General features: G+C 39.9%; 2 protein-coding genes and 1 pseudogene across 11 annotated transcripts; 1 reads left to right on the plus strand and 2 right to left on the minus strand.

Moving 5' to 3' along the window:
- Nucleotides 1–21,026: 21,026 nt before the first annotated feature.
- NEK10 (NIMA related kinase 10) lies at nt 21,027–144,997 on the minus strand. 4 transcript variants are annotated; one of them, XM_036332791.1, is made up of 37 exons: nt 144,921–144,997; nt 144,579–144,639; nt 136,363–136,493; nt 134,649–134,747; nt 123,012–123,096; nt 116,457–116,498; nt 115,142–115,220; nt 113,955–114,022; nt 113,121–113,200; nt 111,713–111,799; nt 108,869–109,093; nt 105,618–105,757; nt 104,524–104,585; nt 103,500–103,577; nt 101,180–101,244; nt 99,728–99,830; nt 99,502–99,630; nt 98,842–98,979; nt 96,729–96,774; nt 94,341–94,462; nt 94,104–94,206; nt 90,170–90,245; nt 78,867–78,996; nt 77,883–77,953; nt 69,219–69,432; nt 58,218–58,401; nt 58,048–58,134; nt 56,249–56,303; nt 51,553–51,590; nt 51,313–51,453; nt 41,525–41,554; nt 40,020–40,120; nt 33,651–33,761; nt 28,387–28,495; nt 26,363–26,415; nt 26,224–26,279; nt 21,027–22,212 (listed from the first exon to the last, which is right to left on the minus strand). In XM_036332791.1, the coding sequence occupies exons 1-37, from the start codon at nt 144,995–144,997 to the stop codon at nt 22,164–22,166; spliced, it is 3,525 nt and encodes a 1,174-aa protein (XP_036188684.1). In that variant the 3' UTR covers nt 21,027–22,163. The 4 variants fall into 4 exon arrangements, with proteins under 4 accessions (XP_036188684.1, XP_036188686.1, XP_036188683.1 ...); XM_036332793.1 differs by lacking the exons at nt 41,525–41,554; nt 51,313–51,453; XM_036332794.1 differs by lacking the exons at nt 21,027–22,212; nt 51,313–51,453 and having other exon boundaries at nt 26,220–26,279.
- An 18,914-nt stretch (nt 144,998–163,911) lies between these two features.
- Nucleotides 163,912–258,154, minus strand: SLC4A7 (solute carrier family 4 member 7). Of its 7 annotated transcripts, none has more exons than XM_036332801.1 (26): nt 257,842–258,154; nt 223,674–223,755; nt 220,510–220,656; nt 217,781–217,919; nt 217,388–217,548; nt 209,271–209,459; nt 206,154–206,522; nt 201,589–201,704; nt 199,528–199,685; nt 197,703–197,790; nt 195,845–195,991; nt 193,214–193,320; nt 190,804–190,978; nt 187,102–187,235; nt 185,680–185,925; nt 183,505–183,610; nt 182,656–182,817; nt 182,207–182,320; nt 179,570–179,731; nt 179,134–179,385; nt 176,506–176,574; nt 175,013–175,186; nt 173,723–173,854; nt 172,959–173,056; nt 170,393–170,500; nt 163,912–168,152 (listed from the first exon to the last, which is right to left on the minus strand). In XM_036332801.1, the coding sequence occupies exons 1-26, from the start codon at nt 257,899–257,901 to the stop codon at nt 168,071–168,073; spliced, it is 3,777 nt and encodes a 1,258-aa protein (XP_036188694.1). In that variant the 5' UTR covers nt 257,902–258,154; the 3' UTR covers nt 163,912–168,070. The 7 variants fall into 7 exon arrangements, with proteins under 7 accessions (XP_036188694.1, XP_036188690.1, XP_036188689.1 ...); XM_036332797.1 differs by lacking the exons at nt 206,154–206,522; nt 257,842–258,154 and adding exons at nt 245,618–245,729; nt 246,573–246,799; XM_036332796.1 differs by lacking the exon at nt 206,154–206,522 and having other exon boundaries at nt 257,854–258,152.
- On the plus strand, nt 224,998–225,640 carry LOC118668565 (annotated as a pseudogene).
- Nucleotides 258,155–288,358: the final 30,204 nt, after the last annotated feature.

Consider the following 288,358-nt stretch of genomic DNA (forward strand, 5'->3'; position numbering starts at 1 on the left):
ATGTTTTACATGTTAAAGAGCACACCTGGGGCTTAATACTTTTTAATTAATTGCCGTATGTGGCATCTGTTTTATTGTTCTAGGCCTCTGGGAGCTTAGCCTTAAAAGAAAATGAAATTGTAACATGATTTTGCATATGCATTGCTCCAGAGCGATGCAACCGCTTTCATCAGATTCTTTTGGGATCTGCCATACCAGCTCAAAAATAAGTTAATAAAGAATTCTTATTTCATATATTCCTGATGTATTCCAGGGACTCATGCATCGGTGAGTGTTAAAACCCAGGAAATGAAACACAGCAGCCCCTCACCCTGCAAACCCAGTAATATTCCCAAGGGCTTTAGCAAATGCAACCAAGCAGTGGCCTGTCATCAATACATGGCAACTCAGATCTGGAACTCTATTTTTTTCCTCTCATTTGCTGTATTTTCAGCACTTTACTATCTTCAGATACTAAGTTTCATTTATTTTTTATTATGCTGTATTGTGTGTTGTTCTATTTTTTTCCTAATAAAATGGTAATATAGCCGAAACCGGTTTGGCTCAGTGGATAGAGCGTCGGCCTGCGGACTAAAAGGTCCCGGGTTCGATTCCGGTCAAGGGCATGTACCTGGGTTGCGGGCACATCCCCAGTAGGAGATGTGCAGGAGGCAGCTAATCGATGTTTCTCTCTCATCGATATTTCTAACTCTCTATCTCTCTCCCTTCCTCGCTGTAAAAAAATCAATATATATTTTAAAATGGTAATATAACTACATAATCCAAAAGAGAGTCAGAAACAGAGAAAAGGGGGGGGGGAAGTATAGGCATAGGCAAATATATGTTTACAGTTGTGAGTTCAAGAAAGGTAATTTCTTCTTGTATTATTATTTATTAGTTATTGTATCATTTTTCATACAAACAACTGTAAACCAACTTTTGCTCCACCCTGTAGTAGCATCATCCATGGTCCTTGGAGTTGGAAAAATTAGGCTAATTTTTGGGATCTTTCTCTTGGTACCTGTAACCTCCAGTAAGATATTTGACCTCTTTGAGCCTTTGTTCTCATCTATAAAATGTGGTCAGTGATGCTACCTCAGAGCATGTTTTTGAGAATTAAGAGAAATAATTAATTGGAAGAAGGATGTTACTCTCCTTCTAATCCTATCAACCACACAAACACTGGTAGTATTTTGTTACTTCTTCCAAATATTTTTCCAATAAACAAAAACTTGATAGTATTATAGGTATGAATTTTAACATGCTTTTAACAATTCTAATTTGAAATCAGTTTAAACTTACCAAAATGTTTGAAAGATAAGAGTGCCTGTATACCATGCACCTATCTAGCTTATTCTATTGTCGACATCTTACAATTAAAAAATAGTTCAATAGACCAGCTGGCATGACTCAGTGGTTGAGCACCAACTTATGAACCAGGAGGTCACAGTTCAATTCCTGGTCAGGGCACCTGCCCGGGTTGCAAGCTCAATCCCCGTGTGGGGCGTGCAGGAGCAGCCAATCAATGATTCTCTCTCATCATTCATGTTTCTATCTCTCTCTCCCTCTCCCTTCCTCTCTGAATCAATAAAAATATTTTTAAAAACATAGTGCAATATAAAAAATAAGAAGTTCATATTTGTATAACACTTTTATAAACACTTGCAGGTGCCTTTCTTTCCTAAGATTTTAGGTTAGTTGGTGGCCCTGCGATTTTTGCTATCTGATGTATTCTGTGTGCCCGTATTCTTGTTGTAAGGGTGGGAGTGATGCTCTTCCTGACTCTATCCCAGTGAAACCTGGGAGACCCAGCATGACTAGGACTTACCCCCGCTCTTCTTGGTAAGTTTCCTTCCTCCCTGGGTCAGGAACACATCCTCATTAGCCAAACGTTCCTGTTAGTAATCACTGCACAAATGCATAATTCCCCAAGGGCTATTAGGCTAAACTTTTTGTAATTACAAATTTGGTTAACCTTGGGACCATTCTGTAATTTTTCAATAACTGCTTATTGCTATGCTTGGTTGGAGTCCTGGGAATCTTAGCATAACATTGCTAGCTCTCTGAGAAGGCATCTGTGCAAATAGAGGTTGGGAGAAAATTGCTGATGCACCCCAGCCATGCCAGGGTAGAGCAAGGGCCTGAGAAGGGGAAGTTGATGGAAACCACTTGAGTTCAAGAAATACTATATGGCAGGCGAACACTAGGCAAGGGGGCCACATAGATCTAAATGGCAAGGGTCTTGCCTCCACCTTCCAGTCTAATGCATAAACAAATAATTATAATACATTGTGATAAATAATGTACCAGAGATATGTGCAAATGTTACAGGACAATAGGTGGGAAGCTATTCTTTTTCCTGGGGAGTTCTCAGAAAACAGAGAGGAGGGAAAGCAGACCCTGAGCTGAGGAGATGAGGATAAGTAATTTGTTTTGGAGGTGATCTCAGGACACACCAGTAGGGGCGTGGGAACAGAGACAGGGGAAAGAAAGCAATAAGGGGTATGTTATCAAGATCAATCATGCTAGATGATCTGGGGGCCCACAGGCCACACATAGCTTGGGATTATTCAGCCCAAAAGCAATCCTGCTGGTTATTGGTGGGGATGCTGAGTCCCAGGGGAGGGACATTAGGTTAATTCCCCTGTGCTGGCAGCCAGCATGGCACATGGGCAGAATGGACTTCATGGCCAGAGCTCGCTCGCAGGCAGACTCATACAGACTGGCTGCTGGAAGTCAAGTTGACACACACAGGAAAAGGTGCTGAGGGGTTAGAGGTGGGCTGCTGGCAGCAACGGCTGCAGATGTGGCATTTGAATTGCACCCTGAAGAGTGGGCAGACCCAAGGAGAGGAAGTCCACAGGAAGAAAAGATGGCAGAGAATGAGAGACAACCTTGGGACAACGTGCTCCAAAATAGTTTAACAGGGAGAGGACGAATGGAAATGAGGTAGGTAAAGACCAAGTGTGGAGGCCTGGATATTCACTCTGTGGGCAATAAGAACCATCAGGAAGGAGCAGGTGGGGGTGAGAGGAATGGAGAGCTGAGGAAGGGGAAGCATGGCCAAGGGTATGTTGTGACAAGTTTTCTCTCTCTCGCACGCCCATGTCCACATCCATATACATTTTCCCATTGTATCTGTGTTGTGTCTTACTCCACACTAGGGCTTGGATTACAAAGGAAAATACAGCAAGGTCTGGTCCTTGCAGAGCTGACGTCTTTGAGTTTTCTCCTCCTACCAACTTGAAAGAATCGGCTACCACATTCTTTTCTTCACCCCCAAAGAGCCCAAAGCATTCCTGGCTCAGAGCAGACCCTCAATATACATCTGTGAGAAAATGAATTAAAGTATGTGAAAGATTCAAGACATAAAGTACTCACAAGGCAGTTGTGGGAGATAATATTAATAATCCTATATAAGAAAAGCCTAATATGCTAAGTGTTCAGTCCACTGGTCTGCTGTTCAACCAATCAAAGCGTAATATGCTGATATGCTAAGGCCACTATGACATGCACTGACCACTAGGGGGCAGACACTCCAGACTGTAGGTTAGCTTGCTGCTGGGGTTCAGCCGATTGGGATTGAGCAAGATGGGCTGGACACACCCTGGAGCCCTCCCACAGTTCCTCCCTGGCTGGCCAACCTCCTGCATTTCCCCTGGGCCTGATCATGCACCATTGGGGTCCCTTGGCATGGCCTGCATCCTCTCTCAATCTGGGACCCCTTGGTGGATGTTGGAAAGCCAGTTTTAGCCCAATCCCACAGGGGGAGCACCACTCAGCCAGAAGCTAGGCTAACAGCTGGCAAGCATAGCAGTGGTGGCAGGAGCCTCTCTCACCTCTGTGGCAGCACTAAGGATGTCTGACTGCCAGCTTAGGCTCACAGCCGGCAGTCGGACATCCCCTGAGGGCTCCTGGACTGTGAGAGGGTATAGGCCGGGCTGAGGGAGCCCCCCTCCATTCCTCTCCCCAAGTGCACGAATTTTGTGCACCAGACCTCTAGTAATAATAATAACATTAAGTGTTTTCATTTAGGGAGGCAGGGAAACAAAGCAAGTAAGTACATGACAGAGCTGGGATATAATGCAGGTCTGTTTGTTTCTAAAGCCCAGGCACTTATCTATACACCCTGGTTTCTTCAACAACCTCTCTGCATTTTAATGAAAATTCCTCAACAAATGGTGACAGCTCAACCAGCAAGAAAACAAGCCCAGTGCCCTGGGCAGGCTCCCCTCTCAGGGCCCGGCAGCAGGGAGTCCCAGACATGGAGCAGCCTGGACAGCTCTCCTATCAGCCTGTTCACCCCCCACCTCTCCTGGGAAGTGGCCCTGGACAAGTAACTACATTTGTAAAAGGGACTGCAGGGTCAACACAGCAACAGCTGCTGTACTGCATCCCGTGTCCCCAGAGCTCAGTGTTCCTTCCTAATGGACAGTTTGTCTGCAAGAATTCAAGAAGCATTTGTGTCCTCTGGGCAGACAAAGGCCTTAAAAAAAAAAAAAAAGCAAGAAAGGAAATTATTTCTCAAGCAGTTCCTAATGAAATAGGACTCATCTCTCTGTGTATTTGGTGAATGAAAGAAAAGTTTCTCTCCAGCCTAAATAAACCTTGACAGCTTCCAGAAGCAATGGCAGCCTGTTGAATAAACAGAGGACATTTGAATGAACATTCTTAGCTCTTAGCATGCCATTGTTTTTCTCTTTTAACTAAAAATAAAAAACAATTGTCATTTGATGCTGTAATCCTGGGCTTCACAGCCCATATCTCTTCATTCTTTCCACTGGATTCTGGAGAGAAATGGTTGGAAGTACAGGGCAGGACTTAGGTTGATCTGAAACTGCACATCTGGAAATTTAACGTGCATAAGAATCACCTGGGGGACCTTGTCAAATGAGGTTCTGATTGCATAGGTCTGGAGTCTGGCCTGAGATTCTGCATTTCTAACGAGGCTCACAGATTATACCATTGCTGCTGGTCCTAGGGTCACACTTTGGAGCTATTAAACAGTTTCAAGCCAGTGGAGCTTGAAAGCAGCGGGAGACAATCCACCAATGAATGAGCATGCTGTTTTCCCATTACATTTTAGTATTTACAAAACTAGACAGTGGGCAAGATTTGGCCTGCAGACTACAATTTGCTGAAACCTGGTATCTAAAGGTGTCTAAAGGTGTTTAGGTGTTTTACTTTTTTCCTTTTCGCATATTTTTTTGTATTCCTTTTTTTCTGGGGAAAGTGAGATGCCAAACAGAAAGGGGCATTTTAATTAAAATAATAATAGTAGCACCCTACAGAGAACAATGATACTCTTAAAATCTTCCAGTTTGGAGCTATGGTCATCCAACTTGGAAGCTGAAAATGCCATATTGTCACCAGGCACAGCCAAAAACTAACATGCATTAATGGAACAAGCCCAATCCAAGCCGTTTCTAATTCAAGTATGGCCTTTTCAATGCATCCTCCCAAATTCAGCCTGAGGGCTCCCCCCAGTATGGGTTTTTCCCTGAGTTAGACCTTGGACAAGTTTTATAACCTGCAGAGTGAAGCCCAAGAATCATCTCTCCAGGCTCATCCTGCAATAAATATTCCCGATTTAGTGATTACAATGAGGGACCACTCACAGACAGTAGTTTCAGCCCACTGACGCCTGTTAAATCTACAGTGGTGATAACAGCAAGGACATTGAAACTTTGAGGCCAGACACTGCCTACTAAAAAAATCACTAAAGGCCTGGGTCGGGGGGCAGGTGGGGGTGTGTAGACGGTCATTGGGGGAGGAAGACAGACATCTTTAATACTTTCAACAATAAAGATAAATATAAAACAAATAAATAATTTTTTAAAAAGTCATTGCATGCTGTTAGTTGCCTCCTAAAGCCCACCACCGAATGATGGTCATGGGACAAGGCCATGTTCTATCCATGATCTCGGGTGAGCTCACGCGGATGGCAGCTTAAACCGAAATGGTATGCCAGCTGAAAGGGAACGTTAATGGAACCCACTTGCTATTTACGCTGGAAGGAGAGCCCATTCCAGGGAGAACGGATGAAATTTAACCTGTTGAGGGGTAAGGTTTGGGAACAAAGCCAAAGTTGCTTAAGACGGTGCTTGTAGGAAACCTCCCCGTTACATTTTACTCCCAAAGATATGCCCCCCAGTTCAGCACAGCCGAGAAAGCAGAGGTCTTCCCAGTGCCTGTCTGGGGCTATCATGCCTAAGACCTACAGGAATGCAGCGAAGCACGGCTCTTGGCTGCAGGCAGGGAGGTAACTAATGCATGAGCTTTCCATCATTTCCAGCGAGTTCGGGGCAAATTGTTCAGTATGTGGACAGCCGGAGTTCTGAGGCAGGAATGACAGCCCTAACATTTTCACCGGGCGTCGTTATCCCCCTCGCCCAACCCCAGCCTCCTCGCTAGGCCTCTCGGGGATCTCTAATGAGCTCTTCCAGACGCAAGATTCTTATTATCCACGGAGAATGGGCTTCCACCTGACGTCTGTGAAACAGCCTACCTTCTCCTGCTGTGTGCCTTCTTCCCGAGCAAACCTCTCCACAAGCTATGCTGTGAGCGGAAAAAGGAACTTTCCGAGGGTACAAAGGAGTGTTGGCATTGTCCAGCTAGGAAATCTGTGTTGGCAAAGAAATCAAGCCAGACACAGGGGAAGAAGATGAATAGGGGTGAGGTGGGGAGAGGCCTTGTCTCTACGTGATCTCCTGGGCAGCTTCTTTTGTGACCTGGCTTAAATGATGTGAGGTTGGTGGAAATCCAGATAGACATGGAAGATCATCAAAAGTCTGGGTGTCGCCCTAACCGGTTTGGCTCAGCATATAGAGCATCGGCCTGCGGACTGAAGGGTCCCAAGTTCGATTCCAGTCAAGGGCATGTACCTGGGTTGCAGGCACATCCTCAGTAGGGGGTGTGCAGGAGGCAGCTGATTGATGTTTCTCTCTCATCAATGTTTCTAACTCTCTATCCCTCTCTCTTCCTCTCCGTAAAAAATCAATAAAATATATTTTTAAAAAAATAAAAGTCTGGGTATCTAGTAAGGTTGGGGGATGTTGATTACTGGTTACACCAAAATGGCTGGGAATTAGACATCATCAGGCATGTGTGTGTGTGTGTGTGTGTGTGTGTGTGTGCACGTGCACATATGCATGTGTGTAAATGCAAAGCTATGCTTATACCAAGCATCTTGGAAAACTGTGAGTATGGTTAAAAAAAAACCACAGGCTTTAAAAGTCAGATAATTGGTCCGACAGGTGTGTCTCAGTGGTTGGGCACTGATCCATGAACCAGGAGGTCACAGTTCGATTCCCAGTCAGGGCACATACCCGGAGGCTCAATCCCAGTAGGGAGCGTGCAGAAGGCAGTTGATTGATGATTCTTTCTGATCATTGATGTTTCTATTTCTCTCTCCCTTTCCCTTTATCTCTCTGAAATCAATAAAAATACGTGTGTGTTTTAAATTAAGCCTCTGCCTGTTCGTTTCAGTGGCTAGAGCATCGCCCTGTAGACCAAAGGGTTGCAGGTTCAATTCCCCGTCAATGGCACATACCTCCATTGCAGATTCCCCAGCCCAGGAAAGGTGCATGTGGGAGGCAACCAATCAATGTGTCTCTCCCCTTCTTCCCTCCCTTCTACTCTCTAATGAAATCAATGGAAAAATATCCTTGGGTGAAGATTTTTTTAAAAAAAAATTTTAAGTCGGATAATTGAAATGCTAATCTAAGGTTGTCTTGGTTCCCTTAGCAAGAGGCAGGGGCAGTGGGGCGAAGGCTATTAGTATGACTAATGAGGAGAATGCACCAGGGAAGACTCAATTGGCAAAGGCTAAAGAGTCTGGCCCCTTACCTGTCATCTACCAATAACCCGCCAACATCATGCCTCTATTTTCTTACTATCTTTACTGAAACTGTCGTTTGAAACTTCGATGCAGGTTTTCATTTATTTAACTTTCAACAAATATTTACTGAGTTCCTATATTCTTTATCAGTGAAATGCTCATTTATGAAATTTCAGCAGGTATATCATCTGGGAGCTTATTAAAAATGCAGAAGCCCAAGACCCAGCCCAGCCCAACTGGATCAGAACCTGCATTCTAATGAGATTCACAGGTAATTAGTATGCATATTCAAGTTTTAGAAGCACTGGACTGTGTGATGAACATTTGTTGTATAAATAAATAAAAGGGTGAATGAATGCTCTTGGCTCACAAGATAGGATAACCCAGCTTTGCTTTATTGATGGAGGGAGAACTCCCTCAATGCCATAAGTCATGTGGGCAGGCTTGGCACCAAAGCCCATTGGGACCTTAGAAGCACAGTACAGAGTTAAAGTGGGTGAATAGGAAAAGTGAGACCTCTGTGAGCTGAGGGAGGGAGGGCTGCTGCCCATATTTTATTATCTTGAGGGGGATTGAAAAGCTTGACTTGATGTGTGAGTCATTATCTAAGGGCTTACTTTGGTGTTTGGCATGTAGCAGGCTGTATGTTAGGTTCCAGGTGGTAAGTTTGTGTTGGACTCAGCCAAATGAGTTGAGGTTGAAGGTCAAGCCAGGGCCTGGGTTACAGTCAGGCAGATAGCCCCTGAAACACCTGGGATATGCAGATTGGCTTGGGTCTGAGCTCTATGTGACACACCTGCTAGGCCAGCAAGAATAATGCCAGATCCCATCAGTGGTGGGTTGAGGAAGAGTTTTGTGTGTGTGTGACTCTGAGCTTCTAGTAAAAGTGTCTACTGGTTGCTCTCATCAGGTTGGGCCAAGGCTTGGAGGCCTGAACCTGCAGGTTAACAATCAATGGGGCAGACTGAGTAGAGTTTAGGGAAAGGCTGTGCCATGCTCTGGCCCAAATGAGGAGAGTGGTGGAGGGAAACAAGAATAGCATCCCTGCACAGTCCTTTTGAGAACAAAAGAGCTGGATGTTGTAGAACTGAAGGCTGAGGAATTAACAGGTATTATTACAGCAAAGTTGCAAACTGCCCCCAGGGAAGGATGCATCTATTCTTCCAGCTTGCTCAGTGTTACTATTCTGCCTAGATTTCCCAGTGGGCTCTCTGACAAATGAAACACAAGAGCTATGCAGACAGTCGTTCCCTGGGCTTCCTGATTTGCTTTGATTATATTGCTTTTTTGCTGAAATCTTTTGATTAAAAGGTAGTTTATCTCAGTATCTGTAAGCAAACTGAGGTGATGAAGTGGTGGGGCAGGAACAATTTGGCCAGAAATCCCTGTCTATGATCAGATGTAAATGCTTTCTGATGAGACTAAACCAAGTTCATAAGTATCTGCTTTTGTCTGCCAAAAAAATCCTGCTCCTCATTATCCTTAGATTCATCATTTCCCCACTATCATTCTTGGATAACTGCCCCTTTCCACTCTCAAGCCATGGTGTTCCATAGGCTCTTTTGTTCTGGGTTCCAGGGATGGGCATCACATTTTTCTGGCCACAGTGATTGACTCAGGGTTGAGCACATACCCAAGCCAATCATCTCAACTCATTTATCTTCTCTTCTAGTTTAAGAACTGGATCTGTTACCCAGGTTGGTTTTCTGAGACTTCATTCTGGAACTTCTCTCAAATTGATAAGGGAATCTTTCTGATGTACTGGGAACTGGAAGCATATAATCCTAGTGTTCTTTTAAACCAGTGTGGGAAGAAGACCTGCTTGGAAGTAAGGCCATAATGAAGAGTAAAACTCAGAAACGAGTATAAGAGAGAGGAAGCAGGGAAAAACAGAGAAAGATCGAGAGAGAGAGGGGGTCCTCTTGCTACTTCTGAGCCTTTGAATTTAGCAATGTCTGGTCCTGAATATTTCAATTATATCAACCAAGAAATTCCCTTTTACCCTTTGAACTACTTGGTAGTCTATCTCTCGCAACTGAGAATTGAACAGGATGCTGGGGTACCAGCAGACCCTTTTGACACTGTCCCATTGGAACAGTTATTTTCGAGGTCAGACATCCTTAAGAGGCAGTGCTGGCTGGACCACTTTAAAAATTGGGAAACAGACTTAAACATTCAGCAAGATTGCCCTTCAACATTTGGAAAACTACAAGTTAATGAGGCTAGTAGTTTTTATTTATTTAATGTTTCTTCTGTCTACTCGTTGAATCAATTGTTGCCGATATGTTAGCACCTCATGATAATACAACAAGAAAAGCACTGTTATCTCAGAAGGCAGAGGTCCAGAATGGTTAAGCCATTCACCTTAGGTCGCACAGCCAGTGGTATATCTCCTTCACCTTGGAAAAAGGAGAAGCCTCAGTCCATTGATATTTCCCCCATTGATTTTTAAAGCCAAAATGCCTGACTGGCTTTTGAGCCATTTAATTAGAAAATCCTATTTGAGAACTCACTACATATCAAGAGGTGCCATGAGCAGGGTTATCGCAGCACTTTGTGGAAAGTTGGGTCCTAGTGAAAACATTAAAATCCGGGCTGTCTTCTGGGGTAGCTTGGGCTTCAACATCAGGGAATTATTGAAATTCTAATGTAGTCAGCATTTGTGCTTTTGAAAAGGATGAATAAGAGAGCATCTTTTCCTATAATTATTTAAGCTATTCATACAAAGCAGCCATTAGGAGCTATAGACAAGATGTTACCATTTAATAAGGCACACAGAGAATTCTATAAATCTCATAAAGTTAGTAATCCTTTGTCTACAATATAAACTAAGGGTTTTGCTTGGTAGGGATAAGAAGAGCTACAGAATTGGAGCCATGCAGGATCTAAGTTTTCTCCCAGGGTCCTAACTTTTTTTTTACCCACTAGCTACTAGCGTCTTCACTTCTCTGAATCTCAGTTCTTCCCAATAGTGTTGGTTATAACCTCTTTCCCGGGGGCCATTGTGCTGACTAAGTAGACATATGGAAAGTGCCTTGCACAGTGCATGCCACACAGCAGCCACTTGACACTCTCTCCCTCCCCAGTGAGAATTTATTGAGAGCAGTAAACTTATTGCTCCCAATAAGCCTAGCACTTCTTTAAATCGATCTGATTAACCTTTGAATGAATGAAAGACCTTCTGATTCACATGATTTGTCGACCTCCTATTTGTGTGCTTGTTTTTAATCCATGTAGCTCAGTAAAACTTTTTAACATAAAAATGCTGGGTCAAGATGTAGTCAGAAATTTTGTTTCTAAGTTAGCAATTCACTTCTACTGTTTCCGTGGGGCGGGGGGGGGGGGGGGGGAAACAGGATAAAAAATGGGAAAACAATGTTTCTATTATATTCCATATCCCTAAAGGCAATGCACATTAAAAATATTGAATAATTAAAAGAAAGTGGAAGAGAAAATAAGCTTTAGCATTCAATGATATAAAGAGTGTTGACCCTTAAAGTCATTGAGTTATGTAGACTGACTGAGCAATGTTTCCTAGTAGACATAGAGTTAATATTAGCATATGAACCAACACACTCTGAATTTTAGAATAAGAAAAAGAGGAAACAGTGAAAGAGTTGAGTAGATATTTGGAAATGCAGCCAAAGCTTGGTGCTACCTCAATTGACCAATGAAAATGCTAACCAATAGGAAAAGGACTGGGGAGATTTTGTTCCCCTTCTCAAAAGTGGTGGTTGGGCGAGGAGAGGGGTCGTGGTGTGTGTGTGTGTGTGTTATTGTACAGGGATGTATGAGCAGAACAAGTGTCGGGAGTAGAAGGGGCTGGGAAACAGTTTCTGGTAGCGTTCTCCTGATTCCTTTAAGAACATGGCCAGGAGTGAGAGCTTTTCCTCCTTACAATTGCACCGAGTGTCAAGCAGAGTTTGAACAACCAGAACTTCACTACCCCTCCCTACTTTTCTGCACCTTTCTCGTTTGGAATACTCTCTCCAAGTTGGAGCAGTTGATGTCAAAACCCTAATGTTGCTACTGATATGATCCAACCAGGCTGGTGATGAAAGCAACAAAATGGGACATGTCAACCCCTGAAAGTTGTCGTAAAAAATGTCCAATAAAAATAGTTCCTCATGTGTAACTGACCAGAGATGCTGATCTGCATTGGACGTGACTCAATAGTCATTTGTTGTGTACTTCATGTTGAACATTACTTGTTTGTCATGAAAATTCACTTTTTGGAAAGGCAGAAGCCAGGACTATCTAAAACAGTGGTTCTCAACCTTGGCTGCACATTAGAATCACCTGGGAATCTTTTTAAAATCCTGATTTCTGGGTCTCATCCTCCGGAAATTCTGTCTCTTTGTTACTAATGTTGTGGCCCCACCCCATAACAAAGAAACAGAATTTCCGGTGGATGAGGCCCAGAAATCAGGATTTTAAAAAGATTCCCAGGTGATTCTAATGCACAGCCAAGGTTGAGAATCACTGATCTAAAAGATTCACAGTAAGCTTAATCAACGTCATCCAAAAGCATTTTTAAATAATTAGCAGACGCCAAGATGCTCATTACTTTGCTTGAGGTTTTCTGGAAAAAGTACTGTAAACACTCTCAAAGTAAAACCAGTGAAGGATATAGAAGAAAACATCCCATCTCTCTTAGAGATCAAAAGAGGGTCAGCCAAGCTTTCCTCTGTCCCAGGCAGCAGGGAGGTTTCCCCAAGGCTGAGCTAACTCCTTTTGTGTGTGGTCAATGGAGGTGGGGGAAGGACCCCCTGTCTAATGGTTCTTCTTACTTCCTGTGATGTCCTCTCCCTTTCTTGGAATTCTGACCTCACTGAATCTAACGTACAACAATACATCACAGAGAGAGGCAGCTGGCTCCCCGAAGACAGGCAGGAATGCTCCAAGACATTGTAGGAGGGTAGGCAGGTGCTTTTCTTAGGCAGCCGATGTTATTCCACTAACAGCCACAAATGGCCGCCAGCCTGGGGTAGGGAGTGTGGCCCCAACTACCAGATCATAATGCCTAGTTTTATTCCTGCTTAATAGGGAAACCATACCCAACACACCGCAGTGACACCAATCAATGCATCATTTCCTTAGGCACATGAACCATGAAGAGTTGTCAATCCACATGCCTAGTCACACAGATTTTAAGCTAATATTAATTCGGCCATTTATATTCTGCCAGTGCCTTCCGGGGGCTTCCCCAGAAGCATGTCCTGAGATGTGGGGCAGTTTCACCAGGAAGTGTTGCCAGGAAGACTGATAGGCGAGGGGGAAAGAGAGGAGGGAAGCCAGGCTAGGGTACCTGAACATGTACAGTTCGGCGGAAGGTGACTCTGATTTGTTCTTCAGGGGAGCTGTGAAGCAGTGAAGAACACACCTCACAGATGTCCCAGTCAGGCACGAGGCCGCTGGAGGTTTCTTCCTATGGATCTGTCAGTGTTTTAGGGCTGAGTCTGGAGGCAGAGTTTTTCCGATGTTACCGTTGCTGGCAGGCCAAACCAGCTCCTGCCACCTGAGGGCAGTTCCCATCAATGAGCCGCAGATGCAGGCTATTGGGGGAGAAAGTGCCCCAGGAGGCCACGCGCACAGACACGGTCCTGGGTCTGTTGGAGCTGGGTGGGTACAGACTAACGTGGTACCGAGCAGCTTACCTGCATTGCATCCAGCTTAGGCTCCGTGACTTTTAAAGTGGAATCTCCTATTATCTCCATTGCACGGATGTAGACGCTAAGAAGCCTTAGAAAGGTCAAGTCCTTGGTCTGAGATCATCCAAGAGAAATCATGAGCTGCCATCCTAACCCAGGTCCATGTGAGCCAAAGGCCCAGATCCTTCCTCATGGTCACTTCCCGTTTCGTGTGCAAATACATTTAGGGAACTTTAGACTTCAAGTGATTTGTTTCTTGATCCTTAAACAATTCACAGTATGTACCTATATACCCATTAGGACAATTACAACTATTTTCCTGGGTTATGTAAACAACTTTTCTGCACGTGGGAAGATGGTTAAAATGTCCGTGGCAAGTCTCCATGGCTCAAGAGATAAAACCAGTGTGTGCAACAGAATTAATTCATGCCATTTCAGTCTTTAAAGTACGATAGCAACTTACATCGGCATTATAGGAACAGATTCATAAGAAAAGCAAAGTGAATATGAGTTATACTCTCAATCTTGAGGAGAGGGACAGAATCTTTCTATTTGGAAGATATTTTCTTTTATTCATTACTTATGAAGTGTGTTTTTTTTTAAGATGGCCATTAGTAGTTATAAAAAGCTATGCTCTATAATTCATTTAATTCCTGCTCTTTGCCATATAAACATAATTACTGAGACAATCAATTTGTTCCCATTTAATAAAAGCCTAAATTAAGAATAGCAGAGTCTACTGCCCTGAGTCTGGAGGGCATGAGGGATGTCCACAAAGCTCCTCTGGCCTCAGGAAGAATGATTTCCTCTCCTGCTTCTCATGCCAGTGGCTGAGGTTTGTCTGTCTGCTGGGTTGGACCTGGCTTTCGAGGAGCCTGCTGGGGACAGCCAACTGAATCCTGGGACAGGGCTGAGGTTCTACAGTCTGAGGTCATTTTCATGAGACTACCTCACACAATTCTTTCTTCTCCAGCTTTTTGGCTATCGTGATATTTTGTATTTCATGGCTCTAATTTTTCAGGTCTACCTATGTGTGTGCACTTCGATATTGCACTCTGTGGCAGACATACCGTAAGGTGACCCTAAGCATCCATTCCCTTATGTAACCCCCTCCCCTTGAGTGTAGACTGCACCTGTGACTTGCTTATAACAACTAGAATATGGTGAAGGTAACTGGATGTCATTCCCTTGATTTGGTTATGTTATAAACCTCTGTTTTAGTCAACGAGAGAGAGAGAGAGAGAGAGAGAGAGAGAGAGAGAGAGAGAGAGAGAGAGAGAGAGAGAGAGAGAGACTCTCTAGCTATTGTTTGATAAAGCAAGCTGCCTTGATGTAAACTGTCTACACATGGCAGGGGACTCCTACTGGCCACATCTAATTGCTGTGGACTTCAGTCCTACAAACACAAGGAACTGAAGTCTGCCAGTGATCACAGGAGCTTGGAAGAGAATCCCAAGGCCTAGATGAGAGCCTGCCCCCTGCCCATAATTGATTCTAGCCCAGGGGTGGGCAAACTTTTTGACTCGAGGGCCACAATGGGTTCTTAAACTGGACCAGAGGGCCGGAACAAAAGCATGGATGGAGTGTTTGTGTGAACTAATATAAATTCAAAGTAAACATCATTACATAAAAGGGTATGGTCTTTTTTTTTTTTTTTAGTTTTATTCATTTCAAACGGGCCGGATCCGGCCCACGGGCTGTAGTTTGCCCACGGCTGTTCTAGCCTATAAGAGGACACAGTAAAGGCATGTCCAAACTTCTCGAGAGATTAAAAAATGTACTTTTTCTAATTGCCAAGTTTATAACAATTTGCTACGCAGCAATAAAAACCTGATACATCTGCCTACACTAACGGGGGGGGAGGTTGACCATGTGATCTGCTTTGGCTAATGAAAATGGAGAAAACTTGACATAAGCAGAAGCTTGACAAAGGAGTCTTGCATTTCTACATTCTTTCTTCAGCCCTTGCTACCACCAGCCACAAGAACTCATCTGCTAAGTTGCAGGAGGGATGTGAGAGACACAGAGGAGAGCTTCCTTTTCCCCCTCCGAGTCCATCCTAGACCAGCCAGACCCCAGGCAACCTGCCAGCTGACCACAGACACCCAAGATTATCCAGTGGAAATCATCTGAGCCCCACTCAGACCAACAGAGCATCACCCAGCTGACCTACAGCTTCATGAAAAATAATAAATGTTTGTCATTTCAAGCCATTAATTTTGAGGGGCTTCACTGTGCCACATTTGTGACAATAGATGATTGCTGCAGGCAGGGACCCACCAATTAAAATTGCAGGACACTTTTGAGCTTAAACATGTGCATCATTGCCTATTTGGAACATTTTTCTTAAAATCAAAAGACTTATAAAAGGAGAGATTCGGGGACTGATGAGAGAAAAAATATGACCATTTGCTATGAATGCCTGATAAAAGAAAAACAATTTTCCAGTAAGATTGAAAATACTTTTTTAATTTTCTTAGCATTTTACAGAGTATATCTAAGGCGATAGCAACAATAATGGCTGCTTGCATTTTTATATAAATCCTTTATAAAGGCGTTTCATTTTCCTTAGCTTCCAAGGCCTCAAGGTCATCAGCAGCTCAGGCTCCATGTGCTCACACAGGAAGGTGTTTGGGAGGTTTGGGGAGGACGGGACCATGTGCAGGGGGGTCCGCCATCCTCTGCCTTCCACATCACACATGGTCACAGAACTGCCAACATCTCAAAAAACCCAGGGGCCCCAGCAGGACACCCAGGAACAGTCTGTTCTGGGGGAGGAATGGGGTGGGGGTGTTCCAGGCCTAGGACTGGAATAGAAGAAGATACCTTCTTAGAGGCTGAGGTGAGGAGCGCAAATCGGCAGTACTTTTCCGTCCTGTGGGCCCAGGCCTTTGTCTCAGACCGCAATGTGGGATCAGGGGCTGCCCTTTTCAGAGAGCAGCTCTGTTCCTGTCGATCCTGACGAACTCACCGCTGAGAACAATAAAACCCAGGAAGCATTCTAATTCCGTTTGGTCCACTAAATGCCAGTAAACAAAATGCCCTCAGAGGATTTTTCTTTTAACTGGTTTTTGTTTCCCATTTCGGAAGAGCGAACTGATGGGATCTCTCCATGAGTCATCAGTCAAGTGTGTGGTTTGCTTGAAATACCTTCAAATGTTTCTTATCTAATCTAGCTAAGTGTCGGCATACTCCAATCTGCCTGCACTTACCTAAGGTTTACATATATTTCTTATAAAATGTGCATTATCAGAGAAAACGGGCCTGAGGCTATAGAGGAAAGACAGGGGAGAAACCATGGGCCCCAGATGCAGAACTGCATTCACTTGATGGCAGACAAAAGTGCTTCTTTGAGGTGTTTCCTGCTGCATAGGGACCCTGTCCTAGGGATTTGACCAACAAGTTACTGGGAGCCTCAGGAGGCCACTCTGGGGGTCACCTGACTGGCGAGAGCTGAGACCACAGTCCAATGACACTGTGCTCTGGGGAGTGACATGAGTCAGTCAAGTGCATGGAGTTACCTGGCCCCTTGCCAACTGCTCACCACCTGTGAGGAGCCTGCAGGGCAATGTCAGGCGCTGGGGAACTCCTTGTCTTCTACATGGACTCCAACTTCTCAAAATAGTGTTTATTTGGGGACCATCCCATGTCCGTGAGGGATCCATCTTTCATCTTTGACAAGCTGGGATTTCACTCCTGAGGGCTTACATGTACTCACCCCCCGCGATGTAATGTTGGACTCATACAAACACTTCAGGTACTCATTCCTGACAGGAGCTATCCCCAAACCAGCCACATTCCCTTCACAAGTCACTGACGTAGGAGGCAGACACAGAGAACGTGGAGGGCAAGGAAAGCAAATTCAATAGTCATTGATAAGCCTTATGTTCTCTTTCCGAATCCTGACTCGATGGTGCTTGAAATGCAGAACTGACTCATGGGTGAAGAATATCATTCTGAATGTGACTTTCACAGTCTGACTTAAAGGTGCTAAGGGTTTAAAGTATGTGTTCCTCTAGGTTTGTTACTTCTAGTCCAAACCTCTCTACCTGTGATATGGGACCAGTCTGTCATATGACTGCAAAAACTTCTGCTAATTTTTCATGTGTGAGCTCATCAGATCAATTCTGAGTATCGACCCAGACTTGCTGATGAGCTGTCAAAATGACTGATTTTTCTATAAAGACAAAACTTTGTTCGGAGGAAAACAAAGGTAAGCTAGTTCCAAAGGACAGCAGTTAAAAAGTCATACATTTGCTATAACACACATCTGCTACTCCTAAATGCAGTTTCTGGGCACAGGGCAGAGGGCCATACTACAACATGAAAAAAGACAACTTGTCATGTTTAGAGGAGTGATTTTTAGTTTTCAATCGAGAATATAGAGTTCATTTACTTTTAGGATAAAAGCAATAAATTGTATTTAAATTGTTGTATATTATTAATCACTGCATATATGTAGTTAAAACTAGCATACCTCACATATCAAGAATGCTGCTATCATTTTACGGTGTTTGATCTTCATTTTTAAAAAACAACTATTGTGCATTGACCCAGAGCAACATCCATCCCATCAAAATTATAAACTCTTTCCTGTTCCTCTTGCAAACCTCAAAGCACCGTGACAGGGATGTAATCAGCTATAATAATCACAATTACAATATGCAAGTTAACTGTAATAACACACATAAGGATTTCTTTATCACAAAGTTCTTTCCCTGAGACGTTTGAGTCTTCCCATCAACATGAAAAACAGCATTCAAGGTGAAGTATACAGTTAGCAGCACATTTCAATTGAAAAGATATACAAAATGATGCCCACTTCCACCAATGTGTGCAATCTGAAAGAAATTATAAAGATATGGAATACACTTATCACATTTAGTTGCTAAACATGAACAATTGCATATTTGGACAGAAATTTACCCAAAGTCAAAGTCAATCTCTAAAAGCACCGAGCATCCCTTGCTCAGGCACCCTCTGCGGCTGCATCGCCTGCCTCTCCAGTTGCTTCGTGTGCTCATGAATACACAACATTAGACAAGCGAAAGGCAAACAATAAAAGCAGCTTATAAATAAGCGTTTCCTGCTTTCAGGTGGAAGCGGGGCCTACTTCTAAAGGAAGCCAGCATATCGATTGTACTCAGTTCCTTGCCACTCCAAGCAAAGGAATAGCCATAAATATATTTCACAATTCAGCAAATCAAAGAAAGGATGTGGATTCTACACATATTAATACTGACAGAGTTAACTAAACAATATTATCACCTTCACATGTCTTCAATATGAGTGATGATTAAGGATATTGCTGCAATTGCACATAATCAAGCAGCCCTATATTTGTTTTCGTACATTAAAATTTACAGTACAGCACAATTTACAATAGCTAAGATTTGGAAACAACCTAAGTGCCTGTCAGCAGATGAGTGGATTAAGAAACTGTGGTACATCTACACAATGGAATACTACGCCGCTATAAAAAAGAAGGAACTTTTACCACTTGCAACAGCATGGATGGCACTGGAGAGCATTATGCTAAGCGAAATAAGCCAGTCGGAGAAAGATAAATATCATAAGATCTCACTCATTTGTGGGATATAAGGATCAACATAATTTGATGAACAAGACTAGATCCAGAGAAAAATGGCAGGGGAGGGGGAGGTTAGAGAACAACCAAACGACTTGTATGATGCATATTAGCATAACCAATGGACACAGACACTGGGGCAGTGGGGGCTTGCTCGCGGGGGTGGGAATGGCTGGGGGAGGAGGGTCAAGCCAGGAAAAAGGAGACATATGTAAAACTTTAGACAATAAAAAAAAATGAAAAAAAATTGTGGTATTTATTAAGTCATAAATGGTACCTCTAGGAAGACCTTAACTCCTAGTCAGTTCCACCATTTGGGTAAACTTTATAACAGTGTTTGCTAACGAGGTTCCGCTTCAGAATGCCGAAGCAGATTATGCACAAAGACCACTGCCTCACCAGGACCCATATTAAACTCAAGCAGCATTTCTCTGGGTTTCTGAAATTCCTCCGTGAGCACTGGGTCTAGTGCGCATATTCCTATGTCCTGAAGATCTCTAATGAAATACATCTGGAAGGAGACAAGGTTAACAACCAGGAAGCTCATAGGCCTGCTGCAGTCACTTCCCTGAGAAGGAACATTTTGCTCTGAAGAAGCAAACTAAGGTTTCAGATACACTTATTCAGATAGAGCTGGAGGATCATAACATCATTCATGGAAGTGCCTGTGTAACAAAGGTGATCTGAAAAGACTGACTCATATTCTGTCCCATACAAATATTCAGCGACTGAGCATGAGAGAGATTCACAGGGATTTCATTACGCAACACATAATTAAAACTCGTACAAAAGAAAGAGAACCTTTGAAAATGCAATCAAGGAAAGATGATGAGGTCTCAAGTTCAAGTAACAATTTCTTTGCACTAGAAGACAGTTCAGATTGTCAAAACAAAACGATCCTTCTTGTTCCCTTGTAAGGGGGAGTGGAGCTTGTTATTTGAAAGACAACGCTTTTGAAAGTTAACTTTGCTGTTGGGATGTGCTCCGTGCACAAAGTGGTTCCTTACCAGGACCTAACTTCCTCTTAAATGCTTGTTCTTACCTGGGAGAATGTTGATTCAGTAACTGGTAGTTAAAGGGAGGGATTCAAACAGCACACCTCCATTATTTTTGGCAAAAGAATCCACTTATCAGTGCTGGGCCTGAAGCTGCTGCTGAACAAGACATGCATTTGCTTATTTTTGTTCGTTTTTACTGGCTCCTAATAATCCACGCTGTTCGTCTGGCCTGAAAGTGTGAGATGGAAATCTTCTGCTCAGTGCATTAATGAGATTGACTGCATGCACTGAAGACCATCTTCCAGACATAATGTCTCTTCTCTAACCAACCTGTGACCTCTGAAGACTATTCTTTTCTATATATTGTCATTTGATAAAGAACTTCATTGTTCAAACTTTCACCACATAGCTTCGGTTATTGCTAAGTACTGCCCCTCTAGGCCTATGACTCCTATACAATGAGAAAATGTGCCATATATTTAAAAAAAATCAAACATAAAAAGTAATAGTTCCAGTTCAAATTAAATGGAATAGGAATACAATTTTGCTTGGTTTAAATCAACAAAACCACAGCATTTTGATTTCACGTGTAAATTTCACATTTGGATGGAATTGGTTTGAAAGCTGAAAATGAAATTTTTCATTACTATATTTGCATCTATGATTTTAAATTAGATGTGAATCTATAAATTGCACTGTATTTGTTATTACTTTGGCTTAAAGACAAAGATTCATTGACAGTCTTCAAAGGCATTAGCTAAAGGGAATTTGGGTATCATTTAAGTATTAAACATGCTAATTGTAAAACAAGATGAATTCACATTAAAATAGTTTCCCATTCTATACAAAAGGTTAGTGTTTTAACCACTGCAAATATATTGAAATAAATCCTATTCAATTGTGCTAAAAATATACCAATGTAAAAAAAGATAACAGAACTCAGTGAAAAGTAAACAAAAAGCCTAACTTCAGATTACTAATTATATAGCATTAAAATATTCTTTAAGGAATTAGAAGTGCAGTCTGATTTGACAATAAGGGCATTTCTTGACATTACAGAAGTTATAAGAAGCCAAATGAAGATATTATAGCCTAATAAGAATCTAGAAAGTTTCCATCATAAATTCTTTCTATATAGGAATGGGACACTGGTATTCTGATTTCTCTTTTTAAGGGATGTCTCAATGAATCAAGGAACTTCGATTTTATTATATAACTTATTTTCATTTCGAATTTTCAACAATAGAAATTTTATAACAATGTAATTTTAGTAAGGGGAGACTTAGAACAAGGAATATTGCATCTCTTTCATAGATTCTATGAACTCTTCAAAGTGCTCTAAAAACACTATAAGTTTGATTAGCAGCAAAGCATTAGCCTAATCCAAATCCCCTCTGCCCCCACTCATATGTACATATACACTGTACATCCATATGTTCTATTACTCTAACTTAAATATGACTATTTGATAGTTATTCCCAGAGGCTGTGCAAGGTTACAATACTGTCTACACTGTATCTGGGTTCAAGACCACTAGCACCCAAGTGGTTAAGAGAGAACCAATCCTTTCATTAAAACAAACAAAAAAAAATTCAATCACATTTTAAATATCTTTTAAGATTAAAAAAATGGGAGATACAGTGAATCACCCAAAATGTTATTATTTTGAGTCCTATAATTTTCTTTATCTAAAACTATTTTTTATACATGGAAGGCTAGATGTCTCTGAACTTAGCAATTCTAAGTATAAAATATTTCTTTGAAAAATATGACAAGGTGTTCATTTTTTCTAACTCGGAGGAAAGTTCTGTGAGGAGTGGGTTTTCTTCCCGCAGGTGAATTTGCAGCATCTTCTCCCAGGAGCACACTGGGAGCCCTGTCATCCCGTGTGTAATGCATCCCAGGAATTGAGCCTCCAAGCACTGCAGCCCTCACAGAGCCTACCACCAGACCTCCAGAAAGAGGTCCTGCCAGCACCATGGCATCGTGGTCTTTTCTCCTCCACACTCTTTTAACAGCACCCAGTCCTCAGGCATCTTGCAGTGGTGGCGGAAGTCCCGAACTTGAACTTCACTGGGAGAACCACGTTCATTCAAAGTGCAGCATTTTCATCTTTTGGTTGGGTGGTTCTTGGTCCCCCATGGATAGGAGTGATACCTAGAAGATTCAGAAGTGGAGAGAGTTCTATAGAGTCACGAATATTTTAGCTTACACATTCCATTTCCAGAGCAGTTGCTCAGGTGTACAAGTAAATAAATCACAACAAGTAAAAAAGCGGTTCTAAATAATAATAGAATGAGGAGATTTTTAGAAAGCAACCTTTTACTAACGTTCAGGGCCAACACAATGAATGCCTGTGTCAAATTAGGAACTCAATAGGAACTGGTAACCTTGTATAGTGCAAAAATAAACACCTATTCAAAGTAGCTTGTACATTTAAATGCCTATGCACATTAAATATTTTATATATTCATCGGTTAATGGGGGGAGGGAAGCAATGCAAATTGATTCAATGTAGATCTCTTTTTATCTTGCATATCCCTATTTCTCAACACATATTTTATCGTTACAAAATAAAATATTAATGTTACCTCTAAGTATATATTTGTCATCTATTTGCTCACAGAACTCAGTTTTACTCTCACAAACAACAATGAGAACATTAAGGCACGCTAGGCTGTATCTTTCTGGTAAGAAAGTTAAATGTTTATGTGTCAAATATGATTAATCATATAACCCTAGAAATGATCTGCTTTGGGCTGGCCAAGTTTGTTTTGACCTTGTTTCATTTTCTTTACCCTGCTTTCTTCCTCTCCACTCCGGCCTACCTCCCCTTCCCAGAAGCCCAGAAATGAAGAATCCCCTATTTGGTTATGGTTTCTTGCTGCTATTTCTGTTTCTGTTACCATTTTTTTAAACTAATGCAGCATTTTGTGCCAGAGAGATTCTTTCTACCAACTGCCCCAGCACTATCCTCATTATTTAAATAGTTCTAGAAATAGCTAGATGCCAGTGGCATGGCTCTATCCCTAAACAAAGTCTTTAAGCTGAAAATGTGTTATTTCGTGGCTTAATGCTTTAGTTGCTATCTTGATGCCTTGTAGATGTGTGTATAAATTTGGACAGTCTTAAGTTGTAAACAGGAATTAGGTATATAATTCTCTGTGCATTGTAATTTAATAACATTTTCTAATGATGATGATGATGATGATGATGATGATGAAGATAATGAGAATAATAGCAGATCTGAGTAGACACTGGCAAAGGAGTTAAAACAATGTTTCCCATTTCTAATCATATTGCTAGGGAAGTTTTTCTCAACTTGTGTTCCCAGTAAAAGCTGAGGAATTACTGGGCTAAACAAAGTCAACAGTTTTCTTTCCTACAGTCCATCTCAGAGTCTTTCATACGGTATGTGTGTCAACATTCTTCACAAATGGAAAATTGTACATTCAGAGTTTCCCAAATATATTTGGTCATGAAACTTTATTTTTCAGGGAACATCTATTAATATCTCTGGCAATATTAGCTCTTCTCTAAGAGGTATTTGGGAAAACACAATCTAATGATTCTAAATACCTATACATGTTCTGTGATAGTTAACATCCTCTATCCTTTGATTATAAAAAAAATCATTACTGTCACAGCTGATTTGATTTGTATTTGAAATTATGTGTATTTCCAGCTTCTAAAGTATTAGGTTCTTCTAAGTAGAGCTTGAATTATTTCTTGGGAACTAATTTGGAATACCAGTAAACAAAACCAAGGGTTCTTTTTACTAGTCAACTGTAAAGAGTCTTTCTCCCAAGAAATATGTGTTGAGAAATAGGGATATGCAAGATAAAAAGAGATCTACATTGAATCAACTTGCATTGCTCCTCCCACTCCCATTTAACTGATGAATATATAAAATAGATATTTAATGTGCATAGGCATTGCTAGTAGAAGCAGAAAAGGGAGTGTTATGGTTATATGGATTTATATGGGTGAATCATTTTCATTTAAAGCATTTTCAAGAATATTTCATATATATCCTATGTTGCTTGAACTTGATCATTTAAATCATGTCTTCCTATTCTATTCACAATTCTGAATACAAATGTGAATAATTTTTTGCCTTTGTTATTAAGCATCTTATCTATCATAATAAGAGAATTTGAAATGTCTTTTAATACGGGAATATGTCTTTGGAAGTAGAAGTAATGTTTGATTTTTATTTTTAAAATGTGATAGTAGAACTGAAAAACATAAGCAAATTTTTCAAAAATAAGGCTGAAATTGTTTTTTTTTTTAAAGGAAAATTAGCTCATGTAAAAAGTTCTCTAAGTTCCTTAAACACCTGTTTTTTTGGTTAATATTTAGTTGATTTTTCTGCAAAATATGAAGATAGTTATTGCCCATGATCCTGAGTCTCTGAGAAGATACAGATTAAAAACTGATTCGTTCCCCAGCATCTCCACAAAAAACAAACACAAAAAAACAAGTATTAAAACTGACAAGTATTACTTTTGCCCACACTTAAGACAAAGCACTTGAAATTAAGATGCTAAGAGTCAAGAACAGAGACATTCACACTATCCATGGAAGGCTGAGTGTTTCCAGTCCGGGAGTAGACAGTGAAAAATTACATCTCTCCAGGAATGCTGGAAAGCTAGTGAACACGGAGATGGAGATTTCTATTAACAATATATCCTTGGAAAATGAGAATTACTCATCATTTCAGTTACAAATCAAAACAGAACTACATTTATGAAGGTAGTATTTTGGAAATATATTGCCACACCAAAAGAACAAGCAGTTGACTAATCTCATGTGTGATTCATAAGAACAACTTGTGAAACAGAAGGAAAAACAATGTTGGAAACTGAACTAACCTCACAAAGAATCTAATTTCCATACAATGACCTTCACAGGATGTTCTTGGGCCCTCTTTCTCTCAACATGGCTACTAATAGTTATCTTTGGGGAAGACTTCTTGAATAATTTAAATCATGTCACAAGATAGTTTCACTAGTTAGAAAGGAAGGCAGCTCCTCCAGGCAATAAAAGGCCACTTTGGGAGAACAAACTCCATAAGACTATGCTTCCTACAGCTACTTTTAGCCATATATAATGTGTATGTGGTTGCTTACTATCCATGCATATTCTATGTGGCTTCTTGGAAAACTCAAGAGACAACTGGTGTGTAGTAGACACTGTCAATTCTCATATTCCTTCATCCTTACCACTTCGAAGCATGCCGGCCTGATTCCAACGGCCAGCATCTTTTTTTTTTTTTGCCTTGAGAGTTTCTCTGGCCTCTAGAATAGGCTTTGCCACTTTCCAGGAGGCCAGAAATGCCAGATAACTAACATCTCCTGGGGAAAGGCCTCAAACAATAATTGGTGGAAATTGGAGGAATAGTGAGACCCATGTTCTATACAGGCTCTCAGATTCTCTGGTGGGATCAAGCTCCAGTCATCTACAATGGTAACTTGCTTGGGGAAGAGATAATTAATATTTCGTTGATTTTTCTATTGAATGATCTCTTCCCCTACCAGTGCTTCCTGGAATTGCCCCTTAAATAAACTAATTGTACTCAAATCTTTGTGCCCAACACCATGCCCAAGAGTAAAACTGTAGAAATTCAGAACTGTACTAAATTGACAAAATAGAGTATATTTTTAGAGCATCAATAATGGTTATAGTAGAAGATACTATACAACTTCTGTACAGGGTACTCAAATGGCAACACATAACAACAAGTCCCTCTCTCACAAACATAAAGTAAACAGAAGTGATTGTTTTGCTGCATTTCCCCTCTTGCATCCTATACAAGCAATGGGTAAATTTCAGGGATGGAAATATGAGATTACAGCTCTAATGGAATGGAGCAAACAACTGCTTGATTTTTAAAAAAAAATCTAAAAATTTTACTGTGCTCATATTTTTATGGGAGTAAATTACTACTAAGTGATCACCCTTTCTTTTCAACAACACTGCATCTGTACAAAAGATGAGAGACATATATTCTACCAATGGTATATCTAGTCCGAGACAAGATATTTTATAAAAGTGTTTAAAATAAAAGTTGGGAAAGCCCTCTGGAATCAAATATAGAGAAACCAGATCTAATATCCAATGATCTCAAATGATATTTCAAATTGGAAAGCAAACTCTAGAGCTCACCTGTTAGAAGTAAAATTGTAATAACCACTTTCCTCTAGGACTTCTTCAATCACAGTCTACAGTTGGAAAAAAAATCGGGTTAGCATTGAGTTAAAAAGCAACAAAATAAAATCATCCAGAGGTACTGCTGAAACCTCACCTGCATCTGCTCATACGTTATTCCCTCCTCCAAGTCAGAGCTGGTGGGGAGGCCTGCAATAAATGATGGGAAGTCTGACATTTGGTTTTCTTAGTTAGACTTTATTGGCAATAACGGCTCAACTGCAGGGAGAACAGGTCAGTTTTTTAATGATGAAAATGAGTACTTGCAAACATCCCAAATAGTCTTGGCTTAGAACAGTCAAACTTTTTCTCTTCCTGTAATACGTAGGTGCTTTTGAGGTAGCCATCACAAAATAATACACAAAGATTTAGGGTATTCCTCCATTAAGAGAGAGAGAGAGAGAGAGAGAGAGAGAGAGAGAGAGAGAGAGAGAGAGAGAGAGAGAGAGAAGTGATTCCAAACTGCAACTACCTGATGGGTGAGTGTTCTGATCATTGAACTCTTACTAGTCCACAAGGTAGAGAATAGATAAGTGCTAGAAAGAAGATAAATTTTTAGAAGGAAGCAGAAAGACAGTAAAAGGTAACAAAAGACCTGACCCTTTCCTACGGCTGCCTAGAGGGAAATAAAATGTATACATTTAATGCCAAAAGGCAATACTTGTTTTGATGTTTGATCTGAGTATGAAATGCTAACACCGTAAGCCACCCTGATGCCACCCAAAGCAACATCAACCAGCTTCCACTCAAATCAATCAACACTGACTTGTGTGGATGCCCTGGGGCTCCCCTGCCAGTTTGGAGAGAGAAGAAAAAAAATGGGTTGAAGGTCAAGGGGAGGCATGAGCATGGGAGGTATGAGGAAGCTTGCTTTTAAAGCCCACAGGGTCTGCTGTCTTTGCTTTTGCCCAGCCTGCTGTGACAAGGGATATTCCTGGTCTGCTCTGGGATGGGGTGTCCAGCTGTCCTGGTCCAATCTGTCCACTTGCTCTCAGGCCACAGAGAGACTTCTGCCAGACTCTTTAGTTCACAGAGCTGCTGTTGTCAGAAGGCTCACCTGCAGACTGACTCGCCTGCCTGGGAGATGCTTTCAAAAGCAAATGACTTTAGACAACAGTTTATCTTCACCTTATGGATTTCTCGGGATCTATTTCATGTGAAATTCTGCCTACACAGGATAGCTTTATCCCAGGAATCAAAGACTTAGGGAAAATTTCATAATTAATACATGAAATAATTTGCCTACATTAGGCAACCACAAAGACACAACCAAAGTGAGTATTTTTCTAGGCTGAGATGACAAGTCTTCATTTAACTGTAAACTGGACTTCTATCCATTCCACTGAGTGATGTAACTATAGTTTACAGGGACTCAAAAACTATGGAGGAATTCTGAAACCTCAAGTAGCTTGAAAACTTCTGAGAGTTCGAATGTCACAAGATATGTAACATGTGCTGAGCCCCTACTAATGGCCAAGCACTTTTTCTGAGTTTACACGGATCCTCACTTTAACTCTGTGATACGGGTACCATTTTTATCCCCATTTTACAGGCAAGAAACTGGATGCAGAAAGGTCAAATAACTTGCCCAAGATCAGCTACTAAATGGATGAGCCCAGATGTGAATCTAGGCATCTATGTCTAGAATCTGTAAGAATCTGTACCTTTAGTCCCTATGCTATATATAGCCCCCTGATGTGAGATTTGTGCAAAAGAAAAAATTAAATATGTCAGATGTGGATCCTTCACATAAGGTTCAAATTTTCTCCATTTTAAATATTCAAACTCTTCATTTCTGCTTTTTATTTCCCTGGATGCTTTGGGGCATTTGATTTGTCATCACCAGATAAGCAAGAAGAAATAAAAGGAAATATAATTCACCCACACGGATTCTGCTGTTAGTTTACAGTATTAATGATCAAGGAAGCTGCCACGAGTAGGGAAAGTAAATCTCAGGGAATTTCTAGATTCCTACCGTATCCCTTGGAACTATTTCCCTAGACAATCAAAATAAGCTCTATTTTTCTTTTAAATTGAAGATTATAATCTTTAAAGGTAGCTCTCACTCCAACAGCTATATTTCTCTGTGAGCGTCAGATTTCCCATGCTGGAGCCCATTACCTGCCGGTTCACTTGGGGACAGACTGTTTCCACCTGCTGAGTGATGTAATAAATGATAATCCGCCGTGAAAAAGTTGGGCTCGATCGGTTCTGGAGATCCCTGAGATAACTGGAACAGAAAAAGCAAAACCACATCATCTTTTACACTCAGAAGCAAATGGCAGGAGGCCTCTATGTGCGCTTTTCCATTTCCCTGCGACTGCACAGAAAATTTAGTGCTCTGTGCATTTCAATCCCTTGTAAATAGATACACACACATCTTCTTCCTTCCAAAATAACGTATAAATCAGAAACAGCCAAGTTACACCGAGAGCAAGTTAGATAATTCCCTGGTCATATGAAAAGAAAAAAACACTACACTTTATAGCTTTATGAGAGCGAAATAAAAAATAGATAGAAAAATAACGTCATGGATTGGGACATCAAAATGTGGTGTTTTGTGTGTTTTTTAATCATGCGTAGGTGGAATGAACTTCAATTATTCAACAGAACAATATGTTTAGCCCAAACCACCTATCTGCTTTGAACAATGCCTTTTTCTCCTACCAAAGCAAACACATTTCTTAATACATTTTCCTGAATAACTATTAATTTTAATTTCCACACATTGATTCCCAACACTCTAAAGCAGTGGTTCTCAACCTTGGCTGCACATTAGTATCACCTGGGAATGTTTTTAAAATCCTGATTTCTGGGCCTCATCCTCCGGAAATTCTGCTTCTTTGTCATGGGGTGGGGCCACAACATTAGTAACAAAGAAACAGAATTTCCGGAGGATGAGGCCCAGAAATCAGGATTTTAAAAACATTCCCAGGTGATTCTAATGTGCAGCCAAGGTTGAGAACCACTGCTCTAAAGGAAAGAGTAATTCACCAAATGACAGAATTTATTAAAGTTGCAATTGTTTAATGCCCTTCTGTGCAGCTGAAATTTTTAATGAAATTTTTGACTATAAACATTTTTTTATCCTCCTTTCACCTTTAATTCCAACCAGCATGTGGACTGGCCAAGGTTTAGTGCCTGTGCTAACATAATATACTTTTAAAATGTCGACTTGTATTAACAAACATATGGCACAATTTGGACCACATAACAGTGGTTACCTTGGAGTCACATACTTTGTTAATGAATTAAAATACATCATAGTGCCCTAGCTGGTTTGGCTCAGTGGATAGAGCGCCGGGTGGTAGACTGAAGGACCCAGGGTTCAATTCCAGTCAAGGGCACATACCTGAGTTGCTGGAACCAGTCAGGGTGCCTATGGGAAGCAACCAATTGATTTGTCTCTCTCACATCAATGTTTCTCTCTATATATCTCTCCCTGTCCCTTCCACTCGCTTTAAAAAAATCAATGGGAAAATATCCTCGGGTGAGAATTAACAACAACAACAACAACAACAAAACCCATAAAATAAAATACATCATGTTCAATCACTGGGAAAACTGTTTGGCAGTGTACATTAAACTTAAACAACATATGCCTCCCCTATGACTCAGCAATCCCACTCTTAGGTAGCTACACAAAAGAAATGAGTATGTCTGTCCATCAACAGAAATGTATAAGAATGTTCATAGCACTTTTGCTCACAATAACCCTAAGCTATAAACAGCCCTAATGTTCCCTGGTAGCAGGAAAATAGAGATGCTGTGTTGTGTTGTGGTGTGCTTACCCAGTGGACTTCTTCAGAGCAATGAGAAAGAACAGACTCTGGACACCCACAGCAAATGGGTTGAGCAAAAGAACCAGAATCAAAAGAATACAAAGTATAGGACTTCACTGATACACATTTTCACAATCAGGCAAAACTAACTGATGGGGATAGAAATCAGGAAAATACATGCATTGTGGCAGGGGCCAGGAAAGGGCAGGCAGGAGCCTTCTGGGGGAGGAGAACTGTTCTGTGTCAGTGCAGGTGGTGGTCACATAGGGGAACATATGTGTTAAAGTTCAGGGAGCTGTAAATGTATCTCTGTGTGCATTATGCGTTTTATAACTTAATAAAAACATTTCATATTAGCAACTTATATCCTATGAATGCACTTTGGATGCTGTTAAAAACAAACCATTTGTGTTTTTCAATCTCCATGTTGCCAAACACTACACTTTAGAAAAAAATATAGTTCTATCCTTTTCCATTCCTGAAAACTTGGGTGTTAAGGGAGTTCGTTGCTGCTTGTTTAGTTTCTAGACCACTTTAGTGAAAACATTAGAAAATATCTGTATTTTTTAAAAGGTGTGATTTATCATAAATTCATATTCATTCATATTGATACTTCCTTTTCTAATTTAAGTGACTATCTGCTATCTTGTTTGTTTCTCCTTCCTCCCAAACTGCAAGTTCTAGTTCCCAGAGAAACCTCCACAATGACTCGGATGCTTTATTCCTCTGCAGCTCTGGCCAAGGTGGAGCCCACTGGACTGAAGAGCACCTCAGGTGAGTTATGATTAAGGACCTTCATTTGTTAGAAAAGGGATTTTCCTTTTCATTTATTTATTTTTAATTCCTCTCTATAGCCTGGTGGGTCATAGCCACAGTGATCCCATAACGACTCCTTCAGACTAGAGACCTGGTCCCTAAGTTTCAGGAGAAGTTCCAGAGGGGAAGGTGGACATCAAATGCGTTTAACGTGCCCTCACCACTCGCTGCTCTTCTGTGGTTGTACAGGGGATGAAAAATCCATCTCTGAACAAAAGTCATCATTAACAAGAGATTATGCCAGAAAGGAGGAAAAACAGAGGCTACTGGTTCTTCTCATTTAGATTTAGGTGGGGCAGCAAGGCTTCCTTTTATATCCATATGTGAATGTATTATATAGACCCAACATAGAATATATCATATGGAATATATATGGAATGTTTTCTATATTCAACAACTACACATCACGCACCTACCATATGCCAGGCACTATGCAAGACCCTGGGGGAATCAAAGAAGAATAAGACACATTTACTGCCTTTGGGAAAAACAGGAAAGTAAGGCAGATGACAAGGTACTTAAAACACAGCAATATGTGTGAGAAGGGCCTGAAGTAGGGGGCAAGGGAGATGAATTCTGGACAGGGAAATGATGGAAGGTTTTTACGGAGGAGTTGGCTTCTCAGTTCAGTGGCGAAGGACAGAAAATACGTTGACATCCCAGGATGAAGATTTCTTTAGCACCTAGGAGATGAGGACCGACTGACTGATCAGGAGGGTAGACACCACGGTGCGTGAACCACCACACGCTCCTATCAGAGGAGGGGACCGGAGCTCTCGTCATAGGAGAATTTAATCTGCCTCTTAACCAAGGTGAAATTAAAGATGAATTGATGCCCCTTTGGATCCCCTCACCCATGCTCCCTGAACACCCGCCACCACCCATCCATCCCTGCTTCTACCTCCCCAGACCAAGGACAGAAGACAGGTGCTCTAATGAGAGATGCCGCCATCATACAGAAGCAGGCAGATAAGGTTGGGGTGCAATTTAATGAAAGGAAGTCTCTCTTCTATTAGGAGAGAAAAAACAGCAGGGAAGGGATCAAAAGTGAAAACCTAAGTAATCAAAGAGAAAATGATTTGCTTTGAAGACACGCACGGATGGAAAATTACTTCGGGGGAAGAGCCGCGCCACCTTTGTGCACCAGACCGTTCGTGTCTGGCACTTTCATCTCCTCAAGCTGGGATTTCTGTTAAAACGAATTTTGTGTACAACCAGGGTTATTCTGAATATCATTTTAATAAGGACATAAAAATCTTTTCATCTTTTCATGGGAGATTGGAGCTTCTGTCTTTTTAAAATCTATTTATTGGTGTGAGTGAGATGATACAGAAATATGTTAAAATAAATATTGATCTGCGGCCTCCCCCACTTCTGTTCTGATCTCCCCCAGCTTTGTTGCTTGGCCTTATTTGCCAACACAGCCCATGCAAGAAACCTGGCTCTCTAATCTCTGGTGAGTCGGGGTTTAGGCTTTGTTTACCTGCTTCTGTGCCTTTTATTTTTTTCCATCTCTTGTGTGTGTATGTGCAGCCACCACCAATGTAAGGTAACAAAGCCAACACACTGTCTGAATTTCTTATCAAAGAGACTGAATAATGAGCACATTTATGCCTAAAATTGGAGACATTGAAGGAAAAAGAACCCTTAAAAAAATGTCATTAGAAGCATGACTGTGCCAACGTTTAAGTATGTGATGAAACTTTTAAAAATTATATGAAATTGGAGTGGGACCAAGGATCTGTACCCAGGTGGGCCCAAACTGCCCGGGCCTTGGGTCTTTCGGGGACAGGTATGGGAGCTTATGACCATCTTCACACCTGTATTAAAATGCTATTGAGCAGGACAAAGGGATTTCCTGTCACCATGTTGTTAAACAGAAACAAGCAATTTTCTTCCTGTCTGGCTGACTTGACCTCGTTGTGATTTAGTTTCTGAATGTATGAATAGAAATATTTACTAGCACCTGAAGTCTAGGATGTGGTAGAATGTCAAGATGGAAAGAACCTTACAATAGTTCAGCCTATCTATAAGGTTCTCAGAGGTGATAAAAAATCATGGTTGAGATGGTTACGTGACTTGCTCAGACTGGCAACACTCAATTTAGGGACTTGTTGAAGAACATTCTAATAAAAAATAGGGATAGAGTTCTCTAAAACAAGATTAAAGTCTATTTAGAGTAAAAATATTTACTAATATTTAGTCTTAGGAAAACATGCAATAATATGGAAAGAACTTTCTGCTAGTCTTCTGAGAATAGTGACTTCAGACATAAAGGTGAGAAAATGAGAAGCAAAGACATATTCTTGACTTAGTGTCTGAAGCAATCTGAATTTTTGTCCCCCCAAATTCGTATGTTGAAACCAATCCCCAAGGTGACTGTATTACGAGGTGGGACCTTTGAGAGGTAATCAGGTCAGAGGAAGGAAGCCTTCTATAAGTGCTCTTATTTTTAAAAATGCCTTTATAACAGGGGCCTAGGTGGGCTCCCCTGTCTCCTCTGTCACGTGTGGATGCAATAAGTAGACAGTCTACAACCTAGAAGAGGGTCCTCAGGCTGGCACCCTGATCTTCGACTTCCAGCTCCCAGAACTGTGGGCAATAAATCTCTGTTGTTCATAAGCTCCTTGGTTTATGGTATTTTTGTTATAGCAGCCTGAATGGACTAAGAAAATAATAATACCCTTTAATAGAGGAAAGAGTAGCAGGCAAAGGAGGTGGGAAATTTAACTCGAAGGATGTGTTTTTGTTAGCCAAAGAAGAATTCCTAAATGTAGCATACCATACCTTTTTAATTTCAGATTTCAAATTACAAGGGTTACTCTGTTGGCTGAAGAGGGATTTCTTGAATCTCTCTATAACCCTTCTTTTCAAATTGTGGTGCAACGCTGGAGGAAGCTGTATAAAGTGAGAAAACAATCATTATAAGCAAATTGTTCACAGTGCACAGCTGACTGACTCCGGGGAAGCATTTACTGAGGGTCAGTGTAACAATATTCTCTCAACAGGACTAAATAAGAATTTAAATTGTACTCTGAATAGCATCAATCTATGTTACAATTTTTAATTCTATGATCCAGAAAAAGTATATTACTCTGCTGCCTTTCAAAAGGCTGCTTAATTTATCTTACTGTTCTTTCATTGTATTGACATTATTTTTCACGTAACAACTAAATTACATTAATTGCACATATAAATTGACTTTTGTAAAGAACAGACTTGATGAGGAAGAATGTATTCTATCGGGTATTTAGGTGTCTGGCTCATGCTCATAAGCAAAAACCATGCTTACTCTCTAACCAAGGCCCTGTCCTGAAGGCTCTGATACTTTGGACCAGGAAGCACATATCTGCGTTAGCACATAATTAGATGCCTGCCTGGGAGTGCTCCTGAGGATACAGCTGGACACTGTAGAGACCAATCTTATCGAGACGGAGAGAATGGCCCTAGCTGGTTTGGCTCAGTGGATAGAGCGTTGAACTGCAGACTGGAGGGTCCCGGGTTCAATTCTGTTTGGGGGCACGTGCTCGGATTGCGGGCTCCATTCCCAGTGGGGGGTGTGCAGGAGGCAGCCGATTGGTGATTCTCTTTCATCATTGATGTTTCTCTCTCTCCCCCACTCTTCCTCTCTGAAATCAATAAAGATATCAAAAATATATATATATATATATATAATAGCCTCTAAAAATAAAAAAGAGAGAGCGAGAAGAGAGGGAGAGAGAAGGAGAGAATGAGTTAGTACACATTACACATGAGGGCCAAGCCAGGGTGAGTTAGGTTTAATAAGTAAGTAGTTGGAAGTCACTGCAGAATCTTAGAAAATGTGGGATTGGATGACAATGGGGATTTCAAAAAATTGGTTTTTTTACTACTTTGCAGGTTGGATGTATACAAAGAAATCAAAGGACCTAAAAAGCACAGAGAGGTAAAGTGAAGTTTGGGAGATGGATAACAGAGAAAAAATAGGGTCAACATGATAAGGAGTCTCCTGGTGAAAATGGCATTTGGTTTGTTGAAATATGGAGAGGTCTTGCAAGGAGAGGAAAAGGAACCAGTAAGAAAAATGAAAGACTAAATAGGAAGAAAAATGTGGTAGTAGGAACTCTAACGATTTAAAAGAAAACACAGAGCTCAGATCGAAAGAAAGAGTAATGTAGCAGAGATGATTATTACTCCACCCCCCTCACAGTTTTAGTTTGGTGCCATGTGACTACTTGTGACCAATGAAAATGACATGTGTCATTCTAAGATCAAGGCCATGCAAAACCAATGTTCTTCCTCCATCCCTGCCCCTCCTCTAGGGCAAGAAGCTTGGAGTCCTGATGCCAGAGCCACAGGTGAATGACAGCCAACGTTAGCTGAGTGAGAAGTAGACCTCTATTGTGACAAGTCAAGAGACTCCAGGGTGCATCTGTTAGTGCAGCATAACTGAACATATCCTGATTAATACAATGGACATCTATTATTCAAGTTCCACAAAACAGGGAGATATATAAAAGGTAATAGTAGAGCACTGAATAGGGTCTACAGGAGCTCACAACCACTGATTTTATAGCAAAGAAAAACTATTCATAAGCTCAAACACAATAGAATACGGGATCCATTATGAAGCACGGTAATGATATAAAATAAGAATAATGCAATTGAAAAAAGTTTTAAAATGCATCTATAACCTAGTTAATCCTTTGACTTTGCTTGAGTCAAAGCAGTTTAATTACAGAAGAAGTAAGATGGGAGATTCAGAAGCCCTTCAGTGTATCCTGAAAGGTTTTATAGGTTGACTGCACTGAACCTCTGCTGATCTACTTTTACGTCAATATTATGGCTTGTTTTACCTTGAGCCAGACGCGATTACTACTTCCTACCCCAGGCAAAGAGTTGTAATTAATGTTGTCCTTTAATAAAAAGGGGAAATCAAGAAATGTAGAGTGACAGATTTCTCAGCATTAATGAGCAAACAGTTGGAAGACAGATGAGAAGGAAAATGAGTATAAATGACATTTGTGTGCATGAGAGACTAGCAAAAGTGGGTGAATTTAACCTGAAGTGCATCAGACTATGAAGAGGAGAGCATGTGCATGCTTTCCTAGCAAGGGGGTGATGGGTTGGAGTGGAAAAGAGATGGGGAAAGTGCCTGAGCGAGATACTTTTGAATTTGATAATGTCCTACTGTTATCCACCAGAAGTTGCCACTTCCCTAAGTTAAACACCAGGTGGCAGTGTTGGCCTGGTACTGTCTCGTAGCTGCCCAGCATGGTCCCCACTGTCATAGAGAAAGGCAGAAAGTCTGGTCTGATACACCTAATTGTCTGCTATGGCAAACTTTTGAGGATGTGAATCATCAGTGGTCCATAGATTCCTTTAAAGGCGGCTTACCCCAGTACTGGCAGCTACCAGTATCAACTTACTAATTCAGATGCTCTTAAAATCCTTATTATGTATTTAACTTAATGAGCCTTATTTTACTTCTCCTGATGGCTTGAATTAATCCTCATGAAAACTTTCTTGAGTAAGCTAACATTCCATCAACCTAAGATTCATATTCATACACAGGGCGGTATTAAAAAGATATTGTATCTTATTAGAATAACTATCACTGGGCAGCACTGCATCTTTAAAGTTTTCATGAAAGAATTTAAAATTTTACCCAGTTGCAGATGACATAAGTATAAAATATATATAAAAACTATAGCACTAAGAATAAAACATGAATACCTATGATTTCTATGTGCCAGGCGCTCTGATTACTCTTTTATGCACAGTAAGGCACGTTTTTCCTACAACAAACTTATAAAGCAGGTACTATTTTATAGGTGAGGAAAACGGAGCTTAAAGACATTACATAACATGCAAGGATGCTTCCTGAGGTAGAGAGTCTTCTTGCACAACCAATAATCTGGAGCAAATAGCGTCACCACAAGCTGCACTGTAGAATAGTACTTTATCATTTGTAAACATCTCATAGTCTTTCTTTTCTTTATCACAATAGCCCCATAAGCTGCCTGAATTTTACTGATGAAGGAAATGAGTCTAGAAAAGATAATGACTCATACGTCTAAAAGCTTGATTTTCATCTGTTTGTTTTCACTGCAAAATAACAAAAGGAAAAATGAAATCTGATACATATGTTTTATAGTAGGTTTTCCCAAACTTGCTTAATATATGGATTCTTTTTAAAGAACATCATTCTCTAGTATCTCCAAGAATACATCGGCAGACCATTTGGAGTCCGTGGGGCTCCATCTGATAGCGACTTAATATCTTTTCCATAATAAAAACCCTATTCTGACATATAACTGCTTAAGAGATTTCTCTAAATGCTAAAGTAAAATGTTCCAAGATTATCATCAAAATAAATACACAAAATGTAAGACTTTCTCTTAGAATTTACAAACCCTGCAAGCCTGAGTTCATTTGAGAAACACAGCGTTACCCTAAATTCTATTTAACCTGTCGCCCTCGCCATTAGGACCCAGGAGATCCAGATGCGAGGGTGTGGATGGTTCTCTTTCCATCCGTCATCACTTATGAGAAAGGCAGTAAGTTTCACAGTCCATAGTGCAACTTGCATCTGAGGGCGGCACAGTGCTCTTCCCAACCAGATATTTTTGTTCTGTTGGCAACATTTGTGGTTGATAAGATGGAGATGCAAAATGCAAAGCAGCTCTGGCCAGACTGCCTGTCTGTTCTCTGGGAGACAGATGTTTAATTCTTGAAAGCAGCTCTATGCTAATTTTCAAAGCATTTATTTAACAAAACAACCAAACCCTAAATGCCGAGTTACATCCAAAGCTGATGTTGGCTAGGCAGGTCTTACCTAAGGGAAAACACACAGAGACTCAGCTAAACGCTAACATATGTACTTGGTCACCTGATATACCCAGAGATTGACTTTGGCTTCCAGCGATGGAAATGAACCACTGATTTCATTCTCAGCTTTTTGGTCTTAAGATTACATCTCCGCGTTGATTAAAACATGTCAAATCAGTGAAGGCAGGGTAAGGATTTTAACATCCTGCCTTTTAAAATAGTTGCTCTGGGATGATTTCTACAGATCTGTCTCCATGGAAACTGGAGAGAAAAGGCCACCTCCAGCCAAAAGTGAACCATTTCCCCTGTCAGGTCATCTGCTGGCTGTCAGGAGTGACCGGACCGGCCCTGCCATCCGGGTCGGCCTCCACAGCCGAAGTCTGAGAGTTTGACTAGTAAATAAATGTGTGGACAAGAAGATTTTTTGTTGTTGATTCATTTTGTCTTGTCAATTCCGTTTTACTTTGAGCGTTGGCAGAGAGAGAGAGAGAGAGAGAGAGAGTGATCTTGGTCTTTAACCTCCAGCAAATTCACTAGTATAATGGTTAGACTTGTCTTTGTCTCCTGTGTCTGAAAGGCATTGACTTTAGTTAGCGCTGTAATGTAAAGTTCCCCAAAGAGGAATCATTCCTTACTATGTGCAACGTCATAAACTTTAAAAGGTCCTGGAAATGCAATTTAAAAAACCACAATGGTTATATCTGAACTTACAGCAAGGAATGCCATCTTGCCAAAAAATGTGAAACCATTTGTTAGGCTGGCAGTGTAAGATCATCATAATAGTTTCATTCTTGCTTTAAAATAGGTTGAAATCTAATAAAGTTATAGAATACATCCATTAAAAAGTTTTTTATTATGTATTATATATAAATTAGCAAGACAGGCATATGAACACTATATTTAAATTTCAAAGGATATTTTCTCTCAATTTATGAGTTAATCATTGAGGCAACCAATAAGCTATTTAAAGCTATTTCCATAACACTGAAGTTAAGAATGCTTTCCCCATATATCTATGTCAGTATTTAAGTGGAAACGCAATTTTGAATATAATATCTGTACTCAATAGAGATGTGGCACATTATATTTGATTTATTAACCAAGTCCCCCACCCCCATCCTCCTATTGAGAACTTGTAGGTGGGGAGGTCCCAGAGAAAGGTCTCCCATGTCTGCCCCCCTCCCCCCAGGTTATGTGTGCCAGCTGTCAATTTATTGTCTCTCAGCTCCAAATACACCCTTCACAGCCCTGCTTGGGATACTGGACTACTTCTCCCCTGCCAGCTGGCAGGATGGTCGGCTGTATCAGAGAGGGCGCTGAAGGGACGCACTGAAAAGACAGTGGAGGAGGGCGAGCTTGTCCCTGCTCCCAGGGATGCTCCTGCCTTGCCCTGGGCCTTTAGCACGAAGCAGTCAGAGCAATGGGGTCCCCCCAGCCAGATTCAACCCTGCAGGTGGCATCCCAGAGAGTCCCTGGGGCGGCACCTACCCGTGGGCAGCCTCCTGGTCCTGTAGAGGGCACTCCCCATCACACCATGCTCACGTGCTGATTTCCAGCAAGTTCCATGGTAGGACACCTCCTCATCGGTGGCTCACCCCAACCCCCCGAGGCAGGCTGCCCTGCGAGTTTCCCTAGAGCAGCACCTCCGTGGACTTCTCCGACCTTTCCTGGGAGGTCCGGATCTCAGCCCAGGCTGGGGTGTCCCCTTCTATTCTGTCCCTTTCGTGGGCTCTGCCCCGGGACTTTAAGTAGTGACTCCCCTCTCTGCTCTTCCTTTATTTTCTAGATTTCTCTTCCTCTCCTTAGTAGACGAACAACCAAGCCAGACACATTTATGCAAGTACATGGTAGCCATTTTTAAACAGTGCTCGCTTCCCCGGGGCCAGAGAGTTGCTGAGGTTTGGAAAAAGGGAGTTTTCACACTCCTGCATTTTCTGTGCTTAGAGTTTTCATTTCTCTGAGAGGTCCTGGTTTTAAGCCAGCACCCTCAGGATTTGTGGGTGGACATTACTTTCCTCTTTCCTGTCTGTGGTAAAGCTGCTTCAAAAGCCCATCTCGGCCCTCACTTTCACCCCACACTGACGGCACATTTGCACTGAAGTTTGGTTTGGGTTGGGCACTAACAGTGAAAGAGCAGGGAGGAGGTCACAGGGAAAACCAGCCATATTTGCTTCCTTTATTCTATCTCCCTAGCTCTGCTGCTAAGCCATGATGTCCCCAGATATTTGTAGTTGGGGAGGATAAAAACAAGTACTCACTCAACTAAACGTTCCACAAAGCCTGTAAGCAATATTAGCAGCAGATTTATATTTAAGATGAAGAGGAAATGAAAGGCAAAACACTGACCTGCGTGATGTAGATGATTTTGTGCAGCTGAATTAAGATCTGCTGAATGGGATCACTGATCTGACGGACTTTCCTCTGGGATACAGCGATCCCTGCAGATGCTGTGGATGATACATTTTCAGTTAGTCAAGACCCTGGTTGTCTCTCTTAAAGTGATTATTAGTAGAAAATGGGGTAAAATTCTGAAATAAAAGTTAAGCAAAGACCTTCATCCTACCAATGAGACAATATGTAAGGACCTTGTAACACTTCAATATTTTATAATAGGGGGTGCACAAGTTCTTTTACTTCTCGGACTTCTACTTTCTAACATCTGGAAGACCAGTTATCTCTTGGAATTTTGCCTGCAATTACATGAGGCTGCCACCAGGAATCAGTGGCAGCCGTTGAAAAGCTGGGATTCAGATATGTGCAGTTAAGAGAATATCATGCTTTTAAGTGTTTAATTCGTTTATGCAAACACTGAATAGACAATCTTACAGAGAGCAAAAAAAATCCCCCCCAATAAAAAAATTCTAAGTAACAAAAGTTCAAATTAAGTAACTTTCAAACTCTTGATTATTACAAATTACAATATTCACCTGGATTTCTGTCCAGGTCTCAATAGGACACATTTATAATTTACCCCAAATTCTCATCATAGAGCCACACTACTTTCACAGTTTTAGGCTAGGTTGGTGTCAAATACTATTTTCTTTATGGGTATCTTTATTGAGTTAATTAAGAAATTCACACAGGAAACAATCTAGCTCTAGTTCATCTGCATTTAATACTTTGTTTAAAATTTAAAGGATCGATCTTCCCTAAAAACTGTGTCTAACTCCTTTTAAGCATCAATTACTTGACCATTAGAATGAGGTTTAAGAAATTGCTCTTGGGGTAAAAAGGTGAAGGTAAATCAGAAAGAATTAAGATAGCTCCAAAACAGAAAACAGCGCTGGGGCTACAGCCTGCGGAGGTGGCTGAGAGTACACGTGCCATATTCTCTCCAGTGCTGGCTTCTTGCCGAAATAGCTGTGAAAATGCAACTGTTTGTCTAGACCAGGGGTGGGCAAACTTTTTGACGCGAGGGCCACAGTGGGTTCTTAAACTGGACCGGAGGGCCGGAACAAAAGCATGGATGGAGTGTTTGTGTGAACTAATATAAATTCAAAGTAAACATCATTACATAAAAGGGTACGGTCTTTTTTTTTTTTTAGTTTTATTCATTTCAAACGGGCCGAATCCGGCCCGTGGGCCGTAGTTTGCCCACGGCTGGTCTAGACCCATAGCAAAAATTAGAGGCCATGTAATGTGGCCCAGTTGATGTTGCACCAGGCACATTAACTTGGCATTTTCATAAACTAAACAGCTTAGTTCTTGATCATTTTCATGTTGCCCACTTTATGTTTTTGATATGTGGACTTCATACTTCTAGGAAACGAGTTACAATCTCCCAGCCTGGCAGAGTGTTCTTAGATTTGTGATGACATTTTGAGTGGGATGTCACATGGGTTTGACTCTACCTTGCCACAAGAGTGTGCTCATCTGTGGCCCTAGATACAAAAACAGAGATGGTTAGCTAGAATGCCTGTCTTCTGAATTACTCAATTATGCAAAATAACGTAAACTTGTTTTCCTTAAAAACCTTTGACTGTTCTCCCTCAAGTCCAATAAATCCTTGTCTTCGGAAAATAGTTTTGATTGCTTACTCTCTAAGAAATAAATTAAAAATGTTTAATTACACATGCCCCTTGTAAAACAAGCAAACAAACATATTAACAACCTAAATATTACAGAAGAGCAGGAGGCCCTCTGGAACCACCACCCATCAGCCTCCTCCCCAGAGGTAGCCTCCACTATCAGCGTGGTGTGTTGCCAAGTCACTTCTCTCTCCATTTACATACATAAGCTTTAACGTCACAACAGTATTTTTCAAACTGTGGTTCATCCTGAAACGAGTTTAATGGGCCATGACCAGCATTTTGAAAAATGGGATGGAATGACATGGAACAGGATAGAAAACTTTCAGAGTGCACTGCATGTAGCAAGAGTTCACTCATTCAAGATATAAAATGTGTTTCTTATTGAGGGTCATTGCCAAAAGATTTTGAAAACTACTATTGTAGAAAATCTATAGCATTAGCTTATGAATTCTTTCTCTTTTTAAAAATATATGGTGATACATCGTAAGACTTGTTCGATTTTTTTCTCATTCAGTCTGGCATGGAGATTCTTTTTGCCAACACAGAGTTCTGGCTCATTCTTCATATCCACTGTTGAGTAGCACTGAGCATTCTGCATGCAGCACAGTTTACTTAGCCACCTCTGTCTTGTGGGGGGTTTTTTGGTTAATCCTCACCCAAGGATATTTTTCCATTTATTTTTAGGAGAAAACAAAGAGAAACATCGATGTGAGAGAGACACATCGATTGGTTGCCTCCTGCACAAGCCCCAACCAGGGCCCAGGCCGGGGAGGAGCCTGCAACAGAGGTATGTGCCCTTGACTGGACTCAAACCCGAGACCCTCCAGTCTGCAGACCAATGCTCTATCCACTGAGCCAAACCACTAGGGTGCCACCTCTGTCTTGATGGGTACTGAGTTTGCTTTCAATTTCTCTTGCTTATAAGTGATGCCACAGTGAGTGTACACGCACGTGCCTCATTGTCCATAAGTACAAAAGGTCTCTTAGGGAAGTTGAGGAGAAATTAAATACTAGTTGGGCCTTCATGTATACATAATTCTTATTTTAACAAATACATTTTAAAGTGGCTAACTCAACTTGCACTCTGATCAGAAGAGAATCCATTTATCTATAACTTGATCAACATTATATACTTCTCAATTCTACCAATCCGATTCTAGGAGGTTTTTTTGTGTGTGTGTGTTTATCTGAAGGCAACGAGGTTATTGTACTTCTTTGGTGAATTTCCTATTTGTGTCCCATGTGTTGTTGTTGTTGTTCTTGTTTTCTTATTTGTTTGTAAGTGCTCTTTACATATTCTGAATACTAATTCTTTTATTGCATTTTATATATTAAAAGCATTATCACGTAATCTGCTGCTTTTTCAATTTAAAGTTATTTCCCACTCCATCACCTAGATTAAAGGTAATGTTTAGTCTCAGGTACCACGAGAACAGTCGCTCGGGTACCTGCTGCTGCTGTATCATGGCAAAGCAGGAGCCCATGACCAGTTCAGCACTCCTGGTGTGCTCTGGAAAATTTACTGAGATGTGAGTTATGGCTGGAGAGAAAAATGAACTTTGAGACAGGAAATAATAGGAGGGAGTCTAGCTATAACATTTGCAAACCCTCTTGATTTCCTGAACAACTTCGGCTAATTCTGGGTATGAAACTATTATTCCTTCTTTTCTACATGATCAAATCTTCATAATTTCTTATATTCCCTCACTCCAAAATGTATACTTATTAAGCTCTTAATAATTTTAGGAAAACAAGAAGGGATAAAAATCCAAATAGATACCTTTCAAAACTTGTATTTCTTATTTAAATATTAATAACCACCAGGTTAATGGCAAATGTTAGCCATATCATTTTGAGATTTAAAGCATTCTTTTTTAATAAATCTTTCAGCTCAGTACACTGAGAACACTATGCATCCTAACTATTCACACAAAAAGCATTAGGCCTTTGTCACCTGTGCAGTGCACTATCTTCTGCTTAATTAGGTCCTGGCACGTTACAATACCAGGTCAGTCATGGCCCATCCTTGTTCTCTGAGCCTTGATTTACACTATACATCCAATCCATTTATTTTTTTTTAATATATTTTATTGATTTTTTTACAGAGAAGAAGGATGAGGGATAGAGAGTTAGAAACATCGATGAAAGAGAAACATCGATCAGCTGCCTCCTGCACACCCCCTACTGGGGATGTGCCCGCAACCAAGGTACATGCCCTTGACCGGAATCGAACCTGGGACCCTTCAGTCCGCAGGCCAACGCTCTATCAACTGAGCCAAACCAGTTAGGGCTCCAATCTATTAAAACTACAGCTCACAGTGCAAGCTGTTAATTGCTATAAACTGAGCAAAAGATGGATTACATTGTATTCCCCCAGTTGACCAAGATATAGTATCAACCTACTATTTTCCTGAATTCTCTCTGCTGAGAGTCAGCAATTTTTGAACTGGAGGATAGACAGTTTCAGGCAGGAGCTCCCTGAAGAAGTGAAAAATATTTTCCCTTTATGAATGGGGCTGAACCATACATGGGCTTCGCTCTTTTGGACCAACTTCTCCATTAAAAGACAATACAACCGTTTACATTTAAGTATGGTGGACAGATTCACTTTCATTTCTTTACTTTTTTTTTTTTTTTTTTTTTTTTTTTTAGTATATGTGCTGCCAAAGCGAGCACACCATTTCTTTACTTTTAAATAAGATGAAATGAAGTAACTGAATTGTAGTTCAAATCTACAAATATTCAACAATCAACCCCTGTGCTTAGAAGGTGAACAAAGGACCATGGGAGGTTCACCCAAACAACGGTGGAATGGAGGGCCAAAGTTTATAAAAGGTTTCGTTTGTGAAGCCCATGCAGAATGAGGAGGCTTTGGTATGAGGGAAGGTAGACTTGAGTGAGAGCTTCTGAGTAGAAGAAACATTTCCAGCAAAGGACAGGAGTCAGCTACGTGCCTCCGGAGAGCAGCTAGTGTCCAGTTTATCCGGTGTGCAGTACAACGAAGAGGTGTGGGTACGGCTGATAAGATAGTTAGCCAGGGACCATATATGATGGCGAGGAGCCATGCGGGAGACTGTATTTCAGGGAAGGTGATCTCATGAGAGGAGGCCGAGAGCTGAAGGCAGAGGCTTGGCTTGGACTGGCATGTGTTACTGTCTGGGGGGGAAAGGAGCCAAGAGGCTGCAGAAGCTTGGGCTCCAGTCACTGAGAGAGAACGACATCTGGTGGAAAGGGAGAGGGAAGTGAGAGAGAAGACTGGGATCTTGGGCATGGAATCTTCCCATCATAGACCAACTCCCTGTTGGTCCAAGCCCAAGAAGGGCCCAAGTAGGGCCAAGTCCCCCTAAAGCCACACCTGGTGGGTTGTCCCACAAAATGGCAGGAGCTACATCAAAGCCTCAGCTTCTTTCACCCTCTGAGTGATCAGGCTCCCTTCAACCCCTTTGCATTTGAACCTTCAGATAGGAGCTATTTAAAGGCCAAAGAAGCAAGGCTGCTTTGAAGCCCTTCGCTCTTAAATTCTGACTTCGTTGCATTGACGTAATGCATTTCATCCTTCTCTCTCCCTCTCTCTCTCAACTAGGTAGGGGGTCCCCAATTCTAAACTTGCTATCTCTTTAGTTATTCTGCAAAATATAAAATATAACCTCAAGATTTTTAAAGTCGAAGTTCGTAGAAATGACTACACAATACACATGACAAGAGGCTGTTGAAAATGTTGTTGTATTATTTCCCACACTCCCTTTCCACCTCATGAACTCCCCTTGCTGAGCAAGCAGAGTGCGACCAGCATTCCCCCAGGATGGAGTGGCAAAGAGGAACCAAGGAAAAGAGCAAGTACATTCCTGGGCTTAAAAAAAAATAATAATCTGTCTAAGCAGAAGGCAGAGAGATTCAACAGAATAATTGCTGAATACGCTCATCTTCCCACCGCTCCTGGATGACATAAAGATTCTCTGAGGAGGGAGAATACAGAGAAAAGAAAGCCTCAGAGAGACTCAAATTGCAGTTCACCTTAGACGAAGTCTGGGTGGGAGCAGAAAGGAGGAAAGAGTGGGTTGATGGAACTGTCTTTGAGTTTGGGGGTTCAGGAGTGGCAAGGCTGGGTGCTGGTTCCCAAGAGGCCATGGTCATGCAGAGCTTACCTGCACCATCGGCAACGGCACGGGCTGGGTGGGCTACAGAGATAGCTCCCTGGGGTGTCAGAGACAAAGAGGCTGTGCTGAGATCTCAAACCTCCAGGCCCAGAAATGTCAGACTAACCTCCCAGCCCCTGGAGAAGGGAAGCCAACAGGCGAGAGCTTGCCCTACAAAGGTCTTGCCTTCATTCCACAGCCACCGTGGAAACATGGACTGTAACGGGAAGTCAGGTGGGGCTGTGTCACGTCCCTGGATGCCAATGCCGAAGAGTAACCACGCTCGATAATCAGGTCAGACACCAGCACACGTGGTCTCAAAGCCCCAGTACCATGATACCAATTAGATCCTTGGCACAAAAATATCACCCCGAGAAGGAGAGAGAGAAGGGCAATCCTCGGTTTGTCTGACTTTGAACCTGATATAATCAAGAAATCACCAACACATTGACATTTAGATTTAGGGTACTTGACCATGTTTTCTGATATCTGGAAGGGGGCTTGATATAACAATTAAGGTCAGTGTTGGGAAAATACAGAGAATTAAATTTTATTCCTGAATTTTTGGACTAAAAATAACATATGTATTTGGTCTGGTCTATACAGCCTCACTCTTCTCACTTAGTTATTTCTTATGCAATGCTACAATGACTAACCAAGTCATGCTGACTCATTTATTCCTGCTAAAGGGAACTATTTTTTTCTCTGAAAGTCAACTCGATTGATGAAGCCCAGATTCTCAGGAATAAAATATTGTGGTGTGAAAACCACACTATCTTCAGCATTGAGAATCCAAAGGCTAATCAATCAAAAAAATTAAAAAAACAACAAACAAACAGAAAGAAAAGATGCCCCCAGCCCCATTCAATTACCTGAACAAGAAAAATTTATCCCAATCATGGAAAGACTAGGCAAAATGATCATTGCTTAATTCTCTGGCATCATGTTAGATCATTTCCTAACCCCACTTGATCCTAATCTAACACTTTTGGGTAACGTCCCAGTATATTTAACTAACGATCCACGCCGATAAAGGTGCAGGTAGTTTACAGCCTGTAGTGTTAGGAATTTACCTGCAGAAACTGACCTATTGGTATGACTTCATAGGCCAAATAAGAAGTTAATCACAAACACACATGGTTTAATTCCTCTATAGAAACTTCACTAGTCTTATGCTTAATTTAGCAATGCTATTTTGGCTTTTCTTTCTTGACTATATTAAGCCCTGCTCCTTAAATGCTCTTGGAACCAGCTCTTTTATTCTCCATCTGGTTCCATCATTAATAGATTAAATAAAACTGGAACACTTGCTAAAGAATAACTTTAAGAATTGTGCTTTTGCATTCCAATATGGTTTGAAAAATTATTTACATAAATTATTTACATAACTCACTATCTACAGCGTCCCAAATAATCTATGGAGTCCATAGTGGGGAATGTTAGTCAAGCATGGGTGAGGTCCTGGATGTACTGGAGGGCAGGCAGGTGGCCCAGCTAGAAGAAAGAGGCCTCTTGTCATTAGTCTTGACTGACTTGTCTCTGTCCTCTTTACACAAGTAACTATGCTAGTATGATGACAACTCAAAGGATAGTTGGATATACTCCAAAACTATTTTTTTTAATTTTATTAAAATAATGAATAATGCCAATTTGGAACTTGAGAGCCTGGCTTTTGTATTGACTCAGCTATTTTGAACAGAGTGCTATCCCCATCACCCAAGCCACACTGACCTCCCTTTCCTCCTACCAGAGGGGGTGTAGCTTGGCCTTTCCGCCAGGGCAGAAACCCTCAGGACGGGATGAGAGCTGCCATGGAACGGCTGATTTGCAGTTGGCACCTGGTCTTGGGTTGGGATCAAAGGTAACTTTTGTGAGTCTGAGTATCTCTTTGGAAAGACATTATCCTACAAAGAATATGGAAAAGAAAATCTATATCTCTGGCAGCGTCCTTCTGGGACCTGGTCTATACTCCTTCACTGCCTCACTTGGCAGGAAGAATTAGGAAGCAAATTATCGGCGGCAAAGGAAATGTCACCTACCCTTTCTACAATCTGAAGTCTAACATTAAAATATCATTGTTTTCATCCTTGAAGTAATCATAAGGTTACTATGCAGCTGTTCCCATTAGCAAGGATAGACAAGGATGGATAGAGGGTAGGTCTGCATCAGTCACTCAATAAGTTTTCAAGGGCCTGATCTCAGAGGAAATGATCCAGATATATGCAAACTTTACTAAAGACGCTTATAATCTGGTTGGAAGGTAGAGCTAATATAACTAAATCCCAACAAGCGATATAGAACGTACATAATTATATGCCAAATTGCATAGTATAAACTAGTATTATAAGTTTTGATTAAAATCTGGGGAGCACATTTTTCTATGCTAAAAGAATTTTTATGCAGTAAAATGAGAGAAGGCATGGACTCAGAATCATTTTTGCAATTGTGAAATTTAGTATTAAGTACCTATTGTGAATGACTAATTTGAACGTAAGCTACTAATTTGAATGGTTGGTCATTAGAAGAGAGTATTAGCTGTACTCTCTGGAATATTTGGGAGCAACACTGACTATTTTCTTTAGATCAGATCATTATGAGCAAAGGATAAGTATAAAAATAGATTCTCTGTCACCTAGTAAGAGAACAAAATTAAGGGCCCAGATATCATGAAGTGACAATTTCTAGTCAAAACACAGAGGATAAGAATCTCCATACATCAATTTGGTGCCTGCTAATGCTGATGAAAATGAGAACTGAGCAAGGGAGAGAAAATATCAGTGTCGATCCAGCCAAAACTGTGTACGTTGCCAGGTGGGCACTGGAAATATCGGAGGGGGGGAGGGAGGAAGGGCACACATTGCAAAGTATATGGTTATCTAACCACTATGCTGTACACTGGAAACTAATACAAAATAATATTAAATATAAACTGTAATTTAAAATAAAATTTAATGTTCCTTTCAAAAAATTTTAAAAAAATATCAGGAAAATAGTGTGCAGATGGTACTCAGGTATGGCCAGCTGTGCATGAAAATCTATAAGTGACTAAAGTCAGGGAAGCAGAGCTAAAATAATCAACATGTTTAAAATTTTTATTCATCCACTGATTCCATGTTAATTATTGTTAGTATTTTCACCTATGCACTATAGGAATTCCTAAATTTTTATTTCTATTAGCAGAGAGCTATAGTCTATTATCTAACCGAAAGAAAGTCTATAAAACATTTACACAATCTAATTAGTATAAAAAGAAAGAATAATCCCGGCCAGTGTTGCTCAGTGGTTGAGCATAGACTTATGAACCAGGAGGTCATGGTTTGATTCCTGGTCAGGGCACATGCTTGGGTTGGGACTCAATCCCCAGTGTGGAGCATGCAGGAGGCAACAATCATCATTGATGTTTCTAGCTCTCTCTCTTCCCTCCCTCTCTGAAATCAATAGAAATATATGTTGTCAAACTTTTCATTGTCATTGTGTTCACCTGAAATGGTTCCAGAGTTATTTGTTCTACAGGAGTTTTGATTCTGCTGTATCATCACAATATGAACCTAGAAGTCCACATTTTAGGAGTACAATGTAAGCAGGATCTTATTACAACTCAGCCACATGGGACTCTAAAATAATAATTCTCACCCTTTGTTCTGCCAGAGCCCATAAAAAATGATGTTCACATACTAGCTATAGTCCTGGGGGCATACCCAGGCTTTGACATAAATCCCCTCCCTGACAATTTTTTCTAGAACATTTAGGTAATACAGAGCTGTAGCTGTTGGTTATACATAATTTCCAGCATGTTCCTTTTTATCCAATAAAGCAAAATCAAAATTTTAAATGAATGAACTACTAATATGATCTGCTTGCTTGTTGTTGTTTTTTTAATAAATCATTCACACATTCCAGTGCTGTACCTATTCTGGGTAACAAAGACCTAAAGTGTAACCAGAGCAACAGTGTCACTGCCTTTTTATTCTCTGAGTTAGGCTAGAGATACAGAGGGGACAACTGGAGAGGGGCATGATTTGCAGATGAAGGTGGGGCTGATACCAGTTGTTTTAGGACGGAAAATATACAGAATTGTTTTTCCACTGGAAAATAGAAACCTACCACCTACTACCATAAGTTGCAACACAAACTATCATAGGCATGAATGTGTTCTATATTATTAATCTCCTTTATGGGTAAACTTTAGCATTCACTGACAACACTCACAAATGCTCTACCTTATTCTGTTTTAAATTAAAAGATATATGAATCAGTGAATATTTAAAAAGTTGAACAGTATAACAAACAGTATATTACATGTAAACTGGGCTAAAAAGGTCCAAAGATCTGATCAATTTCACTGACATCAAGTCAAATCTTAATCTGACCTTTAGGAAAAGGAATCATGTCCTTTAAGAAAAGGAATCCTTGTTATGGGTCACCACAGAACTGTGAGTCATTTACGTGTGTGTGTGTATGGTCTGCTCTTGCTGTTAAAAAAATTAATCAACAATGACTGTTTTAGCTTCACGATGATGCTATGAACTTACCCTATGCCAAAATAGTAGGAGCAGAGGAGCACAGTCAACATGAGAGCTTTGGGCATCTTAATAACAAAATCATCCTCTTTTACATCTATGTTGACAGTGCAAATAGCCCCAAAGTCTCAATAACTGTTCAAAGTAACTCTAATAAATACAGAGAGATGGACTAATATTACAGGAAATCAATTCACATCACCTTTGTTCACTACATGTTAACACTACAAAAACACGTAAATTAAGGAAGTTAAAGTGAAAATAGCATTAAGCAATAACTCCAAATTAACCAAAGTAGTCAAACAGAACTTTATACTCGAGTCATATACTCCTACTCATGTTAAAAGCACAATCACTAAACTTTTTCCTGAACTGTCCAGGTTTAGCTGACAATTTTACCATTACCGTTGTACTTCGGTCCTCTTTAATAGAAATCAGAAACTTCCCTCCTCAAACCATTATTATAAATACTTATATTTTAAGAATCCACAATTATTAAATTATTAAAGACACAATGTGATATATTGTTTTAATGAAATACAAATAATTACAAAGAACTATCTGTATCAGAGTAAAGGAGAGAGAAAAAAATGGGCTTTAGTCTCCTGTATCATATGGGTCAGCTTACAGAAACATGTATGCAAAATATAGCTACTATATATTTTTTTCTCATAGGTATGCACTTTAAGCACCAATAGTTCAACTGGTTACTATTCCCACCAAAGCAGAAATGCAAATTTAAAAAAAAAAACAGCCCATATTTACATCAAATAAGTGAACACAGAAAGCATTTTGATACTCTTAAATGCCAAATAATGATAGATAAAACAAGATTCCTCTGCTGTTTGAATTAAAATTACCTCCCAAGCATCATTCAGACACTTCAGGCCCAACTAGAATTCTGTGTTCACCCTTTGTGCGCTTGGCATGAACTTGATCTAATAAGTACTACCATGATCTTTGAGACTGCGGAGGATCACAGTGGGGAGGCTGTGGGACTGCCACCCCGTCACTAGCTCGGCCTCTACCTCCTTAATGTGGCCCCTGAGCATAAGGGGTGGCACTTTCAGAAGCAGGTCAAGAGGCAGCAAAGCTGAAGAAATAAAAGGGGGAAAGATAAGAAGCTGTAACATACATTACACTGAATTTCAGGGAGGCATGCATGATTGCATTGCTGCCAACACTAAATTACCTGGTCTTGGTCTTGATACCACTCCCCCAGTGAAGTCCCTGAAAACAGAATTAGGGGTCATTAGAAGGACTTGTTCAACTTGGACTTGACCAACATTTACTGAAAACCTGCACCTTGCTATGGCTTAGATTATAAAAATGAATAAAGTTTTTCCCCTAAGACATCTCAAGAGTTCAGTAAAGAAGAAAATAAACATATCTGAACCCAGAGCGGACCTGACAGCCCACTGAGCAACAGAAGAGCCTTGTCCTGTCAGAGTTGTTTATCAGCTCTAGTGACTAGGAGCCTAAATCTCTTAGCATCTTGAATGATTTTCTTATTACACTAAAATGAACATATTGATTTGTATTGAAAAGAAATATTTAATTTTTAGACATATTATTTTTCTACACTTTGTTCCTGATGTCTAAAGAAGAAACTATGAGATAAGATGATTTTTTTCATTTAAAAGGATTATATCTTTCCTAAAGTTTCCAGTATTACTAACATCACTTGTTTGCACTGCCTTAAAATTCTAGATTTTCTGATCATTCTACAAGTTGGTCTCAGCGCCTTCAACCCAGGGGAGGTGGCCTAAGACCCCACCAAGGACAGCTATAAATAACCTTCAACCTTGTTTTTTCCACTAAAATTTAGACCCCGTTTCTTAATAGTTGGATTTTTAAAAAATAAAATAAAAACAATCTGTGTCCTCGCAAGTTATAAGAGCCACACTTCAATTTAATGCAATCCAACAAAAATATATACATCATCAACCAAGTATGAGGCACCTGATAGTCATTTGCTGAGTAGTAATGCACTCATATAGGAATTCAAATAAACATGATTGGTGATTCTCTTACCCTACCCTATTCATTTTCATCATAGAGATCTTGATACATGCGTGCAACATATACCTAAGTTATGAGGAATAACAAAATTGGAACTCATTACCTACCACCTAACATCTAAGTACTAGAATAATGCTAAAATCTTTACTAATAATGCTAAAATCCAACTGTGAGTTCCTTCCCTATCCTTTTCCATTCCTCCTAACCCTCTACCAAACCAGCCCTCTCTTGATCCCATTATTTTTTCTGTCCCATTTCCAGCCCATGTTTCCAGAGCCTTAAAAAGTAAATGAATCTCGCCAGTCTTGCACAGTTAATGTACTCTCCCTAGCCCTGGGATAAGGGGATATATAAAGAAAGAAAAGGGATGGCCTCTGCCTGCCCTCAGAAACTTCAAAGAGGGCAAAGCTCAGCCCGGGCTGGTGTGCTCAGTGGTTAGAGTGTATCCCCCACATACAGAAGGGTCATGGGTTCAATTCCCAGTCAAAGGCACATGCCTGGGTTGCAGGTTTGATCCAGCCCCAGTCAGGGCACCTGAGGGAGGCAACCAATCGATGTGTCTCTCACATCAATGTTTCGCTCTCCCCACCCCACTCCTGCCCTCCCTCCCTTCTCCCCTTCCACTATTTCTAAAAAAAAAAAAAAAAAAAAAAAAAAAAAAAAAAAAGGAGACAAGATCCATAGGTCCTGAGATTACAAAAGGGCCTTTCTCGCCACATGTAGGATACCGGATGGTTACAAATGCCCATAATCATCTTTATATACAAAGACTAGAGTCAGGCACCCATCCCTGAATACAATTATGCATTCACTGATTTATCAAAGTTGTGAACCACAGGCATCTCTGCTGCCACAAACATCCGATGTCATAAACTAGCCTGCCAACTATACCCTGTTGCCTTAGCAACAGGACGCAAGCAAGCACGGAAAAATCTTGTTGCCTGAGCAACAGAATCTTAAAGAAAAGAGGGAATGGGGCCTTAGGCTGTGACTATTGCCGGGGCCCAACCCCAGCAGGTCCAGGGGTCCCCAAAGGTGTGGACGGAGTCGGCGAAGAAGGAAAGACACAGAGACAGCGTTCAGTTGATCAGCAGCCTAGCCAGGATCTCTAGCCAGGATCTCCAGCCAAGTTCTGGTCTGGATCTCCAGCGAAGTTCTGCTTAGGATCTCCAGCCAGGTTCTGTCCAGGTTCTCCAGCCAGGTTCAGTCACCAGGTTCTAGTCAGGTTCTCTTGCCATGTTCTATAGTCAGGTTCAGTCCAGGATCTTTTGCCATGTTCTCTCGCTAGGTTCTGTCTCTAGGTTCTGAGGCCAGTTTCTGTCCAGGATCTTTTGCCATGTTCTCTCCAGCGAAGTTCTTCTGTCTCTAGAGAACGTTCTGTGTAGGTTCTGTCTCTCTTGGTTCCGTATTCTAAGTTCTGTGTCTTGCTGTCTTATTACATCTGTATTTATACCAGTTGATTCAATCCTATCAATCTCTATTACAAAGGTTAGGGCGTTTCTTATCTCCATTCCAGGGAGTAAAGATTATGTAGCTTAAGCATGATTGTTCATAGTTAAAGTGATTAATTACCCGCCTGGCACTTAGTTAAGAGGTTTTATTCCCTCCCTAACTTCAGGGGAAAATCCCTACCTGGGGAAACAACCTTTCTCAGAGACCTTGGTTAAAACACATAGTGCCAAGAAGGTGAGCAAACATATTAAGAACAGTATGCCATATATGCCAGGTCCCTTGAAACAGCAAGGATGGACCCGCTCCCGGCAGACTATGGCAAAGTTCAAGCCAGTAGGTGAGATTTCAGCCCTAGTACAGTGAGAAATATAAAATTTCTGCCAAGATAAAAATCATGCAACTATTAATTACAGGTATTTGTGGACTGGAACCTCTGTGCAGTGCACTGTGCCCTAGACAATGCAATAAAAGACCGGGCATAGTCTATTATGTACCAACACACAGTAGTAAATATCAATTGATGTTCTTAAGGTCATGATACAGTGACCAAAGCTTAGCAGGATTGGGGTGTACGTGACAATGGAAGAGGCTGAAGCCCCTGTGTGCATCATCAAATTCCACCAAACAGAATAATTTCTTTGTAAATGGAAATAAAATTTTATGGCTTATTGGATTAGAACTATCAATATATATATACTGAGTGAGACTATAAAACCCAGCTAGAAACTGATGAAAGTCAAGCCCATTCCCAATTCTTATAATAAAGGAAGCAATAGTAATAAAGGAAGAAGATTTTACATCACTTGGATCACTGAAAATGATTAAAGCTGGAAATTGCAAATAAAGTCCTAATTATTGAATTTGGAATGGCTTTTTCCTGACAGACATTAACCCAGCTTTTGTCTATCTCTGTTGATGCACAAAACATCAAACAAATGTTAACAATAAGGACGTCTATTCATATGGTTATTTGAAAGTAGATAATATTTTGTGAGAGTTCCTCCATCATGAACAGTGAGTTCTATTTTCCCTCTTACTCCTTATCATTTCAGAGATACACACATCAAAGGCTGATTTCCACAAACACTATCATCCGCTTCACCCCCTCTCAATATACACATGAAGTTCATCTCTCTCAAAGTGGGGATGGAGAGGTGATACAACCCCTCCAGAAAACACTTTGGCAGTTTCTTAAAAAGTTAAGCAGAAACCTATCATATGCTCCAACCATGTCACCCTAGGTATTTAGCCAAGATAACAAAAAATATAGTCCATATCAATTCAGAAATGTTTATCTGCTTCTCCCTGGTTGATCACACTCCTCAAATCTAGACCATCCAATCATCTAATAAACAAAACCCACCAAGTGTACTACTTTCCTTAATATCCCTGTTCTCTGCTTTCTAAGCTGCAGTTTATCTTTGCCTCCATTTCTCAGACACAGAGAAATGGTTGTCACTTCACTTTTCCCAGGCCCCCTCTCTGGCTCCAAGCCACTCGGAAACTGTCCACCATCACTTCTCTTCCATCCTAAATCTCTCCTCTCCAGGGCCTGCTTCTCCTCAGTCCCAACCGGCCTGCAAAAGATTCTAGAAGGTCCTTTTCCATCGACATTCCCCACCAGTTAACTGTTTCAGCTCACCCCTCACTTTCTTCAATCGCTCTACACCCTCCCCCTGTCACTTCTAAAACCACCACAACCAGGCTTCTGTCACACCAGCCTCCCCCAGTCCTCTCAGGAAGGTCGGTAGCCAGGGACTTGCAGAAGGCCAAATTGAATAGTTTTGTTTTAGTCCTAAGCCCAGGAATCAACTGTTGTAGAAACTTCTAGTTATCCCAAAACAGCAATTTCTTATTCCTTTTAAAACAGAATCCCCCACACATATTCATCCTCCCTTGCAGCTAGAAGTGGTCATATGACAAAGTTCTGGCCAATGGTATGTGAGCAGAAGGGATGAGCACAAATGAGTCATGTGCTTAAAAGGAAAGGGCGTGTCTCCCTTTCCACTTCCCACTGGCCACAGGTGGGTGTGATGTGGTTCACATTGACCATGAGGATAAAACCTATTCCTTGGAGATGTGAAAAAAAACAAACACAAAACAAAATATAAGGAGTCAGGGTTCCAGATGATCTCATAAAAGCACAACTGCCCTACCTCCCTGTCCCACCCTTGAGCTCAAAGAAATGAACTGACTGGCTGAAGGTCACAAAGCCAGACTAAAACCAGGTCCAAGCTTAGCACGCTTCCCAATATGCTGCTTGGTAAACTACATCAGTTCTGGGAGGGTGGGCTCTCACAGCCTCCGTTTCCACATGCCCAGGGTAACTGTTAGCTATCAGGTTTCCAGCTAGCCAGCAATAACTCAGCTCCATGGAGTCTAAAAATATTTCTAAGAGCTCAATGTGTACATACCTCATTTGGGATTGTCTTTCTCCTCCTGAAGCACTAAAACTTCTCTTTAAAGTGCCTGGAACAAGAAAATAAAAATGACTACATAGTTTCCCATTGCAAATCATTTATTTGGTGATTGCTTAAAACGTGCCGCATTCTATTATCTGAGAAATTGTACACTGTATAAAGACGATCTTCATTTATGAAAGCACCAGCTAAAATATAATGTTGCAAATTAATATCTACCTGACAGGTTTGTCTAGGGTCTTTTTTAATAAAGAAAAGGTGCTAAGCAAAGAAACTCCATTATTAATAGCTAACAAAGAACAATAACACATCTATGTCATAATCATCCAAAAGCTTTGCCAAGACAGCCAGCTGCAAGTTACCACGTGCAAATTTAAGGGTCCAACTTTTTCTTTCCCACTGACCCTCCCGCCATCGTTACTGGAGATATACAACACTGAATTCATCTTAAAACACTCAGTAATTAACTGCTTCTAGAATCTGCTACACATATTTATATGCATGGATATTTTTAAGGTACAATATTCATATTTTCCCAATTACAAAGCAAGACATTTTCCCTAGGCCCTACCCGATTTAGCTCAATGGATACAGCGTTGGCCTGCGGACTGAAGGGTCCCAGGTTTGATTCCAGCCAAGGGTACATGCCTGGGTTGCAGGCTCGATCCCCAGTAGGAGGCATGCAGGAGGCAGCCGATCAATGATTCTCTCTCATCATTGGTATTTCTCTCTATCCCTTTCCCTTCCTCTCTAAAATCAATAAAAATATATTTAAAAATTTTTAAAAAGACATTTTTCCCTAGCAGGCTGAAATTTATAGGAAAAACAGAGCAGAGTGTCAGAAATTGGGATTATCCGGAAAATCTGAAACATCTAGTCACCAATTTTCCAATTAAGTTTGAAAAGGGACAAAGAACGAAGCTAAATCCCTGGGATTCTAATTTTATCCTTAGGCAGACTATTTTAAATCTTCTTTTTTGAGATAGTCATTGGTGAGAAGTCACACAGTCATTGGTAAGAATTATTTTCACTTATTTTAGAGAGTATTTCTACCTACCCGATTTAATATCCCATGAACTTACTCTTTTGAAAGAGTTTTTATTTTCTCTCCATTTTTTATTAGAACATCTTTTCTTTCAGTTTCAGATTTGTTGAGTGAATTGAATCCTCTCTCTCCTTATCATCTTCAAATTTTATCTTAATATATCTATTATTTTTCTTTCCCATATCCCAGTGTGACCGTTTTCTTTACTGTTTCAAATTAAGAGTTAAATTAACATCTATGGACTGAATTTATAGAACATATTTTTTCATAGTTCTAAACAATTAAATTATTTAGGTTACTTTAGTGTTTTAAGAATAATACATTCCTTTACATTAATGTAAATAAAATTTTCCAAAACTTAGTCTATACCAACACTAATTTATTCTCCAAGTTTCTTTTTTTTTTTTAATCCTCACCCGAGAATATTTTTCCCATTGATCTTTAGAGAGAGAGTGAGACAGAGAGAGAGAGAGAGAAACATCGATGTGAGAGAAACACTTCGGCTGGTTGCCTCCCACACCAGGCCTGACGGGGGCTGGAGATCTAACCTGCAACTGAGGTACGATTTGACCACTGAGGCAACAAAAGAACCACAGTGCTGGTTGGTTTGGGGGCTCAGAGTGATGACACACCTGTGCCAATTAGCATTGCACCTGAGAAACAAACCACTGGGTTCTGTACGGGATGACATTTACCTGACGCCCAACCTACTACCTGCTGGAGTCCACAACTGGTAAAGAACGCTTACTGAATGTAGATTCTTTCAAAGGGCTGGAACTGGAGCTGCTGGAGTTGTCCGAAATGTCCAAGTCATCGTCGAGCTCTGAGTATATATCTGTACATTAATAAAAAGAAGAAGCACATGAACCCTGAAATGGAAAGGAGGCCAGAGTGCTGCCAGCCCTTCACTAGAATGACCTTTCTCGATGTTTTCCAGGTTGAAGGTATCATCCGACAGGATTTCGTCACAGGCCCTGTCTTCTTCCCTTCCACAGGGGGCCTGGAGCCCTTCGGGGGGCAGATCCACGCTCTCGGAAAGCTCGCTCCTCAGGCTGGCTGCCCCACTGCTGCTGCTGCTCAGGCTCGCCTTCTCGAAGGTCTCCTGAGAGAGGAACGCAACCTTTAGCAGACACTTCTGTGTTCCTTCTGCAGGTTACAAAGCTTGTTAGGACATATATTAAAATACTTAAAGTAGCATTACAAATATGTGTGCTGAGGTAGCATCAGAGGCTCCAACTGTAGATTTGCCATAGAATTCGTTTTTATAATTATATATAATTATATATATATAATTTTTTTATAAAGGTATCATTGGATCAAAAAAAAATGGATGTGGCAAGATGCTGAGTCACAAAGGTCTGTGTAAGCCAGTGGGGAAAATGTAGTACTAAGGCCCTGGCTGGTGTGATTCAGTTGGCTGGGCATCGTCCCATGCACCAAAGGGTTGCTGGTTCAATTCCCAGTCAGGACACATGCCCAAGTTGTGGCTCCATCCCCGGTGGGGGGGCATGCAGGAGGCAGCCCATTGATCAATGTTTCTTTCTCTCTCTCCCTCTCCCTTCCTGTCTCTCTAAAAATCAATAAAAATATCAACAAAAAATAAAGATACAGTAATAAGGAACCAACATGTATCAATTAAACTGAGAGTTCTCTTAAGTTATTTTGAAAAGATCTGCTATCACATCTTCTCAGCACCACAGAGAATAAGGAAGTAAGGCTTAGTTTCTTCAAAGTTCAAGGGTAATTAGTACCAGATACAGCCAGGCCATGGAGAGAGAGAGATGAGGGCTCCTAAGAAATGAGCTACAGCAAAGGGACTTCAAACTACTTAGGACCCCAGGCCACTGTCCGGAGTCAATACTCTCTACAGAGCTTCGCTAGCCACGGGCTCCTCCAACTGCTGTGAGTGTTTTTATTATGATAGGCCCCAAGCTTACCATCTGGCCATGTGAGTCCACATTTCCCTAAACTGCAAGTATTAGAAACTGCAAGATTATATCTGACAGTTCAATAAGAATAAAGGGGAAAAGAAAGATTGCTCTCATTAAATTCCTAATCCATCATCTTGGTATTGCTAATCCAAAGGCAGATTTGCTAGACATAATAATACTAATAAAGATGAGGGGAAGAACAGTGTCATAATCTAAAAATATCACTTATTAAAGTTTTTCATTTTCTAAGAAAAAGACAGGGAAAGGAACCACATATGACTCAGCAGGAAAAAGTACTGTTTCTTTACTCAGTTGAGTCCCAGTTCCTAAAACCTTTATTGTGTGTGACAATTTGTGGTAAGTGTTTAAAACCTTAGGCTGTTGGGCTAAACAATGCTGACCCTAAGACATAGACCGGGAAGATGAAAAGACAAAGGAAGAAAGGCCATAAGAAAGGTAAGTACAAGTTGAAGAGCATGAGAGGAAAGCAAAAGAGTGCATTTATTAAAAGAGAAAAAATCTACTTGTGAAATGTGTCAGATTGCATAGTCACAAGTCAACTCCAGTGAAGAGCAATGCTTGCTACAGAGACAGGCTCATGATTCCCCCCCGCCCCCCGATATTTATTTTCCTTGCCTGCAAAACCCACTCAACCTTTTCCAGGCCCTCTTCCTTTTTCTGTCCTATCCCACAAATCCTTCTTCTTCCAGCTCTAGTATGCTATTCCAGGCTTAAGGAGGTCTGACTTGCCACCAACACCCAAGAACCAGTTGGGTTGCAAATCAAGTCCTTTGCAATTGTCAAAATTGCATCCATGGGTAATTGGGTGTTGGCTTAAATGCTGATAAAGGGAACTCCTATCAACATTTGTAGGTGCCATAAACTAAATGCCACTATAGACACACTTTCCCAAGTGTGATTTCCAGAGTTTTTGCTTGTAGATATTTAAGTACTCACATTATTATCCAACTCACTCCTTTAAGACTTCTGGGCTATTTCAGTCCCTTTTAAATCCCTGGATACCTTGCACATAGCAAATGCTCAAGAAGTAGTTGCTGTGTTGATATCAACGGGAGAGAAGGGCTAGAAAAACAGGTGAATTCCCTTATAGGATGAGCAGATTTTGTAACTGCTATGTTTTTAATCTTGCCCCTTTCTGCAGGGTCCTACACTGTGACATTTCTGAGAGGTGAAGGGACTGTTCGGTGATGCGAACTTCTCCCTTCCTTTTCCCTCTGTGCGCTTAGACAAGGCTGTAAGTGCACCTGTCTTAGAGATGACCAGCCCAGCAATGACAACAAGCACCTATAACTCAGCAGGCACTGGGCAAAGGCAGACATGGTCGCGTATTTTTAGCCATAATAGTTGAGGCCATTAAGATGTTTTCAAAAGTTGCCTCAGCAAGTACATAAACCTATTAAAGCAAGTTGGGGGAGGGAGAGCGGGGAGAACACCTTGGGGGATAGAATTTGACTGCTGTCATTTTTTGTACTTTCTAATTACTTAGGGTTTTTCTGGGAATAGGAGAGTGAATTTAGATTTTTTTGGCATCTGTATCTCCTAGGAATGGATGGACACATTCTGAGTATTGATATGGCAGCAAGGAGAAGACAATAGACATTTTACAATAAAATGATCGTTGATGTGGTAGTCATTACCATTAGAGAAGCCACTTCCTGTCACAATTGCTGATATAAACACAATTATGATTAGCTCATTATAATGTAATGTTTATGTGTGGAGCAGATCATAATACATTTTTTAGTTGAATAGCAATTCTAACAGTAACAGACTGGCAATGCCCAAATTAACTGTGGCAGTAGGAAAAGAATTAAGAGAGCCTAGTTTATTAAAACTAGTGCAATATTTTTAAATTGCCCAGAATGTTAGTTTTATAACAAGACAAAGAAAAACAAGAAATAAATATAAAGCATAACACCAGCTACATCCTGTAGAAGCTTTACTGTAGAGCCATAAAGAATGCACTATATATGTTGTGTTCTAAATATTCATATTCTATTTGTTATATCTTTACTGCATTCCTTCCATTTATTCAATTAATAATTGTGACCTTAAATACATGAATTTAGGGTTATCCAGTGCTTGACAGAAATTCACCAGGATGAGGTGATCTCTTTTAGGTGACAAACCAAGTTTTATGTTTTTCATGGCTGATAGCACAAAGAAAATTCAAAACAGGCCCAGCCGGCATGGTGTCGACCTAAGAACCAGAAGGTCCCAGTTTGATTCCCGGTCAGGGCATATGCCTAGGTTGTGGGCTCGATTCCCAGTGTGGGCGTGCAGGAGGCAGCCAATCAATCAATGATTCTCTCTCATCATTGATGTTTCTCTCTCTCTCTCCCTCTCCCTCTCCCTTCCCCTCAGACATCAATAAACATATTTTTTTTTAAAGAAAACTCAAAACAGGAGACAGATTATTAACTGCATATCACTGTACATAAACTTAATTACTGAATTTTAAAGTATTTAAAAAGTCAGCCAGTGTGGTCAGATGGCTGAAGGGGCCACATAGACCCGGCCATAGCTGAGTGGACTGTCCACTCAGCAAGGGCAATGAGAGGCTCCTTCCAGGAACGCGCGCTGGGACCCTGGCTTTGCCATCACAGAAAGGTGGGCTGATGCAGTAAGGCTGGAGTCTGGTCCCTCAATATGGAGGATGGAGCTCTTTTAGCTCCGAAGTTCTTTGGATAATGTTTAATTTCATTGATAAAATCTTAAAGCATTTCCCTTCTCCCATGCCCCACACATCAAATACGAGAATGATATGTTCAATTTAAACCAGAAAAGCTAGAGTTTGAGCCTTGAAAATAGCTAAATTTACAAATATTACACAATAAAGGAAAATGGTCTCTTCACATTTGAATATTAATTACTTTTTTGTTTTGAACTTGTTAAAAATATTCATACAAAGCTAAACATTTCACTTTAATATCATTAAATGCACATAATTATGATCACAACATCCTCTGAACTTCTTAAACCCATAAGAACATACTAATGAACTGTCACTAACTTAAATAAAATTAGAAAATGAATTAATTATAATAATTCAGTCTAAAATCCTAGAATCAAATTTACCATGTTTGGCAATGTTTCCCTGCCACCCCATAACTAACCTAGTATTCCTAATTCAAAGACAGATTTGCTAGACATAATAATAATAATAATAATAATAATAATAATAATAAAGATGAGGGGAAGAACAGTGTCATAATCTAAAAATATCACTTACTAAAAATACAGACAATATGGTCTACATCAACTACCGACCACCATTTTGTTCCAAGACTGCAGACAGATGGAAACAACTGAATGCCTATTAATATTTCCAAAGCATTTCAAAAGAGGCCAGATCAGGCAATGCTACTAAACATGTAGAAGAAACAATGTGCAGAGAATTATCAAGCAGTCAAGTTTTAAGACATCCTAATTTGGATTGCTCAAAAACAAGAAATGTAATTGAAAACCAGCAATGCTTAAGGCATTAAACAGAATGAAATCAGACATGGGTGCTACCAATAGAGATGAGACCTGCAATTGGAGCCCCACTTACTGTCCCATTTTTAACTCAGGATTACATAAGGAAGGGTCTAATTCTTATTAAACAGCATTCTTGGCACAGAATCTCAAGATGCCAAATTGAGCCTGGCCGATGTGGCTCAGTGGCTGAGTGCTGACCTATGAATCAGGAGGTCATGGTTTGATTAGGGTCAGGGCACATGACCGGGTTGCAGGCTTGATCCCCAGTAGAGAGTGTGCAGGAGGCAGCCGACCAATGATTTTCTCTCCTCATTGATGTTTCTATCTCTCTCTCCCTCTCCCTTCCTCTCTGACGTCAATAAAAAATATATATTTTAGCCCTAACCGGTTTGGCTCAGTGGAGCATCAGCCTGCGGACTCAAGAGTCCCAGGTTCCATTCCGGTCAAAGACATGTACCTTGGTTGCGGGCACATCACCAGAAGGGAGTGTGCAGGAGGCAGCTGATAGATGTTTCTCTCTCATCGATGTTTCTAACTCTCTATCCCTTTCCCTTCCTCTCTGTAAAAAAATCAATAAAATATATTTAAATCTACACTAATAAAAGAGAAAAATGGTAATTGGCGTATGGCGAACCGTTTTCATTGGCTAATCAGGGCTATATGCAAATTAACTGCCAACTAAGATTGGGCAAGGGGCCAATCCTGCGATTGGAGGGTGATGGGAGTCAATGCCTGATGGCTCCCAGTATGTGAGAGGGGGCAGGCTGGGCTGAGGGACACTCCCCCCACACCCACCCACCCAGTGCACGAATTTCGTGCACCGGGCCCCTAGTATATATATATATATATATATATATATATATATATATATATATTTAAAAAAGATGTAAGATTCTAAAGAAAAGGCTTTCTTAAAAACAGCACAGAAAAGTTTTTCTAAAATACCAAACTGATTAAAAAAAAACCTAATAGACAAAGAATTAGAAATCAAGGGAAAGAGCTACATCATTTTTTGCCTGTCCCGACGTAATCTCCTCCTAACCAATTTCCCTGCTTCCACTTTTGGCTCTCAGCAGTCTATTACTACACAGCAGCCTGCTATATCATTTTGAAAGATTATGTCATTCTCTTTCAATAAACTCACATCACTCAAGTCTGTACTGTGGACTTATAGCCTCCTCATCTCCTACAGTCTCCCCTTGCTGCACTCCACTCCAGCCACACAGACCTCCTTGCTCACTCCTTGAACTTGGCAGGAACACTATCACCTCATGATCATTGCTGATTCCTCAGCTATCAGTGTTGTGCCTCCAGATATTTGCATGACTCATCCCTTTAATATATCCTGGTCTCTTCTCAGATGTCACAGAAGTATAGAGGTTTTCCACGATATCTCTATTTAAAATAGCCTCTTTCCACATGAATAATCACTTCCTATTACCTTGCCTTCTTATAATTTTTGCCCATAACACTTAAATTTATTTTGTATGTATTATTTGCCTTCCCCAACTATGAAGGTGAATTTCTTTGACTGTTCTGTTCACTGTTATAATATCAAACAAGAATAATTCCCAGAAGAGAGCAGATGCTCAATAAATTTTGTTGAATAAGTGAAATATAATAATGATTTTTTTCAAAGTGTTGTACAAGAACAGGTAGAAATCAAAATTTCAGCACGATTTTTTTAAAGAAATTGACAAACTGATTCTAAAATTAATAAGGAAATACAACAGACCTAGAACAGTCAAATCAAACTTGACATAGAAGAACAAAATCAGAGGAAATACACAACTGATTTCAAAACATATTAAAAACCTACAATATAACAGAAAAGAGTTCAGAGATAGGTCCACATATATGCTGTCAAATGATTTTTAACAAAAATGCCTAATAAAATGAATAGGGAAAGACTAGGCATTTTAAGAAATTATGTCTGAAGAACTGAATACCCATGTGGAAAAAAAAGGTCAATCTCTTCATTATTCTAGTCACAAAATTATATCAAAATGCTATCATCATAATTAGATAGTTCATTAATATTAATAAGGAAGAGAGCAAAGGGGAGGTCAAACATTATAAGCATGGTCATGGGGCAGCTTCCTCAGGAGGCTACAGCTTCATGCTCCCTGCCAATCACTGGGGAAGAGATGGAACAAAGGGGAGATGGACACATGTGCAGTGAAGTCGGAGTGATGTAGGGGAGGTGCTGGCCTGTCAGTCTAGCCTGGGAGGAAGATCATTGGCAAGAAGGGTGGACCCCAATGTAAGCCTGGAAATCTTGGAAGGGCAAAACCCCCAGACAAAGAGTTCCCTCTTCCTTGTCTCTTGTTTGCTCTGTTCCCCTTACTCCCCTGTCTCTCTAGCTCCATGGCCCACATGCCCCCATGCACTAGTCTGCCATGTGGCCTGAAGCAATGGACTGCAGCTGGGAACACAAGCTAAGCCAGCCAGATGCTGGACTGGACTTGAATATGGAATAGAAACTTGGGGCAGTGGCCTTAATTCTAGTCCTGCTGAACTTCTTCCATGGCAAGATGGAAGAAGATAGTACCTTGGAGGGGAACCCAATTAATTTTACATCATCAATAAAGCTTTCCATGAAACCCCATCCTCCTTTTCCCTGCAGGACCCAATTACTGCGAAACACAACAACATGGGTGAATCTCACAGACATTATGTCATCTGAAAGATGCTAGCCACTCAAGAGTGCATGTGTCTGATTTTTATATGAAGTCAAACAATAGGCAGAAGTCATCTATAGTGATGGAAATTACCCCAGGCTATCTGCGGGCCAGGAATTGGGTGAGAAAGGGCAGAGGGAACTTTCTGAAGTGATGTAAACGTTCTGCATCTGGTTTTGGGTGGGAGTTATGCATGGTCAAAAGTGATTAAACTAAGCACTTGAAATTTATACAGTTTACTATATGTAAACTATGCATTAAAAAAATAGAAAGGGGTGGATTGCATATATATCTGTGTGGGAACCTATAAGGCATCGCTTTGTTTTCTTAAAACATAATAAATATAGAACATTTCCAAAACAAGTCATGATTTTTCCTAATATTTCTTTCACTGCATCATTCCTTGCTGCATTTTCACAGCCTTGGGGGAAATTCAGTCAACAATTAACCACACAATAAAAGCAAAGATGTTCACTAAAATATTGTCCTTTTAAAATACATCATTTTCCACATGGCTTATTCAATCTCTAAGCAGAGGAATGCAGACACGTACCTTTAGTTGTGTGCTCAGCATTTGTAAATGACATTTGGCATAATGAAAACAAAACTTTCAGGTAAACAAATAGCATATTTTAAAAAATTTGCATTAAGAAAATATGAATCGGGTCCCCTACTGGGGAACAAACTGGCAACCCAGGAGTGTGCCCTGACCCAGAATCAAACTGTGACCTCCTGGTTCATAGGTCAAAGCTCAACCACTGAGCCATGCCAGCCGGGCTAATTACTATACTTTTAAGTAAAAATTGCACTTCATTGTTTTTTCTGAATTCTTGCCATTCCTGACTCTGTGCTCTCCTTGAGATAGATTATTTTGAATTATGAACAGAAATCATAACATTTTCCAAAGGCAAGTCTTGGTTCTCTCATAAAAGCTAAATAAACCACAGTACACAGGCATGAACTTATTAGTGAAGACTTCTCTGTGCTTTTGAGGCTTATGTTAATTCTTGTCTTTACTAGCACATAATGAACACTTTCATAGTTCAGAATAATTTAACATGTGGAAGTAAATAGCATTCCCACCATGAGATAAGGGCCTTTAATGCTTCTTATCATTGTTTGCTTACCTGCTAATTTGCAAAATTTCAGTACTTCGAAGAAGATCTTTTTATTGGTGCTGGGGATTCATACAGTTATACTGAACCCACTAATTTGCCTTTCTTTTGACTAGGATTTGTCATTAGATTGTGTAATTGCATTGTTGAGATTAGCTGCTCTGGGAGAACAGGCCACTATATTTGAAATGAAACAATTACAATACCACAATACTGCTTAAGAAAAAAAGAAACAATTTTACACTAAAATTCTTTTGCCAGTAATGGTGTAGATGTGAGTTTTAAAAAATAAGGATGGTACCCAGTGAGGATAAGGCCAATTAACTGCATGCTGTCTTTAATGAAATGTAATGATTTCATCTCAGTTCTTTCATAAAGCTGCATTTTTTCCTCCTAGTTATCATCTGATTAATCTTGAAATGAAAAATCACCAGTATGCCTACATATAATGCAAAAGAAGATATGCATTGCTCTTTAAAGTAGTAGTGTAAGCTCTGCTTTGAAGTAAAGCACTTCTCTGTGGTCCCTGACACTGAAGGTGCCAGCAGGGCTTGGAGGCTAACTAGGAACAGGTGCTCAATAAATGTCTATTAACCGCATGAGTAACAGACGTGGATTTAGAAGTAATGGGCCTTTGGTATTAGATTAACAATTTGCATCAATAAACTCTTCTTCAACATGGGCATTGCTCATAACTGATGCTATCTTACAGTTTATGCCACTTTTTAATTTGCATAGTATTCAAACACATTGATCTATTTAATCCTAGTGCCCTCTGCAATTGGTAAAATTTCCCGACTGGTTTACAGAGGAGTAAAGAACTTCTAGAACCTCAAGACTCCCTCCTTGAGTGTAGGTCTCTCCCTCTATTTTGCCCAGTCATGGCCTGACAGCTGGGTTTCCAGTTAAAATGATACAGCCTCTTGGATTTGGGAGGGGGTAGCGGGTAAGCATAGAGATGATGCATGACTGGTCCACAGCAGCAAATTGTTAAGGCTCGAGGATGGGTACACAAAGCACTTTCTTTGCCTCCATAAATGTATCAAATTTTCCACAATAGAGTTTTTTTTTAAAAGCTGAGTAATAAAATTAAATAAAGTAAATGGTCTTTCTCAAGGTGTCTTGCTAAAGATAAGAGAATTTCTGCTGTAAGATTTTAAACTAACTTCACCTATCAGCTACATGAATCTCATATAAACCAACTCGTTTATATCCCATTGGAAACTGGCCAAGTAGCTTCGCAGTGCAGAACATAACAGAAGGCCCCAGATACTTAAGATCTATAGAAACGGCTAACTCCCTTGCATTTTAGTTTACTGGGAATACTAACTCTGAATGCAACATGGCATCTGTGTGTTTCTCATTGTTGCCTAGTTTTTACAAAGTCAGGTAGCAAAACAACAATCGAAGTGCACTCTAATTCCCTGAGTGTAAGATCTGACTGTTTGGCAAGAGCTGTAACGCCAAGATATATGCTCCTAAACAGAAACCTAGGCCTTGGAGAATCGCCATGAATTCCTCTGTGAAATTACAGCTGGGATCAGCATCTAAGGCAATGAAGATGAGTTTCCCTGCAAAAAAAACTACATTGAATCTTTAACCCCCGGATTCCAAGTACGTCAAGACAAACCCACCGAACAGCAGGGTGGGCTTTCCTTCTGAAAGGAGAGCATGGGGTGCCCGGCTAGCTCAGTCAGTAGAGCATGAGACTCTTAAAAGGAGAGCATGCTGACAGCTGTGTGTGTGTGTGTGTGTGTGTGTGTGTGTGTGTGTGTGTGTGTGTGTGTTTGGGGAGCGGGGGGGGGGGGGGGGGCGGAGGGAGAAGGGAGGAGGACAGAGCAAAAAAAGAATGCAGGAGGTCTACGGCCACACCACCCTGAACGCGCCCGATCTCGTCTGATCTCGGAAGCTAAGCAGGGTCGGGCCTGGTTAGTACTTGGATGGAAGAATGCAGGAGGTGCAGGAGGCAGCCCATTATCTTCACTAGCAGAGAAGTGCAAACAAGGATCCCGGAATGCTTGTGACCCTTGAACCCATGGCAAGGACCTGAGCTATGCACCGATCATTTAGTCCTGATAATGGGGGCTTAAGTTATTTCTTGATCAAACAGTCTCAGAGTAAATCCTCCTAATATTTACTGACCTTTTAAGATTGCCTGTTACTGCAATTTCCTGCCTGACTAAGGGCTTTATGTTTAACCAAAGTGAATAAAAGGCTGGCGAGGCCTGGGCACCGGTGGAAGTCCTTCCCCTTGAGTTGGACTTGCCCGCCTGGCCCCCAAGTATTTTCAAATTATCTCTTGTCTCTTCTCTTTCATTTGTGTGCAGCTCCTCCTCCAGATCCTGAACCCTGAAGCACGCGGGACGTGGGGGAACAAACATACACAAAGAAGAACAAACTCACAGACCAGGACAACGGTGTGGGGATTACCAGAGTGAGGGGTGGAGGAGGGTATGGGGGGATAAATGATGATGAAAGGAGACTATTGGGGTGGTGAACACACAATACAGTGTACAGATGATGTGTTGTAGAACTGTGCACCTGAAACCTGTATAATATTGTTAACCACCGTCACCCCAATAAATTCAATAAAAAGGAAAAAAATAAAGGAGTTATTCCTTAAGACAGAGTGAACAACCTTAGAGCACCTACTAGAGTGCATCGTAAAGAGACTGAAAGATTCACACTTACCTGAGACAGTGGGGCCAGCTCATGGTGACATGTGACGGCGTTGCGGTTGGCTTCCATAAAATACCTCTGTGTGCGCCTCCGTTCCCGTTCCAGTTTCTTCTCCAAGGCCAGCTGGGATGTAGACAAACTATCTAAATACTTCATCATGACATCCGATATCATGGAGCTGACTTCCACAATATCTGGGCGGGCTTCTGCGTCAGGAGTGAGGCACCTAAGAGAAGATTCGTTCGTTACTACAGTCTGATCGACATCAGCACCAGCCAAGGGGCTTGGAAGGTGAAGGTTAAATTCCACTCTGCATCCACCATGGTGTCTGCACCCATAGAACCTAGGGTGAGATGGACATCAAGCGTAGTTTTGAATCCAAGACTTTTCCAAAGGCATTTGACAAGTTTGGGGAGGGGAGGGAGACAGCACTGTTCTCTTTGCAGCTGCACCCGCAGGCAAGGGCTACAGGCTGAGCATGAAGCTGCTCCTTGGGCCTCAGGACAGGCGGATGGAATCATCTTCTCCTGTGTGAACTGGTTATTTTCTAAAATTGCCACCAACTCGCTGGTCAGTGAAACAAAGGCAGAAACTGATGAGAGAGTCCCCAATGATCACCCCTGATGCATCAAAGGAAGAAATGTTTCCGGGGAGAGGGTCACAAGTTGACCTTTTCCAGCTGTACAGTGGCAAATATTAACAAACCTAATTAGTGAGTGTCTTTCAAAACATGAGATCATAGATATAACATGCACCCGTTACTTAAGAGGTTTAAATTGTTTGTAATAAATTTTTTTAAAGTAGCTAATTTAACACATTGCTTACTAATATTTTCTATGATGTTGGAGGTATGAAATATCAATCAGCCTACTAGAGGAAATATTGTTCATGTCACAGCTAAACACTAGGTGCCCAGGGAACCAGTTGTCAAGATCATTGGCTAGCATCCTTAAATGCTTCTGAAACTCACTACAATATTTTCTCTATTTTTAAAAATATATTTGTATTGATTTCAGAGAGGAAGAGAGGAGAGAGAGATAGAAACATCAATGATGAGAGAGAATCATTGATCAGCTGCCCCTTGCATGCCCCCTACTAGGAATTGAGCCCTATATGTGCCCTGACCAGGTATGTGCCCTGACCAGGAATCAAACCATATCTTCCTGGTTCATAGGTCAATGCTCAACCACTGAGCCACATCTGCTAGGCAATATTTTCTCTATTTTTAAATTCAAATTCACCAACTTCACTAAAGTTATTTGTGCTTTTCAGTAAAATTTAAATTGTTTGGACTTTGAGAAAAAGATCTAATTTTCACATCTTGTATTCTATTTAGCAACCCATAGTTAATACAAGTTGTGCCTATACTGATGTCTCCAGGCAAGACTGAAGAATTATTACACACAATTATTCTTCAAAATAAGATTCTAATATGTTAATTATTCTTTCTTATTGAGTTTATTAACCATGAGCAAACTACACACATCTTAATCAGAGTTTAAGACATTCCATTTCATGCTACTTGTTTTTAAGTTCTGAGGCAGTTGGCTTCTACTATGGTTATGATCGACACTTACACATCTTCTGAATTCATATTTAACAAAGTTCAGTCTATGAACTTTATTATGTACAAAGGAAGGCGAGAGATCATGGAGATAGGGCCAGCTATATAATTTGTGTGGTTCCCAGGACAAAATGAAACTACGGGCCCCAGGAAGTGGGAACTCAATCTCCCCTTTCCACAGTCCAGCATCCTGGTAGTAGATGGGAGACCCCAAACATTGCAGCCTCTGTGCCAGCAGGATGCAATTGGTACCTGGATTGGAGGTGGGCAAGAGACCCCCACTGAATCACCCTCCAAACACAGCCATGGTGCTGGTCAGGGATGACCTCTTTTTGGCCTTGACCCAAGACACAGCAGGGCACATGAACCATCCTGACCCCTCCTTATTTACCTTCAGCAACACCCCACAGGGAGGAGGGTAAAGGTGGAACACAGGCCTCCCGCAGCAGGTAGGTGGCAGCAGCAATGATGGGGCAGAAACAGGGAGCTGGAGCTGGAGGCCAGGTAAAGGTCCAGGGGACTGGAGCAGATGGCTGAGAATCTATGCCAGGGAGGCAGGGAGCATGAGCTGAGGCCCCAAACCCTCAACACACATGCTTCTTGTCCCATAATATTTCACTCCCAACAGACCGATTCAAAGACGCAATTGTTGACCTCGAATGCAGCCCCTTACCCTGAGCATAGGACTGATGTGAGTGCAGAGGCCCCATGCATTGGTCATAAGCACAGAAGCCGACTTTGTGCGGCGATGACAAATTTCTGTTCAAGTTTCTTACTTTTGTTCATAAGCATAAAAGGAGCTAAGTGTTGAAGTTCACCTTCTAACTAGATGGGCTTTTTCCTCTACCCTCACTTAATTAGCAAAAGGGATTAAAGCTCATAAAAAAAATGTTTGGTTCACCTAGTGTTGGTTATGACTGCTATGTGAGGGGGGAAAAACAAAGGCTCCCAGCAACTGAGCCTTTCATCAATGCAGATATTCTAAATTCTTAGTCTGCAGATTTTTAAACTAATTCAACATAATATTGGCAGTTTAATTATCTGCTGTTTTTTAATTGAAAAGGCAACATAAACTAATTTTACAAATTATATACTTATATATTATGGTAAATGGGAACCAGCATGGCCTCTGTTCTGGCATTTATCTGTCCCCTTCTCTCCCAGAATTATTCCCCATCCTGCATTTGCCATCCAGGAGGTACAGTTTAGCATCATAATTAGGTCTGAAGGCTCTGAGCCACCTCACTGGGGTTTAAATCCTGGCTCGTCCTTCATTACCTCTGATGTTGGGCAACACTTCGCTTCTAAGCCTCAGACAGCCCATCCGTAAAATGGTATCGCCATAAGATCAAGCTGGCATGGTGATGAAATGAAGCCAGCCCTCTAAAGTGCTGACACGTTATAAAAGCCTAATAAATGGAAAAGAAAATCCACAACTTTATTTCTCTCCCATCCCCTCCCACATTCAACCAACACTAAGTCCTGTGGCTTCTGCCTTTTCACTAATTTCTGACTCTGTATCCTTCCCCTCTGATCCCAGGGCCATTGGCCTATTTCATCAGCACTTGCTTGGACTACTGAAATAATCTCCTAAGTGGGATGCTCATCCCTTGCCCACCTCTGCTCCATATGGCGAAATGCTACAGAATAATATTCCAAAACTGATTACTGCCGGAGTCCATTAATTGTCTTCACTAGCTGAGTTTAGACAGAGACCCCCAAAAGCTAGTAGCCCTTGAAAGTCCTGGAAAAAGTCAGGGCTTGAAAGTCCTAGTAAAGGTCAGGGCTTGAAAGTCCTAGCAAAGGTCAGGGCTGTGCACCACCTAGTTAATTAAGACACCACCCAGTTAATCTAGCTAAAGCATCATCCCCACCTTAGTTCACTTAATTCCTTAGATACTTGTGTAGATCCTTGTTGATTATTGTTGATCATATAACTCTACCCATTCCAGGAAATCATCTACTGATGAGCTAATCAGATACCCTGCCTATTAATCCATGTGTCATTGAAATCCCCTTACCTCAGGCTACCCCGACCGCAATAAAAGATCGAAGCGGCTTGAGCATCAGTGGAAGTCCTTCGGGACTTGCCCGCCTGGTCCCCCAATATTGCAAAATTATCTCGTGTCATTTTTCTCTCATTTGCTGTGCGGCTCCTCTTTCAGATACCGAACCCTACTCCACGCAGAACGTAGAGGGAGTCTTACACGACAGATTACATCACTCCTCTGCTCAGAACTGCTCAATAGCCCCTCAGTGGCCCAACTGGACAAAATTAAAATTCCCAGCATGCCATACAAGCCCCTCCTGAACTGTCCCTTACCTCTCTCCACCGCCTCGCCTCCTCTTCTCCCTCTGCCCCAGCAACACAACAAATGCTCCTCCCGGTACTTTCCCAAATAGCCCGTGGCTTTTCTATGCTCCCATTTCTTGGCTCATTTTATCCCTTCTGCTTGAATCTGTTTTTTGCTGATGGTATCTGCCCTTCCTAAACCACATCCATTAACTGCTTACCAAAATCCCACTCTTTTGCAAGCCTCTATCAGTAAGACTTTTCAGAACACCCTGGGGTAGACTCACTGTCCCCCTTTGATATGCTCCCACTGCGCTGTCTATATTTAAGTACTTAAAACAACTATAATTATTGTATTGTAATGGTCTCTTTCACCACTAGAAACTGGAAATTTCTTGAGAGGGGGTGACATGTGTCCACCTTCGCCATGATCTCCCCCCAGCATGTAAAATGAAATCTGGGTCCTAAGAGGAACTCAGCAAGTGAGTGGACAAACGAATAAACTAAATAACTAAATAACTTAACCTAACATTTAAGAAGTTACCGTCCATACCCAAACTATTTGGCCACAGACTGAGACTACCAGGTATATCTCCCACCAGAAGTTCTAGTCTAGCTTCATTGCTTTGAAATGTCTCCCTGTGTAGAGAGTGCACAGAAATTCTTAAGAGCAACCCAATGCTTCGATGATTCTCGAGTAGAGTAAGCATGGAATCATATTCTAGAAAAAAATCTGGGATGTTCCAATCAGCCTGCCCACCTTGTCCCCACTCTGCACTGAGACCCGAGGGAAAGAATTAGAGGGCTGCAATGTTAAGTTGTATTCGTTTCATGTTTAAAGAAGCAAAGAGTTGAATGTGGGGTGAAAAATGTAACGATCAGTTTGTCCTCAGAAGAGCTGAACACATTAACTCTGTTAGTCTCCCCACTGCCTGGGAAACAAAGGGCTGGCCAGCTTATGCAACCAGGCAGAGACAGCAAAAAATAAGGCAATTGGAATATTTTGTGCATAATAAGAAATGTTCTTCCTTTTTCAAAAGTAAACAGACAATACTCCCTTGACAGTCTACTGCAAGATCAAAGTAGTAATGCTGGTAATGAAATGTATTTATTTTCTGCCCCAACTCTTCAGGGTTGCTAAGATATTTTCCTAATTTAAAAGCCTGTTAAGAAAAAAAAAAAAGGTTCCAATGACCACTTTCTACTACCTCAACAAACAGGAAAACAAACTGTATGAGCTCTAGTTGACAAGATGCAGGAAGTAAAAGTGAGAAGATGGTACGGCAGATGTATGATCAGAAACAACACCTTGTTGAAAATTAAGAATGAGTCTAGTGAATTTTCCCATCAATGGTTGTCTTGTATTTCAAAAGCTCTACAACAGTACTAGTGACTGGCTCTGAGCCTGGTTTCCTGAGTCATAAATGATCATTAAGAACACTTCTGCCTTGATGTGTCCCTGGTACCAATTTCCCAAGGAAAACAGGAAATTGAATTTGTTCCCTAATTCTTTGGGAACTAAATTTTTAAAGTCTAAAAATCCAAAGCAAATTAAATATGTGACTGCAAGCAACCCATGACTGATTTTGTTTTTTTTTTGTGTGTGTGAGTCAAATTTTCTAAAGATAAAACTTTATTTGTGATGTGAACCCAGACAATGAGTCTTGAATAACTTTAAATGAAAACAACATCTGTTACAGAATGCATGCTGCAATCTTAATTTATAGTCAGTTATAAAACTAATTGTCGGTTCTTCTTATGGCATCTTATTATTTTGAATAAAAATTATCCTCAAAAACATTTAATCTGGAATCTCTTAATAGTGATCATTCATTCTCTTAAACATTCCGGTGACACTACCCACCCAGCAGCCTGTTCCATGGTGTGAGCCTCTAATTCTGACACTTATTTCCTAAAGGTGCACTGACCTTGGCCTCCTAGGACTGTCTTCTCCATGATCTTGGCTCCATTTTCTGAAGTTCCACAGAACAAATTCAATTGCTTTCATTTTTTCAATGGCACTACACTGTCCCAGTTAACTAAAGCATTTTTTAATCCTCTCATGACTGTACCCCAAACTTGTTGACTCAGTTTCCAGCCTACAGAGGAAACAACTCCACTTCTCTCCGTCAACACCAACCCCACTCCGGTCAAAGCCACCATCAGCTCTCACTGGGCAGCTGGGCCTTCCTCTCCCTTCCACACTCTTTTCCTCCAATCTGTCCCCCCTGATCTGTGCTAAGGAGGAAATTTTCACTGTGCCCAGACTATTAATAGCCCTTTAGTCCTCTCCTCAGTACTCGAGATAAAAATTCTAAACTCTCACTGTGGCCTACAGGATCTGGTCAATCTGGTCTCCCCCTAGTCCCTAATCATGTGTTCATTATTCTCTCCCATACTTAACATGCTCCATCATCAATGTCTTTCAGTTCCTCAAACTAACAAGCTCATTCCCCCAGGAAAGCTTTCACAGATGCCCGTCTATGAAATGCTTTCTCTACTCTGTTTACTATTTGAGAGTTATACAGGTCCAGATTACATATCCCTTCTTCATAGTAATCTTCCTCAAATCTCCAGACCAGGCCAAATTCTTCTGTAATCTCTTATTGCCCCTTTACTGTCCTGCATCACATTTATCACAATTTGTTTTATATACTTAATTCCACACATAATATTGTTATTAATAGCGATAGCTGGTTTTATTGAGTGCTTGCTATATGCTGGGCACTGTGCTGAGAGCATCAGAAGCATTATCTTATTCAGGCTTTGAAGTGAGCCCATGAGTAGTTGCCATTGCTACCCACACAGCACGGGGGGGGTGGGGGGGGGGAGTGGGGCTGGGAATGTTCAGATGAGTGGAAGAGGAGGAAGATGAATTCAGTTAATTCCAGAACCTACTGATGCTTTTAACCTTTTCATGACAATGTTGATTTATGACTCTGCCACAGCCTCTTAGCCCCAAGAGGCACGGGTACCAATAGCCGGGGAGCGTGTCAGAAGCAAATTATGGTTCTGTTTGCCCGGTGCCACAAAATCAGAATAATGTCTCTGTTCTTTTTCCCTGCACTACCCCTCCCCGGCTCCTTGTGGCAATCAAATACCTATGAAAAGGAGAAGTAAAACAAGTACGTCTGGTACTCCTGTCTTGACAACTCCGGAGGCTTGGATTTTTAAGGCACTTCACAAAAAACAGATAGCAGAGAACGGGGACAAACTGTGAAGATGAGCAGCTTAAATACATTTGTCTGGATTCATTAGCAATAAGGCACGATCCAAGACATGCAGAATTCAGATGATTTAAGAAGGAGTTTCAGCTCATTTCCTGTAATATTAACAATATATTCCCTGTGTAATCAGCACACCAGCCTGATGAAGTTGGTGTTACTAGGATCCCCATTTTACTAAATGAGGAAACAGAGATGCAGAACGAGTGGTCAAATGGTTTGTTCAGAGTCTGTAGTTAGTGAAGCTCAGCCCGAGCTGGGCCTGAGGCTCTTAGTGTACAGCAGGACAGCACTGCGCTGCACAAGGAGAGACTCCAGATATAACCCTGCAAACATGTGAGGAGGGCCTATTACTGCCAAACAATGGGCTGGGAGGGGAGACAAAGGGGAAGGGGCACAGCCACGGTAATATGTCTATGACATCCCACCAGAGATGCTGCTCAGTCCTGGGGCAGACACAGAAGCAAGCTGGACGGGAATCGGGCCATCCAGGGCATGGATAAAGTCTATCGGAGGTAACTCTAAGGTTTCCATCATAATAATGAGAATTTGACTCAGCTCAATGGGGCAGAGAAGTCATCTTGGGCCAACTTAAGTACTTAAAATGGTCCAGAAATAACAATCAGCCAGATAAATGAGAGTCATTTATTCGTACAACCAGTATTTAATTAGTTAAGGGTCTACTACACCGTGCCAGTCATTGCTTTGGGCATGGAACAGCTGTGAGCTAAACTGAAGAAGTCCCTGCTCTTGTGGAGTCTGGTGAGGACAGAAAGAGACAAGTCCGCATACACAGGCACAACACGTCAGGGGGATAGGCGCTGTGAGCTTTAGAGAGCAGGCAAGGGCACGAGAGGGTGCAGAAAGGCTGTGGGGCTGGCTTCCTGACACAGGACAGCTCAGCAGAAACCCAAGGGACGTGAAGGCCTGTGCCATGCATGCTTCAGCGAAGAGAGTTCCAGAAAGAGGGAACAGCAAGGTCAAAGGTCCAAAGGGAGAGAAAAGAGGAAAAGTGGCAGTGGAGAGGAGCGGGGTCAGCTGGGACAAGCCCTGTGGGGTCAGAACTTTGCAAAGGGATAATGCCTTGCATTAAACTCCTACTATATTGCTAGCTAGAAAAATTCTTCCCAACTTTCTTTGAAAATGTATTATACAATACAACATTACTAATTTAAAAACAGAAATGAAAAATGCTTATAATTTTATCTAACATTACCTTTTTCCATTTCATATATTCCTGTCCAGCCTTTTTCCACATTTATGCCATATTTTTAAGCCTTTTGTCATAGTTTATAAACAACTTTACATCCTGCTCTACTTAGGTTCATAATACACGTGTCTTATAAGTAGAAACAAAGCACTCAGAATCATCATTCTAGTCTAGTGGTTGTGTAATATTTCAAGTGAATGTACTACTTCCTCCTGGACATTTCATGGCTTTCAAATGGTCACTATTATTGATGATGCAAAATACTTTTCTAGGTTTAGATTATTTGGGAGCCCTCCCTCCGCATGAATATTTACAAAGGAAATCCTTGTACATGTGAGGTATTTCTTGAGGATCCCTGTATGTTCAAAGTTGGGAGCCTAATTACCTGCTGATGGTATCTGTCACTTTTTCAGAGTAGATGCCTTCTGGCACTGGCTCATACACCGCCTCCACTATCTGCAAAACAAACGCAGTGGAGTGACGGGAACGAAGGGACATTGATATTTTTGAGCAGTAGTGCTTGGCCACCCCCCGAGAGTTACCCCGCAAGCATTGTAACTTTGTGCACAAATTCTAATCAGGAGCAAAAGCAATCCAACAAATACAAAATTGACATCAATTAAATAGTTCTTTAGCTTGGAATTATGTTCTTCAAGCTGAGCTAAAGTTAACCTCAGATTCATATGAATGATGTGGAGGATAATATAATATGTTATGTTATGTTGGATCGTGGGTAATCCAAACTTCAATTAAGAATAACAGACCAAACTGCAAAGGGAAGGTGGGGGTAAGTGGGTAGGTGGATGCGATCAACCAAAGAATTTAAAGAATTTGTGTACATATATGCATAACCCATGGACACAGACAATAGGGTGGTGAAGGCCTGGAGGGTGGGGGGTGCAGAGAAAAAGGGCGGGGGGGGGGGCTAGAAGGGGTCAATGGTGGGGGGGGAATGGGACATATGTAATACTTTCAATAAAGATTTAAATAAAAAAAGAGAATAGACCAAAAAGTAATTTGATATATTCATTTTATAATTTTCGATTATAAATAAAGGCAATTATAGGGGAAAATGTGCCATAGCACATGGTGTAGATTTAGAAGAAAGGAGGAAAAATAAACTGGAGCATGTGGTTAATAAAACTATGCCTGCTGCCTGGCTGGTGTGGCTCAGTGGTTGAGCTCATCGATGTTTCTACCTCTCTATCCCTCTCCCTTCCCTTCTCTCTAAAAGTCAATAAAAACATATTTTGGGGGGAAAATCAATGCCTGCTGTTAATTGACAGTTTTAGTGACGTCACAAGGTTCTATTTAAGCAGAAAAGGAGTGTCAGCAGCAGGAGGCCCTGTTGCCTCCCACGCTTGCTTACTTTTGTAGCCAGGGAGAGCATGTTGGAGCTGTAGAAGGGGGGGTTCAGCGTCGCCATCTGGTACAGGATGCAGCCTGCAGCCCAGACATCAGCCTTCTCCCCGTACGGCTCACTCTTCAGTACCTCAGGGCTGAACGAAAATGAGGATGTTAATGACACTGAAAAGCGGAGAGGTCAGTTCAGAAAGAAGTCCAATTTTTAAGCTATAGTTGGAGATACAAGGGGAAAACAAGTGAAACTACTTATCAGTATTTCAAGTACAAGCATTAAAAAGTACCTTTGAATTCGCCCAGACTTGGATGAACCACAAGCACAAGCAAGCGATTTCATTTCAAGCACTAGACTCCAGCTGACCATAAACACTGCCTACCAGGTGTCCAGGGAAGTTATTATTTCCAGAAACCACCACCCCTCTGTGGTGGATGGAATCCCTGGCCCCCATTCTTTTCTGTTCTGGAAGTTTTGTACATCTCACCCTGGCCTCTTAGTAGGCAGTCTTTGTTACCCACTCCTGCCTCTGGTTGTGATTGCGCCGCCTGGCTCTGGCCAATGCCATGTGGAAGGGACCGTCACCAGATCAAGTCTCAGTCCAAACAGGTTCAAGGGCTTCCATTTGTCCCTCTAGGAGCTTCTAGAAGAGGATTACCCAGGTAGCTGCTGCCTCTCCGGCTTGAGCCCATAATAAGACACGTGGAGCAGACCTGGCCCAGACAACCCATAAACCTGCAGCCTGAAGCAGAACCATCCCAGAAGACCCAGGCCTGTGAGTCTGACAGTAAATGCTTGTTGTCGAATGCCATTAAGGTTTTGCGGTGGTTTCTAACGCAGCATTTTTATGGGAAAAACTAACTGATACAGCACTTTTCTTTGCTATTCAACTTAATGTATAAAATGGGTGGAAAACTACATTTAAATACGTTGCAGGAAATGACAACACCCATCATGTCAGCTTCTCTGAAATTGTATTTCCGATCTGGACAAGGATGCTGACAGCCTTTAAACGAAGTTAAGCTGTGAGGGGCATGTTTGACATGTTTTTCTCTTTTTTTTCTTTTTAATGTGGATGGGAATGTTGTCCCCTTAGATATTTTGGACTAATAGAAGTTTCCTCTATCATATTTGTAGAATGAAACTCAGCAAAGTGTCAAACCCACACACCCCAAATAGAGTAGCTTGATAATTCAGTCCTACAGCATAGACTTAGGACTGTGCTAAGCCCTCTAAATTAATGGAGTGGGGATCAATGGTTAACTTGGACAGTAAGTTAAGGTTTAAATATATTGATAAATCAATGTCAGAACAGAGTAGGTATAATTCAGTACGGACTGCTAAGAATAACCAAGGAGCCGCTATTCTTGTGCTATTATGGGGAATTCCTGGTGTAAGATTCCCATTATGTATTTGCAGAGGGAAGTGTGACTTCTAGTCCCTGAGCTAAGCATTGTCATATTTGGTGCTTTTGAATTCAATCACATGGCAAAAGGGGAATCGGGGTGGTTTGCAGGATCCTGCTGGTCCCAAGCAACTAAAAAGGTGTCCCTTGTGAACACCTGACCATCAGCTCACATTGAAAAAGACATGCCTTACAGGAAATAATGTCCTCAAGAGGAAGGTGCCCTTGGCTCCCCACAGACAAATTCCTCATGTTTTTATCTACTGAGAACGCGAGAGATGTGCTTTCTGTTTCCAAGAACTCATGAAGCAGATGTTCTGTGCCCCACCAGGGACCCAGGGCCCTTCTTCTGTCACTCTCCACAGCAGCGTCTGGACTTCTCTGCAGACAGTTCATTTATCCTCAAAAGATAATTCCTCGCCGAACTGGTTTGGCTCAGTGGATAGAGCGTTGGCCTGCGGACTGAAGGGTCCTGGGTTTGATTCCGGTCAAGGGCATGTACCTTGGTTGCAGGCGCATCCCCAGTGAGGGGGGCGTGCAGGAGGCAGCTGATGGATCTTTCTCATTGATGTTTCTAATTCTCTATCCCTCTCCCTTCCTCTCTGTAAAAAACCAATAAAATATATTTTTTTAAAAAAGGTAATTCCTCAATGTGGGGGGAAAACACTTGTAAGAATAGAGTATACTTGGTTTACTTTTCTCACCATTACATCTCCTCCTCCTTCTCACTGGAGACCACAAACTCCTCCCTTTCCCACAGGCGTGCCCCCTTTCCACAGGCTTCGGGGTCCTCCCATCTAGAGAGGGAGCCTGCTTCTCCACCCCTCCAATCTTGGCTGGACCATATGATTTGCTTTGGCTAAGGAAGCGTCAGTAAAAGTGATGCAGAGAGATACTTGGAAAACACCCTCTTTGGAACTCGCTCTCTCTTTCTGCTCTTGAAAACCTTATGAATGCAAGCCATTGGCAACCATATGAGCGCAGTCCCTGCTGGGATCAGCCCGCAGTGTATTGGGAGTGGGGAGAGGTTATTATATTAAACCACTAAGTTTTGAGATAGGTTGTCAAAGTTGACTGATACAATAGCTTTCATCAGATTCTCAACGCTGTCCAGGGGGTCCCTCAAAAAGACCAAGAATCACTTCGCTGGAAGAGAATAAGAAAAGAAAGACAAACAACACAGTTGCTAACGATCACTTTGCTTCTGGGATCCAACTTCAATCAATCTCTAAGCTAAGAGTTTCAGAATTAAAACTAAAAGTAATGACAAACTGGAAGTAGAATCTGATATTTAGAAGACACAACAAAATGTTCCGTTATACAGTCTGAACTTTGCCCCCCAAATTGTACATGCTGCAGTCCCAACTCCCAGTACCTCAGAATGTAACCGTGATTAGAGAACTGGTATATAGAGGAGGACTGAATTAAGAGATGCCATTAGGATGGGTCCTGATCCAATATAACTAGTGTCCTAAGAAGAAGAAGAGACACCTGGAATGTGTGTACACAGAACCACCATGTGAAGAGGCAGCAGGAGGGCGGCCACCTGCAAGCCAAGGAGAGAGGCCTCAGAGGAAAGCAAATCTACCAACATCTTGATCTTGGACTCTAGCCTTCAGAACTGTAAGAAAATAAATTTCTGTTCTTCAAGCCACCCTGTCTGTGTTATTTTGTTACAGGCCCTGGCAAACTAATGCAGGTTTTCTGAGAAAGCCAATAAATTAAAAAATTTCCTCAGAAAATACTAATAAAAGGACTCTGAGGAGTTTGGGACATAGTTAAGACTAAATGTTTGGAGACAAGTTTCTCTTATTGAAATAACTCACCCCACAATATTTGCTTCACTGAGTCAAGATAGAAAAGGGATTTTTGCATCTCCCAGCAATGTATTAATCTCAGTCTATTAAAAAGTACATTTAGTTCCCTGGTTCTGGCTATCAAACATTCATCTCCCTAGACTGCCTTCGGAACACAGGAGAGAGAACTAACTTATCATTGTTAACTGAAAGAGAAACTAAAATGTAAATTCCGAAAGAATAGAAACCATCTGTCTGAGAACACAAGACCCGCTATTTGCTCAGTCAAGAAGGCAAAAATCCATATGAATTCATGAGGATAAAAATCTGAAGTGACGTAATTAATACTATATGCCAATAACTACAGTTTATTTAGACTGAAAGGTAAATTGTGCCGTATCTCGGAATGATTCCACGTAGAGCATTTAGCATTATAGGATGGCCAAAACACACACATGCACGGTGGGTGTGTGTGTACATATGCATGTGTGTGTGCCTGTCAGTGCATGTTTATGGCTGCTGAGGCTGGGTAAAATGATTCTGAGAAATGGCTCAGACAACAATCACTATGGTGGGATGGAAGGCAATGAAAATCAAAGGGGATGTGGGAAGTTGGGAAGGCTCAGGGGGAATAAGTGCCTGGGTGCATTTTCTGGGAAGGATGAGCAATATGATATTCAGACACTTGGTGAGATGAGCAGAGCTCAGCAAAAAGGACTCTAGGCAGAAGGACACATGTAGTTGCAAGATCCATCCATGTTCTGATATTTTCCTATGAGGGCCTAGTATTGAAAGTACCTAAAGGTGTTGATGGACTATGTCTAGTCCCACTGGAGCCACAGAAGTTAGGGGGCATTCTGATCAGCCCAGTGGTGCTCTCCTCTATGGAGGCAGGAGGGACTGAGCTGGAGTAGGGACAGAAAGAATGAGTCTCCATTAATGCAGTGGCCAAGGAAATGGGAGAAAAGGAAATCCCCAGGACTGACTGCACATGGGGAGGAGGAAAAGGGAAGGGGAAGACCCTCTCATCTTTCAGGCTCCCGAGTTTCCGGCTTGGGTGATGGGGTGATGAACACACACTACAATATGCCGTGTGTGTTCATAGGGGGGACTAGTAGAAGCTAGATCAATTTGGAGTGCACTGATTCATGCCTCAGAGAGCCACAGTTAGGGATAGCCAATGGGTAACACCATTCTGGAAGCTGTTAGACTCGTAAAGCCCTATCCTGACAGGTTCTCTAGCCAGCACCACTGAAATATTCTCAACTCTAAGATGCCTAGTGCCATTAGGCAGATAATTACAGAGATTTGATATCTAAATAGATTTAAGTTTGTTCTAAACACAAAGTTCTTACAGAGAGAAAGGAGAATTAGATGACACTTTCAAGACCCATGGGCATGCCACTGAAGGAAACAGGCCACACCTGTATCAGATTTTAGAGTCTGCCGGACCTACACTGCATCTAGGGTTGGCAGCCTTAACCAGTAAAAACCCAGATCACCAGCTAAATTTCAATTACTAAAAATTTGCAACATCTGGGATATATTTATACTAAAAAATACAATATTTGGACATAAACCGAAAAAACTCAGTTATTCATTTAAAATTCCAATTTCATTGGGAATCTTGTATTTTATTCCAGTGGCGATATTCTTTGTGTCCTCTCCTCGGTTAGTGCTCAAGTCATCCTTCTTACAGAAAGGCACATGGAAACCTGCTTAAGCATTAAATGTGGTTTTCTGCACTTTAGAAAAAAATAAGGATAGCCGCGTATTTATATTTCTCTAAAAGCATCACATTTCTCTCATCTTGCATACAGACATGTATTGATGTGTTCTAACACCATGAAATCAATGATTAGAAAGTTATTTTAAATATAAGCACTTTAAATATAAACTTTTAAGTATAAAAGTTCTTTTAAATATATATATGTAAAATACATATATGTGACATGTTAAGTCCAGCCCCAATTTTTTCAATGACCATATATTATCTGTAAACAGTTTAGTTAAAATAATAAGTAAAGTGGACTATGACCCATCAGAATAGCCTCATGAGTTCCATAGGTCGAGGTGGGCCATGACTGGTTTCTAGATGCCAAAATTTCCCCTTGGGTCGCCTGCCTCCTATGGATTCGGGAGGTGTATTATTCAGACCCCTAAGTAACACTGTATGAACTAGAGGGGCAAGACACTCGAGGTGGAAGAATTATCAATACACTTTCCATGAATGAGTGGTAGATGCTGCTTAAAACGAAAACTGACCCAAATGAAAAAAAAAAACAAACAAACACTAAAACTGACCCATTATTTCATTGATTAATGCAACACTTCTTTAAGCTAGATAAGCGTCTTATGTGGAAGAGCATTTTACTAGAAAATGAAATGTCAAGTTACGTTCAATTTCATCTCCCCACTAGGGTGAGTGAATGTTGCACAGATGGCACAATTGATTCTAGATCATTTTATCTGACACTGCAATTTATTAAGATTGAAAAATACAAATGCAAAGTGGCATCATCGTTATTCCACAGAGAAATCTGTCACCTTTCATGGGGGTTGTGACAATAAGTGGGTTAGCTAAAAAACCAGGCAGCACGGCAGACATAGTAGTGAGGATGGGACTGTCATATTCCTGAATCCTGACGAGGTCTGAGTGGACAAACACATATCTGACCTTTGGCCTATTCAAGTCAAAGTCAAGTAGGGCAAGAACCTTTACCGCCCTTGGTGAAAAAAGGTCTGTAGTGATAACACTGGTGCCAGGCTGTCTTTTCCAGCGGGTCCAGTTTGAGAAAAGTACGTGTGATCTCAAAACACTAGTGGTGGCCTGCTCTCCCCCTGCCCCACCCATGTCAATTACATTAACATTTAAATTCTTCTGATCTTGGCTCCTATTTCATGGCAACCCTTATCTAGCACATTCGCTCTCTTCATGCCCAAGCAATGCCATCCTTTATCGTATAGATCAGGTTCTACCTATTGCGTGAAACCTTCTCTTACCAAGCCAGCAAACACGGATGGCCTGACACCAAATTCTAAAAGTACTATTGCTCCCTGGTCATATTTTCATTTATTCAACAAATATGTATTGGCCACTTACTATGTGCCAGGCACTGTTGCAGGTGTTGGGGACATAGCAGTGAACAGAACACACTAAAAAAAAAAAAAAAAAAAAAAAAAAAAAAAAAAAAAAAAAAAAAATCCTGGCCTCATGGAGCTTCCATTCTACTAAGGGAGACAACTGACATGTAAGTAAATAAATAAAAGTTAATAAGTGCTATGAAGAAAATCATTATTTAAAAGAAAAAGTGTATCTCGCGAGTTACATTTAACTGTTCTGTGGCGTCAAGCAGCTATTTCCCCTTTGGAGGTCATGTTCTCACCTCCATAAGAAAAAGGTTTGTAAGACATATTCTTGTTCTGGAATGCTGTGCCCATCAATTAGGTTTAAATCATCTTAATGACAGATACATACACCGTTTTAAAACAAAGATTAAATTCACTTTTCTGTATTTCTAAGCATATGGAAATATAACGTTGATGCCTACCTTATATTCAACATTATATTTAAAATTAGATAGCATTCTACTCAGAAACAAATTGGTGAGCATATCAACAATTTCTGATGAGGTACTCCTTTGATAGACTATTAGAACCTATTTTCTATTTAAGACTTTGAGACAAAATAAAGGGTTTTTATTCTAAAAGAGAGCTAGCACATTTTTCAAAGTCACTCTTTAGAATTCATTTTTTTTATTTATAGATTTCTTAAACTGAATCCCCACTGTATTTCCTCTTAAAATGCTAGGCAAATACATCCTAAATCTGCACTCTTCCGTGGCTGAAAAAGAAAAAAAAAAGAATGCATTCCTCTTTCATCTTTTAAATAGACGTTCCATAGTTCCATAACTCTGAATATATGAAAAACCTCTGGCCGTGGCCTCTGACGGCTTTCTCAGGAATGATTTCAGTCTGTCTCACTATCCTCGATAAGTAAACCATTTGCGAAACCCCAACAAAGCAAGCTGTCAATAAGAAGCACAGATCGGGTGTGCTATCAGGAGTACAGAGAAGTTTCTTTCACCCAACGAGTCTTCCCTGAGGCCAATATCTGCCATACTGAAACCCTGCAGAGATGCCTGGGAAGTTGATATGGGGGAAAGGGAAGGAGGGATTAAACATGGAAAATCCATGGCCGGAGCATGTTTGATAATGACTGTCTGGTTGACAACGAGCTAAAAAAAACAAGAGCATGATATAGCATCGAGTCCAAGGCTACACATGAAGCATCTTTACAGTAATTTCCCTAAAATCAGAGTGTGGCTTTAAAAACTTATAGATGGAATAAAGAAGAAAAAGATTTTCAAGAGCAAAAGAGGAGGAGTTTTAAGCCATATTTTATTACAACTGCTCTCTACTATCTGTAATGAACATTACAAGAAACATGTTTTCCTTGCCAATTTGCTTGGCTGACATTCTGGTTTGTCATAACTGGCTGTTATCTTTACTACCCTGATTAAAAATTAAGTTTTTCTTTTCTAACAAAGCAACTGTCCAGTGCATGACTCTTAGATTTCTGGGCAAAAGTTAAAGAATGAGGGTCCATTTTTGCTACCATTGTACCTGTACTAAATTGCTAATTTCCCTCCTCCTGTTGGCAAGGAGCTAAATGATCTACCTCTACTTCTCTTCTCTTACTCAAAGTCACTGAAATGGAGGGCCGGCAGCTTTTACTTCCTATTGAAGCTTCGTCCTTGAAAATGTCCATATTCCCAACACTGCTAAAATTCATCTTCATAATCTGATCGTTTATGAAAAGAGTCCCTTCTTCCCTCTTTCAGTACAATAACAGATCTTCAAAACAACGAAATAAAGCACCTTACGCAGATTCCAATTTATTGTGTTCCACTCAGGGATTAACTGCTCAGTGTAGCCCATGGATGCCAGCTCCATAGAGAGAATAAATCAACTTAGCAAAGAACCTGGTGGCTGAATGGAATGACCCTGTGAGATATGCTCTTTGTACTTTGTTTCCTTTCCCGTGAAACAGGAAATGCAACATATTTTCAAAATATAAGGCCCAGAATGCCGTATTTACTCAAATAATTTACACTCGGCCCTTTCCTCGGATGTCCGCAGTTTAAATGGGGGAAAACAGAGAAAGTGAAATAAGGATTGTACTTTGCTTTAAGAAAAGGGAAACAGAGAAAGTGAAATAAGGATTGTACTTTGCTTTGTTTACCACATTTAGAAATTGTCGCCTTAATTTACTGTACCAACACTGAACAGTTTGGTGCTTTTAAATTGATAACTAGATCTCTTTAAAAGTTTCCTCTCCTTTCTCAAATGCATAAAAAGTATAAACTAGCAGGCTTTGTGAATGGATTCATTGTCTGGGAAAGAAAAACAGGTCATTCCCAAGAAAGGTCCAAGAATTCCAGACAGTCATTACAGATTCAGTACCACAACAAGAAATAACAGAAGTGACTGAGGGCCGAAACAAAAACGAGAATTCACAATACTAAATTAAAACAAAGAAAATATTTGAGACAAGCAAACAAAGAAGCATTTAGTACACTAGCCACTACTCACTGATAAAAGGTACAACTGAAAATAAAGATTCATGACCTATACATATCTGCATTACATTATATAAAAATAAAGCAGAAGAAATTTTAAAAAGAATTAAAAAATAAAGCAGAAACTATCCTATATAATAAAAGCCTAATATGCAAATCAACTGAACGGCAGAATGACCAGTCGCTATGACGTGCACTGACCACCAGGGGGCAGATACTCAACGCAGGAGCTGCTCGCTGGTGGTCAGTGTGCTCCCACAGGGGGAGCACCACTCAGCCAGAAGCCAGGCTCATGGCTGGCGAGTGCAGCGGTGGTGGCAGGAACCTCTCCTGTCTCCGTGGCAGAGGCAGCACTAAGGAGCAGCAAGGCAAGTGGTAAAGAGCAGCGAGCAGGCAGGCGGTAAGGAGCGAGGGGTCCTGGACTGCAAGAGGGTGCAGGCTGGGCTGAGGGACACCCGCCCCCTGTGCATGAATTTCATGCACCAGGCCTCTAGTTATAAATATAAAGACCACTATTATGGACTAAATGTTTGTGTTCCCCCAAAATAGGCATGTTGTGGTCCTAACCTCCAAGGTGATGGAGTTAGGAGGAGGGCCTTTGGAAGATGATCAGGTCATGAAGGCAGAGCCCCCATGAGTAAGATTAGTGCCTTTTCAAAAGAAGTCCCAGAAAGCTCTCTTGTCCCTTCCAACATGTGAGGACACAGTGAGAAGACGGCCTCTGACATGGTGATCTACCTCCCTATTTCCCCACTGTTTACATCCTCCGACTTCCCCAACTCTTTCCTCTTCCCGTTTATCCGCATCACTGTTGTTTTCTCTGTTCTTCACATGTGACCTGTTATTATTTTATTAGTCAGTCAGACTCACTTCCAAGCAAGTTCTGTCATAACATCTGAAAGGGAGGAAGCTATCGATCCCTTTGCAAAATGCTTACATACTACACAGAACATGGCATGACCATTACACAGGACAGTGGGGTGCCCACCCCAGCGCCATGGGCCTTCCCCATGCATGCCATGTCCCTGCTCTGCCCTGGCTTTCTGCATTGTCCCTGCGGACCTTCTGATGCCCCTGATGAAGGCTCCTACCATAGCACATGGAAAAGGATTTCAGTCATCTACTCCCGACAAGTAAGCGCTGGGATGTCTACATAAGGGACAGGTAAGATGATAAACACGCACGTCTCTCTTCCCTTCCCTTCCCTTTCCCAGTTTAATTCCGCAAAGCTTTAAAAAAAAAAAAAAAAGCACTTCCATTAGGTGACTGTCAGGTCGAGAGATACTCAGTGGCTACAATGCCAAGAGGAAAATTCCAGGTCTCCCAATATCTCAACATAAATTGAAACCCAATCAAACCACAGCTCCTGCTCTCCCCTAATTATGCTGAGTCCATTCAGAATTGAACTGAAGGATGATTTTGTTTTCACAATTCAAAAAGACACTTCTGAGATGTACCAACGCTGAAGGCACAGAGAAATAGAACACCTACTGTGTGGGAGGAGTCAAGGCATTGCCCAGGCCACGCAGTGGAGCAGCCGTATTCTACGGGCGTCCCGTGCTGGGTGTGCTGGTCAACCCCGGAGCTACTTACTGTGTCAGTTATCAATTTAATGCTTCTTAGATCCTAATGCACCCTTTCAATAAATGATGGAATTCCTTTAAATATTTCTCCTTTAAAGTAAGCGCAACGCTAAGCTTTCTTTATATACAGTGCTAGAGGGACATTGCCACCTGCACCTGAAGGAAGAGGCTTCCTGCAATGTCAGGCATGGGCCAAGGGTAGGCAGTGTAGGCATGAGATGCCCAGTGAAACCTGTCCAGACACAGGGGCAGAGTTTTAAATGACACTTATTTATAGATAATATCCATCCTCCCTTGAGAAGATTCATTCTGAATTCTACCCCCAAGACTCAAATGCACAACAATAGACTAGATTTAAAAGAAAATGGAACTGTCTTGATTGCTTGACCTGACGAATAATATTTCAGAATATTTTCTTGAAATCTGTATGTCTACTGACTATCACATCCATTTACTAATTTCAACAGATTCAGACAAATGATGTGTAATAGGCAAAAGAAGATCTTTACCTCAAAATAATTAATGAATTGCAAATAAATCCTCAGATCATGCTAAGAAGCTACAAGTATCTCAATTCATCAAAATATAAACACTCATTTACTCAAGAAACAACCAACCTTGTAAATATATGTCTAAGTATGTATGTCATCATTTATTCGTTCACACAATAAATTTATTAAGCACCTATTATTTGCCAGATGGTGGGTTACCTATCTAAGTAATAAAAGAGTCCCCACAAGGAATAGAGAAACAGTACTTTGTTATCATTGTTTTAAACACATAGAGCGATATATAATTCTATACATGTGTATTACTTGGGTAATTGGGGAAAACTTACTAAATAAGCTTCTTTTCCTAAAGTTGTCTTTCCTTTGTGAGCCAAGAAGAGGAATGAAAGCCCAAACTAGTTAAGTCTGATGTTTGAGAGCCATAAAATAATTGTGCTTACCAGGAATACAGGATTGTTCCAACAACAGATGTGAGTTTACTGTTCTCTTGTTTTTGCTTTGCCAGGCCAAAGTCAGCTACGATTCACAAAACAAAACAATGTTAGCATTTTTTCCCCCAGAATTAGCATCTTTCCGTAGACTTTGAGATTATGTATAATAGTTATTACAATTCACAACCTTCTACAGAATACCTTATGTATCAATCTTCCACACCACCACCAGCCTTAATGCATGGCATACATACAATATTCCATTATGCCATGTATTTTGACACAAGGCTTATCATTTAAAAAATACTAAAGTAAGTCTTGCTAACTGAAACATAGAACAAAGTACTAATTGAACTTCTTGTTTCACATTTCAAATTACCTTTTATAATTTCAAATTAATAGAATTAATCTAATATTTTGGCATATGGCAGTCATGACCTCATCTGGCCAAAAAATAAATAAGAATTAAAAATAAGGTAAGCCTGCCTGGCCGTTGTGACTCAGTGATTGAATATCAATCTCTGAACCAGGAGGTCACGGTTGGAGTCCCAGTCAGGGCGCATGCCCAGGTTGCAGGCTCAATCCTCAGTAGGGGGCATGTAGGAGGCAGCTGATCAATAAGTCTCCCTCATCATTAATGTTTCTCTCTCTCTCTCCCTCCCCCTTCCTCTCTGAAATCAATAAAAATATACTTTTAAAAAAAATAAGGCAAACATAAATAACCACCATGAAGATCTAAAAATGTGAAATTAAATGGCATCTATTGGTACTAAATCACAGTAAATGTGATGTTCAGAATCATCTCAAAATATTTATACATCACCAAATAATTCTGATTTTCAATTTAGAACACCAAATATTTATATTTAATATTAGCACTTGATGAACTTTTCAAGTCACCTACAGATTCTTTTCTTTTAAAAAACCCCTCAACAGCTTCGGTCAAGGTGGATCTTACTTGGCAGGTGGCAGCATTTGGGGCCAACTCTGACTACGTTGGGCCCAATGTGCCACTGAGTCAGGGTCTGTGTCACCTCCAAGGCTGCAAATAAGTGCAGTGACAAGACCTGGACATGTTTCACGGCAACAAGTGATTAAAAGATGACTTCAAAGATAGTCTTCTGCCCTGGCCCGGTGGCTCAGTTGACTATAGCATCCTCCCATCCACCAAAAGGTTGTGGGTTCAATTCCAAGTCAGGGCACATATCTAGGTTGCAGGTTCGATCCCCAGTCGGGGAACATACTAGAGGCAACCAATGGAAATTTCTCTCTCATATCGATGTCTATCTCTCTCTGTCTCTCTCTCAAATTAATAAATATATTTTCAGGTGAGGATTTTTTAAAAAGATACAGTCTCCTATATGGAAATATAGTTATACATTAAAATTAGCTACCACTTGTAAAATTTTGCACACCTAAATATGCTGGTACTACTCTGCTGCCTCATGAAGGCAAAAATCCAGGCAGCATGTTACTATAAATAACTGCAAACTAATTTTCATCTTAAAACATCTAATTCACCTATAGTGAGTGAAAGAGAGAGAAAAAAAGGAATTTTTCATTTTTCTAAATTTTTTTTTTCTGGTCACATTTTTAATACCTCTCATGCATCTTAAATATCGTTTGGGAATTCTGTGCTTCTTTTCTGGGAGTAAATAAACCTTCTTAACAGAAAAGAGAAAAATAAAATATGACAAGGCTGCCCCTTAGTGGTGACATGCTTACACACACACACACACACACACACACACACACAATTTTTATAGGCTCTATGAATTGCAGCTTTATTTAAATCTCCCCAAATGTGGAAATCTTATACATTTGTTTTCAAATTAATTCTGTATGATTTTAATTTAACTGTAATTCCTCTTAAAAATAAGAGTCTTCAATGTCCATACTTATATCAATAGTGATAGACACTGAAAAACATATTTCATCACTATTTTATTTTAAATATTTTTAAATGGTAAAACAAAAATACAAAGAGCTAACAACTGAGAATAATTATTTTAAAAACTAAGAGATTATTTAGTATAAAGATCTAAAACTAAGAGGATTTCTAGAAGAAGAAACAGAGAAAGTAGGAGGGGTGAAAAATAGTGAAGAAATCATGCAGAAAACTAAAATTTTAAGTCTCCAGATCGAGAAGTACACCTGTTCCAGACACATTGAATGAAAAGAGACCCATCCAAAGTAGATAAAGGAAACATTCTAAAAGTTTCCAAATAAAAAAAAACTAACAGTCCCTGTATCAAGCAATGGGAATCAGAATAGCATTGAATTTCCTAACAGCAAAATCAGATGCTAGAAGATTGAAGTAACACCTTCAAATTTGGAAAGATAATGACTTTCCTTTGAGAATATTACACCGAAAGAGAAAGACACAGGATACAAGAAACAGGAACTCCAATCAGAAGAGGAGCAAATGAAAGTTCCAAGACAACGTCTGTGTAGTAGACTAAATTCCAATCCGGTCATCATTACAGCAAACAGCTACAGGACTTGGTTGCCCAGGAAAACAAAATTGAGAAGAATTGTCATGTCTGACCATGTATAAGTAGTACAAAGAGGGCTTTCATAATGTTTTCAGAAAGTTTAGAAAGAAGAAATAATAGGTACAATTTTTTAAAAACCCTAGGAAAACAAATAAAAAAAGAGGGCAATTATTAACTCCAAGAAAAACAAAAAGGTCTATGAGAAAGGAAAGGTAATCAACACTGAATGATTACTATACAATAATAATAATGTAAACCCAGAACCCCGCCCTCCACCCCAGTGGGCCCCAGAAACCCACCCACACCTCCAGTCAAGTCCTCCAGAGTCAAGTCCCAGCCCATCCCACACACACAGCCTCCTGCTGATTGGTTGTTATGGCGTGATGGCATGACAACCACAGACTTTTTCTATAATAGACTAGAGGCCCAGTGCACGAAATTCACGCACTCGGCGGGGGTGGGGGGGAGTCCCTCAGCCCGGCCTGCACCCCTCACAGTCCGGGAGCCCTCGGGGGATGTCTGACTGATAGTTGATTTGCATATTAGCCTTTTAATATATAGGATACCCCTTTGTATTTTATTTCTGTAGTCTTAATGTACTATAGAATAATTACACAGTGATATACGTATAGAATTTATAAACAAGCCTACATATAATGGAAGCATATTATTAAAAAACTTTTTACTGGTAGAATGTCATGATCAAAAACATATAGAGAGTTCTGATTTAGAGATGGTTCCCCACTTATCATTGGTGAACCATTAATAGCACATAAGAGTAACACAAATGCTCATGAGTGAAGAAAGGCAGGAAAAAGCTAATATATCCTTAAAGCATTAAAAAGTTAAGCTATGATTGAGAATTAACCAAGTGTTGGGGGAAAACAATTTTCTCATTTGTAAAATGTTAGCCAACATGAGGCCTATCTGCTACAGATGAAAATACTTTGGTAAAAACTAATGTTGAAATATATAAATGGCTGAATTTTTTCATAGCCCTTGATAAGTACATTTGTTACCCGTATGGTACAGACCATGTTAAAATCGTTTAACAAAACATGCTCACGTGGTGGTCATAAAAGCTTGTGTTGATGAAGTAACATTCTACAGAAAGAAAATACCTAGAGACCACTGGTTTGGGAATTAAATTATCATGAATCCTAAGGGTACTTTATTCTCTCGTGTGGGCAATATACAACTCAATAGTAGCTACTAGTCACATAGGGATGTTCAACTTAAAGTTTAACAGAATTTCAGATTCACATCCTCAGTCACATTAGCCACATTTCAGGTGACCAACAGTCACCTGTGGCTAGTGGCTGCTCTATAGGATAGTGCTGCTGATACAGAACATCCCCATCAGCACAGTTCAGTTCCATGGGACAGCTCTGCTCCAGAATATAATTCAGAAATTCTGAAATTCAAATGTTTAAGATGTTCATACTTACTCACTGTTACTTTGTCCTTATCCCCCAACATGATGTTGTTTGGCGTCAGATCTCTATGGATGATTCTCTTCTCCTTGTGCAAGTACCGAAGAGCTAAGCACAGCTTAAAACAGCAAAGACAAAATTTTATTTCCCCAAATATACATATAACCACTGATGACTACTCCACGCAGCTCTCAAATATGAGCTTGGATCTTCACCGTTTTATAGGAAAATTTAATGAAAATAAATGTGTACCTGAATAAATATTTTCCATAGTCTTTCTTCAGTAAAATGAAGTTGTTTTTCCTTCAAAGAACTGAAATGTTCTCCAAGAGGGGCTCCTTCTATAAGCTCCATAACTATATACAATCTATCATCTATAGAAAGAAAGAAGAAAAAAAACAAGAAAAAGACAATAGAAATTTAAGCTCAATAAAGATATTTCGGAAACACTTAGGAATTAGAATCTGAGTTTCCCAATAGGTGTGTAGCACTAAAGAGTTAGAGATGCCTTAAGATATGAATCCACTCAGCCCTGGAGGGAGGGAGAAGGTGGGGGGGGGGGGAGTGCAGATCTTTGGACAACTGGAGCCCAGCAACAGTCTCTCCCGGCTACAGCATTAGTTTACACTGGCAACTACTATCATTTGCTATGCATGCTGTGACATGGAATGGTTGGGAGGCCCCCAAAAGAAGGAGCTAATGATCCCAAGTCATGGACATTCCCTGAAGAACATGTAAACCCACTTCATCTCGACAGTCTAATATTTACCCTTAAGTCAAGCCAGCCATTCAGAAAACTGCATTTTAAACTACCTTTCTGACTTTTACAATGGAATCACACCATGGCCTTGTAATGAATGACAGAGTTGAAATGCCCCCCAGGATAGAAATTTCTGTTATGCCCCTCAAGAACACAGAAAGCTGCGCTTCTCCTGGTTCCACCCGATGGACACTGAAAACCTCATAGCTAATTGTGTTCCCCTCTCTGCCGTGGATGCCAAGAAACAAAGGAGAAAATTCTACTTCCTCCTTCAAAACCAGTATGAAGCTACTCCCAGTGGTATGCACTGTGTATCTTGTGTGATGTTGGGGATTTATATAGAATATGTATGTACACAATATTTACAAAAACAAAATCATACTACACGTGTTTTGCAACTTGTAGTGTTTTGTTATGTGTCAGTATACATAGATCCATGCCATTGGTTCTGTTGGTTACATTAGTATTCCACAATACAGTTGGATCATAATCATTCTCCCAATCATCATTTAATCATTCTCCCAAGGACAGACATTCATATTGTTTCCAATTTTTCATAATCTCAAGAAATATTTTTGTATGTACTAACCTTACCTCTAGCTTTATTCTTCATTTTCTCACATTTTATTTCCTTTTTATCGCAATTTTCTACTCTGTTTTATCACATTTTATGTATTTTTAAATCGCTTCCATTTCTTTTTGGAGGAAGTTAGGTTGCAAAAAACATTTTGTGTTATTTTATGCTTAAGTAAGACACGTTGTGCCACTTCAGTACAAGTTAAGAGCCAATCTAGATCTCTGTGTGATGGGATATGCATTAAATCACAGGAAATTATTCTAATATCAAGAACCAACAGCCAGGGGTGCAGGATTTACTGGAGACTTTCGGCACCAAGTTCCTCTGAGTCATCTAGGGGGAGGGAGATGGGTAAAACCATAATATGTCACAGTACATGACAGGTCTGCTTAACAACAGCAACTGTGAAGAGGCAGCGAGGAAGCCCCAATCGTTGTCTTATATTTCTTAAATCTTCCTTCAAATGGAGGTTTACTGTGAAAGCTCACGCGTGACGTACTAAGGCTTATCAATACTTATATTACTGCAGCCAGAGGCCCTATGCTGTTTTGAACAACTGACTGTTTTGGCTGCATCTCAACATCAACCCTGAGGAAAGAGCCTGCCTGCCTGCAGCATCGGTCAGGGCTCCATCACCACCTTGTGGCAACTAATTGAACTTCAAGTAAAAGAAATCAGACCGTCAAACCTCAGAGGGAAGGTAGGGGAGAGTGGGGATAAGGGGAAGAGATCAACCAAAGGACTTGTATACATGCATATAAGCCAAACCAATGGACATGGACAACAGGGGGATGAGGGCAAGAGTGTGTGTGTGGGGGGCGGGGGGGAATAGGAGGTCAATGAGGGGATAAGGACACATATGTAATACCTTAATCAATAAAGAAAAAAACCTCAAAGCCAGCCCTCTTCTAATTTATTTTGGAGGTGAAAAATGTTATCTCATTCAATAAAAACAACTTTCGATTTTTTTTTCTTAAGAAAGCCACTATCCTTAAGTTTCTTCTCTACAGATCCGAAGTCATTTTTATGTGTATGAAAATAGCTGTAATAGCTATTTTGGTTTATTCATTCAGTGTCTCTCAGATGAGGGTCTAGGTACTTTATATATAACTCTTTAGGTCCCTGATTACATCACTGTTCCACTCATCAAGAAAGTGATGCACAAGATTGTCAACTGTCATATAAACAGCAAAGAAAGTAAAGTAAATAGGTGATTGAACTTAATTTTTTTACATTCTAATATGCAAATATGTAACAAAGATACTTTCCCTTAATTGGAAATATCATGAAAATTCATACTTACTTTCCAGAAATGTTTTGTAATAGCGTACAACATTGGGATGATAAAGCTATAAGAAAATAAATAACAAGCATTACACTACTTCAAAATACAAACTTTTTACATACTTCATAATTGAAAACAACAAAGAAAGTGTTGTATTTATTTTTATTTCTAAAATTAAGCATTTTAAGTTATCTAGTGGGGTGGGAGATGTGGAGAAGGGTATAGGGGGGATAAATGGTGATGGATGGAGACTTGACTTAGGGTAGTGAACCCACAATACAGTGTAGAGATGATATGTTCTAGAATTGTGCACCTGAAACCTGTATAATTTTGTTATAATTTTGTCACCCCAATAAATTCAATAAAAAGGGAACAAAGTTATCATCTAATTCAGATTTTTTTCCATGGTTCTTTTTATATGCTACTTACCAAACTAATCTGAAAATAGCAATCTCCTATAGCCTTATCAAATAGAATTAAACACTGATTGTGCTTAACACTTAAATTAAACTAAAACAGAGAATTACGGAACTAGAAGAAACCTTAAGAATTCATTTAGACTGCCAGGCCCAGTACCACACACAGAATGCAGAGGGAGAAAACAAAACTGAAGCAATTCATGGTGAATACAGACCACCTTGCTCTTTACCTCTCTTCACCACCTAGGTATTTACATTCACTGTTTGTGTCTATTTACACTATCTGTGCCCTTTTATGCTCTCCAAAATGATTAGTAGGAAAACTGAAGTGAGAGTTATTATTGCTGCTGAAATTATAATAATTGACAAAAACTCCTTTCTTGACCCTGATACTTTCTTTCCTTAGGAAATGGACTAAAACAAATAGTCTATCTCATCAACTAGCAAGGCCCTAGCAGGTTTTAAATAATAGGAATCCAGGTAAGCAACCAGAACCATATTCTAGACCAGCCGTGGGCAAACTACGGCCCACGGGCCGGATCCGGCCCATTTGAAATGAATAAAACTAAAAAAAAAAAAAGACCGTACCCTTTTATGTAATGATGTTTACTTTGAATTTATATTAGTTCACACAAACACTCCATCCATGCTTTTGTTCCGGCCCTCCGGTCCAGTTTAAGAACCCATTGTGGCCCTCGAGTCAAAAAGTTTGCCCACCCCTGATCTAGACCCAGCTCACTGGCCAGGACTCTGCCAGACTTCATTTCTAATGAAGATACTGGATCAGCTTAGGACAGAAGCCACGTTCCAGCCTGTGTTATAATGAGACAGCACACTGCTGAAGGCTAGGCTATCCTAAGCGTGAGCAAACTACTACAATATAAAGGTCAGTTATAAGTAAGCTAGTTATGATAATATTTACTATAATTTGCAAATTGGAGTAAAGCTGTAAATATCGGTGCATAAAGATCATCTTATTCATGGTGACCGCTATGTCCCGGCACAGACGCTGTACAAACGTAACTAGTGGAGAACGAAGCGCGGGCAGTGGAGGGCTCTCCACGGGTGTCATAAGAGAACAGCGTCCGAAATGAATGTACAAGGAAGGAAAGCTGACACAGAAACCCACGCGTTCTTGGGTCCCAAAAAGAAATCCCAGTTCTCTTCTGACATGTTTATTCCTTCTCCCCAAACAAACCTTCATAATGAGAGTTAATTGACGTGTTACATTATGTCAGAATATCCTGCTCACGCTAATAAATAATAGCCCATCTGGAAAAGCCGTATTTTAGACTTAATAAGCCATATTTGAGGAATGTTAACAGCTTGGTTCCATTGACAAAAGTCAGGGCACTCTTAGTCATATTCTGATGCATATAACTAAGTAACCAAATATTCTACAATATAAGGAGAGAGAAATGGATATGTTCCCAATGAAAAGAGAAGGATTTTTTCATATAAGAATCACTCTGTGCTGTAAACTCTAATGTTCTGCCCCCCTTACCCTGATATAAACTGCAGAACGTGTTTCTATGGTTCAATGTCAAGCCTTAGGAAAAAAAAAAAGCTGGCTGAAATATCACCCCCTTAATATGAATTCTTTTAAACAGTAGATCTTAAACAGCCTGGAGAAGAATAGCCTAAAAACTTTACTTTCTTTTGATGGCATTTATTTAAGGGAAATACCTTCATAAACAAGAAAAAATATTTACCTGCTCTTTAATTATGGTTAATTCAGAAACAATATTCTTCACACTGCTGTCTCGATCTGTTTTATCCTTCCCAAAGGCTGGGTTATGTAAATTGACTTCTTTCATTGCTAAGAGATTTTGACCACTACGCTTCCTAACCTAACAAGACAAAAAAAAAAAAAAAAAAGAAATGAGGTGGAGGTAGAAAGGGGAGGAAAGAGATACATTAATAAGATCACATGATTAAAGCAAGTCATTTACATAAGTCCTGGAACTTTTCAAATTTTTTCTGTATTTACACTAAGCTCAGCTCAAACACTGGTATCTCCCAGGTCAATCTGCAATACTGCGCAGGATTTTACTACGTCAATACAGAAACACTGGTGTGAAATATGAGAATGTGCCATGCATGGGGACAAGCCATTGTGACTATTTTTTATGAGAGATTAATGATGGTTTTTCTCTTCAAAAATCAGTAATCGATTTCTAAGGCTGAAAGTTAAGATAAGACAACACTGATGCAACTATATGATGGACAAAAACAATCATTCTAATTTTTATATCTATTTTTCACTACTTTTCAATGAGGGGGCTCCAACTCAACTGAGTGTGGGTGTGCAAGTGGGACATAATGGTGTGCTTGGGGACAGAAGAAAGGTTGTTCTCCAAGGGCAAAGTCACCTTGTAAACACAGCCGAAAGCTCCACTTCCAAGATGATCCAAAATTGCGTAGTTGCCTATATATTTCGAAGGAGCTTTATTCTGATTAATACTTTCAATATTTTCAGCAATTTGCATCAGTTCATCCTCCTAACCAAAAATAAATAAATAAAAAGAAAGTGGGTTGCTCTGATAAGTTCCATCCTGACCACATAGCAGCCTGCCAAATTTTAAACTCGCGACTTACCACTAATACATTCAACTTTGAGACCAGTTCTTCATAAGCACTGATATCACGCACGTAATGTCCTATGTCAATGAAGACCTCAAACAAGTCGGTGGGGAAAAGTCTACGGGGAAAAACACACACGCACACTGTTGCGCATTCCTTCCATATTGGATCTAGCTCATTCACAGATTAATTAAAAACACTTCACTTCCTTAGGTTATGGACCAAGTGGGAGGAAATACCAGCTTATCTCACAAAAGTGAATTATAGCCACAGCTCGTAAAGGTAAGGAAAGCCAATGGAAAGTTTAGAGATCTGCTGTACAGCATTTTGCTAGGGTCAACAGCACTGTATTGTACCATTAAACATTAGTTAAGAGGGTATATCTCATGTTATGTGTTCTTTACTACAATAAAAATAAATAAACATGATACAGATTATAGACATACCTTATTTGTAAGATATTTGGGGGTATAGGTATTAAACATGTTACAAAGGGATGTTCACTGGATGTTTATTGAGTACTGGGCATTTTCATAAATGCTATTAGATTCAGTCCTCATATGAGCCCTAGGAGGTAAATATTAACCCAATTTTTTAATGTCTTATGAAGATAAAATAAAAATACAGGTAAATGAGGAAAAAAATTGAGAGATTTACCATAATTTCCAAGATATTGGATAAAGGGTTTATTACAATCTTTATATCCACTCAAAATGAATGATTTGGGGCCTTGAAATTAAAGATTTTAATAAATGAATAATTTCCTTTCCTTCGCCCCTCTAAATTCAAGCACCATATGGAAATAGAATAAGAACATAAAATGCTCCATGCTTCTAAGCAAACAATATTGCATTAACTCGAGCTTTTCTTTCTAGTCTGCCTTATCAATAACCTTCCTGTAAGATCTTGGGCCTGTGATGTTGACTAACCTGCCCAGCTAAACGGCATGCAGACCACACCTGTAGGGAACCAGGGGCTGCTTCCCCAGGCGGTGACTTTTGTCGTGCTCACCAGCACAGCCTCCGACCCAAACACATCAGCCTCCTCCCCTTCCCATAAACCCCTACCCTCTGGCAGCCATCCAGGCAAATCTTCTTCTTTCTGCAAGAGGAAATAACTACCTCAACTGGAACTTATGAATGGGCTAACCCAAGCACAGGTTTTAATGCCATCCATTTAAAATGTTCAGGTCTAAACAAAGAGAGAGAGAAACTAAAACGACAGCAGCCACATGTCATGAAGGAGAGTTGGACTGATATCATGATTCATGCTCTTCCGTCATGTCGTTCATTTTCGGTGTTAAGATATCCCTGGGGTAGCTCAGCTTTCTCTGTGGATACCCCGAAGCCTGGAGCCCCGGGTTCTGCATGCTGACTCGTCTTCCCTTGCTGTCTGCATCTAAGGCAGCTACCTGGAGACAGGTCAGTCTTGGGAGGGCTGGTCGCTTACATTTCTCGAAGCTCCTACCTTTTGAAGAGCGGCCTGTTTCTTTCCATGCTGAAGAGAAACCTCAAGGCTCTGAAAGCGTAACACTGGAAAAGACAAGGACGTGTGATTCTCCAAAGGCAGCTCCAGAAATGGAAGAAAACCTTGCAGGCTAAACTATCAGGAGGTAAACGTTAAAGTGGTTTTATGAGTGTGGCTGATCTACGTGGGAGCCAATGCTTGTTTTTAAAGAGCACTTATGTCGCAGAAATGCTAGGGATCTTGGCCTGGGTTCACTCGGGACTTGGCACGCATTCCTTTCTAGAAAGTACCAAGTGAGCACAGAGACAAGAAAGAAAATCCCTCCGCTGAGAAAGCCAAGCGTCCAAGGAGCTCCGGGAGCGCAGGGCTGGTTTGGTTTCCAGCCTGCCACGCATGCCTCCATGTTTACATGGGCCCCGTGAGAAAATAAACACGAGTCACGATGACACACAGAAATAGCCGCGGGCACACTGGACTCGGACTTGACAAATGGGTCTCTTGGGTCAAGAGTCTCCAGCGTTCCCCAAATAGACCGATCTACAGCCGCTCCTGTGAGACTGGCCTGGAGAAAAAGAAACGTCTGACATTTGGCAGCGCCGAGAAATGAAAAGACAGCCTCCAGCCTGCGTCTGCACCCGCACCACAGGCCGCCCCTGGGGTGACACGGGTCTGCTGAGCTTGGGTCTGAAATCGTTTCAGAAAATCAGTGATCTGAATGCAGTGGAAGGTTCACACACACACAGCTGCCCAGGGGAGCCCGACGGGTGAAAAAATGACGTACCGGAGCCGTGAGGGTCATGGCGACTGAGGGAGGGTGGAGAACACGTGTGTTCCTCGAAAGCCATTTCAATGTGACTTTTAAAAACCCTCTCCTGTTTCACAAAGCGCGTCGACAGGATGGGTTTGACTGTGTCTGTGCTTGTTACGTCCATGCTCTAAGCCCAGGGAATCCTGTTAGCAGTCACTCCCCCCAAAACACGAATTGTCCTGGGCCCAGGGCTGTGCATCTGCAGGCACTGAGAACATTCAGTCCCACGCCCTGTGTCCTCCTTCCTAGCTCTGCCAAAGCTGTGGCTGCCGGCCCTGAGACCACCGAAGGCTCTCTGCTGGGTTTGCCCACCATCCTGGGAAATAGCTCTTCAGTCAGATTGGAGGCAAAGAAGGTTTCGTACTTTTTTAAATGACTGGTGAAAAAGGATGAGCAGCTACCATAAAGACCTATTTAAAATCTGACTTTATCACTCCAGTGTCACAAGCGACCCCTGATGCCCACTCCTCGAAAAAGCACTCAGGAGTCCAGCCGGGGTGGCTCAGTGGTTCAGCGTTGACCTATGAACCAGGAGGTCAGGGTTTCCAGTCAGGGCGCATGCCTGGGTTGCAGACTCAATCCCCATTGTGGGGTGTGCTGGAGTCAGCCAATCAATGATTCTCTCTCATCATTGATGTTTCTATCTCTCCCTCTCCCTTTCTCTCTGAAATCAATATACATACTTTTTTTTTAAAGCACACAATACCTCGCATAATATGTCCCCATCTTATCTATGAGGCCTCACCTCCAGAAGTACCCTCTCCCCAAATACACCCAGCTTCACTGAGCAGCCTCAGCACTGAACTGGAAGCTGTCAGGCTCCCACACTTTGCATATACTGTTCCCTCCATGTGGATGCCCTTCCACCCTGTAGCAGATGCTATTGGTGCCCTGCTCATATCCCTGCATCCATCTGGCAAATCTTTCCTCATCCATCGAGATCCCTTTACAGCAGTGGTTCTCAGCCTTCTGGCCCTTTAAATACAGTTCCTCATGTTGTGACCCAACCATAAAATTATTTTCATTGCTACTTCATAACTGTAATGTTGCTACTGTTATGAATCGTAATGTCAATATCTGATATGCAGGATGGTCTTAGGCGACCCCTGTGAAAGGGTCGTTCAACCGCCAAAGAGGTCGCGACCCACAGGTTGAGAACCACTGCTTTACAGGTTTTCCTTTGTAAAGGTGAAATGTTAGTAACTGGGGTCCATGCTTGATTTTCAACTCATTATTTTCTGCTACTCAAGCAATACATATTCTTTCAAAATAGAACTAACTGATAAGCAAAGAAATATCTAAATAAAATCACCTAATTCCCTTCCGCAGGCAACGTAAAGTAAGCCTTTTACTTTAACTGCATTTGCTTCCACGCCAGCCTCCCTCACCAGGTATTTTCCTGCCCAGTTAGTGCAGGGACCAGCCCTAAGCTAAAAAATCATAGATTAGATTATCAGAGTTTCCCCACATTTCAGTAACTTGATATTGAAGAGCAACAGAGATGTTTGTTACCTGTAGTAGATTAGTTTTTACTGCATTCTTTTGTTTGTTCGGTAAAATCAATTTTGCTATGGTATACACACCATTCTCCTGGAAGAATAAAGGGCATGTGGTCAGGGACCAGGGACAATGCCACCGAGACACACAAGCATAAAGAAGCAACTGAACAGCTGAAACTGGTTTGGCTCAGTGGATAGAGCGTCGGCCTGCGGACTGAAAGGTCCCAGGTTCCATTCCGGTCAAGGGCATGTACCTGGGTTGCGGGCACATCCCCAGTGGGAGATGTGCAGGAGGCAGCTGATTGATGTTTCTCTCTCATCGATGTTTCTAACTCTCTATCTCTCTCCCTTCCTCTCTGTAAAAAATCAATAAACTATTTTTTTTTTTAAAAAAAAGAAGCAACTGAACAATCCCCCAAACTGATGTCATGTTATAGTTAGTATAATCTGGGAGCTTCAAGTAAATATGACAAGACAATACTAAAAGTGTGTATCTTTTACATACCAAAGACTACAATCACAACCTTAAAACTTCAATTGTCTTTAAAGATTATAAATAATAAAGTATATCAATCTAATACTTTATAAAATACTTTAGAGTAGGGGATAGAAAGGTACTTAAATATCTCTTTAATCTGTATACACTGCCTTTTAAATACCTAATTATGAAAGGTAATTTCTCCTTTTATAGTTTTTTAATAAAGTAATATATCTGTTAATTATTATGGAAAAATAAAAGAAACAAGAATAATAATTGTCAGGGATTGTGAATAAACACATTTTTACATTTAAAAAAATAAAAAAAGAGAACAAAATGAACATTATTCATGAAAACACAGTTAACATCTTTCTAAACTTCTGTTCTTTTTAAGCCAAGCACGTTAAAAGGAGGACAAGAATAAAAATGGAATTCTTTAAGTTAAATAAGACATATTAAAAGATTTTAAAACCATGTGATGGGATCCCCAAAGCTACGTTCTGGGACACACAGCTGGACCAGCCCAGGGAGCCCCCCTCCCGGGCAGCGGCACACGTACCTGAACCACCTGGTGGGCGTTGGTGTCGTTGAGCACCAGCTCGGTGAGGGCCGCACAGCAGGCTGGAACGAGAACCGCCAAGGTCAGGTCTCATCGCTGTGACTGCGGGACCGCATGGGCACGTCACCATCTAACCCCAGGGAATCTGTCAGCAGTCAGCCCCAGAACCCACATCTTCCTCAGGCCCGGCTCTGGGGGAAGGGGACTCTCCTCTGTATGTAATGTGTGCGCACGTACAGCCCACAGAAGCCTTTTTAGTGAGCACTTACTGTGCACCAAGAGGCAGGGACCAGATCTGTCTGGTTCACTGGAATCCCCAGTGCCAACATGTGCCTGCCATTGAGCAGGTGCTCAATAAATACGCCCACACTGGTTGAATGAATGAGGTCTTTAAGTATATTATCCAAACTGATCCTTATAATCAGAGTATGTGCAATGATTACCAGTTTTACTGATGAGAAAACCGAGGTTATGAGCCTAGGCCACAGAACTATTAAATGGAAGGGGCCAGGGGTCCGAAGCCAGTAACAAAGCTAACATCCGCTCTCTTTCCATCTGACCTTTCTGTTGACCTCTTGGTGTGTATAGGTATAAGACATGGAAGGGGGAGGAAAGTTTGTGCTGTCATGAACCTGCAAGTCCAACACTGGTACCAACAAGTTTCGGGAAGCCACATGGATTTAATTTCACTTTTTTTAAAACTTATAAATCATGCCTAATTAATACTATCATACTAACTTTATAAAGAGAATAATAAGCCCTAGCCAGTTTGGCTCAGTGGATAGAGCATCAGCCTGTGGACGGAGGGTACTAGGTTCGATTCTTGTCAAGGGCACATACTTCATTTTCAGGCTCCTCCCTGGCCTGGGCCCTGGTTGGGGCTCATGCAGGAGACAACCAATCAATGTGTTTCTCTCACATGGATATTTCTCTCTGTCTTTCCCTCTCTCTTCTACTCTCTTTAAAAATCAATGAAAGAAGATCCTTGGGTGAGGATTTAAAAAAATAATAAAAAATAAAAAATAAAGAGAATAATCAGACAATAAATATTAAACAGTACCAAATAGTAAAACATAGTAATATGCTATAAATACCTGCTTGAAGAGAGAAAGTATTTTCTTGTATTTCCCGAGGGCTCAAGTCTTCTGACAAATGGAGCTGCTGGATGCGGCCTGCCGCATTCGCACTGGACAGGCTTCCGATGGAAGAGCGGTCAGAAACAAAATTCCTATCTCTGGAAGAGAAAAGTTAGTGCATAGATCAGTTTAACAACTCTCCTTCCTCGTCAGTGCTTTCTGAGTCCTGTTGAAAAAATCTTTGCAAAAACAGAGCGAGAGCAAGAGCGAGAGCGAGAGAGAGAGAAGTGGGGGAGGGAGGGAGAAGGAAGGGAGGGGAGGAGAGAGGGAGGGAGGGAAGAAGGAAGGAAGGAAGGAAGGAAGGAAGGAAGGAAGGAAGGAAGGAAGGAAGGAAGGAAGGGAGGAAGGAAGGAAGGAAGAGGCCTCTCCCAGGTCATGAAATTTTCTTCTGTTATCTTTATTGTTTCACCTTCCAATCCACCTAGAATTGTTTTCTTATATATGGTGTGAGGTAGGAGTCATTTTTTTCTTACGTTCCACCTTTTCTTTCTCTTTCTTTTTTTTTTCTTTCTTTCTCTAAGAATATGATTACTGAACTGACTCAGCACAACTTATTGAAAAGACTGTCCTTTACCACTGTTCCCTTTGGCAACTTTTGATCTTGAACTCTATCCTGCTGCAGTCAATTCACCTGAATGCATCTGAGTCTTCATCATGTGCCTTCTTTTTCCATGAAATTCCAATCTTCATTTATTTTAGAAAAGTTCTTCTGTATTATTCCTTTTGTTTTATTCTCTAACTCAGGAATGTCAATCAACCCTACATGGACACCCCATCTTCTGCTGGACAAATCTTTCATTCTCTAATTGCTCTTATTCCTTTGTCTTTCTCCTCTGCATTATGTGTAATTTTTTTCAAGCTTGCTCATCCTTTTCCTAATTCCAGTTTCTAGTGAATTTAGCAGTTTTGTGTAGGTTATTCAATCTTTGTCTTCTTTCCTAGCTCGCAACCTCTCTCCTCCCCTTTCTATTACCCTCTCCTCTTATCTTTAATCTCATTTCCTAAACTTCCTGTACTGTTTAACATCTTTGATAAAATAAAACATTTGTTTTTCTGTTTATGTAATGCAACATCTTCCACAATAGAGTCTTTATGTCTTTTATCTGCTTTGTTCCCTTTTGTTTTATGTGGCACCATATGTTTTCATTTGTTTATTTTTTGACAGCATCTGCCTGGATTTCTGTGCCTAAATATAATGTGGATAGAGCCTCCCTTATCATCTGGATCCACTGGTGACTGCAGGTGAATGGGGATGAACAGGCTCCCTGGAAGCTGCCCTGACAACAACACCTGTTCATACTCAAGCCAGCAGAAAACCTGGCAACCTCCATGCCTCGAACCAGCTCGAGGCAGCTCAGGAGCAGGCACAGGCTCTGAAAGGATATTGTTTATCCAGGTGGGGTAATAAATTCTCCCAGAGCACTGAGACATATTTCACATAGAAAAAGTGTTGACATCTTTCATCTTCCCAGAAGAGTATTCTAACATTGCACCATATAAATGGACCGGGAAAATGCCTCGTTAGACGTGAAATAACTCTTTTCTCTCAAGGATAGTTATGGCTTGAGCCAACGAGGAAATATGGTTCCTTGAGTTAAACTCAGTACTATGTGGTAAAAGGATAGGTTTTTGTCTTTGAAGTATTGCTTAACTATTATAGAATTTAATTTCATCATCACGAAAATAACTTTCCCCGATGAGGTAACCCATAGCTGTTGTAATAATCATATTGACAAGTAATAATAACCACTATCGACATCACCATCATCATCCTATAAACTAAAGCAGAAACAAAAGTTTCTCAAATGTAATTATGTTGACCAAGGGATTAGCTTATGTACTAATGAAAGATTTATAATTTGTTCTTTAAAGTATTTGAGATCTTTATGTGATATTCAGGAAAACAAGTAAGTTGTCTACATTTTTTTTTGTATTGGTAATGACAGAAATCGCTAACAAAGCTACAGTTCTTATCTCTACAGTCTGTTCTTATGCTTTGGAATGTTCCCTCAGAAAAAAAAAAAAGAACTGATAACATGTAATTCTGCAATATCCCTAGAGGCATTACAAACACAAAGTCTGAATAATATTGATTTGATAATATCTAGTCATATTAAAATTGACAGGTCACTCTGCTTTTATTAGCATGGGCTAATATGCCACTGATCACAATGTGAGCCCTTTCAGCAGGCATATTTCTTTGCAACTTTGATTCACCACCTATAGCATTGAATTATGCTTTATAATAATTCTAGGTAATAGAACCTTCCCATTGATGGTACCAAAAGATGTTGTTATTCAACATTTCCATATATCTACTACATGTAATATAGTAGTTATTACAACATCAAGAGAATTTCAATTTGAAATGATTTTAACAAACTCATACTCATGGCTTTGAATGCCATTGGAATTCTGCTTTTAAAAGACAGATAATAAGGGTCAACCCACCTAGGGCACCACACTGAAGATTAGAGAGAAAAGAAGAGTAATTGGACCAGGGTCAGAACCATGGCGATCATTTGATTAACAATATTTTCTCCTATTTTAACTAAATATTCTACATCTTTTCCTTAAATGTAGGCTTTGCTTTCTCTTTGTAGGTGAATGACATATATGTACACACAGACATCTTAATAAAACAGTCATTTTTGTACTTGTTGGGATTACAATGGGCATATACTGATTCAAGAAAAAGATGGCAAGACAAATGTTTTCAAATATGGGTTATTGAGTTTCCATTCAACCTATATTTGCAGCCTGATGGCCTCCTACCTGCCTGGCACTGTGCTGGGGCTGGTGATGTAAAGATAAACACTTCGGGGCTCCCAAGGAGCTGAAAAAGCGGATGCCCCCACATGGATTTAGAGCATGTTTGACTGCAAAGCATGAATGACAGAGACCAGGAGGGAGCGAGCTGAGCACATTTCCAATCTGCAATCAGTGACTGGGGCAGCCGTGGGCAAACTACGGCCCGCGGGCCGGATCCGGCCCGTTTGAAATGAATAAAACTAAAAAAAAAAAAAAAAGACCGTACCCTTTTATGTAATGATGTTTACTTTGAATTTATATTAGTTCACACAAACACTCCATCCATGCTTTTGTTCCGGCCCTCCGGTCCAGTTTAAGAACCCATTGTGGCCCTCGAGTCAAAAAGTTTGCCCACCCCTGGACTAGGGCAAAGTGGGCCAACGCCCACCCTCACTCACCCTCGTAAAATATGAAGCAGCTGCTTGATGCCTCCCCAAATGCGGATTTCCACACTGGTCTCGGGGTCCTCGCAAACCTGCACCAGGATCCAGACCACGCTCCAGAGCAGCTTCAGGTGGTCAGAGTGGAGCAGGCTGAGGAGGACAGGGATCCCTTCGTAGAGCTTCACCTGCTCCTTCACCTGCGGCTCGGCACAGAGGAGGCGCAGCAGCTCCGCAGTCAGCCTGAAAGGCAGGCGGTGAGGATGAGAGTCAGGCAGTAGTGGGTCATTGACTACATCTAGACTAGAGCTATCATCACTGCATGAAGGATACGTCTAAGGCTGTCTAAATCACAGGCCAACATGCATTTTCTGTGAAGGGCTGGGCCACAGCCAAATGTTTTCAGCTTTGCTGGCATATAGGCTGTCACAACTACCCAGTCATGCCAAAATGTGCAAAAGCAGCCATAGACAACCCATAGACAAGCCTGGTGGTGTCTCAATAAATCTTTATTTACAAAATAGGCAGGGGGCCAACTTTAGCTTTCAGGTCACGGTTTGCTGACTGCTGTTCTAAGTCATATTCTCATTGTACCCCCATTGGTCTGGCTAAAAAACTTCTAACCAGCAAATCGGTGTCAGATACATACAATGGGACCTGTATTGTGCTCAAGACACAAGAAAGATAAGCTTTATCCTGGTCTTCAGCAACTTACTATGTGGTTGCAAAAACAAGACATTAATACCAAATGGCAAAAACACTGTAATACAGGAGAATTAGCCAAGTCTTTAAAGATAGTTCCACAGGTACTCACCCCACTGTGTCTAAACTCAAAGACATTATCCTCCTCCCAAAATCGGCTCTTCCTCTTTTGTCCCTGATCTTGATTCATGACACCACAGAAGAGTGGAAATCATCTCAACCTGCCACTGCCAATCAAGAGCCTTCAGTGCCCGTTTCCTGGGCAACTGCTGGGATCAAGTCTCTTGTAAGTCGTGCAGCTAGCTGACCCCAGAGCGCCTCCCATTCTTGTAATATTTGATTATGCTCCAGGTATAAGCCCCTCTGTCATCTACATCTCCAATATTCTCATTCCCTTCAAAATTCCTTTCCCCTGAGGCAATTTTCCATAGCTCCTCTCCCTCCTCACTTTCATGCTGTGACATTCGGAACATATGTTCTTTGGTAAAAAGTGTTCTTTACCTCTCAGACTTTCTACACAGCACATTCCTTCCTTGTTCTACGTGGATCTTGTGCGGCTGTATTCCCCACCCCATGGCCCCCACACACTGCCTTCAGAGTAATCTTCCCCCCAAATAAACCTGATCCTTCTTAAAATCTTTCTGTGAGCCCCCTTGCTATTCATGATAAAAAAAAAAAAACTACACTTTCTTTAGCACAAAGGGCCCATCATGACCTGACTAATGATGTTTTATTGCCTTGGCCATTAAAAATGGACATTAATGGGGTTATTGTGCAGCTCAGATGGGTGAACACACAGAAGGACTTAGAGCAGGGCCTAACCAAAATTAGCTGTGTTTTTAATGTGTCATTAATACTGTCTAGTCTAGGTTTCTGGCACTTTCCCTCCTGCATTCTTGGCTCCAGCTGTGCCCGACCATGCAAGATCCTCTAACACATACCATTTCAAGTGGGAGCATATTCTGTTTCCACTCGCTCTCTCCCTCTGCCTCGATCACTCCTCCTGCCCTTGGGAAACCGCGTGCCTCCTCGGAGGTTCTGCTCTATGCTCCAGCGCACCAGGGACCACACCACGGACCTCAGCACGGACGGTGCTGTGGCAAAATCTCTGGTGTGCGTGACTGTCCTCCTCTCCTACACTATTCACTCGTATCTTATTCATCCGTGGTTCGCTAACACTTGTGCAGAGGCTGTTAGTTGGGTGAATAAGTTCAGATAGCCAAGTCTTTAAGGATAGTTTGTAAAAGAAAGATAAAATGGCCCTGGCTGGTTTGGCTTAGTGGGTGGAGCATTGGCCTGTGGACTGAGGGGTCCCAGGTTCGATTCCGGTCGGGGGCGCGTGCCCGGGTTGCGGGCTCATTCCCCGGTGGGAGGGCTTGCAGGAGGCAGCCGATCAATGATTCTCATCATTGGTGTTTCTCTCTCTCTTTCCCTCTCCCTTCCTCTCTGAAATCAATAAAAATATATTTTAAAAAATGATAAATGGCTTTAAAGAAAATCTAGGGGGAGGGGGGTTACTATGAATTTAAGTGTCGAGTTCTATTACTTGACTTTCTGTTATCTATTTTGCCTCTTTAGAAAATTATTTACTTGACTACATATCAAATGATGTTGGCTGCAACTCTATTTAAAGACAATCTAATAACTATCTGTATATAGTAATTCTTTAGAGCAATATGTAGTTCAAGTGAATGATTTAATTTTACACTAGTTTCTGTTTTGAGTTATAAAAACAGGAGGTCAGGAAACAGGCCAGTACCTGTCTTAATTTATTTTACTGGCCTTCAGCAAAATAGATTTAAGCAATTAATCATTTCTCCAACACACAATCTGAAATGACTAAAAATAGAGCCATGTCAGATTTTCTTTCCTTAAAGAGACAAGATGTAAATAAATGCAATAAGAAATATATTAAAGATGTGATCATAAGATTTATACAATTTGATTCTATGCCCAGATCTAGAAGTAATATAAGACTAAAGAAAGATAAATCAATATACCACTTTGCTCTACTTACTTCATATAAACTTAAATAGAAAACAAATGCAAAGCTGACTCATGATATTCAGTTAATAATGTAAAAAACATGAGATAATAAAAAAATAATAACCATTTTCATCAAATATAAGACATTGCCTTTTTCCCTGTGAACAGTCCTACCTTTTGGAAAGTAAGTCATATTCATGTAAAATCATCAGCAGATTTTCTACAATGTTGAGTTCACTTATCTTCTCCCTACATTCTGGACTACAAATTGAAAACTATTAGTAACTACTAAAAACATGGTTTACCATATTCACTTATTTAATATCCCAGCTCTCATATTATCTCAAGAGGAAAACAAAATGCATTATAACTCCATGGGGCAGGGCAGCATCAAATTCCAACATTCAATTAACATTATAGGACATAAATCTGTTTAATAATAGTATGATGATAACTTAATTCCTTTTCTGCAAAGGGAATCATGCTGTTCACCAAAAAAGTAATGGTCAGTACTATTCACAAGAGCTAAAATATGTAAATGAACTATTTGTCGTTTGACAGATGAATGAATAAGGCAAATGTGATACAGATGATTGAATATTATTCAGCCATGAAAATAAGAAACATGGATGGACATGGAGGGCATTACACTAAGTGAAAGAAGCCAGGAAGAGAAAGGCAAATACTGTATGTGGAATCTAAAAATAGCATCAAAACAAAAAAAGCTAATTAAGTAGAAACAGAGAATAGAATGGTGGGTGGGTACCAGGGTCTGGGAAGAGGAGGAAATGGGAATATATAGGTTAAAGTAAAGACATAAACTTGCAGTTATAAGAAGAATGAATCCTGAGGACCTAATGGTGACTACAGGTACTAATATGGCATTGTATACTTGAAAGTTGCTGAGAGCAGATCTGTGTTCTTATCACACACACAGAGTTAACTGCGTGAGGTGATAGATGTATTAATTACGTTGATCTTGGTCATAATTCCACAATGTATATAAATCATCATGTTGCACACTTTAAATACATACAATTATATTACAACTGTTTCCTATAAAGTTGGAGAAAAAACTCAAAGAGAAAAAAAAAAAAGCAATGACTCACTTATTGGCATAAAATATACTTGTAGCTTTTTTATTTTAAGTAATCACATCTATAAGAGGACAGGTTATTTAGGGTTTTTTTTAAAGGTAAAATTGTTTGAAAATGTTGTAGATGTCAAAATAAGTATACAGGAAAGAATGGAAAAAAAGGTTAGGGAAATTTAATTGTCAAAGAAATACTGTAGTAATTTTGAAAGTAAAAGTAACTAAACATTGAATGACAGACTAGGTAAATATTTCTGGTTAGGGGAAAAAAAGAAAGAAAAATTTAAACTGTGATTTGCCTTTCCAACAGCTTAAAATTTAAAATGATGCTTTTCTATACAAAATCCTCTTAAATATATATGTTAATGGAATGCCATGCTTATTTTTCTGAGTAGGTAGCAAAGTAACTAGAGAAACTAATCTATTTGGTATCTCTGCCACTAAATTGCTACAGTAGTAGAACTGGACAGTACATCAAAATACACTTACCTTTCAGCCAAACTAGCTAGAGCCAGAAGGGCACCCAACAGAACACTGGTATCTCGGGCACCGAGTAAATTTACTAATGTCTGAAAAAATGAAGTAAAAGAAAGTTTAATTGCTTAAGTACTACACACTTCTTGTACAGTATGTTTCCATGTAAAGATCATAAAGGCTTAACCTCAGAGGGAGTTCTGTTAAACCAGTGGTTCTCAACATTGGCTGCACATTAGAATCACTTGGGAATCTTTGTAAAATCCTGATTTCTGGGCCTCATCATTAGTAACAAAGAAACAGAATTTCTGGAGGATGAGGCCCAGAAATCAAGATTTTACAAAGATTCCCAGGTGATTCTAATGTGCAGCCAAGGTTGAGAACCACTGCTCTAGAACCTTGTAGCCATTCCTTGCCCAGGACAGAAAGGAAAAGGGGCCAAGCCACATGGCCAGCCTGGTTCTCACACTTCCCTCTATTGTCTTTTCAAGACAAGAGCTGTGATCTAAAAGTCTTCCCTCTGGTGCCACATGGAATGTATTTCTATGAGTATACACATTGCATATGTTAATTTGTAAGCACACACCTAGGATCATGGCTTTGCAACATTTAAATTAAGTAATAAACTTAGCTGGTATTAAGTGATATTGGGGGGTGGATTTCAGAAACCCCTGATTTGCTCCTTGGGCTGATAGAGAATATGAGAGGGTTAGCAGAGATTTATAAATTGAGGCTCGGTTAGCAGATCTCAGTTATAATGACATAGAGCTTGACCGCAGGACTCTGAACCCCACGCAGCATGAGCCATTGCCACATGGAGCTAAGTCTTGGCTTTCCAGGACCACTCACCTTGTGGGCGCCGCTTGTGGTGACCCATTCTCTTTGGTCTTTGACAGCAGCAAGCTTTTGGAAAATATCTATAAAAGAAAGGAAATAACTCAAAGAGGGAATTCGGAACTTAAGGAGGGTGGTACTCCTAGCACCTCACGCCTGAAGCATTGACGGGCAAGCAGAGAAAGGGCAATGGGAAAGGAGACAGCACAGAAGGAACGATGGAGGGAGGAGGAACTGGGTGATGTGTGGTTGTGTTTTAATTCCAGAAGTACCTGTCAAGCTCAGCTAGTATTTATTGTATAACACTATTATCTAATGAAATAAGGGAGGTAGCAAAAAGGCAAAGCTTTCCTTCCACCTAAAGTTAAATGAGTTTCTTAACTTCGTTATAAGTCCACAGAGAAACCTGTCTTTCCAAGACCCTCCCCATAAAGATGTCAGCTTGACAGAGAGGAGCGGGAGGCCAGCAGATGTGACGGACCCAGCAGGAGTCCTCGGCTGAGGGAAGCGGTTGTTCTCAAAAAGCCTTCCTGATGCTCAGGGCTCACCACCTACACTTCTCTCCCTGTAACTGAATCAGGGTGCTGTCCAGTAAACAGACACGGGCGGGAAGCCAGCCTGCTCACAAGGAGAGTGGGCTGGGGACCCCCACAGCAGGAAGGCTCTGGTCGTCAAACCCGAACAGGACGGAAGGCGGGGCTGGGAAGAGCCTCCAGAGAGAGAAGGCTGGGTGACCAGAGAACAGCTCACCACACAGACCAATGATTTCACATTATTGGTAATCACATTAAGGCTTTTTCTTTTATATGCTTTTGATGTTCCAAATGTTTGGAGGTAGGCATCATTATTAGCCTAACTTTATAGATGAAAATTGAATAGCCTCTGACATTAATAGGAATTAGAGGAACCAAAAAATATGTTTATCAAAATCTGCTGGTATGGAAGTCTCTCTTGCAATATATAGCGAAAGCTTGGGCTCAATGAAAATATTCTGAAACATGAAATTGGGCTTTTCAAGGTAACAGTTGTGATCTAGAAGTCTTCCTTCGGGGCATATTTTGGCACTGACTATAACAATTGGCATGGAGTCTCAACACATAAATGTTCAAAGTGTCCCTTTTCCTGCTGCGCTGCAAACACCGTGTTGCTTATTCTGCACGTGCAGAGTTGGCTTTGCCCCGCCCACCGCCGGCCATGCTTACATGTCATGTTGACCAGCTTGCCCACACTGTGCTGCTCCTCGCCGTAGCTGAGGTACTCAGTGGCCACGATCTCCATGTACTGCAGGAGGGACCAAACCAACAAGTCAGAGGAGAAGACACCAAAAGCACACAAGCAGGTGACAAGATTGTGCACTTCTAAAAATGAGCTGTAGGTGGCGCAAGAGATTCACCAAATAATAGTGCTTCCGGGCCCATTTCATTCAAGTGCAAATAGGTGACTGCACTTCTGGATTCTTTGCCTTCTCTTGCATGCCCTGAAGTTAGGGAGGGCCCATGCAAAAACTGCATAAACTCTCAAAAGTCCCCCAATAATTTGTAGATGAATAGGTTTGTAGTGTAATTTAGTCTCCAAGTATAAGATACAAATAAGATGCATAATATGTAGTACATAGAATTTTATTTCTTCAATGTGACTTTTTAGTAGAATTTAATTTCTGATATTATAATGGAGGTAAAGTGGATAAGAATGTCATTTACAATTTTATGAAAGACTATTTCATTAAATGAGGTAAATCTCCAGCCAACTTTTTAAAATCTTAAAAACAAAAGCTAGATACGTTGCACCCATTTCCCAAAAATGAAAATAACATAGATTTAACATTAAACTGCCATTAAACTTCATCTTCCTTTCATCATTCAGAGTGAGTTTTGAGGGCCACAGACTTCTTATGAAAACCATTTTTCTGTACATGCTATGGGTTTGGGGAGAATGGACTGTTTCAATTCAATGCCACGTCATGCCATGTTTTGGCAAATTAGCAAACTCAAACATTTGATGAGCTCAACACATGTATTCTCCTGCTTACTTTCCCTCAGTAGTTACCAAAGCTGAAAAATAAATGAAGTTAAAATCATTCCTCACATTGTCATTTACTGGGTAAAATTTTAGTGAGCACAGTCATTCTTTTCAAAAGCGTGAGAAAGTTGCGAACAGCTTCATCGCCAATATTTTCTCCCATCACTGGGTACGGGCAGCACTGAGGACTGGGCCTGCCAGCCAAGGTCTATTTCTTTTCATTACTAACTAAAGACATGTGACCTTTAATAGCACTTTCTCGTTTCAACAGGCTAGGTAAAGTGAGCCCAATTAGCCAGAACAAAATGTCATGGGTCCCGCCCTGCCCCGTGAGTGTCCTGCCTCACACTCTCACTTATTAACCCTGCCTTCTCCTCCCCTGGGCAGGCAGCCTATGGTTTGAAAAAGCCATCCTCTGTCACATACCTATGTAATCCTCGCCCAAAGCCATGGCGCAAAATGGAAAGGCAAGACCAGCCATCGCAAAAGGAATCTTACCTGAGCTAGGCTTTCAATCCCATCCAAGCTGTAGAGTATTTCCTAACAAAACAGAAACAACAGAGCATACATAAAAGATGGGGGAAAGTTGTATTTTGCATGCAATTTCTTTATTAATTCATAAGATTTAGAATTATTTTATGAAGGTCCACATTCTAACATCAATGTGAAAAACTTGAATGCTTGTCGTACTACATTTAAGATATACTATTAATTAAAATAATGAAATTTGGATTGAGAATCAGAAAATATAAATATGCTCATAACTTCAGCCAGACTCCTCACTTTTTCACCTTCTCCAATGTCATCAGAAACAGGTAGAGCTCAAAGGAATGGTTAGATATTGCTCCCTTTCATCCTCTCATGCTGCAGATAGGCCAACTAAAACCCAGAAAGGTAAGCCATGTGCCTAAGTGACAAGCCACGATAAGAGTCCAGGATCACCAAATTCCCAGACCCTTCCTCTGGGCTTCAGCCTGGTCTGGGGACTGAGTGGAAACATGGAATCTCCTGCTGACTCACACTGAGTTTCAACAAGATCAGACTAGACTGCAGGCTTCTCCTTAAAATGATTAGGCTAATGGTCTTCTTAAACCTGCGCTCTGAGCCAGGGTGAGCGTCATCTTTGCCAAATGTCTCCCAACACAGGTCTTAAAATCCAATTCCCAGTCAGAAGGCACCTCAGCACAATCCCAAAGCTTCCTGAAAGTGCCAGTGAGGAAGAGGGGGAGTGGGAGGCTGGAGACTAGCTTGGAACTATGAATAGGAAGTGTTCTCGGGTGGTTCCCACTGACATTTGTTTTCAGGCCAACGTAGTTCAGGTGGCCCTCACCTGTTTAATTAAAGCTGTATTGACGTCTCACTTCTTACTTAACATGCATACAAGGAAGTTATTTGAAATATAAACATCAGCCATCAGTCCAGTTCTGGGAAGTGCAGGAGGCTGAGTACACGAGTGTGAGAGGGAACAGTAAAGTCCCGCCAGGAAGCTGTCTGAGGGAGCAGGTGGGGCAGGTGGGGGACAGGCATGGGCTCTCAAGGCCTCCGGGGTCAAGGTTTCCTTCTTCTGTGCGAAGTGAATTTGGAAACACTAAACATATCCATGTTTAAATTAAGAGTGAAGGGACATTTATAACTCAATTAAAAATAGTTCTGTGACTACCTATTCATTTGAATTTTCTTCATTGCTATTTATGCCAGAAAAGCTATAATTAAAGAACACAGGAATGTTGTATACATTATCCCTAGTGATGTTGGGATATTTTATACATATAAAAATAGAAATAACATTAAAACTATTAATATTCATTCTACAATTATTTTTTTTTTCATTTCTGTTATGTAAAAGCCCTGGGTTAGGCTCTAACAAGGACACAAATATGGTAGATGGCAGAGGCCTACTTCCTGAACTTCAGGCATAAGGTAGATACACAGAGAACTGGAATTTAAGGCAGAATTTGGCCAGTGTTATAAGAAAATTATTCATGAAGTGCTATGATACCCCAGAGAAGGGGCATGTGCTATTTTGCTGAGAAGACTAAGGGAAACTTCATAATAAGAGTGATGGGCTCTGATGGGCTGAGAAAGATGGGAAAATCTGCTGTGAACAAAATGGGGAAACAGGGGAAGATAAAGGAGATTCCAAGCAAAGAGAACAGTAAGCTCCAAGGTGCACAGAAGTTGTGCAGAAAGAACATCAAGATGTTCCATAACTCTGCAAAGCACCTCCATCACTCCGAAAAGGACTCTCTTGGGACTAATGTTAGAAAAGCAGGGTGGGATCACACCGCGGGGGGACTGAGACAGGAGCCTGGATTTGGGCTTCATCATGTGGACCAGGAAACCCAATGAATGTGTGAACAAGGGACTGATCAGAATCACTGTAAGGGCTTCCCCTCTAGTCTTAGAATGAACTGGAGAGGCAAAGTGTCATCTGGAAGCCCAGGTGGTTTGCCATGGCAGTGGGAAGGCAGATGGAGAGACGGAGATAGTCTTTGAAGTGGTATGAAGAGGAAGACACATTGGAAGAAAGAAGAAGGCATCACCATATTAGAGCCTGGGTGACGGGGGACAGGGCCATGATTAACAAACACCAAGAGAGAGAGAAGACTAGACGAGGTTAGAGAAGACTTGATTTGGATACGTTGAGTTGCTGATAGGATATACAGGTGGGAAAAAAAGTACAGCAGGCCATGAAAAATGAGATAAGGGCAAAAGGTTCAAATCTTGGAGTCGCTGACATGAAGGAGATTTAAATTTGAATGAGAAGACACCAAGGAAATGTGAAGACACCAAGGAAAAGAATAATGTTTAAATGATTGGTCATGGTCAAGTTCATTTTTTAAAAATTTTGTTGTTCTTGTGGGTTTTTTTTAAGTTCATCTTTAAATGTTTACCTTGACGAGAAATATATCAATCCAAAAATTAATGTTAACAATATGGGACTATGTCAGTGTTTCCCAAACTATGTCATGGGGATGATCATTCTACTCTGTGCAGTGGGTAGTATTATAAATTCAGGGGGAAAAAAGTTTTGTGATCAAATTCAAATTAGCTTGGGAAATGCTATGTGCTAGATTACACAGAGTTTAACAAAGTGCTTCATCATAGGACACCTCAGAGCTTTTACTATGCTGCTCCAATGGGAGACCTAGAGTGCAGCCTTTCCTAAACATACCCGTTGGAGCACAATTCTGTTCACAGAATTTAACCACTGGGAAGCACAGTTTGAGAAGTGCTGTTATGAAATATAAGAAGGGCAAAGAGGTCCATGGTCGTCCTTATATTTCCTTTGGTTACACCAATGGGATTGCTCCAGCCTGAGAGCATCAACTAGAGAGAAGCAAGACCACAAGGTATGCACATACCTGGGCTTGACAGCTCTGGTTACTGATCTGAAAAGCAAACATGGCTGCCTGCTTAGAGTACAGCGACACCTCCTGCCTGCCCTCCAGGCCTCAGTGTTTACTCCCTGGTCACAGCCCAGAGGGTCACAAGACTGGGGTCTGTACTTCTGAGCCTAATGGCCTGGAGAAAGTCCTTTAGTGAATCAGACCTCAGTTTGATGTGAAAAATGTGAGCAAATGTCCTTGTTCTGCCTATCCCGAGTTTTTCCTTTTATTTTAAAAAAGGGGGTGAGGGGATACAATAATATAATACAGATAAAAAATATGCCTAAAAAAATGGAACACACTGCAGGCCAATATGGGTGTTGTTAGTCCACCACTATTTCTCCCTCAGCCGAAAATCTCATTGCCATTAAACATGCTCATCCTAAACCTGCTCAGCAACTAAATCAATGCTAAACATACTACAGAGCCCCTGATCTTGAATCACTAACCTGATTCTGTGATAACCTGATTTTCTGTGTTAACTTATCAGTGTTTCCACGCTGCTGATTCCCCCATCACGATTTTAAGAACCCTCTATGCACTGGCCTTCACTTATCTCCCCAGGAGTAATAGTAACCACTCTTCTAAAAGGCTTGAGGGAGAATTGAAGAGGTCCATTTGAAAGTTATTGAATATAACGTGCTACAACAGTGCTTCTCAAACTCTTTGGTCTCTGTACCCCTTTACACCCTTACACATTCTTCAGAACCCCAAAGACTTTGCTTATACGGGCTATGTCTATCTACATTTACCACATTAGAAATCGCAAGTGAGGAATTCCTAAAACACAACAGCGCACAGCACATGTTTCATCAGCCGTCACAGCCATGACATCATCACGCAACCTGCAGCCTCCGGGACACCGCACTGCACACTTGTAAGGCGTGAGAGCAAAGGGGCAGATGATACCTGAGTGTTATCTTGAAGACAGTTTTGAGCCTATGGAACCCCTGAAAGGATTTCAGAGACCTGTAAGCAGTTCCTGGATCACACCTGGAGAACCGTTACGCTACTGTGTCACCGGGATGGCTGTCCCCACCGTATCACTGGAATTGTGGGGCTTAAATAAAGGGGAAAGTTTGAGAATGCAGATATGTGGTTGGGAGCAAAGAACAGCAATAGCAACAAAAAATGATAGCTGAAGGCAAGAGCTAGGAAGATGGGGAAGAAGATGATAAAGAAAAGGACTTCGGGCCCTTCTGGCACAGCTCAGTGGTTGACTGTCAACCTATGAACCAGGAGGTCACGGTTCAATTCCTGGTCAGGGCACATGTCTGGGTTGCAGGCTCAATCCCCAGTGTGGGGCTTGCAGGAGGCAGCCAATCAAAGATTCTCTCTCTTTGTTGCTGTTTCTCTCTCTCTCCCCCTCCCTTCCTCTCTGAAATCAATAAAAATATATTATTTTTTAAAAAGAAAGAAAGAAAAGGACTTTGGGAAAGTTAACATTTAGAAAAAGCAGAATTTAAAAAAGGAGCAAGTACAGTAAGTAAAAGAGAAGAAGAACAAAAGGGCTGAGGAAGAGCTGGGGGTTGGTGCAGGCAGAGAGTGCGGGACAGGCGTGCCCTGCTGCAGAGGGCTGGGGAGGGCGAGGCCGAGACAAGGCCGCTCCGCTGGACTGTCTTCTCACTGTTGCTGCTAATGTAATTGTAGTTTGGAGCTTTTAAGATTTTCCCTTTATCCTTGATAAGTAATGTGCTGCGGTTTCACTATAATGAATCCAGCTGGGAATTTATCTTTATGCTGCTTGGAGCTCCGACGATACCTGAAACCTCACATGTCTGCCTTTAATTAAGGAAAATGCTAAGCAATTGTGGCTTCTCTTTCATCCAGTGTTTTCTTGCTGGAATCTCCATTAGGCATAGATTGAAGCCTCTGTACTCTGGCAGGAAAGACTCAATCTGCAAGCCACCAGCTTGCAGCCTCTGGGTGAAGGAATGATGATGGAAGCCTGCCACACTATGGACTATTTAAAAGGCTTCCAGAGAGAACCTTGTACACAGAATTCCATGTCCAGATAGAAAGGAAGTGGGTTCACGTCCTGACTTTTCAAAAAATGTAGTGATGACGGTAAGATGGAAGATTGGAAGGGATAACGGATCAAAAAGGGGGTATTTATGATAAAGGCAAACAGAGGGGGTGCCACTGACACCATAAGAAAGAGAACGGATGGGAGGGTAAGCCTTGGCAAGGACTGGGATGTTTCTTTTGAAACAAGGAGAGAAGTAAAATTGCATGATAATCCAAATATTTCAAGCAACAAAGAGGAGGAAATAGGAGTGCTCCCACTGGGATGTCTTCAGATTTCCCTGTAAAACAGATGTAAGATGATGAGAGTGACAGGGGCAGGAGGCGGTTTGGGTGTGAGAAGTGGAGATGGTTTGAAACAGCCGCTGTGGATCCTGCGATACAACCAGCGGGGACAGGAATGCCGAGCCGCGGCGAAGGCTCGCTGAGACTCTGCGGCATAAACGGTCGTAAACCCCAGCCTTGCTTTGTGACTTTGGCCAACAATTCTTGGCAACTTTAGATATTGAATAACTGCCTGAGCACATGCTCTTCTTTGTGAAAAGGCTGCCAGGAGCGACTCGGAGAGCATCCCCTTCTATGGAAAGATGAAACCAGATAGAGATATAGTTTAATATGTGTTTTGGTCACGAAATCCCATAAACAAAGAGGTTACTGCATTCTTTCCTTTGGAGAGCAGTACAATCAACCCTGTTTCATTCCATCAAGAACTTGGCTGAGAAAGGAGATCAGCCGAGCATGACACAACTGTCATCAGTGTTCTGAACAAACAGGACATCTCTAAGGCAAATATTTTCCTCATTTCTATAAGCCAGAGCACTAGCTCCCCACCTGTCTCCAGAAACACTTTCCGTCACATTATATATGCACTGTTCTCACCCCAGTTGGGACATGCTGGAGGGAAAAAGAGGGTGCTATTAATAATGACGTAGGAACAGTGAGCACACACTGGGACTGACTGGGGCAAAGTGGAACATATGGTCCACCCTTATCATATGTGAGCCACACTGCATTGCTCATGGCAGCTCAGAAATGTGTGCAACACACAGTTCTGTGTGGTTGGTCATGAGGGGAATGAAAACTCCCAGAAAACTGTGAGCAACCAGGACAGAAAGCCATCAGAGATGCCCTAAGTCTCATAGTCAAATGATTATGGTTGGCTAAACTGTAACAACACAAAGCCAGGCTAAAATACAGGAGGAGGAAGGGAATGGTTCTTCTAAAGGAAAAATGTGGAGCCACCATGACTCAAGAGCCCCCCAAGAGCTCCCACTGGTCACAGCTGACTTTGACCTAGCAAGCTGCTTAGCCTTGAACATGCTAGAAGGTGTGGCCAAGTGCATACCTCTCTGAACTGCCTGTGGTTTTCAATGCCAGCTAATGATGAAAACATAGACCAACAAGTAATCCACTTAATCCCATAGGAAAAATAGTAGAAATGTACAGATTTTCTTTTTGGTCCTTATTAAATCATTTCTCTCCTATCTTTTAAATAGCAGATGAGATACTTGCCAAATGTGAAAGCTATTGAGTTGTGAGAGAAAGAGAAAGTTAACATGGTCTGCTTCAAAGAAAACCCACCAGTGTTTTATTTTATCTTCATCACCAGTACAAAATATCTTTATTTTTTCCAACCAACCTGGTAACATGGATCCCTCATGAGTAGTCTCAGACAGATTAACACTCTCAGAAAGTGAATAGATGGGGCTCGATTAACCCACTCTCTGAAAGAAGAAAAGAAGAGAGAACATGTTTGTTCACATCTAAAGGACGAGCATGCCAGTTCATGAACAACACACGACTATGAAGGAGAATGAGGAACATACAAAGGAATAGCATTAGTTTATTTCAAACGTAATCTGCAATGGGAATGGTTATTTTGAACTTACACGTCTGTCCCATTTTAATGCAAAACACATAAAAGCCATCATTATCACTCGGACGCAGAGGCCCCCACAGTTATGTGGTTTACAGTGCCGTCACTGACTCCCGGCAGTCCCCAACCAGAACAAATAGGTAGAAGGTCCAATAATTAGATTTACCTTAATACGAATGTATGCCCTAATGACTAAAAAATAATACACATACATTAAAAGGAAGATATTTGTATCTTATTCTTTTTTTACATATGTTTTTATTGATTTCAGAGAGAGGATGGGAGACAGACAGTCAGACAGATAGAAACATCAGTTATGAGAGAGAATTATTAATCAGCTGCCTCCTGCATGCCCTCTACTGGGGATCGAGCCCACAACCGGGGCATGTGCTGTGACCGGGAATTGAACTGTGACCTCCTGGTTCATGCATTGACGCTCAACCACTGAGCCACATCAGCCGGAGTGTATTTTATGCTTAAATAACCACATTTACTTATCAATGGGATGAGTACCCCCTTGGGCACCAAGCAGCTTCTGGAGCCTTGGAATCAGACTGGACAGCACCCCGACTGTGTCCTCTTCCACCTGCTATTTATCACAGTGACCACAGAAAACCCAGCTTCGGTAGGCGATGCCATCACCTCTAGGAAGCAGCACAAGCTGAATGTGGAAATCGTCAGCTACCCTGAGTAGCTTGCACTGTGTCTGATGGGTGTCGAGCATCGCTGTTTTCCTTGAAAATGTAAAAATACCCATGACACCCCTGGGAGTTCTCAGCAGGCAGTTTGAGGCCCTGAGCCTCTGGTGTTTCCTATGACAGCCTTCTGCGACTTTCTCATACTGGACCCTCCCAGGGAATTAGAAGGATGTTCTCTAAGGTGACATGAGGCCGGAACATGCAGATACCACCAACACAGCACAGGGGGACCCCTGACAGAGGAGGAAGGAGGCTGGGCACTGGCGGCGCCGGGAACTTACCACGTGCACTGCCTGAGTCACCCGTGCACGGAGGGCCCTGCCAGGTGAGACCTGTCTCACACTGCCCTCCAAGCTGTCCCACATGGCACGTGGTGCAAAAATGGTCAGGAACCTACAATAAAAAGCGTCTGCTACCCATGCTCAGCCGAGAAAAACTAAGAAAGATACAGGAAGATTCCAGATGAGACTCCACAGAATTTCCTCCTTCTCCTCCCACCTCCCCAGCTGGGCTGGCTGTGCATGGGGCAAGGTTACCTTATTAAAGATCTGTCAAGTGAAGCATTTATTGCGCCATGACCCCAAGCCAACCCTCGCCTGGCTTGTCCGTAGTGTAGAATTCAGCTTCGTCTTCTCTAAGATCCTGAAATTCAACTCTGCCCCCAAACCTGCACATCCCAACCTGAGTGCAGAAACCCCACCCTCCTCGAAGGCAGGATGGACATCTGTGGTCACTGCCCCTGGAGGCATCATCCTCCACCCTATGCCCCCACACTCCACCCCAAGCCACTCATCATTCCTTCCATCTACCCAGACTTGGGAAGGAGGCTGCTTTCCCATGGCTTTATATTCCCAGGGGTGACTGACGGCTCTTTATAGACCTAGACCCCCAGCAGAGGCCTGGCCCGGTGGGGAGAAGTTGGGCAAGAAGTCCTGAGAGCATTGCTGGCCGAAAACTATTCCTCCTGCCATCACAGAGGCTTCTGGCTGGAGCTGCCCACCACAGCGGCAGTCGACCCTACGACCCTTCTCCAGCCCAGGCACGTGACAGCGACACCTTGCCTACGGAGGCAACCCATCCCAGGCAGGGCGACCAGCCAGGCAGAACTATCCCAGGCCACACTGGGAAGCTACGACAGTTTATCTGAACTCCCCACAGTGGGAAAAATAATGCCCATTTGAAATACACTTTGAATCTAACACACAATCACGTATGGTAGTGGTCGACAAACTCATTAGTCAACAGAGGCAAATATCAACAGTACGATTGAAATTTCTTTTGAGAGCCAAATTTTTTAAACTTAAACTATATTGGTAGATACATTGTTATTAACTTAATTAGGGTCCTCCTAAGGCTTAGGAAGAGCCACACTCAAGGGGCCAAAGAGCCGCAGTTTGCCGACCACGAACTATGGGGACACGTGTAAGGATGTGGCTATTCGGAGGCTCCTGTCACAGAGAGCACCTTTGATCTTATCAATAGGGAGGTAGCACATGACTACTCTCCCTTCGATGCTGGAAGGCTGACTTGTGGCGCAAATGCTCCGTCACAGAGACCCTACCAGAGGGGACCATCAACTGCAACCGCTGCCGGCAACCCGATGAGGGTTAACGCTGATTGCTTTCATTACTTAAAGGAAAAGCCAGGGGCCTGTGAAGAGGTGATTCATGGAACAAATATGTGTACGCTCGGTGTTTTTCCTAACTATACGCAATCTTCCTGAGCAAAGTTCATGGCATTTCCAGTGTTTTTTCATATCAAAATAAGTAGGGAAAGTTTTTTGCTTCCTCCCCTACTTAAAAAAAAAAAAAAAAAAAAAAAAAGGGAAAGAAAAAAAAAATTCTACCATAGGTTTTATTATTTTTAACTGTTAAGAGAATGTAAGTAAATGAAGAGTTCCAGAAAAGTCTTGAAAGTCCAGAAAAGAACTTTCAACTCTCCGGAACAGAGTTGAAAGTCCTATTCCAAACAAATTGCCATTTTTTATGTGTGTTTTTTTGTGGGGTTTTTTTGTGGGGTTTTTTTTTTTTTTTTTTTGCTTTTTTGGGACAGAAGCCCAAAGCTATTAATATTTCTGCATGGTCCTGGCCTCCGCTGCGGTGAATGTAAATAGCATTCCTGGTGTCTGAGTCCTCTGGCTCTTCCTCTCTGAGCACTGACCTCTAAAGGAGCAGTTGTTCCTGCCTTGGCTCTCCGCCCTTGACCCCCCACGAGAGCATGGCACGTCGCATGGAGCTCTGGTGTCCAAGGGGAGTGACGTGCTCTGTAAGACGATCTCTCTCTCTCTCTTTCCAAGGGTTGGGGGACTAGGAAACACACGCTCAGGGCCAGCAGAGAGGGGCAGAGCATGATGGTGGCCGGCCGGAGCAGCGGGGCCCGGCTCCCAGGCCAGGGTCCTCCACAGGGGATGGCCGGGGAGAAAGGGACTCTTACTATGGGAGCAGGAATGCTCGGCACAGGCCAGGGGATCCTCTGAGGCAACTCTGGAAAACCTGTCTGTCTGCAAAGATAGTGTTTCCCCGGAGGATTAGGTCCCGATATAGCAGCCACACGGCCGCGGATTCCGAGCAGGCAAACATGTATCCCCGCTGTGACTGAACCTCTGCCACGGCTTTCACAGGACTATTAATACCTGGCGGCCTTGGCCTCGGACCCGCTGCCACGGCGCTTGCAGCCTCGGAGGTCACTTTCTGCCATCACCAGGGGCCCAGCGCGTGAACAGAGAAAGGGTAGCTGGGGTTTCACCTTCTTGCACAGTGGGGGAAACCAGTATGCCATGTGAGCGCTCCGTGGGACCACCAGCCACGGAGCTGTGGTATTGATTATTGAATGATACTAAAGCTGTAAGCGCCAACATAAATGAGACCATCGGATGGTCTGGGGCTAACTGACCAGGGGCTGTGCAAATGCCAGAGATTCCAACCTAGACCCTTTGCAATGTTTCCCTCTGTCTCTCGCTCAGAATAAGCAGCAACTTCGTGGGGAGAGTGTTATGTAGATTTCCCTTTTCATGTTGTCATACCATTTGCGTTAACACCAAGCACAGCAACAAAACTGCCATTTTTGACTCAAGATTTTAAAGTGGAGGAATTCAAGCCTGTTTCAAAATAAATGTTATGTCAAATTCATAAGACAGAGCCCTATTTTTTTTGATAGTTCAAAAAGTCAAAGTAACATCAAAATAGAAACTGATTATAAACGAATATTCAAGGACTCTTTACTAACTTGTTCCACTCTTCGTAATGGGCCCGTGTTCTTTATCTCTGTCTACCCCGAAACCTAGCCCAGCACAGGCACCCAATCAGAAGTCCATCCAGTGAATTACACTGGCCCCTAAACTCAGAGAGATAGTGAGCAGAAAGGACCGTCTTCTAGGTGTTTCTTCCAGTTAGTTGACAAAAGTTTCAGAGGTAGAATGCTTTCCAATATTTACTCATCACCTAGTAGGAGTTGGCACTGTTTTCCTAGTAGGAAAGCATGCACTGGTGTTCATCGCGCTTCTTCTAAAGCAGTGGTTCTCAACCTGTGGATCGCGACGCCTTTGGGGGTCGAACGACCCTTTCTCAGGGGTCGCCTAAGACCATTGGAAAACACATAAATAATTACATATTGTTTTTGTGATTAATCACTATGCTTTAATTATGTTCAATTTGTAACAATGAAAATACATCCTGCATATCAGATATTTATACTACGGTTCATAACAGTAGCAAAATTACAGTTATGACGTAGCAACAAAAATAATTTTATGGTTGGGGGTCACCACAACATGAGGAACTGTATTAAAGGGTCGCGGCATTAGGAAGGTTGAGAACCACTGTTCTAAAGGGAGAAGACCAATAATACACACAGAGAGATAAAAATGTACATCAGGCGCTAACCAGTGAAGAACAACCAAGGTCAAGGCTATAGGGGTTCTGGGGATGCTATTTTAGGACAGTCAGATGGAGAAGGGTTCTCGAATAAGATTAGCATCTGAGTGAACTGAGGAGAGAGTCTGGGTGGGAAGAGCAGAAGAGTTAAGCAGATAGTCCATGAGCAGGAGTGTGGTGGTTTGTGCCAAGAAGGGCAAGCAAGCCCTCGGGGCTGGAACGGAAGGAGCCAAGACTGAGTTACAGAAGGGAAGTCAGAGAGAGCAGGAGCCACATCTGCAGGGCTTTGAAGAATATGAATAGGGACTCTGGACGTTTTATTGTGGAAGGTCACTGAAGGCTTTAAACAGAGGACTGCCATGATGTGACAGAGAGTGTGAATGGATCCTTCTGGGTGTGGTGTTGAGAGTACTATAGGGAGCTGCCTACTGGGACTCAGTTAATAGGTAGGGAACTCTAAAGCTGAGGGGAGTGCAAGTGGAGAGAACCCAATCAGAAGTCCTATTGGGGACCCATCAATGCGTGAAACAAAAGATGAATTGTCAGCAAGAGAGAGAGATACTGATAAGGCACAGTCTCTCGGCGCAAAGCTGATGAGAGTAATTCAGGGATAGGTGGACTTTCATTAGTGGGACTGTTTGGGGACTGGTGGATTGATGTTGGCCGTGGGAATGTGTCTGTCGCTTATTGCCTGGCTCTCAGAAGCTCCTGCACTGATGGGAAACGGTCATTTATTGCTTTGGCCACGTTAAAACTGGCTCTGGTGGTTGCATGTGGCCAAAGAACAGGAAGTCCTTTCCTGGGAAGGTGGGAACATTTTAATGTCATGTCTGTTACACATTCAAGTGAATAAGCTTTGCAAGAAGCAGTAGTAAATAGTGAAAAAGAGAGAAAATGAGTCCTGAAGTGATTGTTTCTCTGTGGTGCAGAACTGAGCACAGATCTTAAATGTACTTTGATTAATAAGAGAATCAGGTAATCAGCGAGGCAGAGGAGAAAAGAATGTTATTCAAGATTTGCGTCAGGACCTTGGGCTTGTCCCTACCCTCTCAGCTACCTTATCTCTCAAAGGAGACTGGACTGGATTTTTATTTCAGGATCCATTCCACCTCTGCAATTGGATATCATTTTGTGTGTGTGTGTGTGTGTGTGTGTGTGTGTGTATGCACGCGCGCACACACACATTTCAAGTTTGGGAGAGACTCTAAATAACATTTCAGGAGAAATAAAAATGTAAGAGCTAGATATTTGTTCCAATGGGAGAAAGAGGAAACATTATTCTTGCTGAAGGTTACATGAAATCCTAGGTTCTTAAGGCTTATACATATAAAGTTGTGAAACTTGGAGAGAGAAAAAAAGATACAAAAGGGTAAGATCATAAAGGATATTCAGCCAATGATTCAACTCTAAAAATTCTACTCTGGATAAAGGCAGAATACAATTTTGTATGTATATAATAATCTCTCATATAAGCAAAGAAGAAAAAACATAGCATTTAAAAAATATTAGAAGGAAATATAGTAAGAGTTAAAGTAGTTGTTTCTAAGAATGATATAAAGAGTAAATTTTCATTTTCTATAATGTTCTGTATTTTTCCAAAAATTTTACGGTGATCAAAACAATTTAATGCAAAGAAGTTCCACTTTATGAGGACTCTCGGGCCCCATGTTCTGCGATAAAACCAGTGTCAATGGCTTGAGTTCGGGATAAAAAAAAACAAGCCCTGTTCTTCAGAAGCATAGTGTATAGTGGGGAGGAACTCAGGCCCAGGGCCATAGGAGGGAGGGGAGCGAGAGGGCCAGTCGAGGGGTCAAAAGAGCCAGAAAGGAGATGTGGGGCAGCATTCTTCAGGTGAGGATGAGCATGGGCCAAAGCTCAGAAGTGAGAGTAATAACTTTCCAAAAACAATGAGTGGTTCACTCTGACCTTGGTGAGCCCAAAGGATGCTACGGGAAGGATCAAGAGATGAGGCCAAGCCCTAGCTGGTTTGGCTCAGTGGATAGAGTGTTGGCCTGGGGACTGAAAGGCACATGCTGAGGTTGCCGCCTCGATCCCCAGTAGGCATGCAGAAGGCAGCCAATCAGTGATTCTCTCTCATCATTGATGTTTCTCTCTCTCTCCCTCTCCCTTCCTCTCTGAAATCAATAAAAAAATATATATTTTTAAAAAGACAGAGAGAGCCGAAACCGGTTTGGCTCAGTGGATAGAGTGTCGGCTTGCGGACTGAAAGGTCCCAGGTTCGATTCCGGTCAAGGGCATGTACCTGGGTTGCGGGCACATCCCCATGTTTCTCTCTCATCGATGTTTCTAACTCTCTATCTCTCTCCCTTTCGCTCTGTAAAAAATCAATAAAATATATTTAAAAAAAAAAAAAAAAAAAAGACAGAGAGAGAGATGAGGCCAAAAAGGAACAAGATCTCAAGAACTGTATCAACCAGCTAAGGAACTGGGGATTGACTCTGGCCATTAGGATGTTTTTAAGTGCCTAAAGACCCAATCCTGAGACTTTGGGGGACCTTAATGAACCTTTATCTTTATCCAACTTATGGGGCTGATTTAAAGACTTCTCTAGGGAGGTGAGAACGATCTGGCAGACTTGACCAAGGTGACAGGCTTCTCTTTTCCTAGGCCAGGAGGAAGCCTTCCGAGGCCCCTAGTGGCCTCTCTACTCCCTGATGAGATAGAATCCCAGAGAAAGCATCTCAACCATCAACTCTGTATATTTTAAGACCCCAATCAAGACACTGAAGAGATTGCTGCTGCATCCTAACTTCTAGTCCTCTCCTCTGACCTCCTGTGACAGGGTCTGGATAGCTAATGCTGAGGATCAGGAAAAGTTCAAAGGAAGAGTCACCTGCATCAGACATAAGCCCAGGAGTGGACCTGGGCACAAAGGTTTGATGAGTAAACAAATAATTACATAGGTCCTTTCGGTGAGGGTGTCTGTGAAGTTCCCAGAACACTTCTAATAGCATTTCTAACAAGATTGTGATGTTTGGGCCAGATGTGTTCCCCTAGTTCAAGCAGTTCTTGAGCTCTTGTATAGAATGTAAACATAATCTTCCCAAGCTAGACTCCCTTCAAACTCATTTCCAAAATATTTCAAATTTGTAAAGTATTTCAGGAAATATGACGTAAAATAATGATACCAACTTGTTCTTAGCAGAAAAGTGACTGCATTTTTGGACAGAAAAGATCATGCTAAATGAATCAGTTGGGTCTCTTTTAACTGGAATTAGAGAACCTGGGGTATACTCACCTCTGTAAAAGTTACAGCATAAAGAGGTTCATGTTTGGAAATATGTTAGAAAGGGGGCTATCCTGGCAATTCTAGAATAATTGTGTCAGAAAGAGGCCAGTTAAATGAACCCACCTTACAATAGCACCAAATTTCACAATAAATAGCAGAGGTAATATTCCATTTAAATATTATAGCTGTAACTCTAACAAGTAGGAAAAAGAAGCAAGACTAGATTCTGCTGACCTCTTTTGGCAAGCTCTTTCTGGCAAACTGTATAAGGTGATCCAATACCCTCGACTTCACTTTTGACTTTTGCAGCACTAAGAGGTTCGTTTTTGCAAATACGTTAGAAAGATTCATCAATTTTTCCCAATGGCATCTCCTACTCTTCACTATTTGAAATATGTTTATTTGAAGTCCCATCTTGTCATCTTCCTTGTTAACACTCTCTTCTTCATTAACACTCTCTTCTTCAATTCCAAGTTACTTTCAGTAACTTCGTCACATTCTACATCTTTAGCCAGATTCACAGGCTCATTTCACAAGTGGGTTATGGTACATTTGCATTGTCTGGCAATCAGCAAGGAATGAACCAACAGAGAGGAAGCTCAGAGGAACAGATACACAGACGAGATAGCTGAGTAGAGGCCAATTTTATAAGTGGTCAGTTAACGGGGAAATATGTCAATTTTGTGACAACTTGTACTTCTCTACAGAACCTCAGAACCTTATCTTGGATACCAAGCACCCTTCGTGCTTTCTTTGCAATTTCCTCCAGATAAGATAAGATGAGGTAGGTTTGTTTAGCAACAGCAGAGTCTACTATAGAGACAAATGATGTTATGGCAGAAATAAAAGTTGGGAGATGAAAATTTGCTCCCATACTCGGCCCACATAGGGATTCATTACCATGTGTAACCAGCAGTAACCTGAGATTCAGAGGCCACACTTTCACTTACCCTTTGAGATCTACCATGAGGTGTTTACAGTGTTACCTTATCTGACTCTGGATTAACAAGTCCTGTTTCATTTCAGAGGCTGCCTGACAATGTCATTTCTGAGAACAAGGGAGTATCACAGGTCAATCTTCGGAAAATAACCCAGAAGTGAGGTATCCAGAAGTGGGGGACAGGGGTCGACTCAAGTTGGGGGGTGGAATGGAATCGGGCACAAATAGGGAGAGGAGTTGGGAGAGCTCACACTCCACAGATGAGATTAAATTCCCAATCAGACATATTCTTGGGATAAAAGTGAATGGCATAACATCCTGAATATGCCAATCATGTCTACAACCAGACCCTCCAGCCTTTGGTGGTCTTCATGTACACAGTTTATATTTACCATATGTTCCCTTATAGGTGGTAGAAAATAACTGTTTTGCTGACCAAAGTAGACTCCAAGTCCCTAGAAAAAAGGGACCACACATCTTATTCATCTTTGTATTTTCACCCACTCTTCCTTCTCCACCATTTGCTCTCTCTCTCTCTTCCTTGCACATAGTAGATGCTCAACAATTTGTTTATTGAATTGAAGCCAAGCCTTCCAGTCAACATTAAGTCTGATGTTCACAAAGAAAGCCATACCAGAAAAGAATTACAGCCCTGCGATTTAATTCTTCTGTAAGTCTAAAGTTAGACAGAAAAGGACAAAAGGGTAGTCTGCCCAACTTAGCAAGGTTACATGGTCTGAGAAACAATAGACCTTTAGACCTTTTACCCAACCCTGCTTTTAGAATAGAACTGAACATGCCAATCTGTTAGCAGCCAAAGGATGATGTAAAAGGATGTTCTTGATGTTTAACATTCCCAAATTCCTTCTCATACTATGAAAGCAAAGAGATCTATAATCATCCTTTCCTGGTTTGAAGATTTCCAGGGACTGCTCATATTGCAAACCAGTAATACCATCCAATATAAGATGCCTCATTAATCACTAAGAAGTTGGAAAGGTCCTGACAAGAGATCTCTTGCCTTCAGAATTGTTAAGATCTTTTTCAACTGTTGGATGCCAACCCTTGCCCAATCATTTTCCATAACAATATCTGCATCTAGTGCCTTCAGTGTAGGGACACCGAGAGGTCTCTACAGCTTTAACACAGGAAATCTGCTCCCTTTTTCAAAGTACCAACCTGACAAATAGCCTCCTAAACATCCCTTGAAGAATCCGTGATAGTTGTCTTCAAAACAAATTAAAGAACTTCATTTTTCTAATACCATTCCAGGCATAATTATTCTGCTACTAATCATTATTCTACTCTGTTCAAGCTTAAGAAGAAATAACCCAGGACAACCTCAGGTCCTTTGCAATGTTCATTAATCTTTCAACGATCTTTGCATATATTGTCAAAAATTGAGCACTGACCTAATTACATGACCATCATCAAGATCCTAGGCTTCTGTGTCATCTGAACCAGTCTAATCACCCTCTGCTTAAATCAAGTACAAAGTATGACATGCTGTCCCAATCCTCGATTGCTTTATACTAAACAAACATACTTAGCAGTCACTGCCCAGTATGTAAATATCCAATACTAAATAACCATGTCCAACAGGCCCAAGCATTAGGCCACCACTTAGTAGCTGCATTCATCATGGAAGACCCATGCATTTAGTAGCTGATTCATCATGGAAGACCCATTAGGATGATGTTCTACTTAACGTCAGCTATTACACTGGACCAAGTCAGAGTTTTCTTTCAATCAAGGCATTAAATTATTACTATCTCTCCTATTTTCCAGAATAAGAGCAGTGTTGTTTTTCTCATCTCACTGGAACAGAATTCAGATATCTCAAATCTCAAGTGATGGGGAAGATGTAAAGTTTTCATAGATGTCTTTTCAGCCAATGCTGGGGGGTGGGGGGGCGGGGGAGAGGGTCTGGGCCTCCTGGGCAGAGTAGAAGACCAGGTTCTACGACGACCAAGTGTTGGGAGCCTCCTTCCAGCAGCCCAGAACAGAAACTTGAGGGGGAAAAACTCAATCCTGACTGCAATCCAGCAGCCGTGGCTCACCAAAACCCCCTGAGACTCTCGAGAGAGAACCTAGAGAACTGGCCAACTGTTCCTTCTCTACAGTCCCACACTGCACCTGTGTGAAGACCAAGGGGAGCAAAGGAAAGAGCACTTGAGTTGGTCCTGGGATGACAGATCGTCATCGGGCTGCGAGTGGATGTCACATATTCACCCTTTCGCCAAGGTCCAGGCTGGGCAGCCCACGTAGTCAGTCTGTATAGACGACAGAAGTGCCCTGTGAGGACGTTGCCCTGCGTTACCTGAAGTCTCCCTCATAAGGACCCAGACCATAACCTCCGCCTGAGTAGCCAAACTCAAACTAAGGAAAACAACGTAGCTTGCCTTTCTCATTTTACCGTATTTATCATAAAATTCAGCAAACTTCGGTACCTAACCAGAGTAATCTCAATGAGACCATGTGTAAGGCCTGTTTATTCATCTCCTTCTAAATGGCCTTTGCTCTGTTTTATCCTTTATGTGTGTTCTATTCAGTCTTGTAAACAGCTTTAAACGATATGCTAGAGAGATGTAAAATATGCCATTCTTGGCTAAATGTCTATCTTGCCTGGGACAATCTTACCTGCATATGAGCCTATTTTTCACCAAGGCTGTAAAAATCTCCTGAAATAGTTGATGCTGGGGATGTTTGCTGAAATTCCTCTCATTCTTGTAGTTTATACTGAGATGAAACAAACAGAAAAGTATTTCATAACAAAAAATTATTTAGGATGCTGCAAAGTTACCAAAGAATGATCACCTGTATTCATGCAAATGTTCGGGGATTCTTGGATTTTAATATATTGCCAAAGGCAAATATCAGTTATTAAAATAAGAAAAAGAAATGCAGTTATAATGCAGTTATAAAGTTAACATTAAGATCACAGTCAAACCTATATATATTTCATTTTACCACATTAACTAACATACCCTGCAAACACTTAACAGCTATAATTGGTCAGAGGAAGGAGAGGAGTATGTGGAAAGAATGATTGGGGCACATTATTTAGACAGCTGAGCAGTACTTAGAGAATTCTTCTGTAGAAAAGTGGGTAGAAAAGTGATGGCTACTATAGCTATTAACCCCAGGGTTGTCACACATATTTCCTTGTAGACAGTGAGAGTTTTGGGTTGCTGATTGTGTGTGTGTGTGTGTGTGTGTGTGTTTAACCAAGTCCAGCTCCGGCTTCTTTTCTCTGGTATTACAGCCGTCAGAGGTAAAAAATATCCCAGACATTATACTTTAGAACTGGGAGAGGATAAGCGATAAATGTACAAAAGGGTCACTGCTACAGAAGATATAGAACATTTTTGTGCAATGTTAAAGTAGACCAGCTTTAAGAGCTAGGCCTAATAAGCTGTGATCACATAAACATACCACCTCAAAGGCAATCTGTGGACCCTTATACGGCCATCTGTACTGTCTGCCTTCACAGATAACAGTGGACAGTGTGTCCCTACCCTCAGCAGGTGAGGGTTATAATGGTGTCTTAGTACATGGACACTGGTAAACTGAATATGTAACAATTTTTAAAGAATTTAGCATCCCTCACTAAAACTGTATTTTAGATATATGAACTTGTAACATCATGTGACTTTTTTGAACTATTTAATTCACTGTCATAAAATGACAAGGAAAGAAAATCTAGGCCAAATAAATAAATGATCATTCTAGAATATTCATGTTGGCATTTCATGTCACTCACTATTTACGTGGCACTTAGTGCCAAATGACCTTCGTGCACCGTAAAACTGACAGAACCAGCTCCTGGGAGGGGAGTGGCCATGGGAACGTGCAGCTGCTAGAAGCTCTGCATGGCGACAGGAGAGACAAACAAGGGCTGGCACTGTCCGTGTTAAAGGTGAGGTGCAAGCCCTTCCTCTGAAAAGCTCGGTGGTTTTGACAACCACCGTCTTTAGCCACCACATCGGTTCACGGCCATGAGTTATTTTATTTCTCCTCATGGCTGGCGAGGTATGGACACCCCACGCTGAAGACAAAGCTTGGAATCGGCCTCAGAGAGTCAATACGGTGGAGCCACTTCCTCACGGAGCAAATGCCAATTGCGTGTCACCAAAGTGTCCCCAAGCTCCCAGTCAGTTTCACCGGCAGCCAGTAAGCCTGTCATTTACACACTATTTCTGGGAATTGTTTAGGCACTGACGAAAATTATTAAGAATCCTCGTGGTAAATTTTGAAATGAGTTTTAAATTTCAGCTCCCTTGATAAACTTACAGAAAGCTTTGGGCTAATTAGAATAGGGTGCTAAAGGCAAGGGAGATCCTGGATTTCTTACCTAAAATTTTCAAGTTCAACAGCTTCGGTGGACTCGTGCCATTGACCTCGAGCTCTGTGTCCACCTGCCCTGGTGGCAGGCTCAGACTTCGTCATGCTATTTTGGGCACTATCGAAGGTAATGGCTGGAAGCTACAGAAATAGAAGCACAGAGTACGTGAGGATAACAATTCAGCCCAGGATAAAGAAAGTAACAAAACGGGGGAGTGGTGGGGGAAGGGAGCGAGTCTTTCTTCAAACCAATAGTTAACCTGATAGCCATGCCCAATGGAGGGGTTTTCCAAGATTGAACACCACTGACTTAAACATTTACTCTTGCTATCTCAGACTGCTTAGTTTTCCTTCATAGCTCATCACACCTCCTGTCATATCTTACAGTTATTTATGCATTTTCAGTCTGGAAGTGAACAGGAACTGGCTGTTTGGTCCAATGCCAGATCCCCCCACCTCAAACAGTGCTGGGACACAGGTCCGCACAAGGCCTGGGCATTAGGATATTTTGAAGTTTCTCAGGTGATTCAAATGTGCAACCAGGATGGGGAGTTTCAGGGTCTAGCCCAGGGGTGGGCAAACTTTTTGACTCGAGGGCCACAATGGGTTCTTAAACTGGACCGGAGGGCCGGAACAAAAGCATGGATGGAGTGTTTGTGTGAACTAATATAAATTCAAAGTAAACATCATTACATAAAAGGGTACGGTCTTTTTTTTTTTTTAGTTTTATTCATTTCAAACAGGCCGGATCTGGCCCGCGGGCCGTAGTTTGCCCACGGGTGGTCTAGCCAGAACACGCTTGTATAGAGTGAAGCCCCAAAATGAAAATCATCATTTGTTCATTCCATCCATCCATCCATCCATCCATCCATCCATCCATTCTTCAACATTTACCAATCACACAACACTACTTGCCAGGTGCAATGGATATAAAGGTAAAGAAGATTCTATCACTTTTAATTAGTCTTAACCTCATGAAATTATCTATAATAAAAAAGGATAATATGCTAATTAGACTGGACATCTTCCAGATGTCATTCTGTAACGTCCTTCCTGACGAAGTCAGGGCCAGAGGGAACCAGCCTGGGTCCTGGGTGCCTGCTGGTGGCTGGAGGAGGGAAGCCCATTCCCGGGTGCTGGAGGGAAGCTGGTGCCGGCAGCCGAGGAAGGAAGGCCTACTCTTGCATGAATTTTTGTGCATCAGGCCTCTAGTATTATGTAATTCACCATATGAAAAGTAAAATGTGCTTAAATCAACCACAACAACTTGAGCATGCTCCATTTACAACAGGAACTCGTAATTACTTACATAATAAATTCTCAAGTTATCAGCATTCAAATCATTTCATTTACTAATATGTACTTACAAGTGGGATAACCTTGAGAATTGCTTTTGTACCACAGTGAAGCTGAGCATAGTGCAAACAAATAGCCTATTCTTCCCAAAGTACAAACAAGAGATGTTCTATAATTAGCTAAATTACTATGTATTAGGTAAGTAGAGCATAATATAACAGGATAATGCATCCAATTTTCAGTAAGTTGTTTCATTCTAGATACAATAATTATCAAATAAAGCTATAATATGTTGTGCTTATCTTATTCTATCAAAATATTTTATAGAAATCTGCATAAAGACATCATTTCCTTATCCAAACAGAATGTCTGACTTCCTATAAGGCAGTCAGCTTATAAAATAATGCATTATAATGAGAATATTGTTAAATAGCTAGCAAAAATAAAAAATAAACTCAGAATCCTTCTTCTTCATATGCAAGCCACAGTTGAATTCTCTCAAAATAGTAATATAAATCTTTCATCCTGTAAAACAGGATGTTGTGTCTTGTGGTGGCTGTGGATTGGCCCCACTGAGGTAAATACCATTTCACAGATGAGAAAACTGAGGCACAGAGGGGCTAAGTGACTTGCCTAAGGGTCACACAGCTAGCAAAGGACAGAGCTGAGATTCAGATCTAGACAATCTCCCTCCCTCTCCACCGTGCTCAATCCTCCAACATCTATTTATCTCCAATGAGGAGAAACACACTCTTGAGTCATCCCATGTGCTTTTCAGAGGTCTCCTTCATACTGTTCCATCCCTGTCTTCCAGTCCAGCATCATCACCTTTCACAGTATTTAAAAGGACATGATTGTCTTTTTTGTCTTTTTTTTAATTGTCTAAAGTTTTACATGTCTCCTTTTTCTCTGGTGTCCATTGGTTATGCCAATATGCATGCATACAAGTCATTTGGTTGTTCTCTAACCTCCCCCTCCCCTGCCATTTGTCTCTGGATCTATTTTTGTTCATCAAATTTTGTTGATCATTATATCCCACATATGAGTGAGATCATGTGATATTTATCTTTCTCTGACTGGCTTATTTCGTTTAGCATAGTGCTCTTCAGTTCCATCCATACTGTTGCAAATGGCAAAAGTTCCTTCTTTTTTAAAGCAGCATAGTATTCCACTGTGTAGATGTACCCCAGTTTTTTAATCCACTCATCTGCTGATGGACACTTAGGCTGTTTCCAAATCTTAGCTATTGTAAATTGTGCTGCTATGAACACAGGGGTGCATATATCCTTTCTGATTGGTGTTTCTGGTTTCTTAGGATATAGTCTTAGAAGTGGGATTACTGAGTCAAATGGGAGTTCCATTTTTAACTTTTTGAGGAAACTCCGTACTGTTCTCCACAGTGGCTGCACCAGTCTGCATTCCCACCAGCAGTGCACAAGGGTTCCTTTTTCTCCACATCCTCGCCAGCACTTGTCATTTGTTCATTTGTTGATCATAACCAACATTGTCGTTTTGATTTGCATCTCTCGGATGATTAGTGACTTTGAGCATGTTTTCATATGTCTCTCGGCCTTCTGTATGTCCTCTTTTGAAAAGTGTCTTTAGGTCATTTGCCCATTTTTTTATTGGATTGTTTATCTTCCTTTTGTTAAGTTGTATGAGTTCCCTGTAATTTTTGGAGATTAAACCCTTATCTGAAATAGCATTGGCAAATATGATTGTTTCTTTAAACATGCCAGGTGACTCGTTCTGAAGGGCCTCCCCACACTCCATGCTCTGAGGACAGACAGCCCTGTGGAGAGGCCTTCCACCAGCAAACAGCACCGCCTTGGCAGCCTGTGCAGTGAGTCACGTTGGCAGTGGGTCCTCCAGCCCCAGGGATGTTGACAGGACCACAGCCTCGCTGACACCTGACTGCAACCCCATCAGAAACCTGAGCCAGGACCAGCTGCTTTGAATTCATGACCCACAGATGGGTGAGGGACAATAAATGACCTTTGTTGCTTTAAACCACTAAGATTGGGAATGATTTGCATTGCAGTATTTGATGATGACAAATCCACCACAGAATGAAATAAGGACCCACAAGGCCATACAATATAAATACATAAGTGAATAAACAAAAAAATAAAAAACCATGCCTCAAGTTCTGGCTCCCTCAAACTGGTCACCCATCCCGGAACCACCATAGTGTTTGACCATTCCATGCCTGGGCGTGTGCTGCAGCTATAACTCCGGATCGCCTTTCAGGGCTCAGCTCCAACAGCCTCCTGGTGCGCACCTGCCCAAGCCTTCCTGGTTGAGCTGTTCACTCCCTCCCTGGTGGCATTACTGTACTGATCTCTCGTGGAGCACTTATTACAGTTTAGTGAGATGTCCAGTTTACACATCGGCCTTTCCTCCTCGAATTTGACCACCCTGAGGGCAGCACCTCTCACAGAGCCTGGCACATAGGTGTTCAAATGTGAAGCTGTTGAATGAATGCTCACTTTGTCCAGTGTCTTGCGAATCTGATTTATCTGGTATATTACCTCCAGCCAAGTTCATCCATTCTCATGTTTGTTGCAGACACATTGTTTGCCAGATGATGTGTGAGACACTGGGTATAAGCAAGCAGGATGGCTATGGTCTCTGCCCTCAAGGAGTTTGCAGACCCATGAGGGTGGGGAAGGGGTTAAACTAGCATAAGAACATGCTGAAAAATTAGTGAACAAGAGTCTGTTGTGGTGGAAAGTAAAGAGAATAGGGTGGGCCATGGACCAGGATGCCAGGAGTAATCCAGAGTGTTCTGGGCAGATTTTTACGCCTGCTGGAGGGCAGAGAAAAACTGTGGGTGCTTTAGAAACTGAAAGCTACCTGGGCAGCTTGAATAATATGACTGGAAAGGAAAGAGAGCAGAGAATAAAGCAAAGGGCCTTCCTAAAATTTTGATCATGTAACTTCTACTTGGAAAGGTCAACATTCCCTGTCGCTTATGGATCCAGCACAGCATTTGTAGATGGGCCATCAGATACTGCACGACTTCTAGCTTCATTTATCACTGCTTCCAGGAGAAACTTCCAGTCACCATTTGGCTTCTGCAATGCTTCTTTTCTCTCCTTCAGATATCTCATTACTTTATTCGCTTCACCTAGAATGTCTTTCCCATCCATTCTGCTGATGAAAAAACAGCCCATTTTTCAAGAACCATCCTCCTTAAAATCTGTACCCACGTCTGTACCATTCACCCAGGATTCTGGTCCTGCCTTGTCATGTACTGGAGCTGTCTTTCCTACACTTGGTCTGTAGACCACTAGAACTGTACCTTATACTTTTTCTTTCCACAGCATCTATCAAAACCTTTTATTTCAGAGGCATTTAATGGACCTGTCATTAATTAATTTCTTTATCCTATTTTTCTTGCAAACCAATTTCTCAGCTCCCTATGGCTTTAAATGTGTGTGTGTATGTGGTGCGGGTGGGGTGGGGGGATGGCAGGGTGGAAAGAGGGCTGAAATTCCAGCTCTAGGCAGATTATTTCAAGATTTGTGAAAAATGACCTGGCCTAAGTAGCTCAGTGGTTGAGTGTCGACTTATGAACCAGGAGGTCACGGTTCAATTCCCAGTTAGGCCATATGCCCAGGTTGCAGGCTGATCCCTCGTGTGGGGCATGCAGAAGGCAAATGATCAATGATTCTCTCTTATCATTGATGTTTCTGTCTCTCTCTCCTTCTCCCTTCCTCTCTGAAATCAATAGAAAAATTTTTTTAAAAAAAGATTTGTGAAAACCTCTGGTGAAATCTCCATCCAATTTGGTAATTTCCGTTTGTTGCAACAACCCCGGAGCAATTATTTTCCTGGAATTATATGGCATCACTGGGTTACGATCAACTGCTTATGATAAAGGCAGGTCTACATCTGCCTCAGTGTGTGCCTGCTCCCACTTCTGTCGCACTGTGGGACCGTCCCACGGAGCAGCAGACGCTAATGTGCTGAAGAGCAAATAGGACCAACAGCGAAGGCAGACACTGGAACACAGGAAGCAAAGAGGGAAGTGGCAGGGCTCATTAGATTCAGATGAAGAACACTCAGTTCTTGCAATTCTCTGCCCAAACCCACAAAGTATATTTCCTCTTCAACCGGTTGATGGGCCATCTTGGCCCATTTACAAATAACAGGCCAGGACTTGCTGGAACTTAAATTCAGGTGAGTGGGCCTTAATCCCAAGTTTCTGATTTCAAACGGACTGCTACTGTAAGTCTCAGAACCAATGTGTGCCCCGCTTACGCATTTTGATGGGCATTTCTGCCTATGACTCTACTTTGCTATAACCCTTGTTTTTCTTTCTTCTTGGCCCTGGTTTAATTAATGATAACCTGTCATACTTGATGTATCTTTATAAGCCTCCTTACTCTCTTTCTGGAACAAGTAAGCTATAAATAAATTCTTGATTTATTCCTTCCAATTTCTTCCTTCTCCTATAAATGCCTCTACACTATTTTATGAAAAGGAGAATAGGGTGTTCAGAATAAGATTTATTATTTTAGAATTTAAAATGAATGAAAGTTTTATACACAGAATTAGGAATGAATTTCGTGAACCTCGGGACCTTCACATAGTTGAGCAGTTATTTTTCATAGAACCATCTGCTTTCTGAGTAATTAAAACATCACAAATACAAATTTTTATACATGTGAAATATTTCACAGAAAGATAAGCCATATGAACTTGTCAAACAACAGATTGCAAATTCTAAAACTGGTTTTAAGGGCAGAGGGAAACTATTCAATTCACTTTCATTAACAGCCAGGTGTTGAAAGGGGACACAATAGATCTAGTGCAGCATGAGCTTCAAAGGTGGAAAACTACTGCCAAAACCTCCACTGGTGATTCTTTTACCCTGGCTAGAGGGTTGTTATACATACCCATGTGGTAACCCAGTTCTTAAGACACAGTTCAATTTGGCAAAAACTGACCAAGAATTCACGGAATAGAGGATACAGTGAAGCAGAGACTTAAGTCAAAGTTATTGGCATTGGGAAATCTATCCTCTTGCCAGGAAATCAGACACGTAGGCAAGAGTTTCCAAAACAATGGAGAAAATAATGCTACGAGAGTGAAAGATGGTGCTTTGAGAAGAGAGAGGCTCACTTCTAGAATGGAAGATACAGGGAAAGCTTTTTGTGGAGGTGGCATCACTAGATTTGAGTCTTGGAAATAGGTAAAAAATTCGGGAGAAGGGAATAGAAAGAAAAGGCAGAAGTCTGACAATATGGTAACAACTTGTCGTGAGAGAGAATGGGAACTACAACCAAAACTGCATGCTGAGTCATCCTGCTCACCTTACTAAGGGAGAATGGGCTGGATTTGGTGCAGTGATTCATGAAGGTTGTGAGCAGTGAGCCAGAAGGATACTAAGCAGTGTCAAGACAGACAAAGAGTAAGAATGACTGCTGACATCAGTGGGCGAAAAGAAAGGAGTTACTGCGATGAGAGTGAGGGTGTGGCATTAGTAACAGAGAAGAAGGAAGTGACAGGAGAAAAAATGTTTTAAGGCCACGTTTGCTCCAAATCAGAGCTTACTCGACTACTTTTTTAACTGCACATGATTGAATTTCCCAAGTCATTTAAAAGGTATCTCAGTGGTTAGAGGCACACATTGCAGAGATGGCGTGTTTGAGTTCAGATCTGTCTTCTACCATTAGCTGTCTGTGTGATCTTAGGAAAGTCATCTAACCTCTCTGTGCTTCTGGCTCCTTACCTGTAAAAGGGGGAGCTTTGGTTGTTACACAGGGTAAGGCAGGAAAAGCATCAGGCACATAGTAAGTGTTCCCTAAAATAAACTATCATTATTTGGCCTTTAGTTGCCATCAAATCATTAGAAAGTCATTCTCTGCTATAAATAAATAGAGAGAAATGTGCAGTTCTCTGCGAAGTTTGGTTGATATAGCAAAGACCATCGATGTTAGTTACCACCACACGAGCTCTTACACAAGTGAAACGAGAATAGCAGAGCAGGCTTTGGAGCCATGCCACCAGGTCAAGTCCCATTCCAGCCATTTACTAGTTAACAGTGCTACATAAGGGTCTTCTTTTATTATTATTAGCATCGCTGGGTTGGTTCCCAAACCTCCAGGGATGGCCTTGAATCTCATGCCTCTCCAAAGTCTTACAGAAGCAAAACAAAAAAAGACATGTGTCCAGATAAATTCCTTTTTCTGTCTAATAAAAATCTAAAAATACTATTATAAAAATAGCCCAAACTCACTCCTTTCCCCTCTTTTCAGTAAGAGACAATTTGCAGCAATCCTCAAGAGTGTAGCTAGCCGGAACCGGTTTGGCTCAGGGGATAGAGCGTCGGCCTGCGGACTGAAAGGTCCCAGGTTCGATTCCGGTCAAGGGCATGTACCTGGATTGCGGGCACATCCCCAGTGGGAGATGTGCAGGAGGCAGCTGATCGATGTTTCTCTCTCTCATCGATGTTTCTAACTCTCTATCTCTCTCCCTTCCTCTCTGTAAAAAATCAATAAAATATATTTAAAAAAAAAAAAAGAGTGTAGCTGTAGCAGGTGGGCAGCGTGAGGGGGGTGAAGAGGAGAAGAAGGGAAATGTGGTGAAGAGTGTTTTGAAAAAATCACTTGCCCCAAAGCTCTGAAGATTTGAACATCGGGCATTCAATAGAAGACATGCTGTTTCCAGACCTGAGAGCTTTGGTAATGAGGACACATGGCAGCAAGCATAGACTAGAGCAGGTCCAAGGCCTGAGAATGAAAAGACTATGGATGCCCCTAGTCTTGGCCGGTATGAGAGGAACAACTGGGTGAAGAAAGACAAAATATGCGAAAGAAAAAAGAGAAGTAGGCATATCATTCATAAAGGTGTTGAATGGATCCCTTTGGAAACACGTGATTCCCTTTTTATTGATGTCCATACCTTCTTTGAAAACCTTACCTGTTGTTTGCTTGATTGGACGTTCAAAAGGCACCGAAGTCTTTTAAGATCTGAATAGTCCCTAGAAGAAAGAATAACACAATGTCAGCCAGCAGAAGACTCCAGGTGAACTAGGCATGTCACCCCCTGATGGCGCTGCCACCTGGAGGCCTGCTTTTATGGACAGAAACATATGCACACTAAACACTTCTTTAGAATTTGCAAATGGTCAAACATTACAGTAAACACCGCAACCCAGAGTAGCAGTGGTCAAGGGTCCACGCTATTTCTCAGAAACCTATTAAATCTGATTGCTGGCCACTGCCTGAGTTCATAATTAGCAAAGACTCAGTATGGGGTTACCTGGTGGTGGTGATTCCTTGCTGTTTTTTATCGGTTGATTTTTCTGTGGTCTTCACCTTTCTGTCTTGATCAGGCATTGTAAAACGTCAACGCCCCAGAATTAACATTGCATTCCTTTCAAAGTAAACCAGAGGGAAATTCTTTAGTTGGGTCGGATGCTCCAAAATATTCTCAGTTAATACAGCCAAAAATTCATTTATAACATTTACTTAAATATGCAAAAAAAAATATGTCCATACGAATACCATTTACTATTCTCATCCGAAGGCCTCTGGATACATTTAGAGAATGGTTTATAGTACTCCAGAGCCTATATTTTCTAAGTCATCCTTGATTTCAAACATTCTGACCCGTTACTACAAATAAGTATTGTTCTGCATGTCAGGAAAAGTGTCCTCACTTGGGGTTTCTAAAATATGTATATTTATAAGCAAATACCTACCTCCCCACTGATGCTATTATGCCTTCTTACTTGTCTTTCTTGACAAGTATCCTTGACCATAGCTGCTAGTTAGGGGTTCCTCCCTCATCACAGGTCATGTCCATAAGAGTCCCAGAGAAAGCCTCATCCACTTGCAAATAAGCATTACAGTGTCCAGCGCAACGTGCAACATGTCGCTGAATTTCCAGAATTCCTAAGTGTTTGAATCCCCACATGGATCAATTCCAGTCATAAGCTCTTCTGCGACAGTTGGACAGGCCCTGAACTCACTCAACCATCTTGTTAAAAACAATTCAACAGACCCAAAATGGAGTCACTTATGCTAAGCCCCACATTACTGAACCAACACTCAATTACAGTTTCAGCTCGCCCAGAAGTGGAAACTTAGGCCAGCATTAGTTAGGTAATCTACCTGACAAACTCCTAACCATGCCCTTTCGGTAAAGCAACCTTGCAGCAGCCGGCCTGCTTTCTGCCGAGTACAACTTCCTCATTCCTGCTCCGTTCTGCCTCTAAAAGTCTTTCTGTTTGTGCAGCAACTCAAAGCTCCTTTCTATCTGCTAGATGGGATGCTGCTGCCCAATTTATAAACTGCTGAATAAAGCCAATAAAAAGTTTTAAAATTTACTCAGTTGAATTTTATTCTTTTAACAAGTGGGAGAGTGCACCTCAAAATACGACCCAATAGGCATTTCAGTCTTCTGAATTGAGCTTTGTGGTCACCGTCAACTTTCCAAGATCAACTTTAGTACTATTTCCCACCCCCACTCAAAATACGAGTTCACAAATGGGCAGAACAATTTATTTGTTTGCTTTTTTACCCTTAACAAACTTCTCATTCAATTGTTTTAGTTTCCAGAATAGAAACAAAAAGGAAGTTGAAGATACCCAGACTTTCAACTCTATAGCAAATGCAAAATTAAGTATACTATTAGTTTAATTTGACTGGATGCAAATATTTCCACTGTGCCTCAATGCCATAGCTTGACTTCACGGTGTGTCTTTCAGGCATGAAAAAGCATGTATTACTGTCTTATAACTGCATGCCTCAATGTATTATGAAATCAGTGATCAGCATCCAAGTGCTTCAGAAGTATTTAGAGGCAAAAAGAATTGCCAATGGGTGTTCCATGGCAACAGAGTCTACTAAAATTTAATTTTGTGAAATGTACAGACAGTTTAAGGAATTAAAAATTATTTTCCCAATATAGTTGTCATATTTGTGACAAAGAGTTGAGCTGAAATTAACAGCTGGAGGCCAAGCCTCTCATCACAGATGCACACCAAGAAAAACACATCGCTGATATTTTAGGATTGTGCCTAGGACATAACACTATGGACTCATCCATTTAACAAATATGTGTTTACTATGTCTAATCTCAGACAGAAAACTGTTAAAGGTAAAAGAGGCTATCACAATTTTGTGATTCTACCACAAGCAAAGAAAAACCCACTTGGGAAGTTTAAAATATGTTTTGTATGATATTCAGCTACAGATTTGAATTAGCATTGGCTTTACTCAGAAAGAAAGGAAGGCAGGGAGGAAGGAAAGAGGGAATGAAGGGAGAGTAGAAGGGAGGGAGAAAAGAAACGAAGGAAAGGAAAGGAAAGGAAAGGAAAGGAAAGGAAAGGAAAGGAAAGGAAAGGAAAGGAAAGGAAAGGAAAGGAAAGGAAAGGAAAGGAAAGGAAAGGAAAGGAAAGGAAAGGAAAGGAAAGGAAGGAAAGGAAAGGAAAGGAAAGGAAAGGGGAGGAAAGGAAAGGAGGAAAGGAAAGGAAAGGAAAGGAAAGGAAAGGAAAGGAAAGGAAAGGAAAGGAAGGAAAGGAAAGGGGAGGAAAGGAAAGGAAAAGGGAGAAAAGAAGGAAAGAAAGGCAAGAGGGAGGGGGGTGGAAGAGAGGAAGAATGTATGATATGTAAATTATTCTTTAAGCCCAGCCGGTGTGGCTCAGTGGTTGAGTGTCGACCTATGAACCAGGAGATCATGATTCTATTCCCAGTCAGGGCACATGCCCTGGTTGCAGGCTCGATCCCCAGTGGGGGACATGCAGGAGGCAGCCAATCCATGATTCTCTCTCATCACTGATGTTTCTATCTCTCTCCCTCTCTCTCTTCCTCTCTGAAATCAATAAAAACATTTTTTAAATTATTCCTTAAAAGATCCAAGTGCTTTTTATAGACAGATATTAAAATACCCCCAGAAGTTCTAAAATAAATGGAAATCCAGTCAAGATAAATAAAATCTAATTTTACTTTGCCCTCAATGACAGAGGGAAAATTCCACATAGACACACTGGCCCTTTGGCTTCCCATTCCTGCTCAGACCACAGCTGCAGACTGTCTTACAAGTAGGGAATGAAAGCTACAGAGATTAGCACATGAAAATGGGTGGAAAAGCTCGAAGGCTTCTTCTGCCAGAGAGCACATCCACGGCAGGCAAATCCTGCTAAACACCTACCTTACTCCCCTGCTTAATCTCCGTAATGTCATTGACCCGGTATGTGAACAGGAAATAATCAGCTAATCGTTTTATCAGTTTTAAGATTCCCATTTACTCTCTGAGCCGGAAAAGTGAAAATAAATAACTCCCTGGAAATGTCTCACTTAACTGAACAGTAAACAAATCCATCAGAATCAGTAGAAACAGACAATTGACTTTATGATGATTAAAAAAAAAAAATCCTTTCCACTTGATGGCTGTTAATATATAAACTATTCCAAAAAATAATAACTGAGAATTTGGGAAAGCTTTAAAATATGTCCTCTAATTGTATTATTATTTTTTTTTAATGATGACACTATACCAGTGGTTATAATCTCAGAATGGGGCCAGGAAAAGGGGGCAGGCTTGGTGGCAGGGAGAGCCGTTTTAGAGCTTCAGTCAAGTTGCCCAGAGGAGACAGCTTAGTGAGAAAGTGTTACCAAGACAGGTCCAGCAAGGATGCTCGCTAAGGCAAAAGCTCTCCAGAGGGTAGCTTCAGCCTGATTCCCAGGAGAACTCTGCAGGGTACAGGCTCTGCCTCAGAGCTGTCTAAGGCCGAGGGAAGGGAGCTGGGCTTTCCTGCTCCTGTCGTCTTCAGTCACTGCTTAGGGGCCACCAAGAGAGGTCATCTCTCCCAGGCACTCCTGTCTGGGGACTAAGGAGCCTCTGAAAGGTTGGGGGGAGTCCCCCAAAAAAGGAACATTGAAGCCAATACCCAGGACAAACAAACAGGCATAAGGGATGGAAGAGGCTGTGGGTGGAATGCCCACGTCGTCCACTGGGATCACCGACTCCAGTGGAGGAGCTGTGGGTGATGAGGGAACAAGAATCTTTACTGAGGCTCCAGGCTGGGCCCGAGCCTCCTGCAGTAGCTCTCAACTAGTCCCTTGTCCCTGCTCCATTGTTTGACCTCTCCAGATGCTAGCATGTTTGACCTTGTGGTCTAGCAATCAGCTTGGTCTCTGGCCCTCTTCTCTTCTCTTCTCTTCTCTTCTCTTCTCTTCTCTTCTCTTCTCTTCTCTTCTCTTCTCTCTCTTCTCTTCCTGCTTCTCCCTAGGGATCTCTGGCAGTCCCATGGCTAATTCCAAATGTATACGGTCAGCCCGAACCCCATCCCGAGATCCTCAATGTACAGTCCTCACCTGGATGTCTAACAAGCAGCCCAAATTTAATGCACCCCAAATAAAACTCTGGAACCCCACCCCCGGACCACAGGGCCCTCACCTAGTCACTGGCACCACCCAGCTAGTCTAGACAATGTTCTCCATCCCTCTCCTTTACCTCCCACATTTCAGCCACCACCGGGACCAGTAAGTCAGCTTTCCCTCGTCTCCACTCCCACTGCTATTGCTCTGTACTCCGAGCCACTGCAGCTCTTGCCTGGACCACTGTCACCACCTCCTCACTAGTCTCTGTTTCCACTCTTGCTCCTCTCTATCTGCAGGAGCCCATGGGATTGATTTAAAATGTGAATCAGCCTGGCTGGTGTGGCTCAATGGTTGAGTGTTGACCCATGAACCAAGACGTCCCCAGTTCGATTCACAATTAGGGCACATGCCCAGGTTTCAGCACGATCCTCAGTGGGAGGAAGCCGGAGGTCTCTCTCATGGATGTTTCTATCTCTCTATCCCTCTCCCATCCTCTCTCTCTAAAATCAAAATAAAATTATTTTTTAATACTAAATGAATAAAATTTGAAGCAGATCCTGCCACTCGAGTTTACAACCTTCCTGTGGCCTTCCCTGCTGCACTTGGCTTCTAACCATGACTTTCACCTTGGAGCTCGTCTATCCTCTCCCTTCCCTCTCGCTTACTCCACGGCAGCCATGCTGGCTTTCTCCCAGCATCATTCCTGCCTGAAAGCCTGGGCACTTGCCACTCGCTGTTCCCCTCTCATGTTCTCCGGCAGGCTCTCTCCTGTCATTCAGGTCTCAGCTCAGATGTCCCCTCCGCACTGAGGGCTCCCCTGACCAATCTCTACAACATATCCACTCCCACAAACCCACTTTTACCACCCCCCGTGTCTGATTTCCTTCTGGAGCTCATCAACATCGGAAACCCTCTTGTCCATTTATTGGTTTCCTTGCACAAGATCCTAAGCCCCGTGTGACAGAGATTGCGTCTGTTTTATCCACAAATATGTCCCCAGCACACAGAACAGCACTTAGAACAGTGCACGACACAGTATAGAAACAAAAAATACTTGTCAGAATCTGTAGAAAGTGGCTTACGGTCTTTTTTACCAGTTTGTGAATTATTTGCTTTTTAACAATTATTTAATTTTAGAATTAGGGACCCCCAACCTGGTGCTCCTTCTCAGTGCCCCAGGGAAGCCTGTACTCCCTACATTGCAAACTTATGCATGAACTATTGCAATTGCCTGGTCACCCCATAAGACCAGGGACTGGCCCTCCCTTAGACACTCAGAGACACCTGAGAGGCACAGCAAAAGAAGATTTTACAGTTGTGAGTACACGAAACAGAGTTTATTCTTGTATTACTATTTCTTAATTGTTGTGTTATTTTCCCTATAAACTTACTTTTCCCCACCCTGTATTAATTAAATAAAAATTAACAAGTGGATAAAAAAATATTTTTTTAAAACCTGGGTCATTATTTTAGTTCAAAAATCTCTCCCTACCTGGTGTGGCTCTGTTGGTTGTAGGTTTGATTCCTGGTCCGCGCACATACAGGAGGCAACCGAACAATGTTTCTCTGTTACATTGATGTTTCTCTCTCTTGCTCTCTTTCTAAAAATTCAATAAAAGCCTATCCTTGGGTGAGTATTTTTAAAAATCTCTCCTCAGCGGGAAGGCAGGAGAGGGTAGGTGGGTGGGAAGAGATTAACCAAAGAACTTGCATGCATATATGCATAACCCATGGACACAGACAATAGTGTGGTGAAGGTCTGGGGGTAGAGGGTAGGGATGGGCCAGATTAGGTCAATGGGGGGGAGGGGGAAAATTGTTGTGGCAACGTTAAATTGCTGTAAACATCTCTAAACACTCTCCTCATGGACAGTAACACACCAGTTTGGAGACCACCTAAATAACAATGGCCTAGACAACTGCAGTCTTTCTTTTCAAATAACAATACTGTTTTCACAGCAACCCTAGATGGTTCTCTGAGAACCACTACCCCAAGTACACAGCCTGAGTATTGTCAATCCCAGGACAACCATAAGAGGGCATGAGTGAGCCTGGGAGGGGAGAGGTGTGGTCAAGTAGGGCTGAGCATGGACTCCCCACTTGCATGAACCCTAGCAAGTCCTGCTTCTCTGGGGGTCCTGTGTACAGTTTCATTTGAGAAAAGGGTTCTTCTGCTAAAATTACAATTAGAAACCCACTCATTTTCTATCATTTATTTTATAGATGAGATGAGGCCAAAGAGATTACAATACTTGCTACACAAACACTGTGCTCACATCGACTTTCATTTGATTCTAAATGGAAAAGATGAAATGGTGTGTGTGTGTGTTCTGAAAAAAAAATAAGTACATTTTTATATGTAAATTTATATGTAAATGTATATGTAAAATCCAAATGCATATTACTTTAACAATAGAAACTTTTGGTATTTCTCCTTGGTACCTCAGTCCTAGGAACCAAATCCTATCTCCCATGGGAGAGATATCTTTCCATATATCACAGGAAAGACACATGGGTTTGGTGTTTACAGCCCCAGTAAAACATAGAAATCACCACAATTCTGATGAATTTTTTAATCCATTAAAAAAAAAAAAAAGAAACAAATGTAATTCCTATCTTCTACTGTCACCTGAAATTTGGGGTAATTCTAAAAGAAGTCCCCAGAGACACACAGCTCATTTGCTTTCAATCGCTTGGTAATTGCAGGATAAACACATATGACAGAGAAAGATATCCAAGCCATGGTTAAATCACCTATTTGAGTGTAATTAATCTAAACTGTACAATTTAAACCCACTACACTACATACCATGATGTTTGTGATACGATTTTCAGATTTTCTACCTGGAAATTTTTTTATCCACAGTTTTCTTGGCTGCTCCAAATATCCTCAAATGCCTCATCTTTACAAAGTCATTTGATTCATTATGGAAATACTTCAAATCCCACAATGCCTCCTTTTCCTTCTAATCACTTAGGGTTCCACCTTATTTTATTTACTATATTTGCTAATGGTTAAAAAAGACAACACTTAGAAAGTAATTATAGTAAGAGAGTTTGGTATAACTAAAGGTAATTGCCACTTTGGCCACAACGGGTTCATTATTTTGAACAAGAACTAAAATAAACTGCTATGAACCTTACCACAAAAGGAAGTGAAACTTCCTTGTACCAACACCAGGGAGTCCTTATTTCTATTGATGAATTATGGTTAACTTCCCACTAGATGACAAGTTACAGTTCTGTCTGTGCTCAAGTAAACAGTAAAGAAACTTAGAGAACCTCCAGCCCTGTAACTAGCTGGCATTGCAAAATGAAAAATCATTTCTCTACTTCCTTTACTGTGGATATATTTTTCTTAAAATTCCTTTCATAGTGGTCCTTTGCAAAAAGTGATAAAAATAAGACATAACTCACATGAGGCAACCAGAAATAAGCCCAAAAAAATGTGTTAAATGCATTGGTTAAACATTATTTTCCAAATCTTGATAATTGTACCACAGTGTTGCAAGATACTAACTAACATTAGGGGAAGCTGAGTGAAGGGTATATGGAAACTCACTGTACTATTTTTATAGTTTTCATGTGAGTCTAAAATTATATTTTAAAAAACTTAAAAATGTGTTGGCCACTTGAGCAGTTTACTTAAGTAAAGTGCTCTGAGAATAGAGGAAGGGTTCTTTTTTTTTTTTTTTTTTTTTTCAAAGAAATAATTGCACTTAATCTCACAGATATAGGTACTTGGTCTTTTTCAAATTAGTTGTGTGCTAGAAAACTATGTATCCTGCACAGAAAGTGTTACGTTTCGGCTAAATTGGACAACTTAATGGCAAATAAAAGACACACACTCTTCCTTTTATTTTTATTTTTGTTAATCCTCACTTGAGGATATGTTTTTATTGATTTTTAGAGAGAGAGGAAGGGGAAGGGACAGAGAGAAAAACATCAATCCATTGCTTCCTGAACACGCCCTAACCAGGATTGAACCCACAACCTTTTGGTGTGCAGGACAATGCTCCAACCAACTGAGCCACTTGGATGGTGCCACATACACACTTTAAAAGTAAAGTGATAAGAAAAATTAAGGAACTTCTATGAGAAACATGACTTATTCATACCTATTATAGCTCAAAGAGGGAGTCTCTAAACCACCCGTGGGCAAACTACGGCCGCAGGCCGGATACGGCCCGTTTGAAATGAATAAAACTATTGAAAAGAAAGACCGTACCCTTTTATGTAATGATGTTTACTTTGAATTTATATTAGTTCACACAAACACTCCATCCATGCTTTTGTTCCGGCCCTCCGGTCCAGTTTAAGAACCCACTGTGGCCCTCGAGTCAAAAAGTTTGCCCACCCCTGCTCTAAACTGTAGGCTGGATTTTATCCCTTACATAACATTGTTATTGTTCTTCAATAAACTATGCGTGGAGCTAGCAGAACAGAGGCAGTTACTATAAGGAAGAACCTTAGAGCACATCTAGTATCAGGGGTCTAACACCTGCAACGCCTAGAAACAGAAGATAAATGCATGACAGAGAGTGGCAGGGCTTCAGTCAAACCTGAGAAGACACACCTTCCCTAAAGGGACTCAAAATCACATTAAAAATGAAGTTAAACAAATTGAAACACTTTCACGGGACATACAAAGCAGATATACAGGTCACCAGTTGCAGGTCTTGATTCAACGTCTTTCATTTAACACACGAAGAAACTGTGACCCAAAGAGGTAAAATGTACCTGGGAGTAGAAGGAGAATAAAGCCCAGTTCACCTGCAGGGCCTAAATCTTAATGGCAAACTCTGGGGTAGATGGGAAAGGGGGGATTTGTTGACTTTGGCCCATAGCCGAGGGCCAAGAGTGATATAATAAGAATTGATGCTTGCATAACTTCACCTCCTGGACCCTGGAGTGCTTACAAACATCCATTCACTCATCCCGGTTCACTCATGTGAAATAGGTAGGTGGTGTTCAGTAATATCACCATCAGAGTAGAAAACAAAGACCCAGTTGCTACAGAACCTCCATTGGCAGGAGCACCTTGCCAGCTAAGGGCAAGTATCATCATGGCCTTGCTCCTGAGTCAACAGACTTGACACCTCCCTTGAGCAAAGAGTTTATACTGTAAACAATTTTCTATTTTTCATTTAAATAAGCACTTGGAGGCTAAAAGAATCAAACATTCTAATAGTACAGTATTCTGATTGTCTCCCGCTCATTCCCACAAATATTTATTGACCAGAGGCTATATGTTAGATACTCCTTTAAAAGTTTACCTTCATTTTCCTCTGGCTAATAGCTACCCAAGTTGGTCTGAGAATGCTGCTCCAAAATCAAATAGAATATGCAGCAAAAAATGCCATTACAATTTTCTTATTTTCAAGCTTTATTCCCATGCAAACTCATATATTTTGTGATACAGGGAAATACTTGAAGATATGAATGCAATTTCTATGAATCCCCTCAACAGTCACTGCATAATGTTATTTGTGTTATGTCTGTGTTCAAGTCTGTGTGGCTGCTAACCCAAGTCCACGCATGACAGAGTTTAGCATGTGCCTGTGTTAGGACAAATGCACCCAAGGCCCATATATTAAGTAGTGATATTAAAAAGGAAAAATAGGTCCATTGCCCGGCCAGTGTGGCTCAGTGGTTGAGCATCAAGCTGTGAACCAGGAGGTTATGGTTCAATTCCCGGTCAGAGCATCTGCCTTGATTGTGGGCTCCTTCCCCAGTAAGGGGTGTGCAGGAGGGAGCTGATCAATGTTTCTCTCTCATCATTGATGTTTCTATCTCTCTCTCCCTCTCCCTTCCTCTCTGAAAACAATAAAAATATATTAACATAAATAAATAAATGAGAGAAAAGGTCCAGGTGATATGAAGGAAGAGTTTCTATTAGCCAGTCAATGAAAATAACTAAAGCAGCACACCAAATTTCCCTTTTCTCATTAGCCCCAAACACAGCAAAATTACATTCAATTCCCTGTTTTTATGTGAGAGAGAACTGTGAAAATGATATTCATTCGTTCCTTTAAGAAATAATTATGATCTCCTCGTATATGCCAGGTATTGAGGCGACTACACTGAATAAGACATGATCCCAAATGTCTGCCCCAAAAAGTTAACCATCATGGGAATAAGTCATGATAATAAGTGAGTCATGAATTAGTAATCAGTGAGTATGGACTCAGCCCTAGACCTTCTATGGGTGATGGGAACACCGGGTAAACACACTGATGTTCACAACAATTGGCAGGACTGCAAGAAACCAGAAGTACTTTCTGAGCCATAAAATAAAATAATATTTCCCCTAATAACATTCCATTCTAAGTGCACTTTATTATTTACTCTGCTCTGTGCAGAAGAGACTCCTGAGCACTACCAAAAAAATCCATCCGCAATTCAGTGTGTGTGTGTGGGGGGGGGGGGGGAGGGGGGGATCGTAAATATGTAGTTAATACGAAAAATGTTGTCTTTTTTTTTTTTTAAACAGTTCGGCCTAAAGCAAGGGATTAAATTAAAACACTAGAAATGTCAGAAAGCAGAGAAAATGAATGTCCATAGGAGATTACAAATTGAATGAATTCGAGGGAAAGATCACTGTGGGCTAAAGAGCTATGGAAAGGCTCATGAACCCTGGGGACCTGAAGAAGGTCCATAAGAATAGGTAGGGTGGGTGAAGAATACTCCAGGAGAGTGAACCAGAGGTTTGGAGGCTAGATCCTGAGAGTGATTTAGAGATATGGTGAGTAGATGAGTTGAATTGGAGCTGAGAAATCTGGAAAGAAGTGAATAATGGGTACATGAATAAGCGGTGACCTCCAAGACTACAGCCAACTTATGGGACAAAATAGTCTCAAATAAAGGCATGAACCTCAGGAAAATGACACTGCCTTCCTCCTCTCCCCCTTGCTCATTTGATCACTAAATCCTGACTCTTGTCTTACTCAACATGGCTCCAGTCTGTTCACGTCTCTCCATGCTCACTGCCAACACCGTAGTCTACATCACCACCTGAACTACAGTACTCACTTCTTAAATGGTCCCTCCACTTCCAACTTCTCCCTCCTCCCAAAGACAAAAAATCCACTCTCCACACAGCAACGAAAGCACCCCTTGTGTGATACAAATTTGACCAATTAAGCCTTCATGAGCTTCCATGTCTCGTAGGATAAAAACAAAAATTATCAAGGCCTATGAGGTGTTTCATGAGATGATGCCTCTGACCCCCTAGCCAGCTCCACTCATACAAGGCCCTGAATCCTTGTCCCAGACCTGCTTCTCCTCTATGCCTCAGGACTTTAACTCTTGGATATAAGGGTCAGATTGGTACAGAAAGGCCTGGAAGGCTCATCCATCATTCATGTCTCAACTCGAGTATCCATTCTTTTCTTTTTTTTAATGTATTTTATTGATTTTTTACAGATAGGAAGGGAGAGGGATAGAGAACTAGAAACATCAATGAGAGAGAAACATTGATCAGCTGCCTCCTGCGCATCCCCCAGTGGGGATGTGCCCACAACCAAGGTATATGCCCTTGACTGGAATCGAACCTGGGACCCTTCAGTCCGCAGGCCGATGCTCTATCCACTGAGCCAAACCAGTCAGGGCTCGAGTATCCACTCTTTAAGGAAATTTTCGACAGAAGCTCTCCCACTGTAGACACAGCTGACTCTCATAGCCAGTTAGCCTGGAGGTCAAATCACCCCTGGTATTACCTACAACAATCAAGGCTTAACTACAAGACTGCGCACAAAGACCACTAGGGGGTGCACCAAGAAAAGATAAAAAAATGTGGAGACAAAGAAAGAGGACGCAAATGTCAGAAATGGAAGATATAGAGCTCAAAACCACACTTTTAAGGTCTCTTAAGAACTGTCTAGAAGCTGCCGATAAACTTAGTAAGGCCTTCGAAAAGACTGGTGAGACCGCCGATAAATGTAGTGAGATCCTCAAGAAATCTAATGAGACCCTCGATGTTGTGATAAAGAACCAACTAGAAATTAAGCATACACTGACTGAAATAAAGAATATTATACAGACACCCAACAGCAGACCAGAGGAGCGCAAGAATCAAGTCAAAGATTCAAAACGCGAAGAAGCAAAAAACACCCAACTGGAAAAGCAAAATGAAAAAAGAATCCGAAAATACGAAGATAGTGTAAGGAGCCTCTCGGACAGCTTCAAGCGTACCAACATCAGAATTATAGGGGTGCCAGAAGATGAGAGAGAGCAAGATATTGAAAACCTATTTGAAGAAATAATGACAGAAAACTTCCCCCACCTGGTGAAAGAAATAGACTTACAGGTCCAGGAAGCGCAGAGAACCCCAAACAAAAGGAATCCAAAGAGGACCACACCAAGACACATCATAATTAAAATGCCAAGAGCAAAAGACAAAGAGAGAATCTTAAAAGCAGCAAGAGAAAGAAACCGAGTTACCTACAAGGGAATACCCATACGACTGTCAGCTGATTTCTCAACAGAAACTTTGCAGGCCAGAAGGGAATGGCAAGAAATATTCAAAGTGATGAATACCAAGAACCTACAACCAAGATTACTTTATCCAGCAAAGCTATCATTCAGAACGGAAGGTCAGATAAAGAGCTTCACAGATAAGGAAAAGCTAAAGGAGTTCATCACCACCAAACCAGGATTATATGAAATGCTGAAAGGTATCCTTTAAGAAGAGGAAGAAGAAGAAAAAGGTAAAGATACAAATTATGAACAACAAATATGCATCTATCAACAAGTGAATCTAAGAATCAAGTGAATAAATAATCTGATGAACAGAATGAACTGGTGATTATAATAGAATCAGGGACATAGAAAGGGAATGGACTGACTATTCTTGGGGGGGAAAGGGGTGTGGGAGATGCGGAAAGAGACTGGACAAAAATCGTGCACCTATGGAAGAGGACAGTGGGTGGGGAGTGAGGGCGGAGGGTGGGGAGGGAACTGGGAGGAGGGGAGTTATGGGGGGAAAAAAGAGGAACAAATGTAATAATCTGAACAATAAAGATTTAATTTAAAAAAAAAAAAAGGAAATTTTCGCTGACCTCCTTGATATAGTCACAGCCCCACCCGGCACTGCCTTGCAGCTCTTAATAAAGGGGAAGATTCAGGCAATAATTGAATAAATATGCATGTCTGTCTCCTTAGTCTACTGTAAACTAGTCACAAATAGAAATGATAGCTTGTTCATCCTCAGCTTCCAGGACAGCACTACTAGTTAGAACAAACAACAAATTCAATAAATGATTGCTGAATGAATGAATGAATGAATGAACAAATCCCGTGAAATATGATTTGGAAGCTCCAAGTACAACTGGAGTATCATTGTTTAGACATGGAGAAAAAAGATAATGAAAAAACTATCACAAAATAAGTTTGCCCCAGTTGATCAGTATCAAGTTATTACAGAATGTTGGTTAGACAAAAATCTCTCTATATCTTATTTACAATATCCACGTTAAATATGGACTAGCTCAAGTATATATGAAAGGGACAGTAACATTTCCTAAAGGAAAGTTGGATGTTCATATCTACATCAAGTACAACATACACCTGCACATTAAATGAATTCCGTGGTCTCCACTGACGAGAGGGTAAAGGTTTGGGAATGTGAATTCTTCCGGTGACACTGCTGGAATGCAGCCAAAAGTAGCGAAGGTGATTGCGGAGACCTGCTTTCCACTTGCCCGCTGAGTGACCTCAGAAAGTCCCTGACCTCTTTGATTATCAGTTTCCCCATTTACCAAAAATAGAATTAACAACATCCCCTTTATAAGGTGGTGGTTAGAACTAAATAAAGGGAAGCCCCTTTAAAACTGGTGATGGCTATAGAAATATGTTATTATGATAGCTGTTGTAAATATTATCATTGGCAATATTACTATTCAATTTGAAGAACTTATCAGGCTTATTTTAAATCATTTGACTAGATTCACTGACTGAGATCCATTGGTGATAAATACTAGACATAAAATGAAAAAAAAAAGTTTTATTTTCAATGTCACAGTCTTCATTTTAATTTTTTAAAGCTAATATTCTTTAGGGCTCACTTTTATGAGCACTGTGACGTATTCGTTTAATCCTCAAGACAATCCTAAGAGGTAGATAGTGTTGTATCTCCCACTTAACAGATGAAGAAACCGAGGCACTGAAAAGTTAAGTAATTCTTGGTGTTATACATTCTATGAGTTTAGACAAATGTATAATGTATTCATCGTTATAATATCACTAGAGGCCGGATGCACGAAATTTGTGCAAGAGTAGGCCTTTGCAGCCACGGGCGGCGGCCTGGATCCCTCCCTCACAGCCACAGTGGCTTCTTCGATCCCTCAGCTGCAACCCCAGCTTTGTCCAGAAGGACATCTGGTCTAATTAGCATATTAGGCTTTTATTATTATAGATAAGGTATTTTTGCTGCCCTAAAAACCTTTCATTCTCTGCCTATTCATTTTCCCCCTACTCTAGCCCCCCACCCTCTGGCAACCACTGATCTTTTTACTGTCTCCATTGTTTTGTCTTTTCGAGAAGGTCATATTGATGAAATAATATAGTATATAGCCTTTTCAGATTGGGTTCTTTCATTTAATTATATCCACTTGAGGTTTCTTCATGTCTTTTCATACTTCATTTCTTTTTTTCACTGAATAATATTTTATTGTCTGGATGTGTCACAGTTTATTCATCCATTCACCCACTGAAGGACATGTTAGTTGTTTGCAGGTATTGGTGACTGAATAAAGCTGCTACCAACATCCATGTAAATGTTTCCATTTTGTAAACATGTGAAGATAAACTAAGTATAAGGCATGGTGCACTTGATATGGGTTATGCACATTTAGTCTTTAAAATAACCCTATGAGGTAGGTGTTAATATTAGCCCATAGTAGAGATAAAGAAACTAATTAGAGGCTAATTTGCTGTGAGCCACAGAGAGAAATTGTTGGAGCCAGGATTCAAACCCATGTATGTCTGACTCTAAAGCTTCTCTCTTGCAAACTGTGATGTATTCTCTCTGTTTTCCATTTTAAACTTATGCCATATAACAACAACTATCAGCATCATGATTATGGCATGAAATACAGACTATGAATTGAAATAGTATCCAACTACTAAGGATCTCAAAATCTGAGCAAAACCTGTAAGTTCAACATTCAGCTCTTAGAAGCAGAAGCTTCATTGGCCAGAAGTTATTTCTGACTTTTCTGGAACTAATAAGGGGGCCAATGAAAAACAATCATTTCTCATTTTAGAGAGCCATTCATTTAACAAGTATTTCTAGAACCCCTGCTATGTACATGGTACTGTGATAGATACAACAAATGGTGTGAGTAAAACAAACAGGGCCTCTGCCCTCACAGAGGAAGTCCAGAGGAGGAAACAGAAAAGCAATCAGGCAACACACAGAGAATGACTGGGGAGTGAGAACAGGGCTGGAGATGGCGCAAAAAGTGGATTCCTCTGAAGGCAGTGTGAGCTACAGGTGAAGTTATGATGCATGGGAGAGAATGTGGCATGTTCTGGGAACAACAAGATGGCACTGCCAATACAAGACCTAACTGGATTTGAATTTTTGCAGGCAGGGAAATGCCCTTATATGTTTTTTTAGAAAGATCTGTCTAACAATAAGAATGAAAATGGATTTGAGCCCTAACGGGTTTGGCTCAGTGGACACAGTGTCAGCCTGCAGGACTCAAGGGTCCCAGGTTAAATTCCGGTCAAGGGCATGTAGGTTGGTTGTGGGCACATACCCAGTAGGGGGTGTGCAGGAGGCAGCTGATTGATGTATCTCTCATCGATGTTTCTAACTCTCTATCCCTCTCTCCTCCTCTCTGTAAAAAAATCAATAAAATCTACTTTTTTAAAATGGATTTGACAGGGCCAGACTGGAATCAGGGGAGTTGGATGGGTGCTGAATTTAACCAAGGAATTGGTGGAAAATGCAATACAGGGAGAATGGAGATGGTGCTGTGGGAATTGACTTGGCAGCTAGGAAGTAGGTACAGCCTTGGCAATTGCTGGCAATGCAGAAGAGGTGGTAGTGTCAAAGATGTTGCCCAGCCCTGACCGGTTTGGCTCAGTGGATAGAGCGTCTGGCTGCGGACTGAAGGGTCCCAGGTTCAATTCCCCTCACGGGCACGTACCTTGGTTGCAGGCACATCCCCCCAAGGAGGTGTGCAGGAGGCAGCAGATTGATGTTTCTTTCTACCCCTCTCCCTCTCCCTTCCTTTCTGTAAAAAATCAATAAAATATATTGCCCAAGACAGGAAACCCAAGGGTGAGGCAGTCTGGTGGGAGTGGGGGGAAATGGGATTTAGGGGTGCACAGGTGTGGAGTTAATTGGAAGTTGGATTCGGGGGTCTGACGCTCAGTGAGGCATACTAGGCTGGAGGTGGGAGCTTTCCAGTTATCAGCAGACCTCTGGGCCTGAGGCATGGAGGTGGAGAGGCTCACCCACGTGGAGCAGAAAAGCAAGGGGCCAGAGCGAGCAGCATCATATCAGGGGAACGTATAAAAAGCACGCGCGATAAGGGTTTTATGCCTGAGTCTCCAGAGACGTGGGGGCAGAATGGAAGAGACACGCTCAGGCTCCATGTAACCAGAATAATTACTTCCTGGAGCAAACACCGTGGGTGGCACTTTCCCACCATCCATCCGCCCATCACCAACCCATGGGCTATGAGGACGGCTCACAGGGACTCCCCCGCCCACAAGGGCGCGCACTGGCAGCCCCGGCCTCAGGTCGCCTCCCGAGACTTCTGGATGCTCCACAAGGACCAGTGGGCACCTCCCTGGAGACGCTACTCAAACCTCGCGCGGACCCAGGGGGACGCCCGCCCCTGCCCAACTCACCGCGCTGGAGGGAGGTCCCTCCTTCAGGCCAATCCCTGAATGGTCCTTCTCATCGTTTCTGCGGCTGTCACCGCTGCTCCGGATAGGAGGGCCGGCCTGCCCTCCCCAGCCCACTCCCGGCCCCTGGAACTTCGGGGTCGCCAATACCAGCGGCACCGTTGGTTTTTTCAATCAAATCCTCCTCTAGGCCACCAACCGGCGCCGGCTGAGCCAATGCCAACACTCCTTCTTCTGCCTCGCCGGGGCGCCACAGCCAATCAGGAACAGCAGTGCTGTCGCGTGCCCAGCGCCAGAGCCACAGGTGACGCTGCCTCAGTGTTGCCGTAGCAACCAAAGAACGCGCAGGATCCAGCCCCAAGTCTGCAAGCTGAGGTGGTGCTGCAGCCACTTTACTCCGCTCTAGAGCTGCTCACCTGTGCATAGGTTTCCTAAATACTGTGGATTTTTCTAGACTTGGTGTTCCCAACCTTTAGCATTTGAAATGAAATGGGTGTGAAAGAGCTTCATCTTAGGGTGTTTCAAGAATTGCTATGGCTAGTACTGGGGAGGATGTGGAGAAAAGGGAATCCTAGTGCACTGCTGGTGGGAATACAGACTGGTGCAGCCATTATGGAAAACAGTATGGAGTTTCCTCAAAAATTTAAAGATGGAACTGCCATTTGATCCAGTGATCCCACTTCTAGGAATATAGCCTAAGAATCCCAAAACACCAATCAGAAAGAATCTATGTACTCCTATGTTCATAGAAGCGCAATTTATACTAAGATCTGGAAACAGCCCAAGTGCCCATCAGTAGATAAGTGGATAAAAAAAGCTGTGGTACATTTACACCATAAAACACTATGCAGCAGTAAAAAAGGACCTCTTACCCTTTAAGAGAGCATGGAGTGACCTGGAGAGTATTATGCTAAGTGAAATAAGCCAGTCAGAGAAAGACAAGTATCACATGATCTCACTCATATGTGAAATCTAATGAACAAAATAGATCCAGAGACATAATATAAGTATGGAACAAGCTATAGAATCTGAGGGAAGGCGGGGCTGGGTGTGTGGGTGGGAAGAGATAAACCAAAGAACTTGTATGCATGTATGTATAACCCATGGACATAGACAATAGTGTGGTGAAGGCCTGGGGTGGGGGGGCGAGGGCAGGCTAGAAGGGGTCAGTGGGGGGGAGGGGAGACATATGTAACACTTTCAACATTTTGGAAAAAAAGATTGCTATGGACTAAAATTCAATCATCATCCAAAGAAAAGATTGTTTTTAAATGATCACTGCTACATGCTAAATACCTTTCTTACAGCATGAAAACCCTGCTACTCAAGTGCATTGCATGCTTCAAGCTATGAGAATATGGTGGTGTGAAAAAAGTGATCTGTGATTCAAGCTCTCTATAAGGTACACCTATTACTAATTTGTTTTGTAGCTTCGGGCAAGTCTCACCTTTTGCGAAGGTCTGAAGATTCTTTTTAATTGCATTAGATAAAGCTTTGAAAAGGTAGTTCACATTATGAAGCTTTAAAAAAAAAAAGGAATATATTGAAGTAGGTTCCACCCTGCTTCTATCACTGACTAGCTCTTCCATGTTGGGCAACTTGGGAAATTTCTTATGTCTTCATTTTACAACTCAACTGGCATGAAAAATAATGACTACCAGATGATGATGTGAAGTGTAAACAAAGTGAGAGTTTTGAGAACTGGGTGCTCATTGCCTGGCACACAATGAGCACCTGATATTAACATAGTCATTACATATGTAATGTGATGTGTGCTCATTACACATCACATTGCAAATTCTACCCTAAATAGATGTCTTAAAATAGGAAAAATAATAGATCAGCCTACCTTACAGGGCTTTAATTCCTCAACTATCAAAAAAGTAATTATGAATACACACTTTTTTTCATCTTCTTTTATCACGGTTTTCTCTCTTTCTCTCTCTTACTAAAGCATGTGAATATCAGGAGATAAGAAACAGAAATCACTTCCATTTCTTTATCCTCTATCCCTCCACATGAGCATGATATGCAGCTCTTCTAAAAATCAAAGTACAAAATAAAGACTATCCAACAACTAATTCAGTAGACTTTTATTGCTCTTTCAACTTCAATAACATCTCCAAAAAATAGTTTTCTTCTAACAATTATAAAACAAATTTAAAAGGCAGGGTCATTCACATTAGACTTGGTAGAGACTTGTACTTCATATAAATGAAAAATATCAGTTCTACGTTTTAAATGTTTAATTTACTTTGGATTTTATTACAAAAGAAAATATCATTGTAATTATAAAAGTCATAAAAATTAGAATTGTACTGTGAAATTATACCAAGCTATCAAATATTACATAAATGAACAATAAAATTCAATTTCTACTTATTTAAACATAGTAAACATTGGAAGATAACCCCCTCTACAGAAAAAATCAAAACAAAACAAAAACTTTCAATATTAAAGCAACAAAAGAAAAGCCAAAACACAAAAACCAACCAATGCACAAAAATCTGATTTAAAAAACAACTGGGGTTTAACAATTATTCTAAGTCAACTATAGAAGTCAATATGTGCTGATAAATTAAATTTTTAAAATGATCTTTAGATGATTCCATTTCCAAATATGCTTTCCTATTGATACTTATATTATTTTTTGAAAAGTTAAAAAAGAATCAACTTTACATTAAATTGCCAAATTTTTAATTCTGAACACTATTTTAAATTTTGAATGTCCTTCAAGTCTTTAAGTTTACTTTCTAAAAAATAAATAATTGTCGGACTAAACCAAAAGACATTTCACATATTTGTACTGCATATAACAATGTGATCTACATAAATAAATTTAAAACATTAAATTAAACATTTTTTTAATTAAAATGTTGTATCAATGGCTGACGTATCTGAAATCTGAGCACTTTAAAACAGGATTCACATGTAAAATTCTTGAGCACATTCACAGAACTGATGTACATGATATAATCCTGACAAGACAGCAAGCTCTGATGTCATACCTCAGTTTCAGAAACCATTTTCTCTTTGTACAGAATTTTGAACCTGTCTTTGTAAAAGGAAAAAGAAAGCTATTATATACATACAATAAATTTTAAGTATGCGAAGAAAAAAGAAGAAATGTTTTTGGATGAAAAAAACAAAAATTAATCTTGAGTGGTAAAGAAATCTGCTTTATAAATACACACATTAGGACATTAAAAAAATTTGTCCTACGTGTTTTACAGAAGACTTGGCAAATGTGAACGTTGATACGCCACAGCTTTGTTAAACAACTTGAGAGATTTAAGATTTGATAAATCACTTATACACACACACACGCACGCGCACGCACGCACACGCACACGCACACAAATACCATTAGAAAGATGGTGTGCTTCACTCGGCATACCTAATATTATTAGAGAATATAGAGAATCATCCTTTTATCATAATGAAATTAGTTCACTGTTTTCTCAAAAGCTGCTATTTTAGAATGAAGTAGCATTCAAAAAAAGGAAATTTCAGATGGTCAGCATCAGGATTCATTATAGTCTTTGTAAGCAGTGTCTATAAATAAATAAAATAGGGTGCAGAGAATATCCTGAGGTGGCTCTGGGGCCAGGGTATTCAGTAGCACTAAGCTCCATCCTGGAAACCAAGGCATCTAAGAAAGTGCAGAGCTGTGTCTGTGAACTTATTTCGTAAATGGAATATGTACAGGTTGAATTATTTTGCACCTTGAGGTAAATCAGTACATAGCAATTATTACTGCTCATTTCCACCTATTTAAGGCAACATTTAAGAATCAATATATGTAGTAAATTATATTTTTCACTCTCTGGCAATGAATGCTATCCATGATTGTTATTTTTCAAAAATAGTGGAATAATAAAACCATATAAAATAAGCAGTTAATTACTTAAACTTGAGTTACCTTTGCTCTTCAATGGAGTAGTCATATCAAATCATTTTATAAGTCAAGTAGTCAAAAGAAAGCAGAAACCATTATCAAATTTGAAACATACTAAAAATATTTTGAGTGCAAAGTATTTTGCAAGTCATGGTTTTTCTGGCACTGGACAATCACTATACATAATTAAATAAAATCACAGAAACACTATGATCCCAGGTAGTTTTCAGTTTAAATTTTAAAATTACATCCTATAAAATAACGCACATTTGTTAACCCTATGATGTCCAGACATAAGGAAATTATGTGAGGAAATCCTCCTATTCATGTACATCAGGGGAGTTTACAAAATACAGCAGCAAATACTGGGGGTCTTTGGAAATGATGATGCTGCTATGAACAAAAAGAAACCACTTCAATGGAAGCGCAAGAACAATAACAAGCACCGTGGGTAATAAATACTCTATTACCAACTGTAAATAGAGTAGAACTCTTTTTTAGGCAGTACCAAATGATGCCAGCTATATTTTCTATTTAAAGGTGGCTACATTTGCAACCTCCCATCTGAGGCATAAGTGAAATCTGTTATTTTAACTAAAATCTGATAATACAGTCTCAGATGGGTAAATTACATTAGTTATTAAGTATTTTAGAATAAATTTTAAGAGCATTCCGAATTGCTAAAATATCAGTTTTGGGCATTTCTCATGATCATCTATATAAGATCATTCTTCATACTTTTGTACTTTAATTACAAATGATTAAAGGGAGCATTGTAATTTCATTAATATTTTCATCCTACTGTTCATGTCACTATTTTAAATATTTCTGGGGCTTCTCAATATTCATTTAGCTGTCATTAAACTATCCTCTTGCCAAATTAGTTTCACAACCCCATTCATCCAGTCCTACAGGCTTAACAAGAACATTTATTTATTTCATGTGGAGCTAAGAGTAGAAAAAAGGTGACTAAAAAGATTTGCTAGAAGTTAAAAGACAGCTCAGAAGATCAAAAATTAAGTAACAAATACTAACACAAAACAGAAAGAATGCCATCAATCTGAGCTATACATAAAATTTCCAAATTCCTTTTAAAATACAAATATGGCAGTGCTTTATATAAAGATGTAAAATCTGTCAACTGCTTTCAGATAATAAACTGTAAATGCAATGAGCACCAACTATTTACATTAACAATTTACTCTATATTTGTTACCTTTTCAAATGTTTGTATATAATACATAAGCATCATATCAATTAAAATAAATAAAATATTTAAAAATGAAATCACATATAACAATCTATTAAATATTATCTATACAATAGAAAGAACAATGTAAACAGAAAATGAAAGGTAAATCCTACTAGAATAAAGTAATACTGATCATAAACCCATTTAAGAGAATTCTGACTCCTGATTATTTCATCGTATTACTTATAATAGAAAAATAATCAAAACCTTGAACCTGATACAAACTAAACAACACTTAAGTAAAAGACAGCAAAGGCAGAGAATAGAGTGAGCACTCTGGGCTCTAATAAAGTATTAGACATCAGAAAAAAATTTCTACAAAGGTAACAAAATTTAACTACTGTAACTAGCATTTCTTAGTTTCTAAAATTCATAAATGTATAACTGGGATGGGAGTTAAATTATAAATCATCTGCAATTTTACTTATCTGAATGAAACCTAGCTGTGGAGGTCTTAAAGATTTAAAATAAAATTTTTAAAAAAGGGTCAAAACTATAGTTCTTATCTAGGAAGTTTCCATTGTTCTACCTCTATAGCGAAAAAATTCCATCGCTTGTGAAACATGATGGGCATCTACATAAATGAAACACACAAAGAGAAGCCATGACATGTTCATATTCTGTCCCACAGCACTGGCATACGATCCCCTGTTCTTCCCATAAAGCACTAACACAAGTGAAATAATGTGTGTAACTCAAGTTAAAATTAGAAATATATGGACAAAGTACACATCACTTAAGATTGGCATGAATTGTCACTGATAAACAAATTTAAATAAATGTACATTGAATGCATTTCCCCACATCTTTCTATTGAACAGAACAATTTTTTTCATCACAATAAATATTTGAATTGTAAGAACCATATACCTCACTTCTAAAAGACTATTTCTTTATATACACAGTCTCCATGGCACCCCTAACAAACTTCAGACACCACTTTTAAAAACCAAGTGGTCACGCATAAATAGCATGACATACAATATTGTTATAGTGACATGAAATACACACATTATATATATGTATGTATCTGTATATCTATCTATATATATATAATTCCTCTTGGTTCAATTCTATAACGAAGTTTCAGCATCCATGTATTTCTTTGTGGGTTCATCTTCAATATTTATTTTCACACTCACAGGTTTTTCAGGGCTATTTAAAACAAAGAATGAGAATAAATGATTTTTAAATAAATAGATATTACATTCTAAATATGGCCAACAATAAGCATTTGTAATAAGCCTTTCAGATGGCTATTAGTAATATAAATGTCTTGCTATTATTATTTTGCTGCTTTCTTTTCCTATCTGTAAACTTAACTGGAAAGACAAATATTAAAATTCTTAGTTCTTTTAATAGATAATTTCCCCACTGAGATTCATGTTTTTCTTACAGAGGAGCTCTTTAAAATGCTCAGTATATGACTATGTTTGATTTATTACTTTTACTTTATATATGAACAGTGATAGCACTGGACTTTTATTGCACTGACAAATCCATTAAAAATTAATCTTTATTAACATTTGTAAGCATCAAATAGATTTCCTAAAAAAAAAGGTAACAAATGTATAAATCTTCTATTCCAAATTTGGTTCACAAATATAAGATCAAAACACATATTCTTATTTTCAAAAGTTAATATAAAATACAATAATTCCATGTATATGGATTTAAGTAAGTGATTTAATTGTACTACAGGAATACATCTGGGATCTGAATTACGTTCAAAAGTATAAAAACATACTTATGTTTTGCTGCCTTCTCCAGACAAAACTGAAGCAAGGTACCCCCCCCAAAAAATATATTTTTCTGTTAAAACAATATAACCCAGACATTCTTTCTTCCTTTTTGATTTTGAATTGAGGGACAATGTAAATGAAAGGCAGAAATATAAAAATACTATAATATTTATAGTAGTCATATCAAATGGAAGCGCATTTGAAATGTCTACTGTAAGGTAGACATTTATATACACACACACATATCATAACTACATTAAAAATCTGGGGCAGGAGTGCTGACGAGGGGTGAAAAATTAGGAGTAAGAGTATTCAGTGAAATTCTGGCTACATGAAATAACCCAAAATGACAAGAGTTCAACTTAAACTTTTAAATAAAAGATAGAAGTGAATAAAGAAAATCACCAGTTTAGAAATTAGAACTCAAGAAACGATAACATTAAAAAAAAATAAAGAGATTAAGTAGGAGTAAGTTTCTAAAAGGAGATAGGGAAAGAAAAAAAGAAAAAAAAAAAAACCTAATCAAGTATCATCAAAAAATGGTTACCAGAAAGACAATAACTAAACAGAAATAGCTATGTGACTGCTTGCCTGGAAAAATTTTAACCTGATGCCCAAACAGAGTATATTGACATCCAATCTAGAGTCTGGTACAAAGTGTACACAAAATAAATATTTGTTAAAAATGAATGAGGCCCTGGCAAGTGTGTTCAGTCGTTAGAGCATTGGCCTGCACACTGAATGGTGGAGGGTTTGATTTCAGGGAAGGGAATCTATCTGAGTTGCAGGTTCACTCCCTGACCCCTCTGGAGGTACATGCAGGAGGCAACCAGTCAACGTATCCCACATCTCTCTCTCTCTCTTCCCCTCCCCTGCCTCCACTTTCTCTGAAAAAGCAATGGGAAAAAATATCTTCTGAGGGTTAATGAAAATAATAAATAAATAAATAAATAAATAATTAAATAAATAAATGAGTATCCAACAAGATTATACTTCATTTCTCCAGATACCTAAGGGATGAAAGTACTAATGATTATCAAACTGGAATCCCTGAGGTTCAGGCCTTGAAATGAAGAAAAAAGGGTTACATAATAAGAAATATAAGAAAGGGGTTATAAAATGGTTATGTGATATATGGGACATTATAAAACTGAATGGCCTTTATATCCATGGGTTAAATTTCTTCCCAAGATCTTCAAAGCAATCCCAGGCTAAAACAAAACAAACAAACAAAAAAATATTTTATGTTTCTTCTTGGACCATCAGAGAGCATGACTGAAAGTGTTCAATCATAGAATTTATTTATCCCTAGTAATTATATTTTATAGGGTTTCTGATCGTTTATATATGTATTTCATACTATCAGAGATACATATTCATATTTATTATAAAATAGCTCAAATTTTTTGAAAGAGAAAACAACAAATTTTTAAAAATAAAATAATCAGTATTTTTACCTGATTCCAGTATCCAGAAAAATAATGGATTAATAGATGAAAGGAAAAAGGAAGGAAAAGAAGAAAAAAGTTGGTTTTAGGTAAGGAAAGTATAAATTATGTAAAGTAAGTTAAACATAATGGTTTTACTGAACAGCTATCCATAAGCAAATGGAAATTGGCTACAGATAGAAAATGCGTAAATAGTTACAGCTACCTCGTGTTAGATCTGGTTACTTTGGCATTCTCAGTATTCATGGAAAGTGCCTTCCACTGTGCAGTTTTGGCCATTTCATCTGATATGTTAACAACTGAGGGATCAACACTGAAGAACAAATACACTTTTTTATTAGTATTCAGTACTTGCAAAAGCATTAATAATGTCATTATTATTACCTATATATTTGCTTTCATCAACTTAAAATTAAGAAAACTCTTTGCCATGCACACAAACCAACGTCTAGCAAGATATCAGAATACTGGGAGTTCCATTATAAAGGTCTCATGAGGAAATGCATCTTTCTTTATAGTCAAAACTAGAAGTAAGGCTAATTACATTGGCAATGATGCCCAAAGATGATCATTTTGGCTCTAAGTATACTATTGAAATAACATACAAGAATATATTATTGTGTTAATAAATACAAAAATAATACTGCCTCAAGTCAGTTAGAAAACTTATAATTGGCACAAACTTCAATCTCATCAAAATAACTATCCAAAGTGGTTAGGAAAAAATTAAGATTATGCTTTTTTAAAGCTCTTAAAACCATTAAAAGAATGCTGGGAAAGGTGACACTTTAAAACTGAAAACAGAGCTCTGAAAATATTTCAACAGGCAATACAAAAACAGGCTTTTAAGTATTGATTTTTGCTGGCATTCACATTTTTAGTATCAAAGTGTTGTATCAAATTAATCAAAATGAAAATCAAAAGATCAAAATACTGTCTCATTATAAAAAACAAATGTCTATTTGAAATACTGTAAAAAGTTACTTCAAAGCCCTAAATCCAATAATGATGCTATCCATAAATCATTATGGGCTCAAGGTTGTCAGTCACAATATGAAAGTACTAGAAACATATGAAGTTAATAAAACATATTTGCAAGCTCTTTTTCTTCAGCAAAAGAAAAACATTTCATGCAAAAAAGCGACAAACACAAATGTCAAGTTAGATGTTAAATTAACAATGTGATGGCAGCTAGGTTATAAATGACCAAATAGCAGTCATTTAGGGGTTGCTAGCTTTGTTCATCCTTTAAATCCGAAGATCATTTTAAATCTAAGACTAGAAAAGCGGGACATGATCATTTTAGTCTCTAGAAATGGCTGCTTCATCAAGTCAACTTTTAAAAGTGCACACAATTTGAATGTCCAATTCACAATGGCACAGCCATACAACTTGGGACTCTGCCTGCTCTGAGAAAACGCTTCTTTGCTTGGTTGCCAACATCAAATAATTGAAGAGAAGAATTCTTGAAGCACGTTTTAGTTTCCAAATGTCCTCCTTTAAGTCAGGACCTTCCCATTAGTAGACATTAAGACCTTTTTGAAAAAAGGACACATTTTGTTTTCCTCCAAAACTAGATGGGAAAAAGTTTTCTGACATTAAATACATTACTTTCGCATTGTATAGGGCTAAATAGTTTCCAAATGGTGTCATAAATTATCTCGTTGATTTTCATGGCAAGTCATCCAAAGCTAATTAAAATTTTAAATTCTGGCAGATAAACAGGCCAGCCAATTCCTAGCATTCTTGATGTTCACATTTGAAGCAAAGCAGCATTAATCATGGTTCATGTCATCACTTAAACAATAAAAGTGAATATACAGATACCCATTCTTTTTTGTCCAATATCACACAGCTTAAATACAAACTCCAATTCCATTTGTCAAGGCCCATGTATAATTACACTGAGAAAGTGCTAATGCAGAAACAACAGAAATTAAGTAGTAAATAATCTCCCCAGGTTGATGAGTGTCACTAATAACCATGGCAGTTCCCTAAACTCTTTTTGGAAGTACAACCAACGAAGTTATTATATTAATTCATTTAACAAACATTTACAGAATCTAGCAAAGCAGAGTTCTAACTATCTAATCAGAAATGGAATAAATATTTAGAAATAGGAATCAGAAGTGTGTATAAATAATGTAGGTTTTTAATCTTTTTTAAAAAGTTTACATTTTAATCTTTACAAAAAAAGTTTACATTTCCCAACGTCTACCTTTAGTTCTTAAATTTAAAATATAAACCACCCAAGTCGCACATGACAAACGAAATATGCAACTTCATTATTTTTCCATAATATAAGCCTTCGCTGCCAGTGGTCAAATCACACCTTTGGAATCTAGGAGTTCCCGGGCCTCTAAACGGAGTTGTATATTGGAAGGTTATCAGAAAACGCATTGCAAAGGTTTACTGTCCAGCACACACTGACCCTAGCTGTACTACTGAGAGAATGGGAATATTCAGAGACTTGTGTGTTGACCTTCAACTTCTCTGAAACTGAAAAAGTGCTGAGACAAGGAAATCTTGTCTGCTTGGCCCAGAAATTCAAAGCTCTGGTTCAAGTCCAGCTTCTTCTTCGCTCTTGTCTATAACCTGGGAGGGGAAGGAGCAGGGGAATTGCACGAAGCCCTCCTTTAGCTGATATGCCAGACGCAGGCCTTGTTGCCTTTTTAAAAATAGGTGCCATTATTTTAAAGAAGCATTACAAAGCGTATTCGTTCAATTGACATGTATATAAGACACATTTTACAAGTACAGTTGTATCTCACCTATATTTCAGGGCCTTAACCGGAATCTGCAAGAGACTTCCCCCTTCAAACGGAAGGTGCACAGTGTCGTCGTCAGCTTGAAGCATTCGTTCAGCCTCCTTTAGAGCACACAGAGAGATTACTTCTCCCAGAAGATTTCAACTCAACTTCCATGTTACAAGTCAACATATAAAGACTAACGTTTTCTTTTATTTTTTGTCAAAAGATGTTTACTTAAAAGTCCTTTTTGTCATTGTATATGCCAGATTGCTAAATCGCTGTAAAAATTAAAGTGTGCCACCCAGCCAGTGTGGCTCAATGGTTGAGGTCTGACCTATGAACCAGGTTGCAGGCTGTCCTCTCTGAAATCAGTAAAAATATATATATTTTTTAAATTTAAGTGTACCCTGAAATTTACTTCTGTATTTAAAGTTAAATTAGATTGTAGACGATGATGTAGAATTATTCTGTGTTACCTATGTTTGCATACTGCTAAATTCTTCTGAATGGTTATTAAATACACACATAACATGTAATTTTTTAAAAAAGTATTTTTGTGTCAGGACTATGGATGGGGCAAGTTGGTAAAATGGGTAAAAACCATGCTTGGGACGTTACCTACTAACTAACCTCTCTCCAGGTTTCCTTTCTTGTAAATCAGGAGTAATAACGTACTTACACTTTATAATGATAAGGTTCTCAGGAGGTCTTAAAGGAGTTCATTCCCATAAAGCGACTGTAATAGTGGCTGCTACTTGGTAAATTTAAAATTCTTGTGTTTTTACCTCTTTCTCTTTTTTCTTTTTGTCATCTTCCTTCTTTTTCTTACTTTCTGGCATGAGATCATCAAGCCAACTTAGTTCTCTCTTTGTGAAACACAGATCCATGAGCTTACGTACAAAGACTAATGCAAGAACCTTAAAAAGTGGGGGAGAGAATATTAAGTAACATTTAAAAATATATAAAATGTATTAACTTATTATACATTACTTTATTATATTACTTTAATTTATTAAACATAAGAAAAAGTATAAATTTTATTTTAATATGATTTTATGCACCTTTTTACTTCAAAGGAACTGAGTCCCCTCTTTCTGCTCAAAGAAAAGATGTAAAAGCATTTTTAACCTTTTCTTATATAAATCCCTTACACTCTGTATAAATTATAAAGCAGTTTAAGCATGGCATCTTCACAGTTTAAAAAAGATCATTAACTTTTATGATGACTTTGTACTACATACATATAAGTAGAGATAAAATCTTTGAGCAATGCATGAGAGAACCCATTTTTTAGCATTAGGTTCCAATTATATTTGTAAAATATAACTTTCCAATTATATTTGTAAAAAAGATTATGTTTTTACTTAGTCTGCTTTTCTTTAACTGTTAATAAGGTTAAAGATGTTTTTAAATGTTCACTGGCAATTTGGAATCCCTTTTCTGTTTTTACTATTTCCTATCCTTTGCCTGTTTTGCAATTGGTTTTTATGACTTGTTCATAAATTCATAAGAGTTCTGTGTAGTTGGACAGAAACACGTTATATGCCTTATATGTTACAAATATTTTCTCCAAGTTCACAATCTGATTTTACAATGGACATATAAAACATTTAATTATCATGTGGTTGAATATATCTCTTTCTTTTATGACTGGGTTTCCCTATCTTTGAAAAGTTACTCTCGATGACTGAATTATAACAAATATTCTTCAAAAATTTTTACTACAATTTAGCATGTCCTGAATTCATCAAGTTGTTCTGCTTACTTTGCTTTTTACACCTGGCTATAATATTTATTCCATAAATATCCTAAACTTGCTTAAAAGTTCCTTAAAAATACAAAGTGGTGTCTACAGCTCAAAGACTAAAAATCAAACAAAAGTATAGAAAACAAGCAAATTCGGTCTTGAAAATGATTAGTTTAATAGCTAGAAAGGGCTCATTCCTATTTCAAAACACCAAAGGTACTTAAAATGGGTTTATTCTGTTTCTCAAAGTCAATTATAAATATTAATAATTACTATAAAACACAGAGATGTCATTAATTAGTAACAAAGTCAGAAAAAGAAAACTTACCATCATGGGAAAAACTACGGCAGCAGCCGAAGCTTTGATTACCCACAAAAGAACCAGACAGGTAAGCTGAATGACCGTGAAAATGTGGACCTTCCAGAGAGGCACGTAGCGGAGGTATATCAGGTCGGGTTGATGCTTAGCAGGCATGCCAAATAATTTTATACGGTCGAAAAACTACGTGTGGAATGGAAAACAAAACAAGAAAACGTTTTCAACAAAAATATCATGTCTGCTACCTCGGAAAAAAAATTGCATTCAACTTCAGGGTTTTGTGACTGAAACCATAACTTCCTTGTTCTGATAGTACAGGAGAAGTTCCAGGACAGAACCTCTGAACCCAGGGGGAGAGATGAGGGAGGGAGGAGACAGGGCAATGCAATTAATGTAATCCAAAAACTCAAGCCAAAATGCTTTAATTTGGGGGACTGAAATATTTGGATAAATTTGTCTGCTATAATCAAATGCAGGAGTCACTTAATCTTTCAACTTGTTCCTAATGTGTACAACAAAACAGTAACAATGTTATAAGGTTCTAACATTACCAATTCTATGAAAATAACCTCAGGTAACAATTAAACTGTGAGCAAATTCCTTGGTCTTTTTGAGCTTTCATTTCCTCATTTATAAACTTGGAATAAGATCAGCCCTACCTACCCACAAAATTATTGTAAAAAAAAAAAAAAAAAAAAAAAAGTGAGTTAATGAGATCATTTCCTGACCAGTGGAGAGCAGATACTGGACCGTGTTGAAAAAAATCAAGATGCTGCCTTCCAAAAGTCTTGCCAGCAACTTTAGACAATATGCTTTTCATGATAGGAGGTGGTCTTGTGGTACTAACCTTGCTTTATGTGCTAAATATTTTACACTAAGATTGGACTGATACAAATCTTAGTAAGCTTACCGGGTTGTTCTCCAGGAAGTACCATATATAAGAAAAAACAATAGCGAAATCACTGGATTCCAGCCTTGGTTGGCTCCACTGCTTAGTTAAGGACCCTCAGTTAAGTCCCTCAATTTGTTTCCTGATTTACAAAATTAGTACTTCTTCCTTCCCTGCTTCCCAGTGTTGTTTCAGGAGCACAGAAAATAATTTCTGTACTAGCTGCACCCATACCAATGGCAGGTATTGCCATTTTTAATGGAAAACGAGTATCTACCTTTTCTTTGTAAGCATGGAAATTACTGTTTGGCATATCAGAAACAGCACCTTTTTCCCATCCCATCCTTTTGATTTCCCCTCATACTATACTACTCTTTAATCACAGAGGCCTTTCAAAGATTTCAATTAAAGATAGTTAGGACCGTATCAGTTCATAACCTCATTCTCTGGGGGGGGGAGTGCAGTAAGCCAATAATCACAAGAAAATGTAGATTTGAAGTCACCAATTAACCTGTCCTCAAAATATTAGAGTTGAGAATAAATCACTACCATCATAAAAATAATCTTCGTTTGTTAAGTTTTTCTACAAAATCATTAAATATTTAAGACTTACCTGGATTCCTTTTAATGAGGAAACTCCCATGTAAAGGAAAACACCATAGAGAACAGGCATTGGAATAAACTGCAAGTGAAAGGACCATCATCAGAACCCACTGCTACTAAAACAATTTCTCAACAATAAGTACACAAAAGCATGGTTGCTGAATACCTACTGAGACAGAATTACATGACTGTTCAGTAATGAGATCTAACTTTTCTATAAATAAGAGAAATGCTAGTAAACAATAACCTCCTTGAAAATTGTTTATCTTCTCCATGTTCCTTCCTAAAAGAGGGGGGAGCATGTTCAGTGGTTAAGAGACTGAACATTACAATCCGACTACTTGATTTAAAAACCCAGTTAGCCTCTTATTGAGCCTTAACCACTCTGTGCTTTCCTGTATCAGAATGCCATGAAATTAAAGGGTTTCAAATACATAAAATAAACAAAAAAGGATGTGGTATATATAACTATCACTCCAACAGCATTAGTCATTGTTATTTACTCTAACTACCCCTACAATGATTATCACACAGTAGCATTTACTGAATATAATAATTGAACCCCACCCCCAAAAGAAAATTCTTATTTCTTTGGCAGTTAGGAGAATCCCAAATCACACCTACCTAGTCCATGCCTAGGCATGATACAGGACACTACCAACAGACCTCATTCATTTCCTCAAAACCACAATCATCACTCTCATCCAAGGGAGAGAGAGCTGTGAGAAAAAGACCTAAAGCTACAGTGGAGACTCTACTAACAACCTAGTATGTCCTTTCTAAGAAACCTGGAAAAAATCTAATCAATACACTCCAGAAATTTCAGGAAAATATTTTACCCATAAAGCAACATTAGAATGCTAAGAAAAGTGAATAAACAGAATGAAAAAAAAAGCCCCTAAAAATTAAAGACATTGATGTATACACTGTACACATATAGCTATGTGGGAAATAGATAATCACCATATTGAGAACGAAAAGCAATTTTTAAATAGTTATTTTTAATTCATTTTAAAATAACAAACCCCAGCCGAAACCGGTTTGGCTCAGTGGATAGAGCGTCGGCCTGCGGACTGAAGGGTCCCAGGTTCAATTCCGGTCAAGGACATGTACCTGGGTTGCGGGCACATCCCCAGTGGGGGATGCGCAGGAGGCGGCTGATCGATGTTTCTCTCTCATCAATGTTTCTGACTCTCTATCTCTCTCCCTTCCTCTCTGTAAAAAATCAATAAAATATATATATATATATAAAGAAAGAAATGAGATTTAAAAAAATAAATAAATAAAATAACAAACCCCTTACAAATTAATATAAAGGACCTTTTTATGGAAAATTATAATTTCAAAAAAATTAAGAAGAGTAGCATTGTTTTGTATTTCTGTTAAATCTCTTTAGTGGGTGCTTAACAGAAACCACTAAGTTCTCATATCTGTATGTACATTCAATCTGCTGCAATATGTCACTCTGGCTGAAGCAGATGAAGAAAATTCAGCCTCATACAGTTACATGATTGGAAAGAGAAGGATCTGGCAATCCCTGACAAGGTGTCAGGAACTCCCAGAGATCCTTGAACTAGACTTTGGAAATCATGATCTTTGATAAAGATATCCAGTCTAAAGGTAATAAAGTGAAAAATAAAATTATGAAAGTATATAAAAAACTGTAATGGTGGTAATCGCCAAAATAACTCAAAAGACAAAAAAGTAAAACGAGTTTACCTCTGGATAGTTAGTTTCTTTCAGAAAGTGAGGAAAAATAGCAAGACTAGCTTTTCATTTTAGAGCTTTCTTGATGTTCTACTTGACTTTTTCTGCCTAGATATAGTTAATACTTTAAAATTTTTTAACTTTAAAAATGTAAAGGGCACCTTCATCAGTAGGGAATGACATCCTCAAAGACCACATATTTCTCCTTCTGTCCCAAGCACTTCTAACAATACACTCACCACTGCGCAGTAATGTCCCATTTACCTATCTGTTTCACCAACTAGACTGCCAAGTTCTTAAAAGGAGACAATAATGCATCTGTTTATTATTGCTTCCCCAGGGCTCAGTGGAATAGTAAGTATTCAGCAAATATTGGGTGAATTAATAGGCTGTTAGATGTGTATGGCAAAAAGCAGATGTGACTAAAGATGTCAGACATAAAGTATAAATTCTTACATAATTCATTTATATTATTACCTGTTCATATTTTTCTACTAAGTGCTTGCTACTACTACTTTTGTTTCATTTAGTTTTTTAGGAAAATGTATTAATTTAATTAATAGCAATATTATTTTTATATTTTGGTCAGATAACTCGGTTTCACCCATTTTTAATATTTCTTTTTCTACTTATGCTTTTAACACCCTCTGACTGTATTCTTCTTTTAAATCTTAACTAAGTCATGGATTAATTCCTTCCAAAACTCTGTAGTCTTTCATTTTAATTCTATCCTTTTAACATTATTTTTTAAATGGGTACATCTAAAACTGAAATGCCTGCTATACTAAACACCATGCCAAAATATTATTTTCCAGGTAAAGTCTAGGAAGTAAAACTAATTTTAGATACTTTAATGTTTCAATTTCATACAACCGGGCATAAATTTTACGATAAAGAAGATTTCAAAACATTTGCCATAAAGGGCTGTTACCTTTAGTACTGACGTCATAAACACAGACAGGCCCATTAGAATGAAAATCACTAGCCCCGTGACCCGCTGTTCACGAATTCCCAAAAACTTGGGTTGTTCCCCCGGAGCAGAACACTCAGATTCAAGTTTTAAGCTGTTGACGTGACTTATCGACAACACTGTTGCAGCCACAAACCACGGAAGTCCCATGACAGAGCACACTCCCAACATAACTCCGACCACGAACAAGTCAAGGTGATAGCCAGCTCCTTTCTGGAAAGTGCAATGGACACGAACATTTATAAGTCTACGTTTTTCTTTCAGGTTAAAATCCTATACTTCTCATAAAGAGAATAAATTCGTTTTCACTTTACATCTTTTCAAGTTCTAGTCACTACAAAAACACCCCAAAGTCTTCAAAAAAATGACAATACTTTGAGACAAAATTTAACGTTACCTTCAATTTGTGCTCTTTTCTGTTAATGATTACAGCTGTAATTTGTTGATCCATAAAGATGAGAATGGTGCACAGCAGAGCCGGAACAGCAGCTATTAATAAGGTCCACCAAGGATTTTCTCCCAATGGGTTTATAATCCAGCCCCTATTTGGATCAGTAGGCTGTTAAAAATAAATAAATACATTTAAAAAGAAAAAGTTCCCTTCTCCTACTGCACAAAATTCCCACAGCATAGACTGTGTCTATTCCAAGAAAAGCCCCAGGGGTCAGAAAGAACTAGGTTAAATCTTGGTATGTACGGTGAATTATTTGCAAAGACAGCCACAAGGATTTCCCCATCCCTAGATTCGGGCCCCCTTGTCCGACTCCTTCCATGCAGAGGTGGAGTCTACTTCCTCCCCTTGAATCTGGGCCGATCTTATGGTTTACTTTAACCAACAGAATAAGGCCAGCGTGACATTGTGTGGTGTTTTGGGTCTTGGTCTGAAAGGACCTTTGCAGCTTCTTTTCCAACCCTCTCGGATCCCTGAGATTAAGCTGCGGAGTGCGCCTGGATAAGCTTTCTTCAGGATGCGACACGATGTAGTGAGTGAGAGAGGGACAGGAGGCAGCCACCCCAGCTGTTTCAGCCGTCTGAAGTCCCAGGCATGGGGAGGTCACTCTGCCCCTCATCAAGGCAACAGATTTCTGTGGCCATACAAAGTATCACTAATAAGAGACCAGACCACTACCCAGCTACCTAATCCCGGTAGCACAGATTTATGAACAAATGAAGGGCGATTGCTTAAAGGCATTATGTTTTGGGAGATTTGTGATGCAGGAACAGATGTGTGAAACGGTGTCATTTCAACATGCTCCTACCTGTCTCATAAAATGTAAAATCAATCTACCTACTAGATCAACTCCTAAACTAAACTGCTTTAGAGATCCTGCAGACTAGTGATCTTGGCACAGTCAGTACTAAGAACTGGGCCTCAGGACATTATTTTTCAAACCATCTACTGACAAAAATCTGGCACTTTACCAGATGCTAACAATTTCAACTCTATAACGTAAAATTTGTTTTATAGCAAAAAAATTTAAACGATCATAAGAGAGTTTAATATTCTTGAAGGATGTTGGACATATTAAAATCTACACATTTTCATTACCTAGACTTTATATTGAGCCTGTTTTTTCTTCTTGAAAACATTTGTCAACACAAAAAGGAAATTTAATATTTTCTAATTCAGGTATTCAAATGTTCCCACACTGCTATTTATTAAACTGCTTCATATTCAATACTGCACATGTGTAAAATATTTTATCTGTATGTTTACATTCTTAAGAGTTCCTTGAACTGTTTCCCCAAGTGCATTTTATGCCCCTGGAAATCAGTCTGCTACTTGAAAGCTAGATCAATAAAAGAATCACAAGGATATATTTAGGAATCTGAATCAGGAAGTGAGGCTATCACTACAGGAAAATACATCAATATTTTGAAGCAATATTAATTGAGAGCTTCATTTATTCATAAGAATTGGTAAAAATAGAATGACTTTCATGTAGCCATCTCTTCCTGACCTAAAATCTTTAGTGGCTCAAAATCTATGCTTTTAAGCAAAGGTCTCCAAACTTTTTAAATTATACACTCTTAGCAGCAAACATATAAAAAGTTTTTATAAATGAAAGTGAGCATATATACCCAATGGCTCTACATTCATTTACCTGTTATGTTACTAATGTTTGGTTATCCATAGAGTAAAATTCATGTAGTAAATAGTATAAGGCTTAATTTTTCTTATTTTTAGATAAAGATATAAATTGAAGTTGTAAATAATTTTAGTGGATCATTTTCTACCCATGCACTCTACTTTGGAAATCGCTGGTTTTAAAAATAATGTTATTTCTTTTTATCCCAGTGAAAGATAAAACAGACTAAAATTATCTTCATTATATTCCTTATTCCTAATCACCTTTAAACCTTCTTCTGAAAGAAGTCATCTAATCTGCTAAATGTAACTGTAAGCAGTAACACAAATACTTGACTCAGAATAAATTCCAGAAATTATTCAAAAGCTGCCACCTCTAACTTGGACAGGAAAATATTTTTAGGTGCTATATTGGGTACAGTATATTGTACACAAAAGAACCAGCGTTTGCTAATGAAAACAAAGGGTTCATGGATGTTCACAATGAGTGTCCTTTTTCTTATGGGAGAACATTTGATTCTCTCCTGTCAGATATACTATCCTTCTAGAAATTTAACAAGAATGTCCTTGCTACTCAAAAATTCAAGTTTGATTTAGTTCTTTAAAAGAAAATAAAGAATGTTTCTTTTGCCTGGAAAGAACATCATGAACTCCAGCTATGAGAACAGGGTCAAATTTTTTTAATGTCTCTCAACTCTTCACCATGGATATTTTCATTCATTCTCCAGAATGGACTAGCTTTCATACCTACTTGCTTATTTCCTAAACGGGTCCACTTGCAGCTTTGCATCTGGTCATTCTATTTATATATGTGGGAAATAAAATGTTTCCTTTCAAGGATTAGCTTTTCAGAGAGACTATGCACAGTTTAAAAATAACTACCTACACAGTTTAAAGTAGAATGGTATGCCTAAGTAACAAATAGCCAAGTATTTTAATCCTTACCTCGAATTTTTCAGGAACGTGAAGTTTAGGAGAAGGAACTCCTACAAGGTAGTCAATTAGGACCATTATTACTATTGTGAGAAATATAGCGAAGTCACTGATTGTCGATCGCACCTATGTTAAAAGAATTATGTTAATATAAATACAGACATCCTTTATAAATAATTCATATCTTTCAGATTAAAATATGCCACTAGAAAGTGTGAAGGAGGTTTAATTAGTGACAATGTGTCAGTGAAATACATTTATATCTAATATTTTTTCCCAAATGATAGGAAACACATTTCACAACTAACCTACCATCTCTCAAAGTACTGTTGTTTTCCTACTGCTAGCTCAGACGCATAATATACATTTTTACTATGAATAATTTCTTTCAAACTATTTGATAAAAAGTACTAACCCCCAAACAATATATTACCAGAACTCCAAAATTATACCCCAATTACCTTAGTAGGAAAATAGCGCTTGGTCTTGAATTGTTTGAGGAATGAGGACAAAAAAAATGTTGTGAAAAACAAGATAACACACCAAAAGAGCACATCTGGAATATAAGGCCCATGATGACCACAAGCTGATCCTACAAATACACCGTGCAAGGTTTTACATTCCTGGGAAAAAGAGAAAAAATAGAAAAAGGAGGGATTGAAGGGGATTCTGAGATGTCCAATAAAGTATTAACAAATTTCACAGACTCTAAGATGCTACTGATTGTAAGACACACCATCAATTTTATATATCATTCAAAAGGAAAAAAACACTTCCAACTCAACTTTAACTAACACACCATCAACTGTTAAGACACATTCTGAGTTCAGAGATGTTATGGTTTGACATTCAGGACATTAGCAGAACATTCGTGGTCTTCTAACTAAGTTGTTCATAGAGTAGATGAACCAAAAATCAGAAGGCAGGACAAGTGGATATGAGCTGTTGTAACTATCAACTCTATGTGTAACCACAGTCCTAGTGTATACTTCCTTTGAATTTATGAATCTAAGTGGAATTAGAAAAAAAAGTATATTAACATATTTTTTAATAATTATATTTTGGAAGTCAAATAATTATATTTTGGAAGTCTGTCTTTTCTTTCCTATACCAACTTCATTTGTTTCAGCCTATACTTTTTTAGGGCATGATACATAAAAATGTGGTTAACTCCTACTTGGTCAACCTAATACTATGTTTTGAAAACATACTATATATACATCAATCAAGAAGAAAATGTAGGTCTACTCAGAAAAAGCTAAAGAACTAGGTTAATAGTTGCAAAATCCTTTAGTTTATAATATACTCACAGAGACAGTGAGATTCCCCCATGAAATATCATGTGCCGTTATATTCTTTTCCGTCCACACCTTCAGAGTTTCGTTGCTAGGATTAGGAGGTTCAATACATACACATCTGAGAAATTAGAACAGGGTGAAATTTTTAGGATCCTGTATTTCATGTTTATATTTTATTAAATTGACACCACAAAGTGGTAGCTTTTGACTTCCTAATTTTTCCATGTTGCAAAGCATGAGTAAGAGGAAAATGAAAACACATCAGAAACAATAGAATGGAATGAGGTTTGGCTTACATAAATAAAGCGTAACTAGTACAAATAACAGTGAGATGTTACTTAATGAAACTAGTTAGACCTATTTCTTTGGGAGGGGTTACTAATTTCTTTAAAAATCTGAGAAAATTTTTAGCAAGTTTACTCTCCACTAAATCTCATGTACTTAATCCCCACACACACATCACGCATAGATTCCCAATAAAAGTTATACTCCCGTTAATTCCTTGTACTCTGGCAAGCCCTACCTACTCTTTCTTTATTGGTCTTAAGGCTCATTCTTAAAGAAGTAAGTAACACAGTTTTCCATCAGGACAAGCTTAGAACAGTCATTAGAAGATCATAGTTTTAGTTCATATCCAGAACTAACTCACCCACCTAAAAGAAATGGTTGAAAACACACACACACACACACACACACACACACACAAGCAAAGAAATCGCTAGTGTGAATTTAAAACTTGAAAACAAACAGGAATATTCCCAATTAAATTATGAGCTCTTTGAGGAGAGGCAAGAGGCTGGAGTTTGGATTCAATCCAGGCTCTCTTATTTACTAGCTGTTTGACCCAAGACAAATTTTAATCTCCAAGAGCCTCAGTTTCTACATACATATGAATAGTTAAGGAACACTATGACACAAATGATGCAACATTCGTAGCACGTGCCCACAGAATGTTAGCTGAACAAATGATGTTCACGGTAATTACTCAGTTAACCAGAAGGAAGCATCACTCTAAAAACCACGCTTCAAAGAGGTCAAAGGAGCAGCAAAAGAAACAAAAAAATAACATTAAAAAAAATTAAATAGTTTAAGAGCAAAGAAGATAGCACAAAATAGATTCGGCATCAAAGTGTCACCTAATATTTTCAAACAGGTGAATGTCTTAAAGCAAACATGTCAAACTCGCGGACCACAAAGAATATTTTTTGCGGCCCAGCCAGTATAACAGCATGTGAGAAACGTTTTAATAAAAATTTCGTAACTTAATTTTTATAATATCCTGTTATACATAATTATTAATAACGAACTACAATGTTCGCTAATGACTACTATAATCGTGTTGCATTCATTTCCCTCATGTGCCTTATACGGAGGTGCACCAGTCTCTCCACTAATACTAGCAGCAAATATTTTAGCAGCCGATTGCCACGTCATTAGTCGTGGACTGACTTGTTTGGTGTGCGCAACAGGAAATATTTCGCTTTCGGAGAACAAGAAAAATAGGTTTATTTGCGTTACACTTATTAATTTGTGCAGTTATTCAATGTCTGTTAAGTTAATGTTCAAGAAAAAATATTGTTATGAAAATGTTCTATTATTTTATGTTAACAATTACTCATTTATTTCAACCCTTTGTATTCAGCATATCTCTATTGAAATAAACCTACATTTCTATGAAAATGGAAGCTTTTGTTTTTTGCGGCCCACATAAACTTAAACCTTGTTTATTTGGCCCGAGTTAGCCTTTGAGCTTGACATGCTTGTCTTAAAGGAATTTTCATAGCCCTCCCTACTCTGACCATCAAAGTTCAGAACTTGCACGGCAGGCAAGGGAAGGAGTATGGAGGAGACATATAGAAGGAATCAGAAGAGTACAGGGATTTGGGCCTTATGAAGGTAAGAAGGAAGTTATTTTCTTATTTGTTGATAACTACATTTCTCCACGTAAGACCATCAAATGCAGAATCACATTTACAGAATAAAAATAAGTGAATCTGTTCAACTGGATTCATGTCCTCTGAGTGCTTTGGTAAAATCTCATCTGTAACAAGTCAACCTTCACATGGCTAGTTGGGTAATTTCAGCTCGATACAGTGAGCATCACATCGCAAAAAACGTCCATTCTTAGGCTCAGACATCTCTGCAAAAAAATGCACTTTAATATTAGAGGGAATCAGAGACACTTACGAGTAGCTGGTCAGTTCATCTAAATTGTTGTGCATATTAAATGCATATATTTCTCCTAAATGAAAGAGCTTCTCCAAAGCCTCGTAGATGAATATGATGCAAATGAGAGCTGCAAAAGCCTCCTCTGTAAATCGAGTAATATAACACACAAGGCTGCTTGCATCTGTGGCAACCAAAACAATGCACAAGAAAGAAGTCCACAGACCAATACTGGTTCTTAAAGACAAATAGGAAAGCTGGTAATCTCTGTTTAAAAAGAAAAACGTGAACAGGATCAACACTAATGGAACAGTATTTATACTTAAAACTGTCATCACAAGCAATAAGAACAGTAAAACAACGTAAGAGTCATAAATCATAGAACAACAAAATAATGACTAACGGAAGCTGTGTTTTTCTGCTTCAAAGGAAGACTAGCTTTTTCTTAGCATGCTTAATGGTTATATTTTACTTACATAAAAGATTTATAGTGAAAATCTGCTAGGCAATAAACATTTCAAAAAAACAAAGACCTCACTTCAGAAGTCAGTTATGAGGAGTCAACGACAGACAAGCTGTCTGTAGAACAACAGAACGTGACTCTCTCAGAAGACCCGGGTGCTTTCGTGTCAACATGGTGACCACACTGCTGCCCCACCATCACCGCCATCACCACCACCATCTCCTCTACCACCAGTATCTACAGAAAAAGTGACTTCAATTTTTAATTCAATTTAATTGAGAAATTACTACAGGTAACTGCATCCTCTATTAGTCTGTCTCATGTGCCAGATCAGGATCAGAATCAGTGTGTTCAGTGAAGAAAGAATCAGAGTTAAGAGGAGTGAGAGGATCCAATATTTAATAGCATCAGGTTGCTCCAGGCTAAAATATTCAGTTGCATTTATCTCACAAAAGGAACAAGACTGGCAATATCGAATTCCAAGTCTACCAGACACAGTACCGGCAATGGTTCCCACACTGTCAGCCCTGCCAGTGAAAATGGGTATCTCCCTCAACTGTGCCAATTCCCTCTGTGGAATAGGCCCAAGGGATAAAGTCAGCTTGAGCCCTCAAGATCCACCTTCCTAAACTTCTTTTGTAAGTCCAATATACCATCTAATAAACAATTCAGACTAACATGTTCTTACTGAGTTGAAATTCTCTAGCACAAAGAATTTTTGTTGCCCTTTAAGTGATTTGCTTATCAGTACTCAAATCCACTGATTTTCTACTCAAAGTGACTGGGGTAGAAATGATGACAGGGGCCAGAGCAGGGTCAACCACACAGTAACACAAAAATGTTAAATAGACATATTGATCAGATCTTCTTTTTCAGCTATATTAAATATATAATGTACTTTCACCTAAAGTTAAAAACAATATAATATACAATTATACACATACTCAAACACATGTGAGAAATAGGTAATTATTACGTACCTGCAGAATTTAAATAAAATTTTTTCAAACACTAAAACTGGACCTGTACTCCCCAATATTGTTAGAGGTTGCCCAGCAAACAACGAATAGGCAATCCCAGTTAATGATGCTCCAAAAAGAGACTCTATTGCACTCTGTTTAAGGAAAAAAGAAACGAATAAAAGCAACAATCATAAATATATCTCTAACATATAATACATATAAGACATCTAGAAAATAAAAAATATGAATCAAATAAAAATATAAAGCAAACACAACTTTGAATTTCAAATTTGTATTTTAAGTACAGAAAATGAAAAATACATTTTAAATACAAAGGGAAAATTGCTTTGGTTTTGCATATTAAAAGTGAACATTTGTTATCAACCTTAATTCAAAACTGTGAGAGTCAAGGAGGGAGGAATAAATGGAAGACATTTCTCAGTTCTATCTACAGATGTCTTATTCTTAAGCCTGTGGTGAATACAAAGATATATATATTATTTTGAATATTTTTGTATGTCTGAAATAGTTCATTTTAAAAACAGAAAACATTAAATACTCGATATCCTGTTAGGAAAAAGACTCCTTCAAACAGATAAGAAATTAACATGTGATACTATTGTTTTCCCATTGACTTCTAAAGATCAATTTTCACACATTTTAAAGAAATTAATCTAATATGATAGGCTTAAACAACAGATATCAAAAATGAAATGCTTAACATAAATAAAACAGATGGGAAAATCTCTTTATAAAACTGACAGCAATCATAAGTGAGAAAGTATCTTACTATTATTAAAGTTTGGTAACAGAAGATAAAATGAGAAAATGAAAAGACTCAGAGAAATTTTATATCAAAACTAGTAGCCAATTTTAGACCACTAACAACATTACATTCTACCTTTACATTATTAAGTAGTAAGGGAGTTAGGCTAGGCCACTAGACAAACGGAAGGGATCAGAAGGAAAAGGATAGTTTACCATTCACAAAGATCAAGATGGACTGGAGTGCACTATCAAGAAAGGAAAAGCCCATTATTGGTAAGTAAAGACAAGGAAAAGAAGCTTGTGAGAAACAACCCCCTAGGAACTGGAGACAGCATGACATCAGGCCAAGAGCAGGGCTTGAGAACCTGATTTGAAGCGTTAAGACTGGTTTCTACTAGGTGTTAAGCCATGGACACACCTAAAACTTTTTGAGCCCAACTTCTCTCGTTTTTGAATAGGGGGGTGATTTTAGCCAGGAGAACTGTGGGGAAAACCTAGCAAGACTAGCATCTAGCATTGCAGAATGTACTTAACAAATGGTAGTAATTCTCATTGCCAGCAATAAACAGCACCTTCCAAAACTAAAATCACAAAATAATAATATGCGGTACAAGTATTATTTAACTCTTAGAAAAACAAACCTGACTTTTGGCAAAATTTAAAAGTGTTCATATTAGGAATCTAGTTGTTAATTGTATAAAATGAATTTTTCTTGCCCGTAGATGCAGTTTGTCCTAGAAGATGCTGCTAAGCCATTATAAAATCCTTAGTTAAAATAGAGTATGCATATTTACGTATTAAATGGTATCTAGAAATAGAAAAAAAATTTGAGAAGCAAAGCAAAGAGATGGCAAATAAAGAAATGCTAACAGGGACAGATAGGCACAAAACTACAGTGTCCTTCCCAACATGGTATTGAAAAAGCAAAGCGGCAACATGAAGACCTTCCTTTCACCACGCCCAACCCCTTATTGCCACATTTACCAAGTCCTTTACCCAGATCTATTTTTAAAACTATTTCTATGCTCATGCCCAAACTGAACCAGGTCTTGCCCTAAAGAAGTCACAGCCCTGCTACCTGCCATCCCCACCCCACATTCACAAGTTTCCGTTTTACCCACCCATAGCCCCACCCTTCTGTTCCCCACACACCTCCCCACTGCCGTGACACTAAACACTCCCTTCTAGTCTGTCCTCTTCAAAAACCTGTTTTGGTTTTTGCAAAATTACTTCATCCTGAGCTCTTGACTGCGCCTGTATCTGATATGCTGGGCCATTTTCCTCCTGTTCTCATCCCTCCTCCATTCCTCACCTGCTCTCCCTGTAAATTATCTCCATCTATTCTCAGTTTCAAGCCCCACTTGTCTCAACTGCTCCCAATCTACTCATTCCTCCCTGATCACTACAAACTCTGGAATTCCTCCTCCTACCGTCTCCTTCTATAGTTGAAGTTCTCATAAAGCATCTGAAAACAAACACATTTCCAAACCACCTTCCTCCATAACCCACTCTGAACTCTCCATTTCCATTATTTCAACTCCCACGGCTCTTCCTTGATCTGACTCCTGCGTGGCCCAGCACCCAGGACATGGTAATGTCCTATCTAGTCTTTTTCCCCCTTAGGTTAGGATCATGGAGGGCAGAAGATGCATGCTCGTGTAACACTAGTCTATATTCCTCCGGTGCCTAACGCACTATCACAAGCACGTGGCATTAGATGGCAGGATGAGATGGGTAGGCAGAGAGAGACAGTCACAGTCCAAGAGCAAAGCAGTATTTCCATGATGGAAACAGATGAGACACAATTCCATGGGGACCAGCAGAGTTACATGTACAATTCATGTCAGCACATGAAGCAACTTACAAAAAATTATATGCCTTTAATACAGTGATTACAGAGTAAGGGAATATTATCTAAGTAATTGAAAATAAACTGAGCTGAAAGGAAATTTCAATTGTCAGTTTTATCTCCTGTTCAGCTCATGAAATACTTTAATTAAAAAATATCACTACTTAGCTTTGACTATTTCTTAACCTTTTATTTGTAAAAAAATAAAAAATAAAGTCAATTTTCTCCCCAAGAGTAAATATAATTAAATAAAATACACTTAAGAATTACAAATCATTTCATTTAAAAGCCATTAAAATATATATAAACAAAAACTTGTCTTCAAGATTTTACAAAGCACTATTCAGTTATACTCCCACAGCCCCTAATACAATATTACCAAGATCAAAACAAAAACGAAAGAAAAAAAAAAACATAAAAACTTTTCATTTTAGTCAAGAACAAAAAGCATAAAAACTTTCATTTCAGTCATGTCAAATTACAGATGCAGGTTTCAGTTATACTTTCCAATGACAAGCTTTGACTACTTTCACACAAATTTAGTTAACAGCAAAATTAAAGCAAGCACCACTTCAAAAATCCATCATTTGTCCACAATTATGTTCTCTTCTTCCAAACAGTCTAGTCCGGGCCTACCCGCCAGGGCTGATGAGTAAATATCACTCACATGGCTGTACCTAATCCTATGATGCCTTACAGGATGTGACGTGGCCCCAGTGGTAAAATCCTCCACCCACAACCCACCCGGACTCAGTTCAAGCAGACTCCCCCCGACCAGACCCTTCTCCCCCAGACAGACAACAAAGCCTTTTACTCAATTTATAAAACCATTCATCCAGCAAGCCAGGATAAACTTTTCTTCTTCTTTTTCTTCTTCTTTTAATTTTATTTTTATTTTTTACCTCAACTGTGCATCTTCTCCTGTTCATATGGCTTCCCCATGTTTTCCATAGCAATTACCTTTGGGGGAAGTCTGCTTTTGGACAGGTTAATCATGCTGTGGGTAGACTCTTCGGATAAAAGTAGGAATAGTGAGACAAATGCACACAGACACTTGCCTCTGAAGAGCTAAGAGCCTGGCCGCTACCAATCTTTGTACTCACTATTCTGCCTTCTGTAGCTTCTCCAAGCAGCCCTCCAAAAGTGATTACAGGAGACATACAGGCACAGTATAGGAAAAGAATCGAGGCCAGGCACTGCAGACTTAATGCATCCTTGAAGTCACTCAAGAAAAAAGGTGCTTTCCTTTTGATGTCAAGTATCAAACCACCAAAAAGCCTAAATAGGTGAGATGAAACTCGTCAAACTGTACACTAGAGGATTCTAGCTATTGCAATCTAAAACTATGGGCTACATAAAACTGCTGGTGTCTAGTGTTTTGTCAACAAAAATTAATATCCTATTTAAATCATGGTATAAATTACAGAAGATATACTCATTTAATCTAACCCACTGGTAGAAGAAAGGTTGATCTCACTAAGTTAAGAGACATAAACATCTATATTTCATGGACTACATACTGAAAAAACTGCAGGCAAATGATTTTATATGAGTAAATGTAATTTCAGACACAAATGGGCAAGAAAATGTACAATAAAAGTAAATAAAACCTAACCACCCATTCATGAAAATATGCATAAACAATTCTAATAATTATTATCTACACTATAAATCTTAAAGGCAAGTGTCAGAAATAGCAGGAAGGCAATTATAACATAAATTATAAGCCCCCAAAATACCCTTTAATATAAATAGAGTATGCTGTGCATAGATCCACTCAGTTGTAAATTAAATAATTTCAATTACTTTTTAAATTAGCACTTTAATAGTATAAATATTTCTGGTCCAGGAAAAAAGCCTAAAAAGTACTTCAGTGTATGCAATTTACTTTATTTGTAGTCAAACTAGTGCACATATTACTAGCAAGTTTTAATAAATATAAAAATCTATATTTGCACATCAAAGCTGTGTGTGTCATTTCAATGTGTGAGGTTTTTTTTAAGTCAAACTTTTGGATACAGTTAACTTGAAAGCATTCCACTAAAATATAAGCTCTGTAAGGAGCAGACTTTTTCTTATTCAGTGTCATCATCTTGTGTCTAAGAACACTGCCTGGGACATAATAAGTATTCAATAAATACTTGCGACAAATCGATAATTCAAAAACGTTTTGTGACTCAAAATATATATAATCATTCAAATCCCTACTGTAAAAACACTCCAAAAAAATTAATCTTATGCTTTCAAATGCTTTGGATATTTCAAGCTTTACCCTTCTAGCTTTTTTTTTTTTTTTTTTAATAGTGAAATAGATCCTAAACACACACTGACAAGTGGAAGAAGTTACCCTATAGATAATCTGACAGCAAGGGGAATTAACTTGCAATAATAAAGGTGCCAATGATAATCTAAAAATAAAATCACACCATCAAATCAATAATTGATTATTTAACAGCTTATATAAAGCTTTCAGATGAGTGACCATGAGATCAATGGAGGCCTTAGCACTTCTCAGTGACTAATCCTATCTCAATTTTTTTTCTTTATTGATTAAGGTGTTACATATGTGTCAATCCTATCTCAATTTGAAGTTTGAGGAAATAATTATAACAATAGCTAGTATCAGACCAACACCTCTTGCATGGGGACAATCTTATACCCTATTATATTCACAAGAGACTAATATATTAGTCAATGGATTAATTGTGAGTTTAAGCTTCTCTAAAGTTTATATTTAGTATACCATGTTATTTTTTTTCTATGTAGTATTATTTAGGCATGTCATTACTATCCCTAATACTGTATAAGATATCCTGCTTTTTAAATAAATATTCAAGATTCAATATTTACTTCTACAGAGACCACCAGTGGACAAAAGGTTATCAATATCCCATGCTTTTCTACATAAAAAGTAAAACAACATTTCTCTACTTCTACAAAATATTTTAAGGCAATGTTTACACCTGGCAATATATTCTTTATTCCCCAAAAATGAACAACTGCAACAATTTTTCTAACTAGGTTTCCAGAGATCAATACCATGGATTAATAATACTTGTCTAATTTTACATTATCGTATGATATAATGCCCTTTTAAGAGAATTAAGTCTATGCACACACACAAAAAAATTTGGTTATAATTCCTTTCTGTTTCCATAATTCTCTAATTTCATAAGGAGAATTACAATAGAACTCCACACTTTCTTTAAAAACCTTTTTGAAAATTAACCTACTATATAACTGTACAAAATTCTTAACATGGTGCGTATTTTCATTATAAATTAAAGCTTGGTATACAGAACCCAAGTATATACTAGTAAAATTATCTTTAAATATATATTAATTTCCTTCAGTATCTCATACCTATACAATAAGGCATTTTTTTAATATAAAAAAAATACCATGCAAGGTTAGGTTCAAATATTTGCAAAGAAAAAGACTTTTTGTGCCTTTTTCATCAATTCAAACCCTAGTCTCCAAAGACACCCACATTGTATCAGTATTTGTACCCACCGTCCAGTTCTCTGTAGCTCAGGCCCAGCATGGTCAGCAGCCTCTTTATGAGTTTCACCCGAGCTGGGGGCAGATCCATTGGGAAATACAGGAATCTTTCTCTTTTCCTGCATTTCACACACACAAAAACACACTTTCAGAATGTTTATTTAGGAAGGCTGAGATGGCTTCTTCAATTCAGAGGGAGCATGAGATCTCTTACTGGATGGATATATATACACATGTGTGTGCATGTGCACGTGCTGTGCTCCTAGAAAAAAGATGCTTCCTAACATCAGCTGCTACTTTAAATCAGCTCTACTTTAAAACAGAAGCCAATATTTGTCTATTAATATTTCTAAATTCAAGCTCAGCTTGCTCCATTTTATACTCTAATTATCAAATACTCTATCAAACACATTCATACACACCATTTTAAATTACTATTCAGCAACAGGAACATAAATAGCCAATAAAAGCATTGCTCATACCAGAATTTTTAAAATACTGCTCATGTTAACTACTAAAAATGTACTTAACATTAAGAAAAATGTACATGCAAGTTTTCTTTTACTAAGATACTTCCCTTAAGATATAAATAGCACAAGGGTTATTAAAAGCATAAAAAATCAATATCCCATTATATTTTATTACAAATTCAAGAGTACTATTCTCACTTGAAAAGAAAGGGGTGAGTTTTTTTGTTTGTTTGTTTTTGGGCGGGCTGCCCCGCGGCAGCAGTGAGCCAGGCAGGCCGCCTCTCCCAGCCTCTCCCAGCCTCTCCCAGTGGCTGAGGGTCCTCTGCACCCCCTCTCCTGGGAGGGGCTGGGGCGGGGCCGCCTGCGGATTGGCCGCCGAGCTCTAAGGAGTGAGTTTTTAATTGGTTACTTGGGCCTAAAAGAAAGAGAAAGAATTAGAGAAAAAGAAGGAGAAGGAGCAGGAGGAGGAAGAGGGAGGGAAGTAGAAGGAGCAGGGGGGAGAGAGAGGGAGAGAAAGGTGGGTGGGTGGGGTCATCCCAGGAGATCCCCTGGTTCAAAGACTCTAGATGACTTAAAACTACCTGGTTTATATGTTCAATATGTATAGAGTATAAAGACTTATCTATAATCATAAAATTACCATTTGAAAATATCAAAATAAAAATCTAAATTACATCTTAGCTCAAGGAAGAAAACAAAATCATGGACTTTCTGGAAAACAAACAATTTTATTAAGAAAAATGAATTAAGCATCTATGCTCAGGAAATGTTGAAACAAAAAAATGAAAAAGAAAATCTTTCCTGAAAGAAATAAAACAACTAAAAAGCAGAAATTGAGTTAGAAAAACAAAATACATTAAAAAAAACTAAAATTATATTTTTAAGCTGCTCTATTTAAAAATATGATAAACCATAAGCCAATCACAACAAGGAGGCAACTTCACAAACTGAGGGGAATTATTTATATATATACATATCTATAAAGAAAGAGACTATACTGTACAACCCTATACAAACACATTTAAAACCTTGATGAAATAAAGGAAAACACAATAAATAAACTAGGAAAACACAATTTTCCAACTGACAGAAAAGAGGGAAATCGTTACAATAATTTACTAAAACTGACCTTAGAAAAAAATAGAAAGCTTACACAAACCAATTTCCACAGAATAAGCAAGTTGTTGAAGCCTAACATATAACAAAATATTCAGGCTCAGAAAACTTTACAAAAGAATTCTTCCAACTTTCAGAACCAAATTATTCCAAGCCATTTTAAAGTTTTAAGAACACAGAAAAAGGAAAACTTAAAAAGTTTTTTATAAAACAAGTATAATGATAATACCAAAACACAAAGATTGAACAAAAATCTATGGACCAATCTACTTAAGAGATTCTGCTAATCACCTACTAAAATTATAACTCCCATGCGAGTTAGCAATCCTATTTCTGAAAATTTATCCTACAGCTCTATCTGCATAAGACTAATATGGCATATCACTACCATGATGTGGTTTGTAGCAAAAGACCAAAGATATCCTAAGCCGAGGGATAGGATAAACTATGATATATCCAATAAACAGGATAAAACAAAACGGTGAGAAAAGAACAAGGAATATTTCTAATGATCAGATAACCAAAATATGTTGTTATATAAAAAGAAGCAAGGTGCCAAACAGTACACATAGTATATTAACTTTTGGTAGAAAGAGAAGAAAATAAAACTGTAGGTTCATATTTCTTTGTACTGAATAAAAACTAGAAGGATAAACAAAAACCTAGTAACAAATGGTAGCCCACAGAAGGTGGTACAGAGATGAGAACATCAAGGGGACATATCGGGGTATAACTTCTCTGAGTGTTACATACAGTTTTGATTTTTAAAAATGTAGAAAGTAGCCCTGGTTGGTTTGGCTCAGTGAAGAAAGCGTTGGCCTGTGGACTGAAGGATCCCGGATTTAATTCTGGTCAAGGGCACGTGCCTGGGTTGCGGGTTTGATCCCCAGTAGCGGGCGTGCAAGAAGCAGCTGATGATTCTCTCTCATCATTGATGTTTCTATCTCTCTCTCCGTCTCCCTTTCTCTCTGAAGTCAATAAAAAAATTTCTTTTAAATGTATAAAGTATTTCTTTTTAATGTTGTAAATGTACCTCAAATACTGTATGGACTCTTACCTGAGAAGGAACACTTTTTGGTGGCTCTATGCGTATAGAAGGATCCCACTCTCCTGGAGGTAGGACAGTTACTTGATCTAAAAACTCATCAATCCCAGATAAGAGGTCATTTCTGTCTTTTGCTTTATAAGCTACATCATGAAAAATCTAAAGGAAGGAAAAAAAACACTGAGTAAAAGAATTTTAAAGTTGAAAGAAAGTTCTATACAAAGTAAATCCACTTCAGATAACATGAATAAGTATACAATAAAGATAATTACCTAACCTCTTATCCCACCCTGGGTAATAACTATAAAAAATAACCCATTATTAGTATTATCAGATGAATTATCAGTAATAATAAAACAAAATAAAATAGTGATGTGTTAAGGCAAAATAATTTTTAAAAAGATAAATTTTTACATGGGAAATACTCAGCAATTCATTACTGAATAAAATACTGCAGCCTGTCTTTCCACTTCTGGGGTATTAAATGTCATTTATCCTAAACCAATACTCATGGATGTACAATCAACTTTACTTAAACACTTAATTTATTTGATCGCTTATATTTACTTAGGTGCCTACTATTTGCCAGGCACAATTCTAAACACTTGGAGAGCGCAATGGAGACAGATAAGGCAAGGTCCCTGTGCTCAAGAGCCCTAGGGAGCAAGATAGTGAAAGAAGTTAATTGCATAAATACATAATTGCAGGTAAAAATGAATGCTGTGATTAAAAATAGAACAGGTGAATGAAAGTCTTACAGGAGGTAATCCTGTAGGAGAAATGTGAATGAAATAAGGGACAAACCCATGCAGAGGGAAGAGATGGTAGAAGAGAACTCAGGCAAAGGGAATAACCATTGTAAAGGACCAGAGGCAGAAAAGAACATGACACATCTGAGGAACAAAAGGGAAACTAATGTGGCCAGGGAAAATGGGGGAGGATATGAGTTTCAAGAAGTATGCAGAGGCCAGATCAGACAGACCCTATTCAGACAATGGCAAAGATTTTAGGTTTAAACATAAGTATATAACAAGATGGCACTGACATATATGGATCAAGATAATGATATATTGAAATCTGCATGTAATTGGTAGTGTGGAGGAGACTATGCTAAGATTCGGAAAGCCCACTTTAATCACCAAAGAGAAGAAGGTAGGGTGTAAACCAGAGAAGTGGCAGTGGAGGTGGCAGGTTAGATGCTAAAGATATTAAGGAGGTAAAATCAACAGAATGTGGTGACCAACTGTTTGAGACAGGACAGACAAAGGAGGTCAGGTTCAGGTAATTGGGGTTTCAGATACCTTAGGGACACACGGCAGAGATGGCTGGAGCCTCTCCAAAAGAGAGAGAAGTCCTGATCAATACAGGTCATGGTCAAAGGTGAAGTTCACAAATGGAACAAAGAAACTAGAGGAAAAAAAGGGGGGAAAGAGAAAAAGACAAAGCCCCAAGGAAACCCAAAAGAAAATATATCCTAAAATCCAGGATGAAGATAATTTCTAGAAGGTAATCAATAATTTCAAATGTAGGGGAGAAAATAAAAAAATATCCACTGATCCTGACAGAATTGTCCTGAAGACCGTAACAAAGGCAAAACAGTTGAAGAGAGTGAATATGAGATATACCTGAAACCTATATATTTTATTAATCAACATCACCCCAATAAATTCAATTAACAAAAAGAGTGAATATGAGATAAAATATTACATACAGCAAGGTCAATTTTTAAGCATCGCTATAAAAGAGAACTATAATAAATATTATATGCTTCATAATTGGTGTCCAAAAGGATTTGAAATTCCACTTCAAAAGGGACTTTATATAGTATACACTTCATAATCAGTGTCCACTTCAAAGGGTATGTAATTACCTCATCTGTCATGAGAGTGGCTATTGATCTTCCAATTTCATGGTACTGTGGTGCCTTGCCTGCTGGACCCAGTAACAAAAACAAAAACCTAAGAAAACATTAAAATACACACATTTAAACATAAACAACATACACACATAAATCTCAGCAATCATAAAAAAAAATCACTGAAATATCAACACAAAAACACTGATCATCTGCCCACCCCAATCACTGAAAAAAGTTGGCAACTCTACTCAGCCTAAAGCAGATCACAGAACTAAGAAAGGCATTCATAATTAACTTCCTACTAAGTTATCACTTCCCATCTTTCTTAGGGTAAGACAGTAATTTAGAAATTGAGTGTTTTACATTAAAAATTCCCATCTTCTATATCCTTTTGAATTTGAGTAAACAATTTTCTCTGGTCTGTTTGACAATAAATAAATAAATTAGTGAATACCAATTTCATTGAAGTACTTAAAAGGTTTGCCTAGTAAAATAATTAAAGAGTATACACAAAAAAATCCACAAATCCTCAAAATATAATCTGGATTAAGACTAATATTAGTATAGTAGTAAAAAAGGAACTAATTCCTTTGGAAGGAAAATGAATTTTTATCTATAGCTCCAAATTTGTCACCAAACCAACTATTACTTTTTTATTTTATTTATTTATGGTGACTAAATAAAAAGTAATTAACTTCCTATTTAATTATGTCCTTATTAATGACAGTAAAATGTTAATATTTACACTTATCCAAACTAGAAGTATTCATCTTCCTATTTTATGAGAATGTAAATATGAATCTATAGAATTATTTTTCTCATTTATCTTAATACTACACCATTAATGCACCTCAGTAAAGCATATTGAAAATAGGCATGTACATTTCAATCAAGTTGCAATTAATTCCTCAGATTTACTATTCTAAAAATAATTTTTAAATATTTTTAAATTATTCTCATTTGGAATTAAGTTTATACAGTCAATAGCTAAGGAACTGATTACTCTTTATAGCACAACTTGGTAATTATTCATATGGATATTACCCTTATTTTCATTTTTACTCATAATGTATTTTGAACAAAAGATTCTGGTCAGGTCAGAACAAAGCTCTTTGCCTAATTCAGGGGCATTATCAATTTAACCAACTATAATGTATTATTATCCTCATTTTACGAATGAAGCTTAGAAAATTTATGTCAGGTCTGACCCTCCCACAGAAGTGGAAATGCAAAAATTCAACTCCATTTTCTCTGACTCCAGTGCCTGCACAGATCATGTATCTAAAATGTACCACTTTTTAAACCAAAACTCCTGAGATGACAAAATTCTTATAAAGGTATCAATGAAATATGTTCTCATGCTGCAATTATTTTTTTTAATTTATCTTTATTGTTGAAGTATTATAGATATACTCTTTCCCCCTACTCCTTTGTTTTTTTAGTTTTAGGAAGAGAGATTGGCCTTGGCTGGTGTGGCTCAGTTGATTGGACTGTCATCCTATACACCAAAAGGTTGCGGATTCCATTCCTGGTCAGGGTACATACTCAGTTTTTGGGTTCGATCCCCATTTCTGGCAACCAATCAATGTTTCTCTCTCTCCCTCTCTCTCCAACGCTCCCTTCCTTCCTCTTTCTAAAGTCAATAAAAATAAGTTATTCAAAAATAAAAAGAGAGATCATACTTTTATCCCCTAGTAGTCAAAGCCTTTGGCACAATGGCAACATTAACAATTAAAATGATATTTTACTACATACATAATGGAACATGTTCCTTCAGTATGAAAAAACTTAGATTTTGGACATGCTGAGAGCACGTTCATTGGAATAAACTCTTTACCTGGTCGGAACAGGGACTTCAGTCAGCCCTGAGAGGAGAACAGCGGGAGCCAGTCTCACAAACGCGATTATCGGTCTTTCCAAAAAGTCTACTTCTCCCACCAGAACATTGGATGCCTCAGCTCCCGAAGGAATTTTCCTCATGAAATTCATATCAACCTATTGACAAATAAATAATCATTTAAAATAAAATTTACATGCTGTTTATAAGACTATTTAGAGGGAAACAGGAAAGAAAATATGCCTTCAAGACTAAACTGGTGATCTAAAGAAGATATAAATCCCAAAATTCTCACAAAGGATGGAGAGTAGACAAATACAAAAAAGGCAAGCAAAATACATCTAGGAAAAAATACTCCCAATTGCTTCAACTATCATAATCTTTACTATTTCAGAGATCTAAATTATCAAACATGGAAACGAGAAAAAAAATTTTCAATGAACACAGCACTATTCATTAAAAATTAAAGACAAAAGTATAGTTCACAAACTAGCAATAGTTCATGAAATTATACACAGTGCTAAAAAATATTCACTTCATGATAATCTATTACTTCATCTTAGAAATGACTTAGTCCCTTTGTCTTTTTTATAAGTCCTATTTTAAAGAACTCTGGGCATTCCCCAGTATTTTCACTAAATGGGGGGGAAACTTTGTTTTTATTTTTTATTTAAAACGAAAATAAATAGCCATTACTGGTATAAATATATGGTAGTGCCATATAATCAAATTTGGTTGTCTGTGTATAATTACCAAGGAAAGGTCACACACAGAATATCGAAGCATGGGAACTTTGTCATTTATACACAGTTTCACACAAGTCACTAAACAACCACTTACAGGGCTATCCATTAACAAGAAAGCAGCACTTACAGCGGGCCTCTTGAGTCCCACACCCAGTGTGCCACAACTACAGTGCCAGGAGGCAGACTCCTGCCCAACAGGAGACAGGAGGTGTACACAAGGATGGGCCAAGTAAAAAAAAAAAGCAAAACTGTGACAGAGGAACAAAAATAAATGGCATCTGCCATGTCTAGAGATCTATAACGTAAACTATACTCATGGGCTCATTTCATAAGAATAACTTGAATTTAGTCCCTGAACACTTTCACTCGTCTGAAATAACAGGAGCACCAGTGAAAATATAACCGAGTTAGCACAACAGCCTTTTTGTAGAGTCAATGTCCCATATGCAAGGCTTTCTATGATTGCAGAGCACGAAACGCAGCAAAGTTGCATAGCACAGATGGTCATTTAAACTCCCTTTCTGCAAAATGCGATCTATGCTTTGCGTTATGAAAGACTGAACAAATCTTACTTGGAATAATCACATTTAATTAAATGACATTGGATACAAAAATATTAAAGCATTGAAAGTCCTGTAGCAAATTAAATTTAACAGCATTATATTAAAATGGCCTCTAGAATCAATTATGCGGAAGTAGTCATAAAGTACTCTTTAAATTCTATTGTAGTTTGAACTTGTAGTTTTTGCCCCTTTTTAAAAAATACATTTTCTGTTTTTAAATCCATGCCTTTACCTACCCATGGGGTAAGCGCCGATATGCTTCCCAGTGACATTCCAAAAAGTACTGCCATGGTCTGCAGCCGTACTACCCTGAATGTGCCTACTACTGATGCCATTAGACAGTAATTCTGGAATCACGTTACAGCTAGAAAAAGGCTGAATTCACTACCATTGCTATAACATCATTCTCAGAATTAATCTTTCTAGTGGTGGTATCTCCAGAACAAATAACTAGAATTCAAAAGGTACTGAAGTTTCATGATATCTATGGGTGGCTATGGATGAAAATACCGTATCATTCACATATTCTTTAGTCAGAATTTCTAAAACTAGTAAGATATAGTGATATTCAAGTGCTCTGAGACTGTTACCTTGCTCACAATTTCGGACCCTAAATTAACCTATCACAAGCATCACAGGCAGGTTTGTAAGCATCAGTCTATTAAATTATTATAATCAATGTTAATAAAGGCTCACTGCTAGCGATTTTCTTAAGAATGATTAGGAAAATGTATGGTGAATGACAGAATTACCTTGCTGAAGTCAACAGTACTATTTTCTCTGCTTCCTCCACCTCCATTACCTTTAATCTCGGCACTTTTACTAGTGTCCAAGTTTCCAGGTGCAGACTGTGGAGAGGCCAAAATACCTGTATTCGAGAATAAACAAATTCCAAATTAGTAAGGAGAAAATTCACTGATTCTGCTCCTCTCCTGAAAGTGACGGTTTATTAAAAGCAAATGTGCAAGGTAAAAAAAAAAAAAAAAAGTGCCAAGTGTTAGTAACAAACCAGCAAGACCAAAATAACATTTTAAGCAATATTAAAGCTATACATCTTAACATTTTTAATAATACAATTACAAAAATGGTGACCTTTGCAAAAAGAAAAAGTGAGTAGGTGCAGAACCACAGAGGAGGGAAGACGTGAGTCTGATTACTACTACAAATGTTTAGAGATTACACTTCCAATATAGCCAACATACACGTGAACTGCAGAGGTTAATGATGCCTAACTAAACTTCACATGCTTGCATTAATAACAATATAAGTTTTCTGATAAATCCTAAGTGTAATGTGGGAAAATTTAAGAGCTACATCAACTAAATGTAGGTTAAATGTACCACAATGTTCCACAATCATAACAGTTTCCTCAATAATTTTCACTTCTGTTGGGTAACATTTGTGCTGCCGACTGTCATTATTCCTAAAACAATACAACTTTATAAAAGTGATGTTTTTTATAATCACTACTTATAAAGAAGAAAGGGATTCTGTGTGTTGTTTTTTTGTTGTTGTTAATCCTCACCCGTGGATATTTTTTTCCATTGATATTTTTAGAGTGAGTGGAAGGGAGAGGGAGAGACAGAGAGAGAGAGAAACATCAATGTGATCAGGGCCAGGGATGGAGCCTGCAACCAAGGCACGTGCATTTGACTGGAATCGAACCCAGACCCCTTCCCTCCATCGGCTGACACTCTATCCACTGAGCCAAACCAGCTAGGGCTAAAGAGGAAGGGTTTTTTAATTAAACAGACCTGTGTTGAAATAAGCACTCTGCCACTTTGTAAGCCATGTGACTAACTCACAGTCACGCAACCTCTAAGATGCAGATAAAATTATAAAATTAGTTTGTTTAGATTAGAAATGATAGATATATGTTCTATAAAATGAGCTTGTTTGAATAAAATGTCCCAGCATTAGTATGCTCATTTCAAGGGACAGTCAGCAGCAACATTTCACAACAATAAGATAACCTAACAACACCCTGTAGCATATAACCAATTGTTACCACTATGACTTTTGCAAAAAGCTCAAATCTCAAAAATTTTAAAGTACAATCCAGGTTTCTACCATTAGGTATACTTCATTTTCTCACAGCACCTAAGATTTCTAGTTCAAGCATATAAAACACTAAGTATCACAGGAGAAAAGGCACAAGACTTATGACAGATTTTACCACTCACAGGGCGATCTAGTGACCCACAGGAACTCACACCACATATATCTGATGCATCTAAGTTTTCATTTTTCTAGAAGATAACATTCTACTACTAATAACTTTAAGTCATTCGGGTTTACTGTTAAAACTCAGTGAGAGAAGACCTTTGTAATATCCACTTCTCTATTAAATACCTAAACTAAGATATCACTGTGGCCCCAAAATCTCAGTATGAAAAAGCACATCCAATCTATTCAGCCACATGCTCATTCTCTGGAAGTGTTAGAGAATTCTGAAATAAATAAAATGCTTCCTAAAACTTATTTTTTTCAGCATTTTAGCTTCGTACAAAAAAGTCATTAAGATTCCTCTTCTTTGACCTTTGTCCCTCAACTTCCAGATGACAGTCTTTTTATTAAAATACATGCCCAAGAGGGGAAAAAAAGCTAACTAGTATTTTCAGTAGTTTCCACCAACTCCCACACAATGAGAATGAATATCATTAAGGCCCTGGCAGCAAGTACAACAGAGCATCAATGCATCTATACTTGTAACTACTAAAAATATTCAATCTGTAGATGGGTAATCAAATAGGACATGTGCATAGTTTTCCAGAGCAGTCTCAGCAAACAGACTTTGGAGAGAAGAATGGAATAAGAAGAAGGTTATGGGGGAAAGTAAAGATAAGGTAGGAATGGGAAGAAGAAATGATATGGAACTATCTGCTGGTAAAGCCAGATGTGACCTGAAGTCACTTAGTTAACCTGGCCATCTTAACCTGTAAAAACTGCCATGCCAGGTACGTGTTAGTTTCCCACCATTATCTTCTCTAGATAACCTTTCACAATCTCAGCTAAGTTAAAGCTGTTTTCTCAATCATTAAAGGCAATCTCCCTGCTCCTGCAATAAATTCCTAGAGCTCAGAATTAAATGAGTAAGGTCCCCAAAGGTCAAACTACCATTAGCGTAGATAACTCAGAAGGACCATATTTCTTTGCTTTAAGAAAAATGAAAAAATGTGAGTATATGTACATATAATATTAATACTGAGATTCAACAATCATACTAGAGAAAGATAAATCAAAGTTATCAAGAGTTTTCTGTCATTAAAAGTTTGCAAGTAGAAGCAGTTGGAGCAACGGTTCACAATCTGGAAAGATTTTGTCCCCCAAGAGGCAATGTCTAGAGGCATTTTGTTTGTCACAGCTAGGGAATGCTGCTGACAGCTAGGGAAGGAAGGCCAGGAATGCTGCTAAACATCCTACTGTGCACAGCACAGGCCCCTGAAACAAAGAAGGGTCCAGCCCAAAATGTCAACAGTGCTGAGGCTGAGAAATCTTGAGTTAGAACAGTGTTTCTCAACTTTTTTCATTTCATGGTACACATAAACTAATTACTAAAATTCTGCAGCACACGAAAAAATATATTTGCTTATCTGACAAAAAAAAGTAGGTGTAACTTTGACTTAACGATAAAAAACTATAATAATAGTTATTACCTACCCTTTTGCTCCAAAGTGACTTTTTTAAAAATAAGGTCCTATACTTGTATAAGGACTCCTGGTACCAAGAATTAACCAATCAGATGCAACCTCACTATTATTATTATGTAACGTGACTAATAAGAATCAAATCTATTATATGACCGATATGTTTATGGTTCAAGACCGGGCATTCACACGAGAGAGCTACTGTCATGTTAGCTGTTGTCATTTTTTCATTTGACAATCCAAGGAAAAAAAGGTCAGTCCCCCTGACTAAACAGTCAGGTATTGCATGTTTAGAAAATTCTTGTGCCACACCACACTGGTTGAAAATCACCGAGTTAGAAGATAGTTACAAAACTAGAAATGAGTCTACCTCTTTTACATAATTACTCTCCAAACGAACCACTAATGGGAAACACCACTTTCTTTTCAACTCCGGGTATGCACAAAGCATGACCCATCACACAAATATCTATGACATTAGTCTTTCCAAAATTATGCCAAGGCCACCTACTTCCTCCTCTAACATCACATCAGACTTCAAGAAAACTAAACTATAGTTAGTTTCCAGGTGCTTTAAACACCAAAGGTAATTAAACACAGAATAATATATAGCCACTCCTATTATTTTCATTACATACTAATACCTTCTATAGCTGTCTTCTTAAACAGTAATTGTGAGCTTTTTCTTATCTTTAGAAATTCTCTATCTTCCATTCTAATTTCTTTTCCTTTAGAAAGGCTGATAAATCTCCTGGCATACCAACTGCAGAGAAGGAAAAGAACTTTGTTCTTCAATGCTCAGTTAATTGCTCCTTTTATCCCTTAACAGCATGGCCTAATAAGCTGTTGAGACCCATATGTCACTTCCTCCCTAGATAAAATCTGTAGTCCCTCATTATTAACAACATAGGAGCTGGCAAAACAAGACATATTCAGTGTTACTGGGATATCAGTATAAACAAATATAGATTTTGTTCCAGGTAGATCTGAGCTCAAGTCCTTGCTCTGGTCATTTACAGTATGATTTTAACATCTCTAAGTCTTAATGTTCTTCATTTGTGAAACAGAAAGGTAGTTATGACATTAATTAAATAACAGACAACTAAAATCTATTCCAAAATATAATACTAATTTAGAAATAATGATGATTCGAGGCAGTCCTTAGGGAACTTCAATCGTCTCAAACAAAATGAGAAAAAGAACATTAGATCCTATTATTGTCAAAAAGGTTAAAATATACTGCATTCTTTGGACAAAAGCACCAAAGAATAGATAAAAGGCACTTCACCTCATTATCATTTATGTACAATGTGTTCATTCACCTTAATGCATAAGAAAAGCCACCGTTTTCTAAAAATCATGGCAACTTAAAAGATTAGTATCAAAACGTCTACATTTTCCTGAACCATTCAAATGCAGGCGGACCTGTAATTTCAGTGAAAATTTTTGAAAGGGCTTATTAAATTATGTGTAGTTTTCTTATAAAATTTTTAATAATGCTATTCTTTTCTAAAATATATTGTAAAGGGGGTGGGGGGAACCATGCAGAAGTCAAAATAACTTAGAAGCATCATCTACAAATGCTGCTAAAGCTAGGTGCTAAAAGGCATTCCAAGTGCAAGTGACCCAGAGGCAGAAAGCACCACGCAGGGAGGATTGTAAATAGTTGCCTGGAGTTATGTCAACATTTTCCTCATTCTTCTGCTCCTGGCCTTTCGATGATTCTAAGTCTTCCTCTGGCGGATGAATTACTACTGTGGGAATATCATCACTGGCAGGAGAAACCAGTAGTTCTGGGACCTGCAGCTGACTCTGTTGGGAACTTCTGGAGGTCAGGCGACTGATGCTAGGGCTAGAAGGAGGGCTGTTTGGAGGGGTGGGCACTGGGGTTGTACACCTCGAGCCTGCAGGGGTTCCAGCTCTCGCAGAAGGGAGAAGATGACTGAGAAGAAGAGATAAAGGTGATTCTCCTCTCAGTGAAAGGTTTGAGGCAGACAGGCCTGTTCGCAAAGAGTGGCGGGAGGCTGAAAGGCCTTCCCCTGAGATAAAACAAATAAATGAAAAATGATGAAGTTCACTGCAGAAGACAAATAGAAACACACACCAAAAAAATCAATTCACACTGTAAATAGCAAGGTTTCAAGACCCAACACTCCAAACTCATGCTATCAGACAATCAGATTTTTAAATATTAGAAAGTCACTGAAAAATTGTTTAAGCTGTAATTAGTTCCCTGAAGGTGTATCCAAAAAAAGATAACAACAAAAAATGTTAATGTAGAAGGTAGTGGACAATATTATCAGTACAGTGGGGCCTTGACTTAGGAGTTTAATTCGTTCTGAGACCCAGCTCGTTAAGGAGCTCGTTAAGGAGCTCATTAACTCAAATTACTCTGTCAACTCAATGCAAAAAATCGGCGGAGAGACAGCTGGTATCTCAAAAAACTCGGGACACTCGGACACTCGTAAGTCAAGGCCCCACTGTAATTAGAATGCCCAACAGTGGCTTTTTTAAAAAAGAACAATATCAATGCAAAGTTGCTGCTTAAATAAATGATAAATATTAAATAAGAAGATAATATAAAAATCTAAGAAAAAGAACCCAACACAAAATTTATCAGCAGTAAATAGCTTATACTTAGTATATTTGCCCTACACTCTACTGAACCACAATAATTATCTCTCACCAGAAAAGTCCACATTGACCTTATTAATACTTCTTAACTTAAATCAAATCTTTGTAACATTAAGTCAACAGTGCATCACCTATTCATAGTGCTCACTTGTAAAATTTAAAAACATAACACGAGTTATTGTTTTAAGAGAAATATAATGTCAATTTTAAAAGATATTCTTGAGCTTTCTAAAGATATTAATAAATGTCCTAAAATAGGCTTCCATTTGTGATACAGCAGATAAATTTAAACAAATATGTTCAATCTTTAATCTACCTAGATAAAAATAAAGTATTTCTCACCAAAACAGCAAAAACAAAGTGAGTCTTGCATATTTTAAAAGGTAATGTCTATTCATACTTCAAACACCTATTCTACAAAATATACCTTCATAAAATTCCATTGTTTTTAGGAAAACAAGAAATGTAACAATAAATCCCATATGATCTAAGTAATCAAAGCTACATGCTCAAAAGATCCCAGAAATATTAAACATAAAGATTAATCTTCAACCCCTAAACAACCAACGTGTTTAGTTAAAAAATAAAGATACATGCAGGAAAACTGTTAAATTACAATGCAAGCAATGAAACAACACAATTCCCTTGTTAAAAAAGAAAACAGCCATTGTCTGATGATTAAAAGAAACCAATTGGAGAATAATCTGGAACCCCTGCATATGAGAAATAAAGATTTCATAGGGTCTCTCTGGGTAAATGAACCCATTTCAGGGAAGCAGAGAATATACAATACATGAAAAATGTAAATGAGAAGCAAAATGTGACATACATGGCGTGCTTTTAAATTGAACTTAGGACCGTAAAAGATTTCTTCTATTCTTAAGCTTCCTTAACTGTACAAAGGCCCAATTTAAAACAGATTAAAAAGACTTTTTTGGGGGGGGAGGGGGGGCTGGGGAGGTAGGTAAAGAGGGGCGAGGAGGTGGGAACACCTGTAATAGTGTCAACAATAAAAATAAAGTTTAAAAAGAAAGAAAAAAATACTTTAAGTGGTTAAATGGTCAGAAGAAAATGGACTCAAGTATTTTACCCTGAGCTTACAATGGTTACTGCCAACTTTAGATAAATGAAACCCTGTCACCTATGGCCGTTTGCCTGTAGAACATTTAAAAGCCTTATTATTTTAGGGACAGAAAGACACTGCATCCCATCCTCCACTCCTCTTCACCATAATCCTCCTAAGCCTTGGGTAATAGCAGCAGCTAGAGGAAACAGTGACCCTCATAAGCAACTCTAACCTTCTGCACCTGGGTTTTCAGAGTCACTGTCATCAGCTCTCTTTGACAGCCAAAATAGAACCCCAGTGATGTAATCCTCCGCTTTAAAAAGAGGAAAGGCAAGGCCTCCATGTGTCCCAGCCTTAGGATAGTGACAAAGGTAAATGGCTTAAAAAAAAAACACAAAAAAAAAACAGTCTCCCCACACCCCACGTATAACCCACTGCTAGACCATGAAGAAGAGTGGAGGGAGGAAATACACAGGTCTGTGGAAAGCATCAACTAGGTCGCTCCTAGCATAAGATAGGAGCAATCACAAGAACTTTTCACAAACTGTATAAAGAAAGAGCAGTGAAATCAGGAAACCAACCCCAAAACACTTGTTTATACCGAGAAATAAAGTATACTCAAGAGACAGAAAAAAAAAATCGCTAGCAAAAATCTAATATAGATAATAAAGTTCAAATCCAAGATTTAGAATTTTAAAAAGATTATACTAAATTTATAGATCATAATCTAAGCCTTTTTAATCAATTATATAAGAATTCTTGAACATAAATAAAAAAGCAGGAAGGAGAAGGAATTCAGATATAGTGATAGTATTTAAATATTACTGATACTTAAGTGTGCCATAATAATAAAGTGAATGCTTCATTTTCATTTCAATCATTTTTACAGATAATTCTGTCATGTTGAAAAACATTTTAGAAAGACATCTTAAAAATAAACAAATAACAATATTCTTTTTAAGTAACAAAAAAGAAAAGAAAATGGCCTGTGTAATTATCTGGAAAAAATATTTCTCTTTTCCCAAATGCTAATTGTAGAATGCTGTTAGAAGTGTTAGAAAAAATTGGATGCCATAACTTATCTCACCATTCCTTTCAAGCAAGTGAGGGTCAGAATGCTTCTTGCCTATATCTGCAAAAGATCGCACAAGGGGAATCCGACTGGTGAATCTTTTCTCATTCTGATGATGATGTCTCTTCAGAAGGGCTTCTCTGACATTCTCTCTAATGGACTCATCCAACTGGCCAGAGGCTATCATGTTGTCCAATACCATATCTATTCAAAGAAAAAATCAACAAATAAATAAACACTTGAAGGACTATAGCATGGAATAAACTGTAAGTGAAACCATACTAAGAAAATGAGATTCTTACACAGGTCTGGAAAGCATTATTCTTTTCTTGTACTGAATAATGCATGCATCGAGATAAATATGAACATTATCCAACAAAAATGAACAAATTACATAGAGACCCTGATTTTAATAAGTACTATTATTTATAAAGAGGCCACTGTTACACACTAATAGCCTCCCTATAGTTGAAAGTACTTTCCTGATAAGAATATAATAAATTCTATTAAACTGAATATTCAGGGATTTCAGGAAGATGGCGGCGGTATAGGCAGACGCGTCCCAGGTCCTGTCCCTGAGCAAATGGAGTGAGCAGCTGAAACTAGTAACATCCACCCCGAATTGGCGAAATTCCTCAGCTGGCGAGACGGTTTACAGCCGGGAAGAGCAGAACTCCCCTGGAAAGGTAAAAAAACCAGGGATTTGGGCAGGAAAGTTTGCCAGACCTCTGAGCCCAGAGAGTCGGAGGGAGACCGCGTGGCAGACAGCCGCGTCCCTTGGGACAGGCACAGCCCCTAACAGGGGAAAGGAGAACCGCGGGATTCCTGGCGCTGCCGGGGGAATTGAGAGCTGGGTCTGTGATCACAGAGGACTGAACCTAAAGGGGGCAGCCTGAAGAGCTGACCAGACCATGCAGTCCCGGTAAGAGAAGAAGCTTACAGAAACCAAGCCTTCCCCGTTTCCGCGGCCAGCGTTTGTTTGTTTGTTTTCACTGAACCCTGTTCATGGGACATTTCGGATACAGACACTCACCTGTGCTGAAGAGAGGGAGAGTGTGCGGAGGAGTGGAATCTGGGGAGAGACTGAGGAGAGAAGGGGGGCCGGGAGAGGTGGCAGCGAATTGAGTGCTGAGACACCCCTGAGCCCAGGTCTGAGGCAGCCATTCTCTCCGGAGAGTGAGACTCCTCCCCCCAGCCCCCAGGCAAGGAGCACAGCCACACCCAGATTCCACCCTGTAGGAGATCAAGGATTAAAATAACCTGATCAGTCCCTGGGAGTTAACAGGGTCTGGCCTATAGAGGGATTTTCAATCCCAGCAACAACACAGCACTGGTAACTCTTACGCAGCCAGCTCTGGGCAGTGAACTTCCACTGGACAGAGAGGCCTTATAGCCTCAGAGGCCAACCCCAGAACACTGCCACCCAGAGGCTGACCCACAAACTGACTCTTTGCTAAACACAAAATAAGGCAGTCTGGGAAACAAATGCGGCTTGCTTTAAAATAAGGACTGTGGTTTACAACACAGAGGAACAGTGTATCGCAGGGAAACTCAACACTCTCCTGAATACCTGGCAGGTCTAAGGCGAGCCACACTGAAGAATAGAAGAACCGAAGGACCTTCACTACTGCAATATTTTTTTTTTCTTTTTTCACCTTTTAACTAAGTAATTAATTTTTTTTTTTTTTTTTTTTTTTTTTTTTTTTCTTTTCCTCTTCTTCTTTTTTCTTCTTTTTTCCATCACCTGATTTTACCCTTTTAATTACTACCTTCTTATTTTTAACCAGTAGTATTACTGCTACCATTTTACCATTTTTTTTTAAAGTGCCATTTTATTTTCTCTTTATTTTATTTTGGGATTAGTGTTCTCCATTCTATTTTCATCGTTATATTATTGGTTGTTTCTAGTTTGCATTCATCTACAGGGAGCTGTTGCTGGAATTTGTTGGGATTAATGGCTGTTCTATAGGAGTATTCTCCTCATATAAAAAGACTCTTCCCCTCTTCCACTTCATTCTCTCTTTTCGCTCTCTTTTTTCTTTTCCTTTCTTTTCTCGCTTTTACTTTCCCCCCTCCTTTTTCCCAATTTCATTTTTGCACTCCTTTTTTTGGTCCCTAATTTTCTTTTCTTTTTTCTCTTTTCTCTTTTTCTCTTCCTTCTTCCTTATCCCCTAATTCTCTCAATTCAGGTGGTCACCTTTATTTGGGGTTATTAATATCGTGAATATATTTGTGTATAGTGCCTGGTACGTGGTGCCTTGTTGTGTTGTATTTTGTGCCTTTAAATCAACACAGCAGATCCAAGCAACAGCAACCTCCTGAGCACCACACCCTCTGCTGAGGAACAGCAGCTGTACATGAAACCTCGCCCCACCAGCCAGAAGAGCCACCACAGCTGTGAACAGCACCCACCAGAGGAGTTGCTGCCAACTGAAGAGCAGCTGCTACCGCAACCGCCCGAAGAGGAACCGCAGACCAAGGAGTCACTGCCACCAAGGGAGCAGCCACTGAACGACTCAACGTCTAGATATGTCAGTGAGATCAAACATGGTTAGACAAAGAAACCCCCAAAGGAAAGAGAAGGAGGACTCTCCAGAAAAGCAGCTAAGTAATACAGAGGCATGCAACATGACAGAAAAAGAATTCAGAATAAGGGTCCTAGAGTGCATAAACCGGATGGAGGAAAAAATCGACAACCTCAGCAAGAAGCAAGAAGAAACAGATGAAAAAATCGATAACATATGGAAGAAGCTAGAAGAAACAGATGAAAAAATCGATAACATATGGAAGAAGCTAGAAGAAACAGATGAAAAAATCAACAACTTAAGTAAGACCCAAGAAGATATGAAGAGTGATATAGCTGCAATGAAAAACTCCATTGAAAGTATCAACAGTAGACTAGGAGAAGCGGAGGACCGAATTAGTGATTTAGAAGACAAGGAAGCAAAACACACCCAAAATGTACTGCAATTGGAGAAAAAAATGAAAAGACAGGAGGAGAGCCTAAGGGAGCTTTGGGACAACATGAAACGAAACAACATACGAATAATAGGGGTACCAGAACAACAGAAGGATGAACAAGGATTAGAAAACCTATTAGAAGAAATAATATCAGAAAACTTCCCTGAGGTGGGGAAGAAAAAAGTCACACAAGCCCAGAGAGTCCCAAACAAAGTGAACCCAAAAAGACCCACACCAAGACACATCATAATTGCCATTGGCAAATGTTCAGGACAAAGAGAGAATCTTACAGGCTGCAAGAGAGAGACGGAAAGTTACATACAAGGGATCTCCCATTAGATTGTCAAATGATTTCTCAACAGAAACACATCAGGCCAGAAAAGAATGGACGGAAATTTACAAAGTGATGCAAAACAAAGGACTGAATCCAAGAATACTCTATCCAGCAAGGCTATCATTCAAACTTGAAGGGGAAATAAGAAGCTTCACAGACAAAAAAAGGCTAAGGGAGTTTATCACCACCAAGCCAGCAATGCAAGGAATGCTAAAGGGACTGGTATAAAAATAAGAAATAAAAAGCTCAGAAAGAAAACAGCCACACAAAAACAGAAATGCCTACAAACAAGTACCTTTCAATAATAACTTTAAACGTAAACGGACTAAATGCTCCAAACAAAAGACATCGAGTGGCTGAATGGATAAAAAAACATGACCCATACATCTGCTGTCTACAAGAAACCCACCTCATTAGAAGGGACTCACACAGACTGAAAGTGAAAGGATGGAAAAATATCTTTCAGGCAAATGGAAAGGAAAAGAAAGCTGGGGTAGCAATACTTATATCAGACAAAATAGACCTCAAAGTGGAGGCCATAACAAGAGATAAGGAAGGCCACTTCATAATACTAAAGGGATCAATACAACAAGAAGATATAATCCTGGTAAACATATATGCACCCAATGCAGGAGCACCCAAATTCATAAAAAAACTCCTGGAAGATATCAAAGGAGACATCGACAACAATACAATCATAGTAGGGGACTTTAATACACCACTGACAGCACTGGATAAGTCCTCTAGACAAATAATCAGCAAAGATACAGCAATCCTAAATGACTCACTAGATCAGATGGACTTAATAGACATCTTCAGAACACTTCACCCGAAAGCCAGGGAATATACATTCTACTCAAATGCTCATAGGACATATTCAAAAATAGACCATATATTGGGTCACAAGCAAAGTATCCCCAAATTCAAGAAAATTGAAATCATAAAAAGCGTCTTCGCAGACCACGATGGCATAATATTAGAAATAAACTACAATAAAAACAACCCAAAATACTCAAACACCTGGAAGCTGAATAGCATGCTATTAAATATTGATTGGGTTACCAATGAAATCAAAGAAGAAATTCGAAACATCCTGGAAACTAATGACAATGAAAACACAACAATCCAAAACCTATGGGACACAATGAAAGCAGTCCTGAGAGGGAAGTTTATAGCTCTACAGGCCTATCTCAACAAACAAGAAAAAATGGTAGTAAATCATCTAACTCTACAACTCAAAGAATTAGAAAGAGAGCAACAAGAAAACCCCAGAGTGAGCAGAAGGAAGGAGATAATAAAGATTAGAGCAGAAATAAATGACATAGAGACCAAAAAAACAATACAGAAAATCAATGAAACCAAGAGCTGGTTCTTTGAAAGGATAAACAAGATTGACAAACCTCTAGCCAGACTCACCAAGAAGCAAAGAGAGAGGACCCAAATAAACAAAATCAGAAACGATAGAGGCGAAATAACAACAGACCCCACAGAAATACAAATGATTGTTAAAAAATACTATGGACAGCTCTACTCCAACAAACTAGACAATCTGGAGGAAATGGACAAATTCCTAGAAAAATACAACATTCCAAAACTCAATCAGGAAGAATCTAAAAATCTCAACAGGCCAATAACTATGGAAGAAATTGAAGCAGTCATCAAAAAGCTTCCAGCAAACAAAAGCCCAGGACCAGACGGCTTCACAGGGGAGTTTTACCAAACATTCAAGGAAGAACTAAAACCTATCCTCCTCAGATTACTACAAAAAATTCAAGAGGAAGGAACACTTCCAAGCTCATTCTATGAAGCCAGCATCACCCTAATACCAAAACCAGGTAAAGACAACACAATGAAAGAGAATTACAGGCCAATATCCCTCATGAACATAGATGCCAAAATCCTCAACAAAATCTTAGCAAATCGGATCCAGCAGTACATCAGAAAGATCATACACCATGACCAAGTAGGATTTATCCCAGGGATGCAAGGATGGTACAATATCCGCAAATCAATAAACGTGATACATCACATAAACAAATTGAAAGAAAAAAACCACATGGTCATATCAATTGATGCAGAAAAAGCATTTGACAAAATTCAACACCCATTTTTGATAAAAGCTCTCAGCAAGGTGGGAGTAGAAGGATCATACCTCAACATAATAAAAGCCATATATGACAGGCCCACAGCCAACATCATACTCAATGGACAAAAACTAACACCATTTCCCCTAAGAACAGGAACAAGACAGGGATGCCCCCTCTCACCACTCCTGTTCAACATAGTACTGGAAGTGTTAGCCATTGCAATTCGGCAAGAAGAAGAAATAAAAGGCATCCAAATTGGAAAAGAGGAAGTAAAACTGTCCTTATTTGCAGACAACATGATATTATACATACAAAACCCTAGAGACTCCATCAAAAAGCTACTGGACTTAATACATGAATTTGGCAATGTAGCAGGATACAAAATTAACGCCAAGAAATCCGAGGCATTTCTATACACCAATAGTGAACTTTCAGAAAGAGAGATTATAAAAACAATCCCGTTTACCATCGCACCAAAAAAATTAAGCTACCTAGGAATAAACTTAACTAAAGAGGTAAAAGACCTCTACTCAGAAAACTACAGGACGTTGAAAAAAGATATAGAGGAAGACATAAACAGATGGAAGAACATACCGTGTTCATGGATTGGTAGAATCAACATCATTAAAATGTCCATACTACCCAAAGCAATCTATAAATTCAACGCACTTCCCATTAAAATACCAATGGCATACTTCAGAGATCTAGAACGAACTCTCCAAAAATTCATCTGGAATAAAAAAAGACCTCGAATAGCTGCAGCAATCCTGAAAAAGACCAAAGTAGGTGGGATCTCAATACCAGATATCAAGATGTATTACAAAGCCACTGTTCTCAAAACTGCCTGGTACTGGCACAAGAATAGGCATATAGATCAATGGAATAGAATAGAGAGCCCAGAAATCGGCCCAAACCAATATGCTCAATTAATATTTGACAAAGGAGGCAAGAACATACAATGGAGCCAAGATAGTCTCTTCAATAAATGGTGCTGGGAAAATTGGACAGATATATGCAAGAAAATGAAACTAGACCACCAACTTACACCATACACAAAAATAAACTCAAAATGGATAAAGGACTTAAATGTACGACAGGAAACTATAAAAATTCTAGAAGAATCCAAAGGCAACAAAATCTCAGACATATGCCGAAGCAATTTCTTCACTGATACAGCTCCTAGGGCACTTGAAACTAAAGAGAAAATGAACAAATGGGACTACATCAAAATAAAAAGCTTCTGCACAGCAAAAGAAACCATCAACAAAACAACGAGAAAACCCACTGTGTGGGAAAACATATTTGCCAATGTCATATCCGATAAGGGCCTAATCTCCAAAATTTATAGGGAACTCATACAACTGAACAAAAGGAAGATAAACAATCCAATCAAAAAATGGGCAAAGGACCTAAATAGACACCTTTCAAAAGAGGACATTCAGAAAGCCAAGAGACATATGAAAACATGCTCAAAGTCACTAATCATCCGAGAGATGCAAATCAAAACAACAATGAGGTACCATCTCACACCTGTCAGACTGGCTAACATCAACAAATCAACAAACGACAAGTGCTGGAGAGGATGTGGAGAAAAAGGAACACTTGTGCACTGCTGGTGGGAATGCAGACTGGTGCAGCCACTATGGAAGACAGTATGGAGTTTCCTCAAAAAACTACAAATGGAACTACCATTTGACCCTGTGATCCCACTTCTAGGAATATATCCCAAGAAACCAGAAACACCAATCAGAAAGGATATATGCACCCCTATGTTCATAGCAGCACAATTCACCATAGCTAAGATCTGGAAACAGCCTAAGTGCCCATCAGTAGATGAATGGATTAGAAAACTGTGGTACATCTACACGATGGAATACTATGCTGCTCTAAAAAGGAAGGAACTCTTGCCATTTGCAACGTCATGGATGGAACTGGAGAGCATTATGCTAAGTGAAATAAGCCAGTCAATGAAGGAAAAATACCACATGATCTCACTCATTCATGGATAATAGAGACCATTATAAACTTTTGAACAATAATAGATACAGAGGCAGAGCTGCCTCAAACAGATTGTCAAACTGCAGCAGGAAGGCCGGGGAGGGTTGCGGGGCAGGAGGTAGGGGGGTAAGAGATCAACTAAAGGACTTGTATGCATGCATAGAAGCATAACCAGTGGACATAAGACATTGGGGGATAGGGGAGGCTAGGGGACTGTCTAGGGCGGGGGGATAAAATGGACACATATGTAATACCCTTTGTAATACTTTAAGCAATAAAAAAAAATAAAAAATAAAAAATAAACTGAATATTCAATAATATTGGCTTCCTAAGAAATGAAGGTATTTTATTGCGTTGCCTCATACTTTTCCCCAAAACTGTAGATGAATATCTTAACTCATTCATTCATTTAGTCATTAACTATTTACTGAGTACCTATTATGTGTTGGAAATACAGCAGTCAGCTAAACAGATTAAGTTTTTGCTCTCACTCTTGCAGAGGTATAGCAACAAGGAGCAAATAGATAAAGTATCATGAAGTAATAAGTTCTAGGAAGATGAATATATTAGGCTATAAGGGTGCAGGGGATGGGGAGATGGATGGTGATGCCATTTTATAAATTACTGTGGTAATTGGACTATTTTTAATTTGAATGGCTACAGCAAGGCCTAAAAATTCTACTTTATTTCTCTTATTTATGAGCCTCTAATTTCAGTACAACTTAAATATAAAAGTATCAATCTGCTATAACCTGCTATTTCATCTAGAGTGCCTGCTCGCATATCCAGCATGACCGTTCCATTTAGGATGCAACTTCTTAGTTCAAAAAGACTGTGCAAAGAGAGAGTTGCCACATAGGGTTTACTCCACCGGTCACCACCATCTTCAACATCCTCTTCAAATTTCAGCCATCTGAAATGGATAATATATAAAAATATTTTATAAATAATGATGATTTCATTGGCCTATTTTAATATGTTAAACGTAAACTTGTTCTTTTAAAGAGAAACAAGGATCACATCACCACCACCAAAACAAAATTTGGTTACAAACACATTTCTACAAATTAGGCTAATGGTCTACAATATCTATTAGTCACAAGTTATCTTTGCAGTTCCAACTACTGAGACCCAGTGCTGATTACCTGGCAGTTTCTTTCCATTCGTACTCTTCGCCATCTCTGTAGTACAGCTCGTCCATCTCCGTGAAGAGGTCATGTGGGATGTGCTCCTCATCATCATCCTCCGTCCCGAGGATGAACTGGACTCGCTGGGACGGAGTGTCTTAACAAAATAAGAATTTAAATACATTCAACAGTGTTCTCCATTCAAAGATTAAATTCAGTTTTGAAAGGGAAATCCTTTGGTTATAAATAAATGTACTCCAAAAAAAAAAAAAGAGTACACAGAAAATTCACATCATAGATGAAAAAGAAAAAATATGTTAAAAATAAACAAGACTAATCGTGTAACTAACTGATGTAAAAACAAATTAACTGACGTAAAAACAAACAAATGAAAATAAGCAACATCCAAAACCCTGGAAAATGCTATGCTCAAAGACAGGACTTTCCCCTCACAAAAATATGTGGAAATGTTAAATAAAATAGAACATTAAAAAGTATATAATTAATATGTAGCTAAGTTCAAGAGTGAAAAAAAGAAAATCTCCAAGTTCCAAAAAATATGAGAAAACCCAAACTACAGGTATATAGAAATCAACTTTTCCTACTATCATGGAGGAGCCAAACTCTGTCAGCTGAGGTTAGGGAGGCAGGACAGTCACGATAAGAAACAAATACCCCACGCATGGCATCTGAATTTAAACTATGTGGTATAGTATCTCCAAATAGAGAAATGTGCATAAATTCTAGTCTAGGACAGTTGAAACAAACTATCAAACAACAACAAGCAATAATCAAAAACAAATTCAAATTCTGCTGAACATAAGAGATGAGCTCAAATTCAAAATATACACTGAAGTAAACAAACATTCACACACTTGTAGATGCAACAAACAGGTATCAGAACAGGTTAAAGAGTAAATTAGAGGGAATTATAAAAGGAAAAGGCAGATCTGAGGAAATCAGACAGAATGCATCAATGAAAAATAAGATGAAAAACACAAAAGGTTAAGAGATGCAGAGAACAGAATAAGAAAGTTGAAAGGGAAAAACTCCAGAAAGAGGCCAATATAAACAATAGGGGAAAGGCAACCACAGAGCTCATCTAACTTGCTTATCCTCTCTCAGCGCTCAGAGACCTGCGCTGCCTGTTGTCCAATGTCTGAAAATTACCATTTCATATAGTTTACCCACTTTCCTGTTTAAAATGGGAGGGCAAATCCAATTAGTCCTGTTATTCCATCGCGTCTAGAAGCCAAAGTCCTCTATAATCCCTTTTTAGAGAGTGGGGAAAAGAATGAAGGGACTTCATTCATAGCAATTTCTAGGATACATATTGGCAGTTGAAACCAAAATAAACCAACCTCAGTCGCATAAAACTTTTCTAGGGATAGTTATCCCATTAAAAAGTCACAAATATGTCCTACGCCAAATTTATTTTCAAGCCACTGTATTTAGACTTCAAATATCATAACTTAGCTTGAACCATCAAATCACCCACCCAAGTGAACAGATAAACATACTTACTCACAGTTAAGTAAATAGCATTTCTATAAAAATATTGTGTGCCTTTTTATTCAGTATGAATCAGTCACATACTGATCCACTCACAGAACAGCCTAAGATGTCCTAAACTGAATAGATACATGACATGGAACAGCAAAATACTTCTAAATTACTTTACATCATCGAACGTCACTAGTGATCTGTTTCCTTTGCTAGCTATATGATCTTTGTTAGCTACATGACCACTTAAGTATTTCATTAGTTTCTTTCAATGCAGGCTGTCAAGCCCACCTTTTTGCCTCTCTAAGCTAAAGTTTCTCCACCTATACAATGAAAACAGTAATACCCATCTCTTAAAAAATACAGAGAAGAGTAAATAAAAAAGTGTATGCCAAGGGCTTGGTGCAATGCTTAGCACAGAACTGGCAATTAATATTTTACTAGGCCATCAGCATTTTCTTCCTTATGTTCATATGGTAGCTGTATTATACACAGTAATTCTGTGTCAATAGGGATGCAACTCACAGAGCTTTGCTGGAAGGCACACACACTAGTGTAAAGAGGGCCGTGTGGGCCCCTTTTGTCTTAAAAAACCACTGCCAACTAAAGGCAACTGACCATTCCCACCTCTCAGGACCACTTAAATCATCACCAACGATATTTATTATTAGGTAACACTCTCTTTCCTCTATTATATGCCTTTTTCTTCTGATTTTCTCTGCCTATTGGTACTTCTATGTTTCTCTACTTTTCAAACAAAAATCCCATCCTTCCATAAACCATATTATCAAATCAGAGCACTCTTTTTTGCTTAAATAATCAAGTAATCCAGCTTAGTGGATAAGATCTTCTGGCCAAAATGTTTAGAAGTGAAATAAAATATTCAATTTCTTTCAGGAGCCTGAAAATTCCAGATATTTGGTCATTGCTCATGTAAATAATAAAATATGTAATAGAAAAAGATAAATAAAACCCTACTAAATTGAAGTGTCAGTGCCAAAACTCAACTTTCACAATTCCAAGGCTGGAATACAATGAAAACAAAGCCCCCTACTTTTCTCATTTACCCCAAGTAGACCTTAACCTATAAAATAAATATTTTTCTTGTAGAAAATAATACTTACTTCAATTAATACCCTTCAATGCATATAATGTGTCTAAATTATTGCAGACATACAATTTTTAAAAGAAAACATTCAATTAAAAAAAAAAAATCTTTCCAGGAAAGAACTGTTTTCTTTTACCATAAGAAGGAGATTCCCGTCCATCTTCTTTATCTGATTCTTTATCTTTTCTTCTCCGGTGGTGATGCTTGTGTCCACGATGCTTATGACGTCGACGACTCTCTTTACTAAATGGGACGTGAACACCAATATATACAGCTCGGTGACCTAGCAAATTGTTCAAAAACGTATTACTGGTTTTCCAAGAAAAAAAAGTGACATGTATAAAAGTATACCAAATGTACTATGATAAAAGAGAATTACATATAAGTTCACATAATTTAAAAAGCCAGTCTCCTATTTCTTCTCTTATTTTACAGAGCACTACACATTTATGAACAACCCTAGTTAGTAGAAGTCCTTAAGATATGCTTTAACGATAATTAAATACTCTATAAAAAATATTTACAAATAGATATTCATAAATATTTACTAATTTCCTAAAAGTTTTGAAAATCTCAAGTCAGCAAGGTCCAAATTAGTGAGGGTTACATTAAAAGTAAATGGTCCAAATACCCAATTAAAGGGTAGAAATTATCTGACTGGGAAACAAAGCAATACAACAGTATGGTTATCATCTAGTTTAAGAACAGAAAAAGCTGCTGCTGATGTTGCAATATCCTGAGTTTGTATTCTGACCAACAGACTGGTTATGAAAGGCAATCTCTGCTCTTGTCTACTAAATAAAACTGAATCATGGAGCTAGACAGTAGCAGCACTGTAAACTACTAAGAAGCATTAATTTGATTTCTTAAATAGTTTTCATGAGGTTCCTACCTAAGCTGTGTTGAGGAATAGGGATCGTGGACTACAAATGTGCAACCAGGTAAAAACCATCGGCACAGTGCTGCTTTTTCCTTTCATAACCAAAACATATAAATAAATAAATAAATAAACGAACAAACAAACAAGCATCTCCCAGTACCCACTACTCTCCCTAGTGTTTGGTAAGTACAAAAGAACTGTAGAAATCAAATATCAATTATTTGAAAACATCTCACCAGAAAATCCCAAACTTAAAAACCAATTATAAAGTGCTTTTTTTGGAATGATGGGAAACTTCCGGAATTAGAGAGTTGTGACGGTTGCACAACATAGTGAATATAATTTAAAAAAAAATGAATTATGCACTTTAAAATGGTGAATCTTGAGTGAAATATAGCTCAAGAAAAGTGGGGGGGAAAAACAACTGTAACAAAATTCAGTAACCTTACAATTTTATCTTAGTGAAACTATCTTCTTCTGAATACCAAAAAAAAGTGGAAATTAAGGAGTCACTTTCTCATTGCTACACACTGGGAATTACAAAGTTGTTACCCCAATTAGTACTAACGGGTTTTGCGCACAAGCCCTGATGCACCAAGACAAAAATAAATTGTATGAGTTAGCAATTTAGAAATAAATAAGTGATTTATTTATGAGTTTGCAATTTAGATAAAATAAATAAAAACATGCTAGAATCCAAAGATTGAAAGCTCAAGCCTTATATTTTTTTATTATTATTACCCGAGTGTTCTATGCTATTGTTTTCTCTCAGTTTTCCTTCACTTTTGCTTTTCATCAAAGCCCTATTTAGTCAAACTCTGAGATAAACTTAATCTCTCCCTCAAACTTGATACTGAAATTTAAATATATACAAAGTTAAGGGGCCTTGGGGTAACTGAGGGAGGCCAAGAAACACAGTAAAATGCCTCTTTTCATATTCTAGGTCACAAATATTTGAGGTGTGACATTAAATGGTAAATGATGGGTTAAATGTATCACCATACATTTAAATTAGTAACATTACTGCTAAAAATTTTAACGTTGGTAGTCCCTGCAATTCACAGAGTCTAACCATAACCTTCTAGGTAACAGGTTCTTTCTGAAAGCCCTAGTAAGTCTAGACTTTAAAAGTTGAATTTAAGAGACAGGGTATTGTTTTTTCCATTTCAGAAGGTAAATGTAGAGAACACTTGTGTCTCTTTCCATGTCCTTAATGACCCCAAGTAATACCAGTTTTCACAGAAGAGTTTAACTTAACAATGTGTCCTCAAAAAGACCCAAAGATAAGTCTACCAACACATTTGCCATGAACACCACCTGAACTAAGTGTTCAAGGTTAACATCACCAACAAGAAGTCATGTTAATATCCTATGTCCACAGATAGGATACACTGAGAAGAGCTCATTACTTCTGTGGTATGTTCCCCAAACATCCGTAATCTTGGTCTATTCCTTTGATAACATTAGACAAACCCAAACTTCCAGACATTCTACAAAGTGTCTAACTACTACTCTCCAAAAAAGTCAAGGTCATGAAAAACAAGGAAGACGGAGGATTGTTACAGACTAGATGAGACTAAGGAGACACGACAATTAAATGCATTATTGGATCCTAAACTGTTCAACTAGAGCCTGGGACAGAAAGAGGACATCAGTGGAAAAACTGGTGAAATCTGAATAAAATCTATAATTTAGTTAATAGCTTTATACCAGTGTTAATTCCTTCATTCTCATAAACTTGTGCTGGTTACGTAAAATGTTAACAGAAAAAGCTGGGCGAAGGGTACACAGGAACACTCTGTACTGTCTTTGCAACTCTTCTGTAAATCTAAATTTATTTCAAAAGAAAATTCTAAAAAAAGAAAGGAAACCACTTCTTTCTGTTTGGGGAAGAAAGATTGGCAAATAATTCATTTGCTCCACAATTCTATGCTGAGATTACAGCATTTTAAAAGGCTGATGTAACAAACCTATAAAATGAACATTTAGATGACAACTAGTGATGATTGTGGCTTTTATTAGGCTGGTACTCTAGTTTGCTCTTAATACAAATTACCCAACCTGCTAGAAATGAAAAAAATAAAAGTGTTAACTGATTTTGTAACGGTGGCATTTCAGTTTTCCAAGTTAAATAATGGCAACCATTAATGAAGTTTGTGTTATATAACCTATGTTATGCCAATACTTCCAACAAAGAGTAAATAAATAATCATGGAATGTTCTATTTGCGGATATGAGTGTTTGCTGTATTAATCTTTAAATTATATTAAGAAAATATAATTGAACACCCCTCTCTGTGTATGCTCTACCTCACAACAACAACAAAAAATACTTCAACAAATAGTAGGTAAAACTCAAAGGACAGTAACATTCATTAGTAATTAACCCTGCTAAGCGTAAGTGTTTGTAAACAACCTTACTTTCTAGTTCTTCTTTTTCAAACTTGGTGTTCACAGTTGAGCTGGTTTTGCCAAGATCCACAACAGCTTCTTCATCAGGACCCTAAAAAGAAATTATTTTCATTGGCTCAAGAATCGATATATAGTGAGGACCTACTACTTGGTGCATTGTTGGAGACAGCCAAAAAGCGTGTAAGGTTGCCTTCCTATCGAAGGACTGAATTCTTATTACAGCTAACTTCATTTTTTGTAAAGTGTGCTTACAAGCTTTTCTTTGTAATCCACAGAAGACCATTCAAAAATCTCATGATAAGAACTGAGACAATGAAGATTTTTAATTGGTATTCTATGGAAGTTACTAAGTAACTGGTACATATATTCGCTTCCACAGAAAGACCCTCCAGATCAGAAATTAAAGAAAATCTAGGGTGAGGGACCCTTAGATATCAATACAGAATGCTTTATTTTTGTTCTTTGTACTTTGGCCCTCTGATTAAAGGGAAACACTTAACTGAGCTATAATAGACTGGATTATAGTTAAACATAAAATTGTCAAAAATGTGTCTATAGACCTAGCATGTAGTACCACTGACAAATTAACCAAGAGCCAATCAAAGTTATAAGCACTTTTTATTGATACAAAGGAAAAACCATGCCAAAATTAAATACCCTAACAGTGGTCGGCGAACTGCGGCTCGCGAGCCACATGTGGCTCTTTGGCCCCTTGAGTGTGGCTCTTCCACAGAATACTGACTTCTGCGCATGGGCCACGAAGTTTCAATCGCACTGTACGTGCACAGCTGCACGTGGTATTTTGTGGAAGAGCCACACTCAAGGGGTCAAAGAGCCACATGTGGCTTGCAAGCCGCAGTTTGCCGACCTCTGCCCTAGGACATTCTAGCTTTACACTTGTGAAAGTCTACTTTCATAATTTTGTTCCCTTCTCCAGCTCAACAAAGACTAAATATATTTATTATAAAATATTGCATAGATTTTTAAAATAATAAAATTTCAAGTTTAACTTCCCTTCCCAACTTCTAACTTCACTTTCAAAGGAGCATTATAATCACCAGTAACTATTATGTAATTATTATGCATAAGATTCTGTGCCACAGATAGAGTCAGATGCACAAATCCCCTTCCCGTAAAGTCTTCAACTTCAGCTATAGTTCGCTCTGGACCCTTGCCCAGCATGGGTCCGCTGGAGCCAGGCAAGGAAAAATTCAACTTGCTGACCTTTAACCTTGCAGGTTATGAAGCCCAAACCTCCTCCACACGGTGTCCCAACATGCACCCAGACTGGGAGGGCAAGGCTGACAAGGAGGACACCTGACCACTGCCGTTCCTTGGGAAAGTCTATTCCATTTTAGGTGACAAAGACTAGAGGGCAGTGTCCCAGAAGCAGAGAACAGTGGACAAGGGTGCTGATGTCCTCAGCCACCCCCAGGACTGGGAGACATATTGGAGGAGGACAACCATGCTTTTAAAAGATACACAAAGGTTCTGAGGAAGGGCTGGCTGATATTATACAGGCCAATCTGAACTTCACGGGTGGCATGGATCAGCACACGAAGTTGGTGCTGGGTGTGCAGTGCACAGAGGACCCCAGAATGTGGAACCTCATTCAGCAAGCCATTCCCACCAGAGAGGCCCCACCCCATAATGCCTCTGTCAAAGAATCCCAGTGAAGATGAATGCAGGGAAAGGATGGCCTGGGAAGAGGCTGAAGAACTAGAAATGAGCTGGAAGGGGCTGGGGCTTTGGGAAGGAGTAGAGGACCTGAAACCAGTCATTCAGAGTGGGCAAAAGGATGGGCAACAGGAAATGGGCAGGGCAATGTTCTGGCTCAGATGGAAGCAAAGTCCGAAAAATCTTCCAAAGCAGGAAAAGGGGAAAAACAGCTTTCAAGAAGGAAAAGAAATAGTCTAATTTTTTCTCTTAGAAGGTCATTATGCCTCTATTGGTACTTTAGAAGGCAACAGAGATGACTGGAGATGAGAGAATCCTATATAATAAAAGGCCAATGACCATAACAGTGTAACAACCGAAACGACTGATGACCAGTCGCTATGAGGTGCATTGACCACCTCTCGACCCCTCCCTCCAGCCCGCAGGCTCCTATTGCTTGATGGCCAGCGGGGGAACCATTCCCCATGCGGAACCGGGGTGGGTGGTGGCGGGGCGGGACTGGGGACTGGCAAATGGGCAGAAGATGGCCCTGATCGCAGGCTAGGCCTAGAGACCCTACCTGGGCACAATTTCATGCATTGGACCTAACATTAATTACATTGTTAATTGCCCATTGAACACCATTCTTCTAGAATGAAGTTACTTTTTCGTCCATCCAATTATAGTATTTCTTTAATTTAGCAAGACAAACTTTCAACCATTCCCGTTTTCTTTGTGGTTCCTCTTACTGTCCAGCATCTCCTTAGCACTCAGAAGAGACCAAAGTGATACACAGCATAGTCAGCTTCTTACCACTCTCTGGAGAACCAGTTTGTTTTAGAAAGGATCAAACAAGAGGCTGAGTAAATGATCTTTTAAAGTCTCTTCCAACTTTGGGTCTAAAGTATTATACTTTTGCGTATAGCTTTTTTCAGTGTATACAAACTAGATCCATATACAATCGTTCCTTGCTATCCAAACTCTCGGTATCCATTCTCCTATCTTTAAACTCAGGAACTGAATCATTCTGATTACTTTTAAATAAATTCCCTGCTATCCAAACTCTCACTATTTGCTACCCAAAACTCAGAACCAGACTCAGTATATTAGGGAACGCAAATCTCTTGATATCCACACTTCCTTTTTGAAGGTTACATATCCAACTATAGAATCAAATACATTTGGATATCAAGTGGTACTTGTATATGACTCAAAAGGATTGGTGCTCAACTTAATATAGGAAACACAGAGTAAGAAAATGACTGGCTATGGCTCCATGGAAGTAGGAAGCAGGCTGTATAGACCATGTGACATTTTCATATAAAGACAGACAAAGGTATGTGGGTTAATCAAATTGCCTTATGGCAATCCTATGCCCTTAGAAAGGAGGAAAGGCTAAGATAGGAAATAAACAAAATACCCACAGAAAAGTACAAGAATGGACAATTAATAATTACCATTGACTAAGTGTGTAATACTCTAAAAATTTTCCTTAGCATTCCTCTAATGACGTGATACCATTTAGCCCCTAAACATGCACAGGTACAAAAGGTCAAAGGTTGTATTGTCTGAAGAGACAGCATGCTGTGTATTTTAGAAGGGATTAACTGCTCCCATTCTAAACTTTCACGCAGCAAGAACAATTGCCAAGATAGGATGCAAAACAATGTACTTCTCTCTCGCCTCTAAACAACAACAAAACCTTTTATTTCTATGCAGATATACTTACAGGCTTAGATGTACAGACAACACTGATCAGTTAACACTTAAAAATAGCTTAAATTGAGCCATCTCACAATATTTACTTATTTAGAACGAACACTCTAAACATCTATCATTAAAAAAAATACTTCCAATACATATAAGAAGTGGAATGTGAAAGTAAAAAGGAGACACATCCTCTCATGGTCTTCCCAGCCTGCTCCCACTAGACACTGTCTGTAAAGCCTGAAGTAAGTCATTCAACTGAAAGCCACGTGAGAATACCACTACACTTATTGTTCGGTTCTCAATGAGAAGGTTTCCATGTGTAACTTGTAGAACAAACAAAATTGGACCGGGAGAAAATATCTCCATTCTAAGTGAAAGAAGTCAAACAGAAAAAGACAAGTACCATATGATTTCACTCATATGTGGAATTTAATGAACTGAACTACCAAGCAAAATAGAGACAGACTCCTAGAGAGCAGGCAGATAGCTCTGGTGAGGGTTGGGAGTGGGGGAATTGAGCAAAAAAATTTTTTAAAAGAGAGAGAATTCATGGACATGGATAAAAGTGTGGTAATTGCAGGCAGGGGATGGACGTAGAAGAGGGCATAAAAGGGATAAATAATGATGGAAAAAATTATATATTTGTGTGTGTATGTGTGTGTGTGTTGTGTATACACACACGTACACACACGCACATATATATATATAAAATTTTTAAAAATTTACAACACTGTAAAAAAGGGGGGAGGGGAGAAGCATCTGCATTTCTCCCGTCTCTTAAGCATTTTATCCCGCTCTTCCATGACTGTCCAATATGAATCAGAAAGGCAGTCTGCGATAAATGCCAATACTAAGTAGGCCACACAAATTGGGTATCTTGACATTTTACAAACAATTCAACAAAGCATGCAGGGTGCATAAAACTTTATATTGAAGATCTCTTGGTTGAAACCACGGATATTTTAAGGGGGCAAGACATTTCTGAAACAAATATACTGCATGTTAAATACTATCATTTTAAAGTAGAATGCTCTGAGCCATATTTCTAAATATAGAGTATGTTATACACTACATAGAGTATATTTTTGGTTTTTAAAAGTATTATAAACAAAACTGTAGGTAATATAAAACATTTGGAAGGCTAAATATCAAACTGCTGTCACTCTGATGATTAGGAAAGCAGTAGGAAATATCAGAGATAGGCAATCATGTAGTGTTTAATTTTTTTGTTACATGTTTTTACTTTTAATATTTTTAAAAGAATACATTCAAACCTAACCTAATAGGCCAGTTATTTTTAAATCTGCATCTAGAAAAAAAAAAAACTCTACCTCATTTTTTAACTCCAGGAATATAGTGGAAAACTAAAAATAGCAAAGGCAAAGAGCAACCCTTGACATCAAAATATTTTGACACAGTCAGTGGTTATAAAATAAAACAAAGCCAAGGCACTGGGAAAACTCAAATACACGAAAGAATGAAAAGGCACCTAAAGTTTATCAACGCAAGATTGATCACACTTATCCTAACCAAATTATGTTATCCTTGGTTTTAAATTTCTACTTAAAAAATCAGGTAATTTGCCGAAACCGGTTTGGCTCAGTGGATGGAGCGTCAGCCTGCGGACTCAAGGGTCCCAGGTTCGATTCCGGTCAAGGGCATGTACCTGGGTTGCGGGCACATCCCCAGTGGGAGATGTGCAGGAGGCAGCTGATCAATGTTTCTAACTCTCTATCTCTCTCCCTTCCTCTCTGTAAAAAATCAATAAAATATATTAAAAAAAAAAAAAAAAATCAGGTAATCATTCGGATACAAATGCTCTATAACAGTGATGGCGAACCTATGACACGAGTGTCAGAGGTGACACGCGAACTCATTTTTTTGGTTGATGTTTTCTTTGTTAAATGGCATTTAAATATATAAAATAAATATCAAAAATAGAAATCTCTGTTTTACTATGGTTGCAAATATCAAAAAATTTCTATATGTGACACGGCACCAGAGTTAAGTTAGGGTTTTTCAAAATGTTGACACGCCGAGCTCAAAAGGTTCGCCATCACTGCTCTATAACAAAGAAGACAACAGATCAGAGAATTATCCAGAGGTGATCATAAATAAAGTTTAAATTCTCTGTATGCGAAACAGCACATGTTCAAGGTTATTTATTGCAGCTTGTACCAGGGAAAGACCGGGAACAATCCAAGGGCCCCTTCCCTTCATAGAGGAAATGACCACCCAATGGAATACCAAGCTACTGAACAAAACAAGGACACTCCCCATGAACTGGCATAAAAACATACCTGTGAACTATTACAAAGTGAATACACACAATGTGGAGAACCACAAAGACAAAAGCATGCTACTTTTTATGGAAGAAAGTCCCCAGAATAGGGATATTTCAATTTGCATAATGAAACAATGGAAGGACATTACAAAATAGTAAAACTAGACTTGTGGCAGTAGAGGTAGACTCCTGATTGGTTATTTTTTTTATAGTGCTTTGATTTCTTTTAACCAAGTAAATACAGAGGTAGACTTAAGTATGAAATCTTTTGAAAGCCACCTCACCCATCTCTCTTGGTCTCAACTACAAATAAGAGTGTACCACCGCCTGAAAGGACTGCGGGATGAGATACTATGTGAAAGTGTCAGGTACTAAGTACAGAAGCCACAGAGGATGCCCACATTTTTATTTAATCTGAATAAAAGTTATTCCATGTTTCTATAAGAATGTTTTCTCATCTACCATATAACTTTAAATCTAGATCAGAAAAGTCTGGTAAGTATAAAAAAACCATTAATTACCTAATTAAGACTGATATGAAGACTTAAAATGTATCCCAAATCAGCATTATGATTGTATAAGAGAATTATCCATAGGAAATACACACATAACCATCTAGGATGGAATGCCAAGATGCTGCAATTAACTTTCATAAGGACCTAAAACTGTATTACTTAAAGAGATTTTATGATTTATTAAATTTAGACACACCTAGAGAGCTTGTTAAAACTCAGCTTCCGTTGTCTGGCACAAGAGATGCTGGTTCAGGGGTTAAGGTGGAGCCCAACCATCTGCATTTCTAATAACCTCTATGTGATTTTGGTGCACACCAAAGTTTGAACATATCCTTGGATTATGTTACAGACGTGTGTCCCACCTATTTAAATTTCTCTTTGAGGCTGCTTCAGGTCTTCTTGGGACCACTTCCACCTCATTTACACTGCTTCAACCCTTCAGAAAATAAAATGTACATTCTAATTCACAAGAAAATACTGTAAAGTTACTACACACTTTCACTAATACAAACAATCCCAAATCTATAATTAGTGTTCTAAAAGTTTATTTGTAGGTCAGACTATTTTACCCAAGATGCCTAAGGGCAGTGTATCAAAGTATATACACTTAACAATGTAGTACCCTCAAAATACAAGTTTTCTCCAAATAACCCTAATTCCCAACCCAGTCTCCACCGAACACCAAGAGTTGAACTTAAATATTAGAAAGCTTTAAATTGATGGGTAAAGAGCTTAAGAGTAAGGCAAATACTCTTTTCTAATCCAGTTAATGGGAGAAATCATCAGTGACTACTGTTTCCTGAAATGAAAAGCCAAAGAATTATATTCATAGTTCCTAAAGAACTCACTTGCCATTTTTGTATCCACACATTAACTCTAAAATAAGCTGAAGAGATGTAAAAGGTATATGGGAAATTATTGCAAATTTTAAATTTAGGCAATCATGTCATTCCCACAGAAAAACATTAAAAGCCTTGTCAAAAACAGTTTGTCACCAGACAGAATGGGATCTAGATCAATTCAGACATTGGGACAAAAAGCTTTCGAAAAAATTCTTAAATACCATGGTTAAAACTAAAGACAACTTAAAAGTTAAGAATGTTTCAAAGGTAAAAGATAAAGAAATTGAAGAACAGAAGAGCAGATAATTCAAAGAGGTACAAGGCATAAAAACTGGCAATAGCCAAGATTGTTAGTGACACACTTTATTGTCTCATGCTTCATCACAAGACACAAGAGTCGTGGACAATGGAAAGCTTCAGCAGGGTTCTACCTGAAACTATAAATCGCAAATATCTATTACACTATTTCTCTGAGGAGATGCATGTATCCAAGCTCTAACTCAGTGCACACACACACACACACACACACATACACACACACACACATACACACCAAAAAAACATACAGGAATACTTATTTTAGGGTTATCAAGTATGTATGTTTGTTAACAAAAATGAAGATAAAATCTATTTTCAAAATAGGCTTTCTTACAAAGCTGTCTCAAGTTTATTAGTAATTAAAATGTATAAAAAAGCCCAGGCATTCCCCACAAAAAGGAAAAAACACACACACAAAGATCTAGTAAATGTTTTTCAGAAAAAGAAGGTCCAGTAGGTGTCCTATCAAGATACCCCATCTTCAGCCAGCACAGGGTTACTGGTAGCTTGGTATTTTTAGGGTTCTGCTGCATTTTTCTACTGAAATCCAACAGGAAGCAACCAGGAAATCCCTCAACAATCTGGTCTGTTTGCCTATTCTTCCCCTGGATAATAACCCTGTTCCCCATGAGTTCGATGGATTATGAAAAGAAGTCTCATTTCCTTAAAGACTAGCTATTAAGGAAGTCATCCATTCATTCAACAAATATTTACTGAGTGCATACTATGTACCAAGCTTTATTCCAGGTATTGAGAATACATTCATGAATGAAAAGCTCTGATATAGCCAAAACCGGTTTGGCTCAGTGGATAGAGCATCGGCTTGCGGACTGAAAGGTCCCAGGTTCGACTCTGGTCAAGGGCATGTACCTGGGTTGCGGGCACATCCCCAGTGGGAGATGTGCAGGAGGCAGCTGATCGATGTTTCTCTCTCATCGATGTTTCTAACTCTCTATCTCTCTCCCTTCCTCTCTGTAAAAAATCAATAAAATATATTTAAAAAAAAAAAGAAAAGAAAAGCTCTGATATAATCAAATGTCCAGTTTATAATTTAATTTGCAGGTAAGATGTGGCTCCCCATGATAAGAAATCCAGATATAAATGAATTCTCCTTTCCATTCCTAATAAATAAATGAGACCTCACAAACTCATAGGTGTAGAAAGGTTCTACTTTTCCGGTTCAGCTTTCTCATTTTATATAGTATACAGAGATCTCTCTATATAGACAGACATGCACAGATACATAACAGAAGTGGGCCCATGCGTGCACGCGTGTGCACACACACATGTACACACACACGTACAGCTTAAGTGACTTGCTTAAGACCACACTGTTTAGTTGGTGAAAGAACTAAAATTAAAATCCAGGTCTCTAGAGTCCCAGTTACATGAGTTCTTTAACACTAGACAATAAAACCAGGGTCACTGTAATACAGCTGAGAACACACAGTAACTTTATTACAGTATTCATTAAAATTTGTAATTACCTATTTATGTAAGCACTTCCTTAACTGCATCCCAGTCTGAACAGTAAGTTCCAAGAAAAGAAGTATGTTTGTTTTGCTCACCACTGAATCTTCAGCATCAAGGAGGCCCTGGCCCTTAGTAAGGTCTCTAATAAATACGGTTCAGTGTTTTAAAAGACAAGACACTCAGCTAAAAATTTATACTGGATCCACTTAAGGACTCCTTATAAATAACATTAAAGCCCAAACATAGAAAGGCACTATTTTTAAATTTAATAAAATCAGTTTATTTTTTACAAAAGCCCAGCATCAACGAATAATAAAATCAAAATTCAAATCACAAGTGAGAATTCCTAGCAAAATCAAACAAACTTTGTTCTATTCCTGAATCAAATTTTATATCAACATAGTGCATTTTACTAATTCTTCACACAGTCATTTATCTTGCCTGAAAAGCAAAGTCTATAATTTGTATTTTCTTGGTAAAATGTACAAAAAATGATACTTTAGCATTCTAAAAGAATATTAGGGAGGAAAGTATTAAAAGTGTATTTAACGATATACTCAGAAACCTAGTCTAATATCCTTTAAGACATGTGAGGTTTTAAAAAATCTATTAAAACAGCAGCAGAAGATCCCTATCAATTAATTTCTTCATTATATAAGACATATAGCTATAGCTCAAAAGTAACACCTCCCATAAATTAACATCTAGAGCAATTTTAGTTACAGAATATGTCAATTTCGCTTCAAAACACACTTAGCCATTAGGACAGAGTGATTTATTTCCTAGTATCTTAGCCAAACAGTATTTTTAAAGCCTCACTCAAATAATATTAATTAATCAAAAACCTAATTTTACAGCATAATAAAGATGCTACAAACTTTGCTAACTTTATACGAGGATTTACTCTTTTCAGCAGATGACTTCCACAGCCAAGGACACAGAGGATGATACTATTCTAAGCCAGTGCTAATAAGCCTGACATTTCTTCAAGCTTCACTATTAAACTCTGAAAGAGTCAAACTTGTTTGTAAATAAAACACAAGATCATAACTAGGTACATACAGGTAACTTCTCCCGGCGAAATTTTTCCATAGTAATATATAAATGCCTTGTTTTTGATAATGTAATTCAGTAAGTCCCTTGAAGATTCCACAGACCGTGAGTACGTATCTGATTTAGGTCACTGTGCTTTGCACAGATGAACTCTTCTAAGTTGCTTTTATGGTACAGCCAATCGCTGTCTTCTAAGTTACCTAATCTTCCAAGCTAATAACTACAACTTAAATGGAGTCACAGCGTAAGAGACTTGGAAAGTAGCACACACATAAACCTTTCTGAACCATCAGTTCAAAAGACAGCACACCCTAAGGATGTGTGGATGAATGGGCAGTGTGTGTGTATACATGTATAACTTAGGGTATATATTTTCAACAACATAATCCACTAAAGCTAGTCCTTTCACTTAATTTCAATTTCAGGAAAGATCCAAAGATGTTTTCATCTGAAGAGTTTTGCCTTTTTTATCATTACTGAATTTTACCAACTTATTGTAACTATATTAATAACAGAACTAATAAATCGTATTATGGTTTATAATAATCATTTTAACCAAAAGTATTCAGATGGATAAAATCTAAAAGGGAAAAAGGAAATGAGCAGCACCCCTCCAACTTTTTAACTCAATATCTCTTTACACTTTTTAAGATAATTATTGAAGACCCCCAAAGAGCCTTTGTTTATATGAGTTTAACATCAATATTTACCGTTGAAAGTAAAACTGAGAAAACTTCAAAATATTTAAATTCATTTTTAAAATAATATAGCCATTACATAATAACATAAATAACATTTTAATGAAAATAATCATTTTTCAAAAATAAAAACACTTAGAAGAATGACTTTAACATTTTCCCAAATTTCTAATATCTGACTTAATAGAAGACAATTGGATTCTTATATCTACTTCTGTAACCAATCTCATATGATTTGTTATTTGGTTGAATTATATATAAAAAAAAAATCTAGGTTCACACAAATACTCTGTTGGAAAAGGGAGGGATGTTTTAATACTCTTTTCAGATAACTTGTGACTAATACTCTTTGAAACTTCACCAAATTCAACAAGTAGTCATTTCTTAAAGGTCAGTTTGCAAGGTGGAATCTGAAACCATTTCAAATGAATGTTTTGTACATTGTTATACTGAAACCCACTGGTCTAAAACTATTTCAACTAATTCAAGAAAAAACAATTTCCAACTATAGTTAATTAAAACAAAATTCTAACTGAACATGAATGAATAAAACGTCTACCAAATTCATATAATCCAAATTAAACTAAAAATATATCTTTGAATATACAAATTTGCTTCCTGAAACCATCACAGTCTAAATTTTAACAAAGCAAGTCAATGTACTTTCAACAGAAATTATCTATATCCCAAAAATAAAGTCTTACTACCAGCTAATCCTGTAGAATTCACTGAGAAATGCAACAGAAAAATAACAACGTAAGAAATTTAAAACTGAAATAATGTACTAAACAGAAAAAAATACTTTGTGTTAATCTTCCACTGCTTTATGAGACAGTAGATACCAGGTCAAAGACACGCCACAGCCTTCAAATCCGAATTAGAAACCCCAATGATATCAACAGTTACAATAAAACATATAATTATTTATCATATTTTTAAACCTTCAGAGTTTCTATGATTTATACTTGGCAAATAAACATAAATCTGAAGAAACTAATAGAAAAGACATTTTTTTCACTGATTTTAAAAATTCTCAATGCATCAAGCCCAGAATAAAGAACATCTGCAAACAATCAAGTTCAATGCCAATTTCTACAATGACCTCCTGAAGTTTACCTCCTGTAGAAAATCTTGGCCTCCCCACTAGTATTTAAGAGCTTAACCTCCTGGTCATGCATATGTCTCACTCCCACTGGATTATAAAAACCCTGAGAAGAAGGACTTAGATAGGGAAAAAAAAGAAGGGAAAGAAGGAGGGGGGGAAAAGAGGGAAAGAAGGTTAAGAGTCCCCAGGAGAAAAAAACGAATTAGGTGCATACAAACTTTTCATTTCCCAAATGGGAAAAAAGAAATGTTATTCTTCATCAAAATACCAAACATCCATTTCTCCAAAATTTTATCTGCTGTGACATTATCCTAGGTACCACTAAGCCAATATTCAAATAAAATTCTAAAAATCAAGTTTTACAGTTTATAATCAAATTTTTATGCTTTACAAAAGATAAAACATTATTTGAAAATATGTTTATATAAACATAAAGTACAGAAGGATATATAGATCAGTCTATGTTTCAACAAAGATCATGTTTCTCCAAAGACATTAAAGATCAACTGTGGCCCTAACTGGTTTGGCTCAATGGATAGAGCGTCGGCCTGCGGACTCAAGGGTCCCAGGTTCGATTCAAGGGTCCCAGGTTCGATTCCGGTCAAGGGCATGTACCTTGGTTACAGGCACATACCCAATAGGGAGTGTGCAGGAGGCAGCTGATCAATGGTTCTCTCTCATCGATGTTCCTAACTCTCTATCCCTCTCCTTTCCTCTCTGTAAGAAATCAATAAAATATATTTAAAAAAAAAAAAAGATCAACTGTGAATTTCAATCAGCTAAAAGGGGAGGAGGGGAGTCTAGAAATGTAAGTTAGGTGGAGAATTGTACAAGTATTAAAATGATTAAGAAAGCATATGGATGGACCTTGAGCATATCATGCTAAGTGAAATAAGACGGAAAAAGTAAAGAACCATATAATTTCACTCATATGTGGGATATAAAACTGAAAGCAACAAATGAATAAACAAGAAAAACAAACAAAAACTCATACACACAGACAACAGTATGGTGATTACCAGAGAAGGGGAGTGAGTGGGGGAGGGAGTAGTAAAGGGTAAAAGGGGTCAAATATATGGTAATGGAAGATGATCTGACTTTGTGAGTTGGGCACACACCACAACATGCAGATCATGTAGATAGAAATGTGCACTTGAAACCTATATAATCTTATTAACCAATGTCACCCCAATAAATGTAAAAAAAATGTTAAGTTAAAGTAAATATGGGGGGAAAGAAAACATATGTAGTACCCAGTTAAGTTCCCTTTACAGATGTGAAGTCATTTTTTTAGTATAGAAGCAAAACAAGAGGGTATAACTACTAACGATGTAGATGGTGCTGCTGACATAAAGGACCTAGAAATGCTTCTCTTAATTTAACAGAAATAGGGAGGGGGGTAGCAGTCAGTGCACTATTTTCTTAGCTAAGAGAAAACATGTTTTAAATTATGTCATTTAAAACTGTTCCTTTTCTCAATTTTCTGAAACTCTTTAAAAAATAATGTGAGAAGAACAATGTCCTTTAATAATGATGGGCAAAGAAGTTAGTTCTATTTCTTACTACACAGACATGCATTGCTATGTGTAGAAACACAATACTTGACTATAGTGTTCAGATATTTTATTGCGGTGAAAACTGAATTTGGGCAACCAATTCAGTTTTTACTACCTACTACTAATCTTCAACAATGTTTAAGATCGCCACCTAGTGGCTATCATTAGGCATGTGGAATTGATCTCATGCAGTGCTCATGGCAAGAGGATACGTATCCCCTAAGTATCTATTCTAGGCAAGAAAAATTCAGGGTTTGAAAACACTTCCCTGGCACCTGCTTTGACAAACCTGGGCATTTAATTAGATTCAGAAACATTTAAATATTAATAAGATAAATAACTATTATATAAATATTCCATTTATATATTAGATAGATAGGAGATTGTAGAGCTATAGTTTTCATACAGGCATTTTGTATGTACCCCTGAATAATCAATGCTTACAATGAAGTAAATGAAAAGTCATTTTTTAAAGTTGTTTCACATTGTCCCTGTATGCATTTCACCACAATGCAGTTATCTGGTTAACCTACTGAACTTCATAGACCAGCCTTGCTTAGAAGGATCCAGACTATGGACTCTGTCAGACTGGCAGAAAAAGAGAAAATTGAAGCAAATGCAGATAGAAAATATGAGTGACTTCAAGTGTCACCTGACAAAGAAGCCATACCTCAGAAATGAGGAAGATGATTAGAGATCACTGTTCTCTGAGCTAGCTTTCCTTCCTCTTTCTGGTGTGGCATTTCCTGGATTCCAGCAAAAAAAACCTGTATGGTTACAATATATCTCTAACTATAGTGAGTTTAAATATATCTCTGACTCCAGATAAACAAAAGAACCGTGCGTGGAACATGCACAAAACTTATTCCATTTGTTTTTACTTCTTGGAGTAAAAACTGTCAATTATTAAATAGAAATAGTTTGAGGATTTAAGATTAAGATATTGTCAAATTTAACCACTCTGCAGGTAAACTGGCAGGGCTTTACCATTTACAACAAATGCTGTTGCCATTTACTCTTTGATACTAGTTCCTTTTTTTTTAAAAGATTCAATATAACATTTATCTTTCAAATAACCCAGATGCTAATGAAAATTAATTCATCAGGCAATTATCCTCATGCTCAGTAGCATATAGCCTAACTTTAAATACTTTTATTTTTTAATAATATTTTTATTGATTTCAGAGAGGAAGGAAAAGTGAGAAAGAGAAACATCCATGATCAAAGAGAAGCATGGATCGGTTGCCTCCTGCATGCCCCCTACTGGGGATCGAGCCCGCAAGCGGGCCTGTGCCCTTGACCAGAATCGAACTAGGGATCCTTCAGTCCACAGGCTGACGCTCCATCCACTGAGCCAAACCAGCTCGGGCTTTAAATACTTTTAGAAACCAATTCAATTGAATTCAAACAAACACGCCAATCAGATATTCTATTTCACATTCTCCCAATATTTTCCATATTTGCTCTCTAACAAGAGACATTAATTTTATGTGAATAAAAATAAAGCTTCCTGCCGAAACCGGTTTGGCTCAGTGGATAGAGCGTCGGCCTGGGGACTGGAGGGTCCCGGGTTCGATTCTGGTCAAGGGCATGTACCTGGGTTGCGGGCACATCCCCAGTGGGGGATGTGCAAGAGGCGGCTGATCGATGTTTCTCGCTCATCGATGTTTCTCACTCTCTCTCTCTCTCCCTTCCTCTCTGTAAAAAATCAATAAAATTTATTAAAAAATAAAAAAATAAAGCTTCCTAACAATAGTAACTCGCTTTATGCTTACAGAGGTCATCAAAGAACACGAAAGATCAAAGACTTGGGTTTGGGTTTATGTCTTCTCTTTCCCAATATTCACTAACATCATAGTAATTTTTTAAATTATATTTTATTCATTTTTTACAGAGAGGAAGGGAGAGGGTTAGAGTTAGAAACATCGATGAGAGAGAAACATCTATCAGCTGCCTCCTGCACACCCCCCACTGGTTATGTGCCCGCAAAAAAGTAAATGCCCTTGACCAGTATCGAACCCAGGACCCTGGTGTCCGCAGGCCAATGCTCTATCCACTGAGCCAAACCAGTTAGGGCCATAGTAATTTTTTCAAGGATAAACTGGCAAAGACAAAGAGAATAGAAGAAGCTATAACAAATAGAGATATCATGAAATCTTAGGACTATATAAAGTGGATGTAGGAACAGTTATCTCATTTGGAAAATAAACAGCAACCTTAAAATAGATGGTTATGGAAGAAATAGAGGAGCTCACAGAAACCAAATCATGAATAAATAAGCAAACAGTGCACAGAATTGTATTAAGTAATTAAGATAATTTACATATACTTGAGAAACAGCTTCTAATTAAGGACCTTATCCAAGAAATTATCTCCATAAATTATATTAGCATAAAATTAAGACTAGATACTACTGAAAACTGTACCTGTACATGTATAATGCAATTTGTCAACCAGTTTATTTTGGCTGAAGATAAAACATTAATGAGTATAGGTGCTAGAGTCAGATAGCCTGAATTCAAACCCCAGCTCTGCTACTCACTAGCTGGGCAAGTTACTTAATCTCACTAGATCTGTGTCCTCACCTGTAGAATTCGGATAATAACAGTAGTTACAACTGATAGGGTGTAAAATTAAACAAGATAATGAATGTAATGAGCTTAGAAAAGTTCATGGCACAAAATAAACAATTAAATATTAGGTATTAGTACCACCCTACTACATCATCATCTTTACTGGTCACATACTATGTGAATTTTACATTTTGCATTCAAGTAAAATTAAATTCATTCTGCACATATTCACCACCATCTCCCAACTAATTTCAAGCTCCTTGAAGATATAATTTTTTATGCACAATTTTTATTAACTCTGTATGTATATAAGATTTCTTAGTGGTAAAAACAAAATACAATATTCCATGCTAGACAGATTCAGAGCAAGTCACATATAGCTTTTACTATATACTAGAGGCCCGGTGCATGACATTCATGCACAGAAGATGGGGTGGGGAGGGGGGCCCCTCAGCCTGGCCTGCACCCTCTCGCAATCTGGGACCGCTGGCTCCTAAACCACTGGCCTGCCTGCCTGCCTGCCTGATCACCCCTAACCCTTCTGCCTGCCTGCCTGATCACCCTAACCCCTCTGCATGCCTGCCTGCCTGATCGCCCCTAACCGCCTCTGCCTGCCTGATGCCCCTAACTGCTCCCCTACCTGCCTGATTGCCCCTAACCATCTCTGCCTCAGCCCCACCACCACAGCTTAGTCCAGAAGGACGTCCGGATGTCTGGTCTAATTAGCAAATTACGCTTTTATTACTATCCTATCTAATAACAGACAAACATGGTAATTGACCATACCTTTGCTACGGCTCCCATGGGCTAATCAGCAAGATATGCAAATTAACTGCCAACAAAGATGGCTGTTAATTTGCATATGTAGGCGCGAAGCAGCAGAGCGAAGGCTTGAAGGCGGCTCCGGCAGTCAGGGGAAGGGAAGGCCTATTGCATGAATCTTTTCGTGCAACAGGCCTCTAGTAGATATATAAAAGGCTAAGCGGCCATTCTACCTTTCGACCAGTAGCTATGATGCACACTGACCACCAGGGGGCAGACACTCAACGCACAGGCATGGAAACATGGAACAGACTGATGAATTTCAGAGGGAAGGGGGCAAGGGGAAGGGTGGGAAGAGATTAACCAAAGATCTTACATGCATATTAGAGGCCCAGTGCAGGGATTGGGTCTGCGGGGATCAGGCCGAAACTGCAGTCCGAGATCCCCAGAGGGGTCCCAGATTGCGAGAGGGTGCAGGCCAAGCCGAGGGACTGGTGTACAAATCCATGCACTGGGCCTCTAGTTTGCTTATAAAATACTAACATTTTGAAAGGTTAAAAAAAAAGAAGAAAAGAATTGGTCCTAGCATGGGTATTGGTCCTAGCATTATCCAGTTGTGGTAATAGTTTCACACTCATTTAAAGTCACCTCCCCATGAATTCTAGGAGACAGAGTAAACAATCAAGATTGCAGCCATGAAATAGCATCAAACCTGAGTCTAAGGATATTTAGCACCAACCTTTATGTTAAAGGCTTCTTCAATGCAAATGACTTTCCATTCATTTTATGCAAATCTGTATCTTAGAATGTACTATAAAATATAGTAGACATTATTCTAAATCTAAGTTGCCCTTTGCATTATCAACGAATTCTTCAATCGAATAAAATATTTTAAGTGTCTTTTCTCACTAAGTGAATCATTTGGATATATAATTCAGAGATTTTTATGCCTATCCTTCTGCTACAAGACACATTCATTTGTTCCTTTACTCACTTAATCATCAAACAAGTGCCTACTGTGTGTTAGGCACTGGGCTAGGAGTGCCCAGATCCAGAGATGAGAATAATTCTAGCATATTCAAATAACTAAAATCATTTGGATATGGCTGAAATGTAGAATAGGAGGAAAGAACAATAACGACAGAAAAAGATGGAGAAAAATGAGCCAGACCTTCCAGGGCCTACGTAAGTTTTCAACTCAAACTGAGAGCGATGGGGAGTATCATCAGTGGTACAAAATCCCTCTATCAAGGCAACACTAAAGAATTATACTCAGGAGCTCATCAGTTCCTACAAAGACTCTCTCCTTTGACCAAACTTGAATGAGGCTCAGAGCCAACCTTTGGCTTCCCTCTCTGTCCTTGGAGAATCCAGTTTGAGCAAGAATCCTGTTAAATCATTTTAAGGAAAATCCCTAATCGTCGGTATCTGACCCAGCCTGGAGTTTATGTCCTGTCTGCCTTCAGCAACTCCACTGAGTTGGTCTAACAAGAATCCCCCTTACCTCTGCTGTTTCCTGAGTAACTTTCCATCCCCTGACCTCCACCTGTTTCCTGAATGTAAGTGCCCACTTATCCTTTAAGAGTCAGAGTTGAGTCCAATCTCTCCCCTCGTGGTAGTGTTCCCTACACCCATCAGAATGTCCTCCCTTAAATAAAGGCTGCTTTTGCCATTCTTGAACAAGTGTTACTGAATAATTTTTTCCTCAATAGTTAGAATACTGTTTTTTTTCCTAACACTGGAAAGGTACTGCATTATTTCAAGCAAAAGATGACAGAGGCATGATCCATGGCAGTCAAAGGAAGTACGGAGAGAAGTCAATTTATTAGAGAGATAAGGATGCTGAATCCACGGGATGTGGGTTTTGGGTATAATGCTCATACTTTCAAATTTGAGTCAGACAATGGTGCCATTCACTGATAAGAAATTAAGAAATTCAGAAAGAGGTTTGATAAGACCAACTTAAGACATGTCAAGTGTCGGCTGAGTTATCCAAGTGAAAGGGGCAGTGGGTAGAGTCCCCTTCTGGTATCTTCTGCTAACTTTGGGCCATGGATTCTAAACTGCGTAGATAAGTGGACGAAGAGGGACAAAAAACAAAAACACAAAATACACACACACACACACACACACAAAAAGGTGAGTTAAGTGATTGAAGAGCTTCAAAGTTCAAAAAATAAAAAGCAGAGTGAGAGAGCTGGGGATGGAAGGGAGATTATGGTCAGACTTAAATATCCAAATTTAGGAACTGGCATCTAGAGACGCTCCAGCACATGAGGCCATCCATGTGCATTACAGAATGGGAGTGGGTGTCCCAGTCGAGGAGAAAAATCAACAAACTAAAACAGATCACCCCATTTTTCACTCTCAAACAACCCATAATGACAAGGCCTTCACCTGGGAGACCTACAAGAAGACTGAGTCAGGTGCCAACTTTTTCAATACAAGACGGGGAGTGAACATTAGTAGATAACAGGGAAGACAGACATAGGGTAATTCAGCTATACAGCATACGCTTCCAAAGAGCAGGGTTTTATATGTTCAACACATACACTAAGATAATAAAAAACGTTCTTTTTTTTTAATCAGTCTTCTCAGCAGTGAGAGGGGAAAAACTGGCTAAATAACAAGGAAAACCATGACCTTTTAACGTTTAGAACACACGAGCCATATCCAGTGCACAGTCAAATAAATGTTTACATTCATATTAACAAAAAGATACTCTACCAAGCACAAAATAAGAGGTATTCTAGGTTGCTTTGTGAGCACTGTCCCCGGCAAGGTTATTAATAGATGGTCAAGGGCATTCAGCGCCCCGCTCTGGGGCCTGAGAGCTGGGTCTGAACTCAGACTCCTCCACCCACTAGCTATGTGACCCTGAGCAGAGGCCTAATCTTTTTATTCCTCACGTGTAGAATAGGAACAATGTTATTATACTGTTACACGTTACTGACAGGGTTATGTTCTGACCTGTTATGTTCTCTACTTTACTCACAACATGAGTAAATAGTTAAACTATTAGCAAATATCAAAAATGTGCACATCACCCTCATTTATAGTAAATTTGAAGATTATTTTTTTAAATCAATGTATTTTACAAAGTGACTAACACTTGCAGATACCCCTATGGTACAAATATTATTTTTTAACTTTTTACAAATATCATGTCCTCTGAACTTACTGAACCCTGGAAAGAGTAAATCTTTATGGGATGTCTGTCTCAATTTCTCACACAGCACTGAGCAGCAGTGAGTGTTTAAATGCAAAGAATGAGAAAGGCGGTGGCTACTGTTCACAGTGGGCAAGTCTAGGTGAGGTTCCAAAGCACGAGATCGCAGGGGTTCCAAGTAAGAACACAGAAAGAAAAAGTAAGAAAAACCATCTACTTAATGATTTTATTTTTAAAAGCCCTGACAAGTCTCTGCATGAATACCTTTCAAAAAAAAAAAAAAGATTTTGAAAAAATTGGTAACAGTGTAGGTATTTAAATAAAATATACATGGGTGATGAATGGTAACTGGATATGGTAAAAAGTACAAATAGTGGGGTGGGGAAACAAGCAACTAGAGAGCCTCAAAATTTAAAGCATAAAAATTATGGGCGAATACTGGTTACTGAATCCCATGAATGACACTGTAAAATATAAAGAGGCATAAATTCCTATAATGCTTCCATTGAGGACCTAACAGTCAACAAAAGTTCAAACACTGATTATGCTTGAAAACCTCTAGAGCAGTGGTTCTCAACCTCCCTAATGCCGCGACCCTTTAACACAGTTCCTCATGTTGTGGTGACCCCCAATTTCATTGTTACAAATTAAACATAATTAAAGCATAGTGATTAATCACAAAAACCATATGTAATTATGTATGTGTTTTCCGATGGTCTTAGGCGACCCCTGTGAAAGGGTTGTTCGGCCCCTAAAGGGGTCGCGACCCACAGGTTGAGAACCGCTGCTCTAAAGGGACTCAGTTCTAGAACTGCAGTAATTTAGAGAACTTCTGGTAAGATGATAGCCATGCCCACATTTAAACTCATCAAGAACCTAAATCTCAATTATGTGGAAATAATTTTCACTGCAACCATCTTTACAGTTAAAAAACCAAACACCGAGGGCACTAATTGAAGTGTTGCTATGCACTTGATAGTCTCAGAAAAACAATTAGATGCTGTCCAATTCCTGCAAAATGATTTACCTCTTTTAGGGATAATCATTCCACTGATCTGTGTAAGAAGCGGCTTTTATAAAAAGAGAAATTCCGATACCTAAAAATACTTTTATTCCAAATATAATGCAGGCTCTTTGTGACCAGCTATTTACCCTTAATTTCCACCTCCAAGAGACATTCAATACTAACTTTTGATCTATTTCAACATTCAATATTAATTAATATTTAATATTACATTTCCTTCCATTGAAGACACAACAAGAAAAAAAAAAACAGAATCATACAGGAACTTATTCTGCTTTTTTCACTTTCAGATACTTAAACTGCAAATACAGAGTTTTAAATTATAGCTTATCAAACAGAATCTCTCATTCCTTCCTACATCATAAACTGTTATACCCAATGGAATGTACTTCAGAATTCTCTTAAAAAAAAAACAACTAACTCTCTAGGGTTATCCTACACCATAAACAATACTTGTCTTTCAAGTTTGTTCTATTTTTTACTTACACATAAAATATATAAGAATTATAGTTCAGTGTCATTAAGCATTCCATGCTTATCATCTTGCCTCTTCCAAAAACTCAAAGCAGTCAATGTACAGTAATAGAGTAATGATTCAATTGCTACATTCCTAAAGATAAGATTTTATCAATAGAGTTTTCCATAAGTCCTTTCCAAATGATCTCATTCAATATATTGCACTATTTCTGGTACTTCTGGGTCAAACTGACTAAACAAAGTCTTTCTAATTTCAGATACTCCAATTTTTGTTTTTGTCCATGAGTCTAAAAGCTGAAACAGTTGACGCGAGTTTGATATTGAACAGAGAAAATCCACTGGCAGTTCTTCCTTCTCATGACACCTCACTTATATACATGAAACCAGTAAGCTACTGTTAACGAAACATGAAGTTAAATTTTCCAATATAAAAACTTCTTGATGTAGCATTTAGACATGTTTAATCTCAATACTTACTTGAATGTTAAAATTTTTAATGAGGAAATGTTTATAGATATATAGATATATACATGTTATACTATATATGTATATTATCCCAAAAGAATGTAATCAAATGCTCATCTACAGAAATCAATTTCCTCTTCCTTTTTGAATAGCAACCCCTGAGAAGAAATACATTTAATAGCAAGCTCTGGAAATACAGCACATACATATCTGATTACATGTCTATGTATGTATACATAAGACAAACAAGTTTCACACACTATGTGTCCTTACCACCTGCAACATGTTCTGTTACTGTCTACTCTGTTGCCTTTTAGTCTTTAAATACTTGTGATAATCCAATAAATCGTTTTTTCAAATCAATGGAAAGTCACAACCTGCAGTTCTGAAAATAGTAGAGAAGGTTCAGAGAATGAACATTTGAGAAAACCCTCCCTATGTTTTATTTAACAACTACTTTAAAAGCTGAACAAGCAGAGGTTGGTCAGAGTTTTAGTTCCATAGCTACTCAGAATAATGGAGGACAAGGCGGGCGGGTGTGGGTAGGGGTGAGGGGGAGCAAAGTTAAAACTTTTAATTCACAATCAACACAGTGAGTAAAAAGTTCTGATTAAAGGCCCCAGACCTGCACTCTGTAAACCACAGGTCAAGTTCACTTATATTAGATGACAAACAGAAGCAGAAGCTGTACTCTAAAGTGATCTAAGGCTTTGAATAGTAAACAACCCCTACCAACAGACCCAAACAAAATTAGTCTACCAATGCTCATTCATTATAATACTAGAGGCCCAGTCCAGGACATTCATGCACAGTCTGGGACTCCTTGGGGGATGTCTGCCTGCCAGCTTAGGCCCGCTCCCGGCAGTAGGACATCCCCCAGGGGTCCTTAGTGCTTCTGTGGAGGCAGGAGAGTCTCTCGCCATTGCCGCTGCGCCAACCAGCCATGAGCCCAGCTTCTGGATGAGTGGGGTTCTCCCTGTGGTAGTGCACTGACCACCAGGGGGCAGCTCCTATTGTCAAGCGTCTGCCCCCTGGTGGTCAGTGCACGTCATAGCAACCGGTTTTTTTGCCGCTCAGTCAATTTGCATATTAGCCTTTTATTATATAGGATATGTGCATTCACTTGAGGCAGCTTGAAAAATAAAACAGAAATGATATCAGTTTGGCTTTCTACAAAAATGTTCTCAATGAACATGATTTATTTTTCCAATCAGGTATCTCCACCTACTGTAGATGCAGAGATGCAGTGATCCCCGATGACCTGAAGTTCACTGCCACCAAACTATAAACGGCCCCTTGAAGTTCACAATCATATCTGTGGAAACATAGGCCCTGTAAGTATAAAACAATACCCCATGGCTAACTCACTCAATATTCATCACTTAAACTTTTAAACCCATTTATTGCTAAACCAATGCAATTAAGAGATAATAGCAAAATAAGTTAACATAAAATTTGAATAAATGCAATTATGTAAAACATGCTATTGGCATTTTCCTGTGATCTGAAATAAAATTAAATGAAAATTCTTTCCCTCACCCCTTTATGATGTTATCCCCCACCTCTGCCCATCACAGTTCCAATATGAATTCTAAATTCTGGGGGGCCCATATTTTACTATAAGATCATTATATTAAAATACTCTGTTTTGATTTCTAATCAATAAAATTACCTTTATTTATATCTTATCTCTATCAAACTTGTTTTTTGTTGTTGTTTCTTTGGTTAATCCTCACCAGAGGATTATTTTTTCCATTGATTTTTAGAGAGAATGGGAGGGAGGTAAGGAGGGGGAAGACAGAGAGAGAGACATCAATGTTAGGTCAGAACATGCATGGACTGCCCTGACCAGGAATCAAACTGGCAACCTTTTGGTGCACTCAACCAACTGAGCCGCACCAGCCAAGGCAGTACTCTACTTTTAAAAGGAGAGACCTATTTCACATTTTAAATCTTTTGTCAAACGGTTAAAATCAAATGAAAGTATTAGGCTTCAAACTTCTAAACATTTTTGTCAAAATGTAATGATATTCTTTTAAATTGAATGCTAAGCTGTAATGCTAAGTTCAATAACCACTATCTAACCTGTGACATAATATAAAAAATAAATATTGTTTTCTGTCCCTGGTTCCACGCAGAGCTCCTAAATCCCTTGGAATTTCCTAGGTGATAGCAGGATCTTTTGTTCTAAGAAGGTGACTTGTGGTAGGCTCCTGGATGGGGCTGGTCAGCAGACAGGCCAAACCATGATTAATTAGAAGCTTGGAACTTTCAGCCTCACCCTTCATTCTCCAGACAGGGGGGAGGGGCTAGAAATGGAGTTAATGATTGTCATGCCTACAGATGAAGCTTTTCATGGCAAATCCCAAAAGGGTTCAAAGAGCTTCCAGTTGGTGGAGGCAATGGGAGAGTGGCCCACCTGGAGAAGGCATGATGGAAGCTCTATGCCCTTTCCCGCACCTTCCCCTACACATCTCTTCCATCTGGATGTTCATCTGTATCCTTTAACATACCCTTTCAGAATAAACTGGTAAACTGTCTTCCTGAGTTCTGTGAGAAGCTCTAGCAAATCAACCGAATCAGCCCTAACCGGTTTGGCTCAGTGGATAGAGCGTCGGCCTGCGGACTCAAGGGTCCCAGGTTCGATTCCGGTCAAGGGCATGTACCTTGGTTGCGGGCACATACCCAGTGGGGAGTGTGCAGGAGGCAGCTGATCGATGTTTCTAACTCTCTATCCCTCTCCCTTCCTCTCTGTAAAAAATCAATAAAATATATATTTAAAAAAAATCAACCGAATCAAAGGAGGTGGTAGAACCTCCGCTTTATAGTTCATCAGCCAGAAGCACAGGGGACAACCTGGACTTGCAATTGGCATCTGAAGAGGGGAGGGAGGTAGCCTAGTGAGACTGAGCGGTTGACCTTTGGGGTCTAATACTATCTCCAAGTAGGTACTGTCAGAATTGAGATGAATTGTAGGACACCCAGCTGGTGTCCCAGAATTGCTTGGTGTGGGGAAAACCCCCACACCTCTGGTGTCAGAAGGGTTGGGTGTGGTAGTAGTGTGGGAGCAAAGGAGAAACACAGGAGGAAGACAGTTTTACCTAATGCATGACCCTTTGCCACAGAGCTATCCAGAAGACCTCAAGACTTAAGGATATTTTTTAATCTATTTCTCAATCAATATGTACAGTAACTCTTTGAACTTTGTTACATGAGGTATTTCACAAGAACCACAGGGTAATTAATAACAAGTTTCCAAGAAAACATTTATCATTTTCTACAGTATATATTTTTCCCTGATCCTGAAGAAGCTCTGTAGATATTATAATTTCAATTTTATTGATAAGAAAAAAAGAGCTCTGACTGGTTTGGCTCAGTGGATAGAGCGTCGGCCTACGGACTCGAGGGTCCCAGGTTCGATTCTGGTCAAGGGCATGTACCTTGGTTGCAGGCACATCCCCAGTGGGGAGTGTGCAGGAGGCAGCTGATCGATATTTCTCTCTCATCAATGTTTCTAACTCTCTATCCTTCTCCCTTCCTCTCTGTGAAAAATCAGTGAAATATATTTAAAAAAAAAAAAAAAAGAAAGAAACTCAAAGATGTTAGCTGCCCAAGGTCACCTGGTGGCAGATTAGGGACAGGGAGCTCAGGTGTATCTGAAACCCAAACATGTACCTGCTACACCAGAGGCTAAGTTGTTAAGTTACCCCCAAATTTTATCTTGTTTTTAACATGAGGGTTGGGGCTTGTGGATGTTTAGTGAATTTCCTATTACCTAATAATAACAGTCCAATACAATAAAATGAGAGACCAAATGAAGGCCAATTTTAGTCTGAATGAATCCCTTATTCCTAACAGAAAGTAGACCAACTTGCCCAGATATAAACAAGCTCCTAAGAGAACATTATCCTGATGATACTGCTAATGGCATGTGCAAGAATGGATGAGGAAGCTCTTCCCGAACATATCAGGAGGTCATTTGGGAACAATTATAAGCAAAACAAAAACAAGTACAGAATACTACTAAAAGGACTGAGTCGGTGCGCCGGCCAGTTATATCACCTGTGCAAACACTGGCGCATGGACTGGGAAGTTAGGGACGCAAAGACCAGGAAGGAAGAGAGACCACAAACCTCAAAAGCCATAAAAAGTAAAAGACAAGCAGAAAAAAAAATTCTATGTGACAGTTCTAAAGAATAAAATAGCACAATTTCAAACCGATAACATAACAGCTGGCATAGTATCTGGCATTTAAATCCCTTGTCTTGCTATTGGTCCTTTATAGACATATACATTAAAAGTCATTGATTTTCTTAAAGCAAATATTACACAAGTATTAATATATAATTAGACCACCCTCTGCTTTCCAACAATCAATTTAAATGTATTTAAAACTTGTGAAAATATCTTAAGTCATAAAATTTTCATTTTAATGTGTTTATTATTCACTTCGCCTAAAACTCTATCTCAGGCTAAGAAAAAAAAAAATGTTAAGTACTCTTACTTCAGAATCAATCCAAGCTGTATTTATCCAATGCACCCCCTGCCCCCCTTCAATAGAACCAAGGCAAGAAACATTCTCTTCTATTGGCAGTTATATTAAGCAAAGTAGGAGTCTTCATGGTAACCACAAAAGCACTATCTAATTTATTAACTGACTGATTAAGCAGTTAACTAGAGGCATATTCAACTTCAACCTTACCATTTCATGTTATGCTAGCATTCATCCACTGAACAAATATTCACTGAATACTTTCTATGTGTTAAACCCTGGAAGAGACCTAATTGAGGATTTAGCAATGATCCAGAAAAATTCTATCCCAGCCCCCACAGAATCTGGAGGCAGAGGCAAATTTCACTGAAATATTTGCTATAACATTAGCAACAAATTCACAAAAGTTATAAGGAAACCTCTTAGAGAAGTAAACTACAGTCAACTCGATTAACTGAGACAAACCGAGCTTTCACGTATCATACCAGTAAAATTATCCGATATCCTTAACTTTAAGTGGTACTGACAAACAGGGATCTTTGACTGTTTACTCCAGCCTACAGATGAGGGGCTGAGCAGTGATTTGGCATCCACCATGGGTTCAAAGCTCAGCTTAGCCCAGTGGTTCTCAACCTTGGCTGCACATTAGAATCACCTGAGAATCTTGTTAAAATCCTGATTTCTGGGCCTCATCCTCCGGAAATTCTGTTTCTTTGTTACTAATGATGAGGCCCAGAAATCAGGATTTTAACAAGATTCCCAGGTGATTCTAATGTGCAGCCAGGGTTGAGAACCACTGGCTTAGCCTCTTACTAACTGTATGGCCTGAGAAATTCTCAAAAGCCTCTCTGCCCATGAGTTCACATCTATAACAGATGATAAGTGATTAACAGATGCTTAATGAAATGCATAACTCAAAGCAGGCTTTCTCTAAAAAGTCGGTTCTTCACTGTGGATCCAGAGACATGGAAGCATGGAACAGAGTGCAGAATCTCAGAGGGAAGGCGGGGTAATCATATATGCATAACCCATGGACGCAGACAGTGGGGTGGTGAAGGCCTGGGGTGGGGGGGTTGGGGGTGGTGAGGGTGGCCTGGAGGGGGTCGATGGGGGGAAAAGGAGGACATATGTAATACTTTCAAAAATAAAGATTAAAAAAAAAGTCAGTTCTTCACTAACTTGCCCACAGCAAAGGACAAAACCATAAATTCTAGATCAGTGATTCGCATCAACGTGAGAAACATGATGTACCTCCTCCCACCTAGATCAGAGGAGTGCGGGAAGCTTTAGGGGAGGCTATTTCATGGGAGGTACTGCAGTCTCGGAACATCACTGCGGTTTACACCCAAATGAAAATAGAAAAATACTTGCAGGAGAGGAAAAAATGGCTATCTACCTTTTTCAAATATTGGCTTCTAAAGACTGGAAATCATTTCTTTGGTCTTATTTTTACCTAACTTTTTAAAGTGTAGGGACAGACATTGCACATGGAATATGTGTAACAACATGAGGAACCTATGGTTACAGAGATGTCTTCCCGCAGTGCTTGGTAGTAACCATGTTGCACAACTCAGGAGTGACCATGTTCCACTGTACTCAAGGTAAACGGTGCCTCCTGGAGCAAAAACAGAGAAATATGCGAATACTGAATGCCCCCTGCAACTGTGCCACCGTAATCTCAACAATTAATTGTAATTAATCTGGGTCATTTCAAAAATATTTATTATCCTCAGTCAGTGGTAAGTATAAAAATCACTCAGTAAAAAAATTTCTAAGTTTAAAATCATACATGTAAGCAAGCAGTTATTTCCTTATGCCTACGGCACTTCATTTATTACAGCAACCTCAGTCTCCTCCCCCATGCTGCCATCTATTTACTCCTCAACTAGTCTAAATCCCTGATTAGAAAGGAGTTGCAAGTGAGAGGAGGTTCAGGACATCAGTAACGTGCAAATTCAAAATTTCCGAAGGACTTGTGCATTCAGTATCATTAGGCATGTAGTATGTGGTTGTACTGAGCCTTGCATTAACAACTTTAGTATTTATGTGGTACCTTAATAACAAAGAGTGGAGCAGTTCCTAGTATATTAATCTACATCAACAGTCATATCTCTCTCAGAAAAGCATTGGGTATGCTAAACCCTGATATAAAGCAATATAACAGATCATCCTACTTTACTGAATAGATAATACACTTGCATGGTTCAAAAATTGAAACTGTATAGAAAGGTATGCACTGAAATTTTATTCCTGCTCCTGTTTCAATTCCTGTCCCCCTCACACCCTTTATGGCAACCATTTTTATTAGGTCTTTGTTTATCTTTCCAGTACATTTACACAAATACTGCCCTGGCCAGCGTTACCCAGTGGTTAGAGCAACAGCTCAAGCACCAATGGGTCTCGGGGTTTGATTCCCAGTCAAGGGCACGTACCGGGGTTGCGGGTTCCATGCCTGGCCTGTCATTGGGGTGCGTGCGGGACAACCAGTCAATGTGGTCAATGTGTCTCTCTCAAATCAATGTTTCTCTTTCCCTCTACCTCCCTCCTTTCCACTTTCTCAGGAAAGCAATGGAAAAAAATATCCTCAGGCGAGGATTAACAAAAAAACACACAAACAAATACTAGTAAATACAATTATACTTTCTTATCCCCCACTTAGAATAAAGCACTGTACAGGATTCTCTGTCCCACACCTTGCCTTTTTAAATCAATTTATCCTAGAGATCTTGCCACTTCAGTAAAAAGGGATCATCCATCCTCATTCTTTTTTTATACCAGTAGTATCATAGTATCCCATGGTGTGAATATACCATAATTTATTCAACTAGTGCCCTATCAGGTTGCTTCCAAAGCATCTTCTTACGTGATACATTTCCCAAATCTCTCCTGTTGCTTTTTAACAAAGCGAATTATCAATATCGCAGGACTTGCCTTCTTAAACTTAAAATACAACATATTAGTGACCTACTGCTCATATTTTATAAGAACCATTAGAAAGTCCCACCTCACATGGCTGCATTCTCTCCCCATCCAAGTTTAAGGTATTTATTACAAGATTTCTCGTATACCATTACACAATGTAATATACCATTATATGTTGTAAATCTCCAAAAAGTATAGCATGTAGTATTTCCCAAACTTATTTGGCTTTAGAAAGATTCTATGGCAAAACATTCTGTAGATGTTGTATTCTGCAAAACACACTTTAGCAAATACTGGGGTGGATGTAATAATCATTGTTTTCTGTTTAAGCAAAATATAAGAGTGTGAACTTTTTAAGGAAGGCACAAACGCAAGCTGAGCTCATTTTTGGAGAAGGCATTCCTTAGCTGGTTTAATTATAAGACCCTTTGAGATATGAATGTAAAGTTATTTGACCCTTCCTGGAAAGAATGCATATAAGCATAAAATTTTTCAGTTTCTGGGGCTTCATGAACCGTTGGGATCCATCCATTGTCACCATGGTCACATCTATTTTTAAAGCAATTTAAACTAGACAGTGCTATATTGTCTATGGCACCATTAATACTCCAAATACTAAGAGGAAACCCAGAACACTTTGCATGCAAAGCTAATGAACAAACAGCAGAGAATTCAACATGAAGAGTACTTGGTGCAAAGCAAAGAAAGCATATTCACATGGATCATGTTTAACAATTAATGATAGCAAGCAAAGTAAATCCTATCAAGTAACTGTGGGAAAGCATATTTAAAACACTAAAGCATCTTTTCTATTTCACTGTGAAATGCGGTTTACCGTTGAGTCAAATACTGTCAAAAAAAGAAAACAACCCCTGCTTAAATGAACTTACTAAAATCCAAACTACAGCTTAAGAAAAACTGAAATATTTTACAATGTCCTTTTTAAAAGGAAATTTTAAAATCATCTTAAAATAGCCACTCTAGGACCTTTCTGTGCTGGCATATTAGTTCCAGATAAAAATGCAAATCTACGACATACCATATCATCTTCTTAAGCAGCGCTGAAGAAGTGTTTAGCCACTCTCATCTCAGCATTTAGTTAAAAATGCCTAGCCCATGGAAGCAGAGAGCCACTCATTTAGAACCCAGCACTACTCCAATATGCTAGCCCTCTGCCCTCAGGCAGACTGTTAGCAGCAGCACTGCGGGACACTACCATAACAATATGCCAACCACAGACCCCTTCATGGCCTGTTATCATTATCATTCCAATAATCCTAAATTTCCCCAAGCTGTAAAATTCCACACGTGTCACTCAACAAAATACCCAAAGTTGTCTGCTAAACAAAAATAGAGGCAAACTTCATTGTAAACTAGAATGTTGGCATAGCTACCTGCTTTACACAGGGATCAAAACTTCTCATTCAAAAGGGGAGCTAAGGAAAGGGGGGACTAACTGCGTTCTTATATGTAAACGCAAATCTTTACTACTGATACATTCTTACTGCAAAACTAAAAATACTATATGCTCAAAAAGTGATACCTAGAGAAAGAACCCGTCATCAATAAAAGGAAGCTATAATATAGTAAGTCAAAAGCCAGACTGACTAATCTATAACATTAACCCTATGAATCACCTGTATGCTTTTTTTTTTATATTAATGGCCCATTTTTGTCAGTTGCAGTTCCTATCAAAGATCATATTTATGGTAAAATACAGTAAGACAGAAGGGGAAAGAAAGAGGAAGAAAAACAACCCACCACAGGATGTTGACAAGTGTTAACTACCAAGGTTTTAGAATATATTGGTTAGCACACCACATACCACTGAAATAATATACCAGGTTCCTCCAACACCAGGTTACTTTGGCTTTCGATTTTAACCTACTCAAGTACCAGGAGTCTAGTGTTACAAAACACTCTAATTTTCATAGCCTAAGCTCTCTTAGAAGAAAATCTGTGTACTTCCCAGCCTCAATTATCACAAAAAACAATTCTTCAACACAACACAATTAATTGTTATACAGTTTCATTTGCACAGCTAAGAGATTTGCTGTCTCCCCCTTATTACAACTCAATGGATTGTGGTCCCCAGATATACCATAAGGCGGCAAAAAAACTTAAAATCCTGATATTATGCCTGGGATACACATTATCTCTAAAACTATCAACAGCTAACCACAGATGCTGAACGAGATACTTACAGACTTATCAAAAACCTCCTACTTGACAATCACCGCTGAACTCATATTGGGTTGTTAATATCTTTCATTTATTCCAGTGACTACTTTTTAAAAATGTATTTCTAGCAGACTCATGAAAATGTTTTAACTGGTGCTCGCAAATGAAATTAGGAAGAATGCAAGCGCTATCCCTGTGTTCACTACACATGCCCAAATAAATTCAGTACGGTTAGGTCTCTGTCTAGTACTTTGTTTGCCTCTAACCCCAGTGCCTGGCATGTAGTAGATACTCATAAAATGAATGAAATCTTACAATAAAATTCATGGGACAGCCCCAAAATTGCAGTGGTAACAGAGCTGTATTAAATCAGGTACTGTTTAAAAGAACATTTGCTAAGACTTGAGAACCTTCTCAACAATGCTACTTGTTCTAACAGGATTTAATCTATACCAGAAAATAAGACTGAGAGTTAAATCAATTCTAAGGGAGGCCTACAATGATAAGTTTTTGTAACAAAGCAAACAAAGGTTGTATTTTTATAAGATATGACTTTCCTCTCTATCCCAAAACTATGATCAATGAGAAATTACAGAATTTTAGAAGGAAAAACAATCTTTGAGCCTAAATTATGAAACAGACGAGCTCAAATTTCAGACTATAAACTGCCACCAATTTATTCAAAAACGTTTGCATAATTACATACCTAAGGTAGCATTTTATGAATTTTATGCTCCTTTTTTTGGCTATGCTAAGCAGTTGGCATGAGTTGGAGAAGTTACGACTGATGAATATAATTACCTTCCATTTTTATGACTTTCATTTACTAGAAGAGGAAAAAAATCAGTAAGTAAATAGTTCCTCTCGTCCGTTTTCAAGTTACAGTGTTCTCTATTACTTAAACCAGTTTTCCTGTTCTCCCATCCTATTTTGTGACTGTATAATAGTTTCTTATATTTTATTTGTATTTCTGATTTGTATGTTTACTTCCTTAAGTCGTATTTCCCCAAAGATTTAGAAGGCAGACCCTTCCAAAGGGCTCCCCTGCCATGCCATTAATAGTCTTTGATCTCCAAAGAACTTGTATGCATTCATATGAGCATAATCAATGGAGGGGGGGGGGGGGGGCACCAGGGAGAGGTCAATGGGGAAAAGGGAGACTTACATAATACTTTAAACAATAAAGAATTTAAATTAAAAAGATATATAGTGTTTGATCATTCCTGAGTCACTTGTAAGTGTAATTTAATGTAAGTTCTGTTGAGTAGAGCTGGTTCTGTCTTGTTGGAAACTACACAACAGGTTCCAAATGTTATTGCAATGAATGAATGAATGATTTGGAAGGCAATGACATGATCATGTGCTTCTCTGCTAGCTAAGCAGGCAATATTTGAGAAGACATCACAGGCCCTATCCAGCTTTATGAAAACTCGGGTGCTCTTTACAGGTCCGAACTGAAAATTTGCAAATAATACATTTAAGAGCAAACAACACTACGTGATACACCCCATTAGAGAAGGTGCTAAGACAGTTTATTCCAAGGGCACACAATTACAGAAGATTCCATGACCATCACTATGAATGACCTCAGGAACCACTGCTCCATAATGACTTCACTGTCTAGAGATTCAGTTTTTCTCCATGTCTTGAAAATTTATAAATGAAACAGACTAAAATGATGAATGACTACTCTCCAGTGCCTTACCATCATCCTTAAAAAGACTCGGGGACGCGGGGGTGGGGCGGGGAGTGCTAAGGAAAATCATGAACACCAACACGTGAAAAGCAATTTTCCTGCTAAATGGTGAAAGGCTGGAAAATTTTTTCACGGCAAACCTCCCTTTTTGCTGGTCACAGAGTCAGAACGGGGAATCGGAAAATGTGTTACACCTCCATGCGCCTTGAGCCGGGAGCGACGAAGGGAGAAGAGAGTCCCCACTGCTGGGGACACATGTATCCCGCGCGAGAGCAGGAAGTCCGTCTCCGGAGCGCGGCGTGGCTGGCGGGCCAGCACCCCAGAGGGGCACGCCGATCTCTGGCAAGCCCACCCCCACTGCCCGCGGCCGCTGCGCCTGAAGCCAGAGCCAGCCGCCCCCTCCGGGAACCGCGATGTCGCCGGGCTGATGAAAGGAGGCGCCGCGCGGAGGCTGCGGACACCTTCCTCTTCCCACTTGGCCCGCGGCGGGCGCAGACGCCTCCGGTTTTCGCCAAAAGAGGAGGAGGCGGGCCCGGCACCGTCAGCAGCGACCAGAAGCCTTGGCCGCGAAGGAGGGAGGGCGGCCGTCCACGCGGCCGGAGAACTCACCGAACAAAGCGCAGAGCGGACCGGCTGGAGGGACGCGGGAGGAGGGAGGAGGGGGGGAAGGAGAAGATTCACCCCAGCGCTTCACCACCGCCTGGGGATAGAGACAGGTGGAGCCAGCGCCTCCTTAGAGGGAGGAGGAAGATGGGCTTTCGAGGGGCTCATCTCAACTCCAGCGCCCAGGCGACCGGAACCGAGACCCCGGCCGGGGAGGGCGCACGGGACTGAGGGGACGAGCACTAGAGAGAGAGAAAAAGGAAGAGAGGATCGGGGTCCCGGGAGGGAGGCCGGGCCCTGCGGGGGCGCCGGGGTCTCGCCCCAGCTGCGCCGAGGATACGGGTGGCGAGGATGCGCGCGGCGCGCTGCCGGCCGCCCCGACTCGGGCCTCCTCGGCTCGCCGCCGCCCGCCCCTCGCACCCGCGCCCTGGGCCGCCACACAAAGGGGATGGAGAGCCGCGCCGGCCGCGGGGCGGTAGAGGGGCGCCGGGGCCCGGACGGGGTGGCCAGACCGCGACGTCCGCCGCGCCCCCCCGCCTTTGTCTGCCTCGCTCCGCGCCCCCCGCCCCGGCCAAGGAACCCCGCCGCCCGCGGCGCCCTCACCCTGCTGGTTACCCGGGTGAGTAGCGGTCTCATCTGCTCGCCAGCCCCATCTGCCTCCATGGCCGGCCGGCCAGCCCACGGCGGCCGCTACGGTGTGGCCCCGCGCAGTCCGCCCGCCGCCGCCGCCGCCGCCGCCGAGAGCCGAAGGCGCGAGGGGAAACGAACGTGTGTCCGTGCGCGGGGCGCGCGCGCGTGGGGAGAGCCGGGCGAGCGCGCGAGGTGCGAGGCGCGCGGGCGCACGCAGCGAGCGCGGGGCTGCCTCTCGCGGGGCAGCGAGGCCGCGGCGTGGAACGTGGAGTGAGAACTGAGCGAGCAGCCGGACAAGGCGGGGGTGGAGGAGAGAGCCGCGTAGGGACCCGGGGGCGGGGCCGCCGCCCGTGACGCGCGCGACGCCCGGGCCCCGCCCCCAGCGCCACGCCCCCTGCCAGTTTGGCACCGCCAGCCTCCCCCGCGCACCCGCGGGCCCGCCGCGAGGCCACCCGGAGGTGGGTCGGGAGGAGGCGGGACGGGCATCCGCCCCAGCCAATCGGCGGCTCGCGAGTTGCGCACGAGTCCCTACACACACACACCCGTGCCACCTCCTCTGGAGGCCCCGCCCCTCTTTGTAAAATCCGAAATGACTGTAACGAAATGACTAACTGGTTTTCCCGGTCGGAGGTTCCCCTGAAGTTTAGAAGTGGGGTGGGGGCGGTCACCGCCGCCCCTAGCTCCTAACCAACTTCTTTAAAGGCAGGAGGGAAGGGGGATGCCACCCTTTTCAAGGGCGCTCACGGGAACCCCAAAGCAACTAACGGGTCTCCAGGCTTCCTGCAAGTTCTTCCCCCTCAGTTCAGTAGGCGTGAACCCCAACTCCGCGTCTGTGAAAGAGGGAGTACTCCTGACCAGGTATGGTCGTGTGCTTGCCGCTTGACCGGGCCCCACGGCGGCCCCCATTCAGTTCGCCTCTCGGATACCTTCTAACAGGGGATGATGATGAAGGGACCTGCCACACAGGGTCATTGAAGAACTAGGTGAATTTCAAGCCATAAATGTGCCTGACACATAGCATGCTTGTTATAAGCATTATTGTTAGCAGAGCTATCTTGCGTGTTTAAAAAAGATGAAAGGTTTCGTTGAGAAGAGCTAAATCAGTGCTATGGAAGGAAACCATTACAGCGGATCTGGAGCTCACATCCTATTTGTCTGCAATAGGATATTAGTAAAGCCTTTGTCGGAAATAGTTGAGGATACTGGATGACTCTACCTGGTTTGAGTCCTGGTCCCCTTTTGTTCTCATTTCCCGGAGTTCCCTCAAGGCTGGCACACTTTCTTCTCTCACTTGTATGGGAGCAAATGTGCTTCTATTATCATTGCTACCCTTTTAAGAGGCCTGCAATTAGAGACGTTGACATTTTGCAAACATGCTTCATCTCTAATCGTCACAACACTACAACACACTGTGTTTTATTATCTCCACCTCACAGCTGAGGAAGCCGAGGCTCACAGCAATGACTGGTGTTAGGTCCCAGCCGGTGGAACTGCTCTTTCTATTGCACCATTCTAATGCTTCACTAAGCAAAGATGAAGAACAATAAAGAAAAGAGAAGAAAAGAAGAAACAAGAATGAAAGGAAAGAATATGGAGTAAGTGGGGTCAAAAATATTTTAAGCCTCCAAAATTTGTCTGAGGCGCCAATCACTTGTGTTCATATCAACAGTCTCTAAGGTGAATATGATTAATATTGAAGAATTCGGTCTGGGTTGTCTTAAAATGTAGGTCCCCTGCCATAAAACTGTAATTAGCATATACAGAACACCCTCTATCCCATTTCTCAGCTTTATAGATCTTTACAGTATTTGTCCACCTATAACATTCTATATATTTTATGCTTTTTATGCTTACTGTTTGTTCTCTCTCTCTCTCTCTCTCTCTCTCTCTCTCTCTCTCTCTCTCTCTCACACACACACACACACACACACACACACATTCATGTAAGTTTCATGCAAGCAGCAAATTTCTTGTGTTTGCTGTTATATTTCTAGCAACCCCAGAAGAGTGCCTGGCCCTAGTGTATCTCAGTGCATGTTTGGGAGGAAAGAGAGGAGGCTAACATCTTTCAAGACCAGAGAGCATTCTGGGTGGCAGCTGAGAATATGGCCCAAGTAGCAACAGGAACAAAGTAGGAGCTAAGACCTTTGAAAGAGCTATGTAGTCAATTTCCAGAAGGACTTATAAATATACTAGAGGCCCGGTGCATGAAATTTGTGCACTGGGGGGTGGGGTTCCCTCAGCCCAGCCTGCCCCTCTGACAGTCCGGGAGCCCTCAGTGGATGTCCTACTGATGGCCACAGTCTGGCAGCAGAGGCTCGGAGCAGGCATCCCGTGTGTGTGTGTGTGTGTGTGTGTGTGTGTGTGTGTGTGTGTCTGCTAGGGCCTGCCCCCATCCGCGCCACGTAGGCTCGAAGCAGTTGCCGTGTGTGTGTGTGGGTGTGTGTGTGTGTGTGTGTGTGTGTCTGCTGGGGGCCTGCCCCCAGCCACACCATGGAGGCTTGAAGCAGGAGCCACTCTGTGTTGATCTCTCAAGCTCCTGGCCTCCACTGCATGTTGTACTCTCCCTTGAGCTATGGCCAGGATGGGGGTGCTGCTTGCAAGCCGGACTTTCCTGCTCCCAGATCGCCATGGCAACAGGGGAGCAGGCCCAGCTGGGGGCTGCCCACAGGCTGGGCTTTCCCGCTCCCAGGTCTCCATGGCAACCGGGGAGCTGGCCGGGCTTGCTCTCCTGCTCCCGGATCCCCATGGTGACCCAGGAGCAGGCCCAGCTGGGGGCTGCCCACAGGCCAGGCTTGCTTTCCTGCTCCCGGATCACCATGGCAATCAGGGAGCAGGGAAAGTTTGGGGCTGCCCACAGGCCAAGCTTGCTTTCCTGCTCCCGGATCCTCATGGCGACTGGGGAGAAGGCGCAGCTGGGGGCTGCCTACAGGCCACACTTTTTTACTTACCCATGGCCAGATCACCACAGCGACCCAGGGCCCAGCGGCACTTTCCTGCTCTCCAATAGTCATAGGGTCCCGGCTGGGGGCGGGGCTTAGCAGTGCGGGGCTTAGGCGGCACGGGGGTCCCAGCTGGAGGCTCAGGTGGCACACAGGGGTCCCGGCTGGGGGCAGGGATTATACCCTGCTGCCCAGGGCTGCACCTGGGGCCCGGATGGCAGCTTGCGCTGTCCCGCCCTGCCTGTAGTATAGGATAGAGGCCTGGTGCACGGGTGGGGGCCGGCTGGTTTGCCCTGAAAGTGTCCCAGATCAGGGTGGGGGTCCCGCTTGGGTGCCTGGCCAGCCTGGATGACGGGCTGATGGCTGTTTGCAGCTGGCCACAGCCCCTTCAGGGTGGGGGTCCCCACTGGGGTGCCTGGCCAGTCTGGGTGAGGGCCTGAGAGCCGTTTTCAGGCTGGAGGGCAACTTAAGCTCCCAGCCTCTCCTTTTTTTCTTTTTTATTTTTATTCTGGGATTTATTTACCTTCTATAGCTGTCACTGGAGCTGAGAGCCGGCTCCAGCTCTGAGGGCTGAAAGCAGGCTCTGGGTCTGTTTGGCTTCTATAATTGAAACTCTGTTGCCATCACAGCAGCTCTAAGCTTTGAGGCCGAAGCTGGCTGAAAGCAGGTCTCTGGAGCTTGTTTAGCTTCTATAATTGCAACATAGTTGCTTAGAGTGCAGCTCAGAGGCTAGCAGCGGCAGGCTGGGAACCTTGGCTTCCTCCATCACTGGAGCAAGCAAGCCTCCTGTTCGCTTCAGCTGCCTGGCTGCCGGCCGCCATCTTGGTTGGCAGTTAATTTGCATATCCTGCTGATTAGCCAATGGGAAGGGTGTTGGGGTTATGGTCAATTTGCATGTTTCTCTTTTATTAGATAGGATGCTTGCAAGACCATGCTAGAAAATAGGTTTCTCTTATCCATCTTGCGAAAATAAAAATAAAAATAAGCCCTTGGTTTATTTAGTCCACAGTTATTTTTTTGACCTCTGTGTTGTCATGCACGTCTTCTACTCCTCGCTTCATCCCAACAGCTAGAAAAATAATGTAGTAAAGGTCTGAATTATAGAATTTATTATTCTCAATTGCCCACTTAATTCAAGCTCAGCCAGAGTTCATCCCGAGGTAATGGTTGTGAATGAAGAAGATAATGTGTTAAAATTGCTTTCATGCAAATGGAGAAGACTATAAAATGTTCCAAGGTGCTGAAAGGCAAATTGTTCTCTTAAGTATTTTAAATATCTATCCAAAATATAGCACAAGGAGACGTTTGCTAAACAAAGGAGAAAAATGAACCTAAGGTAATCACTAACAATGAACTTGTACCACCTAAAATTAATGACATTTAGCTATATCCCAAATTCAGGATACTTCCTGAGTTTCTGGAACAGCAGGTAATACTAGCAGGGACTTGGATACAACCTCTTGGCAAGATCTTTATCTTGAGAAACGCATAATCTTCCCCCAGCCAATCTTCCCCCAGCCATTCTCTTGAGCCAGGGCATATTTTGTAAAGACAAATAGCAGCTTGTCATTTTGAAAAGCCATCTTTTAACCTTTAGCAGAGGATCCTCTGACAATTATGTATCTCTTCATGGCCTCTTCTTGGTCATGGCTGAAATGTAAATGTTCCCAATTATATGACCCTATAAGGAGAACTAAAATCCTTGGAATGGTGTTTACAAGAACACCAGGGCAGCCTCCATGGGAAAGACAAAAGGAAAAGAATTGAAAAAAGTATTGCTCTTTAGGTCTGTAGTCTAGGCCTACAGAAAACTTTGGGGGTTTAGGGGAGGGGAGACCAAATCTTAGGACGTTTTGTGTATATCAATATATAGATGCACAAATGTACATTACACACACATATACACACACACACACACACACACGCCAACAATGAACTGTGTACAGCTCTAACACAAGTCAGGGAATCACAATGAAAGAGAATGGGATACCTTTTGCTAGAGGTGGAAGGGGAAAGGGGCTGCCACCTGTGGGAAAAAGATGTACATGATGGTGTTTGAAAGACTACAGAGAAACATAGTAGATTTAATCGGAGTCATGAATGGGAATGATATAATTTCATCAATGGGGGAGAGATGGGGAAGAAGGGCATTCCTGGAAGAGGTAATAGCAAGATCAGTGGCATTGATCTGAAGAAGCAGGGTGGTCCGACGATGAAACATTTCCCCATCCGGCCTGGAGACAGGCTGCCTGGGGTTGGCTGCTTTTGTGCTAGTTTTGTCTTTAGGCCAGTTACCTTTTTGAAACTGTAAAATGAGGGTAATGGTGCTCTCCTCATGGGTCAGCAAATGAACATTAAATAAAGCCTTTAGCATACTACCTGACATCTAAGAAATACTCACTATCTGTTTATTATTATTACCTGGTTAGGAAACCATGAGGTGGGAAAAGGGTAGGCTCAAGTTCATACAATGGGAAGAGCCTGATTTACCGGGTTCCTACGCAGCTTACATTCCCATTACAATGAAAACTCGGGTGCAGGGACCAGATCTGCCTCATCACTGGGAACATCCTGGAGTTCCTGGCATGTGGTGGCCACTTTAAAAACACCAAATGAATGAGCGAACACTAAGGAAGTGGGACTTCTTTGTACATGCTATTGCAGACCCGACATTGGAGGGTATTGCGGGGGAAGTGGTGTGACTACATTATAGACACAACCATGGTAAAGATCGAATGGAAAGGAGAAATGCCAAGAGCAAGGAGGTATGTTCGAACTGCCCTGCTCAGTGCGGTGACTATGGAGTGCTTGAAATGTGGCTAATTTTAATTGAGATGTACTCCAAGTTTAAAAGTTTTGGCACACACACAAAAGAATGTAATCTTGTTAATCTTCTATGGATTACATGTTGAAATTAATAAAATTTTAGGTACCATGGCTAAAATAAACATTATTAAAATTAATTTAACTTATTGCTTTTTTGTTCTTTTTAATGTGGCAGTGAAAATACTCTGTATACCATAATGATGGATACGTGTCATACATTTGTCTACATCCATACTATGTATAACACCAAGAGTGAATGTAAAACTATGGACTTTGGGTAATTATAAAATGTCATTATAGGTTCAGCAATTGTAACAATGTACCACTCTGGTAGGAGATATTACTAATGGGAGAGGCTATGCATGCGTGTGGGCACTTTTCCCCCAATTTTGCTGTGAACCTAAAACTGCTTTAAAAAATGAAGTCTTGCCCAGCTGGTGTGGCTCAGTGGTTGAGCGACAACCTATGAACCAGGAGGCCACATTTCCTTATTTTATTTTTTATTGATTTCAGAGAGGGAGAGAGAGATACAAACATCAATGATAAGAGAGAATCATTGATTGGCTGCCTCCCAAATGCCCCTCATTAGGGGGTCGAGCCCACAATCGGGCATGTGCCCTGACCAGGAATTGAACTGTGACCTCCTGGTTCATAGGTCGATGGTCAACCACTGAGCCACACCGGCCGGGCTATCTCTTGATCATGATGGTAGCTATACAACTGTATGTATGCATTTGTCAAAACTCATAGTACTGCACACTAAAAAGGGTGAATTTTATGTACTATGTATGCATATAAACCTTATATAAAACAAAAAGAAATATACCATATTAACTAACACACACACACACACACACACACACGTACATATATTTTACAATCTGGGATTAGTGGATAGTTTTTTCATCAACTTTATTTGACATATTTATGATTATGCAATATGTGTATTGTGCTTTAACTAGTATATATCAGCATCCTTAATAAAATACTATTTTCAGAGCTTCAATGGACCCTGTTCAATTATTTTGGTTTCTTACTAATACATACAAAACTATTTGCATGTCTCTTTCTGAGTTCTCTTATGCACATATATGTTCAGAAGGAACTATAATTACTGACACTAAAGTCTGTCAGCGCTGTCATAGTCAAATAATACAGCAAGTGAGGAAGGGTGCTGGAACTGAAGGGTGCTGATTTTCTCCACATTCGTTCCAAGTCACCAGTCCCCACCTCCTCAGTTTGCTCAGGCATTGGCTGGAATACTGCAACCTGCCGTTGAGTAACAGGTGTCAGGTGAGTACCGAAGAGTGTACATTGGCACTTCGAGATGTGCCAGCAAACTTATTTTAGAGGTTGTTACGCGTTTTCATTTTGGCCCTGCTCTCCAAAAGTCAGAGTCCACTTTGGTCACACCTAGGTACACCTGGGTAGCGGCTTACATGTTAGTTGCTTTCAGAAGACTGTTCTTAGTACCGAAGCTAGGGAAACATGAAAGATCCTTCTTGGTCGTTATTTTAATCTCAGGACCACCCTTTATATATAGTTAAATTTCAAGCCCACCTGGCGTGGCTCAGTGGTTGAGGGTCGACCTATGAAACAGGAGGTTGCGGTTCATTTCCTGGTCAGGGCACATGCCCAGGTTGTGGGCTCGTTCCCCAGAGTGGGGCATGCAAGAGGCAGCCGATCAATGATTCTCTCTCATCATTGATGTTTCTATCTCTCCCTTTCCCAACACTTGCTCCTTTTATGAAAGTGATTCCTTCCATCAGGTGTCTGACTAAAACTACAAGAATTTTGGATAAGAACTCACCTAAACCCAAGGGGAAATCTAAACTCCCAAGGTCCCATTTTGAGAAACACAAAAATAGAATAGACTTTTAGGGAGGCAGAGATGGAGGAAAACATTTCTTGCCATGGAATCAAACTCCTCAAAACAAAGAGTTATCGTGCATTGATATTAAAATAAGTAATAGGATTGGTTTAGATCAGGGGTGGGCAAACTTTTTGACTCGAGGGCCACAATGGGCTCTTAAACTGGACCGGAGGGCCAGAACAAAAGCATGGATGGAGTGTTTGTGTGAACTAATATAAATTCAAAGTAAACATCATTACATAAAAGGGTACGGTCTCTTTTTTTTTTAGTTTTATTCATTTCAAACGGGCCAGATCCGGCCCGCAGGCCGTAGTTTGCCCACGGCTGGTTTAGATCATCTTGGGATGTTCATAATTGTCCCACTTTAAGATCATCTAAAACTGACAGCAAAACAGCGACTTAGGTTCTGCATGACATTGGACATGTCACTTAAACACTTAGGGACTTTGTTTCCTCATCTGTAAAATGGGCATGATTGAGGCCATAACCCCTCATCCTGAATTGCAAACTCCAGAAATCTCTGAAAAACAAATGGTTTTTCATAACTCTTTGGGCTGCAAAAACCTAATCTAAACTGACATGAGGCTGTTTATAGTCTTGATCTCCTTATTGTGACTCTCCATATGTCAGAATCAAAATATTAATGTGACAACAGGATGTTGTCTCAGACCCTGCTGCAGGTGTAACATACATTATATCACTTGCCTAAATTCTGAAAAGATCTAAACTATCTTTCCTTAGGGGTTTCAAATAAAGAATCGCAGACCTGTAATACTCAGCTTATTTCAAAGATGTCATGTGTTGTCCGATAAGGTCATGGATAGGAAACTACTTGACAAAGTGGGTGCTGCCCCTCTTTGAAGCATAGGCAGCCAACAGAGAGTGGAGAGAAATCAGATCAAGTGAAAACTTAACCCCTCGGGGTGCTTCCAAATGCTCTCTGTCTGCATCCTGGAGACTTCTGTAATCTTCTGTGTTTGAAGCCGGAAGCCAAGTAAGTATATGGTACATACAGCCTGTACTTGCCTATGAGACAGTCTCTCTCTCTTCCTCCCCCCCCCCCCCAATTCATTTCCTAGGAATAGTAAATTGTCACTGTGCGCATTGACCCACATGACAAGTCCACTTACATATAATAAGGGTATATCCTCATAACTTGAGGCCAACTAGGATTGAGAAGTGGTAACTTTCCTTTTATTTGTCTTTCCGTAGCTGAGATTCACTGAGACATTATGCTCAATTAAAAGTTGAAAGTGAGGGAGAAATGAAACAGCTATTCTACAAAGTATGAAGCTCTGAGCACCAGCATTTCATCTTTCTTTAAAGACAATTAGCCAGAAATAGCACTATGAATTTGGAAATGTTTCCATTTGAGGATTGAAATTGTATCCCCTGTAATTGGGAATACTAGTAGTATTATTTGGCAATGAGTCACTAGCTGTATCTCCTCCTTTAAATGCCAATTAACAATAGTGCTTCTTATACGGACCATAGTTCCAGGCATAAGCTGCCCTTTATATATAAAGATGGCAAGACCACTCACCAGCAGAAATACGCATTTTTTCAAACTTTGGTACAATAGCTAGGATAGATTGATAGGGCTCTTCCAATGTCATACCTATGATATTCAGTCTTGAAAATATATTGTCAGAGTTAGGAATACAAGTCTGGGACCACAGAACACAAGGAGGCTAATTGGTGCATCTATAAATCACACCCATTTCCTAGTGGTTATTGGTCCCAGTGGATCCATTTAGCCAAGAATAATTTCTAGCTTCTTCCTCTAAAGACACTCTCTGGGCCTAAATCGGTACAATCTTCCTGGAAAACAATTTGGCAACATGTATTAGTCTCAAAAAAGAACATGTTCTTCCACCCAGTGACTTCATGGCTAGGACTATCTTATAAGATGATTCATAGATAAGCACATAGATTTATATACAAAGGGGTTTATGCCAATTTATATGTAAAAGTGAGAAAAACCATTGAAGCATTGAAAATTTATTAAATAAATGTTTGCATGTCCATAAAATGTTATATATAATGTAATAATCAAAAAGATATTCTAAACTTTAATGGAAAAATGCTCATGGTATCAAGTTTTATTAAAAGATCTGGACACAAACTTGATATAGAGTACAATCGCGGTTATAATTATCTATAGATCAATTGAAAGAAATATACTAAAAATTAACAATAAAATAAACAAAAGGAAATAGGCTAAAATGCTAATTTTAGTTCTTATTTCTGGGCAGTAGGATTACAGTTGATTTTTAAATTTCATTCTTTATAGGTTGCTACAAATGTCTACAATGAATAAATTACTTTTGCATTGAGAAAAAAAGCTGTAAACATCATTTTTAAGGCAAAATAGTCTAAAATACTAATGGACATTTTTACGATGCTTTACATTAGTAATAATCAAAGTTAAACTCACTTTTTTAGAAAAGCCAAACAGATGAGTTGTGACTAAAACTAAACAGGTAATTACAGTATAAGGATGTTCATAAGCTGTTAAGAGATACTGCTTCTCTCACTGAGGCCAAGTCAAAAACTGAATGGATGAACTCTAAAGCCTGCCATGAAGTCTGCTGAGTATGCTGTAGAGGGTCCAAAGGAGAGGAATGTTAAGTTGTTGCTAAATACTCTCAGTGGCATCTTTTCTGGATTAGAAAAAAACATTTTTTTAAACAAAAAGAAAGAAAACCACAGGAGTTTCTGAAGGTCTCATGTCTAGGAAACTAAACCCAGTTGGTAAAGTAGCCCGTTGCCTAGCAACCTAATGAAGATTTCACAAAGGTGGCATCGAAGTCCATAGGTCATCAGCATCAGCAAACACAAATTGGAATTGGAAGCTTTCTGCCAATTATTATAACAAATCTTCAAAGAGCTGCCAAATAGCACTTCTTTAACTTAAAAGCCTCTAAGACTATGGCCTAGTTGGAAGGTACAGCTTTGGTCTTTGTTTTAAATTCCCAAATTCGCTTGTTCATACGAATTATCTGGGATACTCGTGAAATACATGGATTTCTCCACAGATTATGATTCAGTAGGTCTGGATGGGGCCAGGGAACCCATGATTTTAACAAAAGCCCTGGAGCAGTGGTTCTCAACCTTCTGGCCCTTTCAATACAGTTCCTCAGGTTGTGACCCAACCATAATAAAACTATTGTTGTTGCTACTTCATAACTGTAATGTTGCCACTGTTATGAATCGTAATGTAAATATCTGATATGCAGGACGGTCTTAGGCAACCCCTGTGAAAGGGTCGTTCGACCGCCAAAGGGGTCGCGACCCACAGGTTGAGAACCGCTGCCCTAGAGGATCCCTATGACCAGCAAGTTTGAGAAACATTGTTATAAACTTTCATTTCCTTTCTAGCACTTCCTGCCAGTTCTAATTCCACGCTGTCCTCACCTGCCTGATGATTTGATTACCGTCTGCCTCTAACACCAAATAGTAAGTTCCATGAGAGCAGAATTGGTATTTATTCGTGTCTCTACCTCCAGGGACCTGTATAGTATCTAGCAGCTGCAGCTGGAAGCTGAGTAAATATTTCTTGAATCAATCAATGAATCGAAATTTGTTTTATCGCATGTAAGTGAAGCCCAACTTACCTCTGGATCATCCTCAGGACTGTAGGCAAAGCCCCACCTTTGGAGAGCACGGTGTGACTGTACTTTGGCAGGGCCCTTTGCTTACCTTGCGCATGCGGCCCTGGAACAGTGTTGCAAAAGAGGACAAGCTGACTGCCAGGCGCATTAAGACATCAAATTCACAGAGAAAATAAACATCCTCTCCGTATCTCCTAATCTAGCTAGATAATATCTATTACTCAGGCAAGCATATGGCATGCTGACCTGATACAGAACAAAAGAAAAAATAAAACTTCGTGGCTCCTTTGAGGTCACTCTGGTGGAAGCTGATTGCCAAGTAAGTGAAGGGCCAGTAGAACCGAATAGGGTTCCATTTTCCTGAATATTTAGGCTCACAAAGAACTACAAGAGCAAAGAATGTTATAGAAATCTGGGGCCTGCAACCACCACCACAAAAAACAAACAAAAAAACCATTTTTGCCCTAGTTGGTTTTGCTCCGTGGATAGAACACTGGACCGTGGACTGAGGGATCCTGGATTCTATTCCGATCAAGGGCACGTACCTTGGTTTCAGGCTCCTCCCCAACTCTGGCCCTGGTCAGGGGGCCTGCAGGAGGCAACCAATCACTCTCACATCGATGTTTTTGTCTTTCCCTCTCTCTTCCACTATCTTTAAAAATCAATAGAAAAAATGTCCTCGGGTGAGGATTAAAGAAAGAAAAGTGATAGTTTGCTGAGCAGTGTGACAATTGCTGTCGGGGATACAAGAGCTGGTCAGAGCAGCTTGTTGGACATGCAGCATCCCGGGCATTTGTACACAATTAAAGTTTAGAAACACGGTTCTTAAGCTCTCCTTCCTGACTCTAAGCAGGTTTTCATTTGGGCTGAGAAAGCCATAGGAAACCACTGAGGGCAGACTCTTTAGAAACGGCTAAACGATGTGGCATGAAATATGAGGGCTCTAAGGTTTTGATGAGAGAAGAGCTCTCAGCACCATTAACGTCCTCATAATCAGAGCACTACATCATTTCACATTAGGTTAACATCCTTTGCTTTCCTGTCTTCTGTGTTGAACACCAATGAGTTCTGTAAGGACTAGGAGCAGGGCCTACTCCTGTTCTGCCTCCCTCTCAGCAATTTGTACCTTGTACATAAAATACATAAAGATTTGTTAAGTAAATGAACTCGTTCAACATCTTCCTCTTTGGTAATATGACCCTGGCTGGTATTTTTCCAGTCTTTTTTTTTTTTTTTTTTTTTTTTTTTTAGGGGAATTTTCTTAGCAAACACAGGACGTTCAGGATCAGGACATTCCTTGTTCCGGTCTCTACTGCAATGGACAGGGGCGGGCAAAAGTAGGTTTACAATGGTGAGTACACGAAACACAGAGTTTATGTAGCGATTGCAATCATCATCACCTGCCTGTCTTTTTCCATACCAACAACTGTCAACCTACTTTAGGCCGCCCTTGTATTGGGCGTGTGAATTGCTCTTCAGCTCCGTGGGAGGAGCGAGGAAAGCTGTGCCCGATCACACAACAGTAATCTGAGTCAAGGACAAGAAACAAGCCCTTCAGGAAGTGAGCCGATTAAATGTTATTTCCTCAGATATGAGGTTAATAAACAAAATTTGGTTAAAGAATTGAAACATGCCCTAGCCTGTTTGGCTCAGTGGATAGAGCGTCGGCCTGCGGATGGAAGGGTCCCAGGTTCGATTCCAGTCAAGGGCTCATGCCTGGGTTGCGGGCTTGGTCCAACGTGCAGGAGGCAGCCAATCAATGATTCCCTCTCATCCTTGATGTTTCTATCTCTCTCTTCCTCACCCTTCCTCTCTGAAATCAATAAAAATATGTTAAATTTTAAAAAAGAATTCAAACACTTTGGATTTTTACATTCCCTAAAGGGGTAGGCATCATGGATGTCCTGGGATAAAAATTTTAAAAAAAGGACCATGGGAAAAATGTGCCATCCCCATCAGGGTGGCTCACCTTTCGTGCCTTGCACATGATGTGAAAGCCAGCGGAGAGCCTTTCTGTTCTCTTTCCCCTTTTGTTGGGTGGTAAATACCAGCTGGAGCTTTGTGAGCAGTGAGTAATACACCTGGCACAGGGCCAACGTAACTGCCACCTGAAAACTTTCCACTCTGCTATTATTCTCAGCTCAGGAGTCGTGTGGTCCAAATGCATGAATGAAGGAACCTGCCCCCGTGGGCTCTCCTTCCCAGGACTTTTCCTATAGCAGCGAGTGCCTGGTTCAGCTACTCTCAACTCTCAACTGTGCTCCTGGGTGCCTATCTTACAATGGTTTCTTCTTGTTTCTCGGCACACATGTGGGTGGTCTCTCCGCTGGAGACACGAGGCTCATTTTTTTTTTAAATTGATTTCAGAGAGGAAGGGCGAGGGAGAAAGAGAAACATCAATAATGAGAGAGGATCATTGATCAGCTGCCTCCTGCATGATCAAGCCCGCAACCCCGGCATGTGTCCTGACCGGGAATCGAACCATGACCTCCTGGTTCATAGGGAGATGCTCAACCACTGAGCCACCGCGGCCAGGCATGAGGCTCATTCTTGAAGTTGAAAGCCCACTTGAGTGCCATCACAAGAGAAATATATTTACTGGTAGGACTGTCAACACAGTGGAGGCCACACTGACAGGTCCCTGCACGTAGACCTCAGGCTTTATTTTCAGGCTTCCAAGGGCCAGTAGCTGCCTCTCTGTCCCCGTGGCCACTTCCCTAAGCCCAGGGAGGCTGCTCTACCTATGCACAGAGCAGGCCTGAAGTTTAGGAGCTGCTATTACCCATGACCAATGAGCACTGGGGATTCATAACCCAGCCTCCTTGCCCCTTCGTCCAGGCCATCCTAAAGTGTCGGTGGTATGTTTCACAGAGGGGTTAAGTTCCTAGCACACCTGGATTAGCTGCATTCTTAATCCCTCCATCCTGCCACTCTCCTTACATTTCCTGCAACTCCAGAATAAACTGCTAGCCCTTGAATCTTTGTCACAGGGTCAGCTTCTGGGAAAACACAAAACAAGATGGTCAGCAGGCTCCTCCCAAAATTCTCACAGTGGATTCCAAAGCCAAATATCTGTCGTTTTAAAAATCACCCATAAAATGATTAAAAGTTGACCATTCAACCCTGGCTGGTGTGGCTCAGTTGGGTGGGTGTCACCCCCATGCATCAACAGGTTGCTGGTTCGATTAGGAGGCAGCTGATGGATGTTCCGCTCACATCGATGTTTCTCTCTCTCCTCCTCCTCCTCCTCTCCCTTCCTCTCTCTCTAAATATCAATAAAAATATATTTTTTGAAGTTGACAATTCATAGCTAGGCCAAGACTCAAATTTGCTAGATTTGAGACTCAAATTTGCTAGATTTAAGTTCCTCACTCACAGCTTCACTATTCTTCAAACTTGCTTCTTCCTGCCCTGAAAGTATTCTTCTGACTGAATGACCTCTGCCAGTAAAGGGTGTAACAGAATGCACTACCAATCATTTTAATGTGCTTTGAAGGTGAGGGCACAAGCCTCTGAATCATGATTCACAGGTGTTTTGCACCTGTGATGTACCAAGGGACCTTGGCCCTTTTGATGCCTATATTCAACTAGAATGCACTGTGTTGTGAAATCATTGTCAGTGGCTTGTCCACATAAATATTATTTTATTTATGTATGTAATCCTTTCTCACTGCTATTTGATTCCCCACTTGCCCCAAATACTGGTTTATTATTTTTCTTCTCTTTTGACTCACATTTCTCCCTCTATTTATATCCTGGCATTGTTCTTTTTATGACAAAATGATACAATCCCACATAATAGGCATACAGTGGATGCTATGTGCCCAACACATCCCTCTTGGGTCAGGGGACTCACTTGTGGCTGCTGATGGCTCACAACTCAGTTCCTCTTGAGGAATTGTCCTCAGCTGAAGGAAGCTACCTTGCCCAAGGTTATCCCTCCTTGGGGACAGCCAGCATCCAACAAGGCTCAGACCCTTTGTCTCAACTTAGAACAACTCTGAAGAAGCATCCCAGCTCCAAAGCTTGTGTAAGATCAGCGGAGGCCTCTTAGTAATTGCATCCTGCCTCACCTTCTCCCTTTGCCCAGTCCTGCTTTCCTTACTCCTCACAAGTATTGTTCCTGAGAGCACCCTCTGGTTAAACATCTGTGCAAAAATCTCAGGATCTCAGAGACTCTTCCCCAGTAACCCGACCTGTGACGGTTTCAGATAAAATTAGAAAATCAAGAGGAATAAAAATGTGCTCATTTAAATTTACTGTCATATGGGCACCCCACCTGGTATATGTAAAATGGTGTCATAAAAACTTGAATGGTGCCAGTATATATTTGTATATCCTACTACTAAAAATGTGTGGAAAATAAAGTGCATATTTTTGGTTGAACCATAGAAAACAAGTTTAACAGCAACTGACATATGGAAGGAGCTCAACAAATATTTCCTGAAATATGATTTACACTTGTCTCATAATTCAATGCTTCAAAGACTGTGTATTAAGCCCTAGCTGGTTTGGCTCAGTGGATAGAACATCGGCATGCAGACTGAAGGGTTTGATTCCAGTCAAGGGCACGTGCCTGGGTTGCGGGCTCAATCCCCAGTGGGGGGCATGCAGGAGGCAGCTGATCAATGATTCTCACTTATCATTGATGTTTCTAGCTCTCTCTCCCTCTCCCTTCCTCTCTGAAATCTATACAATTATATATATATTTTTTAAAATACTATTTTTCATTGTAAATAATTGCGTGTTCTTTAAGAAAAATGTTCACATTTTAATCCATATCCAGGTAAATAAAACAATTTAAAATAAAATAAAAATCTTTAAGTCCTAGCTGATTTGGCTCAGGGGATGGAGCGTCAGCCTGTGGACTGAAGGATCCCGGGTTCAATTCTGGTCAAGGACACATGCCTGGGTTGCAGGCTCAATCCCCAGTAGGGGATGTGCAGGAGGTAGCCGATCAATGATTCTCTCTCATCATTGATGTTTTCTCCCTCTCTCTTCTACTCCGAAATCAATTTTTAAAATATTTTTTAAAAATATTTCTTTAACTGCAGACATTAGCAATTTCATCAAGTAGGCATTATGGGTCAGTTTCTTTACCTGAACCCTCACTAAGCTACTACCATGATCATATCATAAAGTCAAAATCCCCAAGAATTGTCCAGAAAAAAAGACTTTATAAATAAGATGGCTTATGCTATCTAGCTGCTATTCATGCTGTACCTACATCTACTTTTCAACAATTGAAAAGATAGATGGTATGTAAACAATCTTTATTTTGTTGAATGAGAAGTTCAAAGTTCAGCATACCTGAAAATAACCCACCATTGTCCCTAATAGGTAGCCATTTCTTTCCCACAATCAACATGAACGCTCATTAGGCCCTCCCACCAATCACCATACAGATCTTCAATAAGCTCCCATCACTCCATTCTCTCCCATATGGGAATTTATGAAAATCTTTCCTGGTAACTTTTTCCAAACTCAGTCATATTTGGTGTAGTGGGTGGGGGACAAGTTTTAAAAAAGAAGTATCACTCCCAATTAATGAACTAATTAAAACATAAAAATAGAAAGCGAGCCAATGCTAAACTAAAGATGAGAAACAAAAGGAAGAAAAGGGAAAAGGATTATGTTTCTGAAACGGTATTTCCCACGCCTTTGGCATAGGCACATCTGTTGGTATTGTTTCCTTTAAATGCAGCCCTTCAATTGCTAGCTACTCAAATTCCTTATTAGTTAGGATCATGTAGTAAATAGACCTCAAAATGTAAAATGCTCAAGCCTAATAAAAGTTTATTTCTGGTGCACACAAGTTACTTCTGGGTGGTGGATGTCTCTTCATACTCAGGCCCCTTTGTGTTATGTTATGTTTTATCATGTAGCTCCCACTTCCCTGAGGCCTCCCTTTCATCAGCATCCAACCAGTCAAGGAAGAAATAGAGCAAGGATAAGACATCCCTATTTCATAAAAGGCTTGGCTCAGACATGGCATAAATCACTTCTGCACATGTTCCGTGGGTTAGAATCCACTCTACTAACTGCAAGGGAGACTGGGAAATGTAGTCTAGCTGCGTGCCCAAGGAGAAGTGGAAACTCATTTTTGCTGAAAAGCTAGGAGACCCAGACACAGAGCCTTTGTGCAGCTTAAGGAAACAAGCAAATGCCAAGCTTCTTGAACCGTATTAGAAGGATCTTAAAGGCGACAGACAGTTGGCTGACTGCTAGAGCCAGTCAAATGGGAAACCACCTTCTTCAACTCTCCTCAGTGTGCCTAAAACTCAATACCTGAAAATAATGCTAATCTTTCAGTAATCGTTCTACCAATACACCAAAGGAGGCCCCACAGTAAAGCGCTTTTTCTCTCCAAGACAGGATGGATGGCTCTGAGGGGCTGAATGAAGAATTAATTTGGTCTTTCCCCCTTTTCCCTTCTAATGAAACAGTCACATTGTTTGAAAAGGTTTCTGAGATCATTATCCGGATGCCTCATCACTCTGCCACCACTACTCTGGGCACTAGAATTTCAATCATAAAACCCTGTGAAACTTAACCCGTTCGTTTTCTTTAACATCTTTAACCAACAGAATAAACTCTTTATATAAAACGACAGTTAAGAAAAGGATCACGTCTCTTGACCAGATCCTACAAGAAAACAGTGAACCTTTCATTTCCACATTCAAGCTGCAGATCAGAATTTAATCTGCAGATGACAACTTTGTGGTTAATGGTATTTTTTTCACTTACTCGCTCTTCCAGATGCATGACAGAGAATAATTGCTCATTCTGAAGATGGCTTCACTGGGAAAGAGCTCGCAACCCATACTGTATTTTACGTTTTTAGTGCAAAAAGGACATACCTGAGGGGAAATGTGATCAGGTTGATAGGAGTCAAATGAAACTGTCTGTGTAGGAGGGTTTTGCTCTGTAGCCTCAATGGTTAACTCAGGCGTGTCTATACATTGAAGAGCCGAACAATAATTAAGTGAACATCACCATACCAGATATTATCAGTGTTTACCAGTAGTGTCTGCTCATATTTACAAATCACTTTATAATGTGCAGGGGAGTATCTTACCCCAATTATTTATTTGTAACTAGTCATACAGCATGGGTGGATAATCTTTTTTTTTTTTTAATTGCTGGTTCATCCTCTAAAGCAAAACCAACCTTGTAATTAATTTAGAGTTGATTTTCCTGAAAGACACATTAGGCATCAAAATGACTTCCCTTTTCACCTAATCAAAGAAAGCAAAAATGTGCAACATGCTTACAAAATACTTTAAAATATCTATAATAATAAAAGCGTAATATGTTAATTAGACCGGACGTCCTTCCAGACGAAGCTGGGGCTGGGAGGGAAGTCTGAGTCCTGGGTGCCTGCTGGCAGCCGGGGGAAGGAAGACTTACTCTTGCACGAATTTTGTGCATCAGGCCTCTAGTACTTTATAATGCCCTAGCCAGTTTGGCTCAGTGGATAGAGCATCGGCCTACAGACCAAAGGGTCCCAGATTTGATTCTGGTCGAGGGCATATACCTCAGTTGTAGGCTCCTTCCCAGCCTGGGCCCTGGTGGTGGCTCATGCAGGAGGCAACCAATCGATGTGTTTTTCTCACATCGATGTTTCTCTCTGTCTTTCCCTCTTTTCCACTCTCTCTAAAATCAATGGGAAAATATTCTCAGGTGAGGATTTAAAAAAAAAATATATATATATATATATATATATATAAACACTTTATTTCCACACCGTGGGCAGTTAAGAGAGAAGGGAACAAATAGGAAGAGGTGGGAGCAAAGGGTAGGAAGTAGAGACATAAAAAGGGAAAGGAAAACATGAATGACAAAGGAAGGACATGAGGAAAAAAGTAGGGGACATTTGGACAAACTGAAGAACAAAGGCTACCTAGCAGGGAAGGGATTGGGGAAAAGGTTTTCTCCAATATTGTTGCCGTTATAACCAGTGCAACACTAAGGCCAAATGAGATCAAGTCCAAAGTAGCTCTAGCTATGGGCAGAGGCTTCCTAGGTTGCTGTAAACTCTATGAAGAGTCATGTCTCTCCAGGCAGAAAGATATTCTCACTTAAGTGATTCCTCATAATTTACTTCTTTAGAATTTCATAGATTATTTTTTTTAATTGACATAATTTACACACCATCAAATTCATTTTTTAAAAGTGTAGAGATCAGAGCTTTTGTGAAATTCAAGGTTATGCATCATGACCATTACTTAATTCAAGAATATTTTTATCACCCCTAAAAGAAACTGAATATTCATCAGCAGTAACTCCCTATTCCCTCCTCCTATCAGCCTCTGGAAACCAAAAATTTCCTTTATGTCTGCATTGGTTTGCATATTCTGGAAATTTCATATGGATGGACACACAATACGTGGTCCCACAATATGTGGCCCTTTGTGTATGTCTTCTTTCACTTAGCATGCTCTGAGATTCATCCATGTTATAGCATATATAGCACTTCATTCCTTTTTATAGTTCAATAATATTCCATTGTATGGACATGTCAAATTTTCTTTATCCATTTATCAGTTGGTGGCAATTACACTGTTTTTTAACTGTTATGAATAATGTTGCTTTGAACATTCCTGTACATATTATTGTGTGACTATGTTTTCAATTTTCTTGAGTGTATGTATGTCTCATCATACCACACTTGTCATTGTTTAACTTTTTTAAAATATATTTTTATTGATTTCAAAGAGGAAGGAAGAGGGAGAGAGAGATAGAAGCATCAATGATGAGAGAGAATCATTGATTGGCTGCCTCCTGCATGCCACCCACTGGGGATCAAGCCCGAAACCCAGGCATGTGCCCTTGACCGGAATGGAACCTGGGACCCCTCAGTCTGCAGGCCGACGCTCTATCCACTGAGCCAAACCAACTAGGGCTCATTGTTTAACTTTTTGATTATAGCCATCCTGATGGATGTGAAATGTTTCTTATTGAGGATTGGAGTTTGTTTTTGTGTTTTTTTGTAGTTTTATAGGGAGATTTCATGAAATGAAGTTAGCTGCTATGCATTAAAAAGAGAAAGAGCTATTTTTATAAACATAGTAAGCTTTGGGAGGTGGGGGAGTTTCATATAATTTCTTACTATTTCTAAAAGGTATTGTTTTTTAATCCCTTGGAAGTGATCTTAAAGATCAAGAGGATACAACCTTGTACTAAAATCAAGAATCGTTCACATATATGGTTATTTAAGCTCCATTTGAATATTTCCAGTGACAAAATAAACTCATTTCTCCAAGAAGCTGTTCATCATTTCAATTAGTATTTAGCCGTGACTACAGTCAAGTTCTCCCATTGAACCAAAATCTCCTGCCAGCCATTTTTTCTAGGTCTACTTTAGGAGCAACATCAAACAACTCTGTAGACATCCTAAGGTTACAGCTCTTCATTACAGGAGGACAATTCTACCTTAAATTCTTCCCCTCTATGTCCTAATCCTCAGTCCCGCAGGATACCATTAATGATTAATGGGAATTTTCTGCCTCATTTTGGCCTTTTTTTGATATTTATTATTTTTTTTTATTGCTTAAAATATTACAAAGAGTAGTACATTTGTCTCCTTTTTCTCCCCCTTGACCTTCCCCCAGCCTCCCCTACCCCCCAGTGTCTTGTGTCCATTGGTTATGCTTATATGCATGCAAACAAGTCCTTTGGTTGATCTCTTACCCCCTCCCGCCCCCCCACCCCTCATTTTGACCTTTTGAGGAGCCATAAAGATTCCCATGTGGCTGCAGAGGAATGAGCAGGGGGAAGACTGATGAAAAATGAAGCAAGTGAGGTAGTCAGTGGCCATATGTGCAAGATCTTACAGGCCTTCTTCTCAGAAGACAGTGAGCAAGAAAATGACATTGTTAGTTGTACATTTTAAAAAGATTATTCTGGCTGCCCTATGGAGAATAAAATGTAGGAGGGCATGAGTGGAAGTTGGAAGACTTATGTACTGTACACACCTTAAGTTGAGCTCTGATGAGTCATGCCCTGGTATAGTACTCTCCCTTGAACGCAGGCAGATCCTGTGACTTGCTTCTAATGAACAGAATGTGGAAAGGTGATGGGAGTCACTCTGATGATTATGTTACATTACATAAGACTTCATCTTAGCAGACTGAAATGTGAGAAATTCTCCTGATTGTGGTGATTTTTTTATTGTTTTCTGAGTGGGGTTTTTTTTTAGAAGTTAAAATGTGTATTTGTTTTTAATTACAGTCTACTTTCAATATTAATTTGTATTGTTTTAGGTGTCCATGCAAGACATAATGGTGACTTGGACCTGGAGAGTAGCCATGGAGATGGGGAGAAGTAGTTTGACTTGGGATGTGTTTAAAACATAGAGTCTATACATTTTGCCAATAGCATTTGACAGTAACTTATATATTGCATGTGTGAGAAAGAGAGGAGTCCAAGATGACCCCAAGAATGGCTCCATAAATACCAATACTTATAAAACTCAATTGATTTCTATTTTGCCCATCTTATGTATCAAATCTGGTCAATCCTTGTTGACATGCTATATATAGCACCTCTTCCAAGAATGCACTTGACTCTTTTCTAAGCCAGAAAATACTACCCACCTTCAAGGTTCAGTAAAAATCTGTCCCTTATGTGAGGCCTCCCTCATGCAGTGTAGTTGCTTAGCTTTTTTGCTCCCTGTCTTAGTCAGTTTGGGTTGCTGTCACAGAATTACACAGATTGGTGGCTTGTAAACAACAGAAATTTATTTCTCATGGTTCTAAAGATTGGGCAATCCAAGGTCAACGCACCAGCAGATTTGATGTTTGATTCAGATAACTGCCTTCTTGTTGTGTCCTCGTATGAGGAGAGGAGCAAAGGACCTCTGTGGGGTCTCTTTTATGAGGGCAGTAATTCCATTTATGAGGACTCCACATTCATGATCTAACCATCAGAATTTCACACTCATGATCTAACCAGCTACCAAACATCCCAGCTCCAAACACCAACACACTGGGGATTAGACTTCAACATTTGAATTTGTGAAGGACACAAACATTCATTCTGCAGCACTCTCCCAGAACATTGCTCAAAAATGCTCTACAGAATTTGTCTCATGAACTGTAACATGTTTCTACCTCTGACTCCTACCCCAGGTAGATATCTCATATTTTTTATCTTTATATTCCAAAAGCCTCGGACAGAGTCTGAGAAAACTCAGGAAATATTCAAAAGTTTGATAAATAAATAATTGCAGTTATTCTGAAACATTTGAAGTCATCAGATTAACTATTTTATCTGATTCTGTCCTTTCATATCAACGGAGTTCATCGTACTATATGACCAGCTAAAGCAGAAAAGGCACATACTAATAAATGTAATCACAACAATGTTAACTTCATAATCTTACTTAGACTACATATACTGTGCATATGTGTGCATATGCTTGTGTGTGTGAGAGCGAAAGATAGATGATAGATAGATAGATATTGTATGTGTGAGAGAGGAGTCCAAGATGACCCCAAGAATGGCTCCATAAATACAAATACTTATAAAAATCAATTGATTTCTATTTTACCCATCTTATGTATCAAATCTGGTCAATCCCTGTTGACATGCTATATATAGCACCTCTTCCAAGAATGTACTTGACTCTCTTTTCTAAGCCAGAAAATACTACCCACCTTCAAGGTTCAGTAGAAATCTGTCCCTTCTGTGAGGCCTCCACCATGCAGTGTAGTTGCTGTCACAGAATTACACAGGCTGGTGGCTTGTAAACAACAAAAATGTATTGATAGATTGATAGAGAGGATTCCATAAGCTGACATTTTTTCATGCAATTTAAATTGCAGATTCAGCATTTACCTTCTTGATTTATTGTTTTCCAGCCTTGTAGAAGGATAAAAGTAAAGTTTTTAAAAAGACTTTTAAGACTGATTCTTCAACTACTCACATATGTGAAAAAGGGATGAGTGCTGGTTCCCTTTAGAAGAGGAAAGGAATGTTCCAATATAAAAAATGTGGCATTCGTGGGCTATGGTTTGTTCAAACGCACTGGCATGACTTTCCTGGCTTCAATCCAATTGTATGATGCATTCAGAAGCCCTGTGCCTACTCATAAAATGTCTCAGATCAAAGACTTTGAAAATTGTTTAGGAGCTTTAAGTGTCTTAAACACAGCAATGTTGTCCATTTATTTTGGGACCAAAGGTTCAATATTGAACCTGATAGGCCAGTGATTATAGTTCCTCTAATTCTAGAAAACACACACACACACACACATGAGGGCAAGTAATGTGAAAGGCTTAGAGGAACCTGAGTCAGTTTACCCTTTGCCCTAAAGTGTTCATTTTCCTACTCTTTTCCTTCTCTGACACCCAAATTCTCCAATAAATCACAAATATGTAATTGCTGTCACTTGTGAAACTTTTTGGCAGTAAGACTTATGACCTGAAGCATGATGGAATTTCTGTCTCTTCCATTAAAAACGATGCTCCAAGCAGCCCTTCCCTTTGGTTAGAGTTATTCACAGATTGGAACCAAATCTGCAATGCCAAGCCCAGAAGAAAACCAGACCTAAAAACAACGGAATGGGCTTTCCACGGACAAAATCAAGAAGCAGAACACATGTAGGCTGCTCAAAAGCTAACTTAACCTAAACGCAGTTCTTACTTAGACAAGGATGGGATACCAATTGATAGTCACTGCTATGCCTTTACCAGTGTGGGTTAAAGCCAGCCAAGAAAGTAAGTCTCCAAATTTGACCTATGGTACTTTATAGATATTCAAACAACTCTCATTGCTGAAAATGGCTAAGAATTAGAATCTATTTTTGGAAGACACATGTAGTATATTCATTAGGCCTCTCATAGCGCTATCAGTGACTCTGCTAAGGGAATATCCCATTCAGAGCCAGAAAGAATGCTCTTTAAAAGACACAAGCTTGCCCTGGCCAGTGTCCTCAGTGGTTAGAGTGCTGGCCCGTATTCTGCAGGATTGCAGGTTTGATTCCCAGTTAGGGCACATACCCAGGTTGCAGGTTTGAGTGGTTATGGAAGGCAACCAATCAATGTTTCTCTCTCTCTCCCTCTCCTTTCCTCTAGCTCTAGAATCAATGAAAAACATATCCTCAGGTGAGGATTAAAACAAACAAACACATAAATTTTTAAGATGCAATACACGCCCAGCCACTGAACCATGCAGGACAGGCAAGAGTATTTCAACATATTAACAATACGCATGGCAATACCAGTGGGTTCCAGCTAAATATTCGCCTTGCCCCAAAGGGCTTCTGAGTGCTTGGCCATGGATGCATTAGTGGATTCAGGAGTGCAATGGAGAATGCAAAAGGTATGGAAGCAAAGGCATGCTGAGCCTTCCACCCCACACCCCTCACCTGCCCCTTTCCTTGCTGAACCTTGGATGCCTTCCCCTGGGGAGGCCCAGCCACAGAGGGGTGCCATGCCAGAGGCAGGGCCCAGCGTCAGTGATCAGCCTGAATTAGCCCGGCTTGGGAAATAGAGAAGTGAAGAGAAAAAAGAGGTTCTTCAATTCAGCCGGAGTCAGGGAGGGTCACCCGCAGAGTGAAGAGGAGGCCCTTCCTTCACGTTGCCTCAAATTACATCTGTCCGCACATGCATGCAAAATGCCGCTTAAAAAATAAATGAGGTTAATTTCTCTTTACGGGTTCCCTTTCATCTCGGGCTTTCAAAGCACTTGGCCACAAAAGATCCCCATCGTCACTCATTTTGGGTTTTGTTTTGTGTGTGTGTGTGTGTGTGTGTGTGTTTAATCTAAATATAAGCTGAGGACCCGACGGGTTCAAGTTCGGTAAAGCCCTTTGAAATTTTGAGAGAAAAAAGTACTGGAGGGGAAAAAAGAGGATCATTATAAGATCCAAGGGCCCCACCGAGGACCACACAGCCAGAGCACACCTGTTCTGGGGGAAAGGCCACGCCTCCACTCGGATGACAAGCTGGCTAATTAAAATCACAAAACCAGCCGGGGAGATGGAGAGTGGTAACTAAAACGCCCTAACCCCCAAAACACCAACACTCAGGACTGACTCACACAGGCTGCATCAGATTGTCTCCAACAGGCACTGGGGAAAAAAGAAATTCCAGTCCAGGCCGCCCTCCATCTCCTGACCCAGTAAACTCCACATCTGGGGAGCTGACACATCCCTGACTCGCTGCCGCCTCCGCAGAGGCCCAGCGCGGGGAGAGCCAGCGTGGCCTCCCGGGGATGGGAATGCCGTTTGCCTGTGTGTTTTTCAAGCGGAGGGAAGACTCAGAGTCCCCCGGTTCCAGCACGTGACTCACTAGTGAGTGTTTGTTTTTTTGGATTCTGGGTTTGAGTCACCACTCTTCCTGCTGTTGGTCTTCTCAGCCGAGGGGTAACGACGGACAAGAGCGGATGAGAGATGTCTGTGATGCTTCAGGAACCTGAAAGCTGGTCGGTTCGGTTGGCAGTTGTATCCGCCCGTTGATTTTGAAGATGGGTCTTTTCTCTGTAAACAAGAATACAGCATTTATAAATAACAGCGGGAAAGAGGAAGGAGGGGAAAGGAAGAGAAGTCAGTCTGCAAAGGATGTGATTGAGGTAAACGGAAGTAGAGTGTAGTCAAAGTAAAAATAGACAACTGCCTGTTTGTCGGCTAGAGGAGGGATGGGGCTGCTGAAGCTGACCGCACCCTATGCGTGCTGCCTTCTGGCACTTTCCTCCCTGGCCTGGGCGTGTGGGTGGGGCGGGGAAGTGAGGCAGGCAATATCATTGAACAATTCTGGAATCTGAAAGACCATCGTGGCCCTGAAAGGACATCTTCTTGATGTCCTTCCCATCAGTGCTATGCCTGAAAAGGACCTCCCAGCAGGGGAGACTCTATAAGGTCCCACTGCCATGCTGAGACCAGGTGCTAAAAAACACCAGCTTTAGAGAGCAGAGTGGTGCAGCCGAAGCGTGCTGGGCCCATAAAAAACACTAGCTTGAGAAAGGGATCTTGTTACCGGAATGGGGACCTGGTCCTGAATAGGTCTGCCTAGGACCAGCCAGTAGTATATGGGTTCTTGACTTCATGCAGGAAAAATTTCACAATGCGAGTCCAGGTGAATTTCAGAGGATGTTCTCTGGGGCCAGGGAAACGAGGAAAGGCTGGGGACATGAGCCCAGGCTGGTCTGCGCTGGCTCACGAAAAAGTCAGAGAAAAGGGGGCCTTGGGGACAGGTTCCGGGGGTTTGTCTGGGACAAACTGCTGCTGCCCATTGCTGCCCTGGTTGTAAGACTCTTGGGGGGGAGAAGGGGTCCCTTATAGTTCAGGAGTTGCAGGCCTGTGGGGGAAGAAGAGGGCGGAGAGCTGGGTGTGTTCCTGCGTAGGAGAGCCAGCACTGGGTCCTTTGTCTTTAGGCTTTGATTTCTCTCTTGCAGGTGGGAATCTTAGGGGGGATCTCAGGGGAGGTTTCAACAGAACAGTCACCAGTTTTCTAGGTGTGCTCCTCCAGGGTCCTGGTCTCCGCTGATTGGTCAGTGTCAGGGCAGAGGGTCGTTAGTCATTGCAGCTGGTCCTGGTGTCTTCTACCTAGTTTTGTTGCTTTTCTGAGCCTGGAGCTGAAATACAACTGAGGCCTAGATGTCCTCTCTAGGGAGGCGGCCTGCTGTATCTGCTGTAAATTGCTCTGCCAGTTTGTTCAGCTGTCTCAGTTTCCCTGTTCTACTTGTCTTGGCTTACTGGCCTGTCTCATTCTGACAGTTTGGGGCACCCCAACAGCTAGTTTTTCTTTCAGTGGCATTGGCCAAGACATCAAGCCACTTAAGATGGTTGACTGAAAAAAAAAAAAAAAAAAAAAATGGTGACGTCTAGCCTACATGGCTCAGTGGTTGAGCATCGATCTAAATCTATGAACTAAAAGGTCACGGTTCAATTCCCAATCAGGGCACATGCCCGGGTTGTGGGCTCAATCCCCAGTCTGGGGCGTGCAGAAGGCAGCCAATCAATGATTCTCTCTCATCATTGATGTTTCTATCTCTCCCTTCCTCTCCCTTCTCTCTTCCTCTCCCTTCTCCCTTCCTCTCTGAAATCAATAAAAATACTTTTTTAAAAACAACAACAACAACAACAAGGTGATCACAAAACAAATAGGTTTTGATCTTATGGACAGCTCAACTGGATCTGACTATTTAGCAACAGGCATTCCATTTTCCCTTTTAGAAAGCAGAGAGATTGCAAATGAATAGAGCTTCAACTTTTCAGTTGGTTTGAATGTGGAAGTCAAAGCTGGGCCTTTTGTAAGCAGTAGGAGGCTGGATACTATGTCTGCTTTCTGGCATATATAATTAAAGATATCTGCCCACACATTGTCCCTGCATTAGGGACTTTACAAAGCTCGGAACAACAGAGCCCCTGCCCTACCACTCCAAGTCTTAGTCAACCTACATAAATCCTTGGTAGAAATGTGATGATAATGAAAACTAACCCTGTTGTCCCTCTAGGTTGAGTCACAACGGAAGGAAGAAGTATTATTTAATTCAAAACATTCTCATTTGGGGCAGAAAAAATTATAATGTACATCACCACCAAATAGAAAACAAAGATTATAAACAGGGCTCTTTTCCTAGGACTTGGTGTCTTAAAACAAAAGGCTTCATTGTTTGCAGAATATTTTTTACATTAATGTCTCAGTTTCTTCTTTTAAAGGGAATTATCTGAAGATATTATAGAACTTCCTGAACTACTCATTCATTTAAAAGATGCCTGAGGCCTATTCCAAAGCAAAACAAAACAATTAACATACACCCCTGATTGTGACTTTATGCTTAACAAACCTGTTGTTTATGACACAGCTTTAAAAATGCCCTTGAAAATGTGAAGCCCTGAGATTTGACTCTGGCAGACAGAGTTATGAAACTTTTTCAGAATAATTCTGTTCTGAACCTGCTCAGTCTTGGGTACCACTTCCTGGAAAGGGCACTGATGAGATGTTCTCAGAACTTATGACTACCCATCAGTTTGCTTCCGTGCAATAACAGAGCTGACTGCTCAGTTGAGAATACCCAAGAAGTAGACTCCCAGGGGTAATGTCTTTTCTGTCATCCTCCTTCTTTAGCCTTAGAGTATCAATATAAAGTTAGACACCTGACCCAAGCCAGGCCAAATAGAGTACTGCCTTGGAATTTTTCACATTGAAGTACGGCCAAGAATCCCATATTCTCTTGTATGATAGCATGCGGTCTGAAATTTGAAGGTATGGTGTTCCTTACAATATTGAAGAAGCCAATCTTCAGTGGTAATAATAATAATAATAAATTCATTAATTAAATAAAACAAAAAACCTGACACCTAGAGAGGTAAGTCAGAGAAGTAGAGAAGTGTTGGCTGCATTTGAGTTTTTGGTTCCATTTGTCCCTAAGATCATTCAGCTGTCTTAAAGTAAAAGATATCACAGAATCTATTAAAAGAATTATTATCATCATCACCATCCCTTTTTGGCCTAAGCTACTTAGGTTTCTAACATACCAAAAAAAACAATCCTACTAAATCCATTGATTGAGTTGGTTGTGAAAAAAAATATGAATCAAAGTTGCCAATATATATTTATCAAAGAAAATTTGATCCAAGGGACTATAGAGAGATATTCATTTATAATGTTAAGGATCTTTCAACAAATGTCTGGACAGCACACATGGATGGTGTGCCATCTTTATAGGACCATAAAACTAGGAGATGGCATGTCTACCCTTCTAGTAGCTTAAAGTCTTGTCTGAGATATAGTTAGCTTTGTTTCCTTGGGATATAGTGTTTCTTGTTTACCCACTACAAGAACAGGAGCTTACACAGGCAGGGATATTGGTTTTGTTAATTAACAAATGGTGCTTTGCATATACTAGGCCCTCAAGAAAAATGTACTAAATGAATAAACTAACCTTTGTCTGTGTCTTAATCCTATTGGGTGTGTTAGCTCTTCAAGAGTGCTAAGTTTAGAGACAGAAGATAACAATAAAATTGAAAAAAGGGAAGATAGATACTAAGGTACTTGGGGCCAAAAGCAGGCTAGAAGGTCGAAGAGAACTAGTTTTCAATTTAACAAGTTGGAAAGCTTTTGCTAACACTTCTGATTCAGCAATAAATCAACAGATGAAGCAGATGTATCTCTCTTCATTTCACCCCAACTTAATCTTTATTTTACTTACTGCTGATTATACAAATATGCATTCTTTCCTTCTTTTACTAATAGCATCCTTTTCGTTTTAGCTCAGCAAATGGCAGCCCAACCAAGGACCACATTTTCCAGCCTCCCTTGCAGCTAGGTAAGATCACGTGACTAATTTTTGGCCAATAGGATGTCCAATAAGGTTACTATATGCCCCTGGTCTAGAACATGGAACTTTTCTGGAGTAGGTACATGACCTAAGCAGAGCCAACCAGAGTCCTTTGGGGAGATGAATAGGAGTGCAAAAGGAGAAGGATAATTTTCTCTTTTCTATGATTGCTAGTTAGTAAATTTAGCTCAGCCATGGCATCATTGCCTAAGAATTAAGCCAGTTTGGAAGTATGAAGAGCCATGAGGGGAGGAAAGGAGGTCTTGAGCAGAGTTGGAATCCTTCCAGTAACAGGAAATAATTAGTTGCTTTGGTATCTCAGCTAAATTGTATTTTTGTCACTTGCAACTAACAGAGTCCTGACTAATACAAGAGTAACCAAAGATAAGATTAAAAAGTAGATATAGTTGTGTTGTGGTGGCCTAAATGCCAGATAAAGAAGTTTGGACTTGTTTTTTAAGATTACAAGATGAGCCATTTGAATTAAGAGGTTGTTGAGGTGGTATACCATGGTGCAGTGGAAAGAGCACACCCAGATGTAACTTCCAGGCTTATCACTTCCTAGTAATGGACCCTATGCAAATCCTCGGCCATTGTTTCCTCATCAGCAGAGAGGGGCAATGCCACATACCTTACTGGGTGGCTGCGTGGAATATATTAAATAATATATTGAGCACTTAATAGGATGTCTGGCACATTATAGGCACAATAACTCTTCTTATGGTGATCATGGTAGTGACAATGGTGATAGAAGAAGATGAAGGAGAAATGAGTGAAAGGGCTACTCCTGGACTAGGTTGGCGGAAGTGGAAATGAATAAGAAGAATGGTACAAGAACCATTGGCAAGCATCAGCAGGACAATATGCAGTCTGGAACTGGGAAGTGAGAAAGAGGGAAAGCCCATTATGATCCAAATTTAAACTATCTGTTGAATTGACTTATTCCT

The sequence above is a fragment of the Myotis myotis genome, unplaced genomic scaffold (genome assembly GCF_014108235.1).
Source record: "Myotis myotis isolate mMyoMyo1 unplaced genomic scaffold, mMyoMyo1.p scaffold_m19_p_13, whole genome shotgun sequence".
Taxonomy (NCBI): domain Eukaryota; kingdom Metazoa; phylum Chordata; class Mammalia; order Chiroptera; family Vespertilionidae; genus Myotis; species Myotis myotis.

Bases quoted from the DNA above. Each gene is read 5' to 3' on its own strand.
- NEK10 (XM_036332791.1), bottom strand. From the start codon at position 144,997: ATGCCTGATCAAGACAGAAAGGTGAAGACCACAGAAAAATCAACCGAT. The intron at 96,775-98,841 runs GTAAATATTTTT...ATTTTCTTATAG, and splicing joins TAACCATAATTAAAGAGCAG to CTTTATCATCCCAATGTTGT. The intron at 33,762-40,019 runs GTCAGTGTTTTG...CACTTTATACAG, and splicing joins AAATCATCTACATCACGCAG to CTTCCTCCAGCGTTGCACCA.
- SLC4A7 (XM_036332801.1), bottom strand. From the start codon at position 257,901: ATGGAGGCAGATGGGGCTGGCGAGCAGATGAGACCGCTACTCACCCGG. The intron at 190,979-193,213 runs GTGGGTACAAAT...TCACCTATTTAG, and splicing joins GAGCTACAGAGAACTGGACG to GCTTTTTGGTGGTTTGATAC. The intron at 185,926-187,101 runs GTACGTAATAAT...CTTTTTAAACAG, and splicing joins ATTTTATTTAAATTCTGCAG to AGATTACCAGCTTTCCTATT.